The sequence below is a fragment of the Ranitomeya variabilis genome, chromosome 3, assembly GCF_051348905.1.
Source record: "Ranitomeya variabilis isolate aRanVar5 chromosome 3, aRanVar5.hap1, whole genome shotgun sequence".
NCBI classification, from domain to species: domain Eukaryota; kingdom Metazoa; phylum Chordata; class Amphibia; order Anura; family Dendrobatidae; genus Ranitomeya; species Ranitomeya variabilis.
The window spans coordinates 693,032,189-693,275,981 of record NC_135234.1 but is presented as its reverse complement, the minus strand read 5'-3'; the positions used below and the strand labels follow the sequence as shown (position 1 = coordinate 693,275,981).

The 243,793-nt window shown below is 44.8% G+C and overlaps 5 protein-coding genes across 11 annotated transcripts in view; 2 read left to right on the top strand and 3 right to left on the bottom strand.

Annotated features, from left to right (window-relative positions):
- Nucleotides 1–1,095: 1,095 nt before the first annotated feature.
- LOC143817064 (phosphatidylinositol 3,4,5-trisphosphate 3-phosphatase TPTE2-like) lies at nt 1,096–91,994 on the bottom strand. 3 transcript variants are annotated; one of them, XM_077298156.1, is made up of 19 exons: nt 91,838–91,985; nt 50,030–50,099; nt 34,633–34,707; nt 33,925–33,972; nt 30,802–30,963; nt 28,843–28,962; nt 25,640–25,724; nt 21,042–21,105; nt 19,907–19,971; nt 18,973–19,033; nt 18,569–18,650; nt 16,854–16,942; nt 16,252–16,313; nt 15,799–15,879; nt 14,158–14,263; nt 12,771–12,868; nt 9,474–9,569; nt 3,466–3,536; nt 1,096–2,902 (listed from the first exon to the last, which is right to left on the bottom strand). In XM_077298156.1, exons 2-19 carry the CDS (start codon nt 50,077–50,079, stop codon nt 2,803–2,805), a joined length of 1,515 nt encoding a protein of 504 aa, XP_077154271.1. In that variant the 5' UTR covers nt 50,080–50,099; nt 91,838–91,985; the 3' UTR covers nt 1,096–2,802. The 3 variants fall into 3 exon arrangements, with proteins under 3 accessions (XP_077154271.1, XP_077154270.1, XP_077154269.1); XM_077298155.1 differs by having other exon boundaries at nt 1,100–2,902; nt 25,625–25,724; nt 91,634–91,854; XM_077298154.1 differs by having other exon boundaries at nt 1,101–2,902; nt 25,625–25,724; nt 91,838–91,994.
- Nucleotides 91,995–111,001: 19,007 nt separating this feature from the next.
- On the top strand, nt 111,002–148,797 carry LOC143817065 (fibrinogen-like protein 1). Its single transcript, XM_077298157.1, has 8 exons — nt 111,002–111,137; nt 128,638–128,745; nt 132,036–132,252; nt 132,516–132,675; nt 141,816–141,913; nt 142,181–142,269; nt 143,811–144,001; nt 148,193–148,797. Exons 2-8 carry the CDS (start codon nt 128,686–128,688, stop codon nt 148,371–148,373), a joined length of 996 nt encoding a protein of 331 aa, XP_077154272.1. The 5' UTR covers nt 111,002–111,137; nt 128,638–128,685; the 3' UTR covers nt 148,374–148,797.
- Nucleotides 148,798–150,732: 1,935 nt separating this feature from the next.
- THSD1 (thrombospondin type 1 domain containing 1) lies at nt 150,733–164,570 on the bottom strand. 2 transcript variants are annotated; one of them, XM_077298153.1, is made up of 6 exons: nt 164,032–164,570; nt 159,205–159,437; nt 158,951–159,041; nt 154,963–155,928; nt 154,522–154,680; nt 150,733–152,874 (listed from the first exon to the last, which is right to left on the bottom strand). In XM_077298153.1, exons 3-6 carry the CDS (start codon nt 159,000–159,002, stop codon nt 151,523–151,525), a joined length of 2,529 nt encoding a protein of 842 aa, XP_077154268.1. In that variant the 5' UTR covers nt 159,003–159,041; nt 159,205–159,437; nt 164,032–164,570; the 3' UTR covers nt 150,733–151,522. The 2 variants fall into 2 exon arrangements, with proteins under 2 accessions (XP_077154268.1, XP_077154267.1); XM_077298152.1 differs by lacking the exon at nt 159,205–159,437 and having other exon boundaries at nt 150,734–152,874.
- Nucleotides 164,571–176,385: 11,815 nt separating this feature from the next.
- Nucleotides 176,386–221,639, bottom strand: VPS36 (vacuolar protein sorting 36 homolog). The gene is made up of 14 exons (XM_077298150.1): nt 221,484–221,639; nt 214,139–214,207; nt 211,838–211,908; nt 208,636–208,750; nt 199,947–200,030; nt 197,914–198,000; nt 183,013–183,045; nt 182,857–182,934; nt 180,802–180,936; nt 180,282–180,347; nt 179,421–179,485; nt 179,002–179,086; nt 177,919–177,995; nt 176,386–176,672 (listed from the first exon to the last, which is right to left on the bottom strand). The coding sequence occupies exons 1-14, from the start codon at nt 221,577–221,579 to the stop codon at nt 176,579–176,581; spliced, it is 1,155 nt and encodes a 384-aa protein (XP_077154265.1). The 5' UTR covers nt 221,580–221,639; the 3' UTR covers nt 176,386–176,578.
- A 197-nt stretch (nt 221,640–221,836) lies between these two features.
- The window catches only part of LOC143817060 (serine/threonine-protein kinase Nek3-like), an 852,762-nt gene continuing 830,805 nt past the window's right edge, over nt 221,837–243,793 (top strand). Inside the window, exons 1-10 of one of the 4 annotated variants that reach the window (XM_077298143.1) lie at nt 221,923–222,040; nt 223,774–223,867; nt 226,431–226,869; nt 228,405–228,477; nt 233,112–233,761; nt 234,386–234,629; nt 234,811–234,981; nt 237,018–237,078; nt 239,223–239,469; nt 241,994–243,793. The exon at nt 241,994–243,793 is cut by the window's right edge and continues 1,457 nt beyond it. In XM_077298143.1, coding sequence (XP_077154258.1) covers nt 228,415–228,477; nt 233,112–233,761; nt 234,386–234,629; nt 234,811–234,981; nt 237,018–237,078; nt 239,223–239,469; nt 241,994–242,249 — 1,692 coding nt within the window. In that variant the 5' untranslated portion in view covers nt 221,923–222,040; nt 223,774–223,867; nt 226,431–226,869; nt 228,405–228,414 and the 3' untranslated portion in view covers nt 242,250–243,793. Of the gene's footprint in view, nt 222,041–223,773; nt 223,868–226,430; nt 226,870–228,404; nt 228,478–233,111; nt 233,762–234,385; nt 234,630–234,810; nt 234,982–237,017; nt 237,079–239,222; nt 239,470–241,993 lie in introns of those variants that run through there. The other 3 variants (XM_077298141.1, XM_077298140.1, XM_077298145.1) reach the window with 3 other exon arrangements.

Genomic DNA, 243,793 nt, shown 5'->3' with positions numbered 1-243,793 from the left:
ATTTACACGGTTATTCCCAAAATCACAATTTATACCACATCCACATGATACAGAAGTGCTGGAATTCATCTATATCCATTGCTTATGAAACTGTTGGAGAAAGCAGGGAGCTGTGCTCATACATTTCCGACAGTCCCCTTGACAATGTAGTGGAGGCTGAGCATGCACGTCGGACTGCAGAGCCCCGTCCTCGGGATTTCAGAGCTGCAATCACAAGATCGCTGGTGGCCCCAGCAGTTGGACTCCCAGCAGTCAGCGCGTTACCCCCTATCTATAGAGAATAAGTTGTGGCTTTGGGAGTAACCTTTTAAAAATAGATATTACAAGGAATTCCTTTGTCTTTCCATTGTGCTTTCCAAATTCCACTACTTCTTAAAAGGGAATCTGCCAGTAGCATCAAACCTCCTAAGCTGTCTATATAGACATATAGTTCATAGGAAGCTGAATAAAATGATACCGTTATATCTGCGATCTAATGTCTTATTCCAGAGAAATCCATGTCTTTCTTAATATGTAAATTAGCTTCTTAGCTGTTAAGATCTATGGGCTGGACATCGATCTTCCTGAGAATCTGCCTCCAGATTATTATAAATTAAAGGAGGCATTACCAGTGTGAGACATGTAACCAATAAAGAACTGCAGAACCTGACTCTGATAACAAACACATTAACAGCTGTAGCTCTCACAGCTCTGCTGTATTGTAACCCTGTCTTCCTGTGAGATGGAAACTGAGAGAAACCTGCAGATGTGTCAGGTATAATCACACTCAGCTCTGCGGTGAGATCAGAAGAGCAGGGAGCGGCCATTACACATCATACTGGTAACTCCCCCTTTTATTAAAAATAAGCTCTGGAGGCAGATTCTCAGGGAGATCAGGGTCCCGCCCACAGATCTTAACAGCTCATTTACATGTAAGAAAAATGTGTATTTCTCTGGAATAAGACATCAGATCGCAGATATCAAGGTATCATTTTATTCAGCTTCTTCATAGGAGGGTTGGGCCTACCGACAAGTTGCATTTAAACAGTTTATTCAGGATATAACTTCTATTTGTGAAGGCAACAAATGTTCTAACATTAAATAAAAAAGCAAAAAAAAATAAATAAAATGGAATGGAAAACTGAATGACAAAGTCGGCTTTCTGTTTCATCCATTTTATATGGATCCCTATAGACTTGGATGGCCGAGTTTGATCCGCAGAACGGACTAGAATAGGACCTGCTCTGAGTCTCACAGATCCAATTTAAAAATTGATGTGTGTATGGATCAATGAAAGTCAGCACTAGGAGGTGACACACGGAGATGTGAGCGCAGCCTTAGACAACCTGGCAGTAAAAACCTAGATAAGTCGGGTAAGACATTGTTCTTTTAATTAAAAAAAAAAACAAAAAACACATTTGCCCATAAAGTTTAACATTGCTGTACTTCTGATTTAATGTAAAATAAATAAAATGTCGTGTTAACAAATCTGGGATGTTTAGAGGAAACTATCAAAAATTAGAATCTGTCCTTTAGAGCTACTGTATATCATGTGAATAGTTTTAATTCTATTTATTATATTTATTTTGTATTTTTTTGTAGTACAGTACTTACTGATATATTATAGAACACCGAAGCAAAATAAAAATGCAGCATAATCATCATAGTCTGGTTCATCAAGACTACCATCTTTAGTGATGAGGTATTAGCCAAGCATGCTTGTGTGCCAACCGAGTGACTTTGGCGTGCTCAAAAATCTGTTCAAGTCCCCACGGCTGCATGTCTTCTGGCTGTTCGACAGCTGCAACACATGCCGGGATTGCCTAACAAACAATCCATGTATTCAGAATGTATTCATCCCAGCAGTTCCAGGCTTCCAGTCACAGAGGCGCAGCTTCAGTCACCGCTCAGCACATAGTGAGCAGCTGCTATAACCATCCCCCGGCACTGACTGACAGCTAGCTCACAGTGTATCAGTACAGAGCCGGCTGTCAGTCAGTATCGGGGAGTGGCTACAGCTGCTGCTGACTATGTATTGAGCTGTGACTGAAGCTGCACCTCTGTGACTGAAAGCCGGAGGCTAGCAGGAGGAATAACGTTTATTTCTTCCCAGTAGCTGGGCTCTCAGTGCAGCCGCCCCACAGCTTTTGAATGCTATAAACCAGCAGATTAACCCCATATCTGTAGGTGAATATCGTTTTGGTACATGACTTATTATTATTATTATTATTATTAACAAGACAAGTACATTAGAGTCTGTAGTTTGAGAAATCGATGCCTCACAGGTCCTCAACTGGCAGGTTCATTAATTAGTACACGCAAAACGCCAGTGTCAACGTCTACAGTGAAGAGGCGACTCCGGGATGCTGGCCTTCAGGGCAGAGTGGCAAAGAAAAACGGTGGCGCAGTGGTTAGCACTGCAGACTTGCAGCGCTGGAGTCCTGGGTTTGCATGTTCTATCCGTGTTTGCATGGGTTTCCTCCGGGTACTCCAGTTTCCTCCCACATTCCAAAGACATACTTAGATTGTGAGCCCCATCGGGGACAGTGATGATAATGTGTGCAAACTGTAAAGCGCTGCGGAATATGTTAGCGCTATATAAAAATAAAGATTATTAATCTCTAACCAGAGGTTACTGCATAAAAGACGATTTATCACACATGCGTACGTCTATATCACATTTATATTATATACATATCAACAGCTGTATAAAAAAGTTTATAATAATACAAAAAATATGGCACATGGACGCCTTTCAGATTCTTCAGTAATGTCACAGTGAGGTGCAGACATTCGAGACGTGTCTAAAGCGAAAACGAGGTGTCAAGATTCAAAGTTTAATTCCACTGCAAACTTTTCACTGTAGAGTTTTCCCGATTTCTCTTTGTGAGGATTGTCCAATTCATTTTTAGAAAGGTAAAGCCTAAAAACAACAACAACAGCATTAAGTGCAAAGACAAGAAACAGCAACAACAACACAGCATTAAGTGCTAAGACAAGAAACAACAGCAACAACACAGCATTAAGTGCAAAGACAAGAAACAGCAACAACAACACAGCATTAAGTGCAAAGACAAGAAACAGCAACAGCAACACAGCATTAAGTGCAAAGACAAAGTCAAAATAATTCCTACTAGAAAGCATAGTAGCATTTTGACATGGACAGCTGAGTGTATTACGACTTCCATGTTCACAGAGAATGGAGAAGGTTGAGCAATGTTGTTCTCCATCTTCTCCTCACTGTGTGCTCCTATTCTCTTATCCGAAAGAATCAGATCACACCATGCTGACACTGATCAGAGTTTGATCAGAGTGTCATTAACATAATCGACCCGATTCTCTCAAAATGTAAAACTCTGGTTTTCACCGAAGTAAAATGAACGAATCACTATCACAAATATCTTCAATTTATCTTCCATTTTGATCCGTATACCTTCTCTTAGTACCACAAGCATAATAGGGGATCTATCATCGTGAATTTCTTACCTGTTATTTTCTATGAATGACGTATTGAACCAGAAGTAAAATGGGCAGTCGTCATAGCCTTTCGGTAGACCCTAAAAGAGGGAGCATGTATCAAAAACTATTCTGGAGGAATAAAAATGCATGAATTAGCATGTCATCTCAGGGGTTAAATGGCCAGCACCAGAGCACAGAGATTTCTTCAATGCCAGACCGATTTAATTGTACAACACAAACTGCCAGGCTTTCCTACCAAGGTTAAAAGTAGAAGTTTCTGCCCATGACAACCAGTTTCCATTTTTACCTTTGCACTATAGTATATTTCACACCCTAAAAGATTCTACTATGCAGTACTATGAAAAAATATGTGCCCCTCTAGAAGTTAATTAGTCGTGTATTTGTTGCAGTGGTCGCTGTATTTGAAAAGTAACAATCATTTTAATTTTTATTTCATAAATCAATAGTATACAAGAATATAAGAAACTGTGTAATATGTCTTATTAGAGAAATCTGCTTCTTTCAACTCCAGGACTGACCTTTCACTCTCATTTCATGGTTCAAATCTGTGTTCAGCGCAGACACTTTCCCATTACTGAGATAGGAGATGGCAGTTGGTGCTTATAAAGTTCTATGGAGATGGGAGGAGCTAGAAGCAGACAGATAATCAGGAGAACGTTCTCTGGATACGACAGTTACAGTTCTCCATTGAACTCTATAAGCACCAACTGTCATCTGCTATCTCAGTATTGGGAAAACCTTCCTTCACTGAAGACAGAATTTACCCAGGAACTGAGAATCTTTAAAATGAATGATCAGTCCAGGAGGACAAATAAGCCGATTTCTCAAATTACGCATTCCATTGATTTATGAAATATAAACTAAAATGACAATCACTCTTTTACCATTTCTAAAATATATTATTATTAAATTGATCAAATCTCGTAGGACAAGATTACACTTTGGCGTACACCACTGGTAAATTGTAGTAAAAACCGGTATACTGGTGAAACGCGCGTCAGGGACACATGTCCTGGTATCACTGATTATGTTACAGTGATTCAGTTACCAGTAACACCAATTAACATCAATGTTTACCCTATTGTCAAAGGATTTGGCATCTCACCTAATATAGGAATAATCTGACTATAAAGGGACAATATTCAAGAATCCCCATGAATTTAATTTTTCCACATTTATCACTAACCAGGAACTAGTGGGTCACATTGTAAGTTTCTGACCCGATGTCCATCCATACTGGATATATGTAAACAACTTAGAATTACTTTTAATCCCTTAGTGACAGAGCCAATTTGGTACTTAATGACCGAGCCAAATTTTACAATTCTGACCACTGTCCCTTTATGAGGTTATAACTCTGGAACGCTTTATCGGATCCCGCTGATTCTGAGATTGTTTTTTCGTGACATATTGTACTTCATGTTAGTGGTAACATTTCTTCAATATTACTTGCAATTTTTTATGAAAAAAATGGAAATATGGCAAAAAAAATTAAAATTTTGCAAATTTTAAACTTTGAATTTTTATGCCCTTAAATCAGAGAGATATGTGACACAAAATAGTTAATAAATAACATTTCCCACATGTCTACTTTACATCAGCACAATTTTGGAAACAAAATTTCTTTTTGTTAGGAAGTTGTAAGGGTTAAAAGTTGACCAGCGACATCTCATTTTTACAACAAAATTTACAAGTGACACCATTTTGGAAATTAGACCCCTTAAGGAACTTATCTAGGTGTGTGGTGAGCACTTTGAACCCCCAAGCGCTTCACAGAAGTTTATAACATAGAGCCGTGAAAATAAAAAAATCGCATTTTTTTTACAAAAAATGATCTTTTCGCCCCCATATCTTTATTTTCACAAGGGTAACAGGAGAAATTAGACCAGAAAAGTTGTTGTGCAATTTGTCCTGAGTACGCCGATACCCCATATGTGGGGGGCAAACCACAGTTTGGGCGCATGGCAGCGCTTGGAAGAGAAGGAGTTCCGTTTGACTTTTTCAATGCAGAATTGGCTGGAATTGAGATCGGACGCCAAGTCGCGTTTGGAGAGCCCCTGATGTTACTAAACAGTGGAAACCCCCCACAAGTGACCCCATTTTGGAAACTAAACCCATTAAGGAACTTATCTAGATGTGTGGTGAGCTCTTTGAACCCCCAAGTGCTTCACAGAAATTTATAACGTAGAGCCGTGAAAATAAAAAATCCTTTTTTTTGCCTCAAAAATTATTTTTTAGCTCGCAATTTTTTATTTTCTCAAGGTTAACAGGAGAAATTGGACCACAAAATTGGTTGTAGTTTGTCCTGAGTACGCTGATACCCCATATGTGGGGGGGACCACTGTTTGGGCACACATCAGGGCTCGGAAGGGAAGTAGTGACGTTTTAAAATGCAGACTTTGATGAAATGGTCTGCGGGTGTCATGTTGCATTTTCAGAGCCCCTGATGTACCTAAATAGTAGAAACCTTACCCACAAGTGACCCTATTTTGGAAACTAGACCCCCCAAGGAACTTATCTAGATATGTGGTGAGCATTTTGAATGCCCAAGTGCTTCACAGAAGTTTGACGCAGAGCCATGAAAATAAAAAAATCATTTTTTCCCCACAAAAATGATTTTTTAGCCCCCAATTTTTTTATTTTCGAAAGGGTAACAGGAGAAACTGGACCCCAAAAGTTGTTGTCCAATCAGTCCTGAGTACGCTGATACCCCATATGTGGGGGTAAACCACTGTTTGGGTGCACGGCAGAGCACAGAAGGGAGGGAGCACCAATTGAATTTTGAACCCAAAATTGGCTGTCGCGTTTGGAGACCCCCTGATGTACCTAAACAGTGGAAACCCCCTAATTCTAACTCCAACCGTAACCCCAACACACCCCTAACACTAATCCCAACCCAATCCATAACGCTAATCAAAACCCTAACCCCAAAACACCCCTAACCCTAATCACAGCCCTAACACCAAAACACCCCTAACCCTAATCCCAACTCTAACCCTAATCAAATCCCTAAGCCCAACACACCCGTAATCATAATCTCAACCCTAACCTCAAACCTAACCCCAACCATAACCTTAATCCTAATCCCAAACGTAACCCTAATGCCAACCTTAACCCTAATACCAACCCTAATCCAAACCCTAATCCCAAGCCTAACCCTAATCCCAACTCTAACCCTAACTTTAGCCCCAACCCTAACCCTAACTTTAGCCCCAACCCTAACCCTAACTTTAGCCCCAACCCTAACCCTAACTTTATCCCCAACCCTAGCCCTAACTTTAGCCCCAACCCTAGCCCTAACCCTAACTTTAGCCCCAACCCTAACCTTAACTTTAGCCCCAACTCTAGCCCTAACCCTAGCCCTAACGCTAACCCTAGTCCTAATTGGAAAATAGAAATACATCCTTTTTTATTTTATCATTTTTTCCTAACTTGGGGGGTGATAAGGGGGGGTTATTTACTATTTTTTTATTTTGATCACTGTGATAGGATCTCACAGTGACCAAAATAAAACAAGAGGAAGAATCTTCCTCTGCCGGCCGGCACATCACGGTGGGCGCACTGCGCATGCGCCCGCCATTTTCTTCCCAGAGAAAGAAGCCGGCGGCCAGTAGGGGACGCAGGAGGACCCAGGGACACCGGTAAGTATGATAGGGTCACCGAATCCCCCTATTTCTCTGTCCTCTGATGTGCGATCACATCAGAGGACAGAGAATGACACGCCGCTTTTTTTTTCTTTTTGTGTTCGCCGGTAAACGGTTAATTATCGGCGATCGCAAAACAGGAGTCGGTAAAAACCGACCCCGATCATGTTCTTTGGGGTCTCTACCCCCGGCAGCCGAGACCCCAAAGATCTGCCGGGTGCCGGCCGGTGGGCGCACTGCGCATGCGCCCGCCATTTTTTTCACGGAAAAAGATGGCGGCGCCCATCGTGAGCCACGAGGAGCATCGGGGGAGACGGGTGAGTATCGGAGACCTCATTTCTCTGTCCTCTGATGTGCGATCACATCGGAGGACAGAGAAATTAAATGGGAAATTGCTTCTTTTTTTCTTTTGCGGCCGCCGGTAAACGGTTATTTACCGGCGATCGCAACCCTGAGGTTGATAAACCCCCCCTAAATCATGTTTTCTGGGGTCTCGGCTACCCTCGGCAACTGAGACCCCAGAGAAAATCCGACTCTGGGGGGCGCTATACACTTTTTCCACAGCGCCATTAATTAACGGCTCTGTGGTTTAAGTACCCTTAACTGCCGCAGTTAAAAGGCGTATCGGCGGTCATTAAGGGGTTAAACTTATATGGAATAAAAGTTAAATGTTAATTACACATTCCTTTTGTTTTTTGAATTGATATCATTTGTAAAATATAACACTTTCTTTTATCATCAAATCTTGTCCAACAACTTTGCTTTACACGTGGAATGGTTTTCATAAGTCAAACTAAAAATATGTTGTCAGATTTGTTTTGTGCTTGTAAATCCAACACATTCAGTCTTGTTTTGTATTTACATTTTTGTCCTTTTCGTCCCAAAAGTCAAAGTAAAAAACCCAACGAACCCAACTCCCATCACAATATGTAGGTGTTAGCATTTGCGATATGTAAAAATAATATCTTATAATAAGAATGTTTGGGAACCCGTCTAAATACCGTATTTTGCTGTTTATAAGACGCACCGGATAATAAGACGCACACCAAATTTTGAGGGGAACAAAAACTTTTTTTGATAAAATGGTGGTGCTTCTTAGAATCTATGCGTCTTATTGCTTACCGGGGGCGGTGGCTGCAGTGAAGCGGGGTCTCGGGGTCGCTGCTGGCGGAGTCAGGAGTGGAGCGTTGCTGCAGGCCGCAGGCTGGGATGAGGGGGTGTTCAGATGTGCGCCACTGCTGGTGTTCGGTGGTGCAGGGCCTCTGCCAACATTTTGTGAAAGCCCAGTGCCCCCGCACTTACATGGTTTACTATGTGGAGTAGATGGAGATCTTGGCGCTGAGATCTCATCTCCCGAGATCTCCATCTGCGCATGCGCCGCCCCCGGCAGCCATTTTCCCGGAGTCCACCACATAGTAAACCATGTAAGTGCGGGGTCTCTGGGCTCTCACAAAATGTTGGCAGAGCCCCCGCCCCACCGAACACCAGCAGCGGCGCACATCGGAACACCCCCTCATCCCAGCCTGCGGCCTGCAGCAGCACTCCACTCTTGCCTGCTCCAGCAGCGACCCAGGGACCCCGCTTCACCACGGCCGGTAAGGTATATCCGCATTATAAGATGCACCCCCATTTCCCCCCCAAATTTGGGGAAAAAAATTGTGTCTTATAATCAGAAAAATGCGGTATATAAATGAGTGTAATGATGGTAGAATAATGTGCTGCGGGTCAGTCCAATGTGATAGTACCAGATATACAGCATATACTCACAGAGGGTCAGTACAGTGTAATAATACCAGATATACAGCATATACAGTACTCACAGAGGGTCAGTCCCATGTAATAATACCAGGTATACAGCATATAACCACAGAGGGTCAGTCCAATGTGATAGTACCAGATATACAGTATATACTCACAGAGGGTACGTACAATGTGATAATACCAGATATACAGCATATACAGTACTCACAGAGGGCCAGTCCCATGTAATAATACTAGATACACAGCATATACAGCATATACCCACAGCGGGCCAGTCCCATGTAATAATACTACAGTAGATACACAGCATATACAGCATATACTCACAGCGGGCCAGTCCCATGTAATAATACTAGATACACAGCATATACCCACAGCGGGCCAGTCCCATGTAATAATACTACAGTAGATACACAGCATATACAGCATATACCCACAGCGGGCCAGTCCCATGTAATAATACTAGATACACAGCATATACCCACAGCGGGCCAGTCCCATGTAATAATACTACAGTAGATACACAGCATATACAGCATATACTCACCGCGGGCCAGTCCCATGTAATAATACTACTGTAGATACACAGCATACACAGCATATACTTACAGCAGTAGATTCAAATCTGACTTTGACGTCTCCAGAGATGAAGGGCCCCTCTTCCAAGCTGATGATCACGGAGTTATTTCCAGCATCAAAAAATAACTAGTCATAGAAGAAACATCTTAGGCTACTTTCACACTAGCGTTAACTGCAATACGTCGCAAATGCGTCGTTTTGCCGAAAATACGCATCCAGCAAAAGTTCTTGCTGGATACGTTTTTTCGTCATAGACTAACATTAGCGACGCATTTGCGACGCATTGCCAAACGTTGCGTCCGTTTTGCGACGCTTGGGCGTGTGGTAGCGGACCGTCGGGAGAAAAAAACGTTACATGTAACGTTTTTTGCTCCCGACGGTCCGCTTTTTCCGACCGCGCATGCGCGGCCGGAACTCCGCCCCCACCTCCCCGCACCTCACAATGGGGCAGCGGATGCGTGGGAAAAATGCATCCGCTGCCCCCGTTGTGCGGCGGAGACCACGCTAGCGTCGGGAACATCGGCCCGACGCACAGCGACGGGTTGTTCCCGACGCTAGTGTGAAAGTAGCCTTACTTAGTCGTTTATCATTGCTCTGTACAATAGACACATTTACACATAGAACATAAATAGATAAAAAGAGCAACACAAGAGATTAAGGATTAGGCCGGGATCACACATGCGAGAAATACGTCCGAGTCTCACATGCTAATACCCGGCATTGCCGCCGTCACTCAGGAGCGGAGCGTGCGGCCGCACAGCAATACATGGAGCCGCACGCTCCGCTCCAGAGAGACGGCGGCAATGCCGGGTATTAGCATGTGAGACTCGGCCGTATTTCTCGCTTGTGTGATCCCGGCCTTAGAGTGATAGTGAATGTGCAGCAAGTAACAACTGGAGACTAAAGGCCACATATACTGTAGATAAAGGCTGAGCAGCAAGTAAAAAAGGACCGAGCTTTATACAAGAGGAGCTGAATGCAAAAGTTATGTCCTAGCTTCCGAAGAGGATGGTGCACCGCCAAGATCTTTTGTGCTGTGGAAAAAAATCATTTCACCTGATGAACAAAAGCTTTGCTCGTTCATCAGGTGATCAACAGCCTGTCTACACTGGAGAGTTATTAGGCTCAAACACTCGTTTACGATATTCTTTTAGTGTTAATGCAGATTAAAGGGAATCTGTCGGCAGGTTTTTGCAATGGAATCTGAGAGCAGCCTGATGTAGGGGCAGAGAAAATTATTTCAGTAATGTGTCACTTACTGGGCTGCTTGGTGCAGTTTTGATAAAATCCCTGTTTTCTCCGCTGTAGATGTAGCAGCGCTATGACTGCTGAGCTCTGTATAACCTGCCCTCACCATGGATTGGCAGCTACCTGTGTACATTGTGCATTGTCGGCAAGCTGCCAATCAGTGGAAGGAGTGGGGTTACACAGATTATCTGGACTGGCTTGTAGTAGACCTAGTCTGGCAGTGATAAACTCCTGCTGATAAAACACTGATTGCATTGAAACTATAGAACAAAGCCCAGTAAGTGACACATCCCGAAATCAGGTTCTCTGCCCCTACATAATGCTGTTCTCAGATAAAATAGCAAAACAAGCTGACAGATTTCCTTAAACTCTTGTTTGATCACTGTTGTGGCAGCTATGCTGATTTATTGCCTTATTGTCTAAGCTAAATATATACTGTAATTGTTGTTATTTATTATCCATGTGAGCCGGTCTTATATCCTTATTATTGGCTAAGACCTGGTACCTAATTGTCTTTGGACAGTTTTATCTGTTTTTAGATGTATATGTCGTGGTTTGTGGATTTCTTTGTAAATAAAGCTCGATACGTTTTTACTTGATGTGCAGCCTGTATCTGTATGTTCCCTGTATGGTCTTTTTTTGCCACATAATCAAATGGATATATAATGACAGCACTCCAACCTAACACCCTGTACTCTTTTTCCCCCGATAGTACATCTCTGCTCTTGGCCCTCTATGCTCCCCAGGCTATGTTCTTTTAGTACTCATATCCCTGCCATCTTTTGCTGCTCTCCACCCTCTGGCCCATTACTGCTCTCCACCTTATGGCCCATCACTGCTCTCCACCCTATGGCCCATCACTGCTCTCCACCCTATGGCACATCACTGCTCTCCACCCTATGGCACATCACTGCTCTCCACCCTATGGCCCATCACTGCTCTCCACCCTATGGCCCATCACTGCTCTCCACCCTATGGCACATCACTGCTCTCCACTCTATTGCACATCACTGCTCTCCACCCTATGGCCCATCACTGCTCTCCACCCTATGGCACATCACTGCTCTCCACCCTATGGCACATCACTGCTCTCCACCCTATGACCCATCACTGCTCTCCACCCTATGGCCCATCACTGCTCTCCACCCTATGCCCCATCACTGCTCTCCACCCTATGGCCCATCACTGCTCTCCACCCTATGGCCCATCACTGCTCTCCACCCTATGGCCCATCACTGCTCTCCAACCTATGGCACATCACTGCTCTCCGCTCTATTGCACATCACTGCTCTCCACCCTATGGCCCATCACTGCTCTCCACCCTATGGCACATCACTGCTCTCCACTCTATGGCCCATCACTGCTTTCCACCCTATGGCCTATCACTGCTCTCCACCCTATGGCCCATCACTGCTCTCTACCCTATGGCCCATCACTGCTCTCCACCCTATGGCCCATCACTGCTCTCTACCCTATGGCCCATCACTGCTCTCCACCCTATGGCACATCACTGCTCTCCACCCTATGGCACATCACTGCTCTCTACCCTATGGCCCATCTCTGCTCTCTACCCTATGGCCCATCACTGCTCTCCACCCTATGGCCCATCACTGCTCTCCACCCTATGGCCCATCACTGCTCTCCACCCTATGGCCCATCACTGCTCTCCACCCTATGGCCCATCACTGCTCTCCACCCTATGGCCCATCACTGCTCTCCACCTTATGGCCCATCACTGCTCTCCACCCTATGGCCCATCACTGCTCTCCACCCTATGGCACATCACTGCTCTCCACCCTATGGCACATCACTGCTCTCCACCCTATGGCACATCACTGCTCTCCACCCTATGGCACATCACTGCTCTCCACCCTATGGCACATCACTGCTCTCCACCCTCCCTATGGCACATCACTGCTCTCCACCCTATGGCACATCACTGCTCTCTACCCTATGGCACATCACTGCTCTCCACCCTATGGCACATCACTGCTCTCCACCCTATGGCAAATCACTGCTCTTAATCCTACCATTGCTGCTCCCCACAATCCTATCTATTATTACTCTGGTCATACACACCTTGCAGTTGTCTTGAGTCTCACAAACGCACTGGAATACCAATTCCTTCTTAACAATTATCTGGACCTTTATGTCACTCCCGTTGTTTTTTCCTATTCCTATAATATGAATAAGTGATTGAAGCACAGGTCAGACATGCAGCATCATAAAGTCTAACACTGGATAAAAACACATATAATCGATGTTTCAGAACATATCAATGAAGCTGTTACAAAACTCATATTGAAACATGACAAAGAGGTCTATGACTTGCTGTCAACTATCTGCTGTCAAGTGTAATCCTTTTCCAGCAGAAATGGTTTATAGGAAGAGATAGTTGGTGTTTGTCTTTCTCCTGTATGTCAAACTGTACATTGACATAACAGAAAGGTGGGCTTAAAGTTTGAAGTGGGCAAATAGCATGAGCAATGCATGCTAAGAAGGGAGGGAAAGTTAGTTCCTTCACCCATAGTGCTGGTAGAATGCTGATGAAGAGCAACCACTTACTTAAAAAGTGCATGGCAAGCTACTGAGCATAAGACTCATGACAGTTTCTTGACATGTTAAACTGGTGTGTGCACCAAAGCAATTCCAAATTGTTATCCCCTTTCCCTTATTCCTTAGTTACTGAGAAATCAGTATTCAAATTGATATGCAAAGGAGGCTGAAGAGCTATGGTAGATCTGAAGCCTCTGTCATTCCAAATCTATTCCCCACCCAGTGCCGCCACCTTCTGTTGCCTGACAGCCTGTATGTAACTTTAGGCAAAGGAGCTTTCACTCAAGCAGGAAGAGGCAACATTTGGTAAGGAATAGAGCTGGAGTGACAGAGGCTTCAGATTTACAAATAATCCTTCATCCTCATTTGCATATCAAGTTAAATGCTATATTCTCAGTAAAGGAGGAACGGACTGGTCATGTAGCGATATTGCTGGACTTGTGTGTGGAAGAGCTACATGAGCATATAAATACTTGGGGGGTGAAATCCTGCTGATAGATTCCCTCAGCATTGAATTCAATATCTCCCATGTAATCTTACATTCCCTTGTTTCAAAAGATGGACAAATTAGCAACAGTTGGTTAATTTCTGTGACTTCCATCTATTCTGGTACTAATAGACATTAATAAAAGCAAACCAGCCAATTTTAGCTGGCTAAGCACACCATCTGATGTGTATGGGGCCTCCAGACTCTACACCAGATACTGGAAGCAGAAGCTTTCTCTTCTTTCTGGGGACAGGAGAGATTGTTATCATTGAGAGGACAGCTATTCCATGTGTATGCCCAGCTTTAGACCCACTAATTAGGGGGCAACCAAGCTCCTTTAACCATGAGCTGGTCATTACCAACTAACAATCTAGTTGTCATGTTGTTGTCAGTCACCCATTGCCTTTCATTGAGCACAGTTACCTTCAATGGAGTGGATTCTAATACTTCGGATCCGGAGCGATTTCTCTGGTGGCATCTGTAAATTGTACTTGTTCTTCACAATTTCATAGTAACATACGTATCTACTCTGAAATATCACAGAGGAAGGACATGTCAGATTTGGAACTTCAGGAGAAGAACTGAAAATTTCTACTTAAAGTGAACCTGTCACCGGGTTTGGCCGATATAAGATGCGGCCACTGCCTTTCAGGGCTTATCTACAGCATTCTATAATGCTGTGTATTTGCCCCGATCCGACCTGAAAGATAAGAAAAATAAGTTTTATTATACTCACCTGCTGGGCTGTCAGGTCCGATGAGTGTCGCAGGTCCGGGTCTGGCGCCTCCCTTCTTCTTGCGATGCCGCCCTTCTGTTGCTTCACAGTCTCCCCGGCATCGCGCTCCTGCGCAGGCGTCGGGAAAGGTCAGAGAGGCCCAGTGCCTGCGCACTGCAGTACTTTGCTCTGCCCTCAACAGGGCAGATAAGTACGCCTGCTCAGGAGCGCGATGCCGGGGAGCGATGAAGCAACAGGAGGGCAGCATTGCAAGAAGATGGAAGGCACCGGACCCGGACCTGCGACACCCATCGGACCGCCCACCTGGGTGAGTATAATAAAACTTATCTTTCTTATTTTTCAGGTCAGACCGAGGCTTATCTACAGCATTATAGAATGCTGTAGATAAGCCCTGAAGGGCAGTGGCCGCATCTTATACCGGCCAAAACTGCTGACAGGTTCCCTTTAAATATCTTGTGAACTTATCTGGATGACCCAAACATGGAGTAGTATCATTGATGGGGAACGAAAAAAGCAGGAATAAGTCTGAAGACTAGAAGGTGAACCACCCCTGTCGGCTGCATTGGTAATACTGCTCAGTTCCTTAAGTTGTGTCTAATTTTTCATACGAGGGCTGAACTCTACCACGTACATCCCGTGTGTTGGTTTGGTGCGCTTTATTGAGAAATAAGCAGATTTCATTGTCTCATAGAGCGTCTTTGGTGAAAATAAATTCTATGGTGTCCATTTGTCATTGTCTTTGCGCCTTTTTTCTAGGGTAATAATGATTCTAATTGTGACTTTTATGTTTTTTCTTTACTTGTTATTTAATTTGTGACTTTTTTTTAAGTTACCTTCACTTAGTTTGTTTTCTTTTTGCTAGACAATGTGGGTCTGGTTTTCCTTATCTAAATGCTTTAGCCTAATTTATCATTTACAACTTTTTAAAAGTTGCAAAATTTGTACTCATTTCTACTCGGGAACTTTAGTGAAGGGCAAAACATGTTTACATTAATTACACAGTTGAAAACTAACGTGCGGCATTTTTAAGATTCATGCGACTTTTTGCTCTAAAAAGGTGCTAAAAGGGTAAAAGACAAAACAATTGAACTTCTTTGATTTTGCGCCAGAATTCATCCACACCATATGCCATTTTGAAGAATTTGGTGCAAACAATGGCAACGAGTAACACAAGACAAAAAAGACAAAAAACTGACTTCACTTAAATAAAATATGCAGATGATGAAACAGAGCCTTTATTTTTAATATACAAATTAAAAAGCTTCAGCTTTAGACTAGTATTATCTTCCAGACCACTGCTATACAATGACTAATACTAGGAGACTCACCTGGGATGGTGTTTCTACACCTTGGAATTTAGTGCTGACAGATGTATCCGTCCTACGTTCTCCAAAATAATCCAGACTTTCCTAAAAAAAAATAAGGTATGTCATCTAAGACACCGCCATGATATCAGAAATTATAAATATGACTTAAAGGGAACCTCACAGATGATACATGCTGTCCAATCAATGTACGATTTCAGCCATATTTGTTTAACTCAACATAGATTAATAGCAGCCGGGGACCGAGCCGCACGGGATAGTAGTCAGACAGGCTGCCATGGATTGACAGGTTTCTCCCTATATATGCAAGCAGGGAGAGACCTGTCAATTATGTTGTGAGGGAGTAGTTTCCCAAATTAATTAGCACAAAGCCATATTCCATCAGTTAGAATTAACACAATGGGCACTTAGAATAATGTGGTGCTTGTTCACACTCTACATGGAGACTCTACGTACCTTTGCACTCTCAAATTGGTCTGAGTCAACAAGATATGTGCAAACCATAGTGCCAGTCCTACCTATAATGAAGAAAATACTATTAAAGCAATAATAAATATGGTCATTCCATCTCTTCCCGGACAGTTCCTCCCAAGGTTCTACCGGAGTGGACTTACACCACCATAGAACACTACTGAGTCGGTGAAGGAGATGTGACTATGATCTCATTTTGACCAGCAATATATTTTTATAGGCTTTATTTTTTTATGGGATGCATGGTAGATCAGATCCTATGATAATTTATCACTCCTTGCTGAGCACTCGGAGAGCCAAGTAGAGTACCCAGCTAACTTTGTCCTACCATTAGACTTTAAATGGTGCGATAGGGTGCACGATCAAACAAACTCCTCATTACTGTGCTTGTGCATTGGAAGGAAGAAGGGGTTGAGGACCCCTTCTAGTCTTTTATGGGGGTCCCAGCTATCAAACATTTATCACTCGTCCTGTGGATAGGTGATAAATGTTCATTATGGGAATACCACTTATGGGGATGAGCAATGAGAAAGTATTGCAAGTGCAGACTGATTACTTAGAATATCCCTGATAACGTGACTTCTTACCTTTTCCTCCTTTGCAGTGAATGGCTATAACATTCTTTGGGTCCTCTGCCATCCAAGAACGTACGCTGGCTGTGAACTTTAACATGTCCCTAAATATCAAGAAAGTAGTAATCACTATTAGTTAACTGACAGATTGTTCGGAATATCAAAAGCTATGTTCTCACATGGCAAATATCAGAAACCCACACCTTACACCTTACATCTGACTGGTATTCACAAAGAAGAGGGTTGTGTTGACGCACAGTGAGGATGGGTTATGGCAGCGGTGATCGGAGGGTAACAATGTACACGCACCTTTGTTAGCAGACTGTCGCACCTTATACGTCCTGATCGGGTTTAACTAAGTGGGGGATTTGTTGTGTGCTGGGATAAAGCAGTGCACTGGCAACATAAATCCACAGATCGGGCAATTGGATTCATTTTTCATGCAATGTGGACATCTTTATCCTGACACACCACTAATCCTCCCATACATGTGGCTGGGGATGTTTAGCAGCATTGGATTTGCATAAACCAATTTAGATGGTCTAGCACAGAACCTGCTATGTGTGAATATACTCTACAGGGGTGTAGGGTATATACTATAAATGGTATATAACATACTGTTTTCTATTTCCTCATCATGTTCTACATCTCTGTTGGATGCCAGTAAATGGATATATCTTTGTGTTAAGGCCCCGTCTCACTTAGCGACGCTAAAGCGATCCCGACAACGATACGACCTGTCAGGGATCGTTGCTGCGTCGCTATGTGGTCGCTGGTGAGATGTCAAACAGTGAGATCTTCCAGCGATCGCTGCTGCGATCTCACTGTTTGACATCTCACCAGCGACCTGTAGCGACCTGTACAACGATGTCACATGGGAGCTATTATGACGATTCAGTGTCTGAGTCGTCAACGAGGTCGTTGTTAAGGTGTCAAACACAGCGATGTGTGCTACCCAGCGGGACCTCAACGATCAAAAAAAGGTCCAGGCCATTCCGACACGACCAGCGATCTCACAGCAGGGGCCTGGTCGCTGCTACGTGTCACACATAGCGAGATCGCTACTGAGGTCGCTGTTGCGTCACAAAACTTGTGACTCAGCAGCGATCTCGCTAGCGATCTCGCTTAGTGAGACGGCGGCTTTAGGCCTCATTCACACGTGTGTAATTAATTAGTATTTTGCAGTTGTGGGACATCAGAATTAGGCCACATTCACATGTTCAGTACTTGGTCAGTATTTTACCTCAGTATTTGTTGCCAAAACTGGGAAAGCAACAATCAGAGGAAAAGTGTAATAGAAACACGTCACCATTTATGTATTTATCACCCACTTCTGGTTTTGGCTTACAAATACTGAGGTAAAATACTGACCAAACACTCAACGTGTGAATGTGGCCTTAGGCCTCTGTCAGATGTCAATTTTTCATGGATGTGTCACAGAATGATTGTTCCAATGCAATTCAATTGGTTAATGAAAAAAGCTGCTTGGAGTGCTGTCCATTTTTTTTTACTGTTTATTAGCCAGGAGAGGCTTGGAATTTATTTATTTTTTTGCATATGAGAAAAACAGATGCCATACTAATGGCATAAATGGACACATGGACTAAAAATAGACAAAAAATGTGATCCTGCACATTGATGAAAACTAGTACATTTTTTCTCAAATGTTAAAAAAATGAGGTCTAATAAGCAGAAGAGTAGATGTATAAGGACGGGCTCATTACACTTACGCTAGAGACGGCACATTGTGATCGTCTATGAAGAATCGCTCCACTCTGTAATGGAAGAACTCTGGATCATAGCCCTTCTCACCTGTAAGAGAGATCTCGTGAACTAAAGGCTACAAATTACACCTGAAGTCTGAACACAGACATAACTCTTCGTGTTCATATTGTGTGAATGGCGACTACTTTCTCGTAAATCTGAACTAAAACCCATAATTACTACCCCCCTCCACCATCATCTTTTCATGCCAAGGCCCATTATCTACAAAGGACGATATTAATATGGCTGGGGTGAATAGGATTGTGGCTTGTGTATAGGAAGAATTTCTCTAAATGTCGGTTTTGTATTATCTAATTGTATGATTGTGCCTGCACTCAAACATCACATCATTTCCTTAGCCACTACTTACTGCATAAGTTGTAGATCTTGTAGTGATCTTTATGTTTGGAGTCCAAAAATCGCGCAACCTCCTGTGAAAAAGGAAAAAAAAAAAGATAAATTCAGATGTAAAATTTTAATTAATTATGACAAGAAAAAGAAAAAACAAATTGTCTTAGGATGGAAGGGAAGAAGACAATTTAGCAGAAAAAAAGGCATCAAAGAGGAAAGCTGAAAAATAGTAGATTTTCCTAAAGGAGAAAAATAGACAGAAGTAGAGAGATAGACAGCATCTCATCAATCACAGAGATCGCCCCTCATAAATACTGTGCACTCTAAGTCCAATAAATACTTTATTTTCTGAGTGCATTAGCGAAAGGTAAGTATTTGATGCTGTTTTGTCTAATAGTAAAGTAACCCAGTCCGTGTAAAATGCTTCCATTAGATAGAGCAGCGAGATAATTAGACAGATCAGCTGTAAGATGCCCATACACAGTAGATAGCTGTCAGATGAATGAGGGTTCATCCAACATTTCCCCATAAACGCTTGGCTTAACCGAACGTTCATGTTTTTTCAATAAGAATACTGGAGTAAGGGGGCCATACACAATTTCTAGCTATTGGCCAAACGATGGTTTGGCCAATCATTCGGCTGGGAGCTACCGTTCCCGGTTCCCTATACAGAGGAGCGCTTTGCTCTGTCAAGCACTCCTGGGTTCTCTATGAGAGAGCCACTACCAAACTCCTTCTCGTCAAGAACAAAAGGATTGTCAGTCCAAAATCAAACATACTGGATCCTTATCTCTCCCAACATCATCTGTCAGGAGAGAGTCGGAAAGCCACCTACACATTAAAGGGATGGCTGATTTTAATATACTAGATGCCCTTCATTTCACTGAAGACATGGCTTGGGAAGACTTTAATGTGAATTATTGGTTTCAACCAATGTCTTACTGAAGACTTACCTTTATAGGATTCCGATAAAAGGACTGCTTCCCAGATGATGGGAACGACATAGCAATTATCCTGTCTACAAAGATCAAAAAGGAAATATACGATAATATTAATAAAACAGAGAGTACCGATATGACATTATTACTTATAGGGATGATTTGTATTTCTGTTACTGTTTTATGCCCTTGTGTCTCCAGTAGGCCCAATTTCCTATAGGAAATCACCCACATTATAAACGGCACATTGTGTGCTCACCTATTAATTTATTAAAAGGGTTGTCCTATCTTAAGCTACAGGTCAGCAGTCATTCTATGCTACTGCAGACTTGTAAATCCTCACATTGTGCGCAGTGCACGCTGTGAAGATTCTTCGGTGCAGGGAGCAGCGGTCATGTGACCACAAGTATGCAATATTTAGACTTCCGGCCACATTTCGACTAGACTGTTTCCAACCTCATTCGATACACTTGCATTGAGCGAGGCCGCAGCCATCTAGTCGGAATGTGTCCAGGAGTTTACATATCGCATACTTGTAGTCACATGACCGCCACTTCCAACACCGGCACCTGAGAATCCTCACTGCACACGGTGTGAGGATTCACAAGTCTGCAGTAACATAGAGTGAATGCAGACTTGTAGCTTGAGACCCATTTCAGCGCCATAAATTGATAGGTTAATGCAAAGTGAAATCGCACCTAAAATCACATATTTCATGCTTTATTTTCTTTGCATTATTTTCCTGCTATATTCTCTCAAACATCGCCCTGTTTGGTAATAGTGTGTTATTACATTTTTTTTTTTTTTTTTAAATCAGATACATTTTTATTTTAAAGTGTATTATTACGTTAACCATCTAAGATATCTAATATGTTATTATGTATTTTGGTAATAAATTTCTTCTTTTTTAAAAATAAATTTTAAATAGTAGATAGATAGATAATTTAATAGGTGAAGGTTTAGCTGTGCTTTTTTTTAGTTTTGAAGGAAGCATCATGGCTGTCAATCTTCCAGAATGATTACAGGATCTAGAAGTATGGATTATCTTATTAGGTGGTTGATGTTATTACTTGGACTTTTAAGTAATATTACATCTTTTATGCTTACACATTTTTCTAATACTCTATGGTCTACGAGCTGTGACACGCACCAGTGATGTAAGTGAGGTCCAGGTCAAATCCATCTTTCTGATATCTTCTTTTGTTTTCAGACACCTGCAAATGAACAAATTTGACTTTTTAAAATAATATACGAGTTTCCATTCTGTCTAAGACCTTATTTTGATGTAAGATCTCATTGTAGGGCCAGCTGGGCACTGGCACTATATTATTATACAGAGTGTCCAATATTGACTGTCTCCTGACATGTCTATTTAAAGGGAACTTTTCAGATCCAAAAATGGCATTTACCTCCAGATATAACGGTAATCTGCAGCTAAATAACCTTGAGGGCTTGTTCACACTGTCCTTTTTTTGCTGCGGATTTTTCAGCTGCGGATTTGGAAAAACCGCAGTGCAAAACCGCGGTGGTTTTCACTGCGGTTTTTTGTGCGGTTTCTACTGCGGATTCCACTGCGGGTTTCCAACTGCACTTTCCTATTGGTGCAGGTGGAAAACCGCTGCGGAATCCGCAGAAAGAATTGACATGCTACTTCTTTTTTTCCGCAGAAAATCAGCGCGGATTTTCAAGCGGAAAAACGCAAAGTGGGCACAGCGGTTTTTGTTTTCCATAGGGTAACATTGTACTGTACCCTGCATGGAAAACGGCTGCGGATCCGCAGCTGCAAATCCGCTGCGGATCCGCAGCAAAAAACGCAAAGTGTGAACATAGCCTTAAATCATGTCTGGCTACCTTACACAAGCAGCAGCTACTGGGAGAAAACTAAGTTTTCTTTTCCTTGCAGCCGCTTACTTCCATTCATGCAGGTGATGGATGAAGCTGAAACAGCATATACAGTGAACGCGCTGTGATCACTCCCCCTGCACCCTGACGGCCTAGTCTGCACAGAGACTCTACGTATAAACGTAGCACAGATACAATGCTGAGCAGACTGTCCATCAATGTGTTAGGGAGCGATAACATAATTACTGTGTAGTCAGTGGTGACAGTAACCGCTCCCTGCGCTGCTCCGATGACTGGAAGCGAGCAGCTGCAGGGAGAATAAAACTTCATTTTCTCCCTGTAGCTGCTGCTCCAATAGAGAAGCCAGACATGATTTAAATGCTACTTTACCTGCATATTACCAATAAATCTGCAGGTAAATAGTGTTTTTGGAGGCGATGGGTTCTCTTTAAGAAAATATTTATTGTGTTGCCAACGAAAATAACAATTCTGGAGCATCTTTTCTCATAACAGTATTTTGTAAAGTTTCCTATTTTTCCTCCTTTTAATGAATAAATGAGCAGCTGGATGCTGCATTTCTTTCCAAGGAATTGTGTCTCTACACAGTATGGCCCTACCACTGATTGGACAGGGTCAAAGTGAGCAGACAATCTGAGTGGTAAAACCAATTCCCAATTTATTAATAGATTTCTAAGAGAATAACAGAGCAACAGCCCAACACAAAGGTAGAATAAAAAAACTATCCAGAATTGGTATTTTATGGGGAATACAACTAATTAATAATACAAACATGTCGGGAGCAGCAATGGGTTCTCCTTAAAATAATAAGACCCTTTTAGACTGTGTGCCCATTATGAGTTTTTCGGGAGTTTTACACGCTGTGTATTTTTGCTGTGTCAAAAATGCAGCCTCTTACAGTTCCAGCAAAGTGGATGGGATTTATTGAGATCTCCTGCCCACTGCGCTTCTTTTATACTCAGCGTAAACTGACCTGCGGTGCGAATTTCAAATCCACAACATGTCAGTTTCTCTTTATGAGTCTTTTATGTGCATATTTTTTTTCTCAAAAACACTAGTAACCTACTACGTAATACAGTAGGTGCAGAAATGGTGCAGAAAATCTGCAATATCAAAAACTCACCAAATACTCATCATGAGAGCTTAATCTTATTACTAGGGATGAGAGAACCCGTACGGGAAAGTTTGGGGTTGTACCAAACACCTGGTGTTCATTACTGAACTCCAAACACAGACTTCTTACTGTATGTCCGGTTTCCTGTTTGGAAATGTCTAATAAAGCTTGTTGAAAAACTGCAGCGCAGCCAATCATCATGCTTTTAGACTGTGGGCACTTCCGGAGCCATCACAGCCATCACAAGTATTGGCATGGCTGTGATTGACATGAGCTCATGTCCCGGCCTATATAAAGGCTGGATCACGAGTGTCTCGGCCATTATGCTCTCATTAGTGCAGGGATAGGATGAAACTGGAGTGAGGGACAGATAGTGACAGTGCACTCTGTAAAAAAAAGCTGTGTGTACTCTGCAACCCATATCTGTTGTAGTACTGTGCTAAAAGCCACCGTGTATACTCTGCACCCCACTGTCTGTGGGAGCTTCAAATATTCCATCAATATGGTGAGTGCTAATGACACCATCATCAGCGTTATTACGCAACTTATATTCCTGCTGGAAAAAAACAATTCAGGCCATGATGGATGCAGTGGTGGCACAGGAGGAAGAGAAGCAGTAGGAGGAGCAGACCTAAATCACACCGTTATCGGGCCTGTTGTCCACACATGGCTCGGAGGGTGGGTTACTATTCCAACATCAACCAGGTGCCTAACTGTACAGCCAGGGGACAGTTTAACAGCATGATGATGATGAGGAGGAACAACCATGTTCACATCAGGGTGGCACTCAGATCAGCTCACAGGCATCACTTGAGCAAAGCTGTGGGGGTGCAGAATACCCAGACGATACACCTCCCAGCGAGGATAGCTTGTCATCGCCTCTGGGCAGACTGGTACACATGCTGCAGTGCCTTGCGCAATGACCGCCGACTTGTCCGTATTGTTACCAGTGCAGATTACTGGGTGGCCGCCCTGCTGGATCCCTGTTACAAGGACAACGTACCATCATTACTTCCGTCATTGGCGAGAGATAGCAAAATGCATGAATACAAGCACACGCTGGTAGAAAAACTACTAATACTTTTCCCACCTGACGGGGGGGCTAAGTGGAACAAGACAGAGGCACCTCAGAAGACAGGGTTAGCATGGCTGAAATGTGGCAAAACTTTATGGGTACACCACAGCATACAGCACCACCATGTCATAGGGTCCATATTAGCAGGAGCCATAGTTACAACCACATGTGGAAGAGTACGTGTCCACACGTCCACCTGTCCACATGCAACGATAACAGTTTTACCAGAGGACAAAGATCCGTAGTAAAATCCATGAATAAAGGAGTCCTGACAAAATGGACTCCTAAGGGCAGGATCATTCCAGTGGGAGTCAGTGGTACATCTACGGCATTCTGAACAAAATTCCTCTGCCGGTCGGTCTCCCTGCTGGATCTTACAAAGTTTACACTCTGCAAGGGACACCCGATCTGGATCATCATAAACGAGGCCAAGAGCCACGAAAAATCCATCCACCGACTGGTGGAGTGACAATGAGTCGGATGGAAGTGAGAAGGTCCAGGATTGAGGGTCTCCTTGAAAAACGGAGATAACAATCTGTGGGGGAAATGTGTAAACATGCTCTGTGGGTGAAATTTATTATCATCTTCTGTGGGGGAAATGTGTAAACATGCTCTGTGAGTAAAATTGTTAGCTGGCTGACAGTAGCAAGCTTTGCTTCAGACCACCACTCCAGACCATCGATCCAAGATCATATTACCAACTTTTCATCAGCGGCATTGGTAACTTATGCTACTAGAGCAGCCATTTTTGAGCTGTGGGGGTACTGTGCCTTTGTCTGGCTATGACATTTTTAATCAGCTTTCTCAGGGAAATGTGAAAACGTGCTCTCTGGGTGAAATTTGCTGTAATCTTATGTGGGGGTATTGTTCCTCGTGCTCTTATGTTGAAATTTTTAATCCTCTTATCTGGAGGTATTGTTCCCCATTCTTTGTGGGTGAAATTTGAATTTCAGCTTCTGTGGGGCTACTGTGCCCCATGGTTTGGGGGTGAAGTTTGTAAGCTGTTTTTGTTGGGATACTCTCCCCCATGCTCTGTGGGTGAAATGTTTAACTGGACTGGCGGTAGCAAGCCTTAGTCTCCTTGGGGGCACTGTTAATGTTTTTATGTCATTCATTTACTTCCTGTTTTACCAGTATTGCTAATGGTGAAATAATCCCTTTATGTCATTTTCCTACCCACATTTGTTTGGAGGTTAATTGTCCTGCTCTTCCCCCCCATTTGTCTTCCTTTTGCAGTCCCCTAGCCCTTACGTCGAGCATTTTACTGCACTGAAGTTTGGGTACTCATTGACCTATATGTGGTTCGGTGTCCGGGGTCAAGTTCAGGTCAACTTTTTAGAACCCGGCGAACCTGAACATCCTCGGATTCGCTCAACGCTACTTATTACCCAAACAAAGCATTTTAGAAAACAATAGTGGATCCTGCACATAACATACAACAGGTAATTCAGGAATTGAATCAGTTCTACCACAATATCTTTTGACACATGACTTCTTGGGTGAATACTGACCATTCACAGCAAAGACAGTAATCTCGGACCGGTGCTGCCAAAGTGATGAGGTTAAGTTTCTGTGTAACTTTTATATGAATAGATCATCTGATCCAAGAACAGGTGATTACAAACTACATCACAGTGAACTAATAAAATCGAATTACTATGAAACCAAGTAACATGTTACTCACCATTCTACGAGTCACCTTTTCAAGCTGTTTTTTCTGAGAAGCCAGACGGAATATTCTGACCAAGATAATTATTCTCAAGGCTCGGAAAAAGTTTACCAGTCTACAGGAGAAAAAAAAACATTACAATAATTGATAGGTGCATATTTGCATGTATTTTGTGTGTTGATATTAATGACTATATATTAACGTAAGTACCTTGAAGAAACAAATCAGCAGTTGTCCTTCCTTTATCCATTGATTAAAAGAACAAAGGTGCAATTTTCTAATATTTGAAAGTAAGAATATGCAAATTTTCCTTAACGTGGCCATACTTATTACTTGGCTGGATTTTGGTATGACAGGCAGCCCATCAAGTGTCCTGGCTTTTTCCCAACACCAAATATCAAAGGAAGGAATTGTGTGATTTTTCCATACCTAATGTTTTTGTCTTAATGGTAGATAATTAGATTTTTTCCTCTCTCCCTATTGAGAATACCAACGTTGATCACTAGATTTGAGCAAAAAGAGTCACAAGACCCTTGACCTGGGGCTGCCATACTAGAACCCTGTGAACCCCCACTTACATACAACATCCTGGCGCCTCTTGGTTAGTTACATTGTGGCAAGGCACATGCATGAAGGAGGTTTGCAGGCTCTGCTCTGGCATCCACAAATTAGACCATCAGACAGGGTCCTGTCAATCTTTTTGCTTAACTCTATTGACTACCATCTTGGAAAACTTGTTTCTTAATATCCTTTGTTGTATCTGGGGGTTTATTCAATCCTAGATTGCTATAAAGCAAGTTGAATTTTGGGACAAGCATTAAAACCCCAGAATTTGGAATGGCCAACTGGCTTTTGATGACAACTAACTGTGCGATGACCAAGGCATAATATTTTTTTTACGTTTTGTAAAATGTTTGCTGCCATTAGAGACATAGACATTATGTTATTGTAGACTTGTATATCACATATCAACAAATGGTCTACTATCATATATCCTAATGTGATAAAGTACAAGTAAAAAAAAGTGTTCCAATGTAATGATGCACCTATAAAATGCAATGAGATAAACTGGGAAAGCTGAAGGTTGGAACACCACTTGAAATATATGGGTAAGTTGAAAAACTTACTAATTTAACCACATTTAACTACTACGGGCTACATTCATTAGGTACTAAGAAAAGATATTCCAAGAATAATACAAAAATTTGCTGAAACAGACATGTCAGAAGAGTTGGCAGATCCACTTTAAAGGTGCAGTGTAAGCGCAGAGTGAGTACCTATTTTAAAGGAATTTTAGAATAAGCTGTGCTGTGTGTACATGAGGAAAGACACTATTACATGACTTGAATCCTTTGTTTTCACAATCTTTATCCTCTAGAGCAGAGGTGTCAAACTGCATTCCTCGAGGGCCGCCAACAGGTCATGTTTTCAGGATCTCCTTGTATTGCACAGGTGATAATTTAATCACCTGCACAGAATGATTCCAGCACCTTGTGGAATGCTAAGGAAATCCTGAAAACATGACCTGTTGGCGGCCCTCGAGGAATGCAGTTTGACACCTCTGCTCTAGAGCTTTATCTCTAATTTACAGTTGACTCTGAGCTGGTTGGTGGAGGCTAGCTATTTTCTTCCCACACAAAGCACAGCACACAAAGAGGGATTTCCTCTATTCCTTCCTTAGTACACAGAGAGAAGCAGCAGCATTGAAGAAACTGTACCGCAGTACTGAGCTGTGTAAATGTGAATCTAGCTCTGGATTAAGGTAAAAGACTTGTTAGAAAGCTCATTACGGCCCTTCTTGCCTTCAACTTGCCTCCATCTGCCTGTTTTCTAAACTCTGTTTCTCCCTTTCACTCTTATCTTCCCTTTCCTTAGGAGAAATAACCTTACACCTCACTGTGCTAGCATTTTATCTTGTCTTGAGCAAAACCGAGTTGAGCTGTTTTTCAGAATGGATGGTCAGGAAGGGGAAGAAGTGTCTCATAAGTGGAAAAATAAGATAATAAGATATATTGCAAAGTTTGTTATATTAACATACACTATTGATTTATGCAGAGTTTCTTGAAAGTACACCTCTCATTTAAGACACAGATTGAACAAGCTTTATATGAACTACAGATTGAAAACCTAGGCCGCAGAAAAAGGAAAAGACTGAAAAATATGATAAGACATTGGAGATATCTATTTATACAGTTATCAGGAGTCAGAGATAATCTGAGAGCATAAAATAGGTTTGTCTTTGCACAGAGAACCCTTCTATGTGGAGAGTCATCACTTCCAGAAATTAGGAATTACGTGTAATACATGGAAGGCTCAAGTCCAACCGAGCAAGAGCCATTGCTTGTTAGCGGCTATTTACGGTGGTACATATAGTGGATCCTGGGCTGGGGCATATGGCTATCAGTTATCAAACCTTAGCTTGCGACTTTCAGTTCATCTGTCTGTTTCTCACTTATAATGGAAAAATTTGGACCAATGAGTTCATGAATTTGGCAGTCCAGATCAGCCCAACAAATTCAGATAGCCCTTCTAGCACATGCGCTAGCTGCGAAATAGTCCCACTGAATACACTGTACACACATTACTAATCTGGGATAGTCGTATAGCTGCAAAATAACAGCATTAAATCTTTATAGCTGCACTTTGTACCTTGTTACACAAATTATTTCTTCAGATTAAAGGGAACCTGTCGCCACAAATTGGCGGGATATGTAAATGCCTTTTTTCCGGTCCGATGGGCAGCGTTTCGTCTTCATCTCTCCACCCCATCCGTCCCTGTTGTCCGCAATATGTTCGTGAATTAGAGTACTTGTCCTCCATAGTTCACGCGTGCGCAATGCAATCTTCGCTCGCGCACGCGCAGCATGCTTTGCCCAACTGCGGGCAAAGCTGAAAAGCATTACTGTGCATGCGCCAGGGCACTATGTCCCGGAAGTATTTTGCTGTGTTCTGCGACATAATGCGCGGGCGCATGCGCAGTAATACTTTTTGGCTTTGCCTATAGTTGAGCAAAGCATACTGCGCATGCGCGAGCGAAGATTGCATTGCGCATGCGTGAACTATGGAGGGCACCTACTCAAATTCACGAACATATTGCGGACAACAGGGACGGATGAGGTGGAGAAATGAAGACAAAACGCCGCCCATCGGACCAGAAAAAAGGCACTTACATATTCCGCCAATTTGAGGTGACAGGTTCCCTTTAAAAGATGCCTCAGAAAATAACGTTATACCTTGGAATATTTGTAGCGCCGCTGAAATCTGTGAATGCGTAGATCAGCGTCACTATGAGAGTGACCACAACAATTGCAGCATCAAAGATGTTCAGCTTAGCACTAAAGTACTTCTGGAATCTGGAAGACAAATATGGGAACACGAAAATAAGTGTTAATGGAGTAAATCACATCAGCAATTCAGCACGTGACGTGTTCATAAGACAAAGAGCTAGAGAGAGAAGAGAGCCGGACAATGAGACTGATATGTGATTAGTGCCAGGAACAATGGAGAAATACGAGGAAATGGAAAAAGCCACTGCAGGTCACCATCTAAATAATTCATAGGGACCTTTTACACTTTCCTAATGATAACCACCACGGTCTTTCGTTCTTTATAATATTGAAAGGCTTGGTTGAGGATTTTCACAAAACTGGCTAAAAGCTGGAAATGTGCTAATATAATAAATAACGATTGCTTACCTATTCAATCCCCTATTGCTCTATAGCGGCACTGCAGTGGTCCCTACTTATTCTACATTGATTATATTTAGCATTCTTGAGACCACTGCTGACAATGGATCTTTGCATGTATAACATGCGACTGCTTAACACAGTGATTGGCTGCAGTGGTCATGTGAGTACTACACGTGATGTCATCACTCCAGGACCAGCAGAGAAAGCTGAAGCCCCAGCACTGGAGCCGTGGGGGTATGAATAGCTAAGTAATGGAGTTTTTATTAAAGTATCTCTAGCTCTGAGCCATTTTTTTCCAGCAATCAGGGACAACCTTTAAAAATGAATTCTACTAGTTCATATATATGTGTGGAGATAGAGAGAGTACCCGTAACCACTCTGCGCGTGCCCCTGTACTGAAAATGTCTGAGCGCCGCTAGGCTCCTTTGGATTGAGTTCCGGCAGTGCTTACTCTTGGCAAGCAAGTGCTGTCAATCAAGAACAGGGCAGATGCTCAAAATGCATATTAAAGGGGTGTAATGGTGCGCTGAGTTGTTGACTATATAAAGGGTGCACAAAGGGCCCTCATTTGCATATGACATAAACCCTTTTTTTTTTCAACTGCTAAATAATGAAATCTATACTACAGATATGATTTAAGGGTTAACTTCCCTAATTATCTATATAAGTAGGTTCATTTGTGTTTTGGGGTGACAAACACCCTTTAAGAATGCTGGAACAGTCATTAGCACAACTAATGTTTATTGTTTTATGGCCCGTGTGGATGATACTTTTATTATTATTATTTATTATAGCGCCATTTTTTCCATGGTACCTTACATGTGAAAAGGGATTTACATAACAAAGACAAATAAAATTATCTTGAACAAAACGAGCCACCGACTGGTACAGAAGGAGAGAGGACCCTGCCCGCGAGGGCTCACAATCTACAAGGGATGGGTGAGGGTACAGTAGGTGAGGGTAGAGCTGGTTGTACAGCGGTATGGTGGAGCAAGGGTTACTGCAGGTTGTAGGCTTGACGGAAGAGGTGGGTCTTCAGGTCCCTTTTGAAGGTTTCCATGGTAGGGGAGAGTCTGATATGTTGGGGTACAGTTTCAGAGTATGAGGGAAGCACGGGAGAAATCTTGTATGCGATTGTAGGAAGAGGGGAGCAGAGAAGGAGATCTTGTGATGATCGGAGGTTGCGTGCAGGTAAGTAACGGGAGACGAGGTCACAGATGTATGGAGATGTACAGTGGCGTAACTTGAATCTCATGGGCCCTGATGCGAAAGCTCCAACGGGGCCCCCAAATATTTTAAATCTGCGATTGCAACCCCTGCACCTGTTGTAGTTACACCCCTGGAGATGTATGTACTTTGGCTGAATGCTCAGCTGTGCGTTCTACCATTTTTACCATCAAGTTGATATATAAGGTTTTTCAATAATCTGATGAAACTCAGCATGTGTTCTTTACAATATCAGTTTTACCATATACCAAATATGTACAGGTATTAGTCACGTACCCTTCCACAAAAATGTGCAGCAGAACATCCATCAGGAAAAAGAGGGAAATAGATAAGGAAATGCTGGATATGATGGTCGCTGTCTCTTTGCTTTTGTCCACAACAGAGAGATCTACGATTACAAACACAAAATCCACGAAGATGAGGAGAACCCCGAATACCCTGAAATAAAAACAAGGTATCTCGTTCAGCTCTGGTGATCCGATCAATAGATAATTGTAAATGGTTCTTGCTTTGAATATAACCCATTTGACCAATTTTTCAAAAAAAGGTATTCTGTGCGAGAGCCATAGAAAACCACAGCAGGAGAGGAGTATAGGGGTCTATGTCTGATGTCTGGTGACCTATTAATGTAGGTGAAATCGCATAGGAGTGGATTTACGAGCCCTTTATCTGCAGATCATTGGCAGATCATGATTATTTTACCAATACTTGTTTTATCTCATGTGCATGATCGCCAGAAATCACCAGAATCTTAATAAATCTCATCAAATGTAACTAGACCTGTCAATATATTCTGCTGATAACTACCTAATGAGTTTGGGCAGCTTAAGGCTTAAAGGGGTTGTCTAGGGACTTATAGTCCTCAATATCTGACCTTCAGCCCTCCCCCCATGGATTTGCTGTTTGCAGCCCCCGCTGCAGCCAGATGCGCACAGTTTATATAGTCAGAACAGCACAGACAGCGACGTACACAGTGTAGAGGCCATTGTTGGATACTGCAGCTTAGCTCCTATTAAAGGAAGTGAGTGTAATCTAAGCTTCACTACCTGAGAACGGCCATTACACCGTGTATGGAGCTGTGCCGTTCTGGCTATCCAAACTGTATATATCTGCAGCTGATCGATGGTGGTGCCAAGTATTGGACCCACTCCGATCTGATATCCTACAGGTCAGCAATTTCTGAGTCTTGAGCAACCCCTTTAAGGTGCTACACACTCTTAGTAGTTGTCTGCCAAATCCTTGTTTATGCTGCTTTTCCAATTTATACAGCACGAGCTGCTGAGCTCAGTGATCGGCTGCAGCGGTGACGCTCTGTGTTGACATGATGTTACTGCAGCAGCCAAAAAAAAGAGAACTGAGCAACAGAAGAGAGCTGGCCCTGCACCCAGAGAGAGTGAGTACCACCTCATTTATTTTACATGACTGAAAGCGTATGGGGGGCTTTAGGTTGGCTACACACATTAGATGGCTGTTGGCTGAACAGTTCTCCAGCTGATCATTCGGCCGACAGCCATCTCAGCCAACTCGCCCATACACTCCCAACACATATCTTATCTCAGGGAGGACAATGCGGTCGACAGTCCAAAATCAGACATGCGAGACTGACATCTCTCCCTATCATCAGTCGTCAGGCGCCCCCATACACAGGTCGTCAGCCGAACCCATCAATATCTGCAAGTTCAGCTGGTTTAAAGGAGTATTCTCGTGTCCAAGATACTATCCCAATAAGTACTAAATGTAATACTAGTAATATTATCAAATACCTCCAATTAGAAATAAAGTACAGTTCTTTAGATTCACTATGTCACTTTCCCCTTGTAGGGCATTGCAGGACCTTAGGTATCCATCGTTACTACCATTAAGAGCTAATTGTCACTTTATGACTATGGATACCTAAACTACTGCAATGCCCTGTACATGGTGTAAGCGACATAGCAAATCTGAAGAACTACTCTACATTTATAGTTAGAGGTATTTTCTAATATTATTATTATTACACCTACTATACAGCTCGGCAAAAATTAAGAGACCACTGCAAAAAGTTCAGTTCATCTGATTTTTCTCTTTATAGGTATATTTTTGAGTAAAATGTAAATTGTTCTTTTATTCTATAAACTTCTGACAACATGTCTCCGAATTTCCAAGCAATAAATTTTGTATTTTTTTCAGAAAAAAAAATGGTCAAAATAAAAAAAAAAAAACCAGTGCTTTCAGACCTCAAATAATGCAAAGAAAACAAGTTCAGAATCATTTAGAAACAACAATACTAATGTTTTAACCCAGGAAGAGTTCAGAAATCAATATTTTGTGGAATAACCATGATTTTCAATCACAGCTTTCATGTGTCTTGACATGCTTTCCACCAGCCATTCACACTGCTCCTGGCGCAAAAATGTAAGCAGTTCTTCTTTGCTTGATGGCTTGTGACTATCCATCATCCTCTTGATTACATTCCAGAGGTTTTCAATGGGGTTCAGGTCTGGAGATTGGGCTGCCCATGACAGGGTTTTGATGTGGTGGTCTCTTAATTTTTGCCAGAGCTGTATATAGGGATAGGATCTTGGAGATGGGCATACCCTTATGTGTATGGGGGTAGGTTGGTGGCCTGGCATGCTTTTCTAGCTGACATACTACTCAGAGTAACTACCCCGATATCTGTCCAAACTACAAAACTGAAATAGTCATAGAAATTCATTTTATTTTCAAGTCACCACAATATAAACATCAATACTGGAAACTTCATTGTGCTTTAGATGTCGTTCTTCGTCTCTGTCATGGAAATCTCTGCTCCACCTAAGTCTACGATTCATCTGTTTTGTAAACTAAAATACTTCCCTCGCTGGCAAAATGTTGTCTAGTGCGGTTGAAGCTGAACCAGGAGTAAGGACAGACTCCTTCTTGGTATTTGCCTGCATTGCACTCACATTTGCGGATATTATGGTTTATGTTAAATGTGTAACTGAACTTTTATCTTGTCCTTACATCAGTCAGATATCGCCATATTTAATAATGGATTTATTAACCCCTGAAGCATTGTGCATTTTTTGTTTTTATATTTTTGCTTTTTCTCTCCTTCTTCCAAAATTCATAACTTTTTTTTTTCTTGCTACATGAGCGCTTGTTTCATTTTTTGGGAGGGGGATAAGTTGTCATTTTGAATCCAAAACACTGATGAACAACAGTCCGTGTTTCTGAGTCTGAAAAATATCACGGACGTCTGAATGAGGCCTTTGGGTTAATCTGTGCTCCTTTAGTGAAAAACAGAAACTTGCGGAAGGTCCCATCACTGATCAGCTTGTAGTCTGAGTATCCCTGAACTAAAAATGGATTGTTTATTTAATTTATTACTATTTTTAATTCCTTTTACACGACTTTCAGCTAATACAGAAAATCCGTTACCTGAATCCAAATGACGTGACAAAAGGAGCAATCAGTTTCTTCAGCTTGCTAAAAATCAAGACAGAGTAAAATGAAATAATAAAAAAGCATAAATCTAAGACAAATACTTCTCTATGTACAGCATAATATAATGTAATATAATAATGTAGGACCTATGAGTGCCCCACATAAATCAACAACAGGCTGCATTAATATACAGGTGCTTCTCACAAAATTAGAATATCATGTAAAAGTTAATTTAATTCATGTCTTCAATACAAAAAGTGAAACACATTTATTATATAGAATCATTACAAACAGAGTGATCTATTTCAAGTGTTTATTTCTGTTAATGTTGATGATTATGGCTTACAGCCAATGAAAACCCAAAAGTCATTATCTCAGTAAATTAGAATACTTTATAACACCAGCTTGAAAAATGATTTTAAAATCCGAAATGTTGGCCTTTTTACTGTTATTAATAAATAAGGCCGGATGTGTCTTTTTGTCACATTTCCTGCATGCTGCCGTCTATATAAATAAACTAATAATACTAATGCCTTTACTTAGTACGCTCTGAAATGGATATCTGTCACATTCAGCCGGTCACATATATCATTTATCAGGCTTGTGTTACACAAGAACTCTTATAATAATACATGCAAATATATAATATATGATGTATATTGATGTGTAGACAAAGGCTCTTTACAGTCAGTCAACACCTACCTGCTACATGTTGCTGGCTCCTCTGTTTCATTCTTCCCATCATCAATCTGCACCTTCTCTTCTGTTTTTTTACACCTATTTTACATAAAGGAAAGAAATAGTATTAAGAGTAATAATAATGAGTAATTACTTTGACGACACAGCATCTAACCTTAATTATCCAGAAATCTACAGCATTTTCAGTTGGTTAAGAACCATATACTGTGGTCATATGAGTCTTAAACGTTTAGTTTTTATATGTTTGAATGTCTGTTGTTTTCCTCTTATATCAGCTCCTACAGCTTATTGTCTGCTTTATTTAGAGGGATGCAGGGTCATGGAACAATGGATGTTTCATAATATGTTGATTGACTATTGTGTGGGACTCTGGCTCATTGACTTGCTAATCACAGGAATAAAAACTCTTCAAATTGATTACATACTCAAATATTGTGAGTTAATCTCATCACATCTTCCTCTTGACCTGTGGATGATGGCTTGAAGGACAACAGTTGTGAACTATAAAATGGGGATATGCCTCTGTAACAATTCATTCAAAGATCCAAAGAACAAGAGACTCTTTACAAAACCACATCCAGGAACACTCTACAAGACAGCTGCTAGAACATCGTGGCACCATCATGAGGGACACAGATTTGACATTCCACAGGATGCCAGTTTAGGGGACCATGGCCCCGGCTGAAAGAATACAGATTTGCTCCATTGACCATCACTGAACACATGGATATTTTTTGGTCAGTCAGGATTTGGACCCACTGGTCATTTGAGTCCCATGTTTACGTTTGGAGAAGCCAGGATTGGGACCCACCGATCACCTGTCTCTATGGAGATGTTCGGAGAAGCCAGGTTTTGACCCTCTGGTCACCTGGCCTTGTACCTCAATGGACTGTCAGCTTCCTAAGCTTTTCATTACCTCCTCTCTGTGTGTGACACAGGTGGGAGTAGTTGGCTCTGAAAGCCACAGCTGGTTTTAATTCCGGCAAGTCAGCGGAAGAGTAAACTTGCACCATCTTGGGTATTTTGCTGGGACTTTTCTGTGTGTATTTGCCTATTTTGTGGTTCAAACACGGTCCGTGGAAACAAACTGACGTGTACACAGACCCATTCACTTGAATGGGTCTACGTGTGTGTCTGCGGTACGTGTCAAAGCTGTCACCACACCTCCCAGAGACACTGACATCTGAAAGAGCCCTAAGTCTGTATTTATATATTCATTTGTGATATATCATTTAAATTTTTGGAACATTTACCTATTTGCTTACATTTATATTTTGAGCTCTCGTCTTTCTTTCAATCTTGAACCTTGTACTGATTTTAAATTGTTTTTTTATATTGCTTACTAATAAGCATTAATTTTAGTTTCAACAATTTTTATTGCAGATAACATCAAAATAACATGAATGACATAGAATATGTAGTACGAAGATCCCCTCACAGGGGGAAATATGACAGACTACAAAGGAGAAAAAAATACCCTTGACTTATTGAGTTTAGTTGTACAAACCAAATACACATCAATATAAACTCAACTGTGTTGTAATGGTTAAAAGAGGGAGAAGGGAAGAAAGGGGATGTAGAAACTTAGGTGATAGCGATGGGAATTAAGTTGACGTGATCTAAAATTCGTGTAGATAAAAAGTCGTAGCCATCAATTAGTACTGTCTGTGTTATATTTTATACAGATAGTGACATTTTTCTGGAAAAGTCGCCAATCAGTCTGTGACTGGATCCATGGGTCTCAGATACCTCAAAAGATTTCAAGACAATCGGATCTAGTTGCTTCAATTTTTTTATACATTATTAGATTTATCCGTCTTTTCACCTGATTTATGGACAACGTATTGGTTTTCCATTGTCTGGCTATGTGATTTCTAGTTGCCATGGTAATAAAATCAATAAGATGACAAATTTTATTATTGGCATTGATTGGTCTGTCACCTAAAAGGAGTACTGATGGTGTAAGGGGTAGTTCCTTTTTCAGGACTATGTTAATTAATTTTATTATATCCTTCCAAAGAGATTTCACTATGGGGCATGTCCACCAGGTGTGAAGTGTATCTCCCACGTCAACACATCCCCTGAAGCATTTGTCTGAAATTGTATGATAGATGTGGAGCGCCCGGTAGGACCGTGGGGTACTCGGAACCAGGCCGGTTCTGTTCTTAAAGGGATGGTCACGGTGGCAGTGACCCTGTCCGTGGCCCTGGGCATCCAGTTAAAGGGGGTTAATGAAGATTGGAATAAAGTTTAATGTAGTAGGGTTCTTGACGCCACCTGAGGTATTCGGCCAGGGGTGGCTGACACTACTTAAAGGGGTCCTCTGGGGCTGATGGTTTTGCAGCTTAGATGGTATAGCTCACCACAGGTAGAGCTTGGTCCCCAGGGCTCCCGGTGTAGCTGGTAAGAGAGATGGTTGGTGGTGGGGTGAAGGACTGAGGGTTGCAGGAATTAATTGCAGGACACAGGGATAACAGTTTCCTTTACCTTTTACTGGTAGACTTCATGTACAGACCAGGGTACAGGTAACAGGTGATGGTGTGGTCCGGCAGCCTGGAAAGAGCTTGAGATCCACTTAGTAAGGTGGGTCTGGAGACCTTCCCTCTGCACTGTATATCTGACCCTTGCTGCCTGAAGCTCTGCACAAGTCCTCTCAGTGTTTGTATTCTCAACCTGTATTGCTGACAGCTTAAACCTTTCATGGGCACTGTCCTTCCTCCGGCAGCCTCAGGCTCCTCACTGGCTATGGTACCTGCAGGTGTTAGATGGGACAGGAGACTTGCAATCTCCTGCCCTCCAGGTTCAGAGGCTGGGTCTACAACTCCCACACCACCACGGACCCCGGTGTCCGGTCTCTTGGCGTTTTCCTCTGGGGTGAGCCCACATGCAGCTCCAGACCCCAGGCTCCTCTCCTTTTGCCTCCTCTCCTCTCACTGTCCCTAGCAGACTGACTACTAACTCCTCCTCCAGCCAGAATATATAGGGAAGCTACCCTAAAGCTGGGTTTAGAGCTCCCCCTTCTGGGCTGGAGTCAGAACGGTGTTGCATGTCAGTATTACCTGATTAAGGGATCACTCCTTGTTTCCAGGCATGACATCACCTCCCCTGTGAGGAAGGCAATACCATTGTGGCATCCGGACTCCTGGGGTGCCACAGATGTTGTGTAGGTAACTGGGAACATAGTGAGTTCTATGGAACTTTTTAAGAGACGTTTTGGTGACCGAAATCTGATTGCTTCTAGGGTTGAGCGAAACGGATCGGACAAATTAAAAAATCGCCGACTTTCGGCGAAGTCGGGTTTCATGAAACCCGACCCGATCCTAGTGTGGGATCAGCCATGCGGTCGGCGATCTCCGCTCCAAAGTCGCGTTTCAAATGACGCTTTCACCGCCATTTTTCAGCCAATGAAGGAGGACGCAAAGTGTGGGCAGCGTGATGACATAGGTCTCGGTCCCCACCATCTTAGAGAAGGGCATGACAGTGATTGGCTTGCTTTCTGCGGCGTCACAGGGGGTATAAAGGGGCGTGCACGCCGACCGCCATCTTACTTCTGCCGATCTTAGCATAGGGAGAGGTTGCTGCAGCTTCATCAGAATAAGAAATATAGTTAGGGAGGGAAGATTAACCCCCAAACCGCTTGTGCTGTAGCGATTTCCACTGTCCAACACCACATTTTTTTTGCAGGGACAGTGGAGGCTATATTTTTGTGCATCAGCTCTGTAGCTTATTAGGCTGCCTTGTAAGGCTCCCTGATAGCTGCATTGCTGTTTGCACGGTGCTGTGCAAACCAACTGCTTTTTTAAAAGCAAAAATCCTTTTGTGTGCAGCAGTCCTTTTTATTGCTGCCACACTTGTCCTGAGATCATTGTAGGGAGATTGAAATTGTACTACAGTCCTTGTATTTTTTCATATATCTTCCAGCCACTTTCTGCCACTTACATTGTGTTGTTTTATACACTGGGCCTGAGTTTTGGTTCAGTCTCCCCCCCAAAAAAGGGAGATTCAAATTCTCACAAAGTGGATATACTACTGTCCTGTTTGTTTGTCGTATATCAGCTAGCCACTTTCTGCCACTTACATTGTGTTGTTTTATACACTGGGCCTGAGTTTAGGTTCAGTCTCCCCCCAAAAAAGGAGATTCAAATTCTCACAAAGAGCATATACTACAGTCCTGTTAGTTTGTCGTATATCAGCCAGCCACGTTCTGCCACTTACATTGTGTTGTTTTATACACTGGGCCTGAGTTTTGGTTCAGTCTTCCCCCCAAAAAAGGAGATTCAAATTCTTACAAAGAGGATATACTACAGTCCTGTTAGTTTGTCGTATATCAGCCAGCCACTTTCTGCCACTTACATTGTGTTGTTTTATACACTGGGCCTGAGTTTTGGTTCAGTCTCCCCCCCCAAAAAAGTGAGATTCAAATTCTCACAAAGTGGATATACTACAGTCCTGTTAGTTTGTCGTATATCAGCCAGCCACTTTCTGCCACTTACATTGTGTTGTTTTATACACTGGGCCTGAGTTTTGGTTCAGTCTTCTCCCCAAAAAAGGGAGATTCAAATTCTCACAAAGAGGATATACTACAGTCCTGTTAGTTTGTCATATATCAGCTAGCCACTTACATTGTGTTGTTTTATACACTGGGCCTGAGTTTTGGTTCAGTCTCCCCAACAAAAAAGGGAGATTCAAATTCTCAACAAGTTTATGTACACCTTCTACCTTGTTTTACAGTACCATATAACGGTTGTTAGATTTTCCAAAAAATGAGGAAGTCTGGTGGAAGAGCCCGTGGGCGGTGGTTGCCAGCTGGTACTGATGGTGGTGGTGGTGGTGGTGCATCTGGTGGTAGTGGCAACAGCACAATAGCACCTAAGGCTGGAGGTGTTGAGCCAGCGTCATCGTCAGGCTGCACAAGGCATCGAAGGCTCCCTTATCTGGGAGTAGGAAAACAGCTTTTAAAGCCGGAGCAGCAGGAAAAAGTTTTGGCTTTCCTTGCTGACTCAGCCTCTAGCTCTTTCACCTCCTCTTCAGAAAGTTCCAAATATAAAAGCAGCGAGTCGTCAGTGGATGCTCCCGGTCAGGAACAAGATGTTTCCTTGTGTCCTTCACCCAAACCAAAAGTGAAGGATGCGTCAGGCTACACTACAGGTTACTCCATGGAGCTCTTTACACATACTGTGCCTGGGTTAGAAAGGGAAATTGTTAACTGCCCATTACAAGATGAATCGGACATGGAGTGCACTGATGCACAGCCACAGCTAGATTATTATGCTGTTCCATTGACTCAGATCACTACATTGCCCTCGCAGTGTACTGAGCCAGAATCTGACCCTGATGAGACTATGGTGCCCCGTCCCGAACGCTATAGCACCTTACACGGTGACACAGAGGAAGGTGCACATGACATTGAAGAGGAGGTGATAGATGACCCTGTTGTTGACCCAGATTGGCAGCCATTGGGGGAACAGGGGGCCGCTGCCAGTAGCTCAGAAGCGGAGGAGGATGATCCGCAGCAGCCATCTACATCGCACCAGCTGTCATCTGGCAGGCCCGTATCAGGCCAAAAACGTGTGTCAAAAACAAAAACAGTTTTAGGACAGCGTGGTCATCCGGTGAAAGTAGCAAAGCGTGCAATGCCTGAAAAGGTATTTGATAGTAGGAATAGTGCAGTGTGGCAATTTTTTAACCAAGATCCGAATAATCAGTCAAAAGTTATCTGTAAGAAATGCTCAAAGACCTTTAGCAGAGGGAAGAATTTTCAAAATTTAAATACAACGTGCATGCGTAGACATTTAACCAGCATGCACTTGCAAGCCTGGACTAACTACCAAACATCACGTACCATTGGTGCACCTGCTCAGAATGAAGGTAGTCAGCAACGCTACATTGCTTCCCTCACTGTAAGCCCACCGGTTAGGACACCACCAGCAGCAAATGTGGAGGTATCGTCGCAAGGCCAAAGCAGTCAGGGAATCACAAGCTTATTGGTAGGAAACACTGTATGTAGGCCAACATCAAGAATACCATCACCAACCCTCTCTCAATCCGCTGTGTCCACCACCACCACCGCTAGTTCCACCATATGCAGCTCTCCAGTCCATCTCTCCCTACAAGAGACTCTCGTTAGGAAAAGAAAGTACTCATCCTCTCATCCGCGTACACAGGGTTTGAACGCCCACATTACTATACTAATCTCGTTAGAGATGATGCCCTACCGGTTGGTTGAAAGCGAAGCTTTCAAAGACCTGATGGCCTACGCAGTACCACGCTATGACCTACCCAGTTGGCACTTCTTTGCAAGAAAAGCCATCCCAGCCCTCCACCAGCATGTCAAAGACCGCATTGTCCATGCACTGAGGCAATCAGTCAGTGGAAAGGTGCACCTCACAACAGATGCATGGACCAGTAGGCATGGCCAGGGACGTTACGTGTCCATCACGGTGCACTGGGTTAATGTGGATGCAGGGTCCACAGGGGACAGCCATAGTGGGACAGTTCTGCCTAGCCCACGGTCTAGGAAACAGTTGGCTGTAGGCGTTCGCCACCCCTCCTCCTCCTCCTCCAGAAGCAAAAGCTCATCCACAGAGCGCAGTCGCACGACCACTCCATCCGCAGCTGCCAGTGTTGCACACGAGGTGTCCCATTATCGAACAGCTAGTGGTAAGCGTCAGCAGGCTGTGTTACAAATGAAGTGTTTGGGCGACAACAGACACACCGCGGAAGTACTGGCCGAGTATTTGCAGCAAGAAACTCAGTCATGGCTGGGCAGTGTACATCTTGAGGCAGGCAAGGTAGTCAGTGATAACGGAAGGAATTTTATGGCTGCCATAGCCCTTTCAGAACTGAAACACATACCTTGCCTGGCTTACACCTTGAACCTAGTGGTGCAGTGCTTCCTGAAAAATTATCCGGGGTTACCAGCCCTGCTCCTGAAGGTGCGAAGACTTTGCTCGCACATCCGCCGGTCGCCCATACGCTCCAGCCGTATGCTGAACCATCAGCGATCGCTGAATCTTCCCCAGAACCGCCTAATAATCGACGTTGCAACAAGGTGGAACTCCACACTGCACATGGTTCAGAGGCTGTGCAAACAGAGGCGTGCTGTAATTTATTTGTGGGAGGATACACATACACGGGCAGGCACTTAGATGGCAGACATGGAGTTGTCTGGTGTGCAGTGGTCGAAGCTACAAGACCTCTGTCAAGTCCTTCAGTGTTTTGAGGAATGCACACAGCTGGTAAGTGCACGACGACACCATCATAAGCATGAGCATCCCACTAATGCGTCTGCTGATGCAAAGTTTGATGCACATTAAGGAGCAGGTGTCTGCAGCCGAGGAGGAGGGAAGCCTTGATGACAGTCAGCCATTGTCTGCTCAAGGAACTCTCCTGGACGAGGTGGCAGACGAAGAGGAGGAGGAGAATGATGGGGATGAATATTTATGGGAGGAGGATGCTTCTCAGGGGGCAATAGAAACTGGTGGCGTTGCAAGGTTAGGTACTGTTTTTTTGCAGGACACAAGTGATGTTCATTTGCAAGAAAGTGCTCCTCAACCCAGCACAAGCAGTGAATTGACACCTGGAACATTGGCCCACATGGCTGAGTATGCCTTGCATATCCTAAAACGGGACCCCCGCATTATGAAAATGATGACCGATGACGATTACTGCTTGGCCTGCCTCCTGGATCCACGCTATAAAGGAAAATTACAAAATATCATGCCACATGAGAACCTTGAGCAAATATTGGCTACCAAACAAGCAACTCTTGTAGCCATTTGGTTCAGGCATTCCCAGCACACAGCGGCAGTGATGGTTCTCACATGAGCCGTAGGGGGCAACATGGCAGAGGTGTTAGAGGTGCACAAATCCGAAGTGGCGTTGGACAGAGGGGATTTATGACCAGGTTCTGGAGTGATTTCGCAATGACCGCTGACACGACAGGTACTGCTGCATCGATTCAAAGTGACAGGAGACAGCATTTCTCCAGTATGGTTACGAACTACTTTTCCTCCCTTATCGATGTTCTCCCTCACAGGTCATTCCCCTTTGATTACTGGGCATCTAAAATAGACACATGGCCTGAATTGGCAGAATATGCATTACAGGAGCTCGCTTGCCCTTCTGCTAGTGTGCTATCAGAAAGAGTCTTCAGTGCTGCTGGTTCAATACTGACCGAAAAAAGGACACGTCTGGCTACCCGAAATGTTGATGATCTAACCTTCATTAAAATGGACCAGTCATGGATTTCAAATTATTTGGCCCCACCTTCCCCTGCTGACACGTAGCTTGCCTGAGAAATGTCTTGCTTTTGGCCTCCTCTTACTGACTGCTCCAATTCCTCCATTTGCAGCTGCTGAATGTCCACCATAGGCCATTTTTATCCCTCCCTAAATGGGCTGACTCCCCCCACAGGGCCGTGGTCACCACCTGGCGCAAGCACCCGTGCGAGTGCCGTTTGCCTGGACAGGAGGGTGTGCCCACTCTTGGGCGACGGCACTGGCACAGGGTCCCTCATAGTACAATGAAGTGTCTCTGACGGTGGTGGTGCACAACCAACGTCAGACACACCGTCGTAATATGAGGGGCCCTGTGCCAGTACCGCCGCCCACGAGAGAGTGTTCCCCCCCAGCTCGATCAGTGCTCTACCACTTGCAATACTTACCTCTCCCTGCTCCACCAATGTGTAGTCTGGGCTGTTAAATCCTTCAATGGCACTGCCAATACAAATTTGTTGAAATGATAGATGATAGTTCAAATATACAGGGGCCCTGGCCTCCATTTAGACCAGTTAATACTTTGTGCCTACTACCACTGTCTGCTACTCAGCAGAGGAGCCCACCCCTGTACCTAGCTATGCCACCTGTTTATTTATGAACAATTTTTTGGCAGACATTTAGCCCACTTTATTATTTGGGCCTACTAACTGTGTCTGCCGCTCATTACAGTTGTCCTCCACTGAACAAAGCAATGCCGCCTGTTTAGTCCTGTTACCACATTTGAACTGCATTTAGCCCACTTTATTATTTGAGCCTACTAACTGTGTCTGCCGCTCATTACAGTTGTCCTCCACTGAACAAAGCAATGCCGCCTGTTTAGTCCTGTTACCAATTTTGAACTGCATTTAGCCTACTTTAATATTTGGGCCTACTAACTGTGTCTGCCGCTCATTACAGTTGTCCTCCACTGAACAAAGCAATGCCGCCTGTTTAGTCCTGTTACCAATTTTGAACTGCATTTAGCCTACTTTATTATTTGGGCCTACTAACTGTGTCTGCCGCTCATTACAGTTGTCCTCCACTGAACAAAGCAATGCCGCCTGTTTAGTCCTGTTACCACATTTGAACTGCATTTAGCCCACTTTATTATTTGAGCCTACTAACTGTGTCTGCCGCTCATTACAGTTGTCCTCCACTGAACAAAGCAATGCCGCCTGTTTAGTCCTGTTACCAATTTTGAACTGCATTTAGCCTACTTTAATATTTGGGCCTACTAACTGTGTCTGCCGCTCATTACAGTTGTCCTCCACTGAACAAAGCAATGCCGCCTGTTTAGTCCTGTTACCAATTTTGAACTGCATTTAGCCTACTTTATTATTTGGGCCTACTAACTCTGTCTGTCGCTCATTACAGTTGTCCTCCACTGAACAAAGCAATGTCACCTGTTTAGCCCTGTTACCACATTTGAACTGCATTTAGCCCACTTTATTATTTGGGCCTACTAACTGTGTCTGCCGCTCATTACAGATGTCCTCCACTGAACAAAGCAATGCCGCCTGTTTAGTCCTGTTACCATATTTGAACTGCATTTAGCCCACTTTATTATTTGGGCCTATATCTGTGTTTCCTCCTCATCCTGCCCATTGCCCAGCCACTGCTAGATGAGTCTGCTGGTACATTGACCCAGACCACTACATTCCCCTTGCACTCTACACAGCCAGAATCTGACCCTGCTGAAAGTCTGGTTCCCCTTCCCTGCATACTATACCACCTTACACGGGGACAAAGAGGAAGGTGCAGATGAAAGTGCAGGTTCCTTCATCAGGTGGGGGGCATACTCGTTGGCAGCGTCACTGGCACAGGGCCCCTCACAGTATGCAAAAGTGTCTCTGCCGGTGGGAGGCGCCACCCGCTGTCAAACACACCGCCGTACTATGAGGGGCCCTGTGCCAGTGCCAACGATTGGGCCCCCTCTGCTTGCTCAGGATCACAGCACTTGCAAAATTGAAATACTTACCTCTCCCTGCTCCACCGCCGTGACGTATTCCGCATTTCCTGGGCCCACGAAAATCTTGAGCCAGCCCTACCCCCCACAACTTTAGCCAAATGACCCCCAGTTTTCAATGCCTAACTATTATTATAAACTAAATTAAGATTGACAAGCTTCAGTAATAAGAATTGATGTTTTTGGCATTAAAATGGGCACTGTAGGTGTTTTCCTGTCCTCCACTCACTGCCGACTTTGATTCCCCATTGACTTGCATTGGGTTTCGTGTTTCAGTCGGCCTCCGACTTTTCGCAATAATCGGCTGATTTCACCCGACCCGACTTTTGACAAAGTCGGGTTTCGCGAAACCCGACTCGATCCGAAAAAAGTAAAAGTCGCTCAACTCTAATTGCTTCCTTTTAAAATGTTTTCATAACATTTATACCATCTCTGAGGTGAAAGGGTGATTTGTAAGTCTTCTTCCCATTGTTCCATGGTTTTTAATTTCGAGCCATCTTTGGGTTGATTAAGAATAGTGTATAGTTGTGATATGAGGCTCTTTCCTAGTGGGTCATATAAGCATTTCAGTTCGTAATCAGTTGGTTTTGTATTTGACGTGTTAATGGTTAAGGTTTGCAAAAAATGAAATATTTGTTCCAGTCTGTAATTTTCAGACATTGGTACTTGGTGTTTCATGATGAATGTTTGTTTCGACATTATTTTATAATGGGTAATTAAGAGCTGCAATCTAGCTATCTTATTTTGTTTCCACCAAGTATGATTCCTAGAAGCTACTCTCGGGGAAACATGGGATTATCAAACAGTCACAAAAGCGGTGAAGGATGGGATTGTAGGGCGAATTGAAACCTGTTAGCTCTCCATAGACGTAATGAATGAGATGTGTATGGCGAGTGTGTAGCCAGGTCCTTTGGTAAAGGTCCAGTGGCCCAAATCAGACTCTCTAAGGAGTAAGGTGCTATGTGGGAGCTTTCTATTTGAGGCCAGAGGGGTGCGTGTTGTTTTGCATTAACAACTGCAGGTTGGGCAATCTGAGCTGCCCTGTAATAATGAGTAAAATTTGGTAGAGAGACACCCCCTTGTCGTTTGTGTCTGAATAAGGTTTGTTGTAAAATACATGGTTTTTTTGTTGTTCCATATAAAATGTAGTATATGTGAATGGATCGCTTTAAATGTCATTGAAGGTATCGGGACTGGCAGCGAACGGAACAAATACAGAAATTGGGGCAGTGTTACCATTTTTATTGAGGGAACTCTCCCCAAAAAGGAAAGAGATGGGGAAGACCATTTGGATAGAGTTTGCATACATTTTTGAAACAGAGGGGTATAGTAATGTTTAAATAAAGTAGTTTTGGATGGCGTGAGATTGGAAATGGAAATTAGTTAGAATTGAATTTTGGACTGTAGGAGGGGTCTTGAGAAACATGAGAAACATAATCTCTGATTTGTCAACGTTGACCTTTAGTCCGGAAATTTCCTCATAGTGTTTGAGGGTATTAATAAGGTTTGGCAGAGATACGTGAGGGTTTGTTAATGTTAGTGAAAGATCATCAGCAAACAGGCTAACCTTATATTCATGTTTGCCTATTGTTTGGCCTGAAATGTCTGGGTGTAAGCGAATTTTTGGGGCTAGAGGTTCCATAGGGCAGGAGAGAGAGGACACCCTTGTCTAGTTCGCCATTTAATAATTGTTGGTTCAGGAGAGGTCGAAGGTAATTTTAAGTAAGCTACTGGATTGTTATAGAGGAGCTTAAGTGAATCGATTAATTGTTGCGATATCCCCATTTTGTTCATGATGGTGAACAGGTATGGCCAGATGACAGTGTCGAAGGCCTTTTCTATGTCTAAGGCTAAAAGCATTAAGGGCGTTTTACGTTTATTGGCAGCATGGATAAGGTTAAGGTTTTTGCGAATATTGTCCAGGGCTTGTCTTGTTGGTATGAACTCAACTTGATCTTTATGGACCAAGCTGGGGAGACACTTATTGATCCTACCGGCTACAACGGCCGAGAAGATTTTAAGGTCCAAATTTAATAAAGATATGGGCCTGTAATTTTTTGTAAGTAAGCGGTCCCTCTTTGGTTTTGGGGTGATGGAAATATGTGCTGTATAAAATCTGGACCTGGGGCTTTCCCTGTTTTTAATCGGTTGATGATGGACATAATTTCCTCCTCAGAAATGGAAGCGTGCAGGGTTGTAGCAAAATCTGGGGTCAGTGATGGTAGAGGAACATTAGCTAGAAAAGTCATCTAATTTAGTTAAAGAGAAAATTGTAGTATCGGTGTATAATTTTTGATAATAATTTTGGAATGTTTTATAGATTTTATTTGAATATAAACATTAATTTTAGGCATATATCACTTCTATGTTTAATACTATGGTGAAATCATGGACTTGGTTGGTCTCAAGTTTAAAGGGAACCTGCTAGCAGTTTTGGCCGATATAAGATACGGCCATCACCTTTCATGGCTGATATACAGCATTCTATAATGCTGCATATCTGCCCCAACCCAACCTGTAAGAGAACAAAAATAACTTTTATTATACTCACCTGCGGGACGGTCTGGTCCGATGGGTGTCGCTTTCCTTGGTCTGGCACCTCCCATCTTCTTTTGATCGCCACCCTCCTGCTTGCTTCTTGTGGATGACGCTGCCCTGCAGCGCGCAGGTGTCGGAAAAGGTCAAAGAGCCACGGCGCCTGCGCACTGCAGTACTTTGCTCTGCCCTTAACAGGGCAAAGAAGTACGCCTGCGCAGGAGCGCGATGCCGAGGAGACTGTGTGGATGATGCAGGGATACGTCATCCACAAGTAGCAAGCAGGAGGTCAGCGATCATAAGAAGATGGGAGGCGCTGGACCAAGACCAGCGACACCCCTCGGACCGGACAGCCCTGCAGGTGAGTATAATAAAACTTTATTTTTCAGTTCTTCTAGGTCGGGTTGAGGGCAGATATACAGCATTATAGAATGCGGTCTTTAAGCTCTGAAAGGTGATGGCCTCATCTTATATTGGCCAAAACTGCTTCCCTTTAAAATAATTAAGTTCCCTTTACAATAATTAAGTAAGAAGTGTTCACCCATTAAAGTAGGGCCATTTTTTAAATAAGGACAAACTTTTGGTCAAAGAGATATGTTAGAAATATACCCCAGGAACACGTGCATATGTATCTCATCTAGTATAATTAGAAATAGGATTTTCTCAGCAATGAGTCTTGTTTTGAGCTCATACAATAAATGATACTAGAACAAAGATTTTGCATTTTCCAGCACATTACTTGCATTGTTCTAATTGCCCTACAATATACTTTACTCACACAGCAGATCCAAGACCTCTGACACTGATAAGCAAAACTATGAGTGGAAATACAAAGTAATAAAGATTGTCAACATAGCTCAGTCTTTATGATCATTACTATTTGTGTAAGATATTGGTGTCTCTCATGTTTGGAACTTCTCGTTGTGTCTCTGTTGCTGCAGCTTTTTAGATTAAATTGATTAAACTGCTTTGCTTTCTATTTAAAGTCTAGAGTACGTTTCTTCACATAGGTCAAGATGGCCGCTATGGCTCACTTCAGTCTAAAGTGTGAATTGAAAATATGATATCATACTGTTTTTATTTCATATTAAACCCTAGGCAGCGTGGGTACGCAGTTTATACTAGAGAATGGTCATACTTTTTGAAAATGATTTTTTCTTTTCAGTTTTTTTGGTTGTTTATTTTAATTACATACTACATTACCGTAATTACAAATACCAGACACTGTGCATTACCTATGTGTGACCAGCGCCCTATACAAGCCGCTTTTGTGCAATCTAATACTAAGCAATCACCCCCTCCATGAGTTAGTAGGTTGTGAATGGTTGTCTCATTAGTATTTTGCACCTGTATTGTCGCCATTTTTAATACATGAGTTTGCTGCATCCTGAGGGCGCTAGTTCTTAGACCTGGGCAGGTAAGCACTGCAGTCCCTTTCTGCTGTATTAATTCTTTTATTTTGGAGGATTTTAGCCCTCTTTTTGTGGTTTTTCTATTAATTACATACTGAAAATGAAAATGAAGTATATGTGCTCATGTAAAGCAATTTATGCCACAGCTCCTGATGTTGTCTGGATAGCTTTTATTTGAACTGTGACACCAGGATCATCACTTGATTGCTGCTCCTCAGTTAGTGCTCGGCTTTCCTACAGTTCCACCACAGAAGATATTAAATGGATTTTCCGGGATCAAAAATTTTATGAAGAGCAATGCATCCTAGGAAATATCATTTCAACTAAACTAATGCCTCTCCATTTAGTTGCAGGGAAAAAATTCCAGATATGATGAACTTGTGCTCTGCCATGCAACATTTTCAGGAATGTACGCAGTCTACTACGTCTGAATGTCTGCCTCCTGTAGGTGTACACTCCTGAAAGAAGTGCACGGCAGCATAGGAGGAGCACAGGGGGCACTGAGGATGGACGGATATAACATGATATACAGTTGTACTCAAAAGTTTACATACCCAGCAGAATTTTTGCTTTTTGGTCTTTTTTTCAGAGAATTTTAATGATAACACCAAAACTTTCTCCACTCATGGTTAGTGGTGGGGTGCAGCCATTTATTGTCAAACTACTGTGTTTTCTCTTTTTAAATCATAGTGTCAACCCAAAACATCCAAATGACCCTGATCAAAAGTTCACATACCCCATTTCTTAATACCGTGTATTGCCCCCTCTAACATCAATGACAGCTTGAAGTCTTTTGTGATATTTGTGGATGAGATTCTTTATTTTCTCAGTAGGTAAAGCTGCCCACCCTTCTTGGCAAAAAGCTTCCAGTTCCTGTAAATTCCTGGGCTGTCTAGCTTGAACTGCGTGCTTGAGATCTCCCCAGAGTGACTCAATGATATTGAGGTTTGGAGACTGAGATGGCCATATTCTCTAAAAAAGAAGGCCAAGAAAGAAAAAATTCTGCCGGGGTATGTAAACTTTTGAGCACAACTGTAGAAGGTGATGTCTTTTACTCCAGAATGTTACTTAACTAATTCTGTATACGTTCCCACAAAAGATTGTATGCAAAAAAAACAAAAAAAAAAGCAAAGGGAGGAAAAGTCAGATCTTCACCTTGGATAATCTCTCCACTCCTATTAATACTTAGCTTACTACTTGTTTAAAAATTATCTGAGTTGATCACTCACCCATTGACTTCAACGACCTCTGCCCTCGGAGCAAATCTTACAGCTGACATCTTGTCAATGAATGCTGGAGCTAAGGAGAAAGGGAAAAAGTAACTAAAACATGGTACATTCTCATATACGGTATAATCAATTTTAACATAGCATTCATAACTCACAGGTTTAATATAAATTAATTAATTTGCCTCTTCTTTATTACTTACTATTATCTGCAGTACTTCATGGAGAATGTTTTTGGAGCGTTTAACCACAAACATGAAAGTAGCAGGTGGGCAACAAGTTCACAGGAGCTCATGTATATACTGTAGACTCAGCACTTTATGAATACACCTATTTAAGGGGTCAGCTAATATGACCACCTTTATTTATTGATTGATGGAAGAGACATCAGAGTATGATTCAGAAAACCAAAGTTTCTCTGTTATTATACATTTCAATTCAAGTTTTTCATACCAACGCAAAAACAAACTAATATATCAATAAACAGAGTTCCCTTAGCGAAAAAATGAGAGAAAGTGGCGCTTTCTGAGCATAGTAAATTTAAACTATTAAAACCAAATGAAGAGAGTATTCTCACCTGGCGAAGCTGTGCTAGAGGCAAAACACCAAAATACAACATAGTGAAATCCAATGGGTGCAGCCAAAATGGTATACTGTAGGAACTGTCTCTAGTGGGAGGTCCAGCAGAGCTTGTCAGGGTAGAAAAACCAGATGGAAAGGCGCTGACAAAGGAGGGTGATTTGAACCAGTTGAAAATAAAGCTTAACCTTTTCATGACCTTGCAATTTACCGTTTTTGCACTTTCGCATTTTCCTCCCCAGATTCTAAGAGCCATAACTTTTTTATTTTTCTGTCCCCATAGTTGTTTGAGGGCTTGTTTTTTTGCGGGACGATCTGTACTTTTGAATGACACCATTAATTTTACCATGTGATGCACTGGAAAGCGGGAAAAAAATCCCAATTGCGTTGAAATGGCAAAAAAAGTAGAATACCAAAATTTGCTATTAAAGGTTTTTTTATTTACCATGTTCATTATATGGTAAAACAGACCTGGCAGGATGATTCTCCAGGACAGTACGAGTACGCAGATACCAAATGTATATAAGTTTGTTCTTTATTTAAGTGGTGAAAACAAATTCGGAAATTTGTAAGAAAAAAAAAAATTGCTTATGTCGCCATTTTCCAAGACCTGTAGAGTTTTCATTTCCAGGGATATGGGACTGTGTAAGGGCTGATGTTTTGTTTTTTTTTAACTCTGAGCTGACATTTTCATTGATACCATTTTGAGGTGAATATGATGTTTTGATCGCCTTTTATTGCAATGTTTATTGCAATTCTGGTGTTTTCATTTTTTTCTCGTATTACCCTGTTTATCAATCAGATTAATTTACATTATATTTTGATATATCAGACTTTAACAAATGCAGTGATGCCAAATATGGGCATTTTTTTATTGTTTCATTTTTAATGAGGCAAAAGGGGGTGGTTTGAACTTTTGTGGGGCTTTTTGTTGTTGTTGTTTTTTATCTTCTATATTTCCAAAAACTTTTTTTTCTTGCTTTTTATTGTCTTTAATTTGTCCCCTAAGGAGTCTTAAAGCTGTGATCGTCTGATCGCTTGTGCTACACAAAGCAGTGCATCAGCCCTACTATATACAGCTCTGGCAAAAATTAAGAGACCACCACATCAAAACCCTGTCATGGACGGCCCAATCTCCAGACCTGAACCCCATTGAAAACCTCTGGAATGTAATCAAGAGGATGATGGATAGTCACAAGCCATCAAGCAAAGAAGAACTGCTTACATTTTTGTGCCAGAAGCAGTGTGAGAGACTGATGGAAAGCATGCCAAGACGCATGAAAGCTATGATTAAACATCATGGTTATTCCACACAATATTGATTTCTGATCTCTTCATGAGTTAAAACTTTAGTATTGTTGTTTCTACATGATTATGAACTTGTTTTCTTTGCATTATTTGAGGTCTGAAAGCACTATTTTTTTTTTTTTGACCATTTTTCTTTGTCCCAAAAAAAAATACAAAATGTATTGCTTGGAAATTCGGGGACATGTTATCAGAAGTTTATAGAATAAAAGAACAATTTACATTTTACTCAAAAAATATACCTGTAAAGAGAAAAATTAGACAAATTGAACATTTTGCAGTGGTCTCTTAATTTTTGCCAGAGCTGTATATTAATCACGATCTCTTATGAGGAGGATCTCAATGACAGGCACAAGGGTCATCAGCAAAGCCCCAACTGTTATGACAACCCATCAGCGCCCCACAACGACATGACAGGGGCACCAATCAGTGGGATGAATTATGCTCTTTTAGCCAGCACATGTTAAATCCCACTGTCTGTGATTGACATTGGGATTTAACAAGTTAACAGCGGTGGGCACAACACCTCTCCACCCCGCAGGTGAAAAAGGCACATGATGGCTCATTAAATTAGTCACCATGTGTCGGGAAAGGTATATGCAAGCCCACAACAAAGGCTGTACAATATACCTCAAAGTTCGTGAAGGGGTGAAGTGTGAGAATATATGTAAAAAATACTTTTTATTAAAAAATACAACACGTTTTAATTGCATCCAGTGTTGTTTTTTACATATACATTTTCTACATATATATTACTTAATTTTTATTTTCAACTAATTTGATTCCCCCTCGTTTACCAACAAGGGAGCGCCTTTCATCTACCGTAGTTTTTCTACTCTAATAACAAACTAGTCTTTTAATGGAGGCAAAAGGATTATATAGGATTATAGGATTATACAAGTCTACATTCTGGGTCCCTATCTTGGCTTCCCTACAGTGTCTAACATTAAGAAGAGAAATACCTTTGGAATAATATGTATGAAAAAAGTGGGTTGATCATTGAACCCATGTTTGGTAGAATCAATAGTAAGATGGTCTCTTAAAGACCATGCATCTCAGATTTAGAATGCCTTGTTTAAGAGCGTGCTTAGGCCTATAACATAATATTTGGTCACCCATTATATTTTGGTTTAAATCTGAAAATATCAGTCACAGTGCAGCTTGAGCACATAAGATGTTAGTGTTCCACCCGTTTCAAACCTCTGAAGCCCCAAACACCTACCAACTTCATAATGTTCAAAACCCCATGGGACAGCCCAGGCATGCCCCCAACACAAAAAAGAAACTCCCCAAAAATGTCCAGTTTGGGTCAGGGTTAGACTGTCACAGTAAAATCAGGACTGATGGCAATAAAAAGATAACTATTTAACTGTACTAAAAATTAACTTATTCTCTCTAATGAAAAGGTGTCCATGAATTAGGGGTTACCTACTTTGTTACTAGTGTTTCTAAGATGGAAATCATACTCAACCATGAGCTCAAACACTAGTAAGTGACATCTATGAGAACCTGTAATTGTGGATGGTTCCCTATGCTGAAAAAATCAGGAGAATTAGTACTTTTGTAGATTTTATGTGGGATCTTGGATAGTAATATTCAGATGTATTATATATTTATGGTCTACTCGGCAATGGAAACATTTACCATCATTTTTCAGCCTATTGGGGTGGTGAAAAAGACCATAAACCCTATGGATTGGTGACATGTTTTCAAAGTTTAATTTTTTCAACTATATGATACATCTCCATGTCATTAAACCTGGTAAAGAATTCAGCCTTGGTTGTGGCGTCATCTTAAACTTCTGAAAATACTATTGATTGTATAGGAACATCCAGATGGTAAGATGGATTGCCTATATATTTATTGTGTGCAAGGTTGCTAAATCAAATGAGTGGAAATTAGGCTGAGCAAACACCCTATATTAAACATAGTTTTGAATCTGCTTAGAACAGGGGTCCCCAACCCGTAGCTCGCGAGCCACATGTGGCTCGCCTGCCCCTGACATGTGGCTCGCCGACGATCACAGAAAAAAGTCCCTAGGGACCGTACAGCGGCGCGGGAGAGCTATTTGTAAGGCCCCGCCTCTTCCCCTGACGCCTCTCAGGAGAAGCTCCATTTGACATTAACTCAACCGTCACCCACAAGGCCTACGGCTTCCAGCCAATCACCTCTCCCCACTCTTCTTCTTGCTTACAGGAAGCCCGTGACTTCCGTGTTGCTATTGGTGGTTGCACGGAGACGAGCGATTGGATGTTCCTCAACTACAGTGGGCGGGAACGCGAGTGGCAGGGATGCGTTGTCCCAATTACCTGTCCCGCGCCGGTTATGTTGTTTCGCTTGGTGTTCCTGACGTGAAGTGACGCGGGCCTCTTCTGTTAGGCTTCCCGCTCTTCTTCTTCACGGTTGGTCTTATGGTGGGGCTGTTCCTGAACGCAGTGTAATATCTGCATAGAGGAGCCATGTCTCACCGGCTGTCTAAGGAGGAGTTGGATGAGCAGTTTGAACAGTTCTTAAAGGAGGTAACTCACAAGGATCTGCACTGGCCGCTGCCTCACACCTCTCACAACGTGACGGCATATGTCAGCTACAACAGAGCTACCAATGGTGTGTGTGGTGCCGGCTTCTGTCCTTCCACAGTTACCTGCGATTATACATTATATATATATACATACATGTTATTACACGGCCACAGGTCTCCTTATTGCTCAGTGGTGCCATATCCTTAGGATAGGATATTAGTGGGGGCTCCACATCAGGGACCAGCTCTGAATACAGTGTAGAGGCCATTCTTCGGCTCTGCAGCTCCGCTCCTAATGAAATGGATGGGGCTGATCTGCAGCACCCTGGTACACGGAGCTGTGCTGGATCTGTACGCTGTGGACCACTTACACATGTCCATACTGCTCTGTACTGGATGCCTAGGGATCATGGGGCCAGTGATATAGGGAGCATCTTATGGGGCCAGGAATATAGGGAGCATCCTATGGGGCCAGTAATATAGGGAGCATCCTATGGGGCCAGTAATAGAGGGAGCATCTTATGGGGCCTGTAATATAGGGAGCATCTTATGGGGCCAATTTAATATGGAACATCTTATGGGGCCAATTTAATATGGAGCATCTTATGGGGCCAATTGTATAGGGAGCATCTTATGGGGCCAATTTAATAGGAAGCATCTTATGGGGCCAATTCTATAAGGAGCATCTTATGGGGCCAATTGTATAGGGAGCATCTTATGGGGCCAATTTAATAGGAAGCATCTTATGGGACCAATTCTATAGGGAGCATCTTATGGGGCCAATTTAATATGGAGCATCTTATAGGGCCACTTCCATTTGGAGCAGTATATGGGGCCAATTCCATATGGAGCAGTATATGGGGCCAATTCCATATGGAGCAGTATATGGGGCCAATTCCATATGGAGCAGTATATGGGGCCAATTCCATATGGAGCAGTATGGGGCCAATTCCATATGGAGCAGTATATGGGGCCAATTACATATGGAGCAGTATGTGGGGCCAATAATATATGAAGCATCTTATGGGACTGTTAAAGGGTATTGACTTTTAATATTGCTACTTCCAATAGGTGGCACTAGAGTTCAATTTGCATAATAATAATGTAAAATACATAAGGATAGATTGAAAGCGAAAATCTGCATGTTATTATTTGTGCCTTCTCTAGGTTTTTCTATGACTATCTGCATTGTGGCTCTCGACCAACTTTCATAGCGGAATGTGGCTCTCAAGGTAAGAAAGGTTGAGGACCCCTGGCTTAGAACATTTCCATACAGCATCTGGACAGGTATGGTGCACATCCATTGATTGGATTTGAAACTAAAGGTGCCTTCACACTAAACGACTTTGCAACGATAACGATAGCGATCCGTGACGTTGCAGCGTCCTGGATAGCGATATCGTTGTGTTTGACACGCAGCAGCGATCAGGATCCCGCTGTGATATCGCTGGTCGTTGCTGAAAGTCCAGAACTTTATTTGGTCGTCAGATCGGCGTGTATCGTTGTGTTTGACAGCAAAAACAACGATGCCAGCAATGTTTTACAATGGTAACCAGGGTAAATATCGGGTTACTAAGCGCAGGGCCGCGCTTAGTAACCCGATATTTACCCTGGTTACCATTGTAAATGTAAAAAAAAACCAGTACATACTCACCTTCTGATGTCCGTCAGGTCCCTGGCCGTCTGCTTCCCGCACTGACTGTGAGCGCCGGCCGGCCGTAAAGCACAGCACAGCGGTGACGTCACCGCTGTGCTCTGCTTTTACTTTACGGCCGGCCGGAGCTCACAGTCAGTGCGGGAAGCAGACGGCCAGGGACCTGACGGACATCAGAAGGTGAGTATGTACTGTTTTTTTTTACATTTACAATGGTAACCAGGGTAAACATCGGGTTACTAAGCGCGGCCCTGCGCTTAGTAACCCGATGTTTACCCTGGTTACCTGGGGACTTCGGCATCGTTGGTCGCTGGATAGCTGTCTGTGTGACAGCTCTCCAGCGACCACACAGCGACGCTGCAGCGATCGGCATCGTTGTCGATATCGCTGCAGCGTCGCTTAATGTGGCGGTACCTTCAGGGCACCAGCACTGTAACATCACACTTAGTTAATGTGTAGTTCTGATCTCGACATTTTCACACCTTTCTGCAAATGACCATTGTAAAGTTCCCATACAGCATTACCTGTGTGTGCTTATATGCTAAACGGAAAAAAAGTGGTTTGGTACCGTGTTAGCCAGTAGAAAAAAAATATATAGAGTGCTCTCAGCGGGAGAAACAAAATAGGAATCTTGTCGGTGTGATACCTTTTAATGGCTAACAAAATATAGTGAATGATGTTACAAAGCAAGCTTTGAAGACTGCTTACGTCTCTTCATCAGGCTGATATAACAAGATATTTGAGGGAACCCATTTATATACAGTAAAGAGCATAGGCGTGGTGTGATCCAGGACATTTAAATAAACACTGAGCTTAAAGAGAGAATCCTTAATTAGGTAAGTTTAGATAAGTAGTGTGAAAGTTTTATGGACCCCATATGCATGTGAGATAAAAAGGCTGGTGGTGTCTTCATTGTTTTAGGAGGAAATTGCTCAGATTTGGTAGTGGGCCATAAATCCGCCTGACAATTTGAGTTATGTGTGAAGAGAATCAAAGATGGTAATGAATTTGTATTCCCAGACTCTGCGATATTTCTGTGATTTGAAATTGCCTTTCAAAATGACAACTTTCATATTGTCTATGTTGTGTCCTGGTCCACAGAAATGTTTGGCCACAGGTAAATGTTTTTTTTGTCTGTAATTGTATGACGATGAGACCTCATCCTTGCTCTCAGCCTCTGTCCTGTTTCTCCAACATAGAGATCCCCCATAGGACATATATTTCATAGAATTAAATACACCACATTGGAAGAGGAACATGTGAATGTCCCGGGGATCTTATAGTCCTGCTGTGTGTTGGGGATTTGGATCTTGTCATTGGTCTCTATATCAATGCAGATTTTGCATCTCCTGCCATTGCAAGGATATGTCCCTCTTGGTGAATCTGAGGGCATTGAACTTCAGATCATGATGTTTCTTAAATTAGGAGGTTGCCTGTAACATAGCAAGGGGGTCTTTGAATAATATTTTTAACCGGTCATCCTTGTGTAGGATATGGTGAAGATTCTTAGCCGTTTTTCTCAGTATTTCAAGCTGTGGGTTGTAGGTCACTACCAGAGGTACACAATGATTTTCCTCTTTCTTTCTGTATTGAAGTACTGTACTTTACTTCTAGGGATCCTTGTGGCCCTAATGATATGATCATCAATGGAGGTGGGATGGTAACCTTGATTTGAAAATAACATTTTACGGTTATATCTGAGGGCCTGGCTGTAGACAATGAACTTTTTACTTTGTTTAGGATGGAAGCTGTCCCATGTGAGGTATGTGGGACAGTCAATTGGCTTCTGATACACTGATGTTTGGAACAAACCATTTTGGACTTTTATGATGGTGTCTATAAAGTTGATTTTTGTTTTTGAGTGGTCCAATGTCAAGTTTATGGCAGGATGAAATTTGTTGAATTTGTCATGGAAATTTAGAAGTTCTTGTTCGAACTCAGTCCAGATTATTAAGATGTCATCGATGTAACGGAAATAGGCAAAGGGTTTGATGGAGCAGGATGCTAAAAAGTAATTTTCCAGTTTGGCCATGAATAGGTTGGCATACCTGGGTGCCATTTTACTTCCCATAGCAGTGCTGGTGCGTTGTAGACACAGCTCCTCACCGAAAGAGAAAAAGTTGTGTGTGAGGATGAATCTGGTAAGTGTTATTACAGACTCGGAAGGGATCCCATTGACCTCATGAAACATTTGGCAGGTGGTTAGTCCATCTTCATGTGGGATGTTAGAATATCTATAATATAACACTGGGAGCGTCACTCTGTCCGAAGCCTTTATAGACTGCGCAAGCGCAAGCGCCGGCGCAGTCTGGTCCCCACAGAGTGACGCAGCCCAGGAGATCGCGGTGTTGTGAATTAGACTTTTTGGCTCCCTCTGGTGGTTACTAGTGATATGACTCTGGGATTTTCTTCCCTCAGTTTGCACCCACCTGGGTCGTTAGTCCAGGGGTGTTGCTATATAAACCTCTTGGATCCTTAGTCCAGTGCCTGGCATCGTTGTAATCAGATCCTTTTTGTTTGCTCCTATCTGCTGGTCCTGGTTCGTGCAAAATTAAGCTAAGTCCTGCTTCTTTGTTTTTTCAGTTATTTGCTTGCTCTCATTTTTGTCCAGCTTGTACTAAATGTGATTCCTGACCTTGCTGGAAGCTCTAGGGGGCTGGTGTTCTCCCCCCGGGCCGTTAGACGGTTCGGGGGTTCTTGAATTTCCAGCGTGGATATTTTTGATAGGGTTTTTGCTGACCAGATAAGTTATCTTACTATATTCTGCTATTAGCTAGTGGGCCTCTCTTTGCTAAATACCTAGCTCATTCTTACGTTTGTCTTTTCCTCTTACCTCACCGTTATTATTTGTTGGGGGCTTGTATCCAACTTTTGGGGTCTTTTTCTCTGGAGGCAAGAAAGGTCTTTCTTTTCCCTTCTAGGGTTAGTTAGTTCTCCGGCTGGCGCGAGACGTCTAGAATCAACGTAGGCACGTTCCCCGGCTGCTGTTATTTGTGGTGCTAGGATTAGATATATGGTCAGCCCAGTTACCACTGCCCTATGAGCTGGTTTTTGTGTTTGCAGACTTGGTAACTATTTCTGAGACCCTCTGCCATTGGGGTCATAACAGTATGCCAGGCCGACATTGAATGTTTAATGCATTGCAGAAGTGGGATAATAAGAAAGGAAATTCTGAGGTTTGTTTTTTTTTTTCCTTCCTCTCTTCCTCCCCTTTACCTTTGAGTGGCTTGTGCTTGCTGCAGACATGAATGTCCAGACCTTGATTACAAGTGTAGACCGGCTTGCTGCTCGTGTGCAGGGCATACAAGATTTTGTTACCAGTAGTCCTATGTCTGAACCTAAAATACCTATTCCTGAACTGTTTTCTGGAGACCGATTTAGGTTTAGGAATTTCAGGAATAATTGTAAATTGTTTCTTTCTCTGAGACCCCGTTCATCTGGAGATTCAGCTCAGCAAGTTAAAATTGTTATCTCTTTTTTACGGGGCGACCCTCAGGATTGGGCTTTCTCGCTAGCGCCAGGAGATCCGGCATTGGCAAATATTGATGCGTTTTTTCTGGCGCTCGGATTGCTTTACGAGGAACCCAATCTTGAAGTTCAGGCAGAAAAAGCCTTGCTGGCTATTTCTCAGGGCCAGGATGAAGCTGAAGTGTATTGCCAAAAATTTCGGAAATGGTCCGTGCTTACTCAGTGGAATGAGTGTGCTCTGGCCGCAAATTTCAGAAATGGCCTTTCTGAAGCCATTAAGAATGTGATGGTGGGTTTCCCCATTCCTACAAGTCTGAATGATTCCATGGCGCTGGCTATTCAAATTGACAGGCGTTTGCAGGAGCGCAAAACCGCTAATCCTCTGGTGGTGTTGTCTGAACAAACACCTGATTTAATGCAATGTGATAGAATTCAGACTAGAAATGAGCGGAAAAATCATAGACGTCAGAATGGGTTGTGTTTTTACTGTGGTGATTCTACACATGTTATATCAGCATGCTCTAAACGCCTAACAAGGGTTGTTAGTCCTGTCGCCATTGGTAATTTGCAACCTAAATTTATTTTGTCTGTGACTTTAATTTGCTCATTGTCTTCTTACCCTGTTATGGCGTTTGTGGATTCAGGTGCTGCCCTGAGTCTTATGGATCTGTCATTTGCCAAGCGTTGTGGTTTTGTTCTTGAACCGTTGGTAAATCCTATTCCTCTTAGAGGTATTGATGCTACGCCATTGGCGGAAAATAAACCGCAGTTTTGGACGCAGGTAACCATGTGCATGACTCCTGAACATCGGGAGGTGATTCGTTTTCTTGTTCTGCATAAAATGCATGATTTGGTCGTTTTGGGTCTGCCATGGTTACAGACCCACAATCCAGTCTTGGATTGGAAGGCTATGTCTGTGTCAAGTTGGGGTTGTCAGGGAATTCATGCTGATTCCCCGCCGGTGTCTATTGCTTCCTCTACTCCTTCGGAAGTTCCTGAGTATTTGTCTGATTATCAGGATGTATTCAGCGAGTCCAGATCCAGTGCTCTGCCTCCTCATAGGGACTGTGACTGCGCCATAGATTTGATTCCAGGTAGTAAATTTCCTAAGGGTAGATTATTTAATCTGTCTGTATCTGAGCATGCCGCAATGCGTTCGTATATCAAGGAGTCTCTGGAGAAGGGGCATATCCGTCCATCCTCTTCCCCTCTTGGTGCGGGATTTTTTTTTGTGGCCAAGAAGGACGGATCTTTGAGACCTTGTATTGACTATCGGCTTCTGAATAAAATCACTGTTAAATTTCAGTATCCTTTGCCTCTGTTGTCGGACTTGTTTGCCCGGATTAAAGGTGCCAAGTGGTTCACCAAGATAGATCTACGTGGTGCGTACAACCTTGTGCGCATTAAGCAGGGAGATGAATGGAAGACTGCATTTAATACGCCCGAAGGTCATTTTGAGTACTTGGTGATGCCTTTTGGGCTCTCTAATGCTCCCTCAGTGTTTCTGTCCTTTATGCATGATATTTTCCGGAAGTATCTGGATAAATTTATGATTGTTTATCTGGATGATATTCTGGTTTTCTCTGAAGATTGGGACTCACATGTGGAGCAGGTCAGGATGGTGTTTCAGGTTTTGCGTGAGAACGCGTTGTTTGTTAAGGGCTCAAAGTGTCTCTTTGGAGTACAGAAGGTTCCCTTTTTGGGGTTTATTTTTTCCCCTTCTGCTGTGGAGATGGACCCAGTCAAGGTCCGAGCTATTCATGATTGGACTCAACCCACGTCAGTTAAGAGTCTTCAGAAGTTCTTGGGTTTTGCTAACTTCTACCGTCGTTTTATCGCTATTTTTTCTAGCGTTGTTAAACCTTTGACGGATATGACCAAGAAAGGTTCTGATGTTGCTAACTGGGCTCCTGCAGCCGTGGAGGCGTTCCAAGAGTTGAAGCGCCGGTTTACTTCAGCGCCTGTTTTGTGCCAGCCTGATGTCTCACTTCCCTTTCAGGTCGAAGTGGATGCTTCGGAGATTGGGGCAGGGGCCGTGTTGTCACAGAGAGGCCCTGGTTGCTCGGTAATGAGACCATGTGCTTTCTTCTCTAGGAAGTTTTCGCCTGCTGAGCGGAATTATGATGTTGGCAATCGGGAGTTGCTGGCCATGAAGTGGGCATTTGAGGAGTGGCGTCATTGGCTCGAAGGTGCTAAGCATCGTGTGGTGGTCTTGACTGATCACAAGAATTTGATGTATCTCGAGTCTGCTAAACGCCTGAATCCTAGACAGGCCCGCTGGTCATTGTTTTTCTCCCGTTTTGACTTTGTGGTCTCGTATTTACCAGGTTCAAAGAATGTGAAGGCTGATGCTCTTTCAAGGAGCTTTGTGCCTGACTCTCCTGGAGTCGCAGAACCTGTTGGTATTCTTAAAGAGGGAGTTATCTTGTCAGCCATTTCTCCTGATTTGTGACGCGTGTTGCAGAGATTTCAGGCTGGTAGACCTGACTCTTGTCCACCTGACAGACTGTTTGTTCCTGATAAGTGGACCAGCAGAGTCATTTCCGAGGTTCATTCCTCGGTGTTGGCAGGTCATCCGGGAATTTTTGGCACCAGAGATCTGGTGGCTAGGTCCTTTTGGTGGCCTTCCTTGTCACGGGATGTGCGGTCATTTGTGCAGTCCTGTGGGACTTGTGCTCGAGCTAAGCCTTGCTGTTCTCGTGCCAGCGGGTTGCTCTTGCCCTTGCCTGTCCCGAAGAGGCCTTGGACACACATTTCCATGGATTTCATTTCTGATCTCCCGGTGTCTCAGGGCATGTCTGTCATCTGGGTGGTATGTGATCGCTTTTCTAAAATGGTCCATTTGGTGCCTTTGCCTAAGCTGCCTTCCTCTTCCGATCTGGTTCCTGTGTTCTTTCAGAATGTGGTTCGTTTACACGGCATTCCTGAGAATATTGTGTCTGACAGAGGATCCCAGTTTGTTTCCAGGTTCTGGCGATCCTTTTGTGCTAGGATGGGCATTGATTTGTCGTTCTCTTCTGCCTTTCATCCTCAGACAAATGGACAAACGGAGCGAACTAATCAGACTCTGGAGGCTTATTTGAGGTGTTTTGTTTCGGCAGATCAGGATGATTGGGTGACCTTCTTGCCATTGGCTGAGTTTGCCCTTAATAATCGGGCTAGTTCCGCTACTTTGGTTTCGCCATTTTTCTGCAACTCTGGTTTCCATCCTCGTTTTTCCTCGGGACATGTGGAGCCTTCTGTGTTATGATTTTCCCAATGGCAGGGAAATCAAAAATAACAAACGGACTAGCTCTCGGGTGATGGAAACTAAAGTGACCGTGACCTGAACCTGACACAACACTGGAAGTAGCCGGGGAGTGTTTCCTACGATGCCCTAGACACCACGCGCCAGCCGGAGATCTAACTACCCCTATCAGAGGAATATACAGGCCTGCCTTACCTCCAGAGATGAACCCCAAAAGGAGATAGCAGGCCCCCACAAATATTGACGGTGAGTCAAGAGGAAAAGACATACGTAGGATGAACAGCAGATTTAGCACAGTGAGGTCCGCTTACTAGATAGCAGAAGTACAGGAAAGAGTTACTTCACGGTCAACTTCAAAACACTACTCAAAAACACCATCCTGAAATTACTTTAAAACTCCAGTGACAACTCATGCCACTGGAGTGGCAATTTCAGTCCACGAGAGCTTCCAGCTACAGAGAGTCACATTGCAGATAGCTGGACAAAAAATAGCATTAACCAGGAACAAAATTCAACTTAGCTGAACTGGAACTTGAGGCAGGAGAATGCAACAGAATGCTACTGATACATTGTTGGCCGGCATCAGACCAGCAGCCAAGCAGGCTTAAATAGGAAACTCCCCTAATGGGTGTCAACAGGTGATCAAGGATAGAAGAAGGCAAATAAGTGGCAATACCATAAAACACCACCGGGGGAGCCCACAAACAGAATTCACAACAGTACCCCCCCCTTAAGGAGGGGGCACCGAACCCTCACCAGAACCACCAGGGCGATCTGGATGAGCACTATGGAATGCACGAACCAAATCAGGAGCATGAACATCAGATGCTGTCACCCAAGAATTATCCTCCTGGCCATAGCCTTTCCACTTAACCAGATACTGAAGTTTCCGTCTGGAAACACGGGAGTCCAAGATCTTTTCCACCACATACTCCAACTCACCCTCAACCAGCACAGGAGCAGGAGGATCAGCAGACGGAACAACCGGCACCTCATACCTCCGCAATAATGACCGATGAAAAACATTATGAATAGTAAAAGATGCTGGGAGGTCCAAACGAAAGGACACAGGATTGAGAACCTCCAGAATCCTATAAGGGCCGATAAACAGAGGCTTAAACTTAGGAGACGAGACCTTCATAGGAACAAATCGAGAAGACAACCAAACCAGGTCCCCAACACAAAGACGAGGACCGACACGCCGATGACGATTAGTGAACTGTTGAGTCTTCTCCTGGGACAACTTTAGATTGTCCACAACCTGTCCCCAAATCTGATGCATTCTATCAACCACAGCATCTACTCCAGGACAATCCGAAGACTCCAATTGACCGGACGAAAAGCGAGGGTGAAACCCTGAATTACAAAAAAATGGAGAAACCAAAGTGGCAGAACTGGCCCGATTGTTAAGGGCAAACTCTGCCAATGGCAAAAAATCAAGCCAATCGTCCTGATCAGCGGACACAAAACACCTCAAGTAAGTCTCCAAGGTCTGATTAGTACGCTCAGTCTGGCCATTAGTCTGAGGATGGAACGCAGACGAAAACGACAAGTCGATGCCCATCCTGGCACAGAACGCCCGCCAAAATCTAGACACAAACTGAGTACCCCTGTCAGACACTATATTCTCAGGAATACCATGCAAACGCACAACATTCTGAAAAAATAGAGGGACCAGCTCAGAGGAGGAGGGCAATTTGGGCAAAGGTACCAAGTGAACCATCTTGGAAAAACGGTCACACACCACCCAGATGACGGACATCCTACGAGAAACAGGAAGGTCAGAAATAAAGTCCATAGAGATGTGCGTCCAAGGCCTCTTAGGAATAGGCAAGGGCAACAACAACCCGCTGGCCCGGGAACAGCAGGGCTTAGCCCGAGCACAAACATCACAAGACTGCACAAAAATACGTACATCTCGAGACAAGGAAGGCCACCAGAAGGACCTAGACACCAGATCCCTGGTGCCAAAAATTCCAGGATGACCTGCCAACGCGGAAGAGTGAACCTCCGAAATAACTCTACTGGTCCAGTCATCAGGGACAAACAGTCTACCAGGCGGACAGCGATCAGGCCTATCCACCTGAAACTCCTGCAAAGAGCGCCGCAGGTCTGGGGAGACAGCTGACAATATCACCCCATCCTTCAGGATGCCAGTAGGTTCGGAATCACCAGGCGAGTCAGGCTCAAAACTCCTAGAGAGGGCATCCGCCCTCACATTCTTAGACCCAGGCAGATATGAGACCACAAAGTTAAATCGAGAGAAAAACAACGACCAGCGCGCCTGTCTAGGATTCAGACGCCTGGCTGACTCAAGATAAATTAGATTTTTGTGGTCAGTCAAGACCACAACCTGGTGTCTAGCACCCTCAAGCCAATGACGCCACTCCTCAAATGCCCACTTCATGGCCAAGAGCTCCCGATTTCCAACATCATAATTTCGCTCAGCGGGCGAAAACTTTCGAGAGAAAAACGCACATGGTCTCATCACTGAGCAGTCAGGACCTTTCTGCGACAAAACTGCACCTGCTCCGATCTCGGAAGCATCTACTTCAACCTGGAACGGGAGCGAAACATCAGGCTGGCGCAACACAGGAGCAGAAGAAAAGCGGCGCTTAAGCTCCCGAAAGGCCTCCACAGCCGCAGAGGACCAATTAGCAACATCAGCACCCTTCTTGGTCAAATCAGTCAAAGGTCTAGCAATGGCAGAAAAACCCGCTATGAATCGGCGATAGAAATTAGCAAATCCCAAGAACTTCTGAAGACTCTTTAGAGAAGTAGGTTGTATCCAATCACAAATAGCCTGAACCTTAACAGGGTCCATCTCCATAGATGAAGGGGAAAAAATATATCCCAGAAAGGAAATTCTCTGAACCCCAAAAATACACTTTGAGCCCTTCACAAATAGAGAATTAGCTCGTAAAACCTGAAAAACTCTCCTGACCTGTTGAACATGAGATTCCCAGTCCTCCGAAAAAATCAAAATATCATCCAAATACACAATCATAAATTTATCCAGATATTCACGGAAAATATCGTGCATAAAGGACTGAAAGACGGATGGGGCATTCGCGAGACCGAAAGGCATTACCAAATACTCAAAATGGCCTTCAGGCGTATTAAATGCGGTCTTCCACTCATCCCCCTGCTTAATCCGCACCAAATTATACGCACCACGTAGATCGATCTTAGTGAACCACTTCGCCCCCTTTATGCGAGCAAAAAGATCAGTCAGTAAAGGTAACGGGTACTGGTATTTAACAGTAATCTTATTCAGAAGTCGATAGTCGATACAAGGTCTCAATGAACCATCCTTTTTACCCACAAAAAAAAACCCTGCCCCCAATGGAGACAAAGAGGGGCGAATATGACCCTTTTCCAAAGATTCTCTGATATACTCCCGCATAGCAGTATGTTCAGGTACAGACAAATTAAACAAGCGACCCTTAGGAAATTTACTACCGGGAATCAACTCAATAGCGCAGTCACACTCTCTGTGAGGGGGGAGAGAATCAGTTTTAGGCTCCTGAAAGACATCATAAAAATCTGACAGAAATGCTGGGATCTCAGAGGGAGTAGATGAAGAAATGGGAACCAAAGGTGCATCCCCATGAATCCCCCGACATCCCCAGCTCAGCACAGACATTGATCTCCAGTCCAAGACTGGATTATGAATTTGTAACCATGGTAATCCAAGTACTAATACGTCATGTAGATTATATAACACAAGGAAACGAATAATCTCCTGATGGTCTGGGGAAAGATGCATAGTCACTTGTGTCCAATATTGTGGTTTATTGCTAGCCAAAGGTGTAGAATCAATACCCTTTAAGGGAATAGAAACCTCCAGAGGCTCTAAATCAAACCCACAACGCTTGGCAAAGGACCAATCCATGAGACTCAGAGCGGCGCCAGAATCCACATAAGCATCCACAGTAACAGATGATAAAGTACAAATCAATGTCACGGACAAAAGAAATTTAGACTGCAAGGTACCCATAGAAAAAGATTTATCAACCTTTTTATCAACCTTCTTTATGCGTTTAGAGCATGCTGATATAACATGAGCTGGATCTCCACAATAGAAGCACAACCCATTTTTGCGCCTGTAATTCTGTCGTTCGCCTCTAGACAATACACTATCGCATTGCATATGCTCTGGTGCCTTTTCAGAGGTCACCGCCAAATGATGCACAGGTCTTTGCTCAGAAGATACCGCCGTATGGTGCACAGGTTTTTGCTCAGAAGATACCGCCATATGGTGCACAGGTTTTTGCTCAAAAGATACCGCCATATGGTGCACAGATTTTTGCTCAGAAGATACCGCCATATGGTGCACAGATTTGCGCTCCTGTAAACGCCGATCAATCTGGATAGCCAATTTCATGGCATCATTCAGACCTGTAGGCACAGGGAACCCCACCATGACATCCTTCACGGCATCAGAGAGACCTTCTCTGAAATTAGCTGCTAGAGCGCACTCATTCCATTTAGTAAGCACCGACCATTTACGAAATTTCTGGCAGTATATCTCAGCTTCATCTTGCCCTTGGGAAAGAGCTATCAAGGCTTTCTCAGCCAAAATCTCTAAATTAGGTTCTTCATAAAGCAACCCCAGAGCCAGAAAAAACGCATCTACATTTAATAACGCAGGATCCCCTGGCGACAATGCAAATGCCCAACTTTGTGGGTCACCCCGCAATAGAGAAATAACAATTTTAACCTGTTGCGCAGGATCACCAGCAGAGTGAGATTTCAGAGACAAAAACAATTTACAATTCTCTCTGAAATTCAAAAAACGGGATCTGTCTCCGGTAAAAAATTCAGGCATAGGAATCTTAGGTTCAGACATTGGAGCACGTATAACAAAATCTTGTAAGTTCTGGACCTTTGTAGCCAGGTTATTCAGACCTGCAACCAAACTCTGTGGATCCATGATTCAAACAGGTGTAACCAAAGCCATTCAGAGATTAAGAGGAGAGGAAGGAAAAAAAAAAGGCTGAAGACTGCAGTTTAAGCAAGGAGTACAAATAAGCACTAAGGTGCACTTTCCAAACACAGAAGGAAAAAAAAAACCTTTTCATATCCTTTCCTGCTTTAGTGCATAGTTTTAACACATGTGGGCCGGCCAAACTGTTATGATTTTCCCAATGGCAGGGAAATCAAAAATAACAAACGGACTAGCTCTCGGGTGATGGAAACTAAAGTGACCGTGACCTGAACCTGACACAACACTGGAAGTAGCCGGGGAGTGTTTCCTACGATGCCCTAGACACCACGCGCCAGCCGGAGATCTAACTACCCCTATCAGAGGAATATACAGGCCTGCCTTACCTCCAGAGATGAACCCCAAAAGGAGATAGCAGGCCCCCACAAATATTGACGGTGAGTCAAGAGGAAAAGACATACGTAGGATGAACAGCAGATTTAGCACAGTGAGGTCCGCTTACTAGATAGCAGAAGTACAGGAAAGAGTTACTTCACGGTCAACTTCAAAACACTACTCAAAAACACCATCCTGAAATTACTTTAAAACTCCAGTGACAACTCATGCCACTGGAGTGGCAGTTTTAGTCCACGAGAGCTTCCAGCTACAGAGAGTCACATTGCAGATAGCTGGACAAAAAATAGCATTAACCAGGAACAAAATTCAACTTAGCTGAACTGGAACTTGAGGCAGGAGAATGCAACAGAATGCTACTGATACATTGTTGGCCGGCATCAGACCAGCAGCCAAGCAGGCTTAAATAGGAAACTCCCCTAATGGGTGTCAACAGGTGATCAAGGATAGAAGAAGGCAAATAAGTGGCAATACCATAAAACACCACCGGGGGAGCCCACAAACAGAATTCACAACACTTCTGACTGTCCTGGGGTGGATTCTGTGGTGGATAGGTTGCAGCAGATCTGGAATCATGTGGTGGACAACTTGAAGTTGTCACAGGAGAAGGCTCAGCGTTTTGCCAACCGCCGCCGCGGTGTGGGTCCCCGACTTCGTGTTGGGGATTTGGTATGGCTGTCTTCTCGATTTGTTCCTATGAAGGTCTCCTCTCCTAAATTTAAGCCTCGCTTCATCGGTCCTTACAAGATATTGGAAATCCTTAATCCAGTTTCCTTTCGCTTGGATCTTCCGGTGTCGTTTGCCATTCACAACGTGTTCCATAGGTCTTTGTTGCGGCGCTACGTTGTGCCTGTGGTTCCTTCTGTTGAGCCTCCTGCTCCGGTGTTGGTTGAGGGCGAGTTGGAGTACGTGGTGGAGAAGATCTTGGATTCTCGTCTCTCCAGATGGAGGCTTCAGTATCTGGTCAAGTGGAAGGGCTATGGTCAGGAGGATAATTCCTGGGTGGTTGCCTCTGATGTGCATGCGGCCGATTTAGTTCGTGCCTTTCACGCTGCTCATCCTGATCACCCTGGTGGTCGTAGTGAGGGTTCGGTGACCCCTCCTTAAGGGGGGGGTACTGTTGTGAATTAGACTTTTTGGCTCCCTCTGGTGGTTACTAGTGATATGACTCTGGGATTTTCTTCCCTCAGTTTGCACCCACCTGGGTCGTTAGTCCAGGGGTGTTGCTATATAAACATCTTGGATCCTTAGTCCAGTGCCTGGCATCGTTGTAATCAGATCCTTTTTGTTTGCTCCTATCTGCTGGTCCTGGTTCGTGCAAATTTAAGCTAAGTCCTGCTTCTTTGTTTTTTCAGTTATTTGCTTGCTCTCATTTTTGTCCAGCTTGTACTAAATGTGATTCCTGACCTTGCTGGAAGCTCTAGGGGGCTGGTGTTCTCCCCCCGGGCCGTTAGACGGTTCGGGGGTTCTTGAATTTCCAGCGTGGATATTTTTGATAGGGTTTTTGCTGACCAGATAAGTTATCTTACTATATTCTGCTATTAGCTAGTGGGCCTCTCTTTGCTAAATACCTAGCTCATTCTTACGTTTGTCTTTTCCTCTTACCTCACCGTTATTATTTGTTGGGGGCTTGTATCCAACTTTTGGGGTCTTTTTCTCTGGAGGCAAGAAAGGTCTTTCTTTTCCCTTCTAGGGTTAGTTAGTTCTCCGGCTGGCGCGAGACGTCTAGAATCAACGTAGGCACGTTCCCCGGCTGCTGTTATTTGTGGTGCTAGGATTAGATATATGGTCAGCCCAGTTACCACTGCCCTATGAGCTGGTTTTTGTGTTTGCAGACTTGGTAACTATTTCTGAGACCCTCTGCCATTGGGGTCATAACATCGCGGTATGCGTAAGCACTGAACGCACACCGCGATCTCCAACGGAGAAGCAGGGACGTGCCAGGAGGGTGAGTATGCTATATTCACCTGTCCCGTTCCACCGATGCGCGCCGCTCCATCTTCCACATCCTCTGCCTGTGACGTTCAATTCAGAGGGCGCGATGACACGCTTAATGCGCGCCGCCCTCTGACTGAACAGTCACAGCCAGAGGACCCGGAAGACGGAGAGGCACGAAGCAGTGGATCAGGGCCAGGTGACTATAGCAAGTGCCGAGGGCCTGAGCTAGTGGCGACTCAGGCACCTAACCCCCACAGCGTGCCGGTGTCCCCGCCTGCTCAGGTCCCCCAGCACTCGGCGCCCAGCGACGATAGGCGAGCATGTTATTTTTCTTTTTTATTGCAGCAGCATACAGGGCATATAATACTATGGAGCATCTTATGGGGGCCATCAACCTTTATGGAGCAGCATACAGGGCATATACTATGGAGCATCTTATGGGGGCCATCAACCATAATGCAGCAGCATACGAGGCATATACTACGGAGCATCTTATGGGGGCCATCAACCTTTACGGAGCAGCATATGAGGCATATACTATGGAGCATCTTATGGGGGCCATCAACCTATATGGAGCAGCATATGAGGCATATACTATGGAGCATCTTATGGGGGCCATCAACCTTTATGGAGCAGCATATGAGGCATATACTATGGAGCATCTTATGGGGGCCATCAACCTTTATGGAGCAGCATATGGGGCATATGGATGGGAGCAGCAAATTACAGAATGGTGGTGCAGGATGGGAGCAGCACATGACAGAATAGAGCAGCACATGACAGAATAGGGCAGCACATGACAGAACAGGGGTGCAGGATGGCAGCAGCACATGACAGAACGGGGTGCAGGATGCAAGCAGCACATGACAGAGTGGGGGTGCAGGATGGGAGCAGCACATTACAGAACTGTGGCGCAGGATGGGAGCAGCACATGACAGAATAGAGCAGCACATGACAGAACGGGGGTGCAGGATGGCAGCAGCACATGACAGAACAGGGGTGCAGGATGGAAGCAGCACATGACAGAATAGGGCAGCACATGATAGAACGGGGGTGCAGGATGGCAGCAGCACATGACAGAACGGGTGTGCAGGATGGAAGCAGCAAATGACAGAATGGGGGCGCAGGATGGGAGCAGCACATGACAGGATAGGGGCGCAGGATGGGAGCAGCAAATGACAGAATGGAGGCGCAGGATGGGTGCAGCACATGTCAGAATGGGGGCGCAGGATGGGAGCAGCACATGACAGAATTGGGCCGCAGGATGGTAGGAGCACATGACAGAACTGGGGCGTAGGATGGGAGCAGTACATGACAGGATTGGGGTACAGGATGGGACCACCACATGACAGGATTGGGGTACAGGATGGGACCACCACATGACAGGACTGGGTACAGGATGGGAGCACGTGACAGGATGAGTGCTCAGGAAGACAGTAGCACATCACAAGATGGAGGCACACAAAACAGGATGGGGGCTGCACATGACAGGATGGGGGCGCAAGATGGTAGCAGCACATGACAAGATTAGGGCGCAAGATGGAAGCAACACATACTAGGATGGAGACCATATACCAATATAAATGCTCGCCACCCGGGCGTAGAACGGGTTCAATAGCTAGTATGCCATATGCTTATATGCTAACGTGTTTCTCCAGTGCTCTGGACATCAGTCTCCGTTCTGGAAGAGAGACGAAGCTCCCAAGTCAAAAAGATGTACACGTCAAGAACCTCATCCACAACTACCACAAAAGACTTCAAGCTGTCATTGATGTTAGAGGGGCCAATACACGGTATTAAGAAATGGAGTATGTGAACTTTTGATCAGGGTCATTTGGATTTTTGGGGATGTCATTATGATTTGCAAAGAGAAAACACAGTAGTTTGACAATAAATGGCTTCACCGAACCACTACCCATGAGTGGAAAAAAAGTTTTGGTGCTATTATTCATATTCTTTGAAAAAAGGCTAAGAAAGCAAAAATTCTGGGGTATGTACACTTTTGAGTTTGACCTTTCTATATCTATAAAGCATGTTACACTAAAGGAAAGGACGATTTAGAGTAGCCGACCTGCAAAGTTAAAAGCCCACCGATCAGGTATACATAGGCTCATCAACAGCTGTCTAATTCCCTGATCAGTAATAGATCATTACGTTCTGTTCACTTTATCTGTCATTATTCTCGGCAGCACATGTCCTGTTTACACAGGACGATGTGCTGCTGAGAACGATGAATTTTTAAGTCAGAATGAAAATCATATCACCCAACATATGAGCATTATGCTAATTCCTCGGGTGATTAGTAGTCTGTTTAGACTGCACGATTATCTGAAAAAACATCCTTCCTAGGAATCCTCCTCGTAATCAGCCAGTGTAAATGCACCCATAGATATCTATATCTGCCTGAGCTTAAGTCATCCAGTAATTATTAGGATTACGGAGATGTTGTAAAGTGATGTACCCATGTTGATTCAAGTCTTCCTTATCATATAATCTGTGTTGTACAAAGCAACAATCATCTCGGTGCAGTTCTAGGTCACAAGTGCATGAATTCCCCGTACTCGTGTGTACACACTGAACACTGCGTTCTATAGTCTTATAATAGTTACTGTGTTAATTAATATGCAAACTTGGAGTTAATAATGAAGACGTTTAACTAACTGTAGTTAAACGAGGAAGCAAATTCTTTTCTTATGAAAGGTTGAACAAAATATCTGCCAGCCAGTGAATGGCTGAGATAAGACAGAGAAACAGGTGCTGAATAGCACATTTATTGTAAACAGTAGTGTAGTAAGTAATGTAAAGTTACCGTTACACTACACGACTTACCAACGATCACGACCAGCGATACGACCTGGCCGTGATCGTCGGTAAGTCGTTGTGTGGTCGCTGGGGAGCTGTCACACAGACAGCTCTCTCCAGCGACCAACGATCAGGGGAACGACTTCGGCATCGTTGAAACTGTCTTCAACGATGCCGAAGTCCCCCTGCAGCACCCGGGTAACCAGGGTAAACATCGGGTTACTAAGCGCAGGGCCGCGCTTAGTAACCCGATGTTTACCCTGGTTACCATTGTAAAAGTTAAAAAAAAAAACACTACATACTCACATTCTGATGTCTGTCACGTCCCCCACCGTCAGCTTCCCGCACTGACTGTGTCAGCGCCGGCCGTAAAGCCAGTATCTGACAGTCAGTGCGGGAAGCTGACGGCGGGGTACGTGACAGACATCGGAATGTAAGTATGTAGTGTTTTTTTTTTTTACTTTTACAATGGTAACCAGGGTAAATATCAGGTTACTAAGCGCGGCCCTGCGCTTAGTAACCCGATGTTTACCCTGGTTACAAGTGAACACATCGCTGGATCGGCGTCACACACGCCGATCCAGCGTTGACAGCGGGTGATCAGCGACCAAATAAAGGTCCTGATCATTCCCTACGACCAACGATCTCCCAGCAGGGGCCTGATCGTTGGTCGCTGTCACACATAACGAGATCGTTAGCGGGATCGTTGCTACGTCACCAAAAAGCGTGACGTTGCAACGATATCGTTAACGAAATCGTTATGTGTGAAGGTACCTTAAGTCCGCAAGGACAGGGTCCTCTCCCCTCTGTACCAGTCTGTCATTGTAAATTTGTTTACTGTTATTGATATCTATAACCCTGTATGTAACCCCTTTTCACATGTACAGCACCATGGAATTAATGGTGCTATATATATAAATAATAATATATAGTAAGATACGCAGTAAATAGATAATAGAAAAATTAATGGATGGATGGATAGATAGACATCTGTGAGACATAGAAGTAATGTTATATAATTAGCAGTAATGTTTCTGACATCACCGCTCTTCACAGTCGCCGGGTCTCGCGTGAGCCGGGAGTCTCCATAGACTTTGGATGTCATATTCGGGGATCATCGTGGGAAGCGCTTTACTGTGAACTTTTCTTTCTAATAAATTGGTGAATGAGGGACAGTGGTTTTGTTTCTCTCTTTTTTATGTTTTTCAGATTCCCTGGACTATGTCGGACATGTGTGGGATTTATTGTTTAATTAATTTGTGACCCAGGGAAAATGTCGGGGAAGTATTTGTGTGGTGTTTTTTTTTTCTTCTTAGTACTGGGTTAGTAATGGTAGAGTCTGATGGACACCTCTCCATTATTAACAACAGAATTTGATGTCAGCTGTGTTTTTCTCCATGTCACATGGACGGCACACGTACACAAGTATGTCACACAGACGTCACACTGATGATGCACTCGTACACAAGTATGTCACTCAGACATGCAACACTGATAAACACCAGTGCTGATTTTTCCAGTACTGGTAACATCAGACATGTGAAGGGGGCCTTATACAAAACTAGATGGTGGCCCAATTCTAACGCATCAGGTATTCTGGAAAATGTATGTAGTTTACAGGCACGTAGTATATAGCACAGCCGCGTAGTATATAGCACAGCCACGTAGTATATAGCACAGCCACGTAGTATATAGCACAGAGACGTAGTATATAACACATGCAGTATATAACACAGGCCACGTAGTATAGAGCACAGCGATGTAGTATATTGCCCAGCCACTTAATATATACCACAGCCACGTAGTATATAGCACAGCCCATATAGTATATAGCACAGAGATGTAGTATATAGCACAGCCCATGCAGTATATAACACAGCCCACGTAGTATATAGCAATGTGGGCACCGTATCCCTGTTAAAATAAGAAAAAGTAAAAAATAGTTATATACTCGCCCTCCGTCGGCCCCTCAGATCCAGCCGAGGCGTTTACTGATGCTCCTCACGACACACCGGTCCCAAGAGTGCATTGCATAGGCAGCATCAATAGTAAAAAGTTGGTCACACAGAGTTAATAGCAGCGTTAACGGAGCGCGTTACACCGCGGCATAACACGGTCCGTTAACGCTGCCATTAACCCTGTGTAAACGCTGACTGGAGAGGAGTATGAAGTGGGCACTGACTGCGGGGAGTAAGGAGCGGCCATTTTGCCGCCGGACTGTGCCCGTCGCTGATTGGTCGTGGCTGTTTTGCCGCGACCAATCAGCGACTTGGGATTTCCGTGACAGACAGAAAGACAGACAGAAAGACAGACAGAAGGACAGACAGAAAGACGGAAGTGACCCTTAGACAATTATATAGTAGACTAGGTTGTGGCCCGATTCTAACGCATCGGGTATTCTAGAATATGCATGTCCCCTGTAGTAGATGGACAATGATGATTCCAGAATTCGCGGCAGACTGTGCCCGTCGCTGATTGGTCGAGGCAACCTTTATGACATCATCATCGCCATGGCAACCATTATGACATCTACGTCGATACTGTGCCCGTCGCTGATTGGTCGAGGCGAATTCGCGGCAGACTGTGCCCGTCGCTGATTGGTTGAGGCAACCTTTATGACATCATCGTCGCCATGCTGTGTCCGTCGCTGATTGGTCGAGGCCTGGCGGCCTCGACCAATCAGAGACGCGGGATTTCCATTATGACATCTACGTCGATACTGTGCCCGTCGCTGATTGGTCGAGGCCCAGGCGACCTCGACCAATCAGAGACGCGGGATTTCCAGGAAATGAAATCACCACAATCACCAGAGTCTCACGGAAAAAAGTGAAGCCCCTCATACACATTAGATAGCTGTTGGTCGGACATTGGTCGCTGTGAAATCAGCCATGACGGATGCTTGCCTTCCCTCACAATAAGCTGTCAGGGGCTCCTGTACAAATTAGTCGTCCGAATCCATCGATATCGGGAGGGAACTGCCAATTTAGTCTAATATTTGGGGGTTCCATACAGTGTCTGTCTGACACCTGGCTGGTATATTTGGAAGGAATAGGTGTCAGCCCTAATTACCTCCCAATAGTGTCTGATAGTAAATAGCAAGTAATAAAGTAAGTAGCACGGAGTCTGGTATCGGTAGTAATTACATTGCTTTATCCGGTATCTGTTTCCTCTCCTGCAATATAACGACATGCTGTAGTTCAGTTAATAACCTCAAGGGAGCAATATGGCAAACAAAGAATAAAGGTAATGGTGCTTGTCTATGTGGATTCAATGGAGATTTACAAACGCACTGCACTGATATACAGTATGAGGCCAAATAAACAGTGCAGCCAAATAATAATTTACCGTACATTATACCGCTAACATATAAGCATCGTTTGTGAATGCAGCCGAGTTGCAGTACCACATATAACCTGTGGACAGGTGTGGCACTGTGTAAACACAGCAATTATGTTTTTTAACCTTGTTTGACATTTTTAAAGGTTTATTCTCGTCCACAGTTTTTTCCTAGATAAAAGTGGTTTCCAGTTGCAGTCTAAAAATGACGGCTTCCTTCTGTAATAGCAGGATATCTAGCCAAGTGGATTGTGTATGTAAGGGGGGTCTTTGGATCTGATCGATCTCAGTTCTGGTCAACCTATAAATATGGAAATATTTTAGGAGCGTATGACTTTAATTTGGGGGTTGCTTAGTGCTTCTGGTCTTTCACAAGAGAAGGTCAACCACTGTCCTTCATTGCCTAGAAATACGGTACTTCTGTTCATATGGAAAATAGGGCAGATAATTGTAGGCCAGAGTTGAAAGGGACCTGCCAGGTTCCCTAAGGCCCCCAAAGTCCCACCTTCTTCACGTCTTCCCCCAACATAACCTGAGTGTGCAAGATCTCCAGCAATGATCTCCAACACTCGGACGGTGACGCCGAGTGTGTGTGATTACTACACCCGTGACAGGAGACGTCTGGAGAAATAGAAGGGCTACCAGAATAGTCCAAGCTGAATATCATCAGTGACAAGATAGAAGTGGCTTTGCCGATCATGGCAGCAGAGTTTGTGCATACCACAAACTTGATTAGTACATTGCAATATAGCTCTGACAGATACTGGTGGGGACATTAGGGAGCCTGACAGGTTTCCTTTAACTACCATCTATATCTAGACTTAAGGGGCATTTACATTGCATCGTCCACGATTACCTTCCTGTGTAAACACGTTGAAAACGCTCATTCATCAGATATTATATTTTATATAGCAGAAAAGATCATCGTCCCAGGCGGCACATCGTGCTGTGTAAATGGGACTCGTGCGGCAATGGCGGCCTATGTGCACTCAGGGATCTATAACAGAACACTCAGTGTGCATCATTTCCTTTGGTCTGCTGTTTAAACAGGCATTCAAATGACCGACAGCGGTTGGATCATGTCGCCGATCGGTCTGTGTAAAAGAACCCTTACTTATCTTCACACTGCCTGGAGATTTTTGTTTATAACAGAAACCATTGCATAATGCCAGATCTCTTGTCCAACAGATACCAACGGAGACTTACAATGGAGACTTACATATCCCTTTAGCTAAGGGTCCGTTTACACAGGCCAACTCACGATACGATCGCCGATCAGTAAACTTTTACTGATCAGCGTTCGTCTGAATGCCTGTTTACACAGGAATGCCAAAGTAAATGCAGTGTAAAAGCCCCTACACAGAGGGGTCCATTGGCTTTTGCTGCTGACAGCCATTCATGTAGCACTACTGTTCTCATCAAATAAGACAGAACCTACAAAGGAGGCTCCAGAGATGCTTGCATGGCCTCATGTGTGGTTTACAAACAGGAATCTCCTACTAGATACACAGATAAAAGTAGCAATTTCAGTAAGATAAATGATGTGTCTAGTAAAATGCACCGAGAAACCAAAATAAATATTACCACACATTACTGACTGTTCACGTATCCATGTTCTAAGTTTCCCTTGCTATTCCTTCCAGCGACGGTGATGGCTTTGCCTTACAGTGCTTCCTTTATTGCCTGAGCCTTTCTCTGGCTGCAGCAGTCCGTGAGCCTGATGAAGGTCTGACAATATAGACTGAGACGTCAGGTTTGTGTATTTTTTGGATTGTCTATCAGAGTAGCATCAGTGGTCCATAAGGACTGTTCCAGGGTCCTCACAGTTGCTCTACCTAAAGAATGCTATCCTGATCATGCACCCAAACTAAACGGACTGCCATTAGTGATAAGCGAGTATACTCGTTGCTTGTTTTTTCCCGAGCACGCTTGGGTGGTCTCCGAGTATTTGTTAGTAGGGTTGAGCGAAACGGGTCGATCATTTTCAAAAGTCGCCGACTTTTGGCTAAGTCGGCGTCTCATGAAACCCGATCCGACCCCTGTGCTTGTCGGCCATGCGGTACGCGACTTTCGCGCCAAAGTCGCGTTTCAATGACGCGAAAAGCGCCATTTCTCAGCCAATGAAGGTGAACGCAGAGTGTGGGCAGCGTGATGACATAGGTCCTGGTCCCCACCATCTTAGAGAAGGGCATTGCAGTGATTGGCTTGCTGTCTGCGGCGTCACAGGGGCTATAAAGGGGCGTTCCCGCCGACCGCCATCTTACTGCTGCTGATCTGAGCTTAGGGAGAGGTTGCTGCCGCTTCATCAGAAGCAGGGAGAGCGTTAGGCAGGGTCCACTAACCACCAAACCGCTTGTGCTGCAGCGATTTCCACTGTCCAACACCACCTTCGGTGTGCAGGGACTGTGGAAGCTATTTTTTTTTTTTTTTCCCCTCAGCGCTGTAGCTCATTGGGCTGCCCTAGAAGGCTCCGTGATAGCTGTATTGCTGTGTGTACGCCACTGTGGAAACCAACTGCTTTTTTCAAAGCACATATCCTCTTGTTCCTTCCTTTCTGCACAGCTATCTTTTCTGTTTGTCCACACTTTTTATTTAATTTGTGCATCAGTCCACTCCTATTGCTGCCTGCCATACCTGGCTTACATTACTGCAGGGAGATAGTAATTGTAGGACAGTTTTGTTTTTTTTTTTGTTTTTTTTTTGTGGGAGATTAAGATTGGCATTTCTGCTACAGTGCCATCCCTGTGTGTGCCATCTCTCACTGAGTGGGCCATAGAAAGCCTATTTATTTTTTCCGTGATTTGTGTTCTAAAATCTACCTCAACACAAAAACACTACATCAATCAGTGGGAGAAAAATATTGGCCTCAGTCAGGGCTTGTGTGCCACTGCTGTGTGTGCTATCTCTCATTCAGTGGGCTATAGCAAGCCTATTTTTTTTTTTTTTTTTTTTTTTTAATATTATTTGGTTTCTAATTCTCCCTGAAAAAAAAAAAAAAAACCTAAAAAAACAGTGGGAGAATAATATTGCCCTTTCAGCTTGTGTGCCAGTCTTGACTCCTGGGTGTGCCACCTCTCTCCCTCTCATTCAGTGGGCCATAGAAAGCCTATTTATTTTTTTTTTTTAATATTATTGGGTTTCTAAAGTCTCCCTGAAAAAACAAAAAATACATAAAAAAACAGTGGGAGAGTAATATTGCCCTTTCAGCTTGTGTGCCAGTCTTGACTCCTGGGTGTGCCACCTCTCTCCCTTTCATTCAGTGGGCCATAGAAAGCCTATTTATTTTTTTTTTTTAATATTATTGGGTTTCTAATTCTCCCTGAAAAAAAAAAAAAAAACCTAAAAAAACAGTGGGAGAGTAATATTGCCCTTTCAGCTTGTGTGCCAGTCTTGACTCCTGGGTGTGCCACCTCTGTCCCTCTCATTCAGTGGGCCATAGAAAGCCTTGTTTTTTTTTTTTTTTTTAATATTATTTGGTTTCTAAAGTCTCCCTGAAAATAAAAAAAAAATACATAAAAAAACAGTGGGAGAGTAATATTGCCATTTCAGCTTGTGTGCCAGTCTTGACTCCTGGGTGTGCCACCTCTGTCCCTCTCATTCAGTGGGCCATAGAAAGCCTTGTTTTTTTGTTTTTTTTTTAATATTATTTGGTTTCTAAAGTCTCCCTGAAAATAAAAAAAAAATACATAAAAAAACAGTGGGAGAGTAATATTGCCATTTCAGCTTGTGTGCCAGTCTTGACTCCTGGGTGTGCCACCTCTCTCTCTAATTGTGGGCCATAGAAAGCCTTTTTATTTTTTTCCTTCATTTGTGTTTTAAAATCAACCTCAACACAAAAACACTACATCAATCAGTGGGAGAAAAATATTGGCCTCAGTCAGGGCTTGTGTGCCACTCCTGTGCGTGCCATCTCTCATTCAGTGGGCCATAGAAAGCCTTGTTTTTTTGTTTTTTTTTAAATATTATTTGGTTTCTAAAGTCTCACAGAGAAAAAAAAAAAAAAAAAATTAGGTGGGAGATTAATATTGACATTAGTGCTTGAGTGACAGTCCTGCGTGTGTGTCATCTCTGTGATTTGGTGTCACAGAAAACAGAGTGTGTAACATTGTGCCTGATTTTCCTTGTGGTCTCACCAACCTGTTAAGGGATATTGAAATCATACTGAAGTTATAGCTCACCGTGTAAGTTGTTTGACAGCAACAAATAAAGTTAGTTTGGTTACGATTTTTAAACAATGAGGAAGTCTGGTGCAAGAGGTCGTCGTGGGCGTTCATTGTCAGCTGGTAATGATGGTAGTGGTAGTGGAGCATCAGGTGGTCGTGGGGATAAAAATATTCCACCTAAGTCTGGAGCTGTGGAGCCAGTTTCGTCGTCAGGCTACACAAGGCCTCGAACGCTCTCTTTTCTGGGAGTAGGAAAACCGCTTTTAAAGGCTGAGCAGCAACAGCAAGTTTTGGCTTACATTGCAGACTCAGCCTCTAGCTCTTTTGCCTCCTCTTCCGAAACTGGTAAATGTAAAAGCAGCGCGTCGCTTGTGGATGTTCACGGTCAGGGACAAGTCGCTTCCTTGTCCTCCTCAGCAAAAACTACAACAAGAGAGAAGGATGCAGCAGGCGACACAACGGGTCACTCCATGGAGCTCTTTACACATACCGTCCCTGGCTTAGAAAGTGAAACATTTAACAGGCCATGCCCATTACAAGTAGATTCTGACATGGAGTGCACTGATGCACAGCCACAGCCAGAGTACTATGCTGCTCCTTTGACTCAGACCACCACATTGCCCTCTCAGGGTACAGATCCACAATCAGACCCTGATGAGACTATGTTGCCCCGCCACGAACGCTATACCACCGACCGACACAGTGACACAGACGAAGTTGCACACGAGCTCGAAGAGGAGGTAATAGATGACCCAGTTATTGACCCCGATTGGCAGCCATTGGGGGAACAGGGTGCAGGCGGCAGTAGTTCAGAAGCGGAGGTGGAGGAGGGGCCGCAGCAGGCATCAACATCGCAACAGGTTCCATCTGCCGGGCCCGTATCTGGCCCAAAACGCGTGTCAAAGCCAAAACCTGTTGGAGGACAGCGTGGCCATCCGGTTAAAGCTCAGTCTGCAATCCCTGAAAAGGGATCCGAGTCTAGGAAGAGTGCAGTCTGGCATTTTTTTAAACAACATCCAACTGATCAGCGCAAAGTCATCTGTCAAAAATGTTCAACTAGCTTAAGCAGAGGTCAGAATCTGAAAAGTCTAAATACTAGTTGCATGCATAGACACTTAACCACCATGCATTTTCAAGCCTGGACTAACTACCAAACGTCCCTTAAGGTTGTAGCACCCTCGGCCAATGAAGCTAGTCAGCAACGCAACATCCCTTCCGTCACTGTAAGGCCACCATTTTCCGCACCACCGGCAGTATCTGTGCAGGTTTCTTTGCCAGCCAAAAGCAGTCAGGGTCAGGGAATCACCAGTTTAGTAGGAGGAAATATTGCATCTAGGGCACCGGCGGAAACAATACCGTCTCCAACCGTCTCTCAGTCTGCCATGTACACCGGCACACCCGAAAGTTCCACGATCTCCTGCTCTCCAGTCCAGCTCACCCTACATGAGACTCTGGTTAGAAAAAGGAAGTACTTATCCTCGCATCCGCGTACACAGGGTTTTAACGCCCACATAGCTAGACTAATCTCGTTAGAGATGATGCCCTACCGTTTAGTTGAAAGCGAAGCTTTTAAAGCCCTGATGGAGTACGCTGAACCACGATACGAGCTACCTAGTCGACACTTTTTTTCCAGAAAAGCCATCCCAGCCCTGCACCAGCATGTTAAACAGCGCATCGTCCATGCACTTAGGCAATCTGTGAGTACAAAGGTGCACCTGACTACAGATGCATGGACCAGTAGGCATGGCCAGGGACGTTATGTGTCCATCACGGCACACTGGGTGAATGTGGTGGATGCAGGGTCCACAGGCGACATCAATTTAGGGACAGTTGTGCCTAGCCCACGGTCTAGGAAACAGTTGGCTGTAGGCGTTCGCACCCCCTCCTCCTCCTCCTCGTCCTCCTGCAGAAGCTACAGCTCTTCCACAGAACGCAGTCGGCCAACCACTCCATCGGCAGATGACACTGTTGCACACCAGTTGTCCCATTATGGGCCAGCTACTGCCAAGCGTCAGCAGGCTGTATTGGCTATGAAGTGTTTGGGCGACAACAGACACACCGCGGAAGTTCTGTCCGAGTTCTTGCAACAAGAAACGCAGTCGTGGCTGGGCACAGTAGATCTTGAGGCAGGCAAGGTAGTGAGTGATAACGGAAGGAATTTCATGGCTGCCATCTCCCTTTCCCAACTGAAACACATTCCTTGCCTGGCTCACACCTTAAACCTGGTGGTGCAGTGCTTATTGAAAACTTATCCTGGGTTCTCCGACCTGCTCCTCAAAGTGCGTGCACTTTGCTCACATATCCGACGTTCGCCTGTACACGCCAGCCGTATGCAGACCTATCAGCGGTCTTTGAACCTTCCCCAGCATCGCCTAATCATAGACGTTGCAACAAGGTGGAACTCAACACTGCACATGCTTCAGAGACTGTGCGAACAGAGGCGTGCTGTTATTTATTTGTGGGAGGATACACGGGCAGGCAGTAGGATGGCAGACATGGAGTTGTCAGGTGTGCAGTGGTCGAAGATACAAGACATGTGTCAAGTCCTTCAGTGTTTTGAGGAATGCACACGGCTGGTTAGTGCAGACAACGCCGTAATAAGCATGAGCATCCCCCTAATGCATCTGCTGATGCAAAGTTTGACGCACATAAAGGAGCAGGCGTCTGCACCAGAGGAAGAGGGAAGCCTTGATGACAGTCAGCCATTGTCTGGTCAGGGCAGTGTACAGGACGAGGTAGCGGGCGAAGAGGAGGTGGAGGACGAGGAGGATGATGGGGATGAGTATATTTTTAATGCGGAAACTTTCACGGGGGCACAGGAAATTGGTTGCGTGTCACGGCCGGGTTCTGGTTTTTTGAGGGACACAAGTGACGTAGATTTGCCTGCAACTGCCCCTCAACCAATCACAACCGGAGATTTGACAACTGGAACTTTGGCCCACATGGCGGATTATGCCTTACGTATCCTAAAAAGGGACACACGCATTACGAAAATGATGAACGATGACGATTACTGGTTGGCCTGCCTCCTTGATCCACGCTATAAAGGCAAATTGCAAAATATTATGCCACATGAGAACTTGGAACTAATATTAGCAACCAAACAATCAACTCTTGTTGACCGTTTGCTTCAGGCATTCCCAGCACACAGCGCACGTGATCGTTCTCACACAAGCTCCAGGGGGCAGCAGACTAGGAGTGTTAGGGGTGCACACATCAGAAGTGGCGTTGGACAGAGGGGTTTTCTGACCAGGTTGTGGAGTGATTTTGCTATGACCGCAGACAGGACAGGTACTGCTGCATCAATTGAAAGTGACAGGAGACAACATTTGTCCAGTATGGTTACTAACTATTTTTCATCCCTTATCGATGTTCTCCCTCAACCGTCATTCCCATTTGATTACTGGGCCTCCAAATTAGACACCTGGCCAGAATTGGCAGAATATGCATTGCAGGAGCTTGCTTGCCCGGCAGCAAGTGTCCTATCAGAAAGAGTATTCAGTGCTGCAGGTTCAATATTAACCGAAAAAAGGACTCGTCTGGCTACCCAAAATGTTGACGATCTAACATTCATTAAAATGAACCACAACTGGATTTCGAAATCTTTTGCCCCACCTTGCCCGGCCGACACCTAGCTTTCCTATGAAAAGCTCTTGCCTGTGAATTACTTTTCTAATGTCTAATTTGCTGCAGCTGATTGTACAGCATACGACATGTTTACACCTCCCTAAATGGCAAAACTCCCCACACGGGGCCGTGGTATCGCGACTTGGCGCAAGCACCCGTGAGACTGCTGTTTGTCTGAAGAGGTGGGTGTGCTCGCTTTTGGTTGACGGCATTGCTACTGGGTCCCTCATAGTACAATGTAGTGTCTCTGGCGGTGGTGGTGCGCACCCAACGTCAGACACACCGTTGTAACATGAGGGGCCCTGGGGCGGTCCCGCCGGCCTCAAGAGAGTTCCCCCCTACCCCAGCTCAAAATGTGCTCTACCACGTGCAAAATTATGTCGCACAGCTCCACCAATCTTTAGTCTATTCGCTGACATCATTCAATGTCTGGCACTGACAATACAAATTTGTAGACATCTATGATGCAACTTAAAGTAGTCTGTGTCTGTGTCCTATATTGGCACCATTAAATAGTTACTGCCAAATTACTATGTCAGAAACTCAGTAGATGAGCCCACCCCTGTACCTAAGTATGCCACCTTTTTTTTTTGTTTTGGTTGTTTTGCGAGACATTAACATCTATTTATATTTTGGGAGTACTGGGACAGACACTCCTTGCACTACTCCTCCACTCACCACCAAGCTGCCTGTGTATCCATGTAACCGCTGTAAAACTGCCATGAGCCTATTGTTTGTTATTTTAGGCCTTTGATAGCCTGTCTGCGGTCCCTACTTTAAATACTCCTCCACTCACCACCAAGCTGCCTGCCCGTGTATCCATGTAACCGCTGTGAAACTGCCATGAGCCTATTGTTTGTTATGTTAGGCCTTTGATAGCCTGTCTGCGGTCCCTACTTTAAATACTCCTCCACTGACCAGACCACTGCTGCCCGTGTACCCCTGGAACCAATTATAAAGTGCCTACAGCCAGCCCATTTTCTTATGTTAGGCCTTTGAAGCCTGTCTGCGGTCCCTACTTTAAATACTCCTCCACTGACCAGACCACTGCTGCCCGTGTACCCCTGGAACCAATTATAAAGTGCCTACAGCCAGCCCATTTTCTTATGTTAGGCCTTTGAAGCCTGTCTGCGGTCCCTACTTTAAATACTCCTCCACTGACCAGACCACTGCTGCCCGTGTACCCCTGGAACCAATTATAAAGTGCCTACAGCCAGCCCATTTTCTTATGTTAGGCCTTTGAAGCCTGTCTGCGGTCCCTACTTTAAATACTCCTCCACTGACCAGACCACTGCTGCCCGTGTACCCCTGGAACCAATTATAAAGTGCCTACAGCCAGCCCATTTTCTTATGTTAGGCCTTTGAAGCCTGTCTGCGGTCCCTACTTTAAATACTCCTCCACTCACCACCACCAAGCTGCCTGCCCGTGTATCCATGTAACCGCTGTGAAACTGCCATGAGCCTATTGTTTGTTATTTTAGGCCTTTGATAGCCTGTCTGCGGCCCCTACTTGCAATACTCCTCCACTGACCACAATGCTGCCTGGAGTGCCTGCCTGTGTATCCATGTAACCGATGTAAAACTGCCATGACTGCCTACTGTTTGTTATTTTAGGCCTTTGATAGCCTGTCTGCAGCCCCTACTTGCAATACTCCTCCACTGACCACACCAATGCTGCCCGTGTACCCCTGGAACCTATTTAAAAGTTCATAGAGCCTAGTTATATATTTTATTTACTATTAATAAGGCCATGATGGACTACGCTGTACCACGCTACAAGCTAACCAGTCGACACTTCTTTTGCGAGAAAAGCCATCCCAACCCTCCACCAGCATGTAGAAGACCGCATTGTCCATGCACTCTGGCAATCTGTGAGTACAAAGGTGCACCTGACAACAGACGCATGGACCTGTAGGCATGGCCACGGAAGATTACGTGTCCATTACGGCGCAATGGGTTAATGTGGTGGATGCATGGTCCACAGGGGACAGCCTACTAAGTCTGTCTGCAGTCCCTAATTCAAATTGTCCTCCACTGTCTAAATCGGAACTTCCACCTTCTGGCTTTCGGCCTATAGTATCAGAAATTAAACTGCATTTGGCCTTCAACTTTGGTTAGGGCCTACTAACGGCTTCTGCCCCTCCCTGGTGTTGTCCTCAACTAAATAAAGCTGAGCTTCAACCTTCCGGCTCTCATTATGTGGTTTTAAAAAAAAAAATGGTGGTTAGGGCCTACTAACGGCTTCTGCCCCTCCCTGGTGTTGTCCTCAACTAAATAAAGCTGAGCTTCAACCTTCCGGCTCTCATTAAGTGGTTTTAAAACAAAAATGGTGGTTAGGGCCTACTAACGGCTTCTGCCCCTCCCTGGTGTTGTCCTCAACTAAATAAAGCTGAGCTTCAACCTTCCGGCTCTCATTATGTGGTTTTAAAAAAAAAAATGGTGGTTAGGGCCTACTAACGGCTTCTGCCCCTCCCTGGTGTTGTCCTCAACTAAATAAAGCTGAGCTTCAACCTTCCGGCTCTCATTAAGTGGTTTTAAAACAAAAATGGTGGTTAGGGCCTACTAACGGCTTCTGCCCCTCCCTGGTGTTGTCCTCAACTAAATAAAGCTGAGCTTCAACCTTCCGGCTCTCATTAAGTGGTTTTAAAACAAAAATGGTGGTTAGGGCCTACTAACGGCTTCTGCCCCTCCCTGGTGTTGTCCTCAACTAAATAAAGCTGAGCTTCAACCTTCCGGCTCTCATTAAGTGGTTTTAAAACAAAAATGGTGGTTAGGGCCTACTAACGGCTTCTGCCCCTCCCTGGTGTTGTCCTCAACTAAATAAAGCTGAGCTTCAACCTTCCGGCTCTCATTATGTGGTTTTAAAAAAAAAAATGGTGGTTAGGGCCTACTAACGGCTTCTGCCCCTCCCTGGTGTTGTCCTCAACTAAATAAAGCTGAGCTTCAACCTTCCGGCTCTCATTAAGTGGTTTTAAAACAAAAATGGTGGTTAGGGCCTACTAACGGCTTCTGCCCCTCCCTGGTGTTGTCCTCAACTAAATAAAGCTGAGCTTCAACCTTCCGGCTCTCATTATGTGGTTTTAAAAAAAAAAATGGTGGTTAGGGCCTACTAACGGCTTCTGCCCCTCCCTGGTGTTGTCCTCAACTAAATAAAGCTGAGCTTCAACCTTCCGGCTCTCATTAAGTGGTTTTAAAACAAAAATGGTGGTTAGGGCCTACTAACGGCTTCTGCCCCTCCCTGGTGTTGTCCTCAACTAAATAAAGCTGAGCTTCAACCTTCCGGCTCTCATTATGTGGTTTTAAAAAAAAAAATGGTGGTTAGGGCCTACTAACGGCTTCTGCCCCTCCCTGGTGTTGTCCTCAACTAAATAAAGCTGAGCTTCAACCTTCCGGCTCTCATTAAGTGGTTTTAAAAAAAAAATGGTGGTTAGGGCCTACTAACGGCTTCTGCCCCTCCCTGGTGTTGCCCTCAACTAAATAAAGCTGAGCTTCAACCTTCTGCTCCAAATTACCATTTTAAAAAATGCAATAGGCTTTTCCGGCCTACTAAAGGTGTCTGCCACTCCCTGGTGTTGTCCTCAACTGAACAAAGCTGAGCTTCCACATTCTGGCTTTCGCCCTATACTATCAGATATTAAACTGCATTTGGCCTACTAGTGTGGTTAGGCCCTTGAAACAGTGTCTGCTGCTCTTGGGTTTGCTACTCCACTGAACAAAGCAATGCCGCCTGTTTAGTCCTGTTACCAATTTTGAACTGCATGTAGCCTACTTTATTCTTTGGCCCTATATCTGTTTCCTCCTCATCCTGCCCATTGCCCAGCCACTGCTAAATGAGTCTGCTGGTACATTGACCTAGACCACTACATTCCCCTTGTACTCTACACAGCCAGAATCTGTCCCTGCTGAAAGTAAGGTTCCCCTTCCCGCATGTTATACCACCTTACACAGGGACAAAGAGGAAGGTGCAGATGAAAGTGCAGGTTCCTTCATCAGGTGGGGGGGCATACTCGTTGGCGACGTCACTGGCACAGGGCCCCTCAGAGTACGCAAAAGTGTCGCTGCTGGTGGGAGGCGCCCCCGCCATGCAAACACACCGCCGTACTTTGAGGGGCCCTGTGCCAGTGGCAATGCGAACGAGTGGGCCCCCCCCCTGCTTGCTCAGGATCACAGCACTTGCAACTTTTAAATACTTACCTTTCCCTGCAACACCGCCGTGACGTAGTCCGCATTTCCTGGGCCCACGAAAAACTTGAGCCGGCCCTACTCCCCCCACAACTTTTGCCAAATGACCCCCAATTCCCTATGCCCAACTATTATTATAAAGTTAATTAAGATTGACAAGCTTCAGAAACAAGAATGGATGTTTTTGGCATTAAAATGGGCACTGTAGGTGTTTTCCTGGCCTCCACTCACTGCCGACTATGCTTCCCCATTGACTTGCATTGGGTTTCGTGTTTCGGTCGATCCCCGACTTTTAGCGATAATCGGCCGACTGCACTCGACTCGACTCTGGACAAAATCGGGTTTCCCAAAACCCTACTCGATCTTAAAAAAATGAAAGTCGCTCAACCCTATTTGTTAGTGTTCGGAGATTTAGTTTTCATCGCCTCAGCTGAATGATTTATAGCTATTAGCCAGCTTGATTACATGTGGGGATTCCCTAGCAACCAGGCAACCCCCACATGTACTCAGCCTGGCTAGTAGCTGTAAATCATTGAGCAGAGGCGATGAAAACTAAATCTCCGAACACTAACAAATACTCGGAGGTCACCCAAGCATGCTCGGGAAAACCCGAGCAACGAGTATACTTGCTTATCACTAACCGCCATGTATCCTACATATTAAGTTTCCATATTATAAAGGATGTATCTATAAAACATTCATAGTTTCTGCAAACAGGATGCTCATACCAATATTTATTAACATTAATTAATTTACGTTTTAACCAAATTATGTGAAATATTTAAGAGCGTGCTGTTGCCAAAATGTACACCTCTAAATCCAAAAACTGCCAGAAGAGCCCCTATGTGGTGTCATTTACAACTGTTCCTAAATACCAATTAACATGTCACATGAAAACCAATATATGTGTCTGGGATTCTAAATGTGGCATGTATGCATCCTGAGGGTGTGTGTATTTGTTCACTGTTTACTGTTTCCGACATGTGTACATACCGACGGTGTGCGTATGTATATAAACATATATGCATGTTTATACATATATTAAATATATATTTATACACATTGTATTCTATATGTGGCCTGTGAGTAGATACTGTGAACATGTGTATATATGCACATCAGATTCTATATGGGACATGTGCGCTCAGATACAAAGATTATGTTTATAGATATCCATTAGATCCTATATATGATTATACAGCTCTGGCAAAAATTAAGAGACCAACACATCAAAACCCTGTCATGGGCAGCCCAATCTCCAGACCTGAACCCCATTGAAAACCTCTGGAATGTAATCAAGAGGATGATGGATAGTCACAAGCCATCAAACAAAGAATAACTGCTTACATTTTTGCGCCAGAAGCAGTGTGAAAGACTGGTGGAAAGCATGCCAAGACACATGAAAGCTGTGATTAATAATCAGTTATTCCACAAAATATTGATTTCTGATCTGTTCCTGAGTTAAAACATTACAGTAGTATTGTTGTTTCTAAAATGATTATGAACTTGTATTTTAGCCCAAAAATATATATATTGTCATTTTTTACATTTTAAAAATTACAAAAAGGAAAATGGGCAGATGCAAAAGTTTGGACACCCTGCAGGTTAGTAACTAGTAGCAACCCCTTTAGAAAGCATCACAATTTGTAAAGGCTTTTTTGTAGTCAGCCAAGAGTCTTTCATTTCTTGTTTGAGGGATTTTCGTCCATTCTATCTTGGAAAATTCTTCCAGTTCTGTGTGATTAATGGGTCGTCTTGCATGCACTACTATTTTGAGGTCTGGCCACAGATTTTCAATGAAGTTCTACAGATCAGGGGACTGTGAGGGCCATTGTAAAACCTTCATCTTGCGCCTTTTGAGATAGTCTAATGTGGATTTTGACGTGTGTTGAGGATCATTACCCATTTGTAGAAGCCATCCTCTCTTTAACTTCAGCTTTTTTTTACAGGTGGTGTTATGCTTGCAACAAGAATTTGTTGAAATTTCATTGTATCCATTCTTACCTCTACCTGTGACATGTTCCCAGTGCCATTGGCTGCAATACAACCCCAAAGCATGATTGATCCATCTCCATGCTTAATGGTTGGCGACATGTAATTTTCCTGAAATCCTGTGCCCTTTTTTAACTCACATACCTTTGATCATTGTGGCCAAAGAGTTCTATTTCAACCTCACTGGTCCACAGGACTTGTTTCCAAAATGCATCAGACTTGTTTAGATGTTCTTTTGCATAACTCTGAGGCTGAATTTTATGGTGAGGAAGCAGGAGAGATTTTCTACTGATTACTCTCCCATGAAAGCCATATTTGTGCAGGTGTCTCTAAACAGTAGAACAATGTACCACAACTTCAGTGTCTGCTAAATCTTTCTGAATGACTTTTGCAGTCAAGCAGGGGTTCTGAGTTGCCTGTCTAGCAATTCTACGAGCAGCTCTCACTGAAATTTTGCATGGTCTTTCAGACATTATCTTAACCTCCACTGTTCCTGTTAACTGTCATTACTTAATTACATTTAGAACTGAGGAAAGAGCAATTTGAAAACGCTTTGCTATCTTCTTATAGCATTCTCCTGCTTTGTGGGCCTCCACCATTTTCAGAGTGCTAGGCAGCTGCTTAGAAGAAGCCATGGCTGCTGTTTTTTGGTAGAAAGTTAGAGGAGGCTGAATTTTTATAAAGCTGAGAAATTTGTATCATGTGGCCTTTCCTAATGGTGATATTGAACAAGCCATAACTCATACATGCTAATTAAGGTCTGAAACCTTGGTCAAAGTTATCTGAGTACACAACTCTGCAAGGGTGCCCAAACATTTCAATTGGTCCATTTTTCTTTTAGTAATTTTTAAAATGTAAAAAAATTAAAAATATATATATTTTTTGCTTAAATACTAAGTAAATGTGTCATCTTTAACTTTAGGCATTTTAGAGATCATTTCATCTTCAACTTGCTCAACTGTTCGCCAAAACGTAATTTTTGACCTGGGGTGCCCAAACTTTTACATGCCACTGTATATACCTGTCAGATTCTATATGTGATATGTATACTTTAGGAGGATGTACATATCTGTACACCTCCTCTATATGTACAAGCGTCAGCTGATGGGCATATACAGTATATAGAACTTGATTGGCATTTATACTGTACATGTCCTCACATGCGTAAATGAGCACACGCACACATATGGTGCTACACAATATCTCACAAATTTGCTAATGGTTAACATATACATCAGATAGAAGAGTATAGGAGGCAAACTTACATAGTGGTGATGTGGAGCCCCATTAGGTGTGTAGCCATGCAACCTCCAAAAAATTGTTATCATTTGTAGATGGTCACTGGGATCAAACCTGAAACTATCTCATCCCTTCTATGGCCGGGACCTCGGAACATTGGCTGTGAGTGGTGATAGCTGTGCTATATCTTGTATGATGGGTATATTGTAGCCTTACCTCTGCTGCCAGCGCCTCCGTCTGTACACAGCTCATCAGTAGACTGACACTGCAGGTAGGCTGCACCTAGATGACTCCAGATCCATGTCACCTCCTCACATTTCTTGAATGAACTTGATTAGGCAGGAAGGTCTTGTTAGGGACTGAGAAGGGGAGGGAGAGTATGCGAAAGAAACAAAAACATTGGCACAAGTTTCTGCTCACCTCTGTACACCGCTTCTGCCTCTTCTCCTTAATACTTTCTCTTCTTCACCTCTTCTCACCCTTGTTTTCCATCCCAGTGACTTTCGGGATGTTGCACTCGTGTCTTCCTCCTCTTTCCTGCTCTCTCCTCTTCCTCTGCCCCCCTTCCCTCTTCTGTGAGTGCACAGCCAGCACTTTCCACTTCCTCTGATGACTCCTGCTGACTCTGCCTGGCGTATTTTCTCCAGCCATCCTTGTCCCTGACATTATTTCTGTAACACTATAACTACACTGGGACTACTAACATTATTATCCCTTCTGACGTGAACTTTAACCCTCTTTACTGCTATTATAACATAATCCAAGAGAAGGAAGCTTCAGGAACTTGGGTCATGTGATCATTTTGATGATTATTCCCAGGATTTAGCAATAGATTTTCCAGCAATTAACCCTTTTTAGAGATGCAACCAATTTTGCCCGGGATCTTAAAACCATTGTGTAAGGAAGTTAAAAATAAAAACCAAGACTCAACTGTTCAGACCCACAACGGGCACTGTGATGGTCCCCATCGGGCTCTCAGGTTTCCCAATATAGACAAAAGCCATGACGAAATAAACACTGAAATACATAAGTGTAAATTCACCAAACACAAATCAGGGGGCTCATATGATATGTGACCCAGATCCCTATATGTGGAAGACATTACATACAGTATTATCCCACATCCTGAGCTTCTATCCTTACGTCAGGTATCACACCTCATTGAATTAGTTTCCATTTCTTTTCATTTTATTACAAGGAAACAATGCAGTGTTATTGTGGCTATAAAATTTACTTAAAAAGACTTGTTCTATAAGTCATGCAAATCGACCGAAACCCAAACACCAAATTTACACGTCCTAGAGTGGATGAGACATTTCACTTGGATTCAATGTAATACACAAGGCATGACTAGGGCACAATTATAAATGTACAAACTATGAACTATAAATCTATTTATGATACTTGTATACTAGGTATAAGGGCTCCTGTTAGCGACTTGAAAAAAGATTGATTACTCTCAGTGGGACAGGCAAAATAATAATTTTGTAGTTATGATACCTCTTTAATAGTTAACAAAAATTAAGTAGGTGATATTACAAAGCAAGCTTTGGAGGCTGCTTGGGTCTCTTCATCAGGCTGGTATAGCAAAATGTCTGAAAAAAACCCCAAATATATTCACAAAGCAACCAGAGACTCTTTGGGCTCTTTCAGACATCAGGTTTTTTTTGGTCTATGCGCTATCCATTATTTATGCAGATAAATCACAAAGCTATTGCAATAAAATTTCATTTTCAAGTGATCTTTTTTAGTGGACCGATTGTCCTTAAGAAAAAATGGAGATATGTTCTAATTTGATCCGTGTTGCAGAGCAAATTTATCAATGCAACTCAATGGCCCCATGAAAAGAAACTGATCTAATATGGATAGCAGCCATGTGCTATCCATATTTTGCAATTGAATGGGTAGCAGAAGATAAGAATTTTTTTCAAACAAGAAAATTGGATTTAACAAGGATTGTAAAAACTGACAAACGGATGATAAAAAAAAATCCATGGACCACTTGACAGTTATGATTAGAAAAATAATGTGAACGAGTCTAAGAATCATAATGGGGCAAAAGTCATAGCTGGTGATTGGCAATATTAAAGAAAGGAAGAGGTGGAGCTGAGAGGGACTTTCCCCATTGGGAGACTCATATTCACATTTTTTTTTGTTCATTTATGTACTGTTGGCGTCAATGTATGCATTCTCAGTCTCCTGGCACAGACACCGACTTACCACCATGGCTAACCTCCAGCACTCCCTCCTCCTTCTCCTACTTCTGCTGAGTGGGGTCTGCGCTTGGCTCAGAGATCCCCGGGCACTGTGCTTAGGGCATGTGTGCTTCCCCCCTCTTAAATGGACAGCTTGTGCTGTCCTGAAGTGTCCTCAGCCAATTGCTGGGAGACACTTATTATTTAAGGCACCTCCACCTGATGGGAGGTGCCTGAGCAACGTATTTAGTCAGTTAGTCTGCATGCTTGCTAGTTCTCAGGTCCTCTGTCAATGCGTAACCACCAGTACATACTAGTTCCCAGGGCCGCCATAAGGGCATTACTGCCCTTACTGCTGTATGGGGCCCTGTGAGCAGAAGTACAGAGGGAGGCCAGGAGCCAATCCAGGCCCCCCTCTTATGCTTCTGCTCACCAGGCCGCATGTGGCAATAAAGTGCAGTGTGTTGTGTGCTGTGGCTCACCTTGGGGCTGGGAGCTTTTCCCGGAGCTCCACGGCCATCTAACATGAGCGGCCATGCAGATCCAGATCCTGCTCCCTCCGCCTTCTCTGGACTTCTGGTCAGGTGACGGCGTATACTTGATGACGTCATCGCGTATGCAGTGGCATGTACGAGGACATTAGAAGCAGAGCTGCACCTGCAGGGGATTGTCAATGAGGTAAGTATGAAAAATGTTTTTTTTTCTTTTATAAAATTAATTAAATGGGTGAGGGGGGCTATAAATGATCAAGTGGGGGGAGGCTGACAGCAAATGATGAAGTGAGTGGGGGACTGCAAATGATGAAGTGAGGGGAGGGTGACTGCAAATGATGAATTGAGTGGGGGAGGGGGACTGCAAATGATGAATTGAGGGTGGAGTACAGGGGAAAGCAATTGAATTGAAAGTGGAGGGTGAGGAAAGCAAATGATGAATTGAAGGTGGGGGGTGGGGAGAGCAAATGATGATGAATTTTGAAGGTGGGGGGAGTAAATGATGATGTATTGAGACTGGGGGATGGGGACAGAAAATCATTAATTGAGAGTGGGGGACAACAAATGATACATTGTAGATTATAAGCTCCTACGGGCAGGGTCATCAACATCTTTGAATTAATTATTGTATTACCGTAAACTTTGTTATGACTGTTGTATATGGACTGTTGAATTGTAAAGCGCTGCGGAATATGTTGGCACTATATAAATAAAGATTATTATTATGATTGGGGGTGGGGCAGAAAATAATCATAAATTGAGGGTGGAGGAGGGTGTTGGTGAGAGATAGAGAAGATATGAAGGGGCATGTAAATAATATAAATTGGGGAAGATTCAGAGTGGAAGACGTTGAGGATGCAGTGACTGGTATTGAATTGGGGGAATGAGTTCAAATTTACAAGGGCTAATTAATTTATATATTTATTAGGCAGAAAAGGTGGATATTTATAGTTGGTGGGGGCACAGCGGTGGACTACAATTTATATTTGGAATGGTGAGTTGCATATTATGTATTAATTGCAGGTGCATGTCTGTATTCAGCTGTGTTCTGTAAAAGAAAGGGAAAAAGTGGTGAATGTGCTCTCGAAGTCGGGCTCTAGGTAACTTTGCAGAGACGAGTCCTGGCTGGAAGAAGTGGTGGCAGGCTGCGCTGGATGAAAAAGAAAAGCAAAGATGAAGGACTTCAGCTAGAGATGTCACTGGTGAGTCAGTGGGTTACCTGTACACTGACACTATACACTGTATATAGTATGTAGAGAGCTCCTGTGTATATCAATGGTGATCACTGTATTATCTGTGCACTGACACAATATACAGAGCTCCTGTGTATAATGTCACTGGTGATCACTGTATTACCTGTACATTGCACACTACAGTATATACAGATCTCCTGAGTATAATGTCACTGGTGATCACTGCATTACCTGTACACTGACACCATATACAGAGCTCCTGTGTATAATGTCACTGGTTATCTTTGCATTACCTGTACACTGACTGTATCTGTAAAGCTCTTGTGTATAATAGCACTTAGTATTGTGTTTTGTTTTTTTAATTAATGATTAGTATTGTAGTATTGGGTCACTATGTGGTGGTAATATCTGGTCTGGTCATGGTGTGATGGCATTTGTTCCTTGTATGCGCTATTATTCAGTTACTATGTGGTGATAATGTAGTCTGGTCATGGTGTAGCGGTATTTGTGCCTTGTATGAGGTATTATTCGGTCACTATGTGGCGGTAATATGTGGTCTGGTCATGGTGTGGTGGCATTTGTGCCTTGTATGAGGTATTATTCGGTCACTATGTGGTGGTAATATGTGGTCTGGTCACGGGGTGGCAGTATTTGTTCCTTGTATATGGTAGTATATAGTCACTATGTGGTGGTAATATGTGATCTGGCTTGGTGTGACAGTATTTGTCCCTTGCATGTGGTATTAATGGTCATTTTAAAAAATGTATGTGACTCATTCCCTTAAAGAAAAATGAATAAAAATGTACCTAAAAGAGTATAGATTATATTAAGAAATGTGTAATAGGTTAGAGTAGAGTTGTCGACTTAAAATATCTTTTAGCTAAAACAAAAGCTGATGGTTATGCATGAGATCTGGTATTCAATGGGAACTGTTAATGTGTGATTGGTGAGGACTAGGTGCAGAAGTGGAGTTTTTCTCCAAGAGTGGGCAGTGGGACTGTGGAAGGTTCGAGGAGTTGAGGAGGAGCTGGGGTGAAGCCTGGTCGGAGTCTCAAAGGGGCCTGGAAATTTTGCCAGTATGGGACCCTGAAATTTCTAGTGGCAGCCCTGCTAGTACCTGCCTGTATATGCTTGCTCTGCTTGTTCCTGCTTCTGCCTTTCATCGCACCTGTCTGTGCCAATCTGTATACCAGTCGTACCTGCATCTGCCTGTGCCTATGTGAATACCAGTTGTGCTTGCCAGCACCTGCCTTTGCCCACCTGTATACCAGCCGTACTTGCCTGTGCCCACCTGTATACCATCTGTACCTGCCTACACCTGCTTGTACCCACCTGTATACCAGCTATACCTGCCAGCACCTGCCAGTGACAGTCTGTATACCAGCCATGCTAGCCTGCACCTGCCTGTGCCCACCTGTATACCAGCCACACCTGCCTGCACCTGCCTGTGCCCTGCACCTGCCTGTGCCCACCTGTATACCAGCCGCACCTGCCTGTGCCCACCTATATGCCAGCCACACCTGCCTGTGCCCACCTGTACAGGATATTGGACAACATCAGGATGAAGTACATAGCAATTTCTAAATAATAATATTGCAAACCACTGCGATAAAACTAAGGCTGAAATATCAATATACTTACTTCTATTATGGCTGTTTGTGTGTTTTATGAGAATCCTTATGGATAAAGGGTTGTACCTGGTTACAGCGATTGTACTGAAAGGTAAAGTATACAGGAGATCGGTATATTATTTGGGCCGTACAAATAGGTTATCAAGGATATCAATTAAATGCACTTACTCCTCATGTGAGGTTTTATAGGCTGCACCTGAAGCGTTCCTATACGAGGTTTAAGTGTTTCTTGGTGTGATAAACCATAGCTGGAGGGTAGAATATGCAAAAAAAAAAAAACAGTATAATATTTGGACCGTATAGACGTGTTATCATAAGTATTAGTGGAATACACTTACTCTCTTTATATAAGACTATGTAGGCTGCATCCGGAGTATTCCTATATGTAATTGAGCATTTCTCTTTCCACGGTGTGACAAATTGAATGCTAATAAATAAATAGAGTAAAAAATGTCAGCAGTGCCTTAAAACAATTGGGTTATTGCTAACCACAACAATTGCAGCAGTATCAATAAGAATCACCCGGCACTCACCACATCTTGCTTAGAAAACCATATGCGGTGAAGATGGCGAGGTAGTGCTGTTTGTATCGCTTAAAATAGCTTCAGCGGACTGTGGTGCGGCCAGTGCCTGAGGCCGAGGTTCCTGGACGGTAACGTCCCAGTGAGTGGCAAGAAGGTACCAGTGCCTGGCGTGCCCCGGCCGGAAGCAACGCTGAGGACGCGGTGCCGAAATAGGGGCGGAGCTAGTGTGACGTCACAGAAAGCAGGGATGGGTGCGCGAGAGAGACAAGCTGCCAACTAGTTTCGAGGGGTAACTCCCCTCTTCGTTACCGTCCAGGAACCTCGGCCTCAGGCACTGGCCGCACCACAGTCCGCTGAAGCTATTTTAAGCGATACAAACAGCACTACCTCGCCATCTTCACCGCATGTGGTTTTCTAAGCAGGATGTGGTGAGTGCCGGGTGATTCTTATTGATACTGCTGCAATTGTTGTGGTTAGCAATAACCCAATTCTTTTAAGGCACTGCTGACATTTTTTACTCTATTTATTTATTAGCATTCAACTTGTCACACCGTGGAAAGAGAAATGCTCAATTACATATAGGAATACTCCGGATGCAGCCTACATAGTCTTATATAAAGAGAGTAAGTGTATTCCACTAATACTTATGATAACACATCTATACGGTCCAAATATTATACTGTTTTTTTTTTTTTTTGCATATTCTACCCTCCAGCATTGGTTTATCACACCAAGAAACACTTAAACCTCGTATAGGAACGCTTCAGGTGCAGCCTATAAAACCTCACATGAGGAGTAAGTGCATTTAATTGATATCCTTGATAACCTATTTGTACGGCCCAAATAATATACCGATCTCCTGTATACTTTACCTTTCAGTACAATCGCTGTAACCAGGTGCAACCCTTTATCCATAAGGATTCTCATAAAACACACAAACAGCCATAATAGAAGTAAGTATATTGATATTTCAGCCTTAGTTTTAGCGCAGTGGTTTGCAATATTATTATTTAGGTGTTAATTTTTCTAACAGAGTCCTGCACAGAACCTGTTTTTAACCACGTGCAGCTTCCAAGGCCCCCACCTTATCTTTTCAGGTGATTAAGCGCCAGTGTATATACATTTTTTTCTCTTTTTTAGACATAGCAATTTCTACTAGCTGCTCTTCCTAATTTTCTCAATGTTCAGTGAAAAACTGAGAGAAGCATGAAGAAAAGCTCGTTGTCACGTGACCGTAAGTATGAAAATCGCATATGAATGAAGTGGCCATGTGATGGCTGCTGCAACCTGCAAGCAGAGCTGAATACTGACAGGATATTACACGCTGTTAGGATTGACATGCTACAGGGCTTCATTATATAATTAAAGTGCTTGTCTGGTTGGAGATGAATGTCTGCAGTCACTCTATGTGACTGCAGGCTTCTGAATTCGCACAGCGCATGCACTGCACTCTTTTAAGATTCTTCCTTACTGGTGACAAGAGTGGACGGTCATGGGAGCACAAGTATGTGATTTGCATAATTCTGGCCACATTCCGACTAGACGTATCCGGCATTGCTCAATTCATTTTTATTGAGTGAGACCTCGCAGGTCTAGTCGGGACCATGTGACTGCATGTATGCAAATCACCCGCACTAGAGAATCCTGACAGTGTGCAGTGCGCACTGTGAGAATTCAGAAGTCTGTAGTCACATAGAGTGACTGCAGACTCATCACAAACTTGGACAACCCCTTTTTATGATCCTATCACAAATACAAACATGAAAAGTAGTCAGTATCACAAAAAAAATTTACATCCAGGCACCTTATAGATGATTATAGATGTTGTCTCTGATTGGCGTCTGCCACGCATGTGTCAGAAGCTGCAGACCATCACACTGCATCTGACTGCAAAAGGTCTCAGTTTGCTTTGCATACTTCTTCCTGGTCCTTCTGACTCTAGGACCCAGTAGCAACCTTCCTTCTACTCTAATGGACACACCTGGGACCGGGTGCTTATACAGTGCCTTGCGAAAGTATTCGCCCCCCTGGAACTTTTCAACCTTTTCCCACATATCATGCTTCAAACATAAAGATACCAAATGTAAACTTTCGGTGAAGAATCAACAACAAGTGGAACACAATTGTGAAGTTGAACAAAATTTATTGGTTATTTTAAATTTTTGTGGAAATTCAAAGACTGAAAAGTGGGGCGTGCAATATTATTCAGCCCCTTTAACTTAATACTTTGTTGCGCCACCTTTTGCTGCGATTACAGCTGCAAGTCGCTTGGGGTATGTCTCTATCAGTTTTGTACATCGAGAGCCTGAAATTCTTGCCCATTCTTCCTTGGCAAACAGCTCGAGCTCAGTGAGGTTTGATGGAGATCGTTTGTGAACAGCAGTTTTCAGCCCTTTCCACAGATCCTCGATTGGATTGAGGTCTGGACATTGACATGGCCATTCTAACACCTGGATACGTTTATTTGTGAACCATTCCATTGTAGATAGGCTTTATGTTTGGGATCATTGTCTTGTTGGAAGACAAATCTCCGTCCCAGTATCAGGTCTTTTGCAGGCTCCAACAGGTTTTCTACAAGAATGGTCCTGTATTTGGCGCCATCCATCTTCCCATGAATTTTAACCATCTTCCCTCTCCCTGCTGAAGAAAAGCAGGCCCAAACCATGATGCTGCCACCACCATGTTTGACAGTGGGGATGGTGTCTTCAGGGTGATGAGCTGTGTTGCCTTTACGCCAAACATATCGTTTGGCATTGTTGCCAAAAAGTTCGATTTTGGTTTCATCTGACCAGAGCACCTTCTTCCACATGTTTGGTGTGTCTCCCAGGTGGCTTGTTGCAAACATTAAGCAACACTTTTTATGGATATCTTTGAGAAATGGCGTTCTTCTTGCCACTTTTACATAAAGGCCAAATTTGTGCAGTGTACGACTGATTGTTGTCCTATGGACAGACTGTCCCATCTCAGTTGTGGTGAGGTGGTGGTGTCTGCAGTTCATCCAGAGTGATCATGGGCCTCTTGGCTGCATCTTTGATCAGTCTTCTCCTTGTTTGAGATGAAAATTTAGAGGGACGGCTGGGTCTTGCTAGAATTGCAGTGGTATGATACTCCTTCCATTTCAATATGATGGCTTGCACAGTGCTCCTTGGGATGTTTAAAGTTTTGGAAATCATTTTGTATCCAAATCCGACTTTAAACTTCTCCACAACAGTATCACAGACCTGCCTGTTGTGTTCCTTGGTCTTCATGATGCTCTCTGTGCTTCAAACAGAACCTTGAGACTATCACAGAGCAGGTGCATTTATACAGAGACTTGATTACACACAGGTGGATTATATTTATCATCATTAGGCATTTAGGACAACATTGGATCATTCAGAGATCCACAATGAACTTCTGAAGTGAGTTTGCTGCACTGAAAGTAAAGGGGCTGAATAATATTGCACGCCCCACTTTTCAGTTTTTGAATTTCCACAAAAATTTTAAATAACCAATAAATTTTGTTCTTCTTCACAATTGTGTTCCACTTGTTGTTGATTCTTCACCAAAAATTTACATTTGGTATCTTTATGTGGGAAAAGGTTGAAAAGTTCCAGGGAGCCGAATACTTTCACAAGGCACTGTAACTCCCATCTTGCTGGTGGCCGGTGGTATTTCCATTTCCCTGTTGAGGCTATCTTCCTCCTTGGAGTTTGGAGGACGTCTGTGTTTCTCTCTGAGTCTACACAAGCCAAGTGTTCCCCTTGTTTGTGTATCCCGTCTGTCTTTAGTTGTAGTGGGGATTGACTAATGCACATCCTGTCCTTCCCTATGCAGGGGTTACTGCTAGGGTCAGGCAGTGTTTAGGCATCCTGCTCCGCGATAGGTGCAGAACCTATATAGGGATGTTAGGGCAGACAGGGTGAAGTTAGATCTGCCTAGGGGTCTCCACTCCCCCCTTCCCTAGGGTTGGATTCCCTTCTCCTTAACCCTTCATGTTGCACTTAGTCTTTCCTACATTGTGAGTTGTTATCTTTCTTTTCTTCTTCATCTTGTCCAGATGAAATGATGACTTTTCACAGTCACAGCCCATCTCTGCAGACTTCCATCTTCTCCAGTCTTCTGCACTACAGTGCCCTTAAAAATACCAATGTCATTATAATGCTCCTGAATAAAAATATCTGCCCTACACTGAGCCACTGAATAAATAATTGCCCCTCAATATATTCCCTGCACAAAATATGACCCATAGACTGTCCCTCTTATGGGACATGCCCTCCACACTGCCCTCTTTTCCATACTGGGCCCCCTCTTCACAATGTCCTCTCACACTATGTCCACTCTATAGGGCCCAGTTTCTATACTGTGCACCTTCAACACACTCCTCCTCCTTGGCTTTCTGTCCCCTCCTGGCTGTTCCCTTACATTGTCCCCCATGCTACCCTCCACACTACTGAGGCTCTATTTTGTGCCCACTCAGACTTTTCTCCCCCATACTGTCCCCTCACACTATTCCCCTGAATAGTCTTGTCCCACGTTTTCCCCTCCCTCCTCATAATGTCTCCTCTCATATCCCTCCTGCAATCCATGATGTCTCCTCATATATTTTCTCCCTCACTCTCCATACTGCCTTATCACACATGCCCCTGACTCCACATTTTGTGTCCACACCCATACCATCACCCTCGCTCCCCATACTGTTTCTACATACAGTCTTCCCCTTGCTCCTCATATTGTGTCCGCATACATTCCCCCCTCGCTACTCATAATGTGTCCACACCCATCCCCACACTCACAATACTTTGTCCTCACCCATCTCCCTAATCACCATATTGTGTCAGCACCTATAACCCCAACTCACCATACTGTGTCTACACCCATCCTCCCATACTGTTACCTCATGTATGCCCCCATTCCCCAGTGGTCAGTAGGGTTGAGCGACTTTTGCTTTTTTAGGATCGAGTCGGGTTTCGTGAAACCCGACTGTCTCGAAAGTCGGATCGTGTGAAAAGTCGGGGGGCCGACCGAAACACGAAACCCAATGCAAGTCTATGAGGATATATTTTTTTTTTTCTCTCTCTCTCTCTCTCTCTCTCTCTCTCCGTCCCTGCAAAGTTTGTGTTTCACTGTGCAAATCGCTATATCCCAAACGTTAAGATGGCGGCTTTACCCCCTGTGACGCCGCACAAAGCAAGCCGGAACCTATGTCATCACGCTGCCCACACTCCTTCATTGGCTGAAAAAATGGCGGGGAAAGCGTCATATGAAACGCGACTTTGGCGCGAAGATCGCCGACCGCATGGCCGATCCCACAGTGGGATCGGGTCGGGTTTCATGAAACCCGACTTTGCTGAAAGTCGGCGACTTTTGAAAATGTCCGATCCGTTTCGCTCAACCCTAGTGGTCAGAGCTTCAATTGATCACTCAGAATTGGGAAACAGCACCTTCTCTGAGCTGGCTGTCAGTTTGACAGTGGGCTCCGAAAACGTCTGACTTGCAGTCCGGATGCGGCAGAATGCAAACCTCTGCATCAGGTGTCCCGATAGTGTCCCCTTTTTCCCCTTAGATACGCCTCTGCCTTTATGAATTTACTTATCTAACATCAGAGCTTGTCTGAATGCAGTATACATAATTTATTTACTATTCTTATTTATATAGCGCCACCATACTCCGCAGTCCTTTATAGACATCATCATCACTATCCCTATTGGGACTCACAATCTAAATTTCTGTCAGTATATTATTGGAACCTCCAGAAAACCACACATACACATTGTTCACAAACTTGAATAATGGGCAGCGACTAATAGAATGGTATTTAACAGGGAGAAATGCAAGATTCTGCATCTGGGCAAGAAAAACTAATGTTACACCTATAGAATGGGAGGAATAGAACTAAGCAACAGCACAAGTGGAAAAAAACTTGGGTATCCTAATAGATTACAGATTGCACAAGAGTGTCAACAGTGTGAAGCAGCAGCAAAAAAAGGCAAACACAGTTCTAGGATATATTAAGAGAAGCACAGAGTCTAGATCACGTGAAATAATTATCCCCCTCTACTCCTCCTTGGTCAGGCCTCATAAGAAATACTGTGCCAAGTTCTGGGCACCACATTTTAAAAAAGACATTGAAAAACTAGAGCAAGTTCAGAGAAGAGCTACCAGGATGGTGAGTGGACGGCAGAGTATGTCCTACGAGGAACAGTTAAAGGATCTGGGAATGTTTATCTTGCAAAAAAGAAGGCTAAGAGGAGACTTAATGGCTGTCTACAGATATCTGAAGGGATGTCACAATGTTGAGGGATCATTATTATTCTCATTTGCACATGGAAGGACAAGAAGCAGTGGAATTAAACTGAAAGGGAGAAGATACAGATTAGATATCAGAAAACTTTTTGACAGTGAGGGTGATCAATGGGTGTATCAGGCTGCCACGAGAGGTGGTGAGTTCTCCTTCATTGGAAGCCTTCAAACAGAGGCTGGACAGACACCTGTCTGAGAAGGTTAAGTGAATCCTGCATTGAGTAGAGGGTTGGACACGATCCTGGAGGTCCCTTGCAACTCTAACATTCTAGGATTCTAGGAAATTAGGTTGCATTACAACCCAGGATTTTAGGGCTAACCACTGAGGCATTGTGCTGCTCATCAGATGTACAAATGATTTATGCAATATTTACCTTGATGCTGTATAATATTATCTACGTTATGTGTGCTGAATGCATTATTTTTCTGGATGCTTTATGATACTATATTAGTATATGGCCCATATATACTCCAGGTAAATCCCCTGGTGCTGCATTGAGCCCCTCACCTCCTTACATGTGAAGTGGGTGTCATAATACACTTGATTGACTATATACAGTTTTGAAAACTCGCAAATACTTTGCGTAACTCCTAGTTGCAACTTTCGGTGTTTTCACATCACTTTGGATGAGTTCCGTCTGAAATGGGCAGGGTTAGGAGGAACATGTGGAGCGCCCCCACACCGCCGCAGGGCCGAGGGGTACCCGGAGCCGGGCCTCTGAGTCTCAGTTCTGGGGTTGTCACGGTGGCTAGACCCGGTCCGTGGCCCTGTCTGTCAGTGGGGGACGTCCGGTGCAATAAGTGGTGTTGTAACGGTGCAGTTGTGGGGTGCAGGTCGCAGTAAATAACGAGGACACCAGGTTGCAGTCTCTTTACCTCTTTACTGGAGATCTCTGAGTCCTCAGTCCAGAATACGGTTCACCAAGCTGCGCAAGTCCGGCCGGTCCAATGGCACCTCCAGAGTTCTCCTCACAGGTGGAAATCGGTGCCTTCCTTCTTAGCGCTATGTGTTGTAGTCCTTCCCTGCTGTGCTTACGGAAAGTACCCCACAACTGTTGTGTCTGTTTCTTAAGTTCCCTCACAACTCGATTAAATGATGTTCTTCTAATCGTCCGTCCCTTCCTGATGTTACAGTTAGAACGGCACCCGTTTGTCGGGTAGGCCTGGAGTTCTTCCGGGACCCTAGAGACGCCCCTCTCCCGCAATTGCCTCCCAAGACTTCATAGGTGATATGTGTTAGACAGCCCGCCTTAAACTGACTGTCCTGCCGCTGTTTAGAGTATTGCTTGAAGCTGAATGTTATAATACTCCCTCAGCGTTCCGGCCACCGGTAGTGCGCCTCAGTAGGGTGTTGCTCCGGTCTTACAGCACGACCCCTACTGGAATTCTCCTATCGCTTGATCTCGTTTCTCACTCAGCACAATCTATCTCGCTTGTAGTCCTTTCTTGGGCCCCGCCGCTTCCCGGAGCTGGCGCGGACCCGTTACGTTCTTTCTAATGCCAAGCCCCTGTCAGGATCCCACCCCTGACAGAGACCCTACTGTCTCTTCCTCCACAACACCCTCTGCCACCAGGTGTTGCTTCGTCCAATCCAGTCAGCTTTCTGATCTAACTTCCTGCCTGACCCCCGGTTTACCCACTATGGTGGGGAGTGGCCTAATGAATAGCACCCTTAGCTCCCCCCGGAGGCCCTGCTGTGAAATGTATTGGTGTCTGTGATACCTGATCGGATGAACTCCTTCAGTGCCATCGGACGCACCATGGCTCCCCATAGTGGCGGAGCCACAGTACTGCAACGACCAGGACTCTGGGGCGCTGCACTCCCCCCTGGTTAAACACAGTACTCCGGGACTGGGAAGAAAACAACAATACAAGTTAGCAAAAAGACATACAATTTTGTTGAGTGCAATAACAATAAGCATATTTGAACTGAGCTTCCCTTTATGGGAGGTGAGGACACTTGAACGTTACAAACATGGTTAACATTATAAATTACAGGCTATAAACAACTCCTGTTACCCAACCGGGTATTCTACTTAGTGCAAATGCTTTGAACAATAATTTAACATTGTCTTTAAGGACGTACACTCTGCCTCCACAAAAGACCTTCTTATAACACATTATAAGGCAATTAACTTTATACATTCTCCTTCTTTAAATCTGCAGGACCGCCTGTCCTATCGGCACCAGACCTACTGCCTCTCCTTTCTGTTACAGGACCGCCCCGTTCAGCCAGGGCCTGCTGCCTTTTCAACTACTATACACAGTATAGAACATAACTTTTCTTTCAGTTTGAGAACACTGAGCCGGCTCTACTTGGCTCCTATAAGGACTCACCCACTAACCCTTACGGGTTCACTTTCTGTCCTTAGTAACACATTACTAACTTTCGATGGGGAACGCAGGGTTTACCTTCTATCCCCCCCCCCCTTTTCTTATCAACATTATCAACTATCTTCTTTTCACAACATTAAACTTTCTCATTACTTCCTTTTACTTTTTCTCTCAGAGAACATTATCAGCTTTCCTTTACAATTAACTAATGGCATACATATAACTTTTACATGTAAATATTATCATCATTTTCTTCCATTGACATTATTGCTACCGGTCTTAAAGCAATATCACCATTTACGTGCAACAAGTGAACATCCCCTTTAAGAGGGGACCAAATCTCTGTGAGGTAGCACATCTTCTCAAGCTACCAGTCCATACTCATCAAAGGTTCCAGTACGGTATCTTCGCAAAGAGTCCTTGTTTAAGTAAAACCAGTAGGGAGCGCCTTTAATAAGGTGCAAACTATATACAAAAGAGTTCGGATCATGCACTGTTCATGATTTCAGCAGTTTTTAAAACTTGTGCAAAACTTTTGGAAACAAAAACAAACAAACAATAGGGATCCCGGGTCAACAAAGGGATCCCTTTAAGAGTTAACCCTTTACGGGTATAGCAACAAAGTAGTGGAACAGTAACTATTTACATATTCATGGTATCGAGGTTTATTCTCTTAGTAGGTTGCCAGACATCAGCTGATGGTGGACACCTCCCGACCGTGCAAGCTTCAGCCCTTGGTCCACGGCTGATGCGGCGGTAGTTTGTTCCCTCTCTTTCCAGTCCTTCCATTGTAGGATCAAGTACCGCTTATATTGTTCCCAATTCAGCACGGCAACGGTGTGACCTTCTCGCCGGACTCCATCCAGCCCAATTCGGGGGGCCTCCCACCGGAGGATAACTCCCTCCGGGCTCACATCTACGAACTCCCCCGTCTGGGTTGGTGGTAGAGGTATCAGCCTCCCCGTTGCGCCGGGGGATAATACCCCTAGCCCCGCCAAGAGGAAACGGTTATTGTGGGGGCGGGGATCGGTCGCAGGATCGGGGTCGGTCGGGGGAGCAGGGACGCTTTCTATACCTGCGCCTGATGTGATTCCACCGATGCCGGTCCGTTCCATTAACGAGGATGCTGGAGTCGGCCGCAGCCCAGACCGCGGCTCCTCCACGGCAGTCTCCGGATACGGCTCCGCTCCCCATAGCTCCTCTTCGGCTAGTTCCGAGATCGGGATTGGTAGGCTCAGCTCCGCTACCGGCTCCGAAGAACTCAGGTCCTCCTGCTGCGGCGGACGCGGGTCCTCTTCTGATGGATGAGGACGAGCCGACTTCACCTCGCCGTTGTTCGGGCCCCCGCTGTTCATCGTCACTGTCCGGCATTCGAGGGCAGGGCATGTATCGGACTCTGCCATTTCTCCAAGGTCGAGGTCCTCCTTCACCTCGTTCCCGCCATCGCAAGTCAGGGGGCGGTTCTCTGCTTTGAGGCAGGTCATCGCTTTGCAACAAGAGGCGCAGGGGGCGATCACCGCTTCTGGCGCCACTTTGGTAGTCCCCTCCCATGGCACGCCCTCCTGCTTCTCTAGCGTAGCAATGGCGGCAGTTTTTGGCGGGAACTTTTGGCGGTAAATGGCGCAGCACAGTCTTTGCAATAAAGTACAGTTCAAGCACAACAAATTACAGTTCCAAGGCACACATGACCTGATTCCTCAGGCTTAAGTAGATCCTGTTCGTGATGCCAAGTTTGGAGCGCCCCCACACCGCCGCAGGGCTGAGGGGTACCCGGAGCCGGGCCTCTGAGTCTCAGTTCTGGGGTTGTCACAGTGGCTAGACCCGGTCCGTGGCCCTGTCTGTCAGTGGGGGACGTCCGGTGCAATAAGTGGTGTTGTAACGGTGCAGTTGTGGGGTGCAGGTCGCAGTAAATAACGAGGACACCAGGTTGCAGTCTCTTTACCTCTTTACTGGAGATCTCTGAGTCCTCAGTCCAGAATACGGTTCACCAAGCTGCGCAAGTCCGGCCGGTCCAATGGCACCACCAGAGTTCTCCTCACAGGTGGAAATCGGTGCCTTCCTTCTTAGCGCTATGTGTTGTAGTCCTTCCCTGCTGTGCTTACGGAAAGTACCCCACAACTGTTGTGTCTGTTTCTTAAGTTCCCTCACAACTCGATTAAATGATGTTCTTCTAATCGTCCGTCCCTTCCTGATGTTACAGTTAGAACGGCACCCGTTTGTCGGGTAGGCCTGGAGTTCTTCCGGGACCCTAGAGACGCCCCTCTCCCGCAATTGCCTCCCAAGACTTCATAGGTGATATGTGTTAGACAGCCCGCCTTAAACTGACTGTCCTGCCGCTGTTTAGAGTATTGCTTGAAGCTGAATGTTATAATACTCCCTCGGCGTTCCGGCCACCGGTAGTGCGCCTCAGTAGGGTGTTGCTCCAGTCTTACAGCACGACCCCTACTGGAATTCTCCTATCGCTTGATCTCGTTTCTCACTCAGCACAATCTATCTCGCTTCTAGTCCTTTCTTGGGCCCCGCCGCTTCCCGGAGCTGGCGCGGACCCGTTACGTTCTTTCTAATGCCAAGCCTCTGTCAGGATCCCACCCCTGACAGAGACCCTACTGTCTCTTCCTCCACAACACCCTCTGCCACCAGGTGTTGCTTCGTCCAATCCAGTCAGCTTTCTGATCTAACTTCCTGCCTGACCCCCGGTTTACCCACTATGGTGGGGAGTGGCCTAATGAATAGCACCCTTAGCTCCCCCTGGAGGCCCTGCTGTGAAATGTATTGGTGTCTGTGATACCTGATCGGATGAACTCCTTCAGTGCCATCGGACGCACCATGGCTCCCCATAGTGGCGGAGCCACAGTACTGCAACGACCAGGACTCTGGGGCGCTGCACATGTCACACCTGCCCATTAAATTCACAAATAGTGCTAGTGTTTTATGCTGCCTTGAGTAGCACTTCTTCTGAAGTGGTGCATGCCATCCAGAAGAAATGAAAAATTAAGTGGTGTGAGCATGGGCTATGCCAGTCTTGAGGAATTGACTCATATGTGAGCTGAATGCATTACTTTCCTGGATTCTTTATTTTACTATATAATATATATATATATATATATATATATATATATATATATATATATATATATATATATAATACTACATGTCTTATTTACCTAGATGCAGTGTGTTAACTTTTAAGACTGCACGCTGACGGTGTGCTCTCTTGCCAGCTCTTCACTTCTCATCCGGGCTGGAGTGGGAGCGCACTGTCACGATGCATTAAAAGCAATATTACATAGTGACAAGATCCTACTGAGCATACGTCAGAACTGACAACCGACGCATGCTCAGTAGAGCAGGGTGTAGCCCAGCCCCTGAAACAGAATTCACTGATGACGCTTTGTTTCAGAATGCGGACAGAAGCTGCTGCAATAACTGCAGACTCTGTCCCCTGACGACATCTCGTTTGACATTCCCAGCATGCACTGGAGATTCTCAAACTAAATGTCATCGAACAGGAAGTTGGTAAAAAAAATAAAGCGGTTAGATAAAGAGGGATATTTCTTATTAAAGCACATTAGAAAAGCAATTATATCATTACATTAAATAGATGGACATTTAGAGTTAAATCAGTGTTAGTTTCGGACCAGCCCAGTAATGCAGTGCTGTCCGAGGCCCCGTAGATCCTGAGCATCCAATATTGAGAGTCGACCTTGTCCCTTATGCACGTGGATTTCTCCAGAAGCTCTGAATCTTTTGGTAATATTATATATTGACTCCCCCGGAAGAAGGCTGACGCGGCCGAAACGCGCGTAGGGGACGTGGCACCATCAGACTTGAGGTAATGTAGCATGATAGTTTTAGTGTGTACTACAATGCCATATTAGAGATTCACCATTTTGGGAATAATGTTAACATGCCACTGGGCGTAATAAGTTGATTATTTCCTGGGAGACTTATATATATATGGCAGCAAGGACAATTGGTATTAATGTGTGCCTCAGGTCTATGGTGTCATATGCATTGGTTACATCACCATCATTGTTGTCTTTTGTTATTCTGGTTATTAAATAAAGTTTGGTATTTTTTTGTACTTTGAGGTCTGACTCGTACATATTATTTATAGGTTTATGATATTATGTACTGTAGATAGTGGGATATTCAAAGTCTTTGCAATTTTACATTGAGGAATATTTTTCTGAAATTGTTCCACAATTTCTAGATGTAGTTTTTTCACAGTCAACTTCTGACCATCTTTGCATCGGAGAGACTCTGCCTCTCTAACATGCTCTTTTTTATTTAAAAAATTAACTCTCCAGCTGTATTTCATTAGATCTATTTACCTTTGTAGCCTTTTGTTAATCCTGTCCCAATTTATGTGACATGTGTTGCTGCCATCAAGTTTTAAATTAGTTAATTTTCTCAAAAGAAATGAAAACATTTATTCGTCATCTGATCTGTGTTCTGTTGTGAATAAAAAAGTGCTACAAGAGATTTCCAAATCATTGCATTCTTGTTTTCTTTACATTTAACACAGCCTACCAACATTTTTGGATTAGGGGTTGTTACAGTTACAAGAGAGCAGATTTGGCTTGTAAGAGCGGTGACATAGGGAGAGAGGAACTGAGAGAAGACATAGGAGAAAGCGTAGAATCCTTATTAATTATGACCTTTGTATTTCCTGAACATTCTGCAGATGTGTTGGAATAGTGATCCAAACCATGTCAATGTCACTTGTTCTTCCACTGTTTCTGACTAAATAGAAGCATAGTCCAACAGGTACATTCACCAACTTGTATAATATTCTCTACCTTAGCTGCAGTAATACTCTCATTCACAAAAATGTGATAAAATATATTAGGAAATCTAGTGATGCACTATTTAAAATTCCTTGTAAGACTTTCTCTAAAAGTTTAAGATTCTGGCTCCAGATTTTCTGTAATAGGAAACATGTGACTGCATACTGATGCAATCTGGCTGTTATTACCAAATCATACAAATATGTTGCAGACTTTGCTGTTTTTATTGATTTTATCCATTTTCTGTGGTCTAACGCTCCAGGATCTTAGAATACATAAGGTAAGTGCAACAATATCCTCTTTTATTTTATTTCTATCCATTGTATTTGTGAATCAGTTTTTCCTAAAGTTCCTCTTCGAAGTACAGATGTGTAAAACGCATGGGAAAGTCCACAGCTCTCTTTCACAGGATGTAAAAATCCCTGTAGGGAGTCTATGATTCAGACTTTTCTGTTCACAACTTACATGTTTCAGCCTGTGTATCCTATAGTCAGGATTGATCAAATTTCAATGACCTTTTCCAATGTTGGGCTCAAGAATTTTCTAATAAATATATAAAAGGTAGGGGAACCTTATTTCTGCTAAGGGCCATTTAGATATTTATACCATCCTTCAGGGGCCGTACAAATTTATCAACTTAAAAATAATCCTGCTATATTTGGTCAAATATTTATATATATATATTTATTAACTCACCCCTAATGTGAAGGTTGGAACTGCTTCCATTTGGTGAGGCTGTGATGTTAGGTGGCATTGATGATGTTGCTGATCGCAACTGCTTTTCCAGGTTTGCGTCGCTCTGGAGCACAGTAGACTCTTTGCAATTATATTTTTTGTGAAGAACTGATCACAGCAGTAATTTGTTTAGAACACATGTATATTTCAATTCATGTCTTTTCAAAGTGGGAAATCATTGTTCATGTAAAATTTATAGAACTCTAGCAGTTGGCAGTCTGCTGTATACATCATATAGGAGACACAGACTGCTGTAAACGTCACATCAGAGACACCAACACATTATATTGGATACACTGAGACTGCTGTGTATACATCACATGGGAGACACTGCAACTGCTGGATACATCACATACGAGACACAAACTCTGCTGTATACATCACCAAGGTGACACCAAGACTCTGCTATATACATCATAAAAGGATACAGTGTAACTAATGTGTATACATCACATGGGAGAAACAGTGACTGCTGAAACATCACATAGGAGACATTGAGACTTGTGTAAATACATCACATGGGTGATACCAAGATTGCTGCATATATAGCATATAATAAACTGAGACTGTTGTATATACATTAGATAAGAGGCAATAGGACTGCTGTATATACATCATATAGGAGACACCGAGATTGCAGTATATACTTCACATACAATATACTGAGACTGCTGTATATACATCACATAGGAGACTTTGATACTGCTGCATATACATCACATAGGAGATACTGAGATTGCTGTACATACAACACATAGGCGACCCCGAGACTACTGAATGAATCACATAGGATACATTGAGACTCTGCTGTATATACATCACATAGGAGAAACTGAGACTTTTGTGTACACATCACATAGAATACTACACTGAGACTGCTGTATACACTAAAAGAATTGTACATACATCCTGTTGCATGCACTGAGACTGCTGCATGTACATCTCATAGGAACCATTGAGACTGCTATATAGCATGCGAAAAATAAGTATTTGATACACTGCCACTTTTGCAAGTTTTCCCACCTACAAAGAATGGAGAAGTATGTAATTTTTATCATAAGTACACTTCAACTGTAAGATACAGAATCTTAAAAATAATCCAGAAAATCACATCGTATGATTTTTACATGATTAATTTGCATTTTATTGCATGAAATAAGTACCGTATATACTCGAGTACAAGCCGAGATTTTCAGCCCAAATTTTTGGGCTGAAAGTGCCCCTCTCGGCTTATACTCGAGTCATGATTGGTGGTGGGGTCGGCGGGTGAGCACTGTCATATACTTACCTAGTCCCGGCGATCCTGGCGCTCCCCCTGCCTGTCACACTGTCTTCGGTGCTGCAGCCTCTTCCCCTGTTCAGCGGTCACGTGGGACCGCTCATTAGAGAAATGAATAGGCGGCTCCACCTCCCATAGGGGCGGAGCCGCCTATTCATTTCTCTAATGAAGCGGTGCCGGTGACCGCTGATAGAGAAAGAGGCTGCGGCACCGAAGACCAGCTGTCCGGGGGAAGGAGCGGGACGCCGGGAGCAGGTAAGTATTACATATTTACCTTCCCTCATTCCACACGCCGGGCGTCGCGCCATCTTCCCGGCGTCTCTCCGCTCTGACTGTTCAGGCAGAGGGCGCGATGACGCATATAGTGTGCGCGCCGCCCTCTGCCTGATCAGTCAGTGCGGAGAGACGCCGGGAAGATGGCGCCGAGGAGCTGCAAGCAAGACAGGTGAGTATGTTTTTTTTTTTTTTTAATTGCAGCAGCAGCAACAGCTATGGGGCAATAATGGACGGTGCAGAGCACTATATGGCACAGCTATGGGGCAACGGTGCAGAGCACTATATGGCACAGCTATGGGGCAACGGTGCAGAGCACTATATGGCACAGCTATGGGGCAACGGTGCAGAGCACTATATGGCACAGCTATGGGGCAACGGTGCAGAGCACTATATGGCACAGCTATGGGGCAATGGTGCAGAGCAATATATGGCACAGCTATGGGGCAATGGTGCAGAGCACTATATGGCACAGCTATGGGGCAATGGTGCAGAGCACTATATGGCACAGCTATGGGGCAATAATGGACGGTGCAGAGCACTATATGGCACAGCTATGGGGCAATGGTGCAGAGCACTATATGGCACAGCTATGGGGCAACGGTGCAGAGCACTATATGGCACAGCTATGGGGCAACGGTGCAGAGCAATATATGGCACAGCTATGGGGCAACGGTGCAGAGCACTATATGGCACAGCTATCTATGGGGCAATGGTGCAGAGCACTATATGGCACAGCTATGGGGCAATGGTGCAGAGCACTATATGGCACAGCTATGGGGCAATAATGGACGGTGCAGAGCACTATATGGCACAGCTATGGGGCAATGGTGCAGAGCACTATATGGCACAGCTATGGGGCAATGGTGCAGAGCACTATATGGCACAGCTATGGGGCAATGGTGCAAAGCACTATATGGCACAGCTATGGGGCAATGGTGCAGAGCACTATATGGCACAGCTATGGGGCAATGGTGCAGAGCACTATATGGCACAGCTATGGGGCAACGGTGCAGAGCACTATATGGCACAGCTATGGGGCAATGGTGCAGAGCACTATATGGCACAGCTATGGGGCAATGGTGCAGAGCACTATATGGCACAGCTATGGGGCAATAATGGACGGTGCAGAGCACTATATGGCACAGCTATGGGGCAATGGTGCAGAGCACTATATGGCACAGCTATGGGGCAATGGTGCAGAGCACTATATGGCACAGCTATGGGGCAATGGTGCAGAGCATTATATATATGGCACAGCTATGGGGCAACGGTGCAGAGCACTATATATATGGCACAGCTATGGGGCAACGGTGCAGAGCATTATATATATGGCACAGCTATGGGGCAACGGTGCAGAGCATTGTATATATGGCACAGCTTTATGTGGAGTATCTATGGGGCAATGGTGCAGAGCATTGTATATATGGCACAGCTTTATGTGGAGCATCTATGGGGCCATAATGAACGGTATGGAGTATCTTTTTTTAACTTTGAAATTCACCAGTACCTGCTGCATTTTCCACCCTAGGCTTATACTCGAGTCAATAATTTTTCCCAGTTTTTTGTGGCAAAATTAGGGGGGTCGGCTTATACTCGGGTCGGCTTATACTCGAGTATATACGGTATTTGATACAATAGAAAAACAGAACTTAATATTTGGTGCAGAAACCTTTGTTTGCAATTATAGAGGTCAGACGTTCCCTATAGCTCTTGACCAAGTTTGCACACTGTCACAGGGTTACCATGACAGAGAGGAGCCAAAAGACCGCAGCGTCTGATTGCTGCTACTCCCGTGCTGAATAGAAGCACTTCACCTTCTTTTTAAACTGTGTAAATTTAATACGGCGCAGTTGTTCTGTGTCCTTTGCAGAAAAGTACCCCCAAAGTACAATGTTTCCACCACCATACTTCACAGTTGAGACGGTGTTGTTGTGGTTGTACTCATTCTTCTTCTCCAAACACAGCGAGTGGAGTGGATACAAAAAGTTCTATGTTGGTCTCAGCTGACCACATGACCTCCCATGCCTCCTCTGTATCATCCAGATGGTGATTGGCAAACTTCAAATGGGCCTGAACATGTGTTGGTGTGAGTAGGGGGACCTTGCGTGCCCTGCAGGATTTTAATCCATGACGGCGTAGTGTGTTACTAATGGTAATGCTTGAGACTGTGGACCCAGCTCTCCTCAGGTCAATGACCAAATCCTCCCATGTAGTTCGAGGGCTGACTACTGACCTTTCTCAGAATCATCCTTACCCCACGAGATCATGCATGGAGCCCAAGAACGAGGAAGATTGACGGTCACCTTGTGTTTCTTACATTTTAGAATAACAACAGTAATTGTCTTCTCACCAAGCTACTGGACTATTGTCCTGTAGCCCATCTGAGACTTGTGCAGGTTTACAATTTTGTCCCTGGTGTCCTTAGACAGCTCTTTAGTCTTGGCCATGGTGGAGAGGTTGGAGTGTGATTGAGTATATGTATAGGTATCTTTTATACCGGTAATGAGTTCAAACAGGTGCAATTAATCCAGGTAATGAGTGCGGCGTAAGAGGGCTTCAAAAGAAAAACTAACAGGCCTGAGAGAAACAGAATTTTGGCTGGTTGGTAGGTGATCAAATATTTATTTCATGCCATAGAGCCCAATTTAATTATTTAAAAATCATACAACGTGATTTTCTGTTTTTTTTTTTTATTTTTAGATTCTGTCTCTCACAGTTGAAGTGTACCTATGATAAGAATTGCAGACCTCCCCATTCTTTGTAGTTGGGGAAACTTGCAAAATAGGCAGTGTATCAAATACTTTTCTTCCCCACTATATATACCAGTCTCAGAGTTTTTCCCATTGTATGTACTATATATACACTCACCGGCCACTTTATTAGGTACACCTGTCCAACTTCTTGTTAACACTTAATTTCTAATCAGCCAATCACATGGCGGCAACTCAGTGCATTTAGGCATGTAGACATGGTCAAGACAATCTCCTGCAGTTCAAACCGAGCATCAGTATGGGGAAGAAAGGTGATTTGAGTGCCTTTGAACGTGGCATGGTTGTTGGTGCCAGAAGGGCTGGTCTGAGTATTTCAGAAACTGCTGATCTACTGGGATTTTCACGCACAACCATCTCTAGGGTTTACAGAGAATGGCCCGAAAAAGAAAAAAAATCCAGTGAGCGGCAGTTCTGTGGGCGGAAATGCCTTGTTGATGCCAGAGGTCAGAGGAGAATGGGCAGACTGGTTCGAGCTGATAGAAAGGCAACAGTGACTCAAATCGCCACCCGTTACAACCAAGGTAGGCCTAAGAGCATCTCTGAACGCACAGTGCGTCGAACTTTGAGGCAGATGGGCTACAGCAGCAGAAGACCACACCGGGTACCACTCCTTTCAGCTAAGAACAGGAAACTGAGGCTACAATTTGTACAAGCTCATCGAAATTGGACAGTAGAAGATTGGAAAAACGTTGCTTGGTCTGATGAGTCTCGATTTCTGCTGCGACATTCGGATGGTAGGGTCAGAATTTGGCGTAAACAACATGAAAGCATGGATCCATCCTGCCTTGTATGGAGCATCTTTGGGATGTGCAGCCGACAAATCTGCGGCAACTGTGTGATGCCATCATGTCAATATGGACCAAAATCTCTGAGGAATGCTTCCAGCACCTTGTTGAATCTATGCCACGAAGAATTGAGGCAGTTCTGAAGGCAAAAGGGGGTCCAACCCGTTACTAGCATGGTGTACCTAATAAAGTGGCCGGTGAGTGTATATATATATATATATATATATACATACAGACATGATACACTGAGACTCTGCTGTATGCATCACATAGGATACACTGAAACTGCGGTAGAAAGGCATAAGATACAGTGAGACTGCCGAAAATAAAACGCACTAACTCCATCCCCAAATAACATCCTGATGCTGGTGTAAAGAGACTGAGGGTGATGGCCATGGAAGAGTTGCTGCTCCATAACGCTGTGGCACTTTACTATAAAATCGTGTCCCAGTCCCAATGTGCTGCCAGGTGTGGGGTGCATCACACTCACTTGTAGGCCTCAGGCCTTTGCTTTCTCCAGGCCTCCAACTTCAGGAGTCAATGACCATAACTCAGGGGACATTCAGTTCGGTTTAACAAGTAAAAGTTTGCTGAACAGTTCTAGTTCATCACGTTGTAACACGCACTATTGGGCACAACATTTCTTAGTGCTTGTGTCCTTAATACAGTGCATCTTCAGGCTTACTATCCGATCATCTTGGACTAACCCTATAGTTACTGTTCCTGTCAGCCCCAGGGATTTTCCGTCTAGTCCCACAGTGCATCCGGGATCCGTTACCTTCCCTTCATGCGGTTCCATGTCCATTGTCCCCTGTACACCAGAGAATAAGACACTCTTTGTACTACCTGTCCCGAGCATTTAACACCGGAAACTGCAGGAATATCCGCAAGGGATTCCAGTAAGGCCTTCCACTGCCTCGAATGATAGACTATTGCTGGCACTTGCAGCCCTCTTGAACTTTACCTTGATTACTGTACTTCCCTATCTGACTATCAGGAAGTAGTCCTCTTTTACTGGGGCTTTCCCCTACCACTATGGGCTAGTCCTAAACTTTAACTATGTTTGTCCCTACAGTACGTAGCTGGGCAGATCTCCATACATTAACAGAATTATACTTATCTAATACTTTATATTCTTATATTCCCTATACACACTATGTCTATTATACTAAAAATACATATCTCACACTATACATTATACACTACCATATCACATTATATATAGCCCCGACCTATTCAAGCGAGCTTTAAAAACCCATCTCTTCAAACAAGCCTACCACACCAACTACTCAGTAAACTAACTTTGCCCTGTTCCCTCCTTCCAAATATTATTCTAAATCTGCACCCTACTATTCATCTGTCTCCACACCCTCCATGCACATGATAACTGCACTTGATACTTGACTATTGCACTTAACCACACGGGCTGATGACCGGATCATGCAGCTTTGTATGAAAATCCCTATGTATTATAATTGCCAGACCTGAAATAACAATCACTTTTCACCTATTGTGTCCCCCCCATTTCCTTGTAGATTGTAAGCTTGTAATGACCAGAGGTCCGAATAAGATCCAGTGAGTCACAAACCAAGACTAAGGCAGAAATCTCCAACAGTTGTTTACTCAAAGGCAAAATAACTAAGGTAGTATGGAGAATATCAAGGCAGATGCACCCCAAATATACACCAATTCAGCATCAGCTGAAATCACTGTGCCACTCCAAGGTCTCCTGAGAAGTGTATGCTCCAACAGACTAATAATCAATTTACCTAACAGAACAACTCAATACAAGAACAAGTGTAAATTGATTGTAATGCAATCAAGGGAGCCCCTGGAATGGCACACTGAGTATAACTTATACACATCTAATATTAACGATTAAACACTCTGAACAGGGATACCCGTGTATCTATGACTATGGTACCGTATCCTGAGATAGATCTCGTCTCAGGCAGGAATCTGCACAGGCTGCAGCCAGTCCATATCTTCAGCGCCAATAAGTTACAGCAAGCTCCTCTGTCTTGTCGGCCGATGCCGAGCCCAAACGCCGGGGACTTAGTTTGGTGGTCTCACGATGTTGTCTCTGCTTCTGTAGCTCCTAGAAATGCTCCACAACAACCCGTCCGTCTCAATATCAGCAGTCTGTCCAAACTTGTTTCTCCACTCAATGCACCGAGACTCCACAGACTCTCAAATACGTACTGGGTTTTCAGTAAAGTCTCAGTCTTCCAAAATAAAAGGTTAGCTCTTCTCCAGAAAACGTTAGCAACAAAAAGTCTCTCACAGAGTTAGATAAAAGGTTAGCTCTTCTCCAGAAAACGTTAGCAACAAAAGTCTCTCACAGAGTTAATTCCTCTCAACAGCTTTTTCTCCAACACACGCGCAGTAAATCCACACAGTCTCTTTCTATATCACTGCAGCTGCTTCTTCTCTTCCCGCCTTTTCTTCTTTTCTCTCACTTTCTTATCTGACACTTTACACACAGGACACCAGACCCCACCCACCAGCACACATTGTCTCCGGGAGTCTGGCAGTGTCTGTCCCTTGCTGCAGCAGGCAAAAACCACAGGGTCCTAGTGCTCTCTCAGTGGCACTACAGTTCACCCTCTTACAAGCTTGCGAGCAGGGACCTCACTCCTAATGTCACTGTTTAAATTGTCTTAACTCGTACTGAATTTATTGTTTGTACATGTCCCCGCTTAATTGTAAAGTGCTGCCGAATATGTTGGCGCTATATAAATAAAAATTATTATTATTTATTATTATATATATAAACGCATCATTCACATAACGCAATTGTTGTCTTCAGGGATAGAAACCCAATAATATGGTCCACTAGTCTTACACCGGCACTAAATGAACAACAATCCCCAGTAAGCTGGATGTCTTAATGGGATAAAGAGGCATATAAATGAATAATATAAAAATACAATATTTTATTAGCAGATATTAAAAATTCTTTTAAAAATTAAACAAAAGGATTTAAAAAAAAAGTAGCAAAGGTGTTTTTTTTAGTTGTGTGGAAAAGTAACAATATGCGCCCAAACTAGAAATAGATAATATTGTTTAAATAAAGATAATAAATATATGTGATCATCCTTGGAAACTGATGGTAATAAAGTGCAAAGTGCCTTATGTATGGAACAGAAGTCAATATGACAGCATCAGCTGCTCCCCGGATGTGCACATATAGTAACTCTTAGTAGATTACATCAATAACAGTCAAGTGACGGTAGGCCGAATTTTTTTAAATCCCTTTGTTTAATTTTTAAAATAACTTTTAATATCTTGTAATAAAATATTGTATTTTTAAAGCATTCATTTCTATGCCTCTTTATCCCATTAAGACATTCAGCTCACTGGGGATTGCTGTTTATTCCATGTCTTGGAGGTTGTATTACTTATATTGGACTTATTGTTTATTACACTGACACTGGTCAGCATTGAACATAATCCACCATTGGATGTGCTGCAGTGCTCATTAATGAATGCTGTGTGCACACATGCTACAGAAAAATTTAAAGACTGGTGGCTGGAAAAGCACTCTTGCCCATGGAAAATCTGCCCAGGTGCCGAAAGTCTCCCCCCTTTATTAACCTCTTTATCACCTTAGACATACCCATACGTCCCTGTGACCTGATACTTATTGACCTGGATGTATGGATGCGTCAATGCAATTTTGCTTGCACAAACATGTGCAACTGATCACCGCTGAACTCCATCACAGCATTTCGGGGGCAGGCAGAGGGAAGAAAGCCCCTCTGCCCTTGGATTCGAGACCCTGTGACTTCTCGTGGGGTCCCGATTGTTGCCATGGTGCCCCAATGTTGTCATGATGACATCTCGGTCACCAGACCTAGCAAAGTTGCTTGATCATGCTCAGAGCATGATGAAGCAAGTTTGACTGCAGCGTTGACAGGTGCATAGCATAAGGATGCTCCTGCATCCCCATACTATGCAAGCGATCAGCCTGCAAAAAATGAAAAACCCATAGTGGAACAAAGTAAAAAAGTTAAAAAAAAGTTTTTTAAAAATTGTAAAAAAATATATATACATATATATACGTATATATATATAGAAATAATAATGAAAAAATATTTTTATGGGAAAAAAAATGCTAAAAGTTAATGTTTTGGTATCGCTGCATCTGGAACAATCTGACCTATAAAACTGTCCCACTAGTTAACTCCTTTTATTATTATTATTATTTAGTTATATAGCACCACTAATTCCATGGTGCTGTACATGAGAAATGTAATGTATATAAATAAAAAACAAGTCAAACATCAATTCTTTATCATCATACCGCTGAACAAAAAGTGGAATAAAACAAGATGTACCTATCTGGACCCGACCTCACTTCTTTACTGACCAAAATCTCACAATGTCTGTCTGCTATTTAATCCTTCTTTTCTACTCGTTTTCTAAAACTGAACATGGACAAAACAGAATTCACCATCTTTCCCCCACCTCACTCTAAACCTCCACCCGACCTATCCATCAATGTCAATGGCTGCTCACTTTCCCCGGTTCCGCACGCTCGGTGCCTCGGGGTGATCCTTGACTCTACCCTCTCTTTCAAGCCACATATCTAAGCCCTTGCCTCCTCTTGCCGATTCCAACTAAAAAACATTTCCCGGATCCGTGCACTCCTTGACCATGAAACCACAAAAACCCTAGTACATGCCCTTATCAACTCCCGCCTCGACTACTGCAACCTCCTACTCTCTGGCCTCCCCTCTAGCACTCTGGCACCACTCCAATCCATCCTAAACTCTGCTGCCCGACTAATCCACCTGTCTCCCTGTTACTCCCCAGCCTCTCCTCTCTGCCAGGCCCTTCACTGGCTTCCTATTGCCCAGAGGCTACAGTTCAAAACACTAACAATGACATACAAAGCCATTCACAATCTGACTCCTCTATACATCTGTGACATGGTCTCCCGTTACCTACCTGCACGCAACCTTCGATCATCTCATGATCTCCTTCTCTACTCCTCTCTCATCTCTTCCTCCCACAACCGCATCCAAGACTTCTCCCGTGCTTCCCCTATACTCTGGAACTCTCTACCCCAACACATCAGGTTCTCACCTACCACGGAAATCTTCAAAAGGAACCTGAAGACCCACCTCTTCTGACAAGCCTACAACCTGCAGTGATCCCCAGTCTACTGAACCGCCACATGACCAGCTCTACCCTCACCTAGTGTATCTGGAGCGCCCCCAGACGCAGGGCCGCGGGGTACTCGGTACCGGGCCTCTCAGTCTCGGTCCTGGGGTTGTCACGGTGGCTAGACCCGGTCCGTGACCCTGCTAAGGGGCGTCCAATCAAAGATGAGAGGATGGTGCGTGGTGCGGGTCGCGATGAATAACGAGGACACAGGGTTGCAGTCTCTTTACCTCTTTACTGAAGGCTTCAGGATCCTCAATCCAGAGTACTGCTAACAGGGCTGGCTGAGACCGGCCGATCCGAAGGCACATCCAGAGTTCCCTTTGCAGGTGGAAATCAGTGCCTACCTTCTAGCACCTGTGTGTTGTAGTACCTCCCTGCTGAGCACCACGGGATAGTCCTCACAACTGTTGTGTCTGTTTCTGATGTTCTTCCCTCTCTCCGTCCCCCATATGATATGGCTAGGACGCACCCGTATGACGGGGTAGGCCTGGAGTTATTCTGGAACCCTAGAGACGCCCCTCTCCCACAATTGCCTCCTTTGTCTTCGTTAGGTGAGAAAGCCAACCTATAGTTAACTGTCCTGCCGCTATTTGGAGTAATACGTAGAGTCCCTTACTTCCTCGGTGCTCCGGCCACCGGCTACGCTCCTCAGAAGGATGTTGCCACGGTCTTAAGGGCACGACTCCTTCTGCTTCTATCTCCTTTGTACTGTGATCTCACTTCTCACTTCTCCGCAATATACTCCGCTTTCGTGTCCTTTCTTAGGAGTCTGCCGCTATGGACTCAAGCACGGCTCCGTAACGTTCTGTCTGTCCTAGGCCGCTGTCAGGATCCCACCCCTGACAGGTCCTCTCTCGAGCTCTCCCTAGCTACTTTCTCCCTAACTTCCTGTCCAACCCCCAGTTTTACCAGAGTGTGAGGAGTGGCCTAATAGATAGAACCACCCCCTCTAGTGGCCGGAGTGTGGAGTGTAGTGTGTGTCTGTGATACCTGGTCAGGTGAACTCCTTTAGTGCAATCAGACGTAACATCACTCCCCTTAGTGGCAGAGCGACATTACTGCAACGACCAGGACTCTGGGGCGCTGCATATCCTCACCCATCCCCTGTAGACTGTGAGCCCTCGCGGGCAGAGTCCTCTCTCCTCCTGTACTTGTGTGTGCCTTGTTTTACTCATGTTTATTGTACTTGTCTATATTTGCCCCGTTCACATGTTATGCGCCATGGAATAAATGGCGCTATAAAAATGAATAATAATAATAATAATAAAAGATCAAAAAGACAAATGTGGCGCCCCAGGGTCCTGGTCGTGACAGTGGCATTGCTGGAAGCGATGAAGGATATCTTTTATCAGGTAATCACCATACACACAACATGTTCACACTCCAGGCCACAAGGGGCTTTTGATCCTATTTCTAGATGACTTCCCTGCATATGCAGCTATATTGTGGTTTGGAGGGAAGTTAGTGAGATTCTGTCTGAGGAGGAAGCAGTCAGACATAGAGTGTTGGAAGGACTGAAGGAGCCGTGTAGCCAGAGTCGCTACAGCTCCTAAAGAAAGAGAATTAAGAAGGAAAGGACAGCTTGTGGAAAGTGTGCAGGAGAGCGAAGCACAGGAGAGTGATATCAGGGGAGACCAGCTGCGAATGAGCGGCCTCTCTCTGAAGCGCAGATAACCGGTAGCCGGAACACCGAGGTTGTAAGGAACTCTATGACTTACAGCAGAGACCGGCAGGACAGCTGAACTGCAAATCACCTGTCCGCCACACACACCTGAAGACACAGTAACACATAAAGCCCGGGGCGTGATAGAGTTCCTGTAAAAAGGCTCGAGTTACTTGTCATACAGGTATTGTCCTATCCTATATCAGGGACAGATAGAAGGCAGTAAGGGACTACAACACCACCGTGCTTTGAGGAAGGCTTTTAACTCCACCTGGTAAAGGGGACTCTGGAATCGCGTCCAAGCCGGCCGGACTCTGCCTGCCCTGTGATCTGGTGCCCTGGACTGTGGCTGCCTGAAGACTTCAGTATACCAGGTAAAGAGACTGCAAACCTGTGTCCTCGTTCTTCACTGCACCATTCACCATCTTCCATCTACACCTTGGGAGCCCTGGGGATATACTTCACCTCTGGGAAGTTATACCATCTAGCTGCCATAACATCACCCCAGAGGACCCCTTAAAGCAGCATCAGTCCCCACTGACCGAATACCACAGGTGGCGTCACCTTTATTCAATTCCCCTTTTACATGGGTGCCCAGGGCCACGGACCGGGTCGCCACTGTGACATCCACCTGTGAACACCGGACCCGGTGCCGGGTAACCCACGGCCCTGGCGGGCGACTCATCTTGACGTCACGAACAGGATGGACCGACCCTAAGAAATGGGTCATGTGCACCTTAGAGACTGTGTTGTGCTGAGAGACTGTGCATTGTGAATTGCCACCAAAACTGCCGCCATTATAGCACCACGAGGAGTGCTGGAAAAGAAAAGTGCACCATCATGGGCGGGGACTAGTTGCACAGCGTGAAAAAAATGGCCGCCCACTCCAAATACTTCTGCACCATGCGGACATGCCCATCAGCAACTGAGGTCTGCCTCCTGATCCTGAATGGTGGGAGAATGAGGAAAAATAAGCTCCGCCCTCGCAGGAGAGAGCGGGAACCAGACGAGGACACAGCAAGGAACGTGGTGGAGGTATGCCATGGCGAGCAGCCCGGACCCGGAGCGTGGGGTGGAAGCCGAGGACTCCCCCAGCCACCAGGATGGAAGCCGCGTCGAGCCATCAGCAGCAGTCCCAGAGTTCCTGCAAGAAGTGGAGGAGCTGAGCGACCAACTCCTGCGGATGCAGCTGAGCGCTGAGACCAGGTGGAAGGCAGCGCTGGGAGTGAAACTGCAGGAGCAGCGTCCTATCCGGCGGCCCCTGATTCCAGTGGAGGAGACTAGCACCGGAGACACCACAGCGGCAGGTAAAGAGACTGACCCTGCCCCGGTAGCTGAGGAACTCCTAGTGGGCCCGCTAGCTGCACCAGCACGCTATGGATCTGGACGGATTCAAATCCTGGGAGAATGGGACCAGGCCACGGGGATGGAGAGCCACATTAGAGCCCCTATCTAGCCCATCAGTATGCCCCGTGAAATATACTCCGAAAAAACTGTATACCGCTGGGTGAACCCTAGGACAGATCTTATGGGGTTCACTCTGACAGTGGCATTCAACAAGCGCCATCAGGCCGGAAATGCGCAGACCGGTGACCCCCGTCACGTGAACGGGGGTCATCAGTGCGTCGGCATGACAACGAGAGGTCTCCTGAAGACCTCTGTGATTGTCGATGCCAGATTGCTATGAGCGCCACACTGTGGTTGGCGCTCATAGCAATGCTGTAATTCTACTACATAGAGACAATCGAGTTGTGGCAGCTTCTAGCCTCCCATGGAGGGAATTGAAGCACGCCAAAATGAAAAAAAATTTTTTTTCAAAAATATGAAAAAGATAAAAAAAATAAAAGTTTAAATCACCACCTTTTCGCCCCATTCAAAATAAAACAGTAAAAAAAAAAATCAAACCTACACATATTTGGTATCGCCGCATTCAGAATCGCCCGATCTATCAATACGAAAAGGAATGGTGCAGTGAGAACAGAGTCAAAACACCAGAATTACGTTTTTTTTGCTAGCTGCAACATTGCATTAAAATGCAATAACGGGCGATCAAAAGATCGTATTTGCACCAAAATGGTATCATTTAAAACAACAGCTTGGTGCGCAAAAAATAAGCCCTCATCCAACCCCAGATCAGAAAAAATGGAGACGCTACGGGTAACAGAAAATTGCGCAATTTTTTTTTTTAAAGCAAAGTTTGGAAACATTTTTCACCACTTAGATAAAAAAGAAACTAGACATGTTTGGTGTCTATGAACTTGTAATGACCTGGAGAATTATAATGGCAGGTGAGGTTTAGCATTTAGCGAACCTAGCAAAAAAGCCAAACAAAAAACAAGTGTGGGATTGCACTTTTTTGCAATTTCACCACACTTGGAATTTTTTCCCATTTTCTAGTACATGACATGGTAAAACTAATGGTGTCGTTCAAAAGTACAACTTGTCCCACAAAAAATAAGCCCTCAATTGGCCATATTGACGGAAAAATAAAAGTTATGACTCTGGGAAGGAGGGAAGCAAAGAACAAAAACGCGAAACCGAAAAAAGCTGTGGAGGTTAAGGGGTTAATTTTCTGTGAAGCACCTGGGGGTTCAATGTTCTCACCAAACATCTAGAAAAGTTCCCTGAAGTGTCTAGTTTCCAAAATGATGTCACTTCTGGGTGATTTTCACTGTTTAGGCACATTAGGGGGCTCTGCAAACATGACATGTCATCTGCTAATTGTTCCAGCAAATTGTACATTCAAAAAGTCAAATGGCGCTCCTTCCCTTCCTAGCTCTGCCGTGCGCCCAAAAAGTGGTTTTCCCCCATATAAGGGGTATCGGCGTACTCAGGAGAAAATGCACAACAAATTTTGGGGGTCAACTTTTTTCTGTTACCATTATGAAAATAAAAAAAAAATTAGGGTCTAATGGAAAATTTTTGTGAATAAAAGTTAAATGTTCATTTTTTTCCACATTCCAAAAATTCCTGTAAAGTACCTAAAGGGTTAATAAACTTCTTGAATGTGCTTTTGAGCACCTTGAGGGGTGCAGTTTTTAGAATGGAGACACTTTTGGGTATTTTCTGCAATATAGGCCACTCAGTCACTTCAAATGTGCGGTGGTCCCTAAAAATATGGTTTTGTAAATTTTGTTGGAAAAATGAGAAATCGCAGGTCAGCTTTTAACCCTTATAACTTCTTAACAAAAAAAATTTTGGTTCCAAAATTGTGCTGATGTAAAGGAGACGTGTGGGAATGGGAAATGTTATTAATTAACTATTTTGTGTGATATATTTCTTTGATTTAAGGGCATAAGAATTAACATTTTGAAACTTGCAAAAATTTTCAAATGTTTGACAAATTTCCATTTTTTCCTCAAATAAACACAATGAGATCCATTGACGCATTCCAGAGTTAGTAAGACTCATATTGAGAGTATTTATTACATATATTTATATATATCGTATTTATATTAAGAGTCATAAAGTGACACTGGTCAGAATTGTAAATTTAACATGCAAACCACATTGGGGGGTAAAGTGGTTAATTTAACAAAGACTGGTGGCAATAGGATTAGAATCCAGTCAGCCATGCCAATATCCTATTTTGTTTATAAACCTCGTTTCTCAGATACATTAGGGATGATGACCTTAAGTATGTCTCCATTAGGTGTATCAATATTGTTGCAGGAAAGCCTATGGCTATTAAGCAAGTGTTTTTCCATGCAACCGGTAGCAGACATGTAGTCCATAGCCAAGTATTACATTACTGCCACTGTCTTAATAAGTGCAACATGATGGTCAGTGAGTGACATGGCATGGTACAGTGCCACACTTATTTGATAGGATATTATAAAGCTGATCTGTCTTAGAGATCAGTATAGTGGTTATCATAAGAAGTTACACAATCAACAGAAAATATAATACAACCTTTATCAGTCTAAAAAAAAGACTAGGATGCTATATAATAAGCAAAGGAGTAGCACATTACCAACCAGTCTCTGCTCCTGAGCTGACGCTTCCCTATTCCAGTTTCTGCCCCAGTGGCGCTGTGTTGATGTGAATGCTGCAGCTAGTCACTGGCTGCAGTGGTGAAATCCGTGGTGTCGACTCATCACCTCCATAGTACAATAGTGGCGGGGAATAGGAACTAATTATTTAATTACAGTGTTGTATAATGCTATTTAAATGAGAAGGCTCGTCCAGTTGAAATGGGAGAGTTCGGACAACTTTTATCTAATGTGTATGGTGGTCTTAACTCTCCCTCTGCATTATAGATGATCCTTGCTAAATGTTACTGGCACCAAGCCAAACTTGTCGACTTGTGTTCCTTAAAGGGAACCTGTCATGTTGAAAATGGTATCTGGTCTGCAGGCAGGGTGTTATAGAGCAGACACAGATAGCTGTCAATCACTAGTAGGACCGCCCACTGGACTCATGCATACAAACAACTGGGATCTCTATAAATAAATTAGAGTGAATCATTTCCAACAGACCTACGGTATATATCCTTCTGCTCGGATTCTCCTTCCTATAGCATACTGTCCACTGATCGGCCTGTAGGTACAAAGTAACAGGTGCACATACTGCAACTCCAGATGAGTGCAAGATATGAAATGATATTTATTACAAACATATTCAGCTTTTATGTAGATTATACCTATGTATACAATGTCCATATGCAGAGGAAAAAAGGTGGCATTCACCGACCCATGTGAAAGATTTACTTTATTGGTTCACATTAAAAGTCGAAGCAGGAGAGTCTTGTGTGGAACATGTTGGACGATGGCCATTTCGCGCCTTTAAGTCCTTCTGGGTTGACAGTAGCCAGAAACGGCCATTTACCCGTAATATAACCCGTAATAATAACCTCTATTCTATATGCAATTAATCAACCCAGTGGTTTAACCTTCGTTTGTGGGCTCCAATGTAATATCTCCAACTGGTCTCCCAACTATTATGGGTCTGGAATAGTACTGGTCTTCTCAATGGCCCAATGGTTCCTTCTGGGTCCTTCTAGGCTCAAGGTCCCGGGAGTGACTTTAACCCTTGCACCTACTATTATGATGCCCCTGCATCAATCTGATTATATATTACTTTAATATTGTCCATCACAGTGACCACAGGAAGCCTTGAGGTGTTTCTAGGAAGAATAGACATCAACCATGTGGCTGATTCTTGCCCTTCTTCTCCCGCACTATGGTCTGTCTGCACCAAGGCTCCAGGTAAGCTGAATTCTCATTTACATCTAATATTTGACCCTCCACCGATAGATTGTATGAAATATACATTTTATTGTCCGTTCCTCTATATTATTTGTCCTTCAGTAAACTTTTGACACAAACACTGGAACTAAAAAACCATGAGTTCCCTTCCCTGACAGACATCTGGTAATCCTATAACAAAAGACTGACTGTCACTTCCAAACAGAAAACAGGTGTGTACAGGGCCTTACTAAGAGTAGCCATCTCGATATATAACTAACAAGTAAAGTAGCACTCTGTAGCGCTATAGCATGCAAACATGAAATCTAGGAAATAAGAATTCCATTATTGCTCTACAAAATAGGAAAAAAGCGAGAATACTTAGCGCATAAATTGGCCAATTCATGTACCCAGCAGCCACGATAAGGCGATTCTCTTTGCTGGGATCTCTCCTAATATGAGTCCTCTCCTGGGCTGATAGCCTACAATTATATGCTGCATGTATACCAACTTAATCCAAGCTCAATTTTTGTGTTTTTAATTATATGGAAAGGTAGGATCCTGCTGTGATCAGAGACTGATGGGTGGAGTGTTCAGTCAGAGAGCCTATATACAAATAACAAAAGACTGACCATCACTTTCAATGCAGAAAACAGTAGTGTACAGGGGCTTACTAAAAGTAGCCATCTCCATATATAGCTAACAAATAGATGGCTACTTAGCTTGCACCTCTCTGACCGAGCGCTCCACCCATCAGTCTCTGGCAGATTTATTTACAGCAGTATCCCACCTTCCCTTTTGCATGTAGGCTAGGAGAGGAATCATATTAGGCAGGTTCCCAGCAAAGAGAATCCTTATCGTGGCTGCTGGGTATACATGTATTATGTGCAGAGTATTCTCATTTCACCTATTTTCTAAAGCAGTAAGGCAATTCATATTTCATGTTTACATGCTATAGTGCTATAGAGTGCAACTTTATTTGTTACTCTGGTAATACTGTGTCATAGTACTGCATACTAATAAGAAGACATGCATCGGCAAACAACACTGTCATCAAGGACCTTTTACACTTTATTGGCCCGTTCACCTATCACCATGTTTGCCAAGATGAAAGAAATTAATTCAACAAAATCCAGGAGTCAATTAACCTCGGACTCTTAAGTGCTACTTGCTGGAGATAAATGTTTGCAAAACATAAGTGACAAACAGAAGGTATAATGGAATACAGAATAATGGCTTATTATTCTTCTATACATCCTCATTCACAGCATTCACAAGCCATTTGTAGCGCTACTATTGTCAATTGCTCAGTTCACATGAACAGTTTTCTATAGCAGCCCCCACTAGACCCAGCAGGTGAGAGCCGGACGGGCTGTACTGGGACACACGGCTCCGCAGGCAGGCGCACACTGACCTCTAATAAAACCTCTGCTACTATTGACCATTGCTCAGTCATGTGTATTCCGTTTGCCCGTTTGCTCCATTTTTGGACTAGAAGTGATCAGAAATCCCCCTTGATCCCATTATAGAAGTACAAGGAGTATAAATTGCCTGATTTAAAAAATCCATTTTTAGTTAAATGCCTCTTTCTCAAATTTTGCATTAATAGAGCCGGATCCCTATTTAGGACCCTCATCTATTTACTGGTGAGGACAATTGCAGAAAGTGTCTTTTGTCTTTCCCACCAAATACCTGATTCATCCATACTTTAAACACAGATCGCTTGTGCGCGTATATGGAGAGACCAATGACTGGCGGCAGGCGGGGAGAAGCCGCTGGGGACCCGACCGCCCTTGTAGTCTCCAACGCCGATCGGACCCCGCCGGCTGCAACGTTTTTAGAGTCAGACATACCTGGCTGAGATCACACAGCTAGTCCCTGATTCACGCTGCCTGTGGATTTGGCAGCATGTATTGGCTATCAGGTTGACGGTGCATTCAGAAATCCGTAAAAATCAGTCCAAGAACGCACCACAATGCATGGACTCGCCGTGAGTCTCCCGACTCGAGCGTATGAGGCAGCCTGTGCATTGTGGCCCTATCTTGGACCGATTTGTACATAGGTCTGAATATGCCCTAACTGCTCAACTACTGCAGCCTATTTCATGTAGAGACAAAGTGACATCTAGTGGACGGCGCTGTAACTGCACTTAAGATTTATTTTATTTTTTGACATATTTGACTTCCTATTCGGATCTATAAAACCTTTGCAGTAATTTGCAAAAATAAAAAATCATAGCTAGCACATTGCCTCCCAGTTTTTGACCTTTGAGTCTGCAAGCGTGTTGACTTTATTTAACTACGCCATACATGAGATTTCTACATTGGATTGCAAAGATTGGCAATCGCCTGTAAATTCACACAGACGTTTTTCCAGTGTCCTTTAAAAATGTTGTGGCCTTGATTCGCTTAAAGTTTGGGACGAAGCTTACCATCTTTACTATTCAGTTTACAGTCATTTCTGCTAATGTCTTCACATCAGTATATATTAAATTAGAGGCATATAAGATGTTTCATCCATATATAATGAGGAGGGTTTGCAATTTTTCCATATAAGAAAATTGTTGGCTGTTGGTAATTTTTCTAATAAATTGTCCAGAATAAGGTAAAAAAAAAATCAGGTTGTTAATGACCGGGTCTGCAAATTGGTAAACTGACATGTCTGAAAGAATGATAATGTTCAGGTGTCAATTATAATCATACATTTACAGAAAGAATAACAGAGGAATGGCAAAATGCAGAGATCTAAGTAAAAATTCTTCAAAATTGTAATTTCATGGGGAGCGGGGAACACAAATATTGTGTTCCTTTTATTCCCCTTGATATAATAATCCTGGGGTATAAGTTCTTTAATCCACCATTCCTCTCTTATTCCTCCTGGAAATATATGAATATTCTGACAACTGGGCTATAACTATTCTATTTGCGTAAAAGCTGTTCCCTGATCACTGGCGGTCTCAGACAGAAGATGGCCCCTGAGCAAGAACAGTTCTGGGCCCTTTGCAGTCCAATAATGCATCAAGGTTCCACCTGTTTTGAAGGCAGAAATGAGCCCCCTTAATGCTTGGGCCCCTCTGCGGCTGCACAGGTTGCACCAATAGTATGTCCAACCCTGGACCTGACTCCATTTCACACGGTCAGCAATAAATGGATAGCGGCAAAGTGTGTAGAGAACGACTCATTGTTAATGGGAAGTCGAGTCATAAGAAAAATCACCCCAGAATTGTTATTTTATAGGCAATATTTCCTAACACAGACGGGTCAGTCCTCTGTGCATAAATGCATTATTGTCATTTATCTTTCTTTGGAAAGGACGTAGATGTGTGCCGCACGGACAATGTAAAACTTCTCCACCGGATCCAAGTCTTGGAAAACAAGCTGGAGTTGGGAAGACTGCAACTGAAAGATCTCAGAGAAAACAACTATCACTCCGTCAAGAGCAAATATTACAAGACCAACGTGGCTAAAAGTAAAGCTGAAAACGTCCACATTCCTCCAACCGATGGGAACCTTGTTGTCCGGGATGCAGGTATGGAAGCACCCGGATGGGTTTCTAGGTTGGTTCCCCAGACATGGAGAGGTGTCTACGTTCTCTGGGGATCGAGAACAGCTCTACATTCTCTGGATGCAGACCAGTTATGATTTGTGACCGATGAACATTATTGTCCAACTATAATGGGGTCACCTAATGTAGAATCTGTGTTGTGCCTATCCGGTATCTTCTTAGCCTTGGATGCGTTGTCTGGTGATACATCGTTGCATTACTGAACATATGATTAATGTTCCCCACAGATTGCTCAGATATTTTTGAAAGTGGTAGGAAGCAAAGTGGCTACTATCGTGTACAGCCGGGCCACCAGACCGAGCCATTCACAGTGTATTGTGATATGTCCGACGGAGGAGGATGGACAGTAATCCAACGTCGCAGCAATGGAAAAGTTAGTTTTAACAGGTAAGTAGTAAAATCTATGGAAATGCGGCAGATATGGGAGTTGTGCATTGTAGAGGATCACTGTAGGTTTGTGTATTGTATAACTGCAGATGAACCTAACGATTGGGCGGTTTCCAAATACGTCCAAACTTCTCTGCTCATTTATCCAGCGCACCCTCACAGAGATCCAGATCTGTTGCTTCCCATCCTGCAGCCAGTCAGAGATAGATGACAAAATTCTGGATACATCCACAAGTACAGGAAACTTGTTGTACCGAACCTTCAAACTTTACGCAGATTTGCAAGGGATCTTTTAAGGACTCTAATAATGAAACATTAAGAACATGATCGCTGGCTCCAGCTTCTGTGCCCCTGCGCTCCCCCGATGCTGACAAAGCTGACGTCTTCTTGCTCATTTGGAGAGACCATGCCGCTGGTCCAATCTGTCAGTCTTCGGGAGCGCTCCTGGACAGACATATTGAGACTAATTCTGTAAAGCAGCCTAGTAATGCTCATAATAATGAAATGTCATTGATCAATTCTGTCTCGTATTCTTAGAGGGGGTGTCCGGTTAAGAAAAGTTATGAGTTTTCCGCAAGACAGGTGATCACTTGCTGATTGATGGGGATCCGACTGCTGGGACCGGCACCAATCTGCATTAGGGGGAACATTTATCCATGTAGGAATTGGGCGGAGGAGCTTCTTCCGGCAGCCCCATAGGAAATGAATGAAGTAGTGGTTGGGTGTACTACCCGTGCCAGTGCAGCACCCCAGAGTCCTGGTTGTTGCAGTACTGTGGCTCCGCCACTATGGGGAGCTATGGTACGTCTGATTGCACTAAAGGAGTTTCTCTGACCAGGTAACACCTCACTACACTTCACACTCCGGCCACCAGGGGGGGTGGTCCTATCTAGTAGGCCACTCCTCACACTATGGTAAAACTGGGGGTTGGACAGGAAGACGGGGAGAAGTAGCTGGGAAGAGCTAGTGAGAGGACCTGTCAGGGATGGGATCCTGGCAGACTCCTCAGAACAGAACTAACCAGTGCACAACGGGAATACAGTAAAGAGGAATTAGAACCAGAAGGAGTCGTGCTATTAGACCGAGGCAACATCCTTCTGAGGCGCAAACAGTCGGTGGCCGGAACGCCGAGCAAGTAAGAGACTTTAAGTACACTGCAAACCACGGCCGGACAGCTAATTACAGGTTGGCTGTCTCACTTAACACCTAAGCAGACAACGGAGGCACCTGTGGGAGAGGGGCGACTCTAGGGTCCCGGAAGAACTCCAGGCCTACCCCGTCATACGGGTGCGTCCTACCATATCATCTGGGGGACGGAGAGAACGAACATCAGAGACAGACAGAAACAGTTGTGAGGACTATCCCGGGAGCTCAGCAGGGAAGAACTACAACATCCAGCGCTAGAAGGTAGACACTGATTCCCACCTGTAAAGAGAACTCCTGATGTGCCTTTGGACCGGCCGGTCTCTGACAACCCAGTTAACAGCGCTCTGGACTGAGGTCTCCAAAACCTTCAGTAAAGAGGTAAAGAGACTGCAACCTGGTGTCTTCGTTATTTACCGCGACTTGCACCCCACAACTGCACCGTTACAACACCACTTATTGCACCGGACGTCCCCCACTGACAGACAGGGCCACGGACCGGGTCTAGCCACCGTGACAACCCCAGGACTGAGACCCAGAGGCCCGGCTCCGGGTACCCCTCGGCCCTGCGGTGGTGTGGGGGCGCTCCAACTTGGCGTCACGAACAGGATCTACTTAAGCCTGAAGAATCAGGTCATGTGTGCCTTGGAACTGTGATTTATTGTGCTTGGACTGTACTTTATTGAAAAGACTGTGTGCTGTGCCATTTACCGCCAAAATTCGCCATTGCCGCGCACGGAGGGAGGAGCCCTAGCTACGCGGGCGGAACCAGCCAAAAGAAGCGCGGAACGGAAAGCGCGGTAAGGCGCCAATCCCGGAAGAGGAACTCCGACCTCCAGCAGGTTAGTGGGAGGAAGGGACAGCCATGTCTGAGTCGGGAGGAGAGGAGGTGGCGGTCGCAGCCGCGGACGTAGGGGCAGCTCCGGTCCATGCAGCGGGCGAAGCCGCGGCCCTAATACCACCACCGGTTGCCGCAGAACCCGCTGTTCCCCTCAGCCAGCCGGACACTGCCGCTAACACAAAAGCCATAATGCCCTTTTCTATGCCGTACCTGCCCGGAGCTGCCTGGCTCCCACGATACTCTGGGGAGTCGCATACATTCACTGACTTTAAGGAAGGGCTCTGCAGCCTGCTCGAGTTCTATCCCCTGACAGAGCCCCAGAAGGTTCATATGATAACCGGCCAACTCTTTGGGGCGGCTCTGAGAGAATTGAAATCCTGGCCTGCTGAGGATAAAGGAACTGCACAACAGATTTTTGCCAAGCTTAAAGCCACCTTTGATACTCGCACTGCTACAGAAATTAAACTGACTTTTTATGGATGCAAACAGAGGCCACAGGATAGCTTACGGGACTATGCCCTTAATCTCCAGGAGGCGATGCGGGCCATTAAGCAGAGTGACCCCGGCAGCATGCAGGATGAGGATAAACTCCTGAAGGAGCGGTTCATTGAGGGGCTCCTGTGCAGTCACCAGCGGGGCCAATTGCACTTCCTGGCCATGCAAAATCCAGACTTGACTTTTGCGCAGTTCAAAGATAAAGCTATCCAGGCATTGCAGGAGCGACAGCCCAGCCGCGCAATACCACCCAGGCGCCCCGCTCTCACATACCACCAGGAGGTGGCATCGGATACCCCAGTTGCCGCGGAGGCCGACGCCCAGAGCTTCGAGGACGACTCCCCTGCAGGACTCCGTCTTTAGATGCAGGAGCTGACCAAGAACGTTGCTGCCCTAGCCCGGACGGTGCAGTCCCTACAGGAGGCCCCCAAGAAAAAGATCCAGCTAGCCTCCGGACCAGAGGATGTTCCCTGGATGCGACAGAAGAGGACCCCACCGACCAGAGGCCGGGACAGCGATCGTTTCCATCAGGACGGACGACCCATCTGCCGCCGATGTCACCAGGTGGGCCATCTTGCAAGGTACTGTCCTTTAAACGAGCAACCCCTGGGGCAAAGGGCCAACCCCCAGGAGTAGGACGGTCAGGCCCGCAGCATTGGAGAACCAAGTATATTGGAGGACGACCAGTTCTCCCTGTAGTGATTGATGGAATCCCCTTGAATGCTTTGCTGGACACTGGTTCTCAGGTGACGACTATACCTTACGTGCTCTACAAACGGTATTGGGAGGACGCTGATATTACTCGTGGCCCTGACGATGATTTCACCATAATCGCCAGTAATGGTCAGCCGTTGCCACAAGTGGGGTATAAGTAGGTCACCATCAAAGTGGGGCGGGTGGAATTGAAAGCCCAAGGGATTGTGATTGTTGATATTGATCGTCGAGAATGTAATCCCATGATGACTCTTGGTACTAATGTTATAGAAAATTGTCTTGCAGAAGTGATTGTTTTGTTGCAACAGGTGGCAGAAACCGCTGGCCACAGTGAGCAACGTGCCCTGCAGAAGGAAATCAGAGCTCTGATGCAGAGACAGCAGGTAGAGCTGACTGGTGGTGAGATTGGTCGTGTCACTGTGAGTGATTCAAACCCCATCGCGATACCCCCCAAGAGTGAAATGTTAATATGGTGTCGAGCAGCCATAGGCCTCAGGGGTAAGGACTACCAGGCCTTGGTAGAACCCGTATATTCAGACAATAGGCCTACTGTTCTGACAGCCCGGGGGGTGGTCGACGTCCGTCAGGGGAGAGTGCCCGTACGTGTCCTCAATTGTGGGGAGGAAGAGGTTCACCTCACCAAGTATACCACGCTCGCCAAATTGTTCACTGTCAATAATAATGTGATACAGACACCTGAACCCTTGGTCCCGTCAAACTTAGCGGAGAACAAAGGTTCTGCAGAGCCCTCGAAGGACTGGTGTCGGGAATTGCATGTGGGCACTGACTCTACCCCGTCCCATCAAAAACAGGGGGCCTACAGGGTGGTACACGAGTACGAGCAGATATTCAGCAAACACCCCTCAGATTTTGGGCAGGTGAAAGGGATCCAACATCACATCCCCACGGGAGATCACCGACCCATAAAAGAGAGATATCGCCCTGTACCCCCAGCTCATTACCAGTGTGCCAAGGACATGTTGAGGGAAATGAAGGAGGCTGGGGTGGTGAGAGACAGCTGCAGCCCCTGGGCAGCTCCGTTAGTCCTTGTTAAAAAGAAAGATGGTACAATGAGGATGTGTGTTGATTACAGGCAGTTGAATCGCATTACACATAAGGACGCATACCCACTGCCCAGGATAGAGGAGTCTCTGGCTGCCTTAAAATCTGCTAACTACTTCTCTACCTTAGATCTCACCAGTGGGTACTGGCAGGTTCCTGTAGCGGAGGCGGACAAAGAGAAGACGGCCTTCACGACGCCAATGGGTCTCTGTGAGTTCAACTACATGCCCTTCGGATTGTGCAATGCTCCCGGAACGTTCCAGAGGATGATGGAGTGCTGCCTGGGACACCTGAACTTTGAAACCGTGCTGCTATATTTGGATGATGTCATTGTCTTCTCTAAGACCTACGAAGACCACCTGAAGCACCTGGCCGAGGTGTTTGAAGCCCTATCCAACTTTGGCTTAAAGGTGAAACCGTCCAAGTGTCATCTGCTGAAACCTAAAGTGCAGTACCTGGGCCATGTGGTGAGCGCTGAAGGAGTGGCCCCAGACCCCGACAAGGTCACAGTGATCAAGGACTGGCCAAAGCCCAGTGACCTCCACGAAGTCCGGCAGTTCCTCGGGCTGGTAGGCTATTACCGGAGGTTCATTAAGGACTTCACCAAGAAGGCCGCACCCTTGCAAAACCTGTTGGTGGGCCAACCGAAGAAGACCAAGGGGAGGAACACCCCCTTTGATTGGAACGAAGAGCTGGAGGAATCCTTCACCTGTTTGAAGTCGGCACTGACGGGAGAAGAGGTACTGGCTTACCCCGAATACGACCAACCGTTTGTGCTGTACACAGATGCCAGTAATGTGGGACTAGGAGCCGTGCTGTCTCAAGTCCAGAAAGGCAAGGAAAGAGTGATCGCTTACGCCAGCAGGAAACTCCGTCCCACGGAAAGGAACCCTGACAACTACAGTTCCTTCAAACTGGAATTCCTTGCCCTTGTCTGGGCAGTGACAGAGAGGTTTAAGCACTACCTGGCCTCCGCGAAATTCACCGTCTTCACGGACAACAATCCGCTAACGCATCTGGGTACTGCCAAACTCGGGGCTTTGGAACAGCGGTGGATGGCCCGGCTGTCCAACTATGATTTCACCATCAAATATTGGGCAGGACACCAGAATGCCAATGCCGATGCTCTGTCCCGAATGCCCAATTTACCAGAAGTGGGAGAAGACCCGGAGGCACTTGAAGAGGTGGAGTTGCCTGCCTTCCATCGCCCCAAAGCCACTCAGAACTCTCACCATGTGAAGAACAGGCACAAGAACCAACCGGATGCCACGCTGAATCCCCTGCCCCACCACGGATGGGCAGAAACCCAGGATAGTGACCCCGCGGTCCGTCAGGTGAAGGAGCTCTTGACGCAGGCTGGATTGCACCCTGGCCCAGACGATCCACAAGAAACCCAACAGCTGTGGAAGGGGAGAAGCAAGCTGTTTATCCATGATGGCAAGCTGTGCAGGAGGAGCATTGACCCACGTACTCATGAATTAGTGTGGCAGATAGTGGTGCCCAGGCGAGATGCGCCCATGGTTCTGGGAGCCTACCATGATGGAGCCGGACACTTCGGATGGAGGAAGCTAGAGAAGCTGCTCCGAGGGAGGTTCTATTGGATTGGCATGAAGAGAAACATTGAGAAGTGGTGTCGGGAGTGTGGTCCATGTAGTCTGCGCAGGAAGGACCGTGACAGTCAGCGGGCTCCCCTGCGGCCTATCATCACCAAAAGGCCGCTCGAACTGGTCGCGCTGGATCATGTGAAGCTGACACCTAGCCGGTCGGGCTATATCTACGCCCTTACCATCGTGGATCACTACTCCAGGTTTTTGGTGGTTGTGCCTGTCAAGGATCTAACGGCCAGGACTGCCGCCAGGGCCTTCCAGCAGCACTTTTGTAGGCCCCATGGCTACCCAGAGAAGGTACTGACCGATCAGGGACCTGCATTCGAAGCGGAAGTGTTCCAAGAATTCTGCCAACTGTACGGGTGTAAGAAGATCAGGACCACACCGTACCATCCTCAAACCAACGGGATGTGCGAGAAGATGAACCAAGTGGTAATTGATTTATTGAAGACCTTACCCGTGGAGGAACGGAACCTGTGGCCGACAAAGTTGCCTGACTTGGTGGATATGTACAATCACATCCCAGTAAGTTCCACCAACTGTACTCCAGCGTACCTGATGCGAGGAAGATCTAGTCGGTTACCCGTTGATCTGGACATGGGGGTCCTAGTACCCGAAGATACCTCGCCGGATGCAGATTGGGATGCAGAAAGGCAGCGAAGGTACCGCGAAGTACAGGAGTGTGTCGAGAGAAGTCTCGCCCAGGCTAGGCAGAAGCAAGAAAGGGACTACAACCAACATGCTCCTGCGATCCCCCTGTCACCTGGTGAGCAAGTACTTAAACGAAAGAGGAGATTACATAAGCTCGATGACCAATGGGAAGCGGAACCGTATACCATCCTGCCATCCGACTTCGAAAACACAAAGGTCTGTCTCATCAGCAAGGACAGAGGGGAGACCTCGACAGCGGTATCCAGGGATCACCTTAAGGTCTGCCCCGATAAGTTGAAAGAGAGGGGCACGGCCCCAGAAATCTCCCCGCCGGTGGAAAAGGAGAAGATGTTCCATACCGTCCTTGGTGACTTTCCCCAATCCTGGACTCAGATAAACCAAGCCATCGCGGTGCCTGTTCTAATGTTCCAACAGCCGGACCCACCAGAAACAATGGTGGTATCAGATCAGCCGGCCCCGCTACCTCAACAAGCCTCACCTGATGACGCCATGCCGACCGCTGAACCAGCAAATCCTCCCTCTGCTATCAGTGAATCTGCTGTACCCACTGTTGATAGCAGCAGCTCTGGGAGCCCTAACCTGCCAGTGCTACCCCGACTCACTAGAAGTGTAGCTAGAAGACAGTGCACTACACCAGCGGTAGCAAGCATAGCGGGCCCTGTTAGGCCAATAGCAACCCCTGCGCTGCGAAGGTCCACACGCAGCACTCAAAACCAAACTCCCCTCCGCTACAAAACTTGGAGGTATTAATAAGGGCTGCTATTTAATTGAAAATGTTTGTATATATATCTTTTTGTTACAGGTTTTAAATGGACAATAGAGTAATGGACGGTGAATTGCTCAAAAACCTTAAAAAAAGGGGGCCCCTTTGTTTACCCGGGGTCCCTGCTGTTTTAACCACTGAACTGAGAGTCATAAACTGTGCATGACCTAACTTTCGCAACGTTCAAGAATTCTCACCTCCCATAAAGGGAAGCTCTGTTATGTTTAATTGTTATACTATTTCAAAATGTTATGTGTTTTCTGTTAACATGTATTATTGTTCTTGTTTTCCCAGTCCCGGAGTACTGGATTTAACCGGGGGGGAGTGCAGCACCCCAGAGTCCTGGTTGTTGCAGTACTGTGGCTCCGCCACTATGGGGAGCTATGGTACGTCTGATTGCACTAAAGGAGTTTCTCTGACCAGGTAACACCTCACTACACTTCACACTCCGGCCACCAGGGGGGGTGGTCCTATCTAGTAGGCCACTCCTCACACTATGGTAAAACTGGGGGTTGGACAGGAAGACGGGGAGAAGTAGCTGGGAAGAGCTAGTGAGAGGACCTGTCAGGGATGGGATCCTGGCAGACTCCTCAGAACAGAACTAACCAGTGCACAACGGGAATACAGTAAAGAATTATTGGGACCAGAAGGAGTCGTGCTGTTAGACCGAGGCAACATCCTTCTGAGGCGCAAACAGTCGGTGGCCGGAACGCCGAGCAAGTAAGAGACTTTAAGTACACTGCAAACCACGGCCGGACAGCTAATTACAGGTTGGCTGTCTCACTTAACACCTAAGCAGACAACGGAGGCACCTGTGGGAGAGGGGCGACTCTAGGGTCCCGGAAGAACTCCAGGCCTACCCCGTCATACGGGTGCGTCCTACCATATCATCTGGGGGACGGAGAGAACGAACATCAGAGACAGACAGAAACAGTTGTGAGGACTATCCCGGGAGCTCAGCAGGGAAGAACTACAACATCCAGCGCTAGAAGGTAGACACTGATTCCCACCTGTAAAGAGAACTCCTGATGTGCCTTTGGACCGGCCGGTCTCTGACAACCCAGTTAACAGCGCTCTGGACTGAGGTCTCCAAAACCTTCAGTAAAGAGGTAAAGAGACTGCAACCTGGTGTCTTCGTTATTTACCGCGACTTGCACCCCACAACTGCACCGTTACAACACCACTTATTGCACCGGACGTCCCCCACTGACGGACAGGGCCACGGACCGGGTCTAGCCACCGTGACAACCCCAGGACTGAGACCCAGAGGCCCGGCTCCGGGTACCCCTCGGCCCTGCGGTGGTGTGGGGGCGCTCCACCATGTCTTCTTGTATCGAGGATTAATGATCTCCATCGGGAATAAAAGTTCCCCGATCCCCTGACAGGTGTGTGTCCCAGCAGTCAGACCCATCAGCAAGTTATCACCTATTCTGAGGATAGCTGACAACTTGCTTTATTGCTTTTTAGAGTACGCAATTATAGAATAATTGAACCTTGCAAAACTAATAAGCTATAAAGATAGTAAGTGAATAAGAACATTCACAATGATACATAACTGTGGAGCCTTATATGCATGAGACTACTCTACTGGTCAGGGGCAGAAGAGGGGCCCTGTGCAAGAACGGTAAATGGGCCCTTTGCTGTCCAGTAGCGCTTTGATATGTCTGGGATAGAAACTGCTTGCAGCTTTGGAGGTGATAGTGGCCCCTTACCTCTTGGGCCCCTGTACACAGATTGTACCAATACAATATCCGCCCATTCTACTCGTACTGTATAGCACTTGTTATTTGTAAAATGCTTGCAGCCATTGATTAGACCTTCTCTGCCTCCCGTTGCCACCTAGGAATTGGCAGGAGTATAAAAAAGGATTTGGCCTCTTTAGGAACAGAAATGACGAACACTGGCTGGGGAACGATCACATTTTTCACCTGCTGAGCGGCCGTAAGTGTCCGGTTTTATTGCACATTGGCTACAATTATTATTTTGGAGCTTTTCATAAATGTAAAATTCCACAATGTGAAAAGAGTTCAGTTCTAACCTTAACCTAAAAGCGTAAGTGTCCCTTAAATTGGATGAACCATCTCTGTCATCCATTATTACACGTATACTGTGACAGAAGCCATCACATTAGTCCTAGTAGAACTGTACAGATTATACGGGGCCATTACCAAAGCTAATGACAGATTATTCCTCTCTGTCACCGAACAGGAGAAATGTCTCTGAAGATAGATCTCACGGATTGGCATGGGAATACAAGATATGCAATCTACGACAGCTTCAGAATTACCAATGAGGAGGTAAGACGTGACTGAGGGGCTGCATAGGACGTAGCGGGGGGCCACATGCATGCACTCATTACATACAGTCTACGTACTCACACATATACTAGATATATAGAGTATAGCTACATACAACCACATGTTTTCTCATACCTATGATAGTCTATGGGATAGTTCACCGGGCCTAATATTTTCCTCTGACCGAGTGGTCCGCAGAAAAGCATGGAGATTTGGCCGATGTTGATCAGAGTTTCAGACCAAACAACCACGCAAGTCTATGGCTCTATGAAAAGATCAGACAGCACTGGGATGCCAGCCATTTTTCATAGACTGATAGAAGGTTGAGAAACATTAAAAAAAAAATTTCATGAAAGTTGGACCAAACTCTGATGGTAAAAGGTGACACTGACCAAACTCTGATCACATGCACTGATGAAGCTTTTTTGCATATGAGAAAAATCATCGCCATCTGACTGAGCCCTAAAACTGCCTGTATTATTCTACAATTCACTGTAGTTTAGTCAGTCACTTCATTTAGCCAGACGTGAAGTGTACTGAAAGGGTAAGTGCACATTTAGGCCAGAAATCAAAAAAATGCTGTCCTGTATGTGTGTGCACATAACTATTTTTGGCGTTTTATGATTTGTATCCTCCAGTTTTTTCCCCTTCACTAGAAGCCTCAGCATTTTCCCCTTATACCATTCTGTTTGTTTCCCTCCAGTTTCTCCTCCATTATCCATTGACTGGTAGACAGCAGATGTAACTTGATCCCTCAGTGACCACAGATATGTTGAGAGATCAGAGCCTCATTCACACGTCCATGTTGCACGTACGAGTTCTGTTTATCTCACGGACAGAACACACGGCCATTATAATCTATGGTGCTGTTCAGATGTCCGTATTTCTCAGGTATCACAGATGAAAATAGAAGAGAAAAATAAGTACACCCCATCCGTGTGCTGTCTGTATTTAACATTAAAATGTATAGGAGAAGCTTTGTAATTTAGTCATTTATCCATCCGTTAAAAACCCTCATGACCCCCTGATGGTAAAAACGGACACACGGACTATAAACTGATGACACACTGATCCAAAACACTTATGCCACCAGTACCATTTTCTCACGTACGTGTTTAAACACAGATGTGTGAACGGAGCCTAAAAAAACTTTTGACAGTGAAAGATCAGTGCAGGACACAAAAAAGTAACGGATATATGGGAGAAAGAAACATATTTCTCTAATGAAAAATAATACAAAGTTTCTTCACTTGTTGATCTATGAAAAAAAATTTGCAGCTACTATTGAATAGATGAGCTGTAGTACCCAAGAATGGCCACTACAGTGTATGGCGCTGTGGTATTTCAGCTACATACAGTATATTGTGCTTCCAGTGGGTGTGGGACCGCCGATCGTCTGGTGGGGGGCTGGGTTTCAGATTCTTATGATCTGATATTGATGACATCCAATGATAGGTGATAATTATCATAGAACCCCTTTGAATTAACCATGATTTGTATAGGACACCATGCTAAATACATGCTCTGCACTATTCTTACAGGACAAGTACAAGCTGTGGTTGGGGTACTACTCTGGCAATGCTGGAGATGCCCTGGATGGAGGAAGTAATTTTGCAGAACAGTGGTCCGCCTCACTCAAAGGCATGCCCTTTAGCACCGTGGATAATGATAATGACAGATATACCAAGGGCAGCTGTGCAAAAGAAAATAAATGTGGCTGGTGGTTTAACAGGTAAATATAATTTTAGGGATATTACATAAAAAACAGTACACAAAACATAGAAAATGGTTCCCAGGAGTAAATCAAGCATTCATGCTGCCGGAGATGGAAAGTGAAATAGGACCTGGAAGGCGTGTGCTCACATCGCCTCCTGAATGACGTGGTTCTGTATCTATGTAATATCATTACACGGGTTATGGGTTCTGTCTGGTTTCAAAAAAGATCATATTGAAGATTTCAGCACTAATAGATCTAGGATTTTATTGGTAAACTGTGTACGGCTATGTTCACACACAGCACCACTGCGAGTTTATTTCTGAAGCCAAAACCTGATCTCGGATTACATATGTGCTCTGTGCACAGTGCATTGTTTAACAGACCGAAGTTTATTCACCAAAAATGCTCCAAAAACGCAGTGGAAAATGCTGCAAAGACGTTTGCTGAATTTTTTTCACTTTTTCATTGCTTTCTATGAGTAAACAACTGCTACAAAACCTCTGAAAGAACCAGCATGTTGCAGATTAAAAAAAAAATTCTCAACTTCACAGAGGAAATAAACAAGCGTGTGAACACAGTCTAATTCCACATTTCCCCTATACATACTGCTGAAGATTTAAAAATGAGTCATCAGATTACCATAGATTACATACTGTATGAGCCATGGGGGCCACAGCAGCACGATGACTTGTAATTCAGCAGCGTATTATCAGGAAACCCCTTAAGGCCACATTCACACGATCAGGATTTGGTCAGTATTTTACCTCAGTATTTGTAGCCAAAACCAAGAGTGGAACAATCAGAGGAAAAGTCTAACAGAAACATATGCACCACTTCTGTATTTATCACCCACTCCTGGTTTTGGCTTACAAATACTGATGTAAAATACTGACCAAATACTGCAGATGTGAACGTGGCCTTGATAAAAAGGAAAAGTGCACAGTGAACCCTCCCTTTAATCACATTTTTGTCTACGTTTAATATTTAAATACACTGTAAGGTGTTCATACAAAGATATGCATGAAAAGCTTTCTGTTTTTTTTCTCCAAGTTTTATTTTATGTGGTTTGTCCAGGTTTAATTAATTATTTTTTTTTTTATTCCGACAGTTTGTCCTGTGTAAAAACAGTAAAATCAGCCTTAGGCTATGTGCACACGTAGATGGAACCTCTGCGGATTTTTCCGCACTGCATTTTACCTGCGGATTTTATGCAGATTCCACCTGCGGATTCCTATTATGGAGCAGGTGTAAACCGCAGCGGAATCCGTACAAAAATTTGACAATGCTACATTTCCGCTCGTTTTTTTCCGCAGCATGTGCACTGCGGCTTTGGTTTTCCATAGGTTTACATGGTACTGTAAACACAGGGAAAACTGCTGCGGATCCGCGGCGTCAAAACCACTGCGCAGCAAATCTGCAACATGTGCACATACCCTTACATACCCCCTTTCCACATGAGCACTACCTCTCTACTACACGCTGCAGTGATGACCTCATGACTATAGCATGTGACCACTGTAGCCAATCACCTGAGCCCAGCGATTGGCTGCAGTGGTCATATAATAATAATCTTTTTTTATATATATAGCGCTAACATATTCCGCAGCGCTTTACATTTTGCACATTATCATCTCTGTCCCCGATGGGGCTCACAATCTGAATTCCCGATCAGTATGTCTTTGTAGTTGTGAGTTCACTCCTGCAGCGGTGTGTCTACAAAGACCATGGTCAACATCGGATACAGGGACAGCAGAATATATGGCTGATTTTGTTATTTTTACACTTTATAAGTCTCTGGAATAAATAAAAGGTAAAATAACTAAATGGTACAATTTTTAAACAGAAGACCCTGTTATTTCATAGTTTTCATAGGTGAATTGTATTTAACAGATTTTTATGCAGTTTGACTTAAAGCCCCAGAGAAATGATTAATATCAGATCTGATCTGAGTCATAAATCTGAATACCTCCAACCACACACCAACTTACATAAGAGAAAACATATCGGCTGACATTTATGGTTCTCAATGGGAGAAGACCACTAAATAGACTGATCTTAGCATAGGGAGGAGGGTATGCTTCATAAGTCTTTGGGTCCAGAAATGCCTCATTAATATCCAACTGCAAATTCCACCTCTGGTCTTGAGGAGCGTGGAGGCCTACAGACAACAGCTCTGTGGTTACCAAACAGAGAAGGCTAAGATAATTATTACTATGATGGATTCCTTTATCAATAATTGTAATGGGAAACACTGAAGCTTCCTATAACAAAAGGTTTCATTACTGACAAGATCATATTCACATAAGGGGTCCACAGTGGAGCTATACATCAGCAGGATCTTCGTCCCTATACAACATAGCCAACTGTATAGGTATGCATTGGGATTATAGTTGAACAAAAAGATTTGTGCTGCTTTGGTCCCGCAACCAGTCCGATCCTCAGTGGCAGCCAGACCTGGGCTGTCTTCTGTGGCTGGCATCCTGGAAACCTATGTGAGGGAGGGCCAGGGTGGTAGAAGTGGCTGAGAGCATTTGCATTAGCGCTCCCTGTCCTCCTTTCAGATACACGCACTGTCCAGAGCTCTGCATATCTATGGCTTCCTCACCTGCATCGTCTGGTCCCTCTGTATGTTTCAGGAGGCTTCCTCGGTCCAGTTTTGTACAAAATGAGCCACAGTCCAAATACATTTTTAAATAAACATTACTGATCTTCATGCACAGCGCATCTATATTCGCTCCAACATCAGCATCAGCTTTCACATCATGCAACTCTTCCTCTGTCCCTGTCCTCTCTGTGTCACTAAGCACGCTTCCGGGATGGACCGTACCTTTCGGTTCTTCAGCATCCTCCCTGTGAAGACTTACTTCATTTTGGGACTCCCTCAACCATTTCGCCCTGGTCCTGAGGGCATTGGCCCATGCAATAAGCAGTCACATGATGAGCGACCTGCCCATACTGCTTAGTCTTCCCCAGCAACTGCAGTTCCCACTAAAGCTGCACTGCTAACACAGTTGTTGCTGCTTCCTCTGATGCTGTACTGGCCACCAATACCAGATGGCTGGGCCTTGGTGCTTGTCAACGTTGCGTGGCACGGTGTTGCCCGGGGCTAGCCAGCCCAACCGAGCTAAACGGGCACCCTGGCTCCAACTGTCTCTATCAGGAAGTCTTTTCTGCCTTATCCACCATGCCCCTCCTATGTTAACGAGTACATGTTCCCACTACAGTGTAATGATCTGTGTCCCTATCTAGTGGCTAAATTTAGCACTGCGCTTTCCCTATAACATTTCAATATAAACAGTACATTAGCAGCAGAAAAGTGTTTTACATATGTACATTACTAATCACATCTGTATCACAACGAGACACTGTACACTGCAACCCCTTACACCTACAACATTTAGTATTGTCCATGCTATGACATAGTGGGGCCCACTGGGACCACATTGAGGATGTAAAAGTGAAGACTGCATTGGTCCGGCCGCCATGGAGGATCGGTCTTGATGTCAGATCTGGGCAGCGCATATCTTTTTCCTTGACTTGAATTAGATTGCTAATAAGCTCTACTTGTTTTAATTTCTTACTTTGCACCTGTATGAAAAAAACATGGTCTACTTTGCTATTCCATAACATGTGTACCATTCTGTATAAATTCTTTTGTTAGCTGAAAGAAGCTTCCTCCAGGATTGCCCTGTATTTATCTCTATCCATCTTCTCATCAACTCTGACTAGCTTCCCTGTCCCTGCTGAAGAAAAGTATCCCCACAGCATGATACTGCCACCACCATGTTAGACGGTGTGGAAGGTGTTTTCAGAGTTATGTGCAGTGTTACTTTCCACCATAAATAGCGTTTTGCATTTAGCACAAAAGTTCTACTTTGGTCTCTTCTGACAGACACCTTCACCCACATGTCATGTAGGGGAGACAGCTAGAATATGAAAGAAGCTGCTCTGGTCAGATGAGACCAAAGTAGAGCTTTATGGGCCATATGCAAAACACTGCAAATAAATATATATGTTATAGACGAGTCACTCTAGAATAAGAAGCTCACGAATATGAGCAGAAAGCAAAAACTGAAAGTTCGTAAATCCAGACACATGGTTTGAAAAACTTCTAAAACTGAACTGAATTGATCCCAGATGTTATAAGCAGGTAACTACATTGCTGACAATAATCCTACTTTTCCTTGGTTTTTTTTTTTTTCACAGGTGTCATACAGCAAACTTAAACGGCTTGTATTATAAAAATGGCAATTATACGGGGCAGTATGACAATGGCATTGTGTGGTCCACCTGGCATGGGCTATGGTACTCTCTAAAATTCACCACCATGAAGATCAGACGTCCATCCTTTCTCAATGCTGGAAGTGGAGATGGAATGAATGTGTGAACTTGTCAGTGACATTTAACCGAATGCATAAAAAAAAAATCTGAGGAAACGTCGGCCTGTCACCCCAAAATATATATTTCTACGTACGAGATCTATGCTAGAAAGCCATATAATTCATGTTTAACCAGAATATGGCAGAAGCCGAGGACTTCAGTTTTTAAAGAGCTGTCACTTGCCAGGAATAATTAATTGTGTTATTTGGTTCTCCTGAATTTGGTGTTGCGGTTTTTTGCTCCTGTGCCTCCCGTCTCTGCGATATGGACTCCTCCTCTATGTAAATCTAGTCTTGTTAGACAAGCGGGCGTGGTGATTTTGAAGATTTTCATAGAGAAAAGTTGAGGATGTCACCATCTTGGCCAACAGAACTAGATTTATATACAGGAAAGAGAGGACGAGGAATGGATCGAAAAAATACAAAAAACAAGAGCCAGTTTCAGGAGAATAGCAGGATTTACACCAGGTAAAATATTACATATCCATTTCAAGTGACTCGTTCTTATTAAAATGGTTGTATGAGGTCAGGACAAAAATTGTCTTTTTTCCCTAAGAAATGTTGATCCTTTCCTTCATTACTGGAAGAAAATAGACATTTGATCATAATCTTATAGAACCTCTGTGAAAGGTGACTACAAGATTCCAAATACTGGGAGTCACTTCCATTAAATTAGACGATGTCCTAGATAATCCTACAGCTGCCCATATTTTAAGGGGTATTCAGGTTATAAGAAGTTATCACCTATCCATAGTCAAACTGGGGACAAAAGCACCCCAATATGGCGATCATGGGGGGTCTCAGCTCAGATCCCCACTGATCTAGAAATTAGCACCTATTCTATGGTTAGATGATAACTTCCGATTACAATAATACCTCACCTTTTTAAAGGGAATCTGTTAGCTGATTTTTTTTTGCCCCATCTGAGAGCAGCATTATGAAGGGGCAGAGACCCTGATTCCAGCGATGTATCACTTACTGGGCTACTTGTAATAGTTTTGATAAAATCCTTGTTTTATCTGCTGCAGATCTAGCAGTGCTCTGAATGCTGAACTATTCATAACCATGCCTACATCCCGGATTAACAGTTTTCTGTGTACACTGTTCATAAGCAGAAAGTTGGCAATCAGTGGTGGGGGTGGGAATGTAGGAAGCTCTGAATATGGAGGACTACATGGCAGCAGGTTTACTAGTCCTCTAGTGATAATCTTCTGCTGATAAAACAGGGATTTTATAAAATCTACAGCAAGCAGCCCAATAAGTGACACATCACTGTAATCAGGGTCTCTGTCTCTACATTATGCTGCTATCAGATTAGATGTCAAAAACCTGCTGACAGATTTCATTCAACTCCATAGCTTCTGAAATATACTAGATGCACCACTATAGTCACATTGTAAGAAATTGAAAAATATCTACATTAACGTCATTGATAAAGGTCTATGTTTAAAAAAATGTTCTGTTACATGTCATTTGGTCTATAGGTTCTGGTTAAAGGGATTGAATAGGTAAGACTGAGTTTATAAAGGAGGGGTCCCCCATTCAGGATATACAGTACATATGTTAAGCCAGTGGACGCTCCAGCATGTTCATGTATTTCAAAGATAAGGAATCCGGCAGTGATGCCAGTCACCAGGGCTACTGCCCATCATCTTCAAGCGATTCCTCCAGGTTATCTCCTCCTTTGTACTGTGGCAATCTGTCTAATGAAGGTCTGAGGTATAAGATCTCAGATCTATAAGAACATTACTTTTTTGTTAGGATTGCGCTACAATAAAGGACAATTCTTTGTTCATTTTGGAGAGTCGGATTTCTGGTCTTTGCATTATCTATGGAGTGGTTTCCTATCTGAGCATCCGAGCTTTATTTGCCCATCAGTGGCGTTACAGGGTAACTGAACTCTTGGAGCCCAGCTCGCAACAGATAAAAGCAGACTGCTGAGGGCCCCAGCAATATAAAGTGATGTCCAAAGTGGACAAGATAAGCTTTTAAAAGTAGTAAAGAAAACCTTAAATAACTTTTTGTATATCTCTCTCCATAATGGCTTCAATTGTTGTGGTATACATCAAATAGGATTATGGTCTGTGGGACAGTCCTTTGGATTTGCTCATGGTGCTATAGAATTGAAGTGGTTTCCTGTCTTAACTAATCTCTAAACGCAATAAAACCCCCTCAAAAAATACAAGAATGTACAGCCTTTCATTTAATCCTTTATTATGCTGAAAAATCTAAAAAATACTGTATGAAAAAAAATTGTTCTAGAGAATTGGCCATTTTCCCTATCTCCTTCCTGCAAATCTGAGATGAGAACTGCGCCTGACTATAAGGGTAGGTTCACACTACTGATTTCTCCACATCCAATAAGAGTCCGATTATTCTCATCAGACTTTGATCGGCGTTTGATCAGTGGCATCAGTTTTTCTTGGACGTGGAGAGAGAAAAAACAAAAAAAAAATCTCCACCTTCTCCATTCAGTCAGTCTGTGAAAATTGGACCACACCAGATGCCATCCGAGTGTGGTCAGATTTTGTTCACGGACCCATAAACTTGCATTGCCGATTTGGATCCGATACTCGGAGTAAAATAGGACGCGACTCCGAATTTTTTCTGCTCATTGCTCAGTCCGATCAACAAAAAAAATCGGAGATGTGAACACCCCCTAGATTGTCATAGGTACGGGCACTATTCATGAGAACCATGGATAGCACTCGCCCTAGAAAATCGGTTGTGTGCACAAACCATAAGATGACTAATTGCAGTAGGAGCTCTCCCTGTGCTGTATTTCTGCCAGACTGTTTATTTTGGGAATATGCAAAAAACCCTGCAGAATGACAAATATTACGGACAAATTTTCTAGCTTTAGGGTATGTGCACACGCTGCAGATTTCCTGCAGAACTGCAGCTTTTTTTTCCGCGCCGAAACGCAGCAGATCTGCAAGTGAAAAAAGGCGCAGATTCTGACCTGCGTTTTCTGTCAAGAGATGCAGAATCTGCACAGAAAATTCCACAGTCAAATCTGCAACGTGTGCACATAGCCTTAATGTTCAGGTAACACAATGATGGGAGGTCACCACAGTACAATGTGACCAATAACAACCCTGACTCTCAATGTGCAAAACGTACAAAGAAATAAAACGTCTACTGCATGGTTTCACAATCAGAGGACCAGTCTTTCAATGCTTAGAGTACTTGTCTCATCTTCTTCATTAGAGGCAAAATATCCAGGTAGGTCCAGCATCTGCTGCTCGGCTTCTGTAAGCCTAAATGTTGAATTATCGTAGAAGGAATAGTCAGTACCCCATGGAAAACTCTGACACTTCTCTCTCCGGTAGCGTGTCGGACTATGAACATGGCTACGTTGGTAGTTATCTTTAGGGGAAGGAGAGACATCCTGACCCCGGTTCCAGGACTTCTCCACCGGTGAAGGACCTTTCCGCATTCGGTGTTGCTCTGACCTCTCTGGCTTTGCTTTACCAGCAGTGTACCTGCTAGATACTAAATCAGGTTTACTCTCTTCTTGCCGCAGATATTGACTTTTTGGAGACTGCGCAGTAGCATCAAGAGGGAAAGAGATTCCTCGTGTCAGGTTTTCTGGGCTTCTTGTTGGTTTATACTTAAGTCTGTCAGCTGTGGAGTATTCCCACATCTTGCCCCTTGAATTATACACCATGGTATGCCTTGGAGATAGGGATGTCAGACTTCTTTCTCTATAGGGCTTAATGTGTTTGGTTTCATGAAAACTACAAGTTCTTCGGAAGTTGCTATTTTTTTGATAACCTCGGTCATGTCTTCCTTTAGCGTCACTGTTTCTAACATGGGATATTTTAGGTAGCGTTTGACTTGGGCCTTGTGTTGGTGGAAAGAGAGACTTTGGGCTATGCCTCTCACTGGCATTTCGGATATAGTTGTTCTTTGCTTCTAAGAATGGAGACTGTATTCTAAACTTATTTGCTGCCATTTCTTCTAAGTTCTCAGTGACCAGCGGAGGAGTCAGTGAAACATCTACTGCGGTATCCGCCATTGGGTTCTGAGAGACGTGATACACTTTAGTGGCTTCCGTCAGACCTTTTTGTTTCATCTCTTTCAGCTGTTGTTGGGCAAGACGATAACCAAAGATGGGTGGTATTAATTTTTGACTGTTTGCTTGTGTACAGTCATTCTCTGCCATTTTCTCATCCTCCGTCCCACATGTGCTCTGCCTGTAGTTTAACGGTATGTTGACTTCTTCATCCATACTTTCCTGTTGACCATCTCCTGCTTCCGAGAAGCTTTCCCTCACTTGGTAGATATTTTCTTCATCGGAGTTTTTACGACAGTTGACTGAATGAGAAGAGCTGTGTCTGGCCGCCGTACTGCACTTGCCCACCTTAGTGAACCTCCTCCAGACTGTGATGACAATGGTGATGAAGATGATGAAGAGACAGAGAGAAATACCAGTGATAGTAACTGTATTGCTTGTTTTGGGGTCTTCATTTGTATTTGTGGTAGATTTGCTTGAAGGTTTCACTACTGTACCAAAAAAAAGAAAAAAACAACATATAAGTCCGGAGACACCATGCAGAACATGCTACATAGCAAAATATCACATTATATTAATAACCATGGAATACATAACTAAAATATATCCTAGCAAGATATTTGTTATGTGTGTGACCTAACTTTAGCATACTTATCTGATATACAATTAATTCAAATAAAAAATCAGAACGAGAACAGTGGATTTCCGAATAAGCTTTCCCTAGAAAATAACAATATAATCTACAGTGCTCAGCATAAATGAGTACACCCCAACAGATTTGTCAGAACACTTTTAGTTGCTACAAAGTAGTCCCACAAATGAGGGCCTTTGCGTGTAAGCAAGATTTATTATTTTGCACACCCAAACCTGATGCCTCTACTGATCGGTAGGCCTGTCATGGTATAATGTGGTATGTCAAAACGATGAGGTCGAACCGGGCCTACAAATCATAAGAGGAGCCAAAGTGGCCGAGAAGTAGGAGGAGGTTTGCAAAGTTTTGGTCCAAGGGGAAAAAAAAATAAAAAATCTACTGACAGGCGCTGGACCAGATTCCTGTGAATCTATTGCTACATCCTAATTGGAGTTGAGCAAATTTGTTTGGACTTGATCGCCGAATCTGAATTTGCCATATTGGTACCCTATTCATGCCGAATGTATGTTTGATGATCGGTTCCAAACTTATTCATTAGTTTCTATTCCCATTGACTCTAATGATGTTCGGCTGTGATCGACGAATATAGCCAAAACAATATTCGCTGCCGATCGTATTTGGAACCGAATCCAAGCAAATTCACTCAACTCTAATCCTAATAAGCACGCCTCCATGTAGATCAACTTTTCCTGAGACAATACTGACCCAAGAGAAGCCACAGTGTCAATCAATGAAGCAGGGAGAAAGCTGGAAGATCGTTAAAAACTGGTCAGAAGGACCTAAAACAAAACAACAACATACAAAATAAAAGCAAAATTGACACAGAGGCACACCAGTGTCATCTTCAAAAATGGGTGCTCTAGTGCACAAAATATATACCACCTATCATGCCACACTATGTGTCTGGTAAGTCGACCCTCGGCAAACAAATTGAATGGTACTTTGTATGAAGGGGGTACATCGAGAACTATTTCTTGGTCATTTTGTGAGTTGTCAAGGACCAGGCAGCTACACACACTCCCCTGATGAATCTATTTTGAAGAAATGTGTCGGGAGCTTATCTGGATCCTGGATGATTCAAAAAAGGCTGATTTTAGGTCATCCCCTCTGTCCTTTCTCCGTATAAGGGGTCTAACATTGTGTTATAGTATGGCATGATAAGTGGAATATATTTTGTTTACTAGAGCACCCATTTTTTAAGTTGATACTGGTGTGCCTATGTTTCAATTTTGCTTTTTTTATCTTGTTCGATTTAGGTCCTTCTCACCTGATTTTGACTATTTTAGTTTATTTGCTAGCTTTGTAATTTGAGATATATTTGTAGTTCAATTTCGGATATATTTGCGGTTTTTCCTAGAAAGTAGGAAGGTCAGGTTGACTGAGGGATGGTGATTCAGACCTTCATCTAGGCTAGAAAGCTGGAGATTCTTACGTGTCCCACCCAACACCTGCATAACATCATATTATAGCAGAGTAGCTGACATACACAAGCAGTCCTCTAGAGAGCAGAGGGATGTCTCCTTTGTGTTCCCATTGCATTGAGCATTTACAGGTGATGACGAAAGGCAACTTCTGTACCGTTCTCTGTGGCCATCACCACAAGTGACACTGCAGGAGCTCCATGACTGCCACAGACTCCACGTCTCTGACAAAGAAAAAACAATGCTGAATTAAAGTCAATCAAGATCCTATTCTATTTAATAATACATGAATGTAAAACTAGTACATAAAGTTAAAATTAATGTGAAAATTATAGTAAAAGTCATATAAACACTACATAAACTAAGCAGAGTGGCAGAACCACCAAAAAATGGGTGATTTTAGATTAGGTCTTCATTTTATGCCAGTTTTTCCTCCTGGGAAATTCTCTTACAGGAAAATACTTGTAGCTCTCAAAACTATGAGCACCAACAATACATTAACTCACCTATTTCTCTCCGAATTTCCACGCATTGCTTGGCTCGTGGCACCGAATAGCTCAAAGTGCCACCAGAAGACATCAAAAACTCGAAGCAGTATTTATTTTTCCCAATCTCAAACAAGGTGCAGTTGAAGTGAGAGCTCTTCTCTCCTTTTTGTAGAGCACTTTCTGCTAATATAGTGACACCTTCTCCTGGGACTCTGGGCGATTCTTTATATACAATTAGTTTCCCTTCAGCATAATTACATGGAGGGGCTATAATGGAAATGGCCATGGAGGTATCACATTTTTTTTCCATCATGGTAACTAGTTTATATTTAAAAGTCTTGACAAGGTCGACAGGCCCCAAATAAGCAATGACAGACTCCGAAAGCATGGTTTTAAGGGACACTGTAATGAAAGCTTCAGGTCGTACAGATGCACATTCAAACTCTACCCACTGAGAAGAGGACAATAGGACCTCCTTGTACGTCTTATACAGCATGAATCTGTCAGCACTTGGTTCCTCTATCTCCTGAAAGCTGTGCGTGTGCTCAACCTCCAGGAGAAGTATGGGTTCCCGATGGGGAAATCCAGAGCATAACTGTTCATTAGTGAAGACACCAATCTGGAAAGATCTCAGTGTATCTTTCGCTGTCCTGTTCAAGTCAATATGAAAAATTGGCCAGGTGACATTTAGGAGGCTGCTCATGAAAGTAATTGAGCTATCATTTTCTGCCTCCAGGCTCATTTGAAACTGATAGAGTCCGGCTGAAATGAAATGGATACACTCAAATTCCAGGTCACCCTGTGACTGATTTGCCGGAAGCTCTTTACTCGTAATTATTTGGTTGCTCTTTACATCCAGAAGATTTACTGAAACATTTGTTACGCTGTAATTGCCTTGTATGCTGAAGTCCACATAGACTGGAGATCTACTTAAGGCAGTGTGGAGAGATTGTTTCAGGAGAAGATAGCCAGGCTCACTGAAAACTGAAAGAAAAAAGGAAAATAATGATTATCAAAAGCCAGATGACTAAGGCTAGATTCACATATTCGTATTTTATGTTTCGTGAACAAATCACGAGCTGACAACATCATTTATGCCTATGTCGCAGTCAGTTCAGGTTTTGAGATCAATGGCCAGGACTGGAATTGTCCGTAAATTATGGACATGCGAGTCTATTCCAAAACATCTCCTGTGGCATGTCATAAAGAAGATGGGATTAAAAAATCATCCTCTTGACTATGGGACAAAATTTGTGGCCACCAATGTTGCCTTCGTAGCTCGTTACTAAGATAGTCAACATACCTTCAATAAATGTCAGCTAAATGCCCAGTTGGAGTCCAGCTTCTCCTGCAAATCTCCAGAAATCTATGGATGTTGTGGTTATGGGAATGCTTACTTAGACTATCACTGTTTTGGGGAAGACTGTCTCTAATAGCTGTGGCCTAGCAATGGCTCATTATAGAACCACTGGGCCCAGACACTGGGAAACAATAATGTGCCTTAAAATTCAAGATGAAGACTACTCTTTCAGGTATTTTAGATACCGTATTCAGTTATTGAACTAATCTCTCCTATATATTCTTCTTCTACCATACTGAAAATAAACTGTGCAACCACCCAATTGTACTGACTAAAATGATAAAAAAAACCTGTGTTTTATTAGCCGAAACATCGCATATTGGTTATAATGGACTATCAATACATTTATTAATGTGAAATCTCGTTTTTTTTATTTCGTACTAATTGGTGGCTCAAGTGAACTACAACCCCTGGCAAACATTATGGAATCACCGGCCTTGGAGGATGTTCATTCAGTTGTTTAATTTTGTAGTAAAAAAGCAGATCACAGACATGGCACAACACTAAAGTCATTTCAAATGGCAACTTTCTGGCTTTAAGAAATACTAAAAGAAATCAAGAACAAAAAATGTGGTAGTCAGTAATGGTTACTTTTTTAACCAAGCATAGGGAAAAAAATTATGGAATCACTAAATTCTGAGGAAAAATTATGGAATCATGAAAAACAAGCAAACAAAAAAACACTCCACCACATCACTAGTATTTTGTTGCACCACCTCTGGCTTTTATAACAGCTTGCAGTCTCTGAGGCATGGACTTAGGCCGGTTTCACACGTCAGTGTCTCCAGTACGTGAGGTGACAGTTTCCTCACGTACCGGAGACACTGACACACGTAGACCCATTAAAATCAATGCATCTGTGCAGATGTCATTGATTTTTTGCGGACCGTGTCTCCGTGTGCCAAACACGGAGACATGTCAGTGTTCGTGGGAACGCACGTATTACACGGACCCATTAAAGTCAATGGGTCCGTGTAAAACACGGACCGCACACGGATGTTCTCCGTCTGCAGTCCGTTTGGGTGCAGGAGACAGCGCTACAGTAAGAGCTGTCCCCCCCACATGGTGCTGAAGCCGTGATTCATATGTTCCCTGCAGCAGCGTTTGCTGCAGAGAAAATATGAATAATAGTGTTTAAAAGACAGATCTATGTGTCCGCCGCCCCCCCACCCCCTGTGCGCCCCAGCCCCCCCCCCCCCGCTGTCCTGAAAATACTTACTCGCCTCCCTCGCTGCTTCCTGGTCTGGCCGCGGCTTCTCTACTGTATGCGGTCACGTGGGGCCGCCGATTACACTCATGAATATGTGGCTCCACCTCCAATAGGGGTGGAGCCGCCTATTCATGAGTGTAAATGAGCGGCCCCACGTGACCGCATACACTAGAAGCCGCGGCCAGACCAGGAAGCAGCGAGGGAGGCGGGTAAGTATTTTCTGACCAGCGGGGGGGCACACAGGGGGTGGGAGGGCGGCGGACACATAGATCTTTATTTTAAACACTATTATTCATATCTTCTCTGCAGCAAACGCTGCTGCAGGGAACATATGAATCACGGCTTCAGCACCAGATGCTGGTACGTGTGGTACCCAGCACAGTGCGTGTGGTACCCAGTGGGCACATGGGCGGCACACGTGTGCCGCAAGTGTGACACACTGATGTACACAAGAAACGTAGGGGCACACAGACACGGATAATTCCGGTACCGATTGTTTCCGGTACCGGAATTATCTGGACGTGTGGGACAGCCCTTAATGAGTGTCACACAGTACTCTTCATCAATCTGGCTCCAACTTTCTCTGATTGCTGTTGCTGTGATATTTTGATAGAGGCAACATTGCAATAAGATGCAGTAAAAAAAATCTAATAGTGAATTTCTTTTCTCATTATGCCATTTACCAATAGGTTTGATTTATTTTATACTTAGATCAATAGATCGGATTTTAACGAACGCATCAATACCAAATGTGTATTTTTATAAAATTGCTTTCTTTTTAATGGGGTAAAAGGGGGGTGATTTGAACTTTTTGTGTTTTTTTATTTTTTTTTGTATTTTTGAAAACTTTTTTTTTTTTTACTTTTTACTGTATACAATAGTCCACTTAGAGGACATAAAGCTGCGACCATCTGATCGCTTCTACTATACATAGCAGTGCATCAGCCCTAATATGTATATTGAAAATCACAATCTCCTATGAATGCCAGCTAAACGCTGCCCTTCACAGGAGAATCGTAATGACAGGAACGGGGTCATTAGCAGACCCCCTGGATGTCGTGACAACCCATCGGTGTCCCACAATCATGTCAGGGGCGGACCGATGGGAGCGTGGAATGACATGCCCCTGCCGGCGAGTGTTAAATGCCACTGTGTCAGTGATTAACATTAACAGCCGTGGGCAAAACTTTGCTCCACCTGTGACTGTTAAAGGCACATGACGGCTGATTAAACCAGCAGTCATGTGCTGGGAAAGATGTGAGCTCGCATACAGAGTCAGGGAACCGGCATGACGTACCAGTGCGTCATATGTCAGTAAGGGGATACGTTACGTCTATAAAGATATTGAGACAATCGTGAGTATTCCCTGAGACTTCTACAAGATCTGAAAAATGATGGACAACCCAGATAGAGCACATAACAATGGCAGAACTTACCAGAGTCCCAGAGAAGAAGCAGAGATAGGCAAGAGAAGCTGCTCAGTCTCATTCTGTTACTAGCCGGAAATATCACTCCATGACATGTTACCTACACAAAGACAAACGTGAATTACACATCACCATTCATTTCCAACCAACGCCACCGGGTATATAGTGACCAGATAGTTACATCATAAATCAGCATCGTCAAAGATTCACAGCCTAGATGTGCGGGAAGTTCTATTGGAATAGATATGTCAATGTAATCTTACCTTGTTCTGATTTTTGTTCACATGGTAATTTTATTTAGTCCTTTTTTATGGGTTTCCTACCACATTTATGTAGTAGGTGCTGCACTGTAGAAGTATCATGTTTTTCTGCACTGGATAGAATTTTACGATGGGTCCTCAAATTCCATGTACATTACTTGCCATGGGGAACTCATGTAGTACGTAGTGTTGTAACCCTCAGGTTCCATGGACATGTCCTGCTCTGGTTTGTTCCCCTCAAGTACAAAAAAAATGAGTTATTGCCTATAGTAACCTGATTCAGTTTAGTTTAGTAAAAAAAAAAAAAGGTAGACATTTTACTGCTAATTGGTATGAGTAATTGCTTCCATTCCAATCCAATTTAGATTCTAAAAATGAGGTTTATAGAGTGCAAGATGGATTTCTGGAGTTTGGCATTTTTCAAGGTTTCTCCAGATAATAGAAAAAAAATAGTAAAGAAAGTAAATGTTGTTTTAAATAAGCTCATAAATACCTTTTATTAGCAAATTATGCTTCTTGGAGGAACCGTAATCATTGTAGTACATTAAAATGGCCACTGTCGTGTACACTGACAGAGACCTGTCCTAGAACTTTAATAGCACAGGTGCCTGAGAACATGTGCAATGAGAAGATTTGCCTCCCACCTTAAGGTGTAGGAAGATGTGCTTCCAAGGGATATTCTCATGTAATCTTGGAGATAGCAGGAGTGCTGAGGTAAGAAGAGGCTGCTCAAACTGTGTCCATCCTGTCTATCTGATCTAATACTGGAGATGCCAGGTGTGCTGAGGTAAGAATAGGCTGCTCACACTGCTGTCAACTCCATCATTCTGACCCAATACTGGAAATAACAGGGGTGCAGAGGTTAAGAAGAGGCTGCTTAGACTGCGGTCAACTCTGTCATTCTAATCTAATCCTGGAGATACTAGGTGTGCTGAGGTAAGAAGAGGCTGCTCACACTGCTGTCAACTCCATCATTCTGACCCAATACTGGAAATAACAGGGGTGCAGAGGTTAAGAAGAGGCTGCTTAGACTGCGGTCAACTCTGTCATTCTAATCTAATCCTGGAGATACTAGGGGTGCTGAGGTAATAAGAGGCTGTCCTCACTGCTGTCCTCACTGCTGTCTTATGTTTACTGGAGATATCAAGCATGTGGAAGTAAGAAAAGGCTGCTCTCCACCCTTTATTTTTGATCAAATACTGAAGATACCAGGTGTATGGATGTACCATGAAGTTGCTCACACTGTTGTCCACCCTGTCTGTCTGTTCTAACACTGTACATAGGGACACTATCAGTGCAGAGGAAAGAAAAGTCTGATCGCACTGCTTTATACCCTGACTCTCTGATCTAATACTGGAGTTACTAAGGGATCTGAGGTAAAAAGAGGTTTCTGTCTACCCCAATTTTCTGATCTACTACTGGAGATACCAAGGTTTGAGGAAAGAAGGGGTTCCTCACACTGCTGTTCATCCTATTTTTCTGAACGAATACTGGAAATACTAGGGGTGCTGAGGTAAGAAGTGGCTGCTCACACTGCCTGTCCTCCCTGCTTTCTGATGTAATACTGGAGATACCAAGCATGTGGAGGTAAGAAAAAGCTGCTTACACTGATCTCCACCCTTTTTGATCAAATACTGGAGATACCAGGTGTGTGGAGGAACTATGAAGCTGCTCACACTGTTGTCCACCCTGTCTGTCTGATTTAATACTGTAGATAGAGATACTATCACTGCTGAGGTAAGAAAAGACTGATCACACTGCTGTATACCGTGTCTCTCTGATCTAATACTGGAGTTACTAAGGGTTCTGAGGTAAAAAGAGGTTGCTCACACTGCTGTCTATCCTATCTTTCTGATCTAGTACTGTAAATACTACGGGTACTGGGTAAGAAGAGGCTGCTCACACTACTGTCCTCCCTTATCTTTCTGATCTTATACTGGAGATACTAATCAGTGCTAAGGTAAGAAGAGGCTGTTCACACTGCTTTCAGATCTAATATTCGAGATACCAGGGGTGCTGACATAAGCAGCTGCTCCTGTCTTTCTAGTCTAATATTAGAGATACCAGGGGTGCAAAGGTAAGAAGAGGCTGCTCACACTGCTGTTCACCATGTTATTCTGATCTAATACTGGAGATATCAGAGGAGACGAGGTAAGATGAGACTGCTCACACTGCTGTCCTCACTATCTGTCTGATCTAATATTAAAGATGCTATCCGTGCTGAGAAAAGAAGACTGCTCAAACTACTGTCCACCCTGTCTGACTCAAATACCAGAAGTGCTGAGGGAAGAAGAGGCTGCTCACACTGTTTTCCTTCCCGTCTTTCTGATCTAATACTGGAAATACAAAGGTTGCTGGGGTAAAAAGAGGCTGCTCACACTGCTGTCTATCCTATCTTTCTGATCCGATACTGGATATACCAGAGGTGCTGAAGTAAAGAGGCTGCTAACACTATTGTCCATCCTGTCTTTCTGATGAGATACTGGAGTTACCAAGAGTTCTGAGATAAGAAGCGGTTGCTCACACTGCTGTCCACCTTGTCTTTCTGATGGTACCACTGGAGATACCAGGAGTACCGAGGTAAGAAGATGATGTTCATACTGCTGTCCAACATGTCAGTGTCATCTAATACTGGAGATAATGGGTGCTGAGCTAAGAAGAAGCTTCTCGAACTGCTGTCCTCATCTACCACTGGAGATACTAGGGATGTTAAGGTAAGAAGAGGCTGCTTACTGCAGTCTACTCTCTTTCTGAATAATGGGTGTGACCTAGGGAAAAGTTAACAGTACATGGTATAGGTTATCTCCAAGTCACAGCTGCAGAAGAGTTGATTTGTTAATTAAAGTTATTTAGGAGTTTATTATATATTTTTTTTTTTGTTTCTTAAAAAAAAAAAAAAAAAAAAAGCTGTGCTCTGATTGGTTGCTGTGGACAATAAAGATAATTTTACAATTAAACAATTTTGATGAGGCCCATTGATTTTAGGTTAATTTGTTGTAGACAAGGTGACGCCTAATTGTTAAAAATGTTCTACAATCATTAAAGTGTTCATTAGATCACCATAGTATCTCCATAAACACAGTAGACAACCAGTTTTTTTTCCCAGATACACATGTGATCATATCCTCTAACCATAGGAATCGAAGATCCTGACCAGATGAAAATCCATGTATACAATAAAAACATTCATAATTGCTAAATATATCATTATCAATGTCTGCAGATCTCCCCATGACTCAGCCCTGTATATGTCACAGCCTTGATCCTAGAAATACACTAATTATACGGCAGAATTCCTGTATACGTCACATGTAACGCACTGTACATGTCATGTGTGCGTGCATGAGCGACAGAGGAAGTGCAGCAATATCTACACAACATGTAGCACTAGCACAATACAGTGTGACAATAATGTCTGTTATGGGAGCATGGTGGCTGATAGATTGTCAGCTCCAGGGCAGAGTACATACACGTTATCTCCGCATATTGTCAGCTCCTATATAGAGGAATCTAACTCATTAATTCACTTTTTGCACCTCCCCTTATATTTCTTACGGGCAGCTCGTATGTACAGTACAGGGCCATCACTCATCCCTATAGTATATAGAGGACTATTCCATTTAGGGAACATCAAATTGAACTAATTTACCATTCAGTGGGTGAAATTTGACGCAGAATTAGTTAATTTAAGTTGCGAATTTCCTTTGCAGAGCGAGGTGCAGATTTCGTGAACTCTCAGTAACAGCTGCTATAATCTGATTTTTGCTCCCAAAAATTGTATGGCATGTTGCCTGCATGTCCAAAATGACGGCTTCTACCCTCAGCCCCTGAAGCTTATTTCTTAGCGAGTGTAAGCTCCTATGGTCAGACGTAGGCATGGATCAGATGGCCCTATTTCATGGCCTGTGTACAGACCGCACTGCCCAGATGGACCACGGGTCTCCTAACGTGAAATGCCTTACGGGCATGTATGAGGCAACATTTTTCTGGTTGGGAGAGCCGCCAGCCAGAACAAGTCTTCATGTATTTCAATACGAGCATGGACTCCATATCACGGTTGTGTGAACCCACCCTTAATCATTTCACCTCTTATATACCCATTAGTCCCTATAGGCTGTTACTTACCCCTTTACCCTTTGCATCCCATATAGACTGTAAGCGAGACAGGTACGGTTTACTTTACTGATTAAGGCTACGTTCACATTAGCGTTAAGCTAATGTGCGTCGGGTTTGCGTCGGCGACGCAGCGGCGACGCATGCGTCATGCGCCCCCTATACTTAACATGGGGGACGCATGCGTTTTTTTTTGTTGCGTTGTGCCACACATGCGTCTTTTTTGCCGCAAGCGTCGGACCAAAAAAACGCAGCAAGTTGCATTTTTCTTGCGTCCGATTTTCGGCAAAAAACGACGCATGCGTCGCAAAACGCAGCGTTTTTGCGTGCGTTTTGCCGCGTTTTGGCGTGCGTTGTGCCGCCGACGCAGCGGCGCACAACGCTAGTGTGAACTTAGCCTAATCTAGCTTATAATGTGTTTAATAATTACATTATTGCTATTCTATTCATTTATAGTCTATATACACTTTTATTAACATTTTGCAACAAGGAAAAATTTTTATCCACAGATCACACTAGCAACATTTTTAATAGTCAAAAATGGAAAAAAAAATTTAAAATAAATTAATTAGAAAAATTAAATGTCACGTTGCATTATACTGCGTGCGCACAGTCACAATATAACCCAACGTGTTCTATAAATCACAGTCACGGCTCTGACAGGTGAGCAAGCCTTTGCTTGTCCAAATGTCCTAGAGGAAAAAAAAAGAATCTTACCTCCAATGTGCGGACTATCAGCCAATGAGGAAGCCTCGCTGCATCCCACTGCTGTCAGATCTAACCCGGAGCATGGCGCGACTACCCCTCACCATCACCTGCCATGCTACTGCACTATGCCAGGGGCGCTCCGCAGCTGTAGGCATCTCCCTGGCACTGGCTGAGCTGCAGCTTTGCTCCAGCGGATAGAAAGATTTTGTTCAGTTTCCCCAGACAAGTCGCAGCTAATACAATCTCCTCCCTGAAGGAAGGGTGGAGAGGGAAAAGGATGGACTACTCCCCTTGCAGCTTCATAAACTAAGTCAAAGGGGAAACCATAGGAGAGATATTTCAGTATAGCCTCATTCACATTGTGCCACGGGATAATGTCTCGTCAGAGCCGAGCAATTCCATCAGGAAGTTTAGGAAGGAAACTACTAGGCATTGTAAAAAGTTCTCCAAACTAGAAAAATAAAGGCAAATCACAAGCGTGAAAGTGCATCCATCCGACGGCCAAATTGCCAATTGACTATGCCAGTATTTTAGATGGCACCTGACGGCAACTTTCAGCCATTGAGATAGAAACTTTGTGTAAAAAAAAAAAAAAAAAAAACCCGAATAAAAAAGTACAAACTAGGAAAAAACTGTATTCTGACATAGATTTAAAAAAAAAAAAAAAAAAAAACACCTACCAATAAGCCTGAATTAGCAGAAAATCTTGTTCTTCCACCAGGGGAATGGTCCTCTAGGCATGAAATCGGCCACCCTGTGATTTCACATGACTTGAACCATTTCAGGCCACGTTCCCACAATGAGCGTTTGATGTTGCAGAATTTCTACACCATCTCTGCACCGATTAAGCAAATTAGGTTATTTGCGTTGTTTACATTGCATTTTTGTGTTAGGTTTTTTGTGTGTTTTTATTGCATTTTTGACTCTTTTTTGCCATGTTATATTTTAAATAAAGCGGCTTTGTTTGTGATACTTCCTGGTATTTGGCTCTCACAAAATTTTATTCATATAGTCATGGGCAGATTACATGCATTTTTGATGATTTTCTGATATGGTCATGCTCTAAAAGTGCAGGTGTGTTTTCACCTGTGGATTTTCTAATATAAGTGTATGGGGAAAATCCACACATACTAAAAATCTAAGCGTACCCACAAGAGAAACTGACATGTCGCGGATTTGAAACACGCACCGCAGATCAGTTTGCCGCATCACTATCACATGTACTGGCACCTGAGTAAAGCAGGCACAGTTCACGCTGTTCTCGGGTGCCGGGTGCTGAAGACAGCTCACATCATTGTCTCCTGCTCTCCCTGAGATCATCGTGAGCAGGGGACAATGTAGAGAGTTGTATTCAGGCCTCGCTGTCTGCAAAAAGTGTATAATTAAGAAAAAAACTTAAAAAACAGATTATACTCACCTTAACACCTAATCCCCTGAAGCCATTGTCCCCTGTAAAAAAAAACAAAAAAAAAAAAACAACAATATCCCTCACCTGTACAAAGTTGAAAGAATCCAGTGTCCCACGCCGTAATCCATCTGTGTGACATTTGCTCATCAGCATGGTGACCTGTACAGAGGGGAGAAGGCCCTGCGCTATAGGGTAATGAGGTGCTAAAGGGTATTCCGGTCTCCATAATTTGTAACTTATTGACTGAGGAAATAATTATCATTAGATCGGTGTGGACCCCATAGACCTGCAGGGCAAGGTACTTGTGTCTACTTTTCTCCACAGGCCACTAGACAGACAAAGGAAGTTTATCTACATGTTGTTAGAAGGGGACATGGCGCCAAAACAGTGCTGCACACTTTATTTTAGGATTAGTGGAGGTCCCCATGATCAGACAACCAGCAGTACACCATAACTTTAATAAGTTAGCAGTACCTCTAATATAGGAAAATATTACGCAACTGTTTGTATAAAATTATTAGGGAATTGCTTACCCAAGTATCAAACCGTTACTACTCCACATTACCAAATAAATATATTTGAGTCTATATTCATTGCTGCTAAACCAAAACTGTGGGAATAGATCACATTCAATGACAGCAAGCAGAGGTCTAGAAATGGTGAGGAACCGAACAACAAAGTCCTGATTAATCATGATTGTGTCTCCACTTTTCTGGAGTAATTTGCTCCTTTTTAGTGGCTTTAATATTTGTGCCTTATTCTCTATTGGTTATGCACCACTTTTGAAGTTGGCTTTTTAAGTCTTTTTTTATTTTTCTTTGACAAATTTGCTTATCCAGATGTTTTAGACAGATTCATGAAATGCAACTTTTACCAACTTTTTATTGGCGTATCTCACTCTGGTTTCAGTTCCAGTTTTCTATGAGGAACATTTTTACACAAACGTGTGACTTTTTCAAGGTTTTGTCACTTTAGGTGCTTAGACGTCACAAAAACTGGTTAAAGACAAAAATAAAGAGTATTTTTTTGCACCAATTTCATGAACAGCTTGCGCCATTCTGAAGAACTTGCGCATAAAATGTCAGCAAATACAGCAAGACAAAAAAAGTAACAAGGAATCACAATTGAGGAATTCATTTAGCTTAAGACTGGAAAACCCAGAAGCAGAAAAACTAGAGCGCTGAATAAGCCCTGGAAGGTGATGGTTTTGGAGGCACCTGTTCTGCCAGTCTGTCCGGTACTCTCCACAATGAATGAAGGAGAGCGCCAAACCATCAATGAATGGGATGTTACTTCAGCCTTGGGCTTGTCAACACAGGAGCTGTGAAAATGTCAAATATATCTTATATGGTCCAAATGGTGAAACACACAGACAAACATGTAAAGAGGACATTTTGGGCCTTGCGAATCTTGTTTTTTTTTTTCAATTTTCATCACGGTTATATCTTAGCTATTTTTGCACAATAAAAGCATTAAAAAAAATCATTTTTGTGTCCCCATATTCTGAGCAGTACACTTTATTTAAAGTAATCATTAACATTTTATTATTTAATACTTTCCACCTCCTTATTCTTCTTGCAGATTGGTGGCGGTCTGGGTGCGGAGGTCCCGACTAGCCGTATAAAAAGAGGACTGTGATGCACGCTGCTCGGCAGGCACAGTGCTCGGCTCCCGCCTGTACTCATGGTTCCCATCACTGCTCTGTACACACTTCTGCCTAATAAGCAGCAGGCTTCAGAGCATTTTTTGTGCAATCAAGGAGGTTTAAGGTATAAAGGGGTAAAAGAACATATAAAAAAATTAATTGATAGTAGTACTTTAACTCTTTGAAGTTACATTTTTAGGGCTCTATCACACATCTGTGTCTGCAGTACGTGTGGTGATGGTTTTCACACGTACCAGAGACACTAACACACGTAGACAAATTGAAAATCTACGTTGTTGTGCACATGTCCATGTGTTTCCACGGATCGTGTGTCCATGTGACCCACAGATAGACATGTCCGTTTTTTACCGGCGGTACGGGCCGCAAAACATCCCGCACACGGATGACACACTGGGATGTTATCCGTGTGACACGTCCCGGCGCCTGAGAAACAGCATTACAGTAAGCGCTGTTCCCTGGCACCGGGTGCTGAAGACGGCTCTTATCATTCTCCCCAGATGTGCCGGGAATCAGGGAAGAATGATGAGAGCTGTATTCAAGTGAGAACAATGACAGAAGGCAGCAGCTGATGGGACTATTACTCCCATCAGCCTACACCTGCTGCTGCTAATAACAGTGACAGCAGGAGTCGCTGATTGGAGTATTCCCTCTTCTGATGATGTCTTCTGCTGGAGGGAGGTTTGGTCATCTCTTGCTCGGCCCCTTAGCGTGCCTCCTACGTTCCTACTGGTCCTTGATTATTCATCGACCTGCCTCTGTTTTGAAAATTTGCACTGCCCCCATCATTGGGTGTGTGCGCAGTGTGAGATCCCACATCTGGTCTTCAATAAAATGGTGCCATGTAGGTGCATGCGCAGATCAAAGTCTGAGCTCAGATTTCCATTTGCGCAGGTGCCGATTCCAGAGCCATTTTATTGAAGACCCAAAGACCAGACGTGGAATCTCACACTGCACACATGCAGCCCACCCAATGATGGCGGCGACACCAAATTTCTAAGTAAAGGCATGTCACTGAATAATCAGGGACCTGTAGAAACACAGGAGGAACACGAATGACGTCACCAGAAGAAAACTTAAAACCATGATTAAAAAAAAAACGCTGATCAGATTCCTTCGACAAAGGTATCAATTTAATCAGCGCAATTGCGCCATTATGGCTGTACCTTTACTTTACAGCAGTGTTTCCCAAACTCCAGTCCTCACGGACCCCACAGGTCATGTTCTCAGAATTTCCTTAGCATTGCACAGGTGGTGGAAGTTTCATCAAGCCCTCAGGAACTCTCTCACCTGTGCAACACTATGGAAATCCTGAAAACATGACCTGTAGGGTCCATGAGGACTGGAGTTTGGGAAACACTGCTTTACAGTGATAAATTCTGCGGACAGGTACTCTTTACTGGACACTTTTTTCCAAAATAAAACATAAAACATTTTTTTCCTTTGGATTACAAATATTTTACTGAAATAATATTTTTGCACTTTTTTTTTTTAGTTCCTCTATGGGACCGAACACTAAGCTTATTTACTCACTTTAACAATACTCTTGTACTACAGTGGCATTATGCCAGTCAGTGATGCTGGCCCCTGGTTACCTCAATAGCCCACGGGCAAACAGGTCTTAACCCCTTAGTGACGGGGCCAAATTTTTGAAATCTGACCAGTGTCACTTTATGTGGTAATAACTCTGCAATGCTTCAACAAATCCCAGTGATTTTGAGATTTTTTTTTTCGTGACACATTATACTTTATGATAATGGTAAATTTAGGTTAATATGTTTTGTGTTAATTTATAAAAAATATCAAAAATTTTAGAAAAATGTTAAAAAATTAGCAATTTTCTAAATTTGAATGATTATCCCTTTAATACAGATGGTCATACCACAGCAAAACATTAATAAATAACATTTCCCTCATGTCTGCTTTACATCAGCACCATTTGTAAAATGTTATTTTATTTTGTTAGCATTTTAGGAGGTTTAAAAATGTAGCAGTAATTTTTCATTTTTTCAAGGAAATTTACAAAATTTATTTTTTTAGGGACTTATCCGTGTTTGAAGTGACTTTAGGGGTCCTATATATTGGGAAACTCCCAAACATGATACCATTTTAAAAACAGCACCCCTAGACATATTGAAAACCGCAGTCAGGTAGTTTATTAACCCTTCAGGTGATTTTCAGGAATTAATGCAAAGTGGTATGACAGAAATGAAAATGTGTATTTTTACCACCTAAATGCCTCTAACTTCTGATCAGATTACTAGAGCTGCCAGACTGTAAGGCCGCTATTTGGACGTGAACTGCCATGGCAAACATCAGGGCCACAAAATCAAGATCTGAGGGCACCAATTGGGATAAAGAGGAAGCCCCCACACTCTGTTAACCATTTATATGATGTAGTCATTATTGACAGCAGCATCTAAGGGGTTAAACAGATTTGGAAGGTGCAAATACTGATCGTGGCTGATACAGCAAGTTGTCAGCTATAGTGTACAGCTGACAGCTGCTGAATTGTCACCTGTATGGGGAGGCTAATCTCTTATACCTCAGATCAGTTAAAAGACGTATTGGCTGTCATTAAGGGGTTAAACGTGTTGATGGGGTCACAGAGGGACTTCCTTCCTTTTTTCCAGCCACTTAGGTACCATCATTGCTATTGATTGTAGCTTCTGCTACAGAGCGTTAGCTGTATCAGACACTTTACATCTGCTGTGGATGGTGCAGGCTGTAAATATACGGCTAGAAAAACAAAAATTGGAGTTCTATACACAATAATAAAATGAGATAAGAAATACTTTATTACACAAAATGAAAAAATATAAAAAAAAGTATGAATTGAAGTACAAACAAGGAAAAAGACCCTAGTAAAAAGCACATGCCTAGGAACCCAGTCCACCCCGACGCGCGTTTCGCGTAGGCTTTATCAAAAAGGGATAAAGCCTATGCGAAACGTGCGTCAAGGGGTGGACTGGGTTCCTAGACATCAAGTCACTTTGCTATTAAGGGCACTTCTTTTTCTCTTTTTGTGGGTGGTGTACTGTCACTGTGGCAGCCTCAGGAAATTTATTATGAACTGTGTAGTTCTATTATATGGTGGTCAGCATTACAGGACTATATGAAATTTCAACCTGTTATTAATATATGTGGCTGACATTATATATAATAGCATAAATTTTCATGGCAACACAAGACCCATTCACTCAAATAAAAGTAGACAACGTTTGGAAGAAATGGCCGTGATATTTATTTTGGGTTACTTAAGTTAAATAACACACCAATTTTAATAAGTTAACTCTTAAAATGTCCAAAGCTTAACCACCATAAAAAAACAATCCACCCAATAAAGGGCGCTTATCCCACAAATAAATGAATCACGACAGGGTAAATACATAGCATAAGGGAGAGAGGGCGGGATCTTCAGATTCTTCTTAAAAACACTGTGTGAGGAAAACCGTAATAACAGGGCTTTATATATCTTAAAAAAGCCCGCCAATAGCTACACAGACCAATGAAAAGCCGTTAAAATGGCGCCAAAGAACTGGCATAAAGCAGTTCTAACTGCTCGTGGTGCTAACGTACCACAGCTAACTTGACCTTAATTTGACCTTATGACAAACAGTTGACAACAAAAATCCAACTTAAATACCTCAGGGCCTGTGTTTCCATGAGACCCCCCCTATAATGCTTTTATTATGTACGGGGGAGGGCTCTCATGGCAGCACAAGACCCATTCATTCAAATAAAAGACTAGACAACGTTTGGAAGAAATGGCCGTGATATTTATTTTGGGTTACTTAAGTTAAATAAAACACCAATTTTAATAAGTTAACTCTTAAAATGTCCAAAGCTTAACCACCATAAAAAACCAATCCACCCAATAAAGGGCGATTTTCCAACCGCCATGGCTCAAAGAGACATGCCCCCCCCATACTACAGCCATTTTTCCCACCATTATCTGAAGATTCAGGTTAAATATATCTAAACCTATGTCAGACAGATGAATTAAATCATTTCTATATAAACCCGGTAAGAAACTTTCGAGGTCTTCGTGTGTGAAAGAGAAACCGTTAATAAGAGGAAGAAAATTCGCCATTTCCCGGTTCAACCTTTTCCGGATTTTTTCTAAAAAAGAAAGTTTGCCTCTGCTCCATAATAGCCTGGGAATGATCTCGGAAAAAAATAAAGAAATACAAGGAAAAGCCTGCTTGAGACCAATAATGTCCGAACTCAGCATAGCCAACAAATCCAGAGTTTTGATTTTTCCTAGATCATTACCTGCCAAATGAAAAATAACTAAATCCGGATAAGGGAGATTCCTAAAACATTTTTTTTAAATTCAGTAACTAGCTTATCCCAAGACATGCCTCGGATGCTGTGCCAAAAAACTTGCACAGCTTCAGGGCTGAAGGAAAGGTTCTCTGAATATGAACGTTGGCTGGCCCTCTTCTGAGCCCAAAACACAAAGCAATGTCCTATAATCCAGACAACTTTGGGACCTGAATTCAAACTCAAAATTAGTAATCATAAAGATCATGTCAGACGTAAAGTTTAAATCTACCCGACTCCCATCTGCCCAATTGCATAATCTCAGAATCCCGAAGGCCGGATCTCGCTGCTCCTGTAGCTGCTCCTATCCTAAAAGAGTGTGAAGTAAACCTCAGATGCTCTTTTCCCAGCAAATGTAGACACTTTTTTAGAATAGAGTTAAACTGGAAAACAGTTGCTGGGGTGCCATCTAAATGAATAAACAATGGACCAGGGACAGAAGGCGTCGATTGCAACCATCTGCCGGTGTTGGCTACAGAGCAAATTACTGGATCCGGCACAGGGTCAATTTTCAACCTGAAACCCCTACCTAATTGGTCCGTTTTAGATTTTCTGCTAAACAAAATTAAATAAGAATCAAATAAGCTCACATCCGAAATCAAAAGCCCGGATGGATTGGCCTTTCTTGCTGAGACTAACTCGCCAACCCATAAAGCTCCCAAAAAAAAATGCTAGGGAAAAAGCGGATGAAAACAAAAGGGTTTCAGAAGAGTTAATACATATTTTATGCAGACACAAGCAAACGTCCTTTAAAAGTGGTAAGGAAATAGGGCGTCTGGAATCAGGTTTGAAATTATGCCTTTTAAAACCCTTCAAGAATTGTTTTATTAGAAACAGAACCGTTAAGGGGACTTTCTCGAATAATTTGAGAAAAAAAACGATACCCCAGCAAGGGATTTGGCTACCGCCGAGTAAGGCAGGCCTTTGTTAACTAAAAACTCGACAAATTTCAAGCCAGAAATAGGACTGGAAATAATAAAACTAAAATCATTCAAATTACAAAAAGTAATCCATTGCTGCCATGCAGCAGAATAGTCGGCCCATGATCAAGCTGACAATGAATGCTCGATAAAATAAGGTATTAGTTCAGGACTATGTCCCAAATTTCCTGCGGGCAAGGTGTTGCCTCCACGTCTGCGTTGGGCACCTGTTGGCGAAAAAATGGCCACTGGTGATGACAGAGAGAATGAGTGATTAACACTAGCTTGCTTGTCCCCATCCTGGCTTTCAGCCAAATGTTAAATTTTAGGCAAGCCAATACTAGCTGTTTTAAAATTCTAGTGGCCCATAAATTCTTTGAAGATAGGGTGTTGATAGAAAAATTTTCGCCTTTATTAGACAGAATTAGTAGCCTAGCATTCCTCATCTTGTGATCCCACAAAAACAAACCTAAAAAAAATTGAAAAAAGTTCTAAGACCATTGCGTTTTCTATTACATGGTTTGCCACCTATGCAACCGGCCAATGGTGAGCAAACCAATGAGTAGAAAATAAAATACCGCAGCCATCGCTACTGCTAGCAGCAAAAGCAAAAGGAAAAGTATCTGCCAAAACAAAAGGGGATTGCCAACAGGATTTACCATTGAATCCTGATATGAAAGAAAGCCAAATCTCGGCATCCTCCTTCAAATCCGCGGCGACCCTAACATGCGAATCAGGGGACGAAAGGCCTATAGTTGAATTTTATAGACGTCGAGAAAAAACTCTGCCCATCGGAATAACGCATAAGGCGAAATTTAAAAGGCTTAGCAAAGATTGCATTTCCTTTAAAGTTACCTTCTTTTTAGACAAAAATTTAGTCAATGAGTCGCGTAGCTTCAAAATTTTGTCCTCCAGGAGCCTGCATTTCATTGTGGTGGAATCCAAGGTGATGCCTAAAAACTCAATTACATTGGTAGGCAAATATGTTTTCTCATGTGCAATAGGTACCCCAAAATTATCACACATCATGATGAAGTTATTTAATGTCTGTATGCAATTTTGAGAGGCGGGAGGACCAACAAAAAGAAAATCATCCAGATAGTGTAAAATACCTGCATCCTTGGTGTTGGATTCTAAAACCCAATGTAAAAAGGATGAAAAACTTTCAAAATAAAAACAAGATAAAGAGAAGCCCATAGGGAGACATCTGTCAAAGAAAAATTGACCTTCAAAATGAAAACCCAAAGAATTAAAGCCAGATGGATGGACAGGAAGCAACCTCAATGCGGATTACTGTCAGATTTCACAATTAAAGCATCTTTCCCGAATCTTTTAAGCAAATCAATACCTGCATCAAATGATGAATAGGATACTGAGAATAAGGTTTTATCTACTTCATCCTTTAAAGAGAATTTTAAAGAGAAACCATGAGGATATGACAAATGATGTATCATACGGAAGCTGCCGGCCTCCTTTTTTGGCACAATACCGAGGGGGAAAATATACGAAAATTTGGGAAAGGAGGAACAGAAAAAGGGCCAGCAATTCTACCTAATTTCAATTCCTCCGAAATTTTATTTCTAGCTACATCACGGTGAAAGTTAAGAGATGACAAATTTTTAACTAGTTTACAACCGGTACCCTCAAATTGCGGGATTGCAAAGCCCTGGGAAAAACCATCGAACAAGAGTTTACTGGTCTCCCGATTTGGGTAGTTGTTTAGCCACCAAAGCATTTCTTCCAGTCTCACTGGAGTCTGTGCTCTTTGAATTAGGATCCCTGGAAGCGGATTGTGATGATTGCTTCCGAAAGCATTTTGACATGGGATGTGAGTTTCCGCAGAAAGAGCATTCATGGCGAAATCAACAAGAGTTATTCCATTTACAAAAAGACTCATTATATGCGAAACAAACACCTCGTTTAGACAATCCAGTCACTGGTTGTTTGCTTGCATAGTGCCTCTGAGGGAGCATAAGATTGATCCATAAACCAACGTCCTTTACTCCCCAATTAACATCAGGGTGGACTGCCAACTTTTGCCTAAATGCTTCATCGTAATGAAATTGCGGTAAGCCTCAAGAATAATGTCGACGAGGTGGAACAATTTACTGCATAGATTGGGGAACTTTTCCCCAAGGACGGCTGAGTAGATTGAAAAAGCCTGGATCCAATTATTGAAAGACTTCAGAGAGCCGCGTTTAGGATCCTCTATATCCGCTTTTTCATTTTTCTTCTCAGGTCTACTCAGCTGTTCTTTATGAGAGAGTAGGGAAAATATATCAACGTAACTGTTACTCCAAATGAGCTCCTTAGTAGCGGAGCTCAAATGGAAGCCCAAAGGTGAAAGGTCACATATCAGAGCCTCTTTAAAGGGGTTCAGAGTGGCTGAATCGCCAGATACGGCAGACTCAGGGTTAAAACTAAGAGCAGAGGTTGGGGTTGAAGCAACATTAACAAAATCCCCCAAAGCTTCTGACAATACACTTTTCATAATCTCTCTAAGCTGGGTATGGGGTACAGACAGGGGTACATTAAGCATCTCACCCCTTCCGGATAGCCTTTTCCTGGTCATCTGGTCCGCTGGATAGCCAGAACTCAAGCCCTGAAGCGAGGGCCAGTACAGCTGAAGGTCCGCTGGAGGTGATACATCTTGCTCGTCGTCTGACCTGTCTCCTTGGATGCTGGCAGGCGATGCTGAAGGCTGCGCGATGGACCCGAGGGGTGCAGAGGCCACTGTCACCTGACAGGACGATGCCGCCGCAGCGCTTTTACGGCTACGGCAGTCATATGTCCAGAAGGCGGCCTCAGATGACGTGGAATGCGCTGCCCGATGACGGCGCTGTAAATCTCGCGCCGGGCTGCGAGATTTCTCACAGGAAGTACGGCGGGACTTCCTCCGTACTTCCTGTGGGCGGTTGCTGGATCTTTGCGGCGGCAACGGAGGGGAGTAGGACCTACGGGGCTTCTTTCTCCTCCCCCGGCTAGACAAATTCGGGGTTGCGTTCGGCTCAGGACCCGGCGGCTGCACCTGGAGGCACGGTTCTAAAGGAGGAGGGATGGCGTCAGAAGCTGCAGGTAAAGGTTCTATAGCTAAGCAGCTCTTAAGCCAATCCACTCCATCCTCCTGGCCGGCCCTTGTCAGGAGCTGCTGTAGAAGGCTCTCCATCCTTCACTCGGTATCTTCAGATTCTTCTTAAAAACACAGTGTGAGGAAAACCGTTATAACAGGGCTTTATACATCTTAAAAAAGCCCAATAGCTACACAGACCAATGAAAAGCCGTTAAAATGGCGCCAAAGAACTGGCATAAACCAGTTCTAACTGCTCGTGGTGCTAACGTACCACAGCTAACTTGACCTTAATTTGACCTTATGACAAACAGTTGACAACAAAAATCCAACTTAAATACCTCAGGGCCTGTGTTTCCATGAGACCCCCCCTATAATGCTTTTATTATGTACGGGGGAGGGCTGTCAGTGCCTTGTATTAATACCATGATGATGTTTATTATTAATATTCTCTCTTATGCCTTGGACCCATGTGCTTTTTACTAGGGTCTTTTTCCTTGTTTGTACTTCAATTCATACATATTTTATATTTTTTCATTTTGTGTAATAAAGTATTTCTTATCTGATTTTATTATTGTGTATAGAACTCCAATTTTTGCTTGTTTCTAATTGTATTGGGTGTATACACTTATTGTCCTGTAATTTACATGGGTAAAAATATATATTCACTAGGATTCAAATTTTGGTTATATGGGACCCATGTCGTTTCTGGGAGTTTGATTATATTAGTAAATATACAGTGCATAATGTCAGGGAGTTAGGTTAATGGTAAATTTATCAGAACTAATGAAGGGGACAGGTAAAGAAGTTGTGCTTATGAACTAATCCAAATTCAGCACTTAGATTCCAGAAATCCTTTGGAAAAGATGGCAGGAAGCAATAGGGACATCATCCACACCTTGCGAGCACCGATTTTGATAAAGCATCATCATGTGGGACATTGATCACTCGAGGATTCTCTCCAAATAACCTTTAGTCATTGTAAAGAGTTGTAATATGTATATTGCGTTCCCCAATAAACAAACATTCATGGCCAAGGCCGGGCTTTGAATGTGTCCGTCTGGTATCAATCACTATTCTGCAACCGTCCTACAAGATCTCCCTCCTGCTCAGTGGTCTCCATGACGTATTCTGATCTTCAGCACCTCCGGACATGAATCTACAGCAAAAGCCTAACTCTGCGTCAAGAACAGGTTTGGATAGAAGCGTAAACCTTCAACTGAATCGTCCCTGCAGAGATGCCCCATGTTTTCAGCAAGAAGCAATCTGTCAAGGGAAAAATATTGTTAGACTACTCTACCCCAGCAGGAACAGGGGAGCGAGCAAGAAAGCAAGGAATTATATCATTAATTGCACTAGCAGGTCAGAGGAGTGAGCGGTATCCAGGGAATAAAATCATAAGTGGAGCAAGCAAAAACACAACAGTCCTCTGCCCCAGCATAACCAGAGGAGTGAGCAATAAACCAACAGTCCTCTGCCCCAGCATAACCAGAGGAGTGAGCAATAAACAAACAGTACTCTGCCCCAGCATAACCAGAGGAGTGAGAAAGAAACCAACAGTCCTCTTCCCAAGGAAAAACAGGGGAGTGAGAAAGAAACCAACAGTCCTCTGCCCCAGGAAAAACAGGGGAGTGAGCAATAAACCAACAGTACTCTGCCCCAGGAAAAACAGAGGAGTGAGAAAGAAACCAACAGTCCTCTGCCCCATGAAAAACAGGGGAGTGAGCAATAAATCAACAGTACTCTGCCCCAGCATAACCAGGGTAACGAGCAAGAAACCAACAGTACTCTGCCCCAGCATAACCAGGGTAACGAGCAAGAAACCAACAGTACTCTGCCCCAGCATAACCAGGGTAACGAGCAAGAAACCAACAGTACTCTGCCCCAGCATAACCAGGGTAACGAGCAAGAAACCAACAGTACTCTGCCCCAGCATAACCAGGGTAACGAGCAAGAAACCAACAGTACTCTGCCCCAGGAAAAACAGGGGAGTGAGAAAGAAACAAACAGTACTCTGCCCCAGCATAAACAGGGTAACAAGAAAGAAACAAACAGTACTCTGCCCCAGCATAAACAGGGGAGTGAGCAATAAACCAACAGTCCTCTGCCCCAGGAAAAACAGGGGAGTGAGAAAGAAACAAACAGTACTCTGCCCCAGCATAAACAGGGTAACAAGAAAGAAACAAACAGTACTCTGCTCCAGCATAAACAGGGGAGTGAGCAATAAACCAACAGTCCTCTGCCCCAGGAAAAGCAGGGGAGTAAGCAATAAACCAACAGTACTCTGCCCCAGGAAAAGCAGGGGAGTAAGCAATAAACCAACAGTACTCTGCCCCAGGAAAAGCAGGGGAGTAAGCAAGAAACCAACAGTAGTCTGCCCCATGAAAAACAGGGGAACGAGCAAGAAACCAACAGTACTCTGCCCCATGAAAAACAGGGGAACGAGCAAGAAACCAACAGTACTCTGCCCCAGCATAACCAGAGGAATAAGCAGTAAACCAAATGGAAATACCTTTCTTTGGCTAGCAACACGGACATGCCGACAATCTTGGCAAACTCTTCAGAAGTCAGTGAACCCCTCTCAGATACCTGTTAAAAAAAAAAAAAAAAAAAAGCAAAATTGCTATTCCAGATTTTTATGTATATTTTAACATTGCAAAGTATTTTATTTAGTCAAAAAGACATTGAGGTCTGACCTAACTTTATTTTCCTGTTGACGTGGCCATAAGCTGGCTTGCTTTTTGAGAACAAGCTTTCATTTTGGTTGGCACTATACATTTTACTAGACAATTAACTGAAAAATGGGTGAAAAAATTCCAAGTACGATAAAATGGTAAAAAAAAAAAAAAAAAAAAATGCAATCTGTACGGTATTCATTATGTGGTAAAAATTACCTGTAAACATGGTTCTCAGGGTGAGTACAATTACCGGGATACCAAACGTGCACAGATCTAGTTTTGTTTATTTGGAAAAAAAAAAAAATTCAGAAGTTGCCATTTTCTGAGAGTCGTAATGCTACTCATCAGTAGACCTGGGATTGGGCTTGATCTTTGCATGGCGAGCTAACAATTTTAATTGATACCAATTTGGTTTACATACGCCGTTTCTATTACTTTTTATAAGGTGTGGTAACCAAAAAAACATAATTCTAGTGCTGTGATTTTTTTTCGTCTTTATGGCGTTTACCGTATGGGTTTATTATATTATTTTTATTGATGCGGGAATCCAAATAAAATTAATATTTTTTAAATGTCTTTTCATTTTTGGTAAAACCCAGGAGATTACATTTTTTATATTTTTGGTTTATTTATTTTTTTTATTAGTCCCCTCAGGGGATTTGAACCTGCTTCTACTATATACTGCAACATCAGGGTATTTTAGTGTAGAGTGTAAACAGCGACCTTCCCTATGAGGCTTCACAGGAGTACCAAGATGCCAGAGATATAAAAGTAAGTGCCCCCTTCTGGGGAACTACAGGGGCCCATTTGTTTTTGCCTTGTATACAGTATATTATTTGTAATTACAAGAGTCATTTTTGGAGACGTAGCTTCACAATGAAGGTATGCAGCACATGGCGAACTCGAGCTGAATGTACCGTTTCTAGGGCGGAAGCCACCATCTCCTCTTCATTGTGCGACTGATGCTCAATTACCATGACGCCACTATCGAAAATACGAAGCCTGCAAAAAGGAGAGATGAGAGCATGCAATGGGTCCTGCAGCCATAATCAGCCTCAGCTGAGCCATAGTAGGGGGGTACCAAAATGCCCATGAGCCCCTACATTTAGGAAGCCTGTGGCCATAAACTGTATTGTTTCATATCCTGGAAAGCAGAAAGCATTGTCCTATTTACTCCATAGCTCTCCACCTTTGTCTCATTGTTTGGTGTAGGTCAAAAGTATTGAATGGGAAAAAAGACAGGAAGTTTATCCTGGGGCCATCGGTCAACGTTTCATTCAAAGGAACGTGCTGCGAGTCAGAGAAACTAATGGCCTGTACAGCAGTAACGTCTTACCGCAGTGGAAGCTTCAGGGATTCAAACATTTTGCAGGAGTTAACCAGATCTTCTGGAGAAAGCAACTGTGAAAAGAAAAATCCAATCAGAAATGAAAAATCGACTCCCTCAAAGATTTAGGAACTGGAGATTACCTCTGTACTTTGTTTAGTCTTCTAATTTACTAATGCCATAACATGGAACGTAAAGGGGTAGTCTCCATTCAGTTAATCTTCCTCCCTGGACACAGTTTGGTATAAAAAAAAATACGCCATAATTACTATCCCCAGGTCCACCAGAGAGCCTGCGACGTCACTGCCACTGTCTGGCATGGGCTGCCGGTGTCTGGCATGGGCTGCCGGTGTCTGGCATGGGCCGCCGGTGTCTGGCATGGGCCGCCGGTGTCTGGCATGGGCCGCCGGTGTCTGGCATGGGCCGCCGGTGTCTGGCATGGGCCGCCGGTGTGACATCTTATCAACAGCCAATCAGTGAGCTTGCAGCTCTGCCAGTGTAGATGGAACACCCTGCTCCAAGATGCTGAGCTCATTGATTGGCTGCTGACGTGAAGTCAGTCAAGCGGGCAGAGCCAGACACCGGGAGCAGTGGTGGCGTATTGCCAGTGGACCTTGGGGCGGTGAACAGAGCGCTTGAAGATTAACTGATAGGGAACAACCTCCTTAAAGATAACTTATCACCAATTGAGAAAACTCATAAAAGGTAAAAAAAAGACCAAATATAAACCTTTCTGAAAGCTACATTAAATGAGAAGAAAAGAAAATGTCCTTTATTTTTGGACAGTTGACACACTGCTTTTTTTTTGGGTGGGGGGAATCAGGTTGACGATACAGTGAGAAATTGATCAAGTTGCTCATTTCTACCTACCTCCATGCCCCTGGCTCGATTTACTAAGCAGTATACTTCTGTGAGTGACATTATACCCCCTCGCTCCTGAAAAAGAAGATGCCAAGAAGTCATATATCTGTTCAAATAATCATAAGATCATATATGAAGGGGTTAACGGTGATGACGAATGGAAAATGTAAAACATTTGTTTGAAGAACTGCAGCAGATTTAGTGAAGTCAACATTGCAGGGTAAAGCTCAGTGTGGTGCTGTGCCGATATGGGGGCATGGATGTTGGAACCTTCTGGGCAATCGGTCAATGTCCGAATATCACCCGGTAGCATTTGTAGAAGAGTTGAAAACTATTTAAATTCCCACCTCTGAAAAATAGTACGGGCTTCGACTGGGAACCCACCTACGACATTTACTGTATATTCATATGGCCTAATAGGGTAAGGGCCAGTGGATGCCCCGATAACCGAGCCCCCCCCCCATAATGAGCTACATGAGAATCTTAGCAAATTAGAAGGTTCCAAAAGCAGAAATGAGAACCCACTCACCTCCAGCGGAGCCTGTAACATGGTGGCGAGCTGCTTTGCCAGCTGCATGTGGTAGTGTGTGCCAGATCCGTGGGTTTCCCGCGTCACTGGATTGGCGATTCCCATACTCAGCAGGTAGGACTTAAATTTTATAGTCTAGAGATAGATGGATAGAAATGGAGTTTCATTAATCTCCAAATTAACCCCTTCCCACCACAGCCAATTTTCATTTTATACATTTGTTTTTTCCTCCCTTTCTTCCTGGAATCAGCATTTTTGAATTTTTCCATCCACATCAACAGAAGAGTGCTTGTCGAAGGGAAAAAAAAAAAATTGGCCATTTTTACCCTTTTCTTCTTTAAGATATTCATGGGTTACAAAAATTTCTATTGGGATAGATGTGACAATACCAAATAGGTTTATTTAAAATGTCTTTATTTTTAACTTATTCCATGTACGTTGCAAGTCAGTGGTTGTATGGAGCGCGCTCACAGGATGCCCTTGTCAAACTTTGACAACAGTATTAAGATCGCGGCGTGCCGGTGGGTCGCTATGAGAGTCGGAGATCTGTTGGGAGACCTCTATGCCCGTCATTAAGGAGTTCCTTTGGAAACCAAAAGAGACTGCGATTTTTGTTACATAGTACAAGAGATCAGATTATTGCAGGTTCAAGTCCAACAAGAGGAATAGTACATGCAATAACAATTAAAAAAACAAACAAAAAATTTTTAAATTACCCCTCCCCCACCCCACTCTAAAATAAAGATCGTAAAATTTGAAAATATACAATTGGTATCGTATTTATAAAACTCAGATCAATATATAAGAATTATTAAGCCGATTGGTAAACACCAGTGATGAGCGAGTATACTCGTTGCTCGGGTTTTCCCAAGCATGCTCGGCTGGTCTCCGAGTATTTTGGCATGCTCGGAGATTTCGTTTTCATCGCCTCAGCTGTATGATTTGCAACTGCTAGACAGACTGAATACATGTGGGGGTTGAATGTTTGTTAGGGAATTCCCACATGTATTCAGGCTGTCCAGCAGCTGCAAATCACGCAGCTGAGACGACGAAAACTAAATCTCCGAGCAAGGCAAAATACTCGGAGACCACCCGAGCATGCTTGGGAAAACCTGAGCAACGAGTATACTCACTCATCACTAGTAAACACCATAAACAGCAAAAAAAAAAAAATTGAATTTTTTTGGGGGGTTGCCACAATACCTTACAAAAATGATGAAAGAAGCGATCAAAATATCATATCCATCTTAGAATGCTATCAATAAAAACGTAGTCTCACCCTGAAAAAAATAAGCCCTCACACTGCTCTATTGACCGAAAAAGATTAAAACATTATGGTTCTCGGAAAATGGTGACACAATCGAACAATTTTTTTTTTTTTTTTACTAATTTTTAGATTTGTTTTCCACCACCAACATAATAAACAAAACAACTGGACAGGACTGGTAGCGCTGTAATCACACTGATGAGGAGACAAAATGTCAGGTCATTTTACCACACAATGTAAAAACAATTCCCCAAAAAACTATTGTGGAGTTTGTTTGTTTTTTCATAATTTCATGATGCTCCATTACACGGTGTGGTAAAGTGAATGGGGTCATGCCCTCAATCGCTTATGTGAACAGTAAAATAGAAAAAAAAAAAGGATGGCTCTTCGAAGAAGGGGAGGAAAAAATAAAAAAACTGGCTATGTTGGGAAAGGATTCAATCAGGAAATTATATTTTTTATTTATTATAAAAAAAAGTTCAGTCTTTATAGGGAACTTGATTGCATTACTGCAATACTTCAGTATATAGTGAACCGTCACAAATAATTGCAGGGTTTTCTATAGTTCCATAACTTAACATATTAATATTTTCCATATCTATTTATGATGGTGAATTCCAGGAACATTTGATAAAATGTACGTGACGGCAGATATTTACAATGGACAGGTCAGGAGCAGAGGTCTCCATGCCAGACACAATTTTTCATCATGTTATTCCTGGAGCAAAAGACATCTTAAAAAAATATTGTGGTGCGATTGTACCCTGGTAACAGACGTGTTTTCATACCTCATCTTCTGTGATGTCCCCCTGTTTGTCTTTGATTTTGTTCGCTATCGATTTGGACAGTTCCACCATTTCCTTGGCCTGTAAAAATAATGGAGGCAGCCGTCTGTCATTGCTGCGCTGGCGGAAACCTGGGCTCATATTAATATCTCACCATACCTTGTCCATAAGCTTGCTGAGATCTTCAAAGGCCTGGGAAACAGAAGAGGAGAGCAATATGTCGTCACAGTGAGGCTCAGAAATGAACCCCCCACCCAGCCATCACCTTTCCTGTTGTGAAAATTGGCTAAAATTGAAATAACCCTTTAATTGATCAAAAAAGGGCAGATTTTTGGGCTCATGAGGAAACATTCCCTTGTAAGGCACCAATTTTCTCCCATACGGGAATCTTATTCATGCAGCTTTTTTACTGCCGTTAACAAATCCTATAGAATTCTGGGCTACATAAATTGAGCAGAAATTACCAAAAACTGGAAAATATGTACGGTAGCTCGAATCAGTTAGACCTCAGGTTTGTCCATCGAAAAGGCAGAGTTCTAGAGAGCAACAGTGTTTCCCAAAACACAATTTAAAATAATACTTCCTCAATAGTGTGACTTTATAGAAAGTCCACCACATGTGGAGCCGCTGTCCTCACATCCAATAATATATGCATCAGGTAACATAAGAGTATAATATCAGTGACCTGACTGGCACCAAATAAAGTGAGTGTTGAGCAACTCATCAGGGGTCTTTACTGGGACCAGTACATCAGTCTCTTAAATTATCGAGAGAGAGAGGGGAAGAGGCTAGAAGGGAAGAGGCGAGAAGGGAAGTGGCGAGAAGGGAAGAGGCGAGAAGGGAAGAGGCGAGAAGGCAAGAGGCGAGAAGGCAAGAGGCGAGAAGGCAAGAGGCGAGAAGGCAAGAGGCGAGAAGGCAAGAGGCGAGAAGGCAAGAGGGGAGAAGGCAAGAGGGGAGAAGGCAAGAGGGGAGAAGGCAAGAGGGGAGAAGGCAAGAGGGGAGAAGACAAGAGGGGAGAAGGGAGAAGACAAGAGGGGTGAAGCGAAGAGGGGAGAAGGGAAGAGGGGAGAAGGGAAGAGGGGAGAAGGGAAGAGGGGAGAAGGGAAGAGGGGAGAAGGGAAGAGGGGAGAAGGGAAGAGGGGAGAAGGGAAGAGGGGAGAAGGGAAGAGGGGAGAAGGGAAAAAAATCTTTTACATTTTAAAAATTGCAAAAAAGAAAATGGGCTGATGCAAAAGTTTGGGCACCCTGTATGGTTGGTACCAAGTAGCACCCTCCTTTAGTAAACGCTGTTTGTAGCCAGCCAGGAGTCTTTCAGTTCTTGTTTGATGAATTTTCATCCATTCCTCCTTGGAAAATTCTTCCAGTTCTGTGAGATTCCAGGGTCGTCTTGTATGCACTGCTATTTTGAAACCTAGCCACAGATTTTCAATTCATTGTAAAACTTCAGCTTGTGCCTTTTAAGGTAGTCTAACGTGGATTCTGAAGTGTATGTAGAATCATTATCCATTTGTAGAAGCCATACTCTTTTCAACTTCCGCTTTTTTACAGCTGGTGTTATGTTTGCTTCAAGAATTTGTTGAAATTTAATTGAATCCACTCTTTTCTCTACACGTGAAAGGTTCCCGTTCCATTGGCTGCAACACAATCCCAAAGCATGATTGATCCACCACCATGCTTAATGGTTGTCGAGATGTTCTTTTCCTAAAATTTTGTGCCCTTTCTTCGCCACACATACATTTGATCATTGTGGCCAAATAGTTCTATTTTAACCTCACCAGTCCACAGGACTTGTTTCCAAAATGCATCAGACTTGTTTAGATGTTGTTTTGCATACTTCTGATGCTGAATTTTATGGTGAGGACACAGGAGAGGTTTTCTTCTGATGACTCTTCCATGAAGGGCATATTTGTGCAGGTGTCTCTGAACAGTAGAACGATGTACCACAACTCCAGAGTCTGCTAAATCTTTCTGAAGGTCTTTTGCAAGCAGGGGTTCTGATTTGCCTCACTAGCAATTCTACGAGCAGCTCTCACTGAAATTTTGTTTGGTCTTCCAGACCTCATCTTCACCTCCACTGTTCTTGTTAACTGTCATTTCTTAATTATATTTCTAACTCATGAAAGGGCAACTTGAAAACGCTTTGCTATCTTACAGCCTTCTCCTGCTTTGTGGGCTTCCACCATTTTCAGAGTGTTAGGCAGCTGCTTAGAATAATCCATGGCTGCTTTTCTTGGCACAAGGTTAGAGGAGGCTGGGTTTTTATAAAGCTGAGAAATTTGCATTACCTTGCCTTTCCCAACGATGATAGTGAACAATGCTAACAGGCTAATTAAGGTCTGAATCCATGGTCAAGTTATGTGAGCAGGCAAATTTCCAGTGGTGCTCAAACTTTGGCATAGGCATATTTTACTTTTTGTATTTTTTAATATGCAAAAATTACTTTTTTTTGCCTAAAAGACATAGGAAATATGTCATCTTTATTTTTAGACTACTAGAGATCATTTCATCTTCAGCTTCACAATAACAGTAATTTTGAACAGGGGTTCTCAAACTTTCACATGCCACTGTATGACTGTATGCAGAGGGGGATTCGCAGCTACACTGGTCAGTACTGCTGTATAATCCCCTCCAACTGTTGCTGCTTCTGTCTGTTACCAAAGGGAAAAGAAATAGGAATCATTAATGTCACTGTGCGTTTACTGTATGAGAGACCTCATAGCAGACAGTCTCCACCCAGTAGCTAAGAGTCAACTGCAAATTAGAAACAGAGTCTGCAAAGGAGAAAACTGGTGAAAAATGCAGATGCAAGTCATAGATATATGGTCCATAGATATGTGACCATGCCCTAAGAAAAAAAATGGGCTTCCAAGGCTAAATTTGCACATTTGTCACAGAATCAGCACCAAAATTCCACAGCAAAATTAGAATTTACGATGTTTGTGAACCAGAGTTTAACAACAAAAGAAAAATTCACTGCAGGTTCTCAAAACTAGAGCCAAATTTTAAGAACTGAAGCAAATTTTAAGAATGGATTTAAATCATTACAATACCTGACATCTAAGGTTAAATTCCACACCAAAAGCAGCAACAAAATCCACACTTAACACATGGGAATTTCATTGCTGACACTGTCGAAATTTTTTAGCCCGAATTCAGATAAATTTTTATGCTGTGTGCGCAAAAACAAAAAGTAGCCTCTGAGAGCCTGCAGGTCTACCACTTGGACAGTTTGCTTCACTTTCGCCTTTAGGCTTCATAACGTGGACTTGTCAACGGGTCAAAGTCTTCTTAAAACTAATTAATAACCCGCTACAACTCATCGCCCTAAAGAGGGAAAGAAGTGAGGACAAAGGGGACCAGGCACACACCTAACAGGAACTTCCTCCGTTAAACACAATACAACATCACTGCGGCCTTATCAGCGGGCAGCAGCAGACGCAGGAAGCCCCCCGAGCGCTGTACATTCTCTCATTAATTACAGTACAGCCAGAGAAGGCACAACGCTGCAGCCGGACGTCCCGCTATTTATCTACTGCAGAAATACTCGTCCGTGATTTTTACATGAAATTGTCTTAACTATAATGAGACGACCCGAAGAAAAAAATAATGCATGAAAGTAATGATCACCCCCAGCTACACGTCTCCCTTCAGACTTCAGATGAACCACTATGACCAGTTAATCCGCTGGAAGAATAAAAAGATGCCATTTTACTCAGCCTATAAAATTATATCCTACAACAACCTGGCTCTGCTGACCATCTGTGCCCTCAGGAGACCTCCCTGCTGCCCCCGGCTCCATTCCTGCATCTGTGTACCCAATAGTAGAGCACAGAGGCTGCTGACCCTCCGTGTGCTCAGGAGACCTCCCTGCTGCCCTGGCTCCATTCCTGCACCTGTGTACCCAATAGTAGAGCACAGAGGCTGCTGACCCTCCGTGTGCTCAGGAGACCTCCCTGCTGCCCCGGCTCCATTCCTGCACCTGTGTACCCAATAGTAGAGCACAGAGGCTGCTGACCCTCTGTGTGCTCAGGAGACCTCCCTGCTGCCCCGGCTCCATTCCTTCACCTGTGTACCCAATAGTAGAGAACAGAGACTGCTGACCCTCCGTGTGGTGTGCTCAGGAGACCTCCCTGCTGCCCTCGGCTCCATTCCTGCACCTGTGTACCCAATAGTAGAGCACAGAGGCTGCTGACCCTCTGTGTGCTCAGGAGACCTCCCTGCTGCCCCGGCTCCATTCCTGCACCTGTGTACCCAATAGTAGAGCACAGAGGCTGCTGACCCTCTCTGTGCTCAGGAGACCTCCCTGCCGCCCCGGCTCCATTCCTGCACCTGTGTACCCAATAGTAGAGCACAGAGGCTGCTGACCCTCCGTGTGCTCAGGAGACCTCCCTGCTGCCCTGGCTCCATTCCTGCACCTGTGTACCCAATAGTAGAGCACAGAGGCTGCTGACCCTCCGTGTGCTCAGGAGACCTCCCTGCTGCCCTGGCTCCATTCCTGCACCTGTGTACCCAAAAGTAGAGCAATGAGGCTGCTGACCCTCCGTGTGCTCAGGAGACCTCCCTGCTGCCCCGGCTCCATTCCTGCACCTGTGTACCCAATAGTAGAGCACAGAGGCTGCTGACCCTCCGTGTGCTCAGGAGACCTCCCTGCTGCCCTGGCTCCATTCCTGCACCTGTGTACCCAATAGTAGAGCACAGAGGCTGCTGACCCTCCGTGTGCTCAGGAGACCTCCCTGCTGCCCCGGCTCCATTCCTGTATCTGTGTACCCAATAGTAGAGCAGAGATGCTGCTGACCCTCCGTGTGCTCAGGAGACCTCCCTGCTGCCCCGGCTCCATTCCTGCACCTGTGTACCCAATAGTAGAGCAGAGATGCTGCTGACCCTCCGTGTGCTCAGGAGACCTCCCTGCTGCCCTCGGCTCCATTCCTGCACCTGTGTACCCAATAGTAGAGCACAGAGGCTGCTGACCCTCCGTGTGCTCAGGAGACCTCCCTGCTGCCCCGACTCCATTCCTGCACCTGTGTACCCAATAGTAGAGCACAGATGCTGCTGACCCTCCGTGTGCTCAGGAGACCTCCCTGCTGCCCCGACTCCATTCCTGCACCTGTGTACCCAATAGTAGAGCACAGAGGCTGCTGACCCTCCGTGTGCTCAGGAGACCTCCCTGCTGCCCCGGCTCCATTCCTGTATCTGTGTACCCCAATAGTAGAGCAGAGATGCTGCTGACCCTCCGTGTGCTCAGGAGACCTCCCTGCTGCCCCGGCTCCATTCCTGCACCTGTGTACCCAATAGTAGAGCACAGATGCTGCTGACCCTCCGTGTGCTCAGGAGACCTCCCTGCTGCCCCGACTCCATTCCTGCACCTGTGTACCCAATAGTAGAGCACAGAGGCTGCTGACCCTCCGTGTGCTCAGGAGACCTCCCTGCTGCCCTGGCTCCATTCCTGCACCTGTGTACCCAAAAGTAGAGCAATGAGGCTGCTGACCCTCCGTGTGCTCAGGAGACCTCCCTGCTGCCCCGGCTCCATTCCTGCACCTGTGTACCCAATAGTAGAGCACAGAGGCTGCTGACCCTCCGTGTGCTCAGGAGACCTCCCTGCTGCCCTGGCTCCATTCCTGCACCTGTGTACCCAATAGTAGAGCACAGAGGCTGCTGACCCTCCGTGTGCTCAGGAGACCTCCCTGCTGCCCCGGCTCCATTCCTGTATCTGTGTACCCAATAGTAGAGCAGAGATGCTGCTGACCCTCCGTGTGCTCAGGAGACCTCCCTGCTGCCCCGGCTCCATTCCTGCACCTGTGTACCCAATAGTAGAGCAGAGATGCTGCTGACCCTCCGTGTGCTCAGGAGACCTCCCTGCTGCCCTCGGCTCCATTCCTGCACCTGTGTACCCAATAGTAGAGCACAGAGGCTGCTGACCCTCCGTGTGCTCAGGAGACCTCCCTGCTGCCCCGACTCCATTCCTGCACCTGTGTACCCAATAGTAGAGCACAGATGCTGCTGACCCTCCGTGTGCTCAGGAGACCTCCCTGCTGCCCCGACTCCATTCCTGCACCTGTGTACCCAATAGTAGAGCACAGAGGCTGCTGACCCTCCGTGTGCTCAGGAGACCTCCCTGCTGCCCCGGCTCCATTCCTGTATCTGTGTACCCCAATAGTAGAGCAGAGATGCTGCTGACCCTCCGTGTGCTCAGGAGACCTCCCTGCTGCCCCGGCTCCATTCCTGCACCTGTGTACCCAATAGTAGAGCACAGATGCTGCTGACCCTCCGTGTGCTCAGGAGACCTCCCTGCTGCCCCGACTCCATTCCTGCACCTGTGTACCCAATAGTAGAGCACAGAGGCTGCTGACCCTCCGTGTGCTCAGGAGACCTCCCTGCTGCCCCGGCTCCATTCCTGTATCTGTGTACCCCAATAGTAGAGCAGAGATGCTGCTGACCCTCCGTGTGCTCAGGAGACCTCCCTGCTGCCCCGGCTCCATTTCTGTATCTGTGTACCCAATAGTAGAGCACAGAGGCTGCTGACCCTCTGTGTGCTCAGGAGACCTCCCTGCTGCCCCGGCTCCATTCCTGCACCTGTGTACCCAATAGTAGAGCACAGAGGCTGCTGACCCTCCGTGTGCTCAGGAGACCTCCCTGCTGCCCCGACTCCATTCCTGCACCTGTGTACCCAATAGTAGAGCACAGATGCTGCTGACCCTCCGTGTGCTCAGGAGACCTCCCTGCTGCCCCGGCTCCATTCCTGCACCTGTGTACCCAATAGTAGAGCACAGAGGCTGCTGACCCTCCGTGTGCTCAGGAGACCTCCCTGCTGCCCCGGCTCCATTTCTGTATCTGTGTACCCAATAGTAGAGCACAGAGGCTGCTGACCCTCTGTGTGCTCAGGAGACCTCCCTGCTGCCCCGGCTCCATTCCTGCACCTGTGTACCCAATAGTAGAGCACAGAGGCTGCTGACCCTCCGTGTGCTCAGGAGACCTCCCTGCTGCCCCGGCTCCATTCCTGCACCTGTGTACCCAATAGTAGAGCACAGAGGCTGCTGACCCTCCGTGTGCTCAGGAGACCTCCCTGCTGCCCCGGCTCCATTTCTGTATCTGTGTACCCAATAGTAGAGCACAGAGGCTGCTGACCCTCTGTGTGCTCAGGAGACCTCCCTGCTGCCCCGGCTCCATTCCTGCACCTGTGTACCCAATAGTAGTGCACAGAGGCTGCTGACCCTCCGTGTGCTCAGGAGACCTCCCTGCTGCCCCAGCTCCATTCCTGCACCTGTGTACCCAATAGTAGAGCACAGAGGCTGCTGACCCTCTGTGTGCTCAGGAGACCTCCCTGCTGCCCCGGCTCCATTCCTGCACCTGTGTACCCAATAGTAGCGCACAGAGGCTGCTGACCCTCCGTGTGCTCAGGAGACCTCCCTGCTGCCCCGGCTCCATTCCTGCACCTGTGTACCCAATAGTAGAGCACAGAGGCTGCTGACCCTCCGTGTGCTCAGGAGACCTCCCTGCTGCCCCGGCTCCATTCCTGTATCTGTGTACCCAATAGTAGAGCAGAGATGCTGCTGACCCTCCGTGTGCTCAGGAGACCTCCCTGCTGCCCCGGCTCCATTCCTGCACCTGTGTACCCAATAGTAGAGCAGAGATGCTGCTGACCCTCCGTGTGCTCAGGAGACCTCCCTGCTGCCCTCGGCTCCATTCCTGCACCTGTGTACCCAATAGTAGAGCAGAGATGCTGCTGACCCTCCGTGTGCTCAGGAGACCTCACTGCTGCCCCGGCTCCATTTCTGTATCTGTGTACCCAATAGTAGAGCACAGAGGCTGCTGACCCTCTGTGTGCTCAGGAGACCTCCCTGCTGTCCCGGCTCCATTCCTGTACCTGTGTACCCAATAGTAGAGCAGAGATGCTGCTGACCCTCCGTGTGCTCAGGAGACCTCCCTGCTGCCCCGGCTCCATTCCTGCACCTGTGTACCCAATAGTAGAGCAGAGATGCTGCTGACCCTCCGTGTGCTCAGGAGACCTCCCTGCTGCCCCGGCTCCATTCCTGTACCTGTGTACCCAATAGTAGAGCACAGAGGCTGCTGACCCTCCGTGTGCTCAGGAGACCTCCCTGCTGCCCCGGCTCCATTTCTGCACCTGTGTACCCAATAGTAGAGCACAGATGCTGCTGACCCTCCGTGTGCTCAGGAGACCTCCCTGCTGCCCCGGCTCCATTTCTGTATCTGTGTACCCAATAGTAGAGCACAGATGATGTTGTGCCCTATAACATAGTATGTCATGTTCTGACCCTAGAGACCCAACTTTTTAAAAGGCCCCTGCACTTGATATTAGACAATATGATATGTGATGTGATATATAGACAATCTGCAAATCACTTAATGCTAAATTATGTTGTCGTGCCCTCCATAAATCACTCCAAAAGTGCCAGGCACCAGGTGTCTCCCTTCTGTCTACTGCCTGTTGTCAAGTGTAATCCTTTGTCTAGAAGCAGCAGCGACACCAAGAACAAAGAGGGATTACAGGAAGTGTGGGCACAACTCTGTTTCTACTCTCCAGCCTGGCATACAGCATGAAGACATAACAGAGAGGCAGGCTCTCAGCTCAGGAAAGAAAAGCCGCTCGACAATGACTACAGCAATGCATGCTGGGAAAAGTGCAAAAGGAAGCTCTTGCTCCTGTAGTGCTGGTAGAATGCTGATGAAGTGCAGATGGCAAGATACATATAGCGCAAGAATGTGGACAGTTCCTGGACACATTAAACTGGTTTCACCTTGTTGTTAAGGATGATGGCAGGAAGATCATACTTTTCTGCAGATTTTGTGTGAAATGAGAGGTATGCTTCAAACGGAATTTGTCACCAGATTTTTGCTACCTCATCTGAGAGCAGCATAATGTAGGAAAAGAGACCCTGATTCCAAGCATGTATCACTTAGTTTACTGGATGCAGCAGTTGTGACAGTTTCTAGGAGGTAGCAGCTTAGAAAGCTGACTCCACCCTTCCAGTTTTTCTATGTACATTGTCTATTGACAGTGAGCTGCTTATCAGAGGAGGGGGCGTGGTTGGACCAGGTAGTACCAGGGAGCTAGTCTGGGCAGTGATAATCTCCTGGTGATAAAACATTCATTGTATGGAAACAGCACACAGACTAATAAGTGACACATCCCTGAAATCAGTATCTCAGCAGCTACCTGATGCTGTCCTCAGATTACATAGCAAATCTTGCTGACATATTCACTTTAATGAGCAAGCTCTCATATGCTTTTATTGTGGGTATGACCAGCTTCCTAAAGGGTTTTTCCAATAACTGATTACAAAAACCCATTTGAATGCCCAGAATGTTGATATGTTTAAAATTTGCAGGAATGAGGTCTGCGGACTCTAAATAACTATTAGTGGTCTTCTGCATACAGGGGAAAGAATGTCAGCGATTGTGATTTTCTGCCCCATGTAGAGTCACAGGCTGTATTTTACACCCACAGTGTCACTGCTCTAAACAAACATATGGGCACATGCATTAGATTTTATTTTCAGCTACTGGGCAGTCAATCAAAGATCAGGGCCGCCCACTGGACTCTTAACGGAGCAGAGAAGCATTTTTACACAAAACTACAAAAAAATGTGATCAGCTCCTCCTGCTTTATAAAATGATATTGGCACATGAGACAGCGTTATCATCAAGACAGGATCCCTTTAAAGGAGATCCGGGTGGCTCTGATGGGATCAATTACTCATTTATGGGAAAATCAAATACTTGAAATATAAAAATTTGTATCTGTATACAGTTTTACATCATTAGAAATTGGCCTAGATTAAAGGGGTTGTTCCCTTTCAATTAAGTTTCTACCCTGGCTATAGTTTATTATAAAAAATTTGATCTATACTCACCTTCCCCAGGTCTACCAGCGAGTGTCCACCACTGCTCCCGGAGTCTGGCATTGGGGCTGACGTCACCTCAACAGCATGGCGACCAATCAATGAGCTCAGAGGTTAAGCCAGCGTAGGTGGCACATCCCTTTCAGAGACGCTAAGCTCACCGATTGGCTGCAGTGCTATTGAGGTGATGTCAGAACTGCAGCGTCAGAGACTCACTGGTGGACCTGGGGAAGGTGAGTACACCATGGCTTGTTTTTTTTTTGTTTTTTTAATAACAAACTGTAGCCAGGGGAGAAACTTTAGTGAAAAGGAACAAGCCCTCTACCTTATTTTGTAATACACTTCCTGGCAGCAGAAGAAATCTGGTAGTGAACAGTTAACAGACATCTGCGGATCTGAAAACAATGTCCAGAGCAAAAGCCTCTGATCTCAGTCCCGAGAGATTCCAGACAGAAAAAAGAGAAAAAAATCTATACAGTTTGTGCAGATCAGACCTTTGTGCCGGCCATAGCCGCGTTTTACAATCCAGCGTCCATTAGTCACTCAAGAAGGACCCGATGGGAGCACGGGACGGACCATTTTGCCATCTTCATACTGTTACAACAAAAGACGCCATTGCCATTCTTTTTTTCCTTTGAGTCCCAAATTACTGGATCATTTTGAGAATGGAACCTCTTTAATGGCGGCACTACACAATCCGAGCACCTTTACCTCCCGTCCTCACAGATTGTAAGCTCCGGGGCGCAGGGCCCGCACTCCTCTGATTACACTGTAGAATTAGGGATTACTCTACAGCGCCGATATTGTCTGTACGTGTCCCTGATGAACTGGAGAGTCCGCGGAATATGCTGGCGCTATATAAAATGACACATTTATGATTGTCATTTTTATCAGTATTATTACTATTCAATGACATCAAACATACGGTATGTCTGCAAACTCTGATGTGCAATGAACTCAGCATTTTGGTTCATAATTGCTGGTAATCTGCACTTATAAACTCAATTAGGTTTTTTTTGTTTTTTTTTACTTTTTGCTCTTTCAGGCTCCTCTTAGAAACGTAGGAAAAAAACATAACAAAACACACCAACCCCTCCCCAAAAAAAAAAAAAAAAAAAAAAAAAGAGTTCCATGGCATCTTTACAACACACAGTGGGCAGGAGTGATGATGGAGTCACATCCCCTTTTATACAACTGTTAAACTCAGTGGGGAGAAAAAAAAAAAAAGATGTTTTTGGAGCAACACGGTGACATGGAACCATTGAAGGTATCAGGATGCTCGGCCCCAATGATGTGACCCAAAGGTCGGTGTCACACGTCCACAGAACATGGACCACGCCCAGGATGCAATACCTGACCCAAACGCCGCGTCTCCTGCCAGCTACCCCATATATGCCCAGATCGGGACACACGGCATTCGGGTCCGGTATTGCATCCTGAGCACAGTCTATACGTTACAGACCACATGGATGCTATTAATATCATTTGCATTTTTCACTGATCCAAAAATTACAGAAAAGACTGAACTGGGCCTTTTTTTTTTTTATTATTGCGGACAATAAATAAGGATGATAAAAACAGACATACAGACCACAAAAAGCCAGGATGTGAGCAAACATGAAGTGCAATCCTATCAAACAGGAGCTAGAGAGGCGCGCGGCTATATATCACTTCATCCTAAAGTAAAACGGCAATATCACCTGCAAGGCTATGGGGCCGATCGTAATGCAGGTGAAATGGATGTTTTTGGAAGCACTGTGCCACGGCGGCCTTAAAGCACCACTCCAGTGTTTTGTTTTATTTCACAGAGGGAGTGGAGCTTTAAATGTAAGTCCCATGTCCTTGTCTGATCCTCACGTTAAGGCGTTTTTCTGGTTTTCGTCGTTGTTCCCATCGGTCTCCGGCAGAAAGTGACGGTTCGGCTGTGCCAGGGTTTCCTGGAGCTGCGGAGGTCACTAATCAGTGTAAGTCTATGAAGGCCCGGTTCTGGCTCTCATAGGCTTGCAGTGAGAGCTTGTGACGTAGCTTCTGACTTCCGGCCAGTCGGGATCGGAGAGGTGCCAAAAAGCGGTGAAGACGTCGGAGGATGAGTTTGTGACCGAGGAAGGGGGCTTACATTAAAAGGACCACTCCAGCGCTGAAAAAGAAACAAAGAGCTGGAGTGGCGCTCTAATACATTGTGAGAATATGAAATGCTGGACTTGACAGGTGACATTGTTATCAGCAGATCGAGAAAAATGCAGCATGGCAGCATGGATCGCTAGCGGCTTTCTGCTCTAGCTCTAAGAGGGGGTCTTGGTAGAAAAAGTCCCTCTATGATGTGTAGATGCCCCTATAGGCGTGTTACAAGAAACCACAAAACAAATAAACTAATTAACAAAATTCCACACGTTCACAAAAACAAAGAGAATCGGAAAAAGCAAGTTATGTCAGGCTCTGGCCGTGGGTAATCTGGGTATTGTGCCTCTTTTATGAGCGGCCTATTGTTTGCTCTGGGTTTCAAAAAAATAACAAATGAATAATACATCATGAATGAGAAAATCCCCAGAATGACAGAAATCACAGGTGGAGGAGGCACCGGGAACATGAAGTCATCCCCAAGCTTAGCTGGAGAGCAAAACAAAAATGTAAGGCAAGCAGGCCGGCTCTCCTCCCCATGGTTACAAATACACGGGATTAAAGGAAAAAAATACTAATGAAAGCTTTTGTATGTATAAGAGATATATATACGTGTGTGTGTATGTATGTATATGTATATATATATATATATATATCAGGTGCCCCCATCGGAAGCCACTCCAGGGTTCAAGCAACTTTGCTACTGATCTTCAATGCCGGCAAAACAATGTATGAAGGAGGCTGGCTGACCGGCTCTACCCTACTGCTAAGCCATCACCCACAGAAACAGTGGGCTAGTGTAGGTACTGAATGGGTGCACGCAGCTCTGGTCACTGCTGTCACCAGATAAAGCCAAATCACCAGATCCAGCCAGCTTCAGTGCCCCTGAGCTCCTACGAGGCAAAACTGCACAACTTTTCGGCGAGCAGTGCAGCCATGTCGCTAGTCCAGTCTGTCAGCCAATCACCACCTTCAGTAAGCAGGAAGCCAGAAGGCAAGGGAGTGGTACGCCCCTGAAGATTGGAGATTATACTACCCTTTTAATGTTAAAGCGAAGAGTAAGAAAAACCCTAAGAATATATAAGCCTAGAAAACAATATTTTATTAGAACAATTTATAAAAAAAAAAAAAAAAAATTAATTTATTGGCACCAGAGGCTGCTAGGCACTAATGCAGGGACTCCGGTGGAAATACATACATGTAACCATATGTATGAGAATTATTAAAGCCCTTATACAATGCAATTAAATATAGGTAAACTTTCCTAAGTAGAAGCTAGAAATGTGCACACTAGAAATAGAATAAACTTACATGTATGTAGCAATGTTTGTGATGATAGCAATGCTGACCCCAACGCACGTTTGGTTAGTACTTCTTTAGGAGGCATGCCAATACATTTTTCTTTAATTTTTTGTTTTAAATTGTTCTAATAAAATATTGTTTAATAGGCTTATATACTCTTTGGGCTTTTCTTACCTTTTCACTTTAATATTGAGGTGTTGGGTGTTTTGTATAGATGTTACCCTTTCAATGTGCTGAAAAAGGTGAAGAAGAAAAAAAAACAAGCAAAAAATCCAAAACCATACTCATCTCCTGGATTGGCTCCACTCCTCCGACCTCAGCAATGCATCCCCCACATGACATGAGGCACAGCGTCTGGCGTCACATGAGCACTGTGGCCATTCAGTGACCTAGAGGGGACCACCCTGGCACACAGCACAGAGTACGGAGCGGCAGTGCTGATGCAGGGGGAGAGTATCATTTTACCTTTTTTTCACATCTTCCTGAACCCATTTATAATGTATTTTCCAATAGTGGACAACCCCTTTAAATATTACTTTAATAAGACTTTTGTAAAAACAGTCTATTTGGGTGTAAAACCTACAGAGATGAATTACTGGTCACATAAGCCATCTCAACGCAGACGTGGGTGCATAGTCATTGTGGGTATTGGGAGTTATTAGACGCTGATCGTACAACATTTACAGCAACTGCTGTGTCTATTAATGGGAAATATGATAAAAATATTTTACAACCAGTAAAAATGCACCTTGAGGGGTTCAGTTTTTCAGAATGGTGTCACTTTTGGGTATTTTCTGTTATATTGACCCCCCCAAAGTCACTTCAAATGTGAGGTGGTCCCTAAAAAAATGGTTTTGTAAATTTTGTTGGAAAAATGAGAAATCGCTGGTCAACTTTTAACCCTTATGACTTCCTAACAAACAAAATTATGTTTCCAAAATTGTGCTGATGTAAAGTAGACATGTGGGAAATGTTATTTATTAACTATTTTGTGTGATAGGACTCTGATTTAATGGCACAAAAATTCAGTTTGAACATTGCAAATTTTTCAAAATTTTTGCCAAATTTCTGTTTTTTTTTAGAAATAAATGCAAGTTATATCAAAGAAATTTTACCACTGACATGAAGAACAATAGGTCACGAAAAAACATTCCCAGAATCAATGGGATCCGTTGAAGCATTCTAGAGTTATAACCTCATAAAGTGATAGTGGTCAGAATTGTAAAATTTGGCCCAGTCATTAAAGGGAACCTGTCACCTGAATTTGGCGGGACCAGTTTTGGGTCATATGGGCGGGGTTTTCGGGTGTTTGATTCACCCTTTCCTTACCCGCTGGCTGCATGCTGGCCGCAATATTGGATTGAAGTTCATTCTCTGTCCTCCGGAGTACACGCCAGCGCAAGGCAATTGCCTTGCGCTGGCGTGTACTCCGGAGGACAGAGAATGAACTTCAATCCAATATTGCGGCCAGCATGCAGCCAGCGGGTAAGGAAAGGGTGAATCAAACTCCCGAAAACCCCACCCATATGACCCAAAACTGGTCCCGCCAAATTCAGGTGACAGGTTCCCTTTAAGGTCAAAATTGGCCGTCACTAAGGGGTTAAATAATTAAAAAAAAAAGTTGGTATAATATAAGATGCATATGATATATATAAAGCATGGTTTGACAACAACTGATCCCTTTAAATATATAAAAAAATGAATAGATAAGTGTGCGGACTGCGTGCTGGTAGCCAATAATGGCCAGAGATCGTGACTCAAACACAAGAAAATGTACACTAACCTCGGAAATGTTCTTGTCGGTCTCTTTTCTTTTCTCCTCCAGCTTCCGCTCAATGCCCACTATCCCGACAGCTTTTATTCTCCCGGCCTTTGTAAAGAAAAAAAAAAAAAAGAAGGAAGGAAGCAAAAAGATTAAAAAAAAAAAAAAAAAAAAAAAAAAGTTCTCACAAAGAACATAACTTTTATGAAAGAAATCTTTATAGCCGGCAGGATGCAAAGTGTAAAGGTCTATTAATCAGAAGCTAGAGTATTGTACAGACTGACACATGTAATATCCGCCCCTGGCCACCAAACACACCATCTATGTATGCCCATCAGTGACAGAGAATGAACCACACGTGTGCCCACCTCCAGATTTCCAGCAGTGCCCCATTTTCTAAATAGATCCAGGAACGAGCACTCGGACGGCACCTTGGAGATATTTTTTGTATATCCTGAGGATAAGCCATAAGTATCCAGGATGAGAACATCATTGCAGATAACGCCCCCTAGTGGCAGTAAGATATGTCGTTTTTACAATATTCGTATGCATTAAGGGCAGGGGATTCGGACCTAAACACAATGGCACACACAGCCAGACAAGCAGTCTTCACTTGTCCTATGTGGATGGCATTCTTGGCACCTCTAGGACTTATGGAGCCCTGTGATATCATGATGGGCATCGCACGGTCATGGGGTTTATTAAGTGCAAGAGACACCTAAAATGCCGTCAGCTGAAGGGACTGAAGACCAGTATGAACGCCAGTGCACATCTATTTTTAAAGGGAATCAGTCACCATGAATATGCAGTCCAACCTGCAGGCGCCATGTTATAGAGGAGTCAACCACTGGTAAGATCACCCATTGGACCAAAAATTTATAGAGAACCCGTCAGCAGGATTTTGTAATGTAAAGTAAAGACATGGCTGTACTAGCGTTGTAATCCTGATCGGCGGTAGCAGAGGGGCCGAGGAATCACAGACAGAGGAGAAGACCCCTGTACAGTCCGGCCCCTGTTCCCCCAAATCTAATTAGCAGAAGAAGAACAACAATGCGCATTTCTCCACCGAAGGTGTCACTGTGATCAGTATTACAGCCGTGTCTTTATTTCATATTACAAAATCGTGCTGACAATCGTCTATTTAAATGAAGAAAACAAAAGATATAGTGAACGTGTTCCAACAAAAACTAAACCTCGGTCTCCTAGGTCCCCCCTGCTCAGACATGGTGCCCGCAGATTGCACTGCATGTTCATGGTGACAGGTGCCCTTTAACTCCAGTATAGATTATTGCCCCCAACTTTTTATTGCTGAGGATTCTGGGTGCAGAAGTGAAGTCCGGCTGCAAGGGAGGTCCGGCCTGAGTGCCAGAATAGGGCAACGCAAATCAGTTTTGTTCAACTCTAATCTATACATTAATTCGTGTTACTTTTTGCATAGTATACGGCGGATGGTATGGTAATTTGGGCAGACAGAGCAATGGTGGTGAAAAAAAAAAAACATTTCCTTATTTCCTCGGGTCTAATGATGAAGACAGATACAATGAACCATCTATGTGCAGGTTCAGACAAAATGATGATCTGCGAAGGAGATGAAGTGACAGAAAATTGGGTATTTAGGATGTGAGCAGCAAACTGACCAGTGATCCATGAACACTAGAAGTATCACTAAAGGGGGTCGCCCCGTCTCAGCAAGTTATCACCTATCCACAAAACCAATGTAATGCTGACAGCTGGGGGCCGGAGCACTGCGGAGCCCACCCTGAGAACAGGGCTCGGAAATACCCCATTGTTAGACTGACGGAGATAGCGGAGGACAGCGCAGCACCGCTCCAACCTGTAGGTCAGAGGTCTCTTCTGGAGTTAGGACAACCCCTTTAGCTAGATAGACTTTAAGGAGTCATCAAGTTTACAGATATGGGTAAGAGATGACTGGTTATACTGTTTTATTACCTTGAAAGAAGTAGAAAACTTAAGGACTTATGATAAAAAGAAATAGTAATTCAAAAGGCAGACAACCCAAGCCTCATCGGCTACATGGTGGGGTCATTCTGTACCTGGGGACCTTTGTTCATCTGAATGGCAGGCGATGCCCTCTGCCACCTCTTCTGCGTCAGCTCTTCTGACAGTCGTCGATTGAACTGCACCCAAGCAAATAGGACACATTAGATATCAGCAAATATCCAGAAATCTCATGTAATCATTCTAAATAGGAGCAATCACAGAGAGGTAAAAGTGTGATCAACCGCCATGGATTGGGTGGGGTTCATACTGAATGAACCACAGGCAGTGCAGAAGTAAGGGCTCATACCCAGCGCAAATCTGTCTGTGCACAGAGGCCGCGGCCCGACCCGAGCGGCACAGCCTCGTAGCTATATATGAAGTGGTAAAATTTGCTCAATATGACTTATATCATGGGGGTGAGGGGAGGCCAGGAGTATTTCTGCTAACAGGTATTTAACCATATGCTACTGTTTACTTGTACTCTGGTTAGAGATTCTACCGGGTCCCTTCTTGAATCTGTGCTAGTTTGGTCAGCAAGTACAACTTTCCTTAGGCTTATCATAACCTAGGGTATTCTATATAAGCCTATGTGTGGACATTGTTTTCATGAGTTTACAATATATGGTACTGCCCAGTATGTGCTAGTTATCCTGTTTTAAAGGGAACCTGTCACCCCCAAAATCGAGGGTGAGCTAAGCCCACCAGCATCAGGGGCTTATCTACAGCATTCTGTAATGCTTTAGATAAGCCCCCGATGTATCCTGAAAGATGAGAAAAAGAGGTTAGATTATACTCACCCAGGGGCGGTCCCGTCCGATGGGCGTCGTAGTCCGGCGCCTCCCATCTTCATCAGATAACGTCCTCTTCTTGTTTTCACACTGCGGCTTCGGCGCAGGCGTACTTTGTCTGCCCTGTTGAGGGCAGAGCAAAGTACTGCAGTGCGCAGGCGCTGGCAAAAGGTCAGAGAGACCCGGCGCCTGCGCACTGCAGTACTTTGCTCTGCCCTCAACAGGACAGACAAAGTACGCCTGTCCCGGAGCCGCAGCGTGAAGACAAGAAGAGGACGTCATGGTAAGAAGATGGGAGGCCCCGGACCGGGACCGCCCCTGGGTGAGTATAATCTAATCTCTTTTTCTCATCTTTCAGGATACATTGGGGACTTATCAACAGCATTACAGAATGTTGTAGATAAGCCCCTGATGCTGGTGGGCTTAGCTCACCTTCGATTTTGGGGGTGACAGGTTGCTGTGCTTTGCCCTCTCTATATTGTACATGGCGTCCTCTATTACAGCTATTCTTGCTTATTTTAAACTGTTTTAATTATTGTTAATAAAATTCTTTTTAATTTCAAGTTATTTGTGGGATCTCTTCTTTGTCACATATGGACATACTGTATATGGGACTAGTTTTGCGTTTATTTGTGATAAAAAAAGGAAATTTGTAGAAAATTTAGAACATTTTGCAATTATCAAAATTTTCATTTGTTTGCCCTTAAAACCAGAGAGAGTCATGTCACACAAAATACTTAGTAACATTTCCCACATGTTTACCTTACACAATTTTTTAAACATTTTTTTGTTGTTGAAGTTATAAAGTTTAAAAGTTGACGAGCGAGTCCTCATTTTTCCAACAAAATGTACAAAACCATTTTTTAGGGACTATCTCACATTTTAAGTGACTTTGAGGGGCCTATATCACAGAAAATACCCAAAAAGTGACACCATTCTAAAAACTGCATTAACACCACATTCAAGAAGTTTATTAACCCTTCAGGTGCTTTACAGGAATTATTGGAATATGGAAGAAAAAAAATTAACTTTTGTTTTTTTTTTTTAAACACGAAAAAGGTCATTTAGCTCCAATTTTTTCTATTTTCAAAAGGGTAACAAGAGAAAATGGACCCCAAAATATGTTGCGCAATGTCTCCCGAGTACGCAGATGCCCCATATGTGGAGGAAAACTACTGTTTGGGTGCATGGCAGGGCTCAGAAGGGAAGCAACACCATTGGACTGTTTGAACACAAAATTGACTGGACTCATTAGCGGACGCCATGTTCCATTGGAGAGCATCTGCAGTCCCTAACAAGTGACACCATTTTGGACACTTGACTCCTTGACAAATGTATCTAGATGTGTGGTGAGCACCTTCAACCCCCAGGTGCACAGAAGTTTCTAACGTAGAGCTGTGAAAATGAAAAATAAAAATAGGGATTTTTGTGTACTCACCGTAAAATCCTTTTCTCCGAGCCACTCATTGGGGGACACAGGACCATGGGTGTTATGCTGCTGTCACTAGGAGGCTGACACTAAGTTGAGACAGAAAAAGTTAGCTCCTCCCCTGCAGTATACACCCGCATGCTGGTTTCCAGAGACCCAGTTCAGTGCAAAAGCAGTAGGAGATTAATAACAATATATAACATAATATTAGAGTACAACATGTCAGAGAAAGTCCAGAACCAAAACCAAAACCAAAAGAGAAACGAGCCGTAAGGCTAACAGGGTGGGTGCTGTGTCCCCCAATGAGTGGCTCGGAGAAAAGGATTTTACAGTGAGTACACAAAAATCCCTATTTCTCCTTCGCCACATTGGGGGACACAGGACCATGGGACGTCCCAAAGCAGTCCCTGGGTGGGGAACAATACAACCAAACCTGCTCCGCTGTTGCCTGGTGCTGAATGGCCCAGGAAGCACCCATCGACCGAGAAGAGTGTGCCCTAATCCCCGCCGGGATAGGTCTGTCCTTGACCCGATAAGATTCTTGGATAGCTGAACGGATCCATCTGGCTATAATGGCCTTAGACGCGGCTAAACCTATTCTGTGACCCTCCGGGTGGACAAAGAGGAAATCCGATTTGCGGAAGGGAGCAGTCCTAGAAATGTACCTCCTGAGGGCCCGTACCACGTCCAAGGTGTGAAGGGCCTTTTCGACCCCATGTCTCGGCTGTGGGCAGAAGGAGGGAAGAATGAGATCTTCATTAAGGTGGAAGAATGAAACCACCTTAGGGAGAAAAGCCGGAGATGGGCATAGGACTACTTTGTCCTGATGGAAGGAAAGGAAGGGCGCCCGGCAGGATAGCGCAGCCAACTCTGAGACGCGCCTGATAGATGTTACTGCCACAAGGAAAGCAACCTTCCAGGAGAGGATTGTCAGCGAGACATCCTGCAGAGGTTCAAACGGAGATTCCTGAAGGACGCTCAGGACCAAATTGAGATCCCAGGTCTCTAACGGCATTCTGTAGGGGGGGTACCACATGGGAGACCCCCTGAATAAAGGTCCTGACTTGTAAGTTAGCAGCAATCTTATGTTGGAACAACACCGATAACGCTGAGATCTGACCCTTGAGGGAACTGAGCACCAGGCCGGAATCCAAGCCGGACTGGAGAAATTCCAGAATGGAGGGAATTGAGAAAACGAGAGGAGGACGGCCGCGGAACCTGCACCATGAGAAGAAGGCTTTCCAGGTGCGGTGATAGATGCGAGCGGAAGACGCCTAGCGAGCGCTGATCATGGTGGTGATGACCTGCTGGGAGAAACCTGCCTGAGTTAGGATCCAGGTTTCAACAGCCAAGCCGTTAAACGTAGGGCCCCTGAGCTCTGGTGGTAGATCGGTCCTTGGCGAAGTAGATCTGGGCGGTCTGGTAACCGCCAGGGGACGTCGGATACGAGTTGAACGAGCTCCGCATACCATGCGCGATGTGGCCAATCCAGGGCAATAAGGATCACAGGAACCCCCTCCATCTTGATTTTTCGGATTACTTTCGGCAGCAAAGGAAGTGGAGGAAACACATATGGGAATTGGAACCGGTGCCATGGAGATATCAGTGCGTCCACCCCGACGGCCCGTGGATCCCGAGAACATGCTATGAAGTTGGGAACCTTGGCGTTCAGTCTGGATGCCACCAGGTCTACGTCCGGTGTTCCCCAGCGTAGGCAGATTTGTTGGAAAACCTCTGGATGGAGTTCCCACTCCCCCGATGCGAGACCCTGACGGCTGAGAAAGTCCGCCGCTCAGTTCTCAACGCCTGGAATGTGCACTGCAGAAAAGGTGGAGTGGTTGGTCTCGGCCCAACGGAGAATGTGGGAGACTTCTTGCATCGCCGCCCTGCTGCGGGTACCCCCTGATCGTATATGTACGCCACCGCTGTGACATCGTCTGATTGAATTCGAATTGGGTGACCTGAAAGCAGGAAGTGAAAGCGTCTTAGGGCAAATCTCAGATCTCCAAGATGTTTATAGGAAGTTTCGACTCCCGCATCGTCCAACGCCCCTGGGCAGTGAGGTGGCGAAACACCACTCCCCAACCGAGGAGACTGGCGTCGGTAGTCACCACCAGCCAATGGATCGGGATAAAAGACCTCCCCTGGTTGGAAGATGATTCCAAAGTCCACCATTTGAGCGCTTGCCTGATCCGCGGGGGCAGAGGACATGGCCGGTCGAGAGTTAAGGGACTCCTGTCCCAATTGTCTAGCAGGGCCTGTTGTAAGGGACGGAGATGCAGCTGAGCGAAGGGAACCGCTTCCATTGCGGCCACCATCTTTCCCAGGATCTTTATGGCAAACCGAATGGACTGCGGACAAGGGCGACAGAGCGTCCGGGCTCCCTGCTGAAGCGCTTGGGCCTTGGACCGAGGAAGTAAAACCAGCCCCTTGGACGTGTCCAGGATCATGCCTAGGAAAGAGATCCGTCGGGCTGGAATGGGGGAGGACTTGACCAAGTTGATTAACCAGCCCAGGCGCGAAAAAGAATCCAAGGTAATGCGGACGCTTGCTTCGCAGGCATGATAAGACGGACCTTTGACCAGGAGGTCGTCTAAGAATGGCAAGACGACCACTCCTCGGGAGTGAAGAATGGCCATGATAGCCGCCATGACCTTTGTGAATACCCTGGGCGCAGTGGCAAGACCGAAGGGTAAGGCCGTGAATTGAAAATGGTCCTCTTGGATGGCGAAAAGGAGGAACCTTTGATGTGGCGGGAAGATTGGGATATGAAGATAAGCATCTTTGATGTCTATCGATGCTAGGAACTCCCCTCTCTCCATTGAGGAGATGACCGACCGGAGGGATTCCATCCTGAAATGCCGTACTTTTACGTACTTGTTTAGGAGCTTCAGGTCCAAAATGGGGCGCACCGTCCCGTCCTTTTTTTTGGCACAACGAAGAGGTTTGAGTAAAAACCTCTGAATCTCTCGTGTTCCGGAACCGGAACAATAACCCGTTTTGGCGGAGGGATTCGATGGCACAGTAAAGAGCGCGAGACTGAGCTCCCGAACTAGGGAGATGAGAGGGAAAACAACGTGCTGGAGGGGAGGCGGAGAATTCTATTTTGTAACCAGAAGACACCAGGTCTCTGACTCATTCGACGTGGATGACGGAAAGCCAGATGTGTTGAAAAAGGCTGGCGACTGGAATACTTCCCCCCCCCCCCCCGAGTCATTGTGAAGGAAATCTGGAAGGTCTGGAGTTGTGGGTTGTCTAGGTTTTCCTCACCAGGACTGATTCGGCCTGTAAGAAGGCCGAGAGTCTCTGTCTGTGCGTGTAGAATGTCCTGATCTGGACGATGCTGTGGAGTTGGACCAGAAAGGGCTACTGTAAAAGGGGCGAAAAATAAAATGTTGTTGGTGCTGAAAGGCAGCTTTAGGCCTGTGTTGAGGGAGGTACTTGCTTTTCCCTCATGTAGGTTGGAAATAAGCTGGTCCAATTTTTCTCCAAACAGACGTCCGCTCTGAAAGGGAAGGGAAATCAGAGACTTTTTTGAGGAGGAATCCGCACGCCACGCTCTAAGCCAGATAGCTCTCCTAATGGTGCTGCGTCTAATGACACGTACATCACATAATCTCCAGCCATAGCCATTTGTCTGGCGAGATCCGCCGCCTCAGACGGAAGAGCCTGGTCCTGAATGGATTTTGCAAGAGCATCTGCCCAGAAAACCATTGCTTTGGTGACCCATGCTGCAGCGAAGGAAGGAGACAGGGAGGAACCTGAGGCTTCATACACTGAGCGCGCCAGAGAATCTAACTGGCGTTCTGTGGGATTTTTAATTGAAGCCCCATCAGGTACTGATAAAAGCGTTTTGGTAGCCAAAAGCGATACCGGAGGATCTACCAGTGGTGGATCCGTCCAATCCTTGACCAGATCTGCGGAAAAGGGATACTTTGATTCCAGGGCCTTTTTACCCGTAAAGCTCCCTGTGCCGCCGAACTATCTCTAGGAAGTCTGGAACACCTTATGGGAGCGCTTGGTTCTCGTAAAGGAAACTGCGTGATCCGGAGCTGAATTAGGGTCATCATCAACCTTTAGCGCATGATTGACAGCCTCAATGAGAGAGTCAACAGTTGATCGAAACTCTGGAGAGTCCGGGTCCAGGGACGCCTCAGACTCATACTCAGAGTTGTGATCGCTTCGAGTGCCTGGAGAGGGTGAGCGAGAAGTGGAGCTACCAGAGGCTGAATGGCATGGTGAATGCTCAGGAGAGGTAGTGCGGATCCGTTTTTTTGGATACCCGTACCTCCTTCAGGTGAGAGCAGCCCCTGCTGGCCAACGATTCCCCTGTTATAGAGGGGTCTCTTAACCTAGGAAAACGAGCGCCCCGCTCCCCAGAGGGGTCATGAAGGGATTCAATCGCTTTGGCTAGCGAAGCCATGGATTGTGACAGTGACGCGGCCCACTCAGGGGGGCTAGGAACACTGGGGTCGGTAGCGGCGGAGGGCTCCTGGGCACATTGGGCATCACAGCCAGGGCAGGGAGCTTTGAGGCCGAAGGAGGGGGGCCTGGCAGGTGGTACATGCAGAGAAAAAGGTGGAATGTACCTTAGTGGTCTTTTTAACCCTTGACTGCAACATGTTGTACCCCAATGAGAGAATAAAAAAAGAGGGCTGCTAGTGGAAGCTGAGGGGTAACGCTGCAGGGAAGCATGTAGTGCCGTCTCCTTACCCAGATCCTGTGCCTCGCAATCGGATAGGTGGCGCTGAGTGGGAAAAACCTCTGGAGCTTTGTGGAAAAGAAGCCGGCCGGAACTGCATGTGCAGAAGGAAGATGGCTGCCGAGAGTCTGTGGGGTAGTCTCGCAGGGAGCGAGAAGCGCCAGAAGCGTGGGCGGAGCCGCTGGAATGATACATGCGGTGGGCGGAGCTTACAGGAATGCGGCGTACACTAGGCCGAAGCCGGGGACTAAATTTCTAGCTTCGGCCGGCGCGCACCCACGGACCGCAGGTAAAAGACTCGCGGCGCTCTGGGGAGAATCGTGCCGCTATGGAGCCCTCCAAATATCTGGTGACCGCCAGAAAAAAACGACCCCTAGTGCACTTACCCCAAAATGAAGGTGCCCGGGGTAAATAGGACGGTGCAGGGTTGGGGGGGCCTCCATCCACCATCTCCATAAAAAAGGGGGGTGGAGAGGAACCGTCCACCTCCTTCCATCATCTGCTCGTTTTCAGTAGTGATGCAGTGGGGGCTGCACGGACGCCACGGTGGAAGAGTGCCTCTGTACAGCCGAGGGTGAGACCTGGTGGGCAGGGCAGATGTCCGGCAATAAGGCCTGGCTGCAGAAGAGGATACTGGAGGTGACACTCCAGTGCTCGTCTGTAAAGCAGGGGGGAGATCGGTGCCCTTGAAGGGACCTGTCGCCCCTAGAATCAGCTCAGGCAGTGGCATCCCACGTCGCAGGAGAGGTAAGACTCCCGTGCTCCCCTGTTGTTGGTTCGGGGAGGTCGGAGTCTTGAGAGGTTCCGTCGCCCCTTCGTCCAGAAAAAAAGGTTTAAATCCAGTGTGCCTCCTCTGGACACTAAGCTTGAACTGGGTCTCTGGAAGCCAGCATGAGGGTGTATACTGCAGAGGAGGAGCAAACTTTTTCTGTCTCAACTTAGTGTCAGCCTCCTAGCGACAGCAGCATACACCCACGGTCCTGTGTCCCCCAATGTGGCGAAGGAGAAAATCCCATTTTAAACCTGTATATTTTATTTTTAATAGTTTTTTGTATTTTATTATTCACTTTCACTTTTTTAACTTCCCCTAGAAGACTTCACCTAGCCATTTTTTCAGCCCTTGTACATAGTTCAGAGGCAGGAGCCAGATGTATAACATAGCCAGCAACCACCGTGTGAACCCGCACCATACACCCAAATCAGTACATGCTATGTCAGGAACAGGTTAACAGGCTTGGCAAATCCCCCCAGAGGTTAATGATACATTAAAAAATAAATTTAAGGCTGCCCTTACATTTTAATTCTGTATATTCGGATTATGAAATAGCAGCTCACAGATCAGCCAGTAACATGGATTCTGTACTGGTAATCACTATTAAAATAGTCCCCATCATGTGACTGCAGACTTGTGACTCCTGACATTGTGTACACTGCGGGGATTCTTCAGTGTCGGCACAGGAAGCGGCGACTATGTGACCGCAAGAATGCGATTTGCATACTTCTGGCCGGCCACATTGCAACTAGACTGTATCCAGCCTCGCTCAACACAAGTGCACTGAGGCTGCGCCCAACTAGTCAGCATGGGACTACATGTATGCACATCTCAAACTTGCGATCACGCGACCCCCCCACCAGGAATGCTAACAACGCCTGCTGTGAGGGTTCACAAATCTGCAGTCACATAGGTATCTTACGGCCGGACAAACCCTTTAGTCATAGTGTACATATAACATAGGTGCACTCTACCAAATATATCAAACTGGATGCAAAGCACCCATGCCATACGATGAATACAAGCCATTACACGCCTGCCGGGCACTTACCTCAATCTGCCCATGTTCTCTGAAGGACATCTTGACATGTGAGTAGCGGCTGGTTTGGTAAGGTCCAGGCTCTTTATTCGGAGATGGAGGGTGGACATGTACCACGATTTTAGCACTATAAAATCATTTATTAATATTAGGTTAATATTGAGGCAAGTACATAGGATTTACAGTTCTATGCACTTCTAGTTTACCTTTGTGCGCGATTTATAATGACAGGGAAAATCATCAATATAACTATTAGACTCCATAATTTGGCAATATGCTATATTACTTGTTATATGCCAGCTGTGATAGTGTGATATGCTATGTGGGTATCATTTTTGTGTATATTTATATTTTACTTATTTTAATGGTGTTCTCTTGTAGGATGAGTTGTTATTTGCCATCTGATATTCTCCCCACAGTTCTGTATTGTTATCTCTCCACAGGGTCAGTGAATAATGTTGTTTGCTGATATGCTAATGACATGTTGACCTAGCTTGCTGAAACAATGAGCCCCTGGGACCCACCCCCCTAAGGCTACTTTCAGACTAGCGTCGTTTTGGAGAAAAAACGCATCCTGCAAAGTTGTCCGCAGGATGCGTTTTTCCCCATAGACTTACATTAGCGACGCATTGAGACATATGGCCACACGTTGCATCCGTCGTGCGACGGTTGCGTCGTGTTTTGGCGGACCGTCTGCACAAAAAAACGTTCCATGTAACTTTTTTTGTGCGTCGAGTCTGCCATGTTCGACCGCGCATGCGCGGCTGAAACTCCGCCCCTCCTCCCCGGAACTCACAATGGGCAGCGGATGCGTTGTAAAACTGCATCCGCTGCCCACGTTATGCTACTTTAACACACTGTCCGTCGGTACGTCGGGACGACGGTTTGCGACGGCCCGTACCGACGGACTAGTGTGAAAGTAGCCCAACCTGTGAATGAGGAGAGGGACTTGTAAATATCAGGGTGAGACACAGATCAGATCCTGTGTGGAACCATGATGTGAAGAGCATATCAGAGAGAAAGAAGAGTATATGGACTATGCTATCCTCTGTCTGCTGGATTGTTGGACTTTTATTCTGTTACTGAACTGAATTCGTGTTCTGGACTATTGTATCCTCAGTGTGGTGGATCGTATATATGGAACTTTTGTATTTTTGCCTAAGTAAAGGTTCTTGGATCTTTTCACTCATCTCTCGCTCTGCTGATTGTGTGATACCGGAGAAGGAACCTGTGACACCAGCTATAGAAAACCAATGCAGAACCTGCAGATATTGTTAGAACATTCTGTAAGATGATGGTCTATAGATAAGATGTTCTCACAGACACCAGGCAAATCCAAGTCATTTGGTAAGAATTAGCCTTGAAAATGAATAATTGTGTATGCTTTGCTTATGAAGTGTTTAATCATTACTGATGTCCAACATTCTTCAATAGAATGTGTGTAGGAACTCAACGACAGACAGAAATTTTATCTAAATACCGCATCCTTTTGCAAGAGGTCAAACCTCTCTTTCCTATACCCAGTATATGTCTTTTTTTATCTATTATTATTTATCCCTTTTATTGGAACTTTTATTCTAAATAAATTTCCTTTTTATTCAAATCATCTCTGAAGACCGGATATCTTTGCTGGTATAGTTATTTTCCGTACCAACAAACATGCTCCAATGCTAAAATATCTGCCAATATTAAAGTCAGGTAGGAAGTGACCATTGGTACAGACAGGGAGTTGGATCAATGTAAGCTTTGTGTGGTGACTACACAAACCGAAATCAGGATCTCTCAGTACGACGGCCATAGACTTACCCTTGCATCTCAGTGCAGAGATTACAAAAGCTATGTACACCATCAAATGAAGGTCATTAAAAAGTAGGAACGGGCAGGATCAGACAATTTGCAGTACTGACAAGTGGGGGTTAAAGTGGTCTGACCCCTACTAACTAACCAATATCAGCCATACAACTAAATAACGTAAGGTGCCTTCCCCTAACCTAGACCATCACACCTATCGGCACAGAATGACCCACTTCTTGCCGTCCTTCAGTTTGTATCTTGAGACTAGCCCTCTGCTGTTCTGCGCATCCCTAGGAAATTAACATTGTGGCTGTACTACAACCTCCAGGCCACACACATAATAGCCTGTAAGAGGCAAAGAGGCAGCATAATTCAGAGTGTTCGAATGCAGGTCCCTTTGTGTAAATGAGAACAGGTCCCCTTTTGCAAATAAAGGAATGAAGATGAAAATGGAGGAATCACGATTCCATCCCTCAATGTGTATGGGATGCAGTTACAGACAGCTCAGCTGTCCAATCTGGTGCTGAACCTGTCAGTACTTTGATCCACAGTCTGGTGCAGGGGTGTACGGAAGCTGTCAGTACTTTGACTGGCAACTCAGCCGTCCAATCTGAGACTGGGAGGTACCGGACTGCCTTCAAGTGTTCCCTCTCCTGGGCAATTGCCGAGATGCTTAGCTGGGCTGTCAGTCCCAGAACTCTACCAGATGTACATTCAGCTCTGTCTGGTTTGTCTATCTGCGCTGCTTGTAGATCTTTTTGCTGCCTGACCTTGGACTTCATTCTAACTGCTCCCTTTGCTCTGACACGCTTTCCTCCTGGTTTTCTGACCTCGCACCGTTACCTGTCTGTTTATAACGTACCCTCCTGGCTTTTGACTGCAGACTACTTGACTAACCTGACTCTCTGTTTTATCCGCGAGAAATGACTAAGTGTCACAGCAAGGATACAGCAAAGAAAATTACCAGCACAATTATGCGCCACGTATATATTACCAAAGGAACAAATTATACATTTTCTGGGAAGTACTTCCTTATATTGTCATATTTGGATCATACAGACAGGAGAAGACTTGCGATAAGAACAGTAAGGTTTTGCAGGTCCAGGGTATGAATGTAATGAGGGGCAGAGGCCGAATGCGTTTCATCAATTCTTACTATATTCTAAATCATACTGTCATTATAATTGGCTTCCTATGAAACTGAACCTATTGTGTGTGATATGGAGACATTAGATGGTAAGCGTCACTGGGGATGATGTGTCTGATTGCAATCTATGTACAGCACCATGGGATATAGTTGAGCTAAAAAGATAACAGGAGAGTGATAAACCTTCATCCCAACAGAAAAACTGAACATTTACATTTTTATTTCTGTACTGAAAAAGTGTTAAGCATCTCTGCATTACTGTACAATACTCACCTTTTTCCAATGCCCCCTGCTTGTTCTTCTGAAAACACAATCTGGGAAAGTGGGACAGCAATGCAGAATTCCTGCATAAAGGAAAAAAAAAAAAAAGAAAACAAGTGTAATGGAAAGGTTTTGTTAGTAACCAGGTAAAGAGTCTTATATGAAGACAAATATATTGCTTAAAGGGAATTGTCCTCTACTATAAAAGTTAAACTTAATTAGTCCAAGATGACGTACAAAATAGAAATAACCCAATACTCATCTCCTGTACTGGTGCCGCCAAACATCAGCAACCTTCCCTTTCATATCCATGAGAATCAGACAGATGCACGATACTTGCCAAACATGCAAACCTTCCTGCAGGTACAGTATGTGCAACCTCCACGTCATCTGCTTGATACAGAAGTGACCGAAGCTGCACAACCACTTTCAAGGAGCCCAGTAATCCTGAGCATCGGGAACCCGAGCAGCTCTGTGTGAACGGAGCAGAGGTCGATCATGCGCACCTCTTCTCCGTTCACTCTAATGGGAGTGCAGCACTCGGCAATCTCCAATACTTCAATTACCAGTGAAGCCGTGCGCATGATCCACCATCGCTCCAATCACAGGGGGCACTTCAGCCATCTTTACAGCCGTGACTCTGCAGACACCTGCGGTTGGACCCCCAGAGATCAGAAAGTCATCCCTTATCCCATAGATAGGAGATAGCTTTCAAACTTGAGAATATCCCTATAAAGGGAAACTGTGACATTGGAGAGCACCATTTACCTGCCTATATAGGGTAAATCTGCAATAAATAGTGTTCCAATGCTTCCCGGCCTTCTTACTGAACGTGCAGCAACCGGGAGAAAATGGACTTATCTCCCCTCCGGCTTTCAGTCATGAACTGCGTACATGGAGCTATTAGACACAGCTCTTAGGCCTCTTTCACACTTCCGTCTTTCAGCTCCCGTCACAATCTGTCGTTTTTTGAGAATGCAGGATCCTGCAAAAAAATTTGCAGGATCCTGCATTTTCTCATAGACTTGTGTTAGCGACGAATTGTGACGGATAGCCATCCGTTTCATCCGTCGTGCACTGGATCCTCCATAAAAAAAAAACAAAAAACGGTCCGTCGGGCAGAGATGACGTTCAGAGGAACGTTTTTTCTGCACGTTGGAAAATCGGTCAGTGACGCATCCTGCGCTGCCCGTCACTGGCTACAATGGAAGCCTATGGGCGCAGGATGCGTCGCTGTGAAAAGCAGGAATCCAGCCTTTTCAAAGAGCGCATGCGTGGAAGAATTTCCCATCAGGGAAATTCTCTCTCGCTCGCTCTCTTTCTACTATTGATGCAGCATCAATAGTAACAAGACATAATGTTAAAAATAATTTTTAAAAAAATCGCAATATTCTCACCTACTGGCGTCCTGCGCAACGTCACCGATGCTCCTGGCAGCTAGCGTTACTTCCTAGTAATACATTGCAAAATCTCACGAGAAGTCGCAATGTATTAGTAGGAACGCTAGCTGCCGGGAGCATCGCTGCACGGGAACCCCGGTAGGTGATAATACTGCAATTTTTTTTAACCTGGTTTGTGTTGTGTATGCGTTTTCGCAGCAGAAAACAGCTGCGAAGACGCATACACAACAGGTGCACATAGGCTCGACAGGCCCATCGGGGGGGAAAGGGAGGGAGAGAGGGAGAGAGAGAGAGAGAGAGAGAAATCCGTAGCTGGATTCCTGTGTTTCACAGTCAGCGACGGATCCTGCGTCCAAAGGCTTCCATTATAGCCGACAACGGGCAGCGCAGGACCTGTCGCTGACCGTTTTTCCGACGTGCAAAAAACGATCCTACGAACGTTTTCTCTGCACGACGGACCGCTATTTTACAACGGATCCAGTGCACGACGGATGAAACGGATGGCCATCCATCACAATCCATCGCTAATACAAGTCTATGGGAAAATGCATTCACAAAAAACTACGGATTGTGACGGATTCTATAAAGCGCAAGTGTGAAAGTAGCCTTAAAAAGAAGCTCATTGGGCAGGAGATTTCTATAAATCCCATCCACTTTGCTAAAACATAAAAACGTGCATTTTTGATGCGCAAAAAAAAAAACCAAAACAACAACAACATGCCGCATCAAAAGCGCAAGAAAAGCTCATTGAGGGAACGCAGCCCAACACTATTTACCTGTGGATTAACCCTTATATCTATAAGCAAAAAGAATTTTATGAGATGACAGGTTCCCTTTAAGCCCTTATATGTTGTGAAATGTAAGGCGGCTACACAAGAATGTACCAAAAATGGTGGTAAATGGTGGCACTCACATGATTCTTCTGGTCTCTCCAAATAAGTCTGTGGGTTGTCAGGAGAAGCGTGCCATTGTCAAATTTACTCTGGTGAACAAAATAAAATTAAATAAAGGAGATTGATTGATAAGCAAGAGGCATAATACAGATGACAGCTAAGGCCGGGCGCCCACAATCCAGAGCTGGCGTCTAGTGAATGCAGGTAAATCCGCATGTGATCACTTAACAGTGCGGATTCACCGCATTTAATATATTTCTATTATATATTATACATTTCTATTTATGCCATTTCGGTTGCGGAGAGTAACGTCTCTGTAAGAGAAATGGACATGCTGCGATCTTGAAAGACGCGCCACTTGTCAGTATCCATGGACAGATAGTGGGCATTGTATTTCTAGAAATCCCATCCACTAAGCTGTAACATTTAGCCGTTGCGGGTTTGACAGTGCAGAAATGCGCAGCATCAAACCCGCAGCAGTTCCTAACCTGGGCACCTACCCTAACAGGTACAAGGGAATGTTTGGTTTTTAAAGAAAAAAAACTCAGATTAGTGAAAAAATAAAGCCACACTCTTCTCCGCCATCTCACTCTGTTCCTATCCTTCTTGATGGAGAAAACCGTGTCTCTGACATGCGTAGGATTATTATTGGTCCATGAGACAATCCACAGCCACCTAGTGATGTCACATGGCCCCGACTCCTGAAACTCCCATGTGGAACGCACAAGCCGAAATAACTGACCAGTGTCCAGCTTGGATACTGCTATCTACATCCCTACTGGACTCTTCAGCCATATATCGATATGGTCCCCTGGCTACAGGACACGAGGATAGTCTCTACAGGACACGAGGACAGCCTCTACAGGACACGAGGACAGCCTCTACAGGACACGAGGACAGCCTCTACAGGACACGAGAATAGTGTCTACAGGACACGAGGACAGTCTCAACAGGACACGAGGACAGTCTCAACAGGACACGAGGACAGCCTCTACAGGACACGAGGACAGCCTCTACAGGACACGAGGACAGCCTCTACAGGACACGAGGACAGCCTCTACAGGACACGAGGACAGCCTCTACAGGACACGAGGACAGCCTCTACAGGACACGAGGACAGCCTCTACAGGACACGAGGACAGCCTCTACAGGACGCGAGGACAGCCTCTACAGGACGCGAGGACAGCCTCTACAGGACGCGAGGACAGCCTCTACAGGACGCGAGGACAGCCTCTACAGGACGCGAGGACAGCCTCTACAGGACGCGAGGACAGCCTCTACAGGACGCGAGGACAGCCTCTACAGGACGCGAGGACAGCCTCTACAGGACGCGAGGACAGTCTCTACAGGACACGAGGACAGCCTCTACAGGACACGAGGACAGTCTCTACAGGACACGAGGACAGCCTCTACAGGAGACGAGGATAGTCTCTACAGGACAAGAGGATAGTCTCTACAGGACAAGAGGATAGTCTCTACAGGATAAGAGGATAGTCTCTACAGGATAAGAGGATAGTCTCTACAGGACACGAGGACAGGCTCTACAGGACAAGAGGATAGTCTCTACAGGGGTGGAAGATTGGTTTTTGTTTCACATGTATAATTTTATCTACTATGCTGATCAGTTATTGTTGTATATAGAGGATAAGCATTTGGTGAGTCAGACAGTGTACAAGGGGCACAGCACTGGGCCAGGCTACACACACAGTGTACAGGGGGCACAGCACTGGGCCAGGCTACATACACAGTATACAGGGGGCACAGCACTGGGCCTGGCTACAGACACAGTGTACAGGGGGCACAGCACTGGGCCAGGCTACAGACACAGTGTACAGGGGACACAGCACTGGTGCAGGCTACAGACACAGTGTACAGGGGGCACAGCACTGGGCCAGGCTACAGACACAGTGTACAGGGGACACAGCACTGGTGCAGGCTACAGACACAGTGTACAGGGGGCACAGCACTGGGCCAGGCTACAGACACAGTGTACAGGGGGCACAGCACTGGGCCAGGCTACAGACACAGTGTACAGGGGACACAGCACTGGTGCAGGCTACAGACACAGTGTACAGGGGGCACAGCACTGGGCCAGGCTACAGACACAGTGTACAGGGGACACAGCACTGGTGCAGGCTACAGACACAGTGTACAGGGGGCACAGCACTGGGCCAGGCTACAGACACAGTGTACAGGGGGCACAGCACTGGGCCAGGCTACAGACACAGTGTACAGGGGACACAGCACTGGTGCAGGCTACAGACACAGTGTACAGGGGGCACAGCACTGGGCCAGGCTACACACACAGTGTACAGGGGACACAGCACTGGGCCAGGCTACACACACAGTGTACAGGGGACACAGCACTGGGCCAGGCTACACACACAGTGTACAGGGGACACAGCACTGGGCCAGGCTACAGACACAGTGCACAGGGGGCACAGCACTGGTGCAGGCTACACAGTATACAGGGGGCACAGCACTGGGCCAGGCTACATACACAGTATACAGGGGGCACAGCAGTGGGCCAGGCTACATACACAGTATACAGGGGGCACAGCACTGGGCCAGGCTACATACACAGTATACAGGGGGCACAGCACTGGGCCTGGCTACAGACACAGTGTACAGGGGGCACAGCACTGGGCCAGGCTACATACACAGTGTACAGGGGGCACAGCACTGGGCCAGGCTACAGACACAGTGTACAGGGGGCACAGCAGTGGGCCAGGCTACATACACAGTATACAGGGGGCACAGCACTGGGCTTGGCTACATACACAGTATACAGGGGGCACAGCACTGGGCCAGGCTACATACACAGTATACAGGGGGCACAGCACTGGGCCTGGCTACAGACACAGTGTACAGGGGGCACAGCACTGGGCCAGGCTACATACACAGTATACAGGGGGCACAGCACTGGGCCAGGCTACATACACAGTATACAGGGGGCACAGCACTGGGCCAGGCTACAGACACAGTGTACAGGGGGCACAGCAGTGGGCCAGGCTACATACACAGTATACAGGGGGCACAGCACTGGGCCAAGCTACATACACAGTATACAGGGGGCACAGCACTGGGCCTGGCTACAGACACAGTATACAGGGGGCACAGCACTGGGCCAGGCTACATACACAGTATACAGGGGGCACAGCACTGGGCCAGGCTACATACACAGTATACAGGGGGCACAGCACTGGGCCAGGCTACAGACAGTGCACAGGGGGCACAGCACTGGTGCAGGCTACAGACACAGTATACAGGGGGCACAGCACTGGGCCAGGCTACATACACAGTATACAGGGGGCACAGCAGTGGGCCAGGCTACATACACAGTATACAGGGGGCACAGCACTGGGCCAGGCTACATACACAGTATACAGGGGGCACAGCACTGGGCCTGGCTACAGACACAGTGTACAGGGGGCACAGCACTGGGCCAGGCTACATACACAGTATACAGGGGGCACAGCACTGGGCCTGGCTACAGACACAGTGTACAGGGGGCACAGCACTGGGCCAGGCTACATACACAGTATACAGGGGGCACAGCACTGGGCCAGGCTACATACACAGTATACAGGGGGCACAGCACTGGGCCTGGCTACAGACACAGTGTACAGGGGGCACAGCACTGGGCCAGGCTACATACACAGTATACAGGGGGCACAGCACTGGGCCAGGCTACATACACAGTATACAGGGGGCACAGCACTGGGCCAGGCTACAGACACAGTGTACAGGGGGCACAGCAGTGGGCCAGGCTACATACACAGTATACAGGGGGCACAGCACTGGGCCAGGCTACATACACAGTATACAGGGGGCACAGCACTGGGCCAGGCTACATACACAGTATACAGGGGGCACAGCACTGGGCCTGGCTACAGACACAGTGTACAGGGGGCACAGCACTGGGCCAGGCTACATACACAGTATACAGGGGGCACAGCACTGGGCCAGGCTACATACACAGTATACAGGGGGCACAGCACTGGGCCTGGCTACAGACACAGTGTACAGGGGGCACAGCACTGGGCCAGGCTACATACACAGTATACAGGGGGCACAGCACTGGGCCAGGCTACAGACACAGTGTACAGGGGGCACAGCAGTGGGCCAGGCTACATACACAGTATACAGGGGGCACAGCACTGGGCCAGGCTACATACACAGTATACAGGGGGCACAGCACTGGGCCAGGCTAAAAACACAGTATACAGGGGGCACAGCACTGGGCCTGGCTACAGGCACAGTGTACAGGGGGCACAGCAGTGGGCCAGGCTACATACACAGTATACAGGGGGCACAGCACTGGGCCGGGCTACATACACAGTATACAGGGGGCACAGCACTGGGCCAGGCTAAAAACACAGTATACAGGGGGCACAGCACTGGGCCTGGCTACAGGCACAGTGTACAGGGGGCACAGCACTGGGCCAGGCTACATACACAGTATACAGGGGGCACAGCACTGGGCCAGGCTACATACACAGTATACAGGGGGCACAGCACTGGGCCTGGCTACAGACACAGTGTACAGGGGGCACAGCACTGGGCCAGGCTACAGACACAGTGTACAGGGGGCACAGCACTGGGCCTGGCTACAGACACAGTGTACAGGGGGCACAGCACTGGTGCAGGCTACACACACAGTGTACAGGGGGCACAGCACTGGGCCAGGCTACATACACAGTGTACAGGGGGCACAGCACTGGGCCTGGCTACAGACACAGTGTACAGGGGGCACAGCACTGGGCCAGGCTACATACACAGTATACAGGGGGCACAGCACTGGGCCAGGCTACAGACACAGTGTACAGGGGGCACAGCAGTGGGCCAGGCTACATACACAGTATACAGGGGGCACAGCACTGGGCCAGGCTACATACACAGTATACAGGGGGCACAGCACTGGGCCTGGCTACAGACACAGTGTACAGGGGGCACAGCAGTGGGCCAGGCTACAGACACAGTGTACAGGGGGCACAGCACTGGGCCAGGCTACATACACAGTATACAGGGGGCACAGCACTGGGCCTGGCTACAGACACAGTGTACAGGGGGCACAGCACTGGGCCAGGCTACATACACAGTATACAGGGGGCACAGCACTGGGCAAGGCTACATACACAGTATACAGGGGGCACAGCACTGGGCCTGGCTACAGACACAGTGTACAGGGGGCACAGCACTGGGCCAGGCTACAGACACAGTGTACAGGGGGCACAGCACTGGGCCAGGCTACATACACAGTGTACAGGGGGCACAGCACTGGTGCAGGCTACACACACAGTATACAGGGGGCACAGCACTGGGCCTGGCTACATACACAGTGTACAGGGGGCACAGCACTGGTGCAGGCTACAGACACAGTGTACAGGGGGCACAGCACTGGTGCAGGCTACACACACAGTGTACAGGGGGCACAGCACTGGGCCAGGCTACATACACAGTGTACAGGGGACACAGCACTGGTGCAGGCTACAGACACAGTGTACAGGGGGCACAGCACTGGGCCTGGCTACACACACAGTGTACAGGGGGCACAGCACTGGTGCAGGCTACACACACAGTGTACAGGGGGCACAGCACTGGGCCAGGCTACATACACAGTGTACAGGGGGCACAGCACTGGGCCAGGCTACATACACAGTGTACAGGGGGCACAGCACTGGTGCAGGCTACAGACACAGTGTACAGGGGGCACAGCACTGGTGCAGGCTACACACACAGTGTACAGGGGGCACAGCACTGGGCCAGGCTACATACACAGTGTACAGGGGGCACAGCACTGGGCCAGGCTACATACACAGTGTACAGGGGGCACAGCAGTGGGCCAGGCTACAGACACAGTGTACAGGGGGCACAGCACTGGGCCAGGCTACACACACAGTGTACAGGGGGCACAGCACTGGGCCAGGCTACATACACAGTGTACAGGGGGCACAGCACTGGTGCAGGCTACACACACAGTGTACAGGGGGCACAGCACTGGTGCAGGCTACACACACAGTGTACAGGGGGCACAGCAGTGGGCCAGGCTACATACACAGTGTACAGGGGGCACAGCACTGGTGCAGGCTACACACACATTGTACAGGGGGCACAGCAGTGGGCCAGGCTACATACACAGTGTACAGGGGGCACAGCACTGGTGCAGGCTACACACACATTGTACAGGGGGCACAGCAGTGGGCCAGGCTACAGACACAGTGTACAGGGGGCACAGCACTGGGCCAGGCTACACACACAGTGTACAGGGGGCACAGCACTGGGCCAGGCTACATACACAGTGTACAGGGGACACAGCACTGGTGCAGGCTACAGACACAGTGTACAGGGGGCACAGCACTGGGCCTGGCTACACACACAGTGTACAGGGGGCACAGCACTGGTGCAGGCTACACACACAGTGTACAGGGGGCACAGCACTGGGCCAGGCTACATACACAGTGTACAGGGGGCACAGCACTGGGCCAGGCTACATACACAGTGTACAGGGGGCACAGCACTGGTGCAGGCTACAGACACAGTGTACAGGGGGCACAGCACTGGTGCAGGCTACACACACAGTGTACAGGGGGCACAGCACTGGGCCAGGCTACATACACAGTGTACAGGGGGCACAGCACTGGGCCAGGCTACATACACAGTGTACAGGGGGCACAGCAGTGGGCCAGGCTACAGACACAGTGTACAGGGGGCACAGCACTGGGCCAGGCTACACACACAGTGTACAGGGGGCACAGCACTGGGCCAGGCTACATACACAGTGTACAGGGGGCACAGCACTGGTGCAGGCTACACACACAGTGTACAGGGGGCACAGCACTGGTGCAGGCTACACACACAGTGTACAGGGGGCACAGCAGTGGGCCAGGCTACATACACAGTGTACAGGGGGCACAGCACTGGTGCAGGCTACACACACAGTGTACAGGGGGCACAGCACTGGTGCAGGCTACACACACATTGTACAGGGGGCACAGCAGTGGGCCAGGCTACATACACAGTGTACAGGGGGCACAGCACTGGTGCAGGCTACACACACATTGTACAGGGGGCACAGCAGTGGGCCAGGCTACAGACACAGTGTACAGGGGGCACAGCACTGGGCCAGGCTACACACACAGTGTACAGGGGGCACAGCACTGGGCCAGGCTACATACACAGTGTACAGGGGGCACAGCACTGGTGCAGGCTACACACACAGTGTACAGGGGGCACAGCACTGGTGCAGGCTACACACACAGTGTACAGGGGGCACAGCACTGGTGCAGGCTACACACACAGTGTACAGGGGGCACAGCAGTGGTCACACACGTGCGATAGCTGCAGCAGGGACGTCTCCCCCACCTTGTCCTCCCCATCTGACATGCGCACTCCACGCTGCTGGATCACCAGGGTCTCATCTATCTCCAGCAGTCCGGAGCACCAGGAGAAGCGGTCCATGTCTACACACAACCAGGAACTAGAGCAGTGGTGAAGGACCTTAGATGATGACGTCACGATCATGTGATCAGGCACCTGTGAGGAAGCGGCTTAGTTCAAGTGCGCATGCGGACTGGGTGCCCACCCTTCGCTCCACTGTCTGGGCCAAGGCTTCAATAAACCACGCCCACTAGCACGTGCGTTATGTCTGTCACGTGATGCCAATTTTAAACTGATTCGTCTAACAATAACAACATCTCAGTATGAGAATTTATGACCCAATCACGGTCTCAGGCATTCTCGGGGGTGTGCTGCGATTGGTCAATACCGTGTAGGCGGCCGCTGAGGGGTTGGCAGCTGTGCTTGGTGCGATATTCAATTCAAAAGAGAAGGCGGATAGATGGCGGAGACGAGTGCGGCCACCGTGCAGCCGCTCCGAGCGAGCAGGAGGCCTCAGCGGCAACAGCCCGGCGGCTACCGAGGTGAGCGGAGGCTGCGCTGACTAGAGCGCGGCATTGTTGGGGTTAATAGTATGTCTCCTCGTCACAGGACACGAGCTCCGTGCTTCCTGATGTACCCCCCCCCAAAAAAAATGAAAAAATAACCACCATTGTCTGGGGGGCTAAACAGCGGGATGTCAGCTGTACGTTATGGCGCCGCCTGGAGGGGAGTCGCGGGGCTGCAGCCTGATGCTGGGCCGTGGTCCCCGGGGAGGCCCCGTATTTGTATTCTCAGGCCCTCACCCGTGTCCGGCGCAGGCGCCTTGGTTCCCTTGTGGTCGCACCTGGTTGGGGGTGCTGTGTATGTGACCATTCTCCCTGCTGTGTAGTGAGGCGCACCTGTATAAGGGTCCGGACCGGTAAGTGTGCCTTATAGGCGATGTCCTTGTAATTGTGTGCTAGTATTTCACGTGTGCGGTGTTTTGTTTTAAAAATAAACAAAGGGTTAAGGCTAGGTCCACATTTGCGGTTGAGTCCGCAGCGTCTCGTCTGCAAACGCTGTTGGTTTTGTTTGTTTTTTGTTTTAATCTGCATCAACTTACGTGTGATGGATAAAAAATGCAAAGTTTGCATGCGTTCGCGTTGTTTATGCGCATGCGTTTCATAAAAAAACCTTTCGTGATTTCCTTGACACAAGCCACGCCAGCTGGGCGTCTCATGGGACTTCTGTATATAGACCCTTGTGCGTACGTATGCGTTCCCATAGACTGTAATGCGTTGTTTTGATGCACTTCTTCTACAAGCGTCCACATGCGTATGGTGCCAGAAATTTGCTGCCACAAAAATTCTAACATGGTGCGTCAGCCGCGCCCAGCCGCACACCGTGAAAATACGCATGTGTAAGCAAACGCGGGTGAATGCATGCACCTGCCTCTACAATGTTAAAGATAGGAAATGAAGACGCATGCGGATGTATGTGTTCGAAACGCTGCGGACACAACCGCAAATGTGAAACCAGCCTTAGTTTCTAAGGTTCTTTTTTGTGAAACCCCAATAGTGTACTCGCCAGTCGCCATCTTCATCTGTTACCCGCTCTGCTCGTTGTCTTCAGGTTGTCGCCTGCCGGACGGCTCCTGTGTGAGCCGGAGGTCACTACTCCATGTAGGTGTGAGGTCAGTGTACCCTTACGCTGTGGGGCTGCCGGCCCTTACGCTGTGGGGCTGCCGGCCCTTACGCTGTGGGGCTGCCGGCCCTTACGCTGTGGGGCTGCCGGCCCTTGGCTCTGACTTAGAAGTTGTGGGACTGGAGCGCTGCCAGGAAGAGCAGAAGATGGCAGGTGGTATCAAACTAGAGGCAGGGAATGTAGACTAGTGGCGCCATTCCAGTGCTGAAAGATAACTGCTGGAGTGGTGCTTTAAGCCCAGCACCTCTCATGGTGCCTAATCGGATGAGGAGAATGAACAGGGCGAGTATACAGGATCTCTTAGCGGGCAGGGGGAGCTGCTGGTGACTGGAAGCTTGCCTCGCTGTGACCGGGACCGGCCTGTAGACTGCTCAATGGTAGCAGCTATGGCGGTAATCCTGCGTATACATTATATTCTCTGTAAATATTGACTGAGTGTTTGAGTTGCTGTTCTGCCCTGTATACATGTTTTTTTTTTTCATATTGTGTAGTCTTGGACACGCTGTAAATGTCTAAAGTGGGAAAACAGTGTCACTGGTTTATACCTTAAATATAACAATTTTATTATTATATATATTTTTTTTTTAACTAGATATATTAAAGGAAAGAAAATTACCTGAGGTGTCTGTAGCCAGAAAATTAACTTCTCAGAAGCAAAGTGTGCCAGCCAAGCGACCAGAAATCAGGTTAGTCATTCAACTGATCGAAAACAATTCATCTGTTCCTTCTTATTTGTCTATTTATTACATTATCCAGCATCTGCAAATAACTTTATCAAAGGCGTACCTGAGATTCGTTCAAAAGTGTCTTTTTGCTCTTATTTTACTCCTGCTGCTCCTGAGTATTCCAATGTTTTGGTTTTTTTTCTTTTGTTAAAAATAATTCAGAAGCTTATGATTTGGCTTGTCAGCATTTTTCAAGACCCTTTTTAAAGGAGTGTTCTTAAAGGGAATCTGTCAGCAGTGTCTGGTTGTTTTTTTTTTTTTTTTTTTAATAATGCCTCCTCTGAAAGAAGCTAAATCCAAAGATGTATCTCTTGGGTCACTGGGTGCAGCAGTTCTGACACAATCAGAGCTTTTAGAGTGAAGCAGATCTGTGTACAAAGTCTGTAGAAGGGTGAGGTGCCTATCATAGGAGGGGCGTTGCAGGAAATCCTTCACAATTTAGTAAACAGAACGCACTTAGGTCAGAGATGTTTCAGTCTCTATCTCCTGCCGACTTCAGACTACATAGCAAAAAACCTGTTGGAAGATTCCCTTTTGTATTGCATTAGACAGCATGAAAATAAACAAGTTTTTGCAGTAGACTTGCTTCTTGTATTTGCTGTCATTTTATTGCAATGAGTTTTTTTTGCCTGGTGCAACAAAACTTTTACACCAGAATTCTGGCATAAAAGCTTTGAAAATGCGCAAAATTAATTTAGGCCCAACTTGACGTTGTGACGGAATTAAGGCTTTTGGCATTCTTACGCCTGTTTCTCACCCCTCCAGCTCCTACAGAATGGATGAAGGAGCGTGGCGACCGCTGCTCATCACATTCATGAGTGGAGGGATTCACTAAGCAGAGACTGGAGTAGGCTTTATGGTGAGGCGCAGATAGATGGCTTTAGGTCTCATGCGAGGATCACATCGCAATCCTTGGACTGACCTTCGGCTCTCCTGACTAGTGATGAGCCAACGTGCTCAGATAAGGTGTTACCGAACATGCTCGTGTGCTAATAGAGTACCTTTTGACGTGCTCGAAAAATGTTAGCGTTCCCGCGACTGCATGTTTCATGGCTGTCAGACTGCCAAAACACATGCAGGGATTGCCTACCAAACAGACGATCCCTGCATGTGTTACATCTGCCTAGCAGCCGCGGTGACTCGAATAGTTTTCGTGCACGCTGAAGACACTCGGTTAGCACAAGATCGCTCATCACTACTCCTGACCTCAGTGTGACGGCTACATAGAAATACGTCACGCTCAGGTCAGGAGAGCAGGCAGCCAGTGCATTGCAATGCGATTGTTACATGAGAAATAAGGCCGTCTGTCTGTATCCTTAGATGTAGAATGCTCCCGATTCATGAACAGGCTTTTGACTCTTTGTCAATCAGGAGTGTCTGACTCTAGCGTGTTCCCTCCTCAAGACCAAAGTAAATAGCACCCCTCTTGCTGAGAGTGCTCATTAGTTATATTCCAGGAAAGGAGTTAACTCTTAACCTCTTCACAACCTAGAATGTATAGGTGCATCCCGGGTCATGTCACTGCTTTTGATGTAGGCTGTCAATGTTGCAGCCCACATCTAACAACTGCTGCTGTCAATCACTGACAGCTGGGTTTAACACCTGCAGGGTGGAAGTGCATCACACAAGTCCCAAACCTTGGACCAGAGGGGTTTGTCATTACAGTTGGGGTTCCGCAGAATACCCACTGTAACTGTTAGGCGGGAGTCACACTACAGCGAGATACGGCCAAGTCTCGCAGGTTAAAAAGAAGCTCCGGCACTCCGGAGCGGAGCGTGCAGCTCCATGTGTTGCTATGCGGCTGCACGCTCTGCTCTGGAGTGCCGGTGCCAGAGCTTGGATTTAACCTGCGAGACTCGGCCGTACCTCGCTGTGTGTGATCCCGGCCTTATTGTAAATCTCTTAACGCCAGCTCATGGGCGGCATGCACAGAAGATCGTGATTTTTGCTACACATTGCAGTAGGAGAGCTGCTATGTATAATGTACAATCGCAGCTTCAAGTCTCTTAAGGGGACCATTGCAGTCAAAAAAAGAAAAAATAAACGCAAATTCAAATTGCCCTCTTTTTTTTTTTTTTTTTTTTTTTTTATGCCTTATTGAACACAAAAAAAAACCCACACATTTGCTATCACCGTGTTCAGAAATGTCCAATTTATTAAAATATAAAGTAAATGAAACCATTCGGTAAACAGCGCCTTGAAAAATTAAAATTTAAACTCCAGAATTGCGCGTTTGTCTGTTTTTTTTTGTTTTTTTTTAGTGGTATGTGTACTCATGCTCCCCCGTGGCATCATATTGCCAGGTTAGTTTTAGTATGTAGTGAACATAGTAAATAAGCAAAAAGAAGAGAAAATTGTACAATTGCAATTTTACTGCACTTGGATTTTTTATTTTTTTTTCCTAGTATGGTAAAACAGTGGTGTCATTCAAAAGTACAATCTGTCCCACAAAAAACAAGCTCCAATTCGAATGTTACACTTTATTTATTTAATTTTTCTGTTTTGGTGCTTTTTTTTATATCAGCGCCACTCGCAGTATTTGAAGGAAGGAGGAGTACAACCCCAAGAACACTGTCCCAACTGTGAAGCATAGTGGGGGAAACCTCATACTTTATGCAAAGCAAAGGGGACAGGATGACTGCACCGTATCGAAGGGAGGATGGATGGAGTCATGTATCAAGAGATCTTGGCAAACCACCTCCTTCCATCAGTAAGAGCGCTGAAGATGGGTTTCGGCTGGTTCTTCCAGCATGATAATGACCTGAAACACACACACAGCTAGTGCAACTAAGGAGTGGCTGTGTAAGAAGCATTCCAGGTCCTGCAGTGGCCTAGTCAGTGTCCAGACCTGAACCTAAAAAAAATCTTTGGAGGAAGTGCAAACTGTTACCCAGCGACAGCCTGGAACCCTGAAAGATCTGGAGAAGATCTGTATGGAGGAGTGGGCCAAAATCCCTGCAGCAGTAAAGATTTCTATACCAAATATTAAGTTGTGTTTCTATTTATCAAATAGTTAATTTGCATTTTATTGCATGAAATATGTAATCATATAATGTGATTTTCTGTTTTTTTTTTTTTTTTTAATTTTTAGATTCTCTTAAATGAAGTGCTCTGGGTGTGGCAGCACTTAAAGGGAATCTGTCAGCAGGTTTTTGCTACCTTATCTGAGAGCAGCCTGGTGTAGACAAAAAGAAGCTGAATCCAATGATGTCACATAGAATGGTTGTACCCAGTAATCTTAGGGTATGTGTCCACTTTCAGGATGGCCGGCGGTTTGGACGCAACGGCAAACTTGCTCCGCCCCCTTCTGGAGACGCGATGATGCTGGATGTGTTCATTGCACACATCCGGGATCATCGCACCCCACACATAGGGCCCTGTGATTTACCGCGCAGCGGCGCCGCAAGGTAAACTGACATGCTGCGATCTAAAAAGACGCGTGTCCGTAATCGCAGGGCCGCCGGGTGCGTGTTACCACGCATAGTGGAGACGGGATTTCATAAAATCCCCTCCACTATGCTGTAACATCTGGACGCTGTGGATTGAACGCTGCGGCTCCACGCAGTGTTCAATCCGCTTCTATTTCGGATGTAAAAGGGCACGTGGACACATACCCTTACAGTTTTTAGCTTTAGTAATGAAGCAGAGTTGAAAAGCTCACCTCACCCACAGGAGGCTCTGTATGTAAGTAGTCTGTAGACAGTGAGCTGCCTGTCACAGGAGGGGCCGTGTCAGACCAGGGGCAGGTGACCATCTAGTCACAGCAATGATGAGCTACTGGTGCTAAAACAATCACTCTAGGCAAACAAAGCCTCAGCTTGATAAGAGGCATCGCTGAAATCTGTATTTTTAACCCCTACGTCATGCTGTCTTCAGATGACATAGCAAACACCTGCTGGTAGATTCCCTTTAAGGAGTTAGTGTCCTAAGTGTGTTTCAGACCCTGATTCCAGCAATGTGCCTCTCACCAGGCTGCTCTCTGCAGTTTTTTGTTAAAATCATTGTTTTCTCTGTTGCAGAGCTGTTCTCTAAATGCTGAGCTCTGTATAATAACACCCACACCACTAACTGATTTCTGCCTATGCACTGTGTACACAAAAAGCTGCCAATCAGTGGGCGAGGTTATACAGAGGTCATGACTATTGGGAACTACATGGCAACAGGATTACTAGTTATCTATTTTTAATATCCTGTTAAGTGATTATCAAAACCACAGCAAGCAGCACACTAAATAACACATGACTGGAATCAAGGGCTCGATCTCTGCATAATGCTGCTTCCAGATTCGATGCCAAAAATCTGGTGACCACTTCCCTTTTCAAGATTAGGCCTGAGCCCGTTGGGGTGTATTCAGATGTTGCCATTGAGGAACAGTTTGATAAGTGACTGCTAGGCGCCTCCCCACCCGTCCTCTCCTGGTTTGCGCAGGCGATAAATACAAGTTACTTTAATGTGTTTTTTCTCCAATAGTCTGAGACTTGTTTTTGTTAACTCAAAGGTCCCCATTAATGGAAAGGTCCAACAGGCATCTACAGAAGAAATCTGAGCAAATTAGGCCCTGGAAGAAAATGGTAAGGATGTCCTCTCTTGTGTATGTTCCTGGTCAGGTCTGCATTAAAAGGTCCCCCTAATGTATGTCCCGTGCACATAGAGGACGGCAGCCGGTACTAATAGTCGTAGCACAGCCTCTGGGAAGAGGTGCCATGTCCGGTGGTAGGATGCAGTGTCAAGAATTGGTAAAGGATTATTACTTTTTAGCCATTATCCTTTCCAAATCTAGGATGGGAACAAACCCCCCCCCCCCCCCCCCCCCCCCCCCACTGTAAGTTCAGTAATAGTACATATAAATAACACTGGGTACTTGGTACCTTGTCTGCAGGATGCGTTTTTTTCCCCATAGACTAACACCGACGCAGTGCCACACGTTGCAACCGTCGTGTGACGGTTGCGTCGTGTTTTGGCGCAGCGCCGCCACAAAAAAACGTTACATGTAACTTTTTTTGTGCGTCGGGACCGCCATTTTCGACCGCGAATGCGCGGCCAAAACTTCGCCCCCTCCTCCCCGCACCTTACAATGAAGCAGCGGAAGCGTCTTAAAGGGAAGGTGCCACCAGTTTTCTTGTAGTTTGTTTTTTGTGAAATTAAGCTTAAAATCGTAAATAAAATGTATTAATGCAATGTTTGCACTGTTTGCAAACATTTCTATATGAAAAATATTATATATTTTCTTACAAATATATATTGACCACTAGGGGGAGCATTTTCCGTTTTAGACCTCAAGCAGCTATAGTAAGACTTACCAGCTTTACTGTTAGCTGTAAAATCTGGGCAGTAACTGCTGACATCAGCATTTCCCTCCCCTTTTGGGTGGTCTAATATCCCTGGGGCAGAATGAAGAGCAGCATCACAGGGCAATCACCAGCAGTTCCTGCATCAGAAGCACAGTTAGTTTATGTGGTGTGTATGGAGCAGCATTGTCTGTGCAGAGCTGTCTGTGACTCATCCCTCAGTAAGATAAGCAGGAGCTCCAGGTCTGCAGTGAATGGCCAGGCATTGTGGAGGGAGGGGAGAGATACATTGTATGGCAGAGAGAGGTGTCAGGTGTCACCTCTCTCTGCAGGCTGGGAATGGAGCTCCTGTGATAGAGAGTAAGTGGAGCTGGGCAGAGAGCACTGGGCTATAATAAAATGGCTGCTAGTCACACCTACAGCAGTGAGTTGTGCAGCCCACAGAGGCGTGCCCAGCTCACTGCTAACACCTCTCAATGTTAAAGATAGGGTCCTCGCCGGTCTATTATCTCCTATGTCCATGGGGTGCTGTAAAATGACACTGTTAGTGCCCTGCTACTGCTGCAAAACCAAGATGTCAGCCCCCAGTTCCTTCTTTAAACACATATAACACACGAAATCTGTTTCACATGCATTTAAAACTTGCTTATAGCAGCATGTTATGCTACATTACAGTGATTTATTAATAATCTACAAACGCGGTACCTTACCTTTAAGACTGCTTCCGCTGCCAATGTCGGGCATTTTCTTCACAGTGTCGGTACGTCGGGCCGACGCAGCGTGACGGCCCCGTGCCGACGCTAGTGTGAAAGTAGAATTAGTGACCGCCAATACGTCTTTTTACTGACCGGAGATATGAGCCTCCCCATACAGGTGACAATCCAGCAGCTGTCGGCTGTACACTATAGCTGACAACTTTCTGTATCAGCCATGATCAGTGGTGACAGCAATTATGGCCGTTTAACCCCTTAAATGCTGCTGTCAATGACTACGACATCTAGATGGTTAACGGTAGTGTTAGGGGCTCCCTCTTTAACCCCATCGGCACCCTGAGATATTTTTTGTGTGGTCCTGAAGATTGCGATGGCCAAGAAACAGCCTCAGTCTTCCAGCTATAGCGGCCTCTTCAGAAATGATCATTTAGTTGGTGGTAAAAAAAAAAAAAGAAACTTTTTCATCCCTGTCATGTCACTTTGCGTCAATTTCTGAAAAGCACCTGAAGGGTTAATGAAGTACCCGAAACAATTTTGAATATGTCGAGGGGTGTGGATTTTAAAATGGGATCCATTATAGGGATATATATATTCGTATATAAAATTTTTTTTTTATATATATATTTTTTTTTTTTTTTTTATTATAAGCAGACTAAAACCCCCCCCCCCTCTCTTAATTTTGCCACGAAAAACTGGGAAAACTTAATGACTCGAGTATAAGCCTAGGGTGGTAAATGCAGCAGCTACCGGTAAATGTCAAAAATAAAAATAGATACCAATAAAAGTAAAATGAATTGAGGTATCGGTTGTATCTCTCCCTCTCCCGTCCGGGGCCTCCCATCTTCATATGATGACGTCCTCTTCTGGTTTTCACGCTCCGGCGCAGGCGTACTTTGTCTGCCCTGTTGAGGGCAGAGCAAAGTACTGCAGTGCGCAGGCGCTGGGCCTCTCTGACCTTTCCCGGCGCCTGCGCACTGCAGTACTTTGCTCTGCCCTCAACATGGCAGACAAAGTACGCCTGCGCCGGAGCAGGAAGACAAGAAGAGGACGTCATCGTATGAAGATTAGAGGGACCGCCCCTGGGTGAGTATAATATAACCTCTTTCTCATCTTTCAGGATACATTGGGGGCTTGAATGCTGTAGATAAGCCCCTGATGCTGGTGGGCTTAGCTCATTGTCGATTTTTCAGGGTGACAGGCTCCCTTTAATGTTTTTGTGTGTGATATGACTATCTGGATTAAAGGGATAATCATTCAAAGTTCTACAATTGCATTTTTATTTTTTTTATATACTCTTTTTTTTTTTTTTTTTTTTTTTTTTTTATCAAATTTCTGACATTTTATAAATAAATGCAAAACATATCAACCTAAATTTGCTATGATCATTAAGTATAATTTGTCACAAAAGTCTTAATCACTGGAATATGTTGAAGCGTTCCGGAGCTATTACCACATAGTGTCACTGGCCAGATTTTTTTTTTTTTAAACAAAGGCCCGGTCGCTAAAGGGTTAAAGAATTTTTTTAATGAAAGCCATCCCACCGCGACAAGGTGTACACTTATCGGGACGGTCCTATACTAATATTATTCTTACCATGTGTCAATAACTAACTCAATGTGAGTACGGGCAGAGCAGGACCAAAGCCTGACTGTGGACACCCAGCGATGGGAAGCTATAGAAGTGCCATGCCCAGTTCAAAGAAACGTTATAATAGATGAATGTGGATAAAATCCGCGCTGCTGCGACAAATGATGGATCCAGATAATAGTTATAAGATGTTCGGGTGGTTTATTCAACACGTTTCGAAGCTCATGGCTTCTTCTTCAGGAAGTTTCCACAGAAAGATATATCTTTCTGTGGAAGATCTTATAACTATATCTGGATCCATCATTTGTTGCAGCAGCGCGGATTTTATCCACATTCATCTATTATAACGGTTCTAAGAGGTCGCAGTGCCGACCTGTGGATCTGCAGCAGCTGACAACTACACGCTTTTACTTTGTACCACCAAGTGAGCAGTTCTCTCATAATTGATTGGAAACAATTCTGGGGATAAGGCCCTATTTGCGCTCTTTTTTGTCTCCTACCTTTCTATACTAGCAGTTCAAAGAAAGGGAGGCCATGCCCACGTTTGTGCTGAGCGTAAGACCCTAGAAAAAAGCAGAGCTTAAGTTGGTAAGCATGTAACGTATAGGAGTGTGTTCACACTGCCCATTAAACAAACAAAACCTAAGATGATAAACGCTGTGTGTGTTTTACAAAAAAAAAAAAAAGTTTCTATATTGGGTTGTGTGTTTAATGGCCTGTGTGAACGTGCTCCTACACATTGCATGCATACCAGTTTATACTCGGTCATTTTTCATTGTTTGAGAATCTTTATGTACAAAGTACAATCTCTGCTGTATGTGGCTAAATATCAGTCCAGGACCCTCCCTCTCTGGGTGGAGCGCTGAGTTTCCACCACTGCTCATGAGGTTTGATGTCACGTCCTCAGCACTGCTGCTATACAGGGGCTGATCGGCGTGTTCCACCCACTTGGCCAGAGTTCGGAGATGGCTAATTTGGCTCAAACGCTGTGAGCACTGCAGACATCGGGGGCGGCAGCACAGAATCTGCAGGACTCTGAATGATTAAATAAAATAGTTTTGTGTGTTTGGTTTTTTTTGGGGGGTGTTTCTTTAAAAAAAACAAAAAAAAACCCTTTAGCTGTGGGGTCAGGTGTTTAACAAAACCCTTTTTAAATCACAAGCGTCAAAGAATTGGTACAGAAAATAATCTAATTTAGGCCAGTGACGTGACAATACTTCTACATAAATCCACATTGCCAGGCCGAGCACAAGGCAGGGGGAGGTGAACAGTACTGAATGGCTCCTGACCTACTGCGCAAACCCAGGAGCAGACTGCGGAGATGTGGCCAGAACTAGGACCTAACAACATGTCCACTCCAGCATGTGTGCACTCCCAAAATCCCGATAGGTAGCCGTAGAAATATACTTTGCACCACTGAAAATATCAGCATGCACTCCAAGAATGCACCTTTGGCCGATACCCTTGGCATGGGTAGCCACTGGTTCCATGAATGGTCCTAGCAGATGAACCTGCATTAATCAGAGGTTTTGTGGTGTAATAAACCTGCTGCTTTTGTTGGATGCATTGATGCAGACATATTGGAGAATATTCATTAAAGTATTCTTTCTTTTTAAGGCTGAACCAGTAAATAAAGAAAATATTCAACCAGCTGTTAATAAGAGTGGTAAATCTGTGACCCTAACTCAGTCCTACCTGAAAACCAAGCAAATAAAAGATGAGCGGGCAAAACTGGTACCTACAAAAGATGAACCAAAACCAGCGGTTAAGCCTGTCCTTGGCACCTATAAGGGGAAAATTGTGCAGTCTAAAATTAATTCCTTTCGGAAAAACTCTGAAAACAAAAACCTGACTGAGCCAAATAAACCTATGCCCAAGAGTCACGGAAACAGGCCACAATCTTCTGCATCTGTGCCTAAGACCTTGGTAAGGCCTGCTGTCAATGACGTGAAACCAAAGCGGCCTGCAATCCCACCAGTCTCATCACAGATAAGACCATCCACTACTGTGACCAAGAACAAGTCTGAACCAGTGAGTGTGCGGAGAACCACACAAGTTCTGACACAACAGAGGCCAATGCAACAGAAGGCGCAACCACTAAAACCTCCAATGAAAACTGAAGCCAAGAAGAGTAACCCAGTGATGCCGAATAAATCATCTTCTGCTCCTGTGGAAACCCTACCTGAGCCTCAGGAGAACAAGCCCGCTCCGCCCCTGCGAACAGCCAGCAAATTTCCAAAACCCAGAGAGACGGCTGCAGAACGGAAGTAAGTGACAAATGGGTGTATTCCTTATGATCACATGCTGTATTAGCTGTACTCACTTCACAAAAAAGGTGGGTTTTTTGGGGTCTCTGGACCAAATTTTCAGATTAAACTAGTGCCAAAGGCCACATTTAAACTATTTAAGGAGGACCTTCCATTAGTTTTAGCATGTTAAACTGGCCACATCGCTCTCTTATATAGATATATATAGAGTTCGTTCCCACATCTTGTTACTGGGGGCGTGTAGTTCTTCCCCAGAATGAGGTAGACCTATCATAATCGGGCATCAACATACGGGGGACAAAGCCAACATCACCTGCATGTGGAGGGAGCTCTGCTTTTGAGCCCACATAAACCCCATAATCACATATTTGTATGTGAATGGGTTACACAGGTTGTCCACTACTGGACAATCCCTTCTTAATAGTCCCAAGGTCCATCATAAAAATAAGAAAATCCTATACTTTCTTCATAGGGCGGTGCTGTGGTTACGTGGCATTGTCACATGACCACCAGCCTTTACTGTTGCCTCAGTGGCATGGCTGATGTAGTTTTGTTATTCATCAGGGCTTCTGTAAGGATTGCTGTTCATGTTAGTCCATGGTTTTCTTGTTGTGTTTTGCATAGGGAACGTCTGGCAGAATGGAGACAGTCTAAAGGAAAAGTAGTAAAAAGGCCCCCAATGGCTGTAGTCCTACCTTCTACGTGCAGCGTGCATAAAGAAAAGCCAGAGACAAAAACTGAGGTGGAGGAGCCAAAAGAAGAAACTCGCCAGCTGTACTGGGCCACCATGGCAGAAGAGGATGAGCAGGAGCTATTCACTCTGAAGCTTCACCAGATTTTTGGAGGCTGCCAGAAGCTGATAGATGAGGTAACTGATGTCCTGCGTGTTTCATATCTTCATGAATGAGTTGAACATATCTTACTATTATGTAACCAGCTTTTTACTAAAATACTATTGAAATCAATGGCGCCAATAGGAAAACTATAGTGCAACCACAGGCCCGACTGGCCTTCATACAACATGTGTTTCTAATTGTTCATAAAAATAGGGTTATCCAAGGGAAGAAGTTCTCTCGATACTTGAGAAACAAGTCCAAAATCTTCCAGAAGCCAAGCAGCTTTCCGGATATTGGGAATGTCTTGCACGTCTTGAGAAACGGGATGGTGCGCTCTATAAAGTGATTGCGGTGTGTGAGGAGGCCGTGTCTGCTGGTGCTCAGGTAAGTGACGCACTCGGGGCTCTGTTCACATTTGCACTTTAGTTTTTAATGAAGTCTGAAGCCCTCAATGTGTTGGTAAACAATCGGGTAATATTGGAGGCCAAGTTTCAACCTTTGTTTTCCTGGAAGATCTGATGTGAACATCAAGTAACCATTTAATGTTATGGTCCTTGAACATGCACCATGCCATGCAAAGGTCTGAGCCAACTTTCTGAGTTATTTTGTCCTACTAACTATGTGGCTGTTGGGGTGCTGTTAGTGGGAGAATGCTGCTGGATATAACTAGATGCCGTGGTTACCACTATCATAGCCAATCTCCCCTGTGTAGATGGTGGAAAAGTTTACTGATAGTGTGGCAAAAGGGGCTGTCACTAACTTTTTGTACCAAAGCAAGCAAACTAGCAACGGTTATAAACTCACGGTATATTAACTAGTTGGCCTCTGATGCGTCTTCAGACTGTCTATTCGAAGTCTGATTGCTTTAGTAAATCTGTCAATTAATTGACTTGAACATTGCAGCCAGTCTGCAACCACTGATGTGCTTCAGTGCGGTAATGGGCTACGTTCCCACAATGAGCTTTTAGTGCGTTTATTTATTTTTAGTTTTTTTCCCTGCATCAAAGCGCAGCATCTTACAGTTCCAGCAAAGTGAATGGGACTTAAACAAAGCACAGTGGGCAGGAGATTTCTATAACGCTGCGTAAACTAGCCCTGCAGTGCGTGTTTCAAATCCACAGGATGTCAATTTATCATGCAGGTACACTGAGTTTTTCTGTGTATTACTTATTAATAATAATATTTTCCCCAGTAGACTTCTATTAGATGTGGAAAATCCGCAGCCAAAAAACCGCCCCAGAAACCATGTAATCCACACTGAAGTATAGCAAGAAAATTGTGAAAGCAAAAAAACTAGGACGTATGGAAAAACAAAGCTGCTTTGTTTTAAAGCATGACACAAGAAAAAAATGGAGCGTCAAAAACATGATCAAAATGCATGTTAATAAAAATTCACAGAATCACAATGGAAAAAAACATAAGTAACCTAATTTAAATAATGGGTGCTGAAATTCTGCTACATCAAATGCTCATCATGGGAACGTAGCCAGTTTCCCGCACCGCTCCAGTCCTCTTTGCAATCATGTGACTGCAATGTCTGATTTGCCAGATCACACTGCGCTGTGAGCCGGATAACGCTTTTACAGTGCAAGCTACAGGAGTGTCAGAATAAGGCTCCATAGGCTTCCACTGTAAAAGAGGCTCCAGCTCAGAGCGCAGTGTGATCTGGAGAGCTGGAATTGCAGTCACGTGAGACGACCAGAGCGGAGCTGGATACTGGGAAAGACTGCGATCAGTGATTGGATTCATGTACTTGTATTGCTTTACATACAAACCTTTGGGAAGTGCTTCTTTAAAGAATAGCTGATCTGCAGTACCCAGCAGCGGCCGCCTCATAGTGAAGGGAGCCAGGGCTGTGTGTTTCCCTGACTCCAACTCCACAGCTCTACTGAGCATGTGCATAAAGTGCAGCAGAGATTCATCTCCACTAACAGCCAAGATCAGGAACAGAACAGACACTTAAAGGACATTTCATAACTTTCCCAAATTCTTATGAAAACATTTACAGCACATCCTGCATTGTACTACTGTACCCAATGTATTCTATATTTTAGGAGTTGGTCCATATTATACCGACTCCAACTCTGACTCCACCAAAATGGACTCTGACTCCACAGCCGTGAATGAAGCTAAGCTGTTCTTCTCCATTCAGTGTATACATCTGCCTGCAGCAGTTAACAGCTGATTAGTGGGGTGTTGGACCCCCACCACTGTTATGGTCCAAAAATACATTCTGTTTTGTTTTACACTTGGTTCAGTACATATTCAGTTAAATTTGTGGTGTATTAAGGACTATCGTATCAAGAAGCCATTTTCAGCTGCGGGTCTCCCGTCTTGTTTTATTGAGCACACTATGATTTTGTGCAATGATCTGTGATCTTAACTGCGTTGCATAATATATAAAATGTTTCTATCTTTAGCCCCTTGAAGAACTTAGAGCCATCCTTGCTAATGCCTTGGAGCAGCTGAAGCCTGACCCGGGTATGTCATTTCTGCCTTGTTTCAAGATAACCGTAATGGCAACAGTAAGGGGTGCACACTTTCTGTGAATGGCAATTTTTTGTGATATTTGCCTTTTGCTATTTAATTATGTTGCAATAGATATCTTATCAGGGAGGGGTGTGTGTGTGTGTGTGTGTGTGTGTGTGTATTTTTTTTCTTTTTCTTTTTTTTTCCTTTCTTTCTAGCTTTCCTGCTTCTCTCCACTTACACTTTGTGAACCACTATTTCCCTTCCCGCATCCAGAACAACTCATCCAGTCTGTGTGTGGGGGGCGGGGAGCTCAAGGCAATTTGTCAGGTTACACCTCCTACTATACTTTTTATGGATAAGGGGAACATAACAAGTGAAGGGAGGCATCGGCATATCCTGCGGACCTTTCTAACAAGTCTTTTTAGCACTCCCCAGGGGCTGGATTTACATCTGCACAGGATAACACTATAATGTCCTCCATGTGGTTGCTGTTTGACTACTAAGGAAGGCCGGGTTCACATGAGCGTTCAGGGACTTTGCAGGGGCTGCGTACGTCCTCTAAGCCCTGCCTGCCTACTTCTGCATATGTCTTTCATACCTATCTTTAACATTGGGTACGCAGGACATGCGGATGTGTTATGACGCGCCTGCTGTCTGCACAAAATGCAACTTGTTGCGTTCCCGTGCAGTCGGCAGGCACGTCAAAACAACGCATCCGCATTTCCTGCATACCCAATGTTAAAGATAGGTATGCAAGACGCATGCAGAAGTATGCGGGGCTTAGCAGAGGATGTACGCTGCCCTCCGAAAAGCCCCTGAACGCTAATGTGAACTTAGAGGGACTCCTTGTCTTCGTTAGGCCATCTGCTGTCTGTGTATGGCAGAAATCATAGAATGATAGTTGGAAGGGACCTCCTGGGTCATCTGGTCCAACCCCCTGCTCAAAGCAGGGTTCACTAAATCATCCCAGATAGATGTCTGTCCAGCCTCTGTTTGAAGACTTCCATGGAAGGAGAACTCGCCACCTCTTGTGGCAGCCTGTTCCTCTCATTGATCACCCTCACTGTCAGAAAGTTTTTGTTTTTCTAATATCTAACCTGTCTCCTCCCATTCAGTTTCATCCCATTGCTTCTAGTCTTTCCTTGTGCAAATGAGAATAAAGATGATCCTTCTACAATGTGACAGCCCTTGAGATATTTGTATACTGCTATTGTCTCCTCTCAGTCTTTTTTGCAAGCCAAACATTCCCAGATCCTGTAACCTTTCCTCATAGGACATGGTTTGCAGATCGGTCACCATTCTAGTCGCTCTTCTCTGAACTTGCTCCAGTTTGTTCATGTCGTGGTTTTTTTTTTTTGTTTTTTTTTTAAATGTGGTGCCTAAAACTGGACACAGTATTCCAGATGAGGCCTGACCAAAGAAGTAGAGGGCAATAATGACTTCATGTGATCTAGACTGTATGTCGGCGCTGATGACCCTTCATTTCACGGTGCCCCCTCGAGACTTCCCGTTTGAGAATCCCCAGTGCATGCTGAAATCATCGAGATGTAATCGGGGGCCAGGGCTGCTTTTCCCCACCCTTTTATTTACCTGAAATTAAGCATCTTCAGTGACGTCAATTTCTGAGGCTGGGCTAGTCCCTGCTCTGCTGAAATGTGTGTAGTGTTGGAGTAGAGGGAAATGTAGGGAATGTTTAATTAAAGCATATTAGAGAGGTGATAAGATTAGATTAACTGGACATTTAGGATTAAAATCGGCTTTGGTTATTTGGACTATCCCTTTAAGGGCTTGTTCGCATGTTGTCATTGAGCAGGTTATAATATAGGCTTCAGGTTTATTATCTGACATTTCAAGCTATGATTGATTAGATTAAGGTTTGGTATATTTACACACTCAATCCTGATATAATGGAGTCAATGAATTTTAGGCATCCAGCCTTCAGTATATATGGAAAGCTTGTCACGTCAGGCTGTGCATATTTGGCTATGGTCCCCGATTACTCATTGCTAAACTTGTGCCCTTTACTAATAAACACTTCTAGTGTATACGTAATTTAGTCTCACCCATGATCTGCTTGTACTACTGCTATAATTAAGAAAAATAAAGGCGTCTGCTGTACAATTAAACACGTGAAAATCTTCTACTGGTTATAGAGGAAAGTGTGAAAAAAGAAAATGAGGAGGATCTGAAAACTGAGGAGTTAAAGACTGAAGTGAAGGATGAGACTGTAGAAATGGCCATTAAGGGGAAGAGGAGAGGTAAAGCCAGAGCCTTAAAAAATGAGCCACAAAGCCTGTGCACCCCCGACAGGCCGCCTGTGTCAGAGGCTGCATCGGAGAATAGAGCTGCTGCATCATCAGTCATCAGATACAGTGTCTGTACAACGCCACACTTAGAAAAGTAAGGGCTGCATGTTTTCTAGAATGTTTATATACAGTATGTGTTAAACTGCAAAATATTTATCCATCGGGACAGCCCCATCTTTGTGCCCTCTGAGGGGGTATATGGCCAATATAGTGGGGGGTCCTACAACTTGGGACTCAATCTTATATACACTGCTCAAAAAAAATAAAGGGAACACTTAAACAACAGAATATAACTCCAAGTAAATCAAATTTCTGTGAAATCAAACTGTCCACTTAGGAAGCAACACTGTTTGACAATCAACTTCACATGCTGTTGTGCAAATGAAATGGACAACAGATGGAAATTATTGGCAATTATCAAGACACTCTCAATAAAGGAGTGGTTCTGCAGGTGGGGACCACAGATCACATCTCAGTACCAATGCTTTCTTGCTGTTTTGGTCACTTTTGAATGTTGGTTGTGATTTCACACTAGTGGTAGCATGAGACGGACTCTACAACCCACACAAGTGGCTCAGGTAGTGCAGCTCATCCAGGATGGCACATCAATGTGCGAGCTGTGGCAAGAAGGTTTGCGGTGTCTGTCAGCGCAGTGTCCAGAGGCTGGAAGCGCTACCAGGAGACAGGCCAGTACACCAGGCGACGTGGAGGGGGGCCGTAGGACAACCCAGCAGCAGGACCGCTACCTCCGCCTCTGTGCAAGGAGGAACAGTACCAGAGCCCTGCAAAATGACCTCCAGCAGGTCACAAATGTGCATGTGTCTGCACAAACGGTTAGAAACCGACATCCACAGATGGGGGTTGTGCTCACAGCCTAACACCGTGCAGGACGCTTGGCATTTGCCACAGAACACCATGATTGGCAAATTCGCCACTGGCACCCTGTGCTCTTCACAGATGAAAGCAGGTTCACACTGAGCACATGTGACAGATGTGACAGTCTGGAGACGCTGTCGAGGGCAATCTGCCTGCAACATCCTTCACCATGACCGGTTTGGCAGTGGGTCAGTAATGGTGTGGGGTGGCATTTCTTCGGAGGACCGCACAGCCCTCCATGTGCTCGCCTGAGGTAGCCTGACTGCGATTAGGTACCGAGATGAGATCCTCAGACCACTTGTGAGACCATATGCTGGTGCTTTTGGCCCTGGGTTCCTCCTAATGCAGGACAATGCCAGACCTCATGTGGCTGGAGTGTGTCAGCAGTTCCTGCAAGAAGAAGGCATTGAAGCTATGGACTGGCCCGCCCGTTCCCCAGACCTGAATTCGACTGAACATATCTGGGACATCATGACTCGCACCATCCACCAACATCACATTGCACCACCGACTGTCCTGGAGTTGACAGATGCTTTAGTCCAGGTCTGGGAGGAGATTCCTCAGGAGACCATCTGCCGCCTCATCAGGAGCATGTCCAGGCGTTGTAGGGAGGTCATACAGGCACCTGGAGGCCACACACACACACTACTGAGAATCATTTCCTTGTCTTGGGTCATTTCCACTGAAGTTGGATCAGCCTGTCACTTCATTTTCCACTTTGATTTTGAGCATCATTCCGATTCTAGACCTCCACTGGATATTAGTTGTGATTTAGGTTGATCATTTCTAGGTTTTATTGTTCTCAACACATTCCACTATGTAATGAATAAAGATTTACAATTGGAATATAATTTTTATTTTATTTTTTTTGAGCAGTGTATATACGCAATGAGCCACTAATAAATGTCCGCCCTCTCTCTAAATGTCCATGTGTTACATTGGAATGGCCACCTTGTATTGTAACAATGCATTTCACCGCCTGCTGGGGAAAGGTTTAGCTGCTCCCAACAAAGCCTTCTGCTTCCAGGCATCTCGAGTAGAGATGAACTCTGGTTTCATGCATGTCGTGCCTGTCACACGGCCGCGACACATGCAGGTGATCGGCCGGAGTAATCCTGGAAGCCGGGTTCCCTCTGCAGCTTATTTGCCATCCCAAGGCTCCATGTTCTGTCTTGTAAAAAGTTGGCCATGTCTTCTTTTTTTACATCCATTAGCTACTATCCACAGGTATCGGTCATGTGTTCCCACACTTAGAAGGAAGTCTTACTAAAATTTAGGAATGATTGCAGACGAGATGGCACAACACTTCATTTATTCAGATTGTGTTTTGTTTTGTTTTTTTGTGGTTTTTTTTTTATGGTAAAAGCTGCATAAAACATGACGAAGGGCATCTGGTGCTTGTGTAGTTTGTCCACCCCTGATGAGTTGTGTTGTGAGCATCTAACACCCATGGAGATAAATTTGGGTGACCGATTCTGGTCCATAGTTGCAGTACCTGTAAGTTAATTTCACAGTACAACTGCATACATTGGTATATGGATCTCGAAGACATGATGAGGCGGGTGTACTTGCATTGAAGATCCATGTTAAAATGACTGTATAATCTGAAGTACGGCAGCCTCACTGAAAGCCGCGATGCTCGTTCATTATTGCCACCATTTACACAACAGATTTTGGTTATATATTCTATCTCTCTATATTGCCAGCTTCTAATGCCTGACCGCTTATATTGTTTTGTCCAGAATGAAGAAACTACGGATGAATGAGGGAGATTCTGGCTACAAGAATTACAAATTTCTCACCCCTGTCAGACGCTCAAGCCGCCTGGAGCACAAATCTCACAGATTGCCAGACATATTGAAGGACCACGACCCCTGCATATCTGGAATTGAGCAATTGGGAGAACTAGAGGGCACAGAAGCCTGTGCCAATGCCTACATCTTCCGAAAAAACAGTGCCCTTAATGAAGTTATTCCCAAAAGTGCAACCAAAAAATGAACTTCTTCCTCAGACTGAGTTGCACTTCTTGATCCTGTCTCTATGGCTGAACTCTCATCTGCACAACACACTAATCCTTGTCTGTTTCCTGTGATGTCTGTACTACTGGAGATTCAGATTTCCTAATGGCCGTGAAGGAAACACTCTCAGTGCATATCGGCCCATTAATGGCTGCCCTCCACGTGCCACCGACCAGGGCATGTTTAGCCAGAAACTCACAAATGTACAGTTCCTCCTATAAGTTTATATTCCTATGACTGTGCATACTGGACTCGTGGGACACTTTGGACCAATTACCGCTTTATCTGTCGATCTCTTGCAGTTTGGATTTGGTTCTTGTACAGGAAAAGCAAGAGCTTGTAACTTGTCTCACCTGTGGTCTGCTGGCCTGTGCCCCAAACCTAGGACCTGAGACACCGGTGCATGATGCTGGTTATGGTAATAAATCCCCCAAGTCACCCGCTGCCCCTTAGGAACTGATTTAGCCAAAGCACAGTGTTGGTTATACTCCGAGTGTTCCTTTAAGAAAATGCTAAATACCAAGATTTGGTTTAAGCATTCATTAAAAAAAAATTCATTCACTGAACAAGAATTCCTGTAAACCTTTTACTCATTTGTATCTTTATTCTTCCCACCTGAAGTCTAAGGCTGTGTGCACACTGCATCTTTGAGACGCCAGCGCAACCAGAGTTTTCCCAACCAGATCAGCTAGAGGAAAACAGCAGCAGTTTTTCTGAAGTGGCTTCCACTGCGGTTATACGGTATTTCTTGTGGCAGCGTCTTACTTTATACCAGTGTTTCCCAGATTCCCGTCCTCACAGAACCCCACAGGTCGGGTTTTCAGGATTTCCATAGTGTTGCTCAGGTGAGAATTCCTGATGCCTTTATGAAGCTTCCATCACCTGTGCAATACCATGGAAATCGTGAAAACGTGACCTGTGGGGGGCGGTGAGGACTGGAGTTTGGGAAACGCTGGTGTAGAGTGAAAGACGCTGCCAAAAAAACCCGGCATCACCGCTCTCTACTGTCAAGAATGCGCATCCCACATCTGAATGCTTAGAATACATATACTTAGAATGAGCATGTCACCACTTCTTAACACTTCAAGGTTTCCGAACCCTAAAGCTGTAAAACGCCGAGGGAACATGTGCACAGCAATCTGCTTTTGACATTGCTGTGCATTATGTTTATTTTATGGGGTGTTAAGGTGGAAATCTCAAAAAAAGAGAGTGGTGGCAGTAATTGCGCCCCTGCCACTGACTGGCAGCCGCCGCGCTCTATGCACATAGCGGTGACTGAAAAAGGGCAGACAACGCCCCTGTGACTGAGGCTGCAGGGGGAATTAAGTTAACTTCTTACCTCTCGGTGCTGCATGGTGTGTGAACGTTATTATCTGCAGGTTAATAGTGTTATTTTACATGAGTGGGTGAGGTTTTCGATGCTGTATCTCTGCACCTGTTATGTATATTGGGTTTTTTTTTTTTTCTTAGGCCGAGTTCACACTTGCGTGTGGCAGCTCTGCGTATGGCTGCGTGGTTCCTCAC

Bases quoted from the DNA above. Each gene is read 5' to 3' on its own strand.
- VPS36 (XM_077298150.1), bottom strand. From the start codon at position 221,579: ATGGACCGCTTCTCCTGGTGCTCCGGACTGCTGGAGATAGATGAGACC. The intron at 208,751-211,837 runs GTGAGTATTGTA...ATGATTTTATAG, and splicing joins GCAGGGGGCATTGGAAAAAG to TGCTAAAATCGTGGTACATG. The intron at 177,996-179,001 runs GTACATTCAGCT...TTTTTTTAACAG, and splicing joins TGGCTTCCGCCCTAGAAACG to GTATCTGAGAGGGGTTCACT.
- LOC143817065 (XM_077298157.1), top strand. From the start codon at position 128,686: ATGTGGCTGATTCTTGCCCTTCTTCTCCCGCACTATGGTCTGTCTGCA. The intron at 132,253-132,515 runs GTATGGAAGCAC...TGTTCCCCACAG, and splicing joins CCTTGTTGTCCGGGATGCAG to ATTGCTCAGATATTTTTGAA. The intron at 142,270-143,810 runs GTAAGACGTGAC...CTATTCTTACAG, and splicing joins TCAGAATTACCAATGAGGAG to GACAAGTACAAGCTGTGGTT.
- THSD1 (XM_077298153.1), bottom strand. From the start codon at position 159,002: ATGAGACTGAGCAGCTTCTCTTGCCTATCTCTGCTTCTTCTCTGGGAC. The intron at 155,929-158,950 runs GTAAGTTCTGCC...TTTTTCTTTCAG, and splicing joins GCTTCTTCTCTGGGACTCTG to TTTTCAGTGAGCCTGGCTAT. The intron at 152,875-154,521 runs GTATGTCAGCTA...TTTTTGGTACAG, and splicing joins CTCTCTAGAGGACTGCTTGT to TAGTGAAACCTTCAAGCAAA.
- LOC143817064 (XM_077298154.1), bottom strand. From the start codon at position 50,079: ATGTCAGCTGTAAGATTTGCTCCGAGGGCAGAGGTCGTTGAAGTCAAT. The intron at 18,651-18,972 runs GTAAGTAGTGGC...TCTCTCTTACAG, and splicing joins CAAGATCTACAACTTATGCA to GTGAGAAGGGCTATGATCCA. The intron at 3,537-9,473 runs GTAAGTATATGC...TCCCTCTTTTAG, and splicing joins TCAGATTTGAATCTACTGCT to GGTCTACCGAAAGGCTATGA.